The following is a 288,358-nucleotide window of genomic DNA, read 5'->3' on the forward strand; positions in this document are numbered from 1 at the left end:
AGAGGTAGCCAGTTGCCCTTCCCATATGGACCCCGTTCTCTGAGTCGGTTGAGGAAGGAGATTAGTTATTTACTTAAGAAATAATTGTTCTTACTGTCTTTCCCTGGCTTGTCTCTGTCTCAGTGCAGTTATCCTTTGTGGCTAATAGTTAGCCTATTATTGTGCCTGTGTGATGATATCAGCATCAAAACCTTACACTTCTGAAGAAATTCCAAGAGAACCCTACAAGAAACAACAAAAAAGGAAGCTATACTGTTAGCCGCACACTGACGTCGGTTTCCCTGGTGCCGTTAGACCCGTATCGGCAGTTGGGCTCAGCTCAACAGCCAGGTTAGCTCGCTGTGTAGTGAATTTAGAAGGGGTGAGTGTAACGGCGTTAATAAGAACGTGCTGTAAACTCACTCCACAGCTAGCATGAAATGTTGATGATGGAGCTATTCAGTTTCCTTTTGTATAACTCAAACGGTTGCTACGTTGTCAAGGACGGTCAAGTGTGTTTGCGAGCAGAGGATCACTGGTTTCAGGCCGTTGGGGACAGGGACAGTGGAGAAAGATATACTGTGAGCAGCACATTTCAGTTGCAGGCCCTGTGTTTCTCTGTTTGCTGAGTAAGGAAGAGCAGGGCCTGTCAGCGCTCTCTCAATCAAGCTTGATTATTAAATTCCTCAATTTATCCATCGGTGTGAAGACCCTGGTGTAAGTGAATAGGGTGATTCCTCACGAAATTAGAACAATAAACAAACATGGTTTTGGGGATATTCATGACATTTAATTCATAGAAGGGTCCTTTGGAGAAAGTATTGTTGACATATACAGTATTTGACATTTGTATCTTAAAGCATAATTGAGAAAGAATTAATTGAATTTTGAATAATTGTGACATTTTGGCCTTACCTAGGCCTCCTTTAAAACTCCATAATGTTCCATCTGTAGGTGCAACAAAGCAACAATTGGTTTCATATGAAGCTTTCCCGCTTGCTCTGTAATATGAGTAGGATTTTGATTTCAGTAATGTTTTTACATTAATTTATTATTATTGACAAATATAAGCATGAATTAAAAAATACACAACATTTGACTTGTCAATTTTTTAAAATATATTGTTGATCATAATATACTCTACGGGGTATATCAGTTCCAGAGTGAGATCTCTTCTGCTTAAAGTTATGATGCAATTTGTAAGCATTACCAACCGAGTGAATGAGAAAATGGATTAAAATGGTCGCCCTCTGCTGGTGATTTGCAGGATCTGAAATGAGACAAGTAAAAGGAGGCCTGTGATTGGTTACATTGCCTACTAGGCAAATTAATGTAAGAAAATTGTTAAATCAAAATACTACTCATATTAGAGGGAAAGCATAAAAATTTCAAAGGACACCATTTTTTTCTTCGTAGCACCTTCAGATGAAACAGCATCAAGTGTTATTTTATTATTATTATTTAACTAGGCAAGTCAGTTAAGAACAAATTCTTATTTACAATGACGGCCGACTCCGGCGACCGTCAATTGGGCCAATTGTGCGCCACCCTATGGGACTCCCAATCATGGCCGGATGTGATACAGCCTGGATTCAAACCAGGGACTGTAGGGATGCCTCTTGCACTGAGATGCAGTGCCTTAGACCGCTGCGCCACTCGGGAGAATGCATGGGTAAGGCGGCATGGGTAAGGCCAACATGTCACAAATATACCAACTTCAATATATTATTTCTCAATTATGCTTTAAGATACAAATGTCAAATATATGTCAACTCTATGGATTACATGTTGTGAAAATAATGGTATTTTTTTGTTTCTTGAGGAATCGCCCAGTTTAGAAGGTTCACTGGGGGGTTGAGGCAAATGTCTATACTGGAAAGATTGTACTGTCAGTCAGGGGCTAGTTGGGATAACCATTAATGAAAGCAGAGACCAAGAGGTTCATGGGTTTAGTTAGGGTCACTTTAACTTCAGAACACAGTTGGATAGTGTTGGACCCTCGGTCATCTCAGTGTGGTTTCCCAGTCTTGACTTGACTTATTTTCTTTAAATGCTAATGCAAATATAATTAGCTTTCGAATCAACAAGCACGCTTGAGAGAGTCTTCCCATTGGGCACACACGTTTCAAGTTTTAATGTCACGTGCACAAGTACAGCGAAATGCATTTCTTGCCAGCTCTAAACCCAACAATGCTGTAATCAATAACAATGTATTACTAAAAAGAACATAAGGTAGAGCAAAAACACAAGAAATACAAATATAAGAAGAACATGAGAAAGTAAGTAAGCAAAATATATACAGGGCCAGTCAGTTCCAGTACCATATTTACATGTGCAGGGATACTGGAGTGATAGAGGTAGATATGTATAGAGGTAAGGTGACTAGGCCTCAGGATACTGTATATGATAAAAAAAGTGTAGCAGCAGCATATATGATTGTATGTGAGTGGATGTGCGTGTCTGAAGAGTTAATATAAATCTCTGTGCATATTATGTGTGTGTGAGCAAATGATGAAGTGAGTGTTTGTGTGTGTGTTGATGTCCGTGTGCATAGTCCTTTGAGTGTGCATAGAGAGAGTGCAAAAATAAAATACAATGGTCAACTCAGATAGTCTGTGTAGCCATATTGTTAGCTATTTAGCAGCCTTATGGCTTGGGGATAAAGGCTGTTCAAGAGCCTGTTGTTGTCAGATTTGATGCACCGATAAGAGATAAGAGAGATAAGTCTATGCTTGGGTGGCTGGAGTCTTTAACGATTTTCCAGGAGGTTGGTGTCACCTTAATTGGGGGAGGATGAGGCTCCTGGTAATGGCTGGAACAGAATGAGTAGAATAGTAATAAACACATGGTTTCTGTGTGTTTTGATGCCATTCCATTAGCGCCGTTCCAGCCATTATTATGAGCCGTCCTCCCCTCAGCAGCCTCCATTGTCCAGGATTGCAGGTAGGTCGGCCCCAGTGATGTACTGGGCTGTCTGCACCACCCTCTGTAGTGCCATGCGATCGATGGCGGTGCTATTCCCATACCAAGCAGTGAGGCAGCCAGTCAAGATGCTCTCAATGGTACAGCTGTAGAACTTCTTGAGGATTTGAGTGCCCATGCCAAACCTTTTCAACCTTCCATGTGTGTGGATCATTTTAAGTCCTTAGTGATTTGGACACCGAGGAACATGAAGCTATCGACCCGCTTCCCTGCAACAACCCCCCCCCCCCCCCCCTCTGTAGTCCACAATCAGTCCACAATCTGGCACCACACTGCCAGGTCACTGACCTCCTCCCTGTAGGTGTCTCATCGTCACCGGTGATCAAGCCTACCACCATTGTGTCGTCAGCAAACCTGATGATGGTGTTGATGTCGTGCGTGGCCACACAGTCTTGGGTAAACAGGGAGTACAGGAGGGAACTAAGCACACACCCCCGTGTTAAGGCTCAGCGTGGCGGAGGTGATGTTGCCTACCCCCACCACCTGGGGTCGGCCTGTCAGGAAGTCCAGGATCCAGTTGCAGAGAGAGTTGTTCAGTCCCAGCGTCCTAAGCTTGGTGACAAGCTTGGAGGGGATCATGGTGTTGAACGCTGAGCTGTAGACAATTAACAGCATTCTCACATAGTTATTCCTCTTATCTAGTTGGGTGAGGGCCGTGTGAAGTGCAATTGAGATTGCGTCGTCTATGGACATTTTGGGGCGGAATGCAAATTTGAGTGGGTCTAGGGAAGCATTTCCCAAGCTCGGTCCTCAGGAACTCAAGGGGTGCAACGTTTTGGTTTTTGCCCTATCACTACACAGCTAATTAAAATAATCAACTAATCATCAAAGTTTTTAATATTTGAATTAGCTGTGTAGTGTTACGGCAAAAACCAAAACGTGTACCCCTTGGGGTCCCCAGGACCGAGTTTGGGAAACGCTGGTCTAGGGTGTCTGGGATGATGGAGTTGATGTGTGCCATAACCAGCCTCTCAATGTACTTCATGATTACAGATATGAGAGCTACAGGGCGGTACTCATTGTGGCACGAAGCCTTAGAGTTATTGGGAACAGGAATGATGGTGAACATCTTAAAACATGTGGGGATTACAGACTGGGAACAAGGAGATGTTGACAATTACTGTGAATATGCCAGCTGTTCTGTGCTTGCTCTGGGAACGTGCCCTGGAATACCATTGGTCTCCACGGCCTTGCGGGTGTTGACCTGATTAAAGATCTTACATACGTTAGCCTCGGAGAGGCTAGTCCTCTGGGTTGGTGATGGACCTGGTGCAATGTGGTTCTTGTCGAAGCGTGCAAAAAATGCATTGAGTTCATCTGGTACAGAGGCATCGCTGAGCAGGTCGTGGCTGGGTCTTCCTTTGAAATCCGTAGTAGACTGTAGCCCCTGCCACATGTGACGGGCAGCGGAGCCTGTGTAGTATGATTCAACCATATTCCTATATTGTCCTTTTACTCCTTTGATGACTCTGCAGAGGTCATAGCGGGACTTCTCGTACTTGTTCCTGTCCTCGGTTGTAGCCTCAGGGTCCTCTACGATAGCTCTGTGTGCGGTAGCCCTGTCCTTTAGTTTAGTGACAACCTTGGTGTTAATCCATTGGGGAAGCATCCATTGGGGAAGCAGTGAATCTTAATTGGGGAGAACGGGCTCGTGTTAATGACTGGAGCAGAATCAGTGGAATGGTATCAAATACATCAAACACATGGTTTCCAGGTGTTTGGCGCCATTCCATTTGCTCTGTTCTGGCCATTATTGTGAGTCGTTCTCCCCCTCTCCTGTGGTTGAAACGCTTGGTTTAAGTGCACTACAGCCTCTTTCAATGGCCCTTCAGGGAGGCCTTTAAGTGACCTTGTTTTAGATAGTATATCTAGTGATTAGGCATGGCTAGGGGGCACAACGCTCCAAAATAATGCTATCACATGGGCAACAGATCATGCCGAGTCTTCCTTCCTCGTGGTAAATAACAAGGGTGGTCTGTGCTTTTTCCCTACGGTTGGTGAACGTCACATTTTGTCATCTGACACTGAAGATAATGTGTTGCCTTTGTGTGTCTTCGATGCTCATGGCTATGGCTGCGTTTGAATATGATCTTCTCGTTGTAAAAAAAACAAACTCATTAGTACAGCATCAGCTCTTTTTTACGGGCCATGGCAAATGGGCCTACAGTGCGACGCACAATATAAACATAAACATTTAGCAGATTCAGATCTCACTCACATACATTGATCTTTTATTGTCGAGGTCATGTTAATGAATCAAGTTGCAAAATGGGATATTTTTGGGACGCTGTGATATTTTAAACGGATTCTTCTGAGATGTAAGACTTGTGTGGTCCAATATTGTGCGCATTGCGGCTCTTATAAGAGTTAGGATTAACATTGAGGAGTACTATTGAGCAAGCTGGCTGTGTGTCATCGATACTGGTAACAGAAATGGAGCGATAATGATGATGAAGCGTCCCTCCTTTCTGGACCTGTCCTGGTGCCAGGTGTGTCCTGCCAACACCAGCCATATGTTTAGAGGGGTGAGGTTGGCATGCGCAGCCCAGATCGTATGCATTAGCCACATTACTTTTCCTGATAGACATTATCCAGTCAAACGTATGAGTGGCAAAACAGGCTCGATCAACATCCTGTGTAGATATGTTTCTACTACATGTTTAATAGGTTGCACCAAACAAACATTGTGGCTCCTTTGAAATAATGACTTATTGTTTGCTTTTTAGTTGCGATTAACATATATTGAATTGTGTATTTGTGTCAGGGTAATGTATCGCATAATGACGTTGGATACATTACGAATTAAGCAAATTTACTTTCCCCCAATGCAGAACAACATTTGGAATAGTCCTCCAACTGTATTATTAAACTGAGGAAGTTGTTTGACGATAAGAGATGCTAAAGTATACTGTGTATTATAAAATGACTGTATAAAATAAATGATTTAAATGCTGGGCTAAATTGTAAGCTAAAACAGAATGGGGAAATTATATAATTTTATACTAATACAATTATTCAGAGAAAGAGATTTTGTCTAACAAGTACAATTTTTTCTCTCAAAAAGGTAGTGGTCAAAATGATTGACACCCCTGTGTTTTTTTGCCATTCAATGCTTCACTTTACATGTACATTTTAGTCATTTAGCAGACGCTCTTATCCACAGCCAATGTTTTATGAGTTGGAGAACACATTGAGAGGAATCTTACACCATTTCTCCATACAGAATCTTTCCAGATCCTTGATATCCATTGTCTGCACGTATGGACTGCCCTCTTCCATTCAAACCACATGTTTTCAATGGGTTTCAAGTCTGGAGACTGAGATGGCTAATGCAAAATGTTGATTTTGTGGCCAAATGCAATTTTTTGTGGATTTTAAACCCTCCCTTTTTGAGAAAAAAATTGTACTTAAAAAAATATATATTTCTCGTATTGGTATAAAATACATTTCAAATTTGTTTCCGTACAATATAGAGTGCCTTCAGAAAGTGTTCATACCCCTTGACTTATTCCACATTTTGTTGCGTTACAGCCTGAATTCAAAAGGGATAACATTTATTTTTCTCACCCACCTACACACAGTACCCCATAATAACAAAGTGAAAACATTCAATTTAGAAAGTTTTTCAAATTTCTTGAAAGTGAAATACAGAAATATCTCATTTTAAATAAGTATTCACAGCCCTGAGTCAATACTTTGTTGAAGCCCCTATGGCAGCGATTACAGCTGTGAGTCTTTCTGGGTAAGTCTCTAAGAGTTTTCCAAACCTGGATTGTGCAACATTTGCCCATTATTCTTTACAAAATTATTCAAGCTCTGTCAAATTGGTTGTTGATCATTGCTAGACAACCATTATCAGGTCTTGCCATGTTTTTTCAAGTACATTTAAGTCAAAACTGTAACTCAGGCTATACTTGAACATATGGAGAGTGGTACTCAGTAATGTGTTGTATTAGATTTTCCCTAAACATAACACTCTGTGTTCAGGACAAAAAGTGAATTGCTTGATCACATTTTTTTCAGTATTACTTTATTGCCTTGTTGCAAACATAATACATGTTTTGGAATATTTTTATTCTGTACAGTCTTCCTTCTTTTCACTCTGTCAATTAGGTTGGTATTGTGGAGTAACTATAATATTGTTGATCCATCCTCAGTTTTCTCCTATCACAGCCATTAAACTCTGTTAACTGTTTTAAATTCACCATGGCCTCGTGAAATCACTGAGCGGTTTGTAGTGTATCTTTGTAGGGACTGGGTGTATTGATGCGCCATCCAAAGTGTAATTGATAACTTCACCATGCTCAAAGGGATATTCAATGTCTGCTTTTTTATTTTTACCATTCTACAAGTATGTACCCTTCTTTGCGAGGCATTGGAAAACCTCCCTAGTCTTTGTGGATGAATCTGTGTGTGAAATTCACTGCGCGACTGAGGGACCTTACAGATAATTGTATGTGTGGGGTACAGAGATGAGGTAGTCATTCAAAAATCATGTTAAACACTATTATTGCACACAGAGTGAGTCTATGCAACTTATTATGTGACTTGTTAAGCACATTTTTACTCCTGAACATATTTAGGCTTGCCATGACAAAATGAGTTGAATACTTATTGATTCAAGACACTTCAGTTTTTCATTTTTAACTAACTGGCCTACACACAATACCCCATAAAGTGAAAGTGGAAGGATTGTTTCATTTTTTGTTGTAAAAAATAATCACAAACATTGTGATTCCACTTTAACTTTATGGGGTATTATGTGTAGGCCAGCGACAAAAAAAAGAATCTCAATTTAATCAATTTTAAATGCATTAAAAAAAAAAGTCAAGAGGTGTGAATACTTTCTGTAGGCACTGTAGCTCAGTATTTGAATAGTTTATTTTATACAGTAATTTTAGCTCATCTTTATCAAGGGTGTCAATCATTCCTGACCCCACCTAATGTGTACAATTTCATCTACAGTATACACTATTTCACTATTTCTTCTACAGCCATGCAGGCAGGACGCGGTTTTACAGCAGATACGTCCCACAGCCCAGTGTTAACCACCAGAAGAGGCTGATAAAAACCAAAGTACAGCTCTGACAGGGGACACCCACCCTAATCATCAGGGGTGTGGTGGGTGAGTAAACCATAACCGCATCTCACTGTCATATGTTTAAATAGAGGATCACACGCAGCCAATTAACAGCCAAGCCAACAGGCCTTATTGACTTCCTGTCGTTAGTGTGCATGTGTGTGTGTTTTGAATGTCAGGGGAGGACAGTTATTATTCTGACTTGCCTCCTCCCACATACTCAGAGTGGTAGAGCATTACATAATACTCTGTTTATAAGGTAGTACAACACACTGGCAAAAGGAATAGAGAGATATGAACATTTCCTCCTGGCCATATAGTTATGAAGAGTTCAAAGTACTTAATGCCACGTCAGTGGGTTAGTTTGTAGTTGGTACTTTCTGTATGCAGGTATTTATAGTAGTGGTTACTTATAATGTATAGATCAGGGAATTGGTTTTATAGAACAACAAGGTCACTTCTGGTAACTTTTTAAAAGGACATTCTACTCCAAAATGCATGAAAATGTAATTATGTTGATACCGTCTGAAACATAACTGATGCACGCTGTAGGGAGATGATGAGGAACAAGTGGTGGCTGTGCGCTTGTGGCTCTTATTCACGCCACTGCTTGCTCTGTTTGCGACAAATATGTTTTCACTTGTCACTCTGATCTTAAAGGGATAGTGCGAGATTTTGGCAATTGAGTCCTTTTTCTACTTATCAAGAGTCGCGTCTTGGCAGAAATATATATATACATATATACACTGAGTGTACAAAACATTAGGAACTCCTTCCTAATACTGAGTTGCACCCCAATTTGCCCTCAGAACAGCCTCAATTTGTCAGATCATGGACTCTACAAGGTGTTGAAAGTGTTCAACAGGGATTCTGGCCCACGTTGACTCCAATGCTTCCCACAGTTGTGTCAAGTTGGCAGGATATCCTTTGGGTAGGGGACCGTTCTTGATACACACAGGAAACTGTTCAGCATGAAAAACCCAGCAGCGTTGCAGTTCTTGACACACTCAAACCCTTTCGCCTGGCGCCTACTACCATACTGTCACGTTCCTGACCTGTTTTCTGTTGTTTTGTATGTGTTTAGTTGGTCAGGGCGTGAGTTAGGGTGGGCATTCTATGTGTTGCGTTTCTATGTTGGGGTTAATGTGTTGCCTGATATGGTTCTCAATTAGAGGCAGGTGTTTGACGTTTCCTCTGATTGAGAACCATATTAAGGTAGGCTGTTCTCACTGTTTGTTTGTGGGTGATTGTCTTCCGTGTCTGTATGTATGTTCGTACCACACGGGACTGTAGCGTTTGTTTGTAGTCTGTACCTGTTCGTGCGTTCTTCGTGTATTGGTAAGTTCTCATGTTTTAGGTCAGTCTACGTCGTTTATTTGTTTTGTAGTTTGTTAAAGAGGTTTCGTCGTTCTGTTAAATAAATATTCATTATGTTTTCAAAACCCGCTGTATTTTGGTCTGATCCCTACTCCTCCTCTTCAGACGAAGAGGAGGAGAGAAGCCGTTACACATACCCCGTTCAAAGGCACTTCAATATTTTTTCTTCCCCATTCACTCTTTGAATGGCACACATAGTCCATGTCTGAATTGTCTCGAGGATTGTCTCGATTGAACTGAGGAAACACTGACAGATCATCCTTACTACAGCCTACAGATAAAGGAAGTGTTCATGCAGTACATTACTGTCTGATTGGGCTCCTGGAATGTTTGGGTGGCTGGTCAACAACATAACTGATGTGTGAAGTCTAAATTAATCCTGGTCCAAAATAGTTCTGGTATATGCCCAAGACGTTGGTCCCAAGTGCCATGTATTGTGACGTACAGTGTCTATTTATTGTACAAAAACAATCTACTGGCAAGCTGAACTCATATAGGCTATTTGTAACTTGTAAAGTGAACCGTGTGTGTGTGTGTGTGTGTGTGTGTGGTAAGCCCAACGAAGCTGACTGTAGACGAAAGTCGGCCAGTGAAGTCGGGGGAGGTGCATCTGCGACAGCTGAAAGTCGGACACTGTAGTGGTTTTCCAACAGCAAGGCTGAGATCAACATGGCAGTGTCAACATAGCTGCCACTGTTAAAGTTTTTCTGTATGAATGTCAAAATAAACTTTTCAATACCCTTACACTCACACTCACAAACTGAAAATGTGTGGTTATTTGATTAGAGCGAGGTCTCCAATATTACTTTCGTTTGTATCCCCTGTGGCTTTAGAATCACGGCAAAGTTGGTTCCTGTTTCAGCCATGCCTTTGGCCACGTTCGCATGGGTCAAACAAAAACACCCTAATGATTGGTTGACAAATAACGCCTCCCACAATTCAGGTGATGGCTGCATAGTGCGAGCGAGCGTGTAGTGTGTGACTGTGTTTGACTGTGTGTGTGTGTATGCAAGTGTACATGTGGACAGTAGTACAGTATGTTTCTTTGTATCAGTGTAATAAAAATGGTGAATTAGGCCACCCAAACAACTTTGAGCTTAGCACACACACGGTATGGTTGTCAGCCCTTCTTGCGTTGCTAGTAGTAAATAGGCCACTGTTCAAATCAATACGTATGTTCCTGATAGGGTCCCACTGTGTTGCTGCTGAACAGAATTCTCTGTACAATGATGACTGTATTGAGCTCAATGTTGTGTGCAGGCCGGACATTATGGTTCTAACAGCTTCCTACCCTAATTCCCCTCTGAAAAATGAAACATTTGTGTGAGATGGTTATGAGCTGGCTGTCTTTTTTAAGGCTGATATGTGTGGCACCATGCGTGCATTCTCAGAGAGCTGATACATATGGCTCACGTAATAAAACATTACTGCCTACTTCATGTTCTAACCTAGGGGATCGTTTTACCTGGCAGGGGAAGGAGAGGTGTACAGCGCCAGAGCCCTGTGACGGGGTGGCGGCACTCTGTAAAAGGTCACTGGAGGACTGCCAGCTTGGCTCTTTATATAACACACTAAGCCAATGCTACACTGTCCTCAGCTCAGCAGAGAGAGTCCTATTGGCTTCTGTAGTCATTCTCCATGGTAGACACACACCCACTGTAACCCGCCTCCTCTCCAACCCCTCATGTCCCGTCATACTGCCTGACTGTTCTCTCTGAGGAACAAAAGAATGTAACACCCTGGCTGCTGCACATGTTGGGCTCTGGCTGGCCTAATGTAGTACTGTCTTTGACCTGTAGGGGTGGTAGTGGTCATGCACTTTTTTAAGGAAAGGGGGATAACTAGTTAGTTGTACAACCGAATGCATTCAACTGAAATGTGTCTTCCGCATTTAACCCAACCCCTCTGCCATAATCAACATCCACGTCTTCAGTGCCTGGGGAACAGTGGGTTAACTGCCTTGTTCAGAACAACAGATTTTTACCTTGTCAGCTCAGGGATTTGATCCAGCAACCTTTCAGTTAGACAAAAATAAACAGCCTTATATTATTTTTCAAAACATGTAATGCTAGCTCCATCCTTGTGGCGCAGTTGACTAATTCCATGGATAGAGAACAGAAGATCATAGCTTTTGAATCTCACTGATGTGGTGCAACAATAAAAACATACATATTTTTTCATGATTAATGCCTGAGCAACTGCATTGCCATGTGTCCTATCTGTGCTTGGAGGTCAAAACAGTTAACCCAAACTAGTTAACCTCAAAAACGTATTGAAACATGTTCTCAGAATTGTATTTAATTACCTTATAATAATTTCCATTCTCAGAACGTTAACAAAACATCCCAAGAAAACCCTAGTAAAACTTTCTCTGAACCTCCCTGCAATCTTCAAATGAACATTCCGAGAAGAGACTAAATGTTCACTTCCATTCTCAGAACATTTAAAAATAAATCAGCTTTACCAATCAGGAATCTTATGGCTTCATTCCCAGAACCAATGGGAAACCAAAAACGTACATTCCCACAACTTCCAAAGAACCAAATTATGTTAGCTGGGTTGTTACCTATAGCATAGCTTGGGCAGTGCCCGAAGAAATATGTGTGCATTTAAGTGCCGACAGATGAGAACCTTGACGACCCCATCCAGGTAGTGGCAGTGCTGGCAACACTAGCTGCGGTAACCCATGCGGAGGGGGTCACACTCGAACATTCAGAGATAGGGCATTATTGTGGCCCAGGTGGCACAAAATAATCAAAGGTCTGACTGCACAGAGATGCTTGGGAAAATGGCCACAATGGGGGACTAGCATGTGTGTGTTTCAGGGGAAGTGGGTGTATCTGATCTCCATCACCTAGGACTTGACAATGGTTAATCAAACCTCCCTATATTTTCCAATTTTTGCAAAATTTTGCATGCCTTTTCAAACAGCTGTAACTCTATATGCATTCGTAAATCAAGTCCTTTCTTGAGTTGGGCTCTGGGATGGAACAACTTTTGAGCATCTGAGTTCACGGTTGTTGGTGGGGGAAAGGGGTTGAGTGTGTATGAGTGTGTGTTTGTTTGTGCCTCAGCTAGCTCGTCGGGATTCCACACCTTAGTTGGCTCGAGAGGTTTTCTTGCCTCGGTTGGCTCGGCAGGCGCCCACCCCACGTCATGCTTCAGCCGGCACATCAGGCTCCCATGCCTCAGTCGGTTCATCCGGCTCCCACGCCTCAGCCGGTTCACCAGGCACCCACGCGTCTGCCCCTAGAGAGGGGGGGCGTACTGTCACGCCTGCTCCCACTCACACTCTCTGGCACTCGTGGGCGCAAGGCTGCCCTTCATTACGCAGACCTGTCACCATCAGTACGTGCACCTTCGCAATATTGGTCTCACCTGGAATACATTACTGTTGATTACCCCCTCTACAGTGGTTGCGAAAGTATTCAACCCCTTGGCATTTTTCCTATTTTGTTGCCTTACAATCTGGAATTAAAATTGATTTTTGGGGGGTTTGTATCATTTGATTAACACAACATGCCTACCACTTTGAAGATGCAAAAAAATATATGTATATATATTATATTTATATAATGTATTTTGTGAAGCAAATAAGATATAACACAAACAACTGAAAACTTGAGCATGCATAACTATTAACCCCCGCAAAGTCAATACTTTGGAGAGCCACCTTTTTGCAGCAATTACAGCTGGGGTATGTCTTTATAAGCTTGGCACATCTAGCCACTGTGATTTAAGCCCATTCTTCAAGGCAAAACTCCTCCAGCTCCTTCAAGTTTTATTAATTCATTTTTATTTCACCTTTATTTAACCAGGTAGGCCAGTTGAGAATAAGTTCTCATTTACAACTGCGACCTGGCCAAGATAAAGCAAAGCAGTGCGACAATAACAACAACACAGAGTTACACATACATAAATGTACAGTCAATAACACAATAGAAAAATCTATGTACAGTGTGTGCAAATGTAGAAGATTAGGGAGGTAAGGCAATAAATAGGCAATAGAAGTGAAATAATTACAATTTAGCATTACACTAGAGTGATACATGTGCAGATGATGATGTGCAAGTAGAGATTCTGTGGTGCAAAAGAGCAAGAAGATAAGTAACAATATGGGGATGAGGTAGTTGGGTGTGCTATTTACAGATTGGCTGTGTACAGGTACAGTGATCGGTAAGCTGCTCTGACAGCTGATGCTTAAAGTTAGAGAGGGAGATATAAGTCTCCAGCTTAAGTGATTTTTGCAATTTGTTCCAGTCATTGGCAGCAGAGAACTGGAAGGAAAGGCGTCCGAAGGAAGTGTTGGCTTTGGGGATGACCAGTGAAATATACCTGCTGGAGCGAGTGCTACGGGTGGGTGTTGATATGGTGACCAGTGAGCTGACATAAGGCGGGGCTTTACAGATCAAAGACTTATAGATGACCTGGAACCAGGGGGTTTGTCGATGAATATGAAGCGAGGGCCAGCCAACGAGAGCATACAGGTCGCAGTGGTGGGTAGTATATGGGGCTGTGATAGACTACATACAGTTTGCTGAGTAGAGTGTTGGAGGATATTTTGTAAATGACATAGCCAAAGTCAAGGATCGGTAGGATAGTCAGTTTTACGAGGGTATGTTTGGCAGCATGAGAGAAGGAGGCTTTGTTGCGAAATAGGAAGCCTATTCTAAATTAAATTTTGGATTGGAGACGCTTAATGTGAATCTGGATGGAGAGTTTACAGTCTAACCAGACACCTAGGTATTTGTAGTTGTCCACATATTCAGAACCGTCAGAACCGTCAGAACCGTCCAGAGTAGTGATGCTAGTCGGGCGAGAGGGTGTGTGCAGCGATCGGTTGAAGAGCATACATTTAGTTTTACTAGCATTTAAGAGCAGTTGGAGGCATTGGAAGGAGTGTTGTATGGCATTGAATCTCGTTTTGAAGTTTGTTAACAAAGTGTCCAAAGAAGGGCCAGATGTATACAGAATGGTGTCGTCTGCATAGAGGTGGATCAGATTATCACCAGCAGCACGAGCGACATTATTGATATATACAGAGAAAAGAGTCGGCCCGAGAATTGAACCCTCTGGCAGTCTCTACGGGGGTGCCAGAGGGTTCGGACAACAGGCCCTCCGATTTGACACACTGAACTCAATCTGAGAAATAGTTTGTGAATCAGGCGAGGCAGTCATTTGAAAAACCAGGGCTGTTGAGTCTGCTGATAAGAATGCTATGATTGACAGAGTCTAAATCCTTGGCCAGGTCGATGAAGACGGCTGCACAGTACTGTCTTTTAGCGATGGTGGTTATGATATCGTTTAGGACCTTGAGTGTGGCTGAGGTGCACCCATGACCAGCTCGGAAACCAGATTGCATAGTGGAGAAGGTACGGTGGGATTCAAAATGGTCGGTGATCTGTTTGTTAACTTCTTTGGGCTGCAGGGGCAGTATTGAGTAGCCTGTATAAAAGGTGCCCATTTCAAACGGCCTCGTACTCAATTCTTGCTCGTACAATATGCATATTATTATTACTATTGGATAGAAAACACTCTCTAGTTTCTAAAACCGTTTGAATTACATCTGTGAGTAAAACAGAACTCATTTTGCAGCAAACTTCCTGATAGGAAGTGGAAAATCTGAAATCGATGCTCTGTTCTAGGGCCTGCCTATAAATGTGCTTGATATGTATTAGTATACATGCACTTCATACGCCTTCCACTAGATGTCAACAGGCAGTGAGAGAAGAAATGGAGTGTATATCTTGATCTGAGGTCGAATAAGAGCTCTTGGCATGACGTGACCCCAATTTCCGGTTTTCTGGAACGCGCGAGAAGGGACCGGGTATTGCCTTCTGAAAAGCTGTCGTTATAGATGGCTAATATCTCCGGCTTTGATTTTATTTGATGAATGTGACAATATCATCGTAAAGTATGTTTTTTCAATATAGTTTTATTTGATTATTGAAATTTTTTCGGGACGTTAGGCATGTTGCGTTGTCTGCGGTTGTTGACGATGGAGAGCTTTGCGCCACTTCGCTAGTGTGCTTGCCAATTCAAGAGGGAAAAATGCCATTCTAAAACCAAACAACGATTGTTCCCGACAAAGGACCCCTTGTATAACATTCTGATGGAAGATCATCAAAAGTAGGACCCATTTTATGATGCTATTTCATATATCTGTCGGAACATGTTTACTAATAGTTTGCGCCCAGATTTTGGGCACTCTTTCTCTATAACGTAAGCTGTATGTCGTAATGAAGTTATTTTTATAATTCTAACACGCCGATTGCATTAAGAACTAGTGTATCTATCATTTCCTATACAACATGTATTTTTTGTAATGTTTATGAATAGTTATTTGGTCAGAATATGTGAGTGTCAGAAAAATATCCGGACGTTCTGGGGAAAAGATGCTACGTTAGCACAATGTATAACCACTGATTTCAGCTCTAAATATGCACATTTTCGAACAAAACATAAGTGTATGTATAACCTGATGTTATAGGACTGTCATCTGATAAAGCTTATCAAGGTTAGTCAAAAATTATATATCTTTTGCTGGTTTGTTACGATCGCTAACTTTTGCTGCTGGTAAATGGCTTGTGTTTCTGGCTATTATAGTAAGCTAATATAATGCTATATTGTGTTTTCGCTGTAAAACGCTTAAGAAATCGGAAATATTGGCTGGATTCACAAGATGCTTGTCTTTCATTTGCTGTACACCATGTATTTTTCAGAAATGTTTTATGATGAGTATTTAGGTATTTCACGTTGGTGTCTGTAATTACTCTGGCTGCTTCGGTGCTATTTGTGACGGTAACTGTGATGGTAGCTGCAATTTAAAACTGATTTGTACCTCAAATATGCACATTTTTCGAACAAAACATAGATTTATTGTATAACATGTTATAAGACTGTCATCTGATGAAGTAGTTTCTTGGTTAGTTTGGTTGGTTCTTGGTTAGTTAGGTTGGTTTTGTGCATGCTACCTGTGCTGTGAAAAATGTCTGTCCTTTTTTGTATTTGGTGGTGAGCTAACATAAATATACGTGGTGTTTTCGCTGTAAAACATTTTAAAAATCGGACATGTTGGCTGGATTCACAAGATGTTTATCTTTCATATGCTGTATTGGACTTGTTAATGTGTGAAAGTTTAATATTTCTAAAAAATATATTTTGAATTTCGCGCCCTGCACTTGAGCTGGCTGTTGTCATAAGTGTACCGACATCGGGCTTGCAGCCATAAGAATTAACTTGTCTTTCAAAGATTTTAGAAAGGCAGGGCAGGATGGCTATAGGTCTATAACAGTTTGGGTCTAGAGTGTCTCCCCTTTGAAGAGGGGGGTGACTGTGGCAGCTTTCCAATTTTTGAACAAGCTAGTAATAGGGGTTGCAACAATTTTCTGCGGATAATTTTAGAAAGAGAGGGTCCAGATTGTCTAGCCCAGCTGATTTGTAGGGATCCAGATTTTTGCAGCTCTGTCAGAACATCAGCTGTCTGGATTTGGGTGAAGGAGTAGCTTAGATTGTAGGACGGCCAGGGTGTCAAGCATATCCCAGTTTAGGTCACCTAACAGTACAAACTCTGAAGATAGATGGGCGGTAATTAATTCACATATGGTGTCCAGAGCATAGCCGGGGGCTGAGGGAGGTCTATAACAAGCGGCAACGGTGAGAGACTAGATGGGGAAAGGTGGATTTTTAAAAGTAGAAGCTCAAATTGTTTTGGCACAGACCTGGATAGTATGACAGAACACTGCTGGCTATCTCTGCAGTAGATTGCAACTCCGCCCCCTTTGGCAGTTCTATCTTGTCGGTAAATGTTGTAGTTGGGGATGGACATTTCTGGATTTTTGGTGGCCTTCCTAAGCCAGGATTCAGACACGGCAAGGACATCAGGGTGGGCGGAGTGTGCTAAAGCAGTGAATAAAAAAACTTAGGGAGGAGGCTTTTGATATTAACATGCATGAAACCAAGGCTTTTACAGTTACAGAAGTCAACAAATTAGAGCGCCTGGGGAATGGGAGTGGTGCTGGGGGCTGCAGGGCCTGGGTTAACCTCTACTTCACCAGAGGAACAGAGGAGGAGTAGGATAAGGGTACGGCTAAAGGCTATAAGAACTGGTTGTCTAGTGCGTTCGGAACAGAGTGTAAAAGGAGCAGATTTCTGGGCGTGGAAGAATAGATTCAAGGCATAATTTACAGACAAGGGTATGGTAGGATGTGAGTACAGTGGCGGTAAACCTGGGCATTGAGTGACGATGAGAGAGGTTTTGTCTCCAGAGGCACCAGTTAAGTCAGGTGAGGTCACCGCATGTGTGGGGGGTGGGACAAAAGGGCTATCTAAAGCATATTGGGAAGGGCTGGGGGCTCTACAGTGAAATAAGACAATACATCACTAACCAAAACAGCAATAGACAAGGCATATTGACATTAGGGGGAGGCATGTGTAGCCGAGTGATCATAGGGTCCAATTAGTAGCAACAGGTGAGTCAGGGAGCCGATTCAGTAGTCGCTACTACAATAGGCGAGCTGGAGACCCGGCGATTCAGACAGCTAGCGGGCCAGGGCTAGAAGATGGGGCTTCGGCGATGTCACAACGGAAGAGCCTGTTGAAGCCACCTCGGACAATTACGTCGGCAGACCAATCGTGAAGGATTGGCAGGGCTCCGTGTCGGCAGTAAAGGGTCAAGGCCAATTAGCAAAAGAGGTATTGTAGCCCAAGAATTAGCTCGTGGACCTCTTCGGTAAGCCGGGAGATGGGCCTAGCTCGAGGCTAGCTCAAGGCTAACTGGTGCTTGCTTCGGGATGGGTTCCGCTGTTGTACTGCAATCTTTAAGTCATACCACAGATTCTCAATTGGATTGAGGTCTGGGCTTTGACTATTCCATTCCAAGACATTTAAATGTTTTCCCTTAAAGCACTCGAGTGTTGCTACATCGGTATTCTTTGGGTCATTGTCCTGCTGGAAGGTGAACATCCTTCCCAATCTCAAGTCTCTGGAAGACTGAAACAGGTTTCCCTCATGAATTACCCTGCATTTAGCGCCATCCAACATTCCTTCAATTCTGACCAGTTTCCCAGTCCCTGCTGATTAAAAACATCCCCACAGCATGATGCTGCCACCACCATGGTGTTCTCGGGATGTGGAGAGGTGTTGGGTTTGTGCCAGACATGGCGTTTTCCTTGATTGCCAAAAAGCCCAATTTTAGGCTCATCTGACCAGAGTACCTTCTTCCATGTTTGGGGAGTCTCCCACATGCCTTTTGGCGAACACCAAGCGTGTTTGCTTATTTTTTTCTTTAAGCTATGGCTTTTTTTCTGTCCGCTTTTCTGTAAAGCCCAGCTCTGTGGAGTGTACGGCTTAAAGTGGTCCTATGGACAGATACTCCAATCTTAGCTGTGGAGCTTTGCAGCTCCTTCAGGGTTACCTTTGGTCTCTTGTTGCCTCTGATTAATGCACTCCTTGCCTTGTCCGTGAGTTTTGGTGGGCGGCCCTCTCTTGGCAGGTTTGTTGTTGTGACATATTCTTTCCATTTTTATAATGGATTGAACAGTGCTCCGTGGGATGTTCAAAGTTTCTGATATTTTTTATAACCCAACCCTGATCTGAACTTCTCCACAACTTTGTCCCTGACCTGTTTGTATATCTGTCTGGTCCTCAGTTTGTTGCCTGTGTCAGCATTTATTTGTTCATTTTGTTGGTTGTTGGTGCATGGGAGGGTCTTGGGGTGGGGAATGGAATAATTGTTTTTATTTTGCTCGGGGAGGGACTGTTGGGGAGATTTCGAATGGTTGAGGGGCAGCTCTTGGGGAACTGTGGGAGAGATCTTGGAGGGCTCGTGGCCTGGCAGTTTGTAGCTTGGGCCGGTGGCTGATGGATTGCTGGTTCGGGTCCCCATATTTGACCTTGTGGGAGATCTGTCGACATGCCCTTGAGCAGGATGTTGAATATGGTTGCTTCTGTGTGTCGCTCTGGATGGGAGTCTGTTAGATGACTGGTGTGATGTGGTTGTTGAGCGGCATCACTGCAAGTATATTATATGTTTTAAATATAAAATTAAAATGTTTGAGGAAAAACTAAAAGAAACGGAGGAACTTATTCAAGAAAGATCAAGTGTAAGATATTATAAATATAAAGCGAACTGGATGGAATGTGGGGAAAAATGCACCAAATTATATTTTTTATCTTCAACATAGAAATTCGACCAAAAATTATTTACTGAAACGGAGTCACCCAAGATTCACCAAACAATGTTTTGAAGAGGAAGTAGAGTACTTGAAGCATATGTTTTAATTTCAGTCTATTCCATCTCCACTAACCGAAGCTAATTGTATTGATTTTTGTTTGTTTGTTCTATACATTTAAAAAAAAAATAACAGCTGTATAGAAAGACTCATGTGAAGGCCAGATTACAGGGTAGAAACATGCAATTACTTGATGCAAATACAGCCTTTAAGTCCAGGAAAACTCCAGGGCTGGATGGCATACCAGTGGAGGTATACCAAACCTTTTTTGATATACTCAGAGGACCATTATTAACATGTTTTAACCACTCATATATGAATAATAGATTATCAGACACTCAACAAGACAGTCTGATTTCATTATTACTGAAACAGGATCCAAGTGGTAAATATAAAGATCCAGCCGATTAAAAATAATGTGAGGTCTCTTACACTTCAATGTTGTAATGCACAAATTCTAGCAAAATGGGCTTAATACTGAGAGCAAAGACAAAAAAACAACCATCAACGTATTTCAACATTGTTACTTTAGTGTAACATGTATTGACACATTAATATTGCAACTTTATTGTAACATTTTATCTTGTACTTCAGTGCAATATTCATTGTAGCATTGTCATTGTGACAGTTCAGTGCAATGTTCACTAACAACTGTATAGCAGTCGTGTGATTCATTCCCATTGAACATAAAGGTAACTTTTAGGATAGAGGTAGCCTGTAGAATATGCATTCAAGTAGAGGCCAACACTGAACAAAATAAAATAATATACAGTTGAAGTCGGAAGTTTACATACACCTTAGCCAAATACATTTAAACTCAGTTTTTCACAATTCCTGACATTTAATTCTAGTAAAAATTCCCTGTCTTAGGTCAGTTAGGATCACCACTTTATTTTAAGAATGTTAAATGTCAGAATAATAGTAGAGAGAATGATTTCTTTCAGCATTTATTTCTTTCATCACATTCCCAGTAGGTCAGAAGTTTACATACGCTCAATTAGTATTTGGTAGCATTGCCTTCAAATTGTTTAACTTGAGTCAAACGTTTTGGGTAGCCTTCCACAAGCTTCCCACAATACGTTGGGTGAATTTTGGCCCATTCCTCCTGACAGAGCTGGTGTAACTGAGTCAGGTTTGTAGGCCTCCTTGCTCGCACACACTTTTTCAGTTTTGCCCACACATTTTCTATAGGATTGAGGTAAAGGCTTTGTGATGGCCACTCCAATACCTTGACTTTGTTGTCCTTAAGCCATTTTGCCACAACTTTGGAAGTATGCTTGGGGTCATTGTCCATTTGGAAGACTCATTTGCGACCAAGCTTTAACTTCCTGACTGATGTCTTGAGATGTTGCTTCAATATATCCACATAATTGTCCTACATCATGATGCCATCTATTTTGTGAAGTACACCAGTCCCTCCTGCAGCAAAGCACCCCCACAACATGATGCTGCCACCCCCGTGCTTCACAGTTGGAATGTTGTTCTTCTGCTTGCAAACCTCCCCCTTTTTCCTCCAAACATAATGATGGTCATTATGGCCAAACAGTTTCATCAGACCAGAGGACATTTCTCCAAAAAGTACGATCTTTGTCCCCATGTGCAGTTGCAAACCGTAGTCAAACCGTAGACTTTTTTATGGCGGTTTTGGAGCAGTTCCTTCTTCCTTCCTGAGTGGCCTTTCAGGCTATGTCGATATCAAGTAGAGCCCTATACTGAACAAAATACAATTTTACTGTGAATACAGATACTTTTGTACCTGTTTCCTCCAGCATCTTCACAATGTCCTTTGCTGTTCTGGGATTGATTCGCACCAAAGTACATTCATCTCTAGGAGACAGAACGCGTCTCCTTCCTGAGCGGTATGACAGCTGCGTGGTCCCATGGTGTTTATACTTGCGTACTATTGTTTGTACAGATGAATGTGGTACCTTCAGGCGTTTGGAAATTGCTCCCAAGAATGAACCAAAAATGTTTTTTCTGAGGTCTTGGTTGATTTATTTTGATTTTCCCATGATGTCAAGCAAAGAGGCACTGAGTTTGAAGGTAGGCCTTGAAATACATCCACAGGTACACTTCCAATTGACTCCAATGATGTCACTTAGCCTATCAGAAGCTTCTAAAGCCATGACATCATTTTCTGGAATTTTCCAAGCTGTTTAAAGGCAGGGTCAATTTAGTGTATGTAAACTTCTGACCCACTGGAATTGTGATACAGTGAATTATAAGTGAAATAATCTGTCTGTAAACAATTGTTGGAAAAATGACTTGTCATGCACAAAGTAGATGTCCTAACCGACTTGCCAAAACTATAGTTTGTTAACAAGAAATTTGTGGAGTGGTTGAAAAACGAGTTTTAATGATTCCAACCTAAGTGTATGTAAACTTCCGACTTCAACTGTATGTAAGAATACTGTTCATGGACTATAGCTTAGCCTTCAACACTATAGTACCCTTCAAACTCATCATTAAGCTCGGGGCCCTGGGTCTGAACCCCGTCCTGTGCAACTGGGTCCTGGACTTCCTGACGTGCCGCCCCCAGTTGGTGAAGGTAGGAAACAACACCTCCACTACACTTGTCCTCAACACAGGGGCCCCACAAGAACGCATGCTCAACCCCCTCCTGTACTTCCTGTTCATCCATGATTACGTGGCCATGCACGCCTCCAACTCAATCATCACGTTTGCAGACGACACAACAGTAGTAGGCCTGATTGCCAACAATGACAAGACAGCCTAACCTCTCCCTCAACATCAACAAAATGAGGGAGCTGATCGTGGACTTCAGGAAGCAACAGAGAGAGCACGCCCCTATTCACATTGACGGGACCGCGGTGGAGAAGGTGAAAAGCTTCAAGTTCCTCTGCGTACCCATCACTGATAATCTGAAATGGTCTACCCACACAGACAGTGTGGTGAAGAAGGCAAAACAGCACCTCTTCAACCTCAGGTGGCTGAAGAAATTTGACTTGGTTTCTAAGACCCTCACAAACACTTACAGATGCATAATTGAGAACGTCCTGTCGGGCTATACCACCGCCTGGTATGGCAAATGCACCGCCCACAGGGCTCTCCAGAGAGTGCTGCAGTCTGCGCAACGCATCACTGGGGGCACACTGCCTGCCCTCCAGGATACCTACAGCACCCGTTGTCACAGGTAGGCCAAAAAGATCATCAAGGACATCAACCACCCGAGCCATGGCCTAAACACCCCACTATCATTCAGAAGGCCATAGTCAGTAGAAGTGCATATGTACATAGACATGGAATCACTACTCACTTTAATAATGTTTACATACTGTTTTACTCATTTCATATGTATATACTGTATTCTACTGTATTGTAGTCTATGGCACTCAGACATTGCTCGTAAGAATATTTATATATTTCTTAATTCCATTCTTTTACTTTTAGATTTGTGTGTATTGTTGTGAATTGTTAGATACTACTGCACTGCTGGAGCTAGGAACACAAGCATTTCACTACGCCCGCAATAACATCTGCTGAATATGTGTATGTGACCAATAACATTTGATTTGTTTTGAATAGTGAACTCTCCTGAGACTACCGTATGTGCTCCAGGATTTCTACACTGCTAGCGCTGCAAATATTTGTGACTATTCTGAATGGATACTGATTATTGTGAACCGCAAATTCTGTTGTCTGTATCGTGTCCACCGCACGCTTGACTATTGTACTTTAGGTTATACCACAGTACCCAGAAACAGTATCTACTGTAAATGTCCATTGAGAAACATAGATAGTAGTGCATGAAATTGTGTGAAGTTGTACTGACCAATAACAGACACAGCATATACTCTCTCTAGTACATCTGTTTTTCCAGGCCAGTGACTGACAAAGCATGTATTTTATACCTGTGTTTACTCCCTCCAGGGGCCTGATGCATTACTCTGGCCCAATCAGCATTGATTGAGTCCTGATGAATGTCCTCTGCCTTTAATGTTTGCCACAGGCCGCACTGACATTGATGATTGTGATTAATGGCTTTCTCTACAGGGCTTTGCAGATTGATATCATATTGCAGAGATCAGGGCCGGCTCTAGTTTTTTGTGGCCCTACGTAAGTGAGATTTGGTTGGGGGTCCCCCCTACCTTGCAACAAAACATTTTAGTGACCCATCTCTTGACGGTGGAGAGAAAATGTGTAGATTTAAAGTTCATTTCCCGCAATTCTACACGTTGCCATGGGGCGTAGAGAAAATTTTGTAGTTTTAGAGCAAGTTTTCTGCGCTGTGCTCTAGATGTCCTGAAGGGCAGCAGTGTGCCCCCGGTGATGCGTTGGGCTGACTACACCACCCTCTGGAGAGCCCTGCGGTTGCGGATGGTGCAATTTTCATACCAGGCGGTGATACAGCCTGACAGAATGCTCTTCAGCCTCCTGAGGTTGGAGAGGCACTGTTGCGCATTCTACACCACACTGTCTATGTGCATGGACCATTTCAGGTGGTCAGTGATGTGCACGCCGAGGAACTTGAAGCTTTTAGCCCTCTCCGCTGCGGCCCTGTTGATGTGGATGGGGGTGTATATAATTGTACACATACATATTATTCAATAATTTCATCCAAACTGCTCGTGAGCGTCCGCGTATCCAGGTGCTAAAATAGAACTTGGTTCTATTTTTGCCGCTTGACACGCTGCAAGTCCCGCCTCTCCCATCTCCTCATTGGTTTTTAGGAGCATGTACCCACATGGGTGATTGTAAGCTGAACTGAGGTCCACACTCCAGTTGGTGGTGTTAATGCACCTTAAAGTTGGTTGCCAACAGCCATATAAAGTCCACTGAAGAAGAAGAAGACTGAAGGATGAGAGATTACTATAAACAAACTTCTGTAGGTTCCCTTTTTATCTGTGCATTTCAGGTAAAATAACAACCCAATGTTTATATCCCAGGACATATTAGCATCATTAGTAGATTTGGATAGAAAACACTCTGAAGTTTCTAAAACTGTTTGAATCATGTCTGTGAGTATAACAGAACTTATTTAGCAGGCAAAACCCCGAGGACAAACCATTCAGATAGTTTTTTTTTGAGGTCACACTCTTTTCAATGTGTTTTCATTGGGAATTAGATTTCTAATTGACCTTCTTGCAGTTCCTACCGCTTCCACTGGATGTCAACAGTCTTTAGAAATTGGTTGAGGTTTTGTCCTTTGTGTAATGAAGAAGTACGGCCATCTTGAACGAGGGTCACTTGAAGTGTACTGTTAGATAGAGGCGCATGACCAGAAAGCTAGCTACAGTTTGTTTCATCCTGTATTGAACACAGATCATTCCGTCTTCAATTTTATTGATTATTTACGTAAAAAAATACCTAAAGTTGTATTACAAAAGTAGTTTGAAATGTTTTGGCAAAGTTTCCAGGTAACTTTTGAGATATTTTGTAGTCACATTGCACAAGTTGGAACCAATGTTTTTCTGGATCAAATGCGCCAAATAAATGGACATTTTGGATATATATCGACGGAATTAATCGAACAAAAGGACCATTTGTGATGCTTATGGGACGTATTGGAGTGCCAACAACAGAAGTTCGTCAAAGGTAAGGCATGAATTATATTTGTATTTCTGCGTTTTGTGTCGCACCAGCAGAGTTGAAATATGCTTCTCTCTCTTTGTTTACTCTGTTGCTATCCTCAGATAATAGCATCGTTTGCTTTCGCCGAAAAGCCTATTTGAATTCTGACATGTTGGCTGGATTCACAACAAGTGTAGCTTTAATTTGGTATCTTTCATGTGTGATTTAATTTAATGGCGCTCTGCATTTTCTCTGGCTTTTGGCCAAGTGAGACAGTAAGACAGCCAAGTGAGACAGCCAAGTGAGACAGACACTCTCCTAAACTCAGATTTTTGGATATAAATATGAACTTTACCGAACAAAACATACGTGTATTGTGTAACATGAAGTCCTACGAGTGTCATCTGATGAAGATCATCAAAGGTTAGTGATTCATTTTATCTCTATTTCTGCTTTTTGTTACTCCTCTCTTTGGCTGGAAAAATGGCTGTGTTTTTCTGTGACTTGGCTCTGACCTAACATAATAGTTTGGTGTGCTTTCGTCGTAAAGCCTATATCAATTCTGACATGTTGGCTGGATTTACAGCAAGTGTAGCTTTAATTTGGTATCTTTCATGTGTGATTTCATGAAAGTTAGATTTTTATAGTAATTTATTTGAATTTGGCGCTCTGCATTTTTGCTGACTTTTGGCCAAGTGGGACGTTAGCGTCCCACATATCCCAGAGAAGTTAAGTGTGCCTTGAATTCGAAACAAAATCACAGACAGTATCACCAGCAAGCACCCCACCTCCTCCTCCATGCTTCACGGTGTAAACTACACATGCGGAGATGGGGTTCAGACCTTTGCAGCAGGTAACTCTGTGTCTTCCTTTCCTGTGGTGGTCCTCATGAGAGCCAGTTTCATCATTGTGCTTGATGGTTTTTGCAACTGCACTTGAAGAAACTTTAAAAGTTCTTGAAAAGTTTCGCATTGACTGGCCTTCATGTCAGGGCGCATGAACCGTTAACGGGACACCTACGACAACATCCGGTGAAATTGCAGAGCTCGAAATCAAATGGAACCTTGTTTACAAGTCTATATAGAAAAGAAACGGACAGAAATACTCTATTACAGGGTGACAGCTTCCACCCTGAGCCATTAAAAAGAGGACTTCCAAGAAGCCAATTTTTTAGACTGCGCCGTATATGCCACTCCACAGATGATTATCTAGAAAAAGCAGCGGAGATGCGCATGAGGTTTCTAAAAAGAGGCTATTCGTCACAATGTGTGGATGAAGCTCATAACTTGGCATTGGAAAAAACACGAGATGAACTGCTACAAAAAAGACCCGCTAAAGCTACAGAACACTCCGTAATGTTCACAACTACATATACTTTGAATTCGCGAAAAGTGGGAGAGGTGGTCAAGAAACACTGGCATATTTTATCATCGGACCCAGCTTTGCCGGCTGAATTTAAATATCCACCACGTATTGTGTATAGGAGAGGTCGCAATTTACGCGATAAATTGGTTCATGCCAACTGCCAGCCACTTAAGAAAATTAGCCAAGCACTTTTACGCCCTCTACCAAATGGTAGCTATAAATGCAGAGGATGCGCACAGTGCAACAACATGATGAAGTGTCAATATTTCTGTCACCCACACACAGAAAATAGGTTCCAAATAAATGACATTATTACGTGTTCCACCACCCATGTTATTTACATTATTAAATGTCCATGTGGGCTCTGTTATGTCGGTAAAACCACCCGCTCTCTTAAACAGAGAATTAGTGAACATAAAAGTTCAATCAGGAGAAACGACAGGGAGTATCCAGTCGCTGTACATTTCAATGACATGAAGCATGACATTTCCACCTTTAGATTTTGTGGCATAGAGAAAGTTAAGATATCAGACAGGGGAGGTGATATTAATAATACTCTGAGTAAAAGAGAATGTTTTTGGATTTTCACCCTCCAGACATTGTCTCCAAAAGGACTTAATGATGAAATGCCTTTGTACGTTATGCTGTGAATTGGAACATGAAATGTGTGTCTCTTGTAGATTATTCTGACGTTTTTCATATGATGTACCCAATGACTAATGAACTTGCTATGTCCTCATTGAGATTATACAGAAGTGTTCAATACGCCTTATTTATACACTTTTGTAAGATTTATGAAATGCACATTGTTATATTTGGTAGCACTTATTTATTTTCCTTTGCTTCCAACCCCCTTCGATGTGTAGAACGGATGTGGGTGGAGCCAGGTCTACATAAGGGTGCAACTTTCAAAAAATCCCAAAAGCTCTGACGAAGGCCGTGTGGCCGATACGTAAGCTTATTAAATATCGGTGATACTATCAAGAGCAGTGTGCGGTTTCCTTTTCCTTCATCTTGTTCAATTGATGCCATGCACCTGCAAATAAGATTGCTCAGATGTGCGAGTGCCTTTTTATTTGTAGAGCTCGAAATTCAAAATATAAAAATCGTAACATTAAACATTCATGAAAATACAAGTGTCATACATCATTTAAAAGCTTAATTCTTGTTAAAGCAACCATGTCGTCAGATTTCAAAAAGGCTTTACGGCGAAAGCATACCATGCGATTATCTGAGGACAGCGCCCCACATCAAAATACTTTTTCAACCAGCACAGGAATCACAAAATCACAAATAGCGATTAAATGAATCACTTACCTTTGAATATCTTCCTCTGGTTGCAATCCCACGGGTCCCAGCTACACAATGAATGGTCGTTTTGTTCGATAAAGTCCTTCTTTATATCGAAAAAATCTCAGTAAGCCACTCGTTCAACATGCGTACAAACAAATCCAAAAAGGTACTGGTAAAGTTCGTCCAAACAAGTCAAACGATGTTTCTAGTTAATCCTCAGCTAGTCTGATATCTAAATAAACAATAATATTTAAGACGGAGAATAGTATGTTCAATAGGGGGATTAAATAACGAAGAGCACGCACGCCAACAAGACTACTTTTCTAATGAGAGACACCTTGGAAAAACTACAACTACTTGCTAATTTTTCAAAAAACAAGCCTGAAATCCTTTCTAAAGACTGTTGACATCTAGTGGAAGCCATAGGAACTGCAATATGGGTCCTATCTATTCGTAAATTCCATAGGCTAGTATTGAAATGGCCTGTGACCTCAAAAAAAAAACATCCGGATGGATTTTCTTCAGGTTTTTGCCTGCCATATCAGTTCTGTTATACTGTTATACACAGACATTACGTTAACAGTTTTATAAACTTCAGAGTGTTTTCTATCTAATGCTACCAATTATATGCATATCCTAGCTTCTGGGCCTGAGTAACATGTAGTTTACTTTGGATATGTCAGTCATTCGAATTTCTGAACAATAACCAGTTTGCCGAAGAAGTTAAAGTAATGATGGACTGTCATTTTTCTTGCTTATTTGAGCTGTTCTTGCCATAATATGCACTTGGTATTTTACCAAATAGGGCTATCTTCTGTATAACACTCCTACTTTGTCACAACACAACTGATTGGCTCAAACGCATTAAGAAGGAAAGAAATTCCACAAATTATTTTTTAACAAGGCACACCTGTTAATTGAAATGCATTCCAGGTGACTTCCTCATGAAACTTCCTCATGAAACTGGTGTGCAACGCTGTAATCAAGGCAAAGAGTGGCTACTTTGAATAACCTCAAATATTAAATATATTTAGATTTTGTCAGGATTTGGCCAGGATTGTTCAGGTTTTGGTCACTAGATGCCCCCATTGTGCTTTTTTGACCCTTTTGTTTTTCCCTTGTTCCAGTTATTATTTGCACCTGTGCCTCATTTCCCCTGTATGTATTTAAACCCTTAGTGTTCCTCAGTTCTTTGCTCTGTGTTTGAATGTTAGCACCCAGCCCCAGCTGTGAACTTTTGTTTCTCCTGTTGGTCTTTCTTGAGGTACTCTGGTTTTGTTCTTGTTTATTTTTGATTATTCTTTTGAGGTTTGTTTTTTCCCTGCTGTTCTTAACACTTTGTGGATTTTCCTTGTTTCTTGGAGGATTTACCTTTTTTCTCTTGGAATGACTTTTGACTTTGTGGATTTATATTTTTGCCTGAAGATCTTTTCCTTTTTACTTTATTAAATTCACCGTCTCAAGTACTGCTGTGTCTGCCTCATCTTCTGGGTTCTGCCGACTATTAGTGGCTCAGCTTACTAAGTGACTGTTTCTCACACCGGAGACCGGAGTTCGTAACCCGGTCCTGACAGATTTGTTTAACACTTTTTTGGTTACTACATGATTCCATATGTGTTATTTCATAGTTTTGATGTCTTCATTATTATTCGACAACTTTTGACTGGTACTGTATGTCTTGTGTCTGAGCCGTTGAATTGCAACTCCACTTTGTCCCTGTACCGTAGTTTTTCCTCTTTGATTGCTTTACGGAGGGCATAGCTGATCTTTTTCTACACGTCTGTGTTCCCAGTCATCTTGCCATTGTTAAATGCGGTGTTTCGCAGTTTCAGTTTTGAGTGAATGTTTCCATCTATGCAAGTTTTTTGGGTTTGGATAAGTTCTAACCCTCACAGTGGGAACAACATCCTTTATGCACTTCCTGATGTATTCAGTCACCGAGTCAGTGTATACGTCAATACTATTCTCAGAGGCAACCTGGAACATTTCCCAGTCCGTGTGATCAAAACAATCTTGAAAAATAGAATCCGATTGGTCAGACCAACGTTGATCAGTCCTTACCACGTGTACTTACTGTTTAAGTTTCTGTATATAGGAAGGGAGGACAAAATGGTGGCGTGTTCTGATTTGCCAAATGGAGGGTGAGGGAGGGCCTTGTAGTCATCCTGGAAGGGGAAGTAGCAATGGTAAAGAGTGCTCAATGAGCGAGTAGCACAGGAGATGTGTTTATAGAACTTCGTTAGAGTTTTCCTCAGATTTCCTTTATTAAAGTCCCCACCTGCAATAAGCGGCCTCAGGATATGTGGTTTCCACTTTGCACAAAGTCCAGTGTAGTTCCTTGAGAGCCATTGTGGTTTCGGCTTGGGGAGGCAATATACATGGCCATGACGATGACCGAAGAAAATTCTCTCGGGAGGTAATGCAATCAGCATTTGATGGTGAGGTATTCCAGATCAGGAGAACAAAAGGACTTGAGTTCCTGTACTTTACCATAATTCCACCATGAGTAGTTCACAATGAAACGTACACCTCCAAATTTCTTTTTCCCGGACAGTTCTTTCTACAGGTCCATGGGACGAATATTGATGATGATGTAGGCTAAATCAAGTGTTAATCAAATGTTATGCTGCTGTGGCAGTACTGTTGACCGCATCTCTCAAGCCATGCATGTCTGGATACCGGTCGCGTGCAATCTCCGTACAGTGTAAACTCGCTCCTTACAGGGCAGATCAACAGGCTCAACCAACGGACGGGGATGGGAGATGGAGAACTTGATGACGACCTGCGGGCAGTGGGTTCTAAACAACAATGACAAAAAATGTATAAACAATGTTTTGGCGGGTGGAAATTATGCCACCAACCAAAAGGGCACTTAGGAGACTGGAAGGGGCATGTGCTCTGTACAGGTAGCGTCCGGGGGCCCTAAGCAACCGCTTATGTCACATATGCCTGGAACTGGCCCTGACAGGTATAATAAAAATGCTAAATCACCTTGTGCTTTAGTTTGTCTGCTTTGCATCATGGATAGGCCGATACAGTACAGTACAGTAGATTGTGATCTTGATTCCTTTCATCGTTTCCCCATGTTTGTGTGTGTGTGACTGGGGGAGGATGGGGAGGATGGGAAGAGGGACTGGGTGTGGTGGCTCTCAGGCCTCTCTATGATGTCTCTCCTCCCAGCCGGCCCTGACCTGTAGGGAGCAGAGGAAGACAGATGTGCGGTGACTAAGCAGTGCTGTGGGCGTGACCTCACCTTCAACTGCTTTATATCCGGTCTTTGTTCTCCATGACGGGTGACGCCCCAAATCAGATCTAACATCTGCTAAATCACAGTTGTAAGATTTTTTTGAGTGTTTTCAGCTGTTTGGAAACAATCAATGTGTTATGTTTTGCCACAGTGGTCATATCTTTTTAGTTTGGAGAGAAACATTTATTTTGTTCCTATTTGAGAACCTTATCTGACATATAGCGAAACTATTTCATGCTTCAGCACTGAAATCCACCACCTCAGGCATTCATGATAAACATTTGCTGTGTGTGCTTATGTTTGTTGACATTTGCACCAAAATACACATTTTTCTATTACTTTCATAATGGATAGTGATGATAGGGCTTATTGACAGAAAACAAATATGTGACTGACTGGCTCAAATCGGTCTTATGTAACAAAATTTGAAATAGTTTTTATTTTTTATTTTTTACATTGGATGAAAGTAGAGACAGAGCCACAAAATTATATTTCATACACTGCATTTTGAGGAGCAATGGGAAAGTAATTCTGCTTTGAGAGTTGATAAACTTTTGAGAGAGGGGCCTTTGAATGTTTTGGTACCTACTGTAGAGCTCTCCTTTGTCTATGCCCATTCAGCATTGTTCACACCCTCTTAAGCCAGCCCCACCCATCTCTTTAAAGATTCACATGTGAGGTCATGTGCTAAACAGTGAGTAGTGTAGTAAAGATTAAGACTAAAAGTTGTAGTAGCCTACAATAAGGAAAAATTCCAGGTTAACAGTGTCCAGATAAAAAATATTTTATAAATATTAGATGACACTTCCCCAGACACACTTGTCTAAACTGATGGGTCATGTGAAAGAAATGCTATATCCCCCAGCCACATCGAGTGGTGGAAAAAGTACTAAATAAAAAATTCCATATATTAAACCAGACAGCACAATATTTTTTTTATTGACGGATAGCCAGGGGCACACTCCAACACTCAGACATAATTTACAAACAAAGCATTTGTGTTTAGTGAGTCTGTCAGATCAGATGCCGTAGGGATGATCAGGGATGTTCTCTTCATAAATGTGTGAATTGAACATTTTGTGTCAAAATGTAACGAGTACTTTTGGCTGTCAGGGCGTTTTATTACTGGTCCACCAACAAAACAGGTACAGGACCACAAAAGCAGCCACTACAAAACAGGAACGCAGTCTAGTCAAATAACGGAGGAACACACTCCTCTACTAAACTAATGTGCGGGAAAAACAGTCCCGTGAAATAAACCTGCTTAACAGGGAAAAACCCAAGCCAACGACAGAAACACAAACAATCCCGCACAAAACCTAGCGGGTAGGGCAAGATTAAATACCCCACTGATTAGCCTAAACTAGACACAGGTGAACACAAGACCTTGACCTTGACCGCTGGCTACGTCCCTTCCGTCTTCAAGAGAGCGAGAGTTGCACCCCTTCTGAAAAAACCTACACTCGATCCCTCCGATGTCAACAACTACAGACCAGTATCCCTTCTTTCTTTTCTCTCCAAAACTCTTGAACGTGCCATCCTTGGCCAGCTCTCCTGCTATCTCTCTCAGAATGACCTTCTTGATCCAAATCAGTCAGGTTTCAAGACTAGTCATTCAACTGAGACTGCTCTTCTCTGTGTCACGGAGGCGCTCCGCACTGCTAAAGCTAACTCTCTCTCCTCTGCTCTCATCCTTCTAGACCTATCGGCTGCCTTTGATACTGTGAACCATCAGATCCTCCTCTCCACCCTCTCCGAGCTGGGCATCTCCGGCGCGGCCCACGCTTGGATTGCGTCCTACCTGACAGGTCGCTCCTACCAGGTGGCGTGGCGAGAATCTGTCTCCGCACCACGTGCTCTCACCACTGGTGTCCCCCAGGGCTCTGTTCTAGGCCCTCTCCTATTTTCGCTATACACCAAGTCACTTGGCTCTGTCATATCCTCACATGGTCTCTCCTATCATTGCTATGCAGACGACACACAATTAATCTTCTCCTTTCCCCCCTCTGATAACCAGGTGGTGAATCGCATCTCTGCATGTCTGGCAGACATATCAGTGTGGATGACGGATCACCACCTCAAGCTGAACCTCGGCAAGACGGAGCTGCTCTTCCTCCCGGGGAAGGACTGCCCGTTCCATGATCTCGTCATCACGGTTGACAACTCCATTGTGTCCTCCTCCCAGAGTGCTAAGAACCTTGGCGTGATCCTGGACAACACCCTGTCGTTCTCAACTAACATCAAGGCGGTGACCCGTTTCTGTAGGTTCATGCTCTACAACATTCGCAGAGTACGACCCTGCCTCACGCAGGAAGCGGCGCAGGTCCTAATCCAGGCACTTGTCATCTCCCGTCTGGATTACTGCAACTCGCTGTTGGCTGGGCTCCCTGCCTGTGCCATTAAACCCCTACAACTCATCCAGAACGCCGCAGCCCGTCTGGTGTTCAACTTTCCCAAGTTCTCTCACGTCACCCCGCTCCTCCGCTCTCTCCACTGGCTTCCAGTTGAAGCTCGCATCCGCTACAAGACCATGGTGCTTGCCTACGGAGCTGTGAGGGGAACGGCACCTCCGTACCTTCAGGCTCTGATCAGGCCCTACACCCAAACAAGGGCACTGCGTTCATCCACCTCTGGCCTGCTCGCCTCCCTACCTCTGAGGAAGTACAGTTCCCGCTCAGCCCAGTCAAAACTGTTCGCTGCTCTGGCACCCCAATGGTGGAACAAACTCCCTCACGACGCCAGGTCAGCGGAGTCAATCACCGTCTTCCGGAGACACCTGAAACCCCACCTCTTTAAGGAATACCTAGGATAGGATAAAGTAATCCTTCTAACCCCCCCCCCCCCCCCTTAAAAGAGTTAGATGCACTATTGTAAAGTGGTTGTTCCACTGGATATCATAAGGTGAATGCACCAATTTGTAAGTCGCTCTGGGTAAGAGCGTCTGCTAAATGACTTAAATGTAAATGTAAGACAGACAAAACCAAACGAAAAAGAAAGGGGATTGGTGGCAGCTAGTAGGCCGGCGACGACGACCGCCGAGCGCTGCCCGAACAGGGAGAGGAGCCACCTTCGGTGGAAGTCATGACACCAGGCTCGTAATTTAACAACTTTATTCGTATTTACAGATGGCATAAACGTTTGTTATTAAGGTACATGAAAGTTCACATGTTCGAGAAGGCATTTTTGCCCATAAATGCATTTTGATAAAAAAAAAAAATCTTTGTTCAAGCGGCTCTCCTGTGAAGTCGTGACTTGTGACATATGCCTAGTTTCCTGAAACCGGTCACATATGAAAATGTAACCAGAAATACATATCCTTGAAGTTCATTGAAGTATATCTGATAAACATATGGAGCATAGTGAGGAACAGACACATGGATGGATGCTTGTCACTTATGAACATTTTTGAACATCTTGGCATAGTTCTGTTATAATCTCCACCCGGCATAGCCAGAAGAGGACTGGCCACCCCTCATAGCCTGGTTCCTCTCTAGGTTTCTTCCTAGGTTTTGGCCTTTCTAGGGAGTTTTTCCTAGCCACCGTGCTTCTACACCTGCATTACTAGCTGTTTGGGGTTTTAGGCTGGGTTTCTGTACAGCACTTCGAGATATTAGCTGATGTACGAAGGGCTATATAAAATAAAATTGATTGATTGATTGATTGATGGAGACAGAGAGACTGGAGACAAACAGACAGACAGACAGCTCATTCTGAATGTCCTGCCTGTGTCATCTATGTGAATGGGGGAATTCACTTTTTACATTCCCACTGATAGACAAATGAGGAAACCAATTCGCTGGACATCGCAAGGACAGAGGAAGACAGAAAGCCCATCTCTTCCTCATTACTGTCACCCAGTCAGAGATTGCCCGGAGAGAGTAAGCAGTGCGTATCGGCTTGTGGCATGATCATTTTTTTATTTATACTATTCATTTAGTCCGTTAGTCCAAGTATGCCTCTCACTTTTTGATGTATTAAGAATTAATGCATCCAGTACAGCATTCTGGGACTGATAGAGAGCAGTGACTGATTGAGGATAGAGTTCTCTCTGCCTTAGGTTTATTGGCACAGGGACTGTAAGCACTCAGGGACACCGAGAGAACTCGACTACCGGTGGTCATTTTGGCAGTTCAGAGATCACACTCACATTGTTGACATTCTCCGGAAAAGCATAAACAATACAAAGTGTAATGTACAGACGACATGGATGAAGCGGTTACTGTGACGCAGTTTGCAGTATGTGACAAGCGACGTGGCCCAAGGGACACCGTATCGTGTTACTGTCGGGTTTGTTAAATACTGTCTGTAAAGTGATTGGTCAGAAGCTCCTCTTCCAGCCCGCCAAAATCAGTCATCCTACACAACACGCCTGTCTCTTTGAATCTGCTGTGGCACTAACCGTTGGACTGAAGTGACTCCAAAGGAAACCGGGGACGGTCTAGCCGTACTTGGTGACAATTCCAGAGCTAACCCCACAAGGCTCGTGAAAATCTGATATAGACAGGTTCCTGGGAAACATTCACGGAATAGGTCACATATATACCACACTTGTTAAATGCTTTGTGTTGTGCTTTGCATCAGAGTTTCTCATGGTTACTGTAACCACCTTGAGTGATAGAGGTCTGATAGAGGTCTATATCCTCCTGTAGTAGCCTACAGTATGAAGTCATAATATAAAAAAGACCCCAGAGCTTAGAACGCTTCTTCTACTGATATGCCGTTGCTTATGGTCGATGTTCCATACAGACAAATGTATAGATAGTGAGACTTCAGGCTTAGCAGTCGATTTGTAAATGAAGTTTTCTCATTGGAGAGGGATTAGGAATGTGTTGCATCAAATTTAGTGATGGCTGTACTTATTACTTCCAACCTCATGCTAATTAGTCACATTAGCGCACATTAGCTCAACCGTCCCGCGGGGGGGAGGGGAGGGGGGCACCATTCCTGTAGAGTTTAAATTCATACACACTTTCCATGTTCATTCCTCAACTTTAGGTGCTAGTTATCCAAACTTTGTTATTCAGTATAAACTATCCTCTTCTCTCTTTTTCTCCTGTGTGCCACACACACACACACACACACACACACACACACACACACACACACACACACACACACACACACACACACACACACACACACACACACACACACACACACACACACACACACACACACACACACACACACTGAGAGTGGTGGTGCTGTTTGGGAGGAAATGACTCTGTCTGTTTATCTATGCTTTATAAATCTTTCATCTCTGGCCTCTAAAGTTGGGCATATTTATTGTATCCCATTTGTCTTTTCCTGCGTCATCGCAAAAACAGAGCCACACAGTCATAAAAAACGATTAAGCTCATTATTCTAATTCCTTATTCTATACATACAGTATAGGCCCTACATGCATTGCCTTCAGAAAGTATTCATACCCCTTGACTTCTTCCACATTTTGACTTCTTTCATATTTTTTTCTCACCCATCTACACACAATACCCCATAATCACAAAGAGAAAACATGTTTTTAGAAATGTTTGCAAAGGTTTTTGAAAATGAAATTATAAAATATCTTATTTACATAATTCACACCCTTGAGTCAATACATGTTAGAATCACCTTTGGAAGCGAATAGAGCTGTGAGTCTTTCTGGGAAAGTCTCTAAGAGCTTTGCAGACCTGGATTATCCCATAGGCCGGGATAGGCCGTCATTGTAAATAAGAATTTGTTCTTAACCGGCTTGCCGAGTTAAATAAATGTTAAATAAAAAAATGTACAACATTTTTTATTCTTCAAGCTCTGTCAAGTTGGTTTGCTAGACAGCCATTTTCAAGTCTTGCCATAGATTTTCAAGTCAATTTAACCCAAAACTGTAACTAGGCCATTCAGTAACATTAAATGTCATCTTGGTAAGCAACACCAGTGTTTATTTGGCCTTGTGCTTTAATTTATTGTCCTGCTGAAAGGTGAATTTGTCTCCCAGTGTCTGTTGGAGAGCAGACTGAAGCAGGTTTTCCTGTAGGATTTTGCCTATGCTTAGCTCTAATTCCATTTCTTTGTATCCTAAAATACTCACTAGTCTTTGCCAATGACAAACATACCCATAACATGATGCAGCCACCACCATGCTGGAAAATATGAAGAGTGGTATTACGCTGTGTATATTACGCTGTGTATTCAGAACATAAAGTTAATTTCTTTGACAATTTGTTTAGCGCTTCATTGCAAACAGGGTGCATGTTTTGGAATATTTGTATTCTGTTCAAGCTTGTTTCTTTTCACTCTGTCATTTAGGTTAGTATTGTGGAGTAACTACAATGTTGTCGATCCATCCTCAGTTTTCTCCTATCATAGCCATTAAACTCCAATCATTGGCCTCATGGTGAAATCCCTGAGCAGTTCCCTTTCTCTCCGGCAACTGAGATAGGAAGGACGCCTGTACCTTTGTAGTGACATCCCAAGTGTAATTATTAACTTCACCATGCTCAAAGGGATATTCAATGTCTGTTTTTTTTTGTCTTCCATCTACCAATAGGTGCCCTTCTTTGCGAGGCATTGGAAAACCTCCCTGGTCTTTGTGGTTGAATCTGTTTTTGTAATTCCCTGCTAGACTGAGGGTCCTTACAGTTAATTGTATGTGTGGGCTACAGAGATGAGGTTGTCATTCGAAAAATCACGTGACACACTATTATTGCAATTTATTATGTGACTTGTTATTAAGCACATTTTTACTTCTGAACTTATTTTGGCTCGCCATAACAAAAGGTTTCAGTACAGTACTTATTGACTCAAGACTTTTTGCGTTTTATTACTTTGTAAACATTTCTAAAAACATAATTCCACGTTGTTATTATGGGGTATTGTGTGTAGGTCAGTGACACAACATCTCCATTTAATCCATTTTACATTCAGGCTGTAACACAATTTTGTTTCTGGAAAAAGTTAAGGTTTGTGAATATTTTCTGAAGGCACTGGCCTACATACAGTCACCTTACAGGGATTTTTCTACCATTTGAAATCTTTGGGCATTATGTCCAAACAGTTTAGAAATTAATTGGATGGGAAACCGCTTTCGGTGATAACTTAAAAAACAGATATAAAGTATGTAGAAAAGATTATAATAGACCTATTTATTTTTTAAATAATATAATCTTTGAGGACTAACAATCCCCAAAATGAAAATTCCCAAAACAATGAATATACCTTTAACGACTTTGTTAGTATGTTTCATGGCAAAATGCATAGCATTGCAAGAAATTAGGTTTAAAACAGCAACATTTTCTCTCAGCTCCATGGCAAAATGTTTAGAATTGGAGGAAATGTACTTTATAACTACAAAAAATGTATCTCAGCTTAATGGAGAAATGTGCAAAATTGCAGGAAATTGGCTTTAAATATTAACATTGCTCGACACCGCCAAGATTGGCCTCTAAAACGTTCTCTAAAACATGACCCAACAGTCCCCCACAACCTTAATGTAAACACTTAGCACGAACATAACATCTCTACTAACAAACTGTGTTTACAGAGAGGTGCAGTGGTGAACTCCTGACGTAGTATATCCAGGACAGAGGTTTAACAAGCCAGTGTTAAGCCCTGATACCCTTTCAATGAATAGCCTGAGTCAAAATCAACAAGATCATGTGTCACCTTGTCTATAAGGCATTAAAAGCTTGTTTTCATCAAAATATGGTCCATTGATGCTTTTGTTTATCTGTACTGATGGTTCTTGTGTCATCTTCCTACAGGCTAAATTCACGCATTTACGATAACGAAAGCAAAATAGATCAACGGGAAGCTTTGGAGGCGGTCGTTTACCTGGTTAGCTCTGATGGTATAGGATAGAGATGGATTACTTAGTATGTGTCAAGAAAACAAATAAACCTATATGGATCCAAATGTACATTTTCAAAAACAAAGCCAAAGCAGATCATTTCTGGAAGTTCTGAAGAACAACATTGTGTCTCAGTGGTTTTTCTCAGAGACGTTGTCTTGACTTTGACTCTGTCTTTGAACTTATCCTCCATCCTTTTGATGTAAAAGGAAAAGATGTTCAGATCAAATCTGGAAGGAGCAAGTCCATTTCATTTGTTAAGTGCACCAGATTTGTCTTCCTGATTGCTTTGGAGCACAGAAAGCTTTCATCTATAATTGACCGGATTGCATCTGTGGCTATTCTCATCACTTCATCACTTGCTTGTCTCCCATGTACCAATAAGAAATTAATCAGGCTGGAGAGAACGTCGCCTTCCCTCTGTGGGGACAAAGCAGACCTTCGTCCATCACTGTTACTGTGGAGACAGAATAGGCAGAACAGGACTTCCTCACTCACTCTGTTTCCCTCAGCATGCCACATACTGCCTTTAAGGCTACAATCTGGGATTTGTTTTCTTGCTAAATGACAGCCCAGCCACTTGTTTTAGTGTACTACTGTGGGATGGGTCTAGGGAAATGTAACCCCTCTCATATTCATAGACATTCATACTGTCCAGTAGGTTTTCACTCCAACCGTAATCTAGTGCACCTGATTTGTAATTATTAGATGGTTGATATGCTGAATCAGGCGAATTACAACTGGATTTGGAGAGAGAACCTACAGGAGGGTAGCTCTCCAGGAACCGTGTTGAAGAGTCCTGCTCTAGAGTCTAGATGAGTCTCTAGAAGGACTGACAGTTCACAAGCTATGCATGTTTTTTTTATATATAGTATTGTTGTTTGTAAACATTGGAGGAATAAACCCGGAAGTAATACGCTATTTCGAGGGTTCAGAGAGAGAAACAGTCAATTTCTACATTCAATTATGAGGAAAATTAAGATTAGACAGCGGCAGCATACAGGAGCTCATAAAACATGACTTGATTCTCTAGAAGCAACTTTAATCTCTCGTGACAGACAGGAATTTATAGACACTCGTCAGGCATTACTAATCAATGATCATCAACTCCAATTTCCACTCTTACGGTAAGAGTTGTACTAAGCTCATGAGGCATTTGTAAGTTATATTCTTCAAGAATCAATGGGTAAATATCAATATTTGAAATGTCCATTCAACAGATTTCCAGATCCCAGACTGCACCTTTAAACATGTCACCAGTGGAAAAATACAATGTTCATTAACCCATTGTTAACCTCTTGGTCACCTCATTGGGCATGGGTAAAAAGCAACCACCTAGTTCCTAGGATCTCAACACACCAGCATTTCCTTGTAATACTTTGTGACACTCACGTCAAATATTGCGCTTAGTACAAAGACGTTTGATTCTTTGTTATGTATGCATGCATGGGATATCCCCCCCACCTACAGTATGAAATATATGCCTTAGAAAACAGCCTGTCTCTCCCCCTCGGCAGGAACCAGAGCTGAACTGCACCACTTCCCCTGGACCCACGCTGTCCCTCCGCGTCTCATCACACTGACCTGGCACTGAGGTTGTGTCCAAATTGGAACCCTATTTGCTAGTACGTTTGACGAAGGCCAATAGGGCTCTGACTAAAAGTACAGTAGTGCGCTATGTAGGAAATAGGGTGCCATTTGGGACGTTATCTTGAGACACCATCTGATTTTGACAGTTCAGCAGAGTGAATGTGGCCTGCTGTCTGCTTGGTATCTCCTTCCTGTGGAACGGACCAGACAAAGTGTGGAGTGGTTATGAGGAGGGGATGAAGCGTTTGGCTTGTTCTACTGGATGTTATATTGTAGATGTCTCCTGGGTTAGATCGCAGGGCTCACGCCACTTGACAGTTATCTCTAGGATGCAGTTGTACAGATATGCTGGAATACGGATGTGCAGATACTGGAAAAAACTGTGCCGTCACTTCATGTGAAACTGTATCTGGGGGACATTTATAGTAAAGGCATTCAAAGTTAATCAAGCTGCTGGCATTGTAGTATATAAATAAGTTATTGTACTGTGTTGATTGTGCTGTGTCAATGAAGTGGTTGATATAAGCTTTGCATTCTGCATATAACATAACCGTAACTGTAAAGCAATCACTTTTGCATTTGAAAACACAGATTCCTACTCATTACTCCACGTACTACATCCCTTTTGTTATGAGCCGACCTTGCGGTTGTCCAGTGCGGGGCACCTGACTCACGCTCAGGAAGCAGCCCGGTTCTAAAACGAATGTACCAGCTGGGCATTGACGTCAGTTTGAAATTTGGTTGAGTTGTCGACTAACCATGTCATGAGATTTAGGTTCAAAGTAAGGTGAAAAAATACAAAGTTCCCTTACGTTTAACGACTTTTTGCAAATCCAATCACTTTTCCACATTGATTCAACGTCGTGACATTGAATTGTTTTGTTTAAATGACGCGGAAACAACGTTGATTCGACCAGTTTTTGCCTAGTGGGTAATCACTTTTCACCCTCTGCAAACTCCTCCCATCGGTGCAACCCGGGCCAGATAATCAAATCCCTTCATTCAAAAGACTATTTGTACTCTCTTGGTATATTAAGACATAACCTGCTCCATGAAGTACTCCAAATTCATGCCCAGGTGAGACAGATGGGTGTCCAGATAAGTTAAACAGGCCCTTAAGAGAAAGGATGTGGAGTTGCCAATGAGCAAGGCAGAGGCTAAGGGAATGATATGGATAGTGGTGGTGCAGAGATGGTAGGAGCAGTCTAACAGAGACGCTAAGGGCAGGCATCTTCCAAGTACAGAACAAAGTCGGGGAGGACGGCAGGAAGAGACAGAAGAAGGAGGTCATCTTTACAAGGCTAAGGATGGGACACAGCCGGTTGAATAAGACATTAAATGTGATAGGAATGCGTCCAACAGGAAGGTATAATTAATTCCAGGAAACAGAGACAATGGAGCATGTACTGATACAGTGTGGGCAGTATGAGAGGGAAAGAGAGAGACTGAGATCCAGTATGAGGGAGAAGGAGATACAGGAATTGAGTTTAAAGAGAATACTGAGTATAACATCATTAGATACAGTGTAAAATATTTTAGATTTTTTAAAGAGAACCAGGGCTGCCAATTAGAATTCAGTTCCTTCCTGTCTCTGGCCCACACTCCAGTACAGTAGGTGGCAGTAATGCCATAACGTTGGATGCCGACAGCAGATAAACACCACCGAACAAGATGTTGGTACAGTATGTATAGCAACGCGCACCTGAGGATCTCTCCTTTTAAACCATCTATTTCCTGTGTTTGAGGGATGCAAAATCAAATCAAATCAAATGTATTTATAATGCCCTTTTTACAAAGTGCTTATACAGAAACCCAGCATAAAGCCCTAAACAGCAAGCAACGCAGATGTAGAAGCACAGTGGCTAGGAAAAATGTTATGGAATCATGCAGTAATACATTTTTTTTTTTTTAAATAAATCTAAATATATTTTATATTCTTCAAATAGACACATTTTGCCTTGATGACAGCTTTGCACACTCTTGGCATGCTCTCAACCAGCTTCACCTGGAATGCTTTCCAACAGTCTGGAAGGAGTTCCCACATATGCTGAGCACTTGTTGGCTGCTTTTCCTTCGCTCTGAGGTCTGACTCATCCCAAACCATCTCAATTTGGTTGAGGTCGGAGGATTGTGGAGGCCAGGTCATCTAATGTTTGGTCGCAAATGAGTCTTACAATTGGACAATGACCCCAAGCATACTTCCAAAGTTGTGGCAAACTGGCTTAAGGACAACAAAGTCAAGGTATTGGAGTGACCATCACAAAGTTCTGACCTCAATCCTATAGAAAATTTGTGGGCAGAACTGAAAAAGCATGTGCGAGCAAGGAGGCCTACATACATGACTCAGTTACACCAGCTCTGTCAGGAGGAATGGGCCAAAATTCCCCCAACTTATTGTGGGAAGCTTGTGGAAGGCTACCCGGAATGTTTGACCCAAGTTAAACAATTTAAAGGCAACGCTACCACATACTAATTGAGTGTATGTAAACTTCTGACCCACTGGGAATGTGATGAAAGAAATAAAAGCTAAAATGAATCATTCTCTCTACTATTATTCTGACATTTCACATTCTTAAAATAAAGTGGTGATCCTAATTGACCTAAGACGTGGGATTTAATGTCAGGAATTGTAAAAAACTGAGTTTAAATGTATTTGGCTAAGGCGTATGTAAACTTCCGACTTCAACTGTACATAAGCATGCAGACCCTTTACTCAGTACTTTTTTGAAGCACCTTTGGCAGCGATTACAGCCTCCAGTATTCTTGGGTATGCAGCTACAAGCTTGGCACACCTATATTTGGGGAGTTTCTCCCATTATTCTCTGCAGATCCTCTCAAGCTTCGTCAGGTTGGATTTTTTCAGGTCTCTCCAAAGATGTTCGATCAGGTTCAAGTCCAGGCTCTGGCTGGGCCACTCAAGGTGAACCTTCGGCACAGTCTGAGGTCCTGAGCACTCTGGAGCAGGTTTTCATCAAAGATCTCTCTGTACTTTGCTCTGTTTATCTTTCAATCCTGACCAGTCTCCCAGTCCCTGCCGCTGAAAAACATCCCCACCGCATGATGCTGCCACCACCATGCTTCACCGTAGGGATGGTGCCAAGTTTCCTCCAGATGTTCTGCTTGGCATACAGGCCAAATAGTTTAATCTTGGATTCACCAGACCAGATAATCTTGTTTCTCATTGTCTGACAGTCCTTTAGGTGCCTTTTGGCAAACTCCAAGCGAACTGTCATGTGCCTTTTACTGAGGAGTGGCTTCTGTCTGGCCACTCTACCATAAATGCATGATTGGTGGAGTGCTGCAGAGATGGTTGTCCTTCTGGAAGGTTCTCCCATCTCCACAGAGGAACTCTGGAGCTCTGTGAGAGTGACCATCGGGTTCTTCGTCACCTCCCTGACCAAGGCCCTTCTCACCAGATTGCTCAGTTTGGCTGGGCGTCCAGCTCTAGGAAGAGTCTTGGTGGTTTCTGATACGACCAATGAGGACAATTGTAAGGAGTCAGGCGCAGAGAGCAAAGGTAATGGGGAAAACCACTCTTTAATGTCCAACCAGATGAACAACTGGTAACGTCAAAAACATTTGGCGTAAAAATCCGACTTGAATAAAGTACACACTGGAAAATAAATCCAGACTGTGGAAAAACCCCAACATGAAAATAACAACCTCATACAAAAACAGAGAGACAAGCCCGCACAAACAGAAACGGGCTAAACGAACTTAAATAACACCACCCTAACAACTAAACAATAAACAGGTGAAATCAATTAGTCAAAACCAAACGAAAAGGAAAAAGGGATCGGTGGCAGCTAGTAGACCGGCGACGACGACCGCCGAGCGCCACTCGAACAGGAAGGGAGGCCACCTTCGGTAATACTCGTTACAGTTTCAAACTTTTTCCATTTAAGAATGATAGCCACTGTGTTCTTGTGGATTTTCAATGCTGCAGACATTTTTCGCTACCTTTCCACAACTCGGTGCCTCAACACAATTCTGTCTCTGAGCTTTATGGACAATTCCTTCTACCTCATGACTTGTTTTTTTCTCTGACATGCACTGTCAACTGTGGGACCTTAGATAGGTGTGTGCCTTTCCAAATCCTGTCCAATCAATTTGATTTACCGCAGGTGGATGCCAATCAACTTGTAGAAACATCTCAAGGATGATCAATAGAAACAGGATTCACCTAAACTCAATTTGAAGTCTCATAGGAAAGAGTCTGAATACTTATGTAAATAAGGTATTTAAGTTTTTTTATTTTTTAAATGTGCAAAATGTATTCAAACATGTTTTTGCGACGTCATTATTATGTATTGTGTGTGGATTGATGGGGAAAAAAAATATTTAATCCATTTTAGAATAAGGCTGTAACATAACAAAATGTGGGAAAAGTCAAGGGGTCTGAATACTTTCCGAATGTACTGTAAGTGAGATTGTACATAATAACCCAATCTATGCAGTCATGTTAATATTTAAGAGGGTCTAGTGTCTACTGTATGTCAATGGACTATGCCTAATGTCTCTGTTTCAGGTCAGGAAGTGTGAAAGCTTTAATTTCCATTGACATCACATTACACAGTTATACGCTGCATGACAACCCTTTAGAACAGTTTATAACTATAGGTTGTACATAATTGCTTGTTTGTTTCTTGTGCTTGTCTCCAACAGAGCTTGTTGCCATACTAATTATGTTGCTATGTGAACGACCTTTTCCCTTTCAAAGTAAAACAAAAAAAAAGTATGACATACAGCATTTGCACTCAGAAACATTATCACTATCATATTGCTTTCACTTTCAGATTTTTCTGATAACATAGAACAAATATTACAAATACAAACAAATTTGCAATTTTACTTGTTTAAGTGAAAAAACTTCTTACTGTGCTAAAAAGGCTAACATTCACTGCTCCTGTGGTCTGCTTGCCTGCTGATTGGCTGCTGCCAGAGTGTGATGTCATTCTTGCCTGCTATAAGGGCTATGACTAGATCAGGAGCTACATTCAACAGTGAGAGAGAGTGGTGTTTTAGAACACAGAGCAAGTGGGACTGTGAGTGTGTGACACAGCAAAAGAGGAAGGGAGAAGGCAGTCAGCCAAAAACATTTCTAATGAAGTACAAACAAATAATGGGAGCTACAACATAAAAAAGGAATACTTTTAGATTGTATGGGAGACCAGGAGAATATTTGGAGGTGGGTAAATGGCTTTAAGATTAAATTATTTATTTATTTGTGTTTTTTGATTGAGCAAATGCATTAAGAATGAAGTTAGAATTTTCTTTATGACATTTTAAATACCATTGCCTCCAAGAGACATTGGATGAAATAATTCAGAATTTATATCAAACTTAACTTATGCATCCTATCTTGACTTTATATACTTTACATATACAGTAGCCTATATACAGTGGCACGAAAAATACATGGATTTCTGCATAAATTGGTCATAAAATTTGATCTGATCTTCATCAGACTAACACAGTTTGTTTAAACTAATAACACACAAACAATTATACGTTTTCATGTCTTTATTGAACATACCGTGTAAACATTCACAGTGCAGGGTGAAAAAAGTATGTGAACCCTTGGATTTAATAACTGGTTGACCCTCCTTTGGCAGCAATAACCTCAACCAAACATTTTCTGTAGTTGCGGATCAGACCTGCACAATGGCCAGGAGAAATTTTGGATCATTCCTCTTTACAAAACTGTTTCAGTTCAGCAATATTTTTGGGATGTCTGGTGTGAACCGCTCTCTTGAGATCATGTCACAGCATCTCAATCAGGTTGAGGTCAGGACTCTGACTGGGCCACACCAGTTGGGTGTATTTTCTTCTGTTGAAGCCATTCTGTTGTTGATTTACTTCTGTGTTTTGGGTCGTTGTCCCGTTGCATCATCCAACTTCTGTTGAGCTTCAATTGGCGGACAGATAGCCTAACATTCTCCTGCAAAATGTGTCGATAAACTTGGGAATTCATTTTTCCGTCAATGATAGCAAGCTATCCAGGCCCTGAGGCAGCAAAGCAGCCCCAAACATCAATGCTCCCTCCACCATACTTTACAGTTGGGATTTTGATGTTGGTGTGCTGTGCCTTTTTTCTCCACACAGTGTTGTGTGTTCCTTCCAAACAACTCAACTGTAGTTTCATCTGTCCAGAGAATATTTTGCCAGTAGCGCTGTGGAACATCCAGGTGCACTTTTGCAAACTTCAGATGTGCAGCAATGTTTTTTTTGGACAGCAGTGGCTTCTTCTGTGGTGTCCTCCCATGAACACCATTCTTGTTAGTGTTTAACCTATTGTAGAATCGTCAACAGAGATGTCAGCATGTTCCAGATATTTCTGTACGTCTTTAGCTGACACTAGGATTCTTCTTAAACTCATTGAGCATTCTGCGTTGTGCTCTTGCAGTCATCTTTTCAGGACGGCCACTCCAAGGGAGAATAGCAACACTGCTGAACTTTCTCCATTTATAGACAATTTGTCTTACAGTGAACTGATGAACATCAAGGCTTTTAGAGATACTTGTGTAACCCTCTCCAGCTTTATGCAAGTCAACAATTCTTAATCTGAGATCTCTTTTGATCGAGGCATGGTTGACATCAGGCAATGCTTCTTGTGAATAGCAAACTCAAATTTTGTGAGTGTTTTATTATATGGCAAGGCAGCTCTAACCAACATCTCCAATCTCGCCTCATTGATTGGACCCCAGGTTAGCTGACCCCTGACTCCAATTAGCTATTGGAGAAGTCATTAGCCTAGGGGTTCACTTTTTCCAACCTACAATGTGAATGTTTAAATGATGTACTCAATATAGACGAGAAAATTACAATAATTTGTGTGTTATTAGTTTAAGCACACTATGTTTGTCTATTGTTGTGACTTAGATGAAGATCAGATCAAATCTTATGACCAATTTATGCAGAAATCCAGGTATTTCCAAAGGGTTCACATACTTTTTCGTGCCGCTGGTACCTATATTGATTATTCTTTGTTTTATGGGTCCTTTTGACAACACGTTTCTTATCTCCTGTGGTTTGTTGCTTCAACTGGGCCATAGATCATGGAGAGTGTGAGCACGCCTGCCGTGTTCAACCTATCGGATCTATCAGTGGAGATGAACTCGTCGTCTCGCCAGTGGTCTTACTCGGAGTACAGCGAGGCTGTGGCGGTGCTACTAGGCATCCTCATGGCCCTGCTAGTGATGGGCATCGTCTTTGGCAACGTGCTGGTCATCACCGCCATCGTGCGCTTCCAGCGGCTGCAGACGGTCACCAACATGTTCATCACCTCTCTGGCCTGTGCTGACCTGGTCATGGGCCTGCTGGTGGTGCCCTTCGGCGCCTGCTACATCCTGCTCAACACCTGGCACTTTGGCAGCTTTCTCTGCGAGTTCTGGACGGCGGCGGATGTCTTGTGTGTGACGGCCAGCATCGAGACGCTGTGTGTGATCGCACTGGACCGCTACCTGGCCATCACGTCGCCGCTGCGCTACCCGTCCCTGCTGACCAAGCGCAAGGCGAGCGTGGTGGTGGTGACGGTGTGGGGGGTGGCCGCCCTCATCTCCTTCCTGCCCATCCACATGAATTGGTGGGTGTCTGATGAACCCGAGGCACTCAGCTGCCTGGAAGATGCCCACTGCTGTGACTTCAACACCAACGCTGCCTACGCCGTAGCCTCCTCCGTCGTCTCCTTCTACATCCCCCTGGCGGTCATGGCCTTTGTCTACGGACGTGTCTTCCAGGAGGCCAGGAAGCAGCTGGAGAAGATCCGTGGCAGCGAGGGGCGCTTCCACGCCCAGATGATCGACAACAACCAGGGGCAAGATGGTGGGGACGGGAGCGGAGGAGGAGGGGGGAACGGGAAGAGACCTAAGTTCTGTCTGAAGGAACACAAAGCCCTAAAGACGCTGGGAATCATCATGGGCACCTTTACCCTCTGCTGGCTGCCCTTCTTTGTGCTCAATGTGGTGGTGACCATCTGGAAGGTGGACAACATTAAAATGCCTTTCAGGATATTGAACTGGATAGGATACGCCAACTCAGCGTTCAACCCCCTCATATACTGCAGGAGTCCTGAGTTCAGGCATGCCTTCCAGGAGATTCTGTGCCTGAGAGGGGCTGCTTTCCCCACCAATGGATACATATATAGGGGTCACAGCTTGCGCCTAGGCCCCAAGGACAGGCCAGGCAGTCTTTCACATAACGCTGGGACCGTGGAGCTGGGGATTGGCTCTCTGTCTAGTGTCACCAACATAAACGGGTATTGCAATAATCCTCCTCTTGACTCCATTGTCTGAAGCGCAGGGTGTTACAATGAGACTTGTCTTTCTCGTTTAGTCAGACCCGGTACGCAGACACGGGATAGGAAATGACATGTGAATCTCTTTCCATATTTAAATGCGTTACTATAAGAATATTATTCTAGTAATGTGTAGGTGATTAAATGTTTGTAATACGTTTCCTCTTAATATTGAACAAAGTCTGCAAAATACTTAGGGAGTCTATGGTTTGCGGATGTGATCGTGTGTGTGTGTGTGGTTTGTGGACATGAGTATGTGCACATGTTATGTACTCTAGTGCTTACTCCTGTGTGCAAATGAACACCACGGTTCAGGTACTAGGTTCAAGTATTTCAAGTGCAGTTGCACAAACATTTGTTATATTGTTCTAAGTTAAAACAAATTACCTCATCAGCATCATTTTCAATTCAGCTCCTTATCTTAAGAGCGCCGAGAACAAATAATGACAGTCTGTTTGTATGTTGTATGAAAAATGAATAATGTTGCTAGTTGAACTGACAGTTCTTTACTGGCACCGGGCTGAATGAGATAGAAATGCCAGGGTAGGAGAGGTAGGAAAGAATTAACAAGCAGAACAAGAGATCAAATCAGGGTTAACAGTAATATCTGTGACCCCCAATAGTGGCTGTAGCCAGCCCTCTATCTGTAACACATTCCATATTGATCTGGGTCTCTCCCAGAGCCAGCTCAGGGACTTCTGTCTGTGTGATTCTGTACACTCCCTCTGCCACGGCCCAGAAATCCAACTCTCTGATGAGGGACAGCAGGTGCACATAATCACAGGCAGGCGCTATTACCAGCTACAACACGCACGTTGCCCCATTCCTCCAACCACCCTTCAATACCTCAACCTTCACCTCCCCCCTCAATATCGTCATTTAATAACTGAGGTTACAGACGCCTGTCCTGCCACCTCTCAGACAGTGAATAAGGACACACAGACAGAGAAGTCTTTAATGTGGACCTTACTTTTGTGACTCAATAACCCCTGCAAGTACAGTGGTCAGAGCAGTAATACCTCAATGCTGGGTAGTGTGACCACCACTGTACGTCATTCTGATACCAATATCCAGCCAGTATACTTAGTCTGTAAAGCTATGTTTAGGGATTGCTTTCACACTCTACCGTGCTCGTTTTCTTTGTTAAATGATTAGCGTGGATACTGAAAACTGTTGCTGATGTTACTGTGCTGCTCTCTGTTATTGTTGCTCTTGTGTTGTTGCTGTGAAGTTTCAGTGTTTACAGAGATCCCTGGACCAAACGTCTGATTGGGGATACAATTAAAGTGTACCATACATTTACACAATGTACTGACTAGCTAAAAGATAAGGAAATAAACCTCTACACTATAGCTTCTGCAGAATCTGCACATATTCTTGTCTAAGGAAGATAAACTGTAAGATTTTCAGAAGCAATTATAAGTGCCTTGCTCAAGGGCACATCAACAGATTTTTCACCTGGTCAGCTCAGGGATTTGAACCAGAAACCTTGGACCAGCTACTGGACCAGCTACTGGACCAATGCTCTTAACCGCTAGGCTATCTGCCGCCACAGTAGTGATGAATGATGTAGGAGTCTGGGTGGATTTTGTCCAGGTGTTAATGAATAGAAACCTTGGTATCACATTCAGACTGTAATGAACTAGGTTAACGGTGTAGCACACAGTGTACTTGCACCACAATGTATTCGTAGCCCGTATCTCAGCATCATCTCAGCCAGCCAAGTGGAAAAAGTTAATCTAAAATGTTCACTTGATGTAAATGTTCATAATTTTAAAAGAACATTCTTAGTATATAGGCCTATGCTAAATCCTATTACTTTACAATTGGTTGGATAGCTATGTGTGTGTATGTGTCTGTCTGTATGTGCCTGTGCTAACTGTATGAGTATGACTGTGTTTAGACCATTTTTGGAGCTTTGAATTCATAGGAAAAGATGAGGTACCGTGTGTGTTAACTCACTAACCCACCTCTTTTTTTATGGACACAAGGACACTTTTGATGCATGTACTGTAAATGTGAATAATGTATTATCCTTACATCGCAAAATGTTACCATGAATGCATTGTCAGCTTCAGTCACACACAAAAGTAGGAGAGACATGGTCTTAGATATTTACATATACAGTTATTTCATTCCACGGAAAACTTTTATCATTTGCCAAATGAAATTACATTCTCAGTGAGTTATCAAAGGCAGAATATTTAACAGTGGGAATTTTTGCTAAATATAATATTTGCTGGAAATATTAACATTTGATTTTGTGATCTATGCCTTTTCATGTCTGACATGTGACATGTCTGATATTCAACCCATTTTTGTTACATTCAGACCCGGTTCTGTGTAAAGGGTGAGAACCTGTCTTCCCTCTGGTAGTGCTGTTAACTACTCAGCAGACAGAAGGATCACTCACCACTATTTTGTATGACAGTCTATTGCTTAGGCCAATGTCCTACATTATGGGACTGGACATTGTGCCTGGATTCCATGGACAACACAACATTGCACATGCCCACAGACTTCCCTCTGCAGGGGTTAAAAAAATCTGTTCTGGGAAGGAGACTACAGAGATGTCATGCAAACAGCTGCGTCCATGTTAGACAGCAAGACTGGACTGAAGAGCAGCTCCTCTTTTTCACAGATCATGACCTTCTCCACTGTAGGGTGGAATGGTGCCCCTCAGCACTGATCAAAGGAACTGAGTTTACATTTCTCAATCTCTGCTGGCCTGATATGAGTCACAGTCTAATGCCCCTGAGCGGTTCCCGCATTGCAGCTTCCACACTGTAGCTATGCCATGTTGGTAAAATAGTCCAAAAAAAAGGAACGTTTCAATTGCATGTACAGTATATTTCAGTCATGTCAAATGATTCTGCAAGTGTAACGTATTTCCAGCATTCTGTATTTGCTATTACCATTGTAAAGCCATGGCTTCTTTCTGCATTGTTGCACTTTATCCGTCCGTGGGTCTGCTGCTGCCAGCCAGTGTTGTGGTTACTGTATATCTTCTCATAAACAGAGGTGATTTATATGGTAACTGGAGAGACTTCTACTGCTGACCAAGAACAGAATCCGGAGGTGACATTTTGTGGTGACGACAGCATTTTCCATGCTGCTTGACGGTCACATGGTATTTAGGAAGTAGTACAGCACCAGTCACTATTACTCCAGGTTATTGTTCACAATTATTCTTATTTAAGGCTAGAATCCTTATTTAAAACAATAACAAATTGGGCACCCTGGCTGTGTTTTGGTAAAAAGCTGAGGGACGGGCATGGAGAAATGTAATCACTCTCAAAATTATAGACAGAGCAATGGATGTAAGGACTGATCATCCATGATATCAATATAATAGTGATAACATTGTTTTGAGGCTATACAGTGTTTGTTTATGTTATATTGTTTACAAACATTGGAGTAAAACAAGCTTGTATTTTGGGTTATAATAGGGTACGACAGTTGAACTAAGCTCATGAGGCACTTATATGTTATATTCTTCAAGAATCAATGGGTTTATTTCATTAATATATAGGTCCAAATGGATGTAGCAACTAAGGATTCTAGCTTAAAGGGTTACTTCTGGATTTTGGCAATGAGGCCCTTTATCTACTTCCCCAGAGTCAGATGAACTCGTTGACACAATTTTTATGTCTCCGCGTCCAATAAGTTAGAGGTAGTTTTGCGAGGCAATGCTAATTTGTGTTAGCGCAATAACTGGCGATACTGTACTAGCTTCTAGTTATTGCGCTAACGCTAGCTAGCAATTGCGCTCGCGCTAGTTAGCAACTTCCTTCAAACTGCACGCATAGACATAAAAATGATCCACGAGTTCATCTGACTCTGGGGAAGTAGATAGAGGTTAAACTAATGTGACATGGTATTTTTATTTCATAAATTGTTTATTGTTCTTAAATGCTAATATATCCTTTTTGAAGTTGTATGAATCTGTTAGTATTTATTTTCAACAAATATATCTAGACATTCTCTAAAATACGCACACATACACACACTGACCCACACTGAAACACACATACAAGTTAGTTGTGTGAATTTCTTATTAGATCATTTCAGTGGTGCATCAGCCGGTAACCCAAAGACAATGAGGAAAGATTTTCTGTGTGTTCTCTGGTCTGCTCTGTAGTAAACAGACCCTATCTGTCACGTTCCTGACCTGTTTTCTGTTTAGTTTTGTGTGTTAGTTGGTCAGGACGTGAGTTTGGGTGGGCATTCTATGTTGTCTGTTTCTATGTTGGTTTAGGGTTGCCTGGTATGGCTCTCAATTGGAGGCAGGTGTTTGGCGTTCCTCTAATTGAGAGTCATATTTAGGTAGGCGGTTCACAGTGTTTGTTTGTGGGTGGTTGTCTCCTGTGTCCGTGTCAATGTTTGCACCATACGGGACTGTATACGGTTTGTTCATTTCATGTAGTCTGTTCATTTCGTTCTTCACGTTGTATGTAAGTTCGTCGTTCAGGACTGTCTACTTTCGTTTTGTTATTTTTTTAGTTTATAGTGAAGTTCGTGTTTTCGTCTTGTCTTTAATAAATCATTATGTCTTCACAATCCGCTGCGCCTTGGTTCCCTCAATACTCCTCCTTTTCGGTTGAAGAGGAGGAGGATTATCGTTACAGAACCACCCACCAATCCAGAGCCAAGCAGCGGTTTAAACGGAGTAAGGGACAGCGCAAGAAGGAGGAATGGACTTGGGACGATGTATTGGACGGTAAAGGTTGCTACACATGGGAGGAGATCCTGGCTGGAAGGGATCGCCTCCCATGGGAACAGGTGGAGGCACTGAGGAGAGCAGAGGCTACTGGAGTGAAGAACCGGAATTATGAGGGGACACGTCTTGCACGGAAGCCCGAAAAGCCCGTGAGTAACTCCCAAAAATTTCTTGGGGGGGGGCTAAGGGGTTGTGGGCCAAGGGCAGGTAGGAGACCTGCGCCCACTTCCCAGGCTAACCGTGGAGAGCGGGAGTACGGGCAGACACCGTGTTACGCAGTAGAGCGCACGGTGTCTCCTGTACGTGTGCATAGCCCAGTGCGGGTTATTCCACCTCCCCGCACTGGTAGGGCTAGATTGGGCATTGAGCCAGGTGTCATGAGGCCGGCTCAACGCGTCTGGTCTCCAGTGCGTCTCCTCGGGCCGGCATACATGGCACCTGCCTTACGCATGGTTTCCCCGGTTCGCCTGCATAGCCCAGTGCGGGCTATTCCACCTCGCCGCACTGGCAGGGCGACCGGGAGCATTCAACCAGGTAAGGTTGGGCAGGCTCAATGCTCAAGAGAGCCAGTACGCCTGCACGGTCCGGTATTTCCGGCGCCACCTCCCCGCCCCAGCCTAGTACCTACAGTGCCTACATTACGCACTAGGCTACCAGTGCATTTCCAGAGCCCTGTTCCTCCTCCACGCACTCTCCCTGTAGTGCGTGCATCTAGCCCGGTGCCTCCAGTTCCGGCCCCACGCACTAAGCTACCAGTGCGTCTCCAGAGCCCTGTACACACTATATATTCTCCCCCTACTAATCCTGATGTGCTTGTCCTCAGCCCGGCGTCACCAGTGCCGGTACCACGCATCAGGGGTAGAGTAGGCTTTGAGGATACAGTGTGCCCTGTCCCTGCTCCCCGCACTAGTAGGAAGGTGCTTATCATTAGCACGGTGCCTCCAGTTCCGGCACCACGCACCAGGTCTACAGTGCGCCATATCCGGCCAGAGCCATCCGTCTCACCAGCGCCATCTGAGCCATCCGTCTCCCCAGCGCCATCTGAGCCATCCGTCTCCCCAGCGCCATCTGAGCCATCCGTCTCCCCAGCGCCATCTGAGCCATCCGTCTGCCAGGAGCCTGCAAAGCCGCCCGTCTGCCATGAGCCTGCAAAGCCGCCCGTCTGCCATGAGCCTACAGAGCCGTCAGCCAGACAGGAGCCGCTAGAGCCATCAGCCAGACAGGAGCCGCTAGAGCCGTCAGCCAGACAGGATCTGCCAGAGCCGCCAACCAGACAGGATCTGCCAGAGCCGCCAACCAGACAGGATCTGCCAGAGCCGCCAACCAGACAGGATCTGCCAGAGCCGCCAACCAGACAGGATCTGCCAGAGCCGCCAGCGAGCCATGAGCAGCCAGAGCCGTCAGAGCGCCATGAGCAGCCAGAGCCGTCAAAGAGCCATGTGCAGCCAGAGCCGTCAGTGAGCCATGAGCAGCCAGAGCCGTCAGAGAGCCATGAGCAGCCAGAGCCGTCAGAGCGCCATGAGCGTCGTGAGCCGTCAGCCTGCCATGAGCGTCGAGAGCCGTCAGCCTGCCATGAGCGTCGAGAGCCGTCAGCCTGCCATGAGCGTCGAGAGCCGTCAGCCTGCCATGAGCGTCGAGAGCCGTCAGCCTGCCATGAGCGTCGAGAGCCGTCAGCCAGCCATGAGCATCGAGAGTCGTCAGTCAGCCATGAGCTGCCCTTCAGCCTGAAAAGGCTGGATACCCAGAACTGCCCATCAGTCCAGAGCTGTCTCTCTGTCCGGAGCTGCCTTTCAGTCCGGAGTTGCCCCTCTATCTTAATCTCCCTCTCTATCTTCATCTATCTCTATAGTCTTATCTATCCCTCTATCTTGATTTATCTCTCTGTCCTGGTGTTATCTTTATTTAATATATTATTAAGAGAATTGTGTGGGGGAAGAAAGAGGGTGGACATTCTTTGTGGGAGGAAGTTAGGATGGATTATGGTGGGGTGGGAACCGCGCCCGGAGCCTGAGCCACCACCGTGGTTAGATGCCCACCCAGACCCTCCCCTAGACTTTGTGCTGGTGCGTCCGGAGTTCGCACCTTGTGGGGGGGGTACTGTCACGTTCCTGACCTGTTTTCTGTTTAGTTTTGTGTGTTAGTTGGTCAGGACGTGAGTTTGGGTGGGCATTCTATGTTGTCTGTTTCTATGTTGGTTTAGGGTTGCCTGGTATGGCTCTCAATTGGAGGCAGGTGTTTGGCGTTCCTCTAATTGAGAGTCATATTTAGGTAGGCGGTTCACAGTGTTTGTTTGTGGGTGGTTGTCTCCTGTGTCCGTGTCAATGTTTGCACCATACGGGACTGTATACGGTTTGTTCATTTCATGTAGTCTGTTCATTTCGTTCTTCACGTTGTATGTAAGTTCGTCGTTCAGGACTGTCTACTTTCGTTTTGTTATTTTTTTAGTTTATAGTGAAGTTCGTGTTTTCGTCTTGTCTTTAATAAATCATTATGTCTTCACAATCCGCTGCGCCTTGGTTCCCTCAATACTCCTCCTTTTCGGTTGAAGAGGAGGAGGATTATCGTTACACTATCCAGCAAATATCCCCCACCTGTTGACAGATTGCCTCACTTTAATTCCCGAGAACATAGCAACAAGCCCAGTGCTTAAACAGAGCACAATGGGGCTGGACACTAGCAGGCAGCAATGTTGGCCAGGGTCATAGACCGGTAGCCACAATAGAGACTAGTAACACAGACCGATCTGACAGTGTCTGAGATATTGCCAAAGTCCAATGTTTTGTATTTCTCTGCTTTGACACTCTGCTCTGAGAGCGATGAGTTAATCATTTAGAGGTTTTTCAGGCCCTCTGATTCACATTCTTTGAAGAGAATGATGTTCACCATCTGTTTACATCACTGTCGGCCAGCTGTAGTGGACGCGCTGCACAGCATGTAGCCATAGACTCAATATGCTTTTTGAAATGTGCCACGATTTTGTCCTCCTGTGCTGTGCGTCATCCTGTACAGCTGCTTATATCCAGGTTATAGGTCATGCTGAGAAAAGGTCAGATAGTTGTACTATGTACTATAGTGTAGTGTAAATAGTACCAAATGTTAGTTAACAGATTATAAAATAGTGCTTTGCCAGACAGTGTTTTGGGTTTTGAAGCAAAATGTCTGACACCAAGCCACTATAAATAAACTATTTAATACTAACGAGACATTTAAACTTTTTTTTAAATAAAAAACATTTAAACCAAAAGACTGAGAACACATTTAAAACCGGCTGAACTCACACATGCTTACAATTAATATCTGCCTTGCTGTGCTTGGCAACTGGTAGAAGGGTGAGAGAAAATGATGGGTTCATGGCATATTCATCATCAGAATTCTGGAATAGGAAGGGCTTAGTCGTAATACACTGCTAATCGAGGAGTCTATTACATCTACCCAGTTTGGCCATCAAAATGTGCCTAAATTACAATGATATGAGAGCCTCCCTTCCATTGTTAGAACATTTTTAGTTTTCAAGTTAATATCCTGCAATTCTACACATTTTGCCATTGGGTGGAGAGAAAATGTTATAGTTTTAAAGCTAATTTCCTCAAATTAGTCACATTTGGCCATTTATGGCATGTTCATATGATATCTGAGTGAGATTGACTAACAAAATCAATGTGGACCCTGGAGGTCAGGGCCCCTGGGTCAGTAATTCGGCCATGATTACTACAAGGTTTAAATAGCTGACTAGACTTACCTAGCAATCTAAAAAAAATGTTAGCTGACATGGGCTCATTGATTGACTGTCATTGAGTGACATAACAAGAGGAAAGCTGCTGATGCACTACCGCATTTCGAAATTGCACCTTCCTCGTTTTGGTCGGGGGCCCTAGGCGCAGAGCATGGGGCCCTGCTCCTTCCCTTCTTTATCCTCTTTTGAATATATTTTTTTACAGTATGTTAATTTAATCTGGGAGTCCACCTCATAGAGCTGAGCATAGAGCTGAGGTGTTCAGGGGAGAGGGGTGGGTGGTGTTGATCCCTGGTGTCTCCTGTATCACATTACCCTGGTTGGGCTCAGGGAAGGTTTAGACTGAAGTGTGTAAATACACAGTCTCCCCAGGAGAACGGGTTCACTCCAGATGGGCTAAGTGGACATTATGCAGACAGAATCAGACTGAGACTTTGTCGCTGATCGCCCATTTTTGTTCCATTTTAGAGACAGTGTAAATAATGAATGAGAGGTGTTGGATCACCTGTTGATTCCCAATGAGGCTCTTATTTAGTGATGAGGTTGTCAATAAAGCAAGAGAAGCAATCATTTTTTAAGAGCAAATAAAGTTTCCATTTATAGGCTTATAAACCAATCCAGTAGTCCAGCCTACATCAAAGGTGATTGTTGATTCCCGCATTCACATGAAAAACATGTTGCACCTGGAAAAGTTCCAAGTATACACTGAGTGTACAAAACATTAGGAACACCTACCTGCTCTTTCCATAACGTGACATAGACTGACCAGGTGAGCAGGGTAAAAAAAAAAATAGGAAGCAAAGCCCCCCCCCCCCCCTGTCCACTGAAGTCCACAAAGCATATTGAATGTACAGTAACAGACCGTTACATGACCTACAGCATGGTCAAACAAGTTCATGTTGCCGACATTTTCGGGCCCACTAAACAACTATTGATTTAGAACCACAGAGACTTACCACAAGTCACAAAGAAAACAGGAGCTGCCTCCATTATTCCAGCACCATTTCAACTTCAACATTTCAACATCATCAAATCACCTATGCTTAGTCTAATACAGGGACAGCTAAAAGATACCAAAAACGATTTAGTCCAATCTACGTAACATAAATATGACGTGCCTGTCCATGGTTCTAATTTCTGTGTGCATGTGTGTGTGTGTATGCATTTGTGCGTGTGTTCATGCATGTAGAAAAACATTTTGTCTCACCCTACTTATTGAGAAACGCCAAATTCATCCTCCTCTCTTCATGTTGTCGAAACGGTCTATGACTCTGTTATACAGTACACACTTACATTTTTTGTAGTCCTAGGCTACCTAGCTAAAATGCTTGCTCACTAGCCTAACTTCCATTCATGGGCAACGTTAGCTAGTTAACATTAGACTTCTACATCTAGCTACCAGGACCATTCACAGATGAGCTCGCTCAGTTTAGCTAAACGCTGATTGGCAAATGTGTTATACTTTTTTTGTCAAGGTAGGCCAGATGCTAGCTGGCTTCGCTTGCCTTCTATGCTACGTGTGGCAATCATGTCATACTCTTTTCGACCAGACAGTATCAGATAGATGGCCTACACGTAGAGAGACAGAGGGGCGCTGTTTCGCTTGCTCAGATGCTTCCTCTTGTGAGATACATTCAGCCTCTTTGAAGGAAGGAAAATTATGAAACACAAAGAGACAAAAGATAAATTGTTTGATGTAATCATATTTTTTATTGGTCCATTTTTTGGGGAAAACTGGCTTCCCTTATCATCCATGAATACATGCCACTGCAGGAGAATCCATGTGAAAGCAATGATCCCTTATTTATGTCACCTGTTAAATCCACTTCAATCAGTGTAAATGAAGAGGAGTTTTAAAAAATGTTTTTTTTTCTTGAGACAACTGAGACATGGATTGTGTATGTGTGCCATTCAGAGGGTGAATGGGCAAGACAAAATATTTAAGTGGCTTTGAACGGGGTATGGTAGTAGGTGCCAGACGCACCGGTTTGATTGTTTCAAGACCTGCAACGCTGCTGGGTTTTCATGCTCAACAATTTCCCCTGGGTATCAAGAATGGTCTACCACCCAAAGGACATCCAGCCAACTTGACAACTGTGGGAAGCATTGGAGCAGTCTCTGCTGCAGTCTCTGCTGGTCCTTGCCTTTGGCATTGCTTGTTCTTGGCATTCATGCTCACTTATGTTCCCTCTTCTGGATCTTCCTGGTCTAATGTATGGGAGTGATGAGGAATGTAAAGGAGTATTACTTTTTCTACATATTTTACAGTGTTCTTTGTCTTCAAATAAGGGTTCATCCGTCGTCTTAGGCAATTCAATTCTATGATTCACTTCTCAGTACGGTATCTGTCTACATACCGTAATACTGGCAGTCTACAGTTCTCCATTCTTTGAATGTCTCTTTACACTGCTCATTAGTAATGAGTTAGTTATCCTTGCTAAAAGCATTCGTGGAGACCTGAGCCATCCACACATGGGATTCTGCAGAGGCAGAGATGTCTAACATGTGAGGAGAGAGGGCCTTGAGGTGTGTGTGTGTGTGTGTGTGTGTGTGTGTGTGTGTGTGTGTGTGTGTGTGTGTGTGTGTGTGTGTGTGTGTGTGTGTGTGTGTGTGTGTGTGTGTGTGTGTGTGTGTGTGTGTGTGTGTGTGTGTGTGTGTGCGTGCTTGCGTGCGTGTGTGTGTGTGAGTGTATCATGGTGCCCACAAAGACTTTGGTCAATGACCAGATACCGATCTGGTAGATGAACAGCATGTGAGACCCTCAAGATGTTGTGGTCCTTATATAACTACATTTTACAATCTTGCAAGAAAAATGTTTGATTTTAGAATTCAGTTGTTCACTTAGCCTTGCCTTGTGATCAAGAAGAGCTTCAAGGCAAAAATAATCAAATTCTGTGATAGGTATCTTGATTTGTTGTGTTGTGATAGAAGCAGGAGCAGCCAAGTTCCCCGGTATGATTCTGGTTCTCAAACAGCAGGATTAAAGGTCATTCTCTGAGGTGGGGGCACCAGCAATGTGTCCTGTTAGCATTAATAAGTACAAAGTTAGCTTTTGGTAGCTTTGCTTGTCATGCCCCGCTTGGTCTTGGTCTTGGGTCACAAAGAAGACCAATGGCAAAACAGTACTGTAGGAGCTACATGATGCTGCTTCTCCCATCCCATCCATGTTCAGTGCCGGCCAAATATATTGGCATCTTTGCACTTTTCTTAAATAATTCTGTATCTCTTCTTAAAATGTCAAATAAATAAAAACTTTTGGTCACCACACAGTTACTGGATTTTCAACATTGCAGAAACATACATTTTTTTGTATCCATCAATGAGCTTGCTGCTTTCTACTGGAAGTTTGTCCCACTTTTCAGCAGCAAATTGCTCTATCTCTTCCATGTTTGAGGGGTGTCCTCCACCAACTGCTGTTTTCAGCCCTCGCCATAGGTTTTGGAGTTGATTCCGATCTGGACTCTTGGCTGGCCAATCTCTTCTTGAACCATTCATTGTTGAACATTGCACTGGGTTGAACATTGCACTGGGTTGAACATTGTAAAACTATGTAAAGGTTGAACATTGCACTCCAAATCACCTTGATAATCTCCTGATTTCATAATGTCTTTCACACATCCAAGGCCTCCAGTACCAGAGGCAGAAAAGCAACCCCACAGCATAATCAAACGTCCCCCATCTTTGATTGTAGGGAGGGTGTTATTTTCTTTGAATGCGTCATTAAATGACAGAATCTCACAGTATCCCTTTAAGTACTGGAACTATGTAAATCTTCACCTGAATGCGAGTTTCGCTTTTACTCCTGAATGAATCATACCCCAAACACATGCTAACCAATGTACACATTACCAATAACAGCGGAGGTTAGCGTGTCTTGGGGGTATGTGTAACGTTCGTCTTCCTCCTCGTCTGAGGAGGAACAAGGATCGGACCAAAGCGCAGTGTAGTGTGAATACATATTGATTTATTTAAGAAAGACGAACACGAAGAACACTTGACAAAATACAAAATAACAAAACGACGTGAACAGACCTGAACTTGAGAACAAATAACATGAACGCACGAACAGGAAGGAACACACAAATGAAATAACAAAACGAACGAAAACAGTCCCGTGTGGCACAAACACTGACACAGGAACAATCCCCCACAAACAAACAGTGAGAACAGCCTACCTTAATATGGTTCTCAATCAGAGGAAACGTAAAACACCTGCCCCTGATTGAGAACCATATCAGGCTAATTGAAAATGAACCCATCATAGAAACACATAACATAGAATGCCCACCCAGCTCACATCCTGACCAACTAAACAAAGACAAAACAAAGGAAATAAGGTCAGGAACGTGACAGTATGATCTTTGACCCTCTGTAACTTTCTCACTCGTCATTATTCACGATTCATTCAGGATGATCCATAATCATGGTAGCATCCACATTAAAGTAGAACTGTTTGGAAACCTATTATATCATTATTTACAATAAAAGTGACACAATACATGATTTAACATTCATTTCTATTGGGCACAAAATAATCTGAAACACAACCCGCCACCATGGCACACTTCGTTCACAACATTCACATCAGCAAACCGCGTGACCACACGACACCATACATGAAGATGTACATAGTTTTAGTGCTTAACGTACCTTGTCGTGCCGGAGTGTGGTATGGTGGTTTAATCAAATCAAATCAAATGTTATTGGTCACATACACATATTAGGAGATGTTATTGTAGGTGTACCGAAATGCTTGTGTTCCTAGCTCCAACAGTGCAGTAGTATATAACAAGTCACAACAATACACACACATCTAAAAGCAAAAAAATGGAATTAAGAAATTTATAAATATTAGGACGAGCAATGTTGGAGGGGAATAGATTAAAATACGGTAGAATAGAACATATGAGATGAGTAAAGCAGTATGTAAACATTACTAAAGTGACTAGTGTTCCATTATTAATTAAGCTCCTGACCATATATGCCCCCTGCTGATGGGGGTGTAACGGCAGATTTCCTCCTCTTCGTCTGAAGAGGAGGAAATCTTTGTAAGCTCGAATGTATGATGCCTCTTGTGTTGGACATTAAATCAATACGTGTATATTAAGCATGGACCAAGGTTTCCCCTCCTGTCATAGCACCCTGTCCCCTCCAATTGCTCTCCCCTCATCCATCTATCAGCTCTCAGGGAAGCTCACTGGGCTGCCCATGTGGTAACCATTGGTTACTGTGATGCTGTCATCCTCAGTGTCTTACTCAGTGGTATTCCCATCATAATGAAAGACTCCCACAGTTTTTGTGAAACTAAATCAATACAACCAATAAAAAAAGAGGGTCCACTATGGAGAAATAAAAGAGCAAGTCTATAAGAAAAGAAGAGAGCAGCAATGAAGTTGATTTATGTGTTGCTTACGTTTTTACTCAGTGGCTTATTTGCTACTGCTGTTCAGCAGCTGGACAATAAAAGACCTCGCTTTAGTGTATGTCAACACTGTTCCACATGGTACTTACTGTTAGAGGAACTGCTTATGTTTGACTATTGTTGCTCTGTGTTTATTATTTAGGGAGGAATAGACATTGCGTGCATACATATGTGTGTCTGTCTGTGAAGTATGTTTTGTGGACATAGACAAATGATAGGCTTTCATTATGTGATGACAAAAAAAGGGTTGAGATTGCCACCAAATAGGATCAAAATGATGGCTTTAGAGCAGTGGGGATTTCACGGTAGAACACAATGTTTTTCTCACCTAATGTGCCTCCAATTAAATGTAGCAAGTGTGCCTTTGACACCGTCTCACATCTCTGTGTCTACCAGGCATGCAGAGATGCATGTCGCCACCTGGATGTCAGAAAGGGGGAAGAAGAAAAGTAGTTGAGTGTCATCCGCATAGCAATGATAGGAGAGACCATGTGAGGATATGACGAAGCCGAGTGACTTGGTGTAAAGAGAAAAGAGAATAGGGCCAAGAACCGAGCCCTGCGGGACACCAGTAGTGAGAGCATGTGGTGCTGACAGAGATCCTCTCCATGCAACCTAGTAAGAGTGACCTGCCAGGTAGGATGCAATCCAGGAGTGTGCAGACCCTGAGATGCTCAGCCCTGAGAGGGTGGAGAGGATGATCTGATGGTTCACGGTGTAGAAGGCAGCGGATAGATCTAGGAGGAGGAGGACAGAGGAAAGAGCGTTAGTATTGGCAGATCGGAAACCTTCTGTGAAACTGGTTAGGGTCAAGAAGATTGTTCTGAGAGAGATAACGAGGGAGTTAGTCATAGACAGGACGCTCAAGCGTTTTGGAAAGAAATGAAAGAAGGGATATTGGTCTGTAGTTATTGATGTCAGAGGGGCCAAGTGTTGGTTTCTTGAAGAGGGGAGCAACTCTGGCCATCTTGACTTCAGAGGGGACACAGCCAGTGGTCAGGGATGAGTTGATGACGGAAGTGAGGAATGGGAGAAGGTCTCTGGAGATGGTCTGGAGAAGGGAGGATGGGATGGGGTCAAGTGGGCGGACGGAAATCATTAGTCGCAGGATTTCATATGGAGAAAGAGAGGGTAAAAAGATGAAGGCGTAGGTGAGTTACACTATATATACAAAAGTATGTGGACACCCCATAAAATCAGTGAATTCGGCTATTTCAGCCACACCAGTTGCTGACAGGTGTATAAAATTGAGAACACAGTCATGCAATCTCCATAGACAAACATTGGCAGTAGAATAGCCTTACTGAAGCGCTCAGTGACATTCAACGCGGCACCGTCATAGGATGCTACCTTTCCAACAAGTCAGATGTAATTGCTGTTATTGTGAAGTGGAAACGTCTAGGAGCAACAACGGCTCAGCCGTGAAGTGGTAGGCCACACAAGCTCACAGAACGGGACCGCCGAGTGCTGAAGCGTGTAGGAGGTAAAAATCGTCTGTCCTCGGTTGCAACACTCACTACCAAGTTCCAAACTGCCTCTGGAAGCAACAACAGCACAAGAACTGCTCGTCAGGAACTTCATGAAGTGGGTTTCTATGGCCGAGCAGCTGCACACAAGCCTAAGATCAACATGTGCAATGCCAAGCGTCGACTGAAGTGGTGTAAAGCTCGCCGCCATTAGACTCTTGAGCAGTGCTAACGCGTTCTCTGGAGTGATGAATCACGCTTCACCATCTGGCAGTCCGACGGACGAATCTGGGTTTGGCGGATGCCAGGAGAATGTGTCCACATACTTTTGGCCACGTAATGTATGCGTGAGTGGAGCCATTGGACTCAGTAGGCTAAGTGAATGAGGAGCGGATGTCGTCGACCATTTTTTCCCCAAAGTGGTTGACAAAGTCGTCCGCAGAGAGAGAGGAGGAAGGGGTAGGAGGTGGAGGATTAAAGAGTGAGGAGAAGGTGGAGAAGAGTTTCAATGGGTTGGAGGCAGAGGCTTGACGTTTAGAGTGATAGAAAGTGGCTTCAGCAACCGGTACATAGGAAGAGAAAGTAGAGAGGAGGGAGTGAAAGGATGATAGGTTGAGTTTTCCTTCATTTCCGCTCAGCTGCCCCGCACGCCCTGTTCTGTCAGTACGCAGTGAGTCACTCAGCCACAGAGAGGGAGGAGAGGGCTGAGCCGACCAGGAGGAAAGGGCACAGTGAAAGTCAAAGGATGCGGAAAGGGAGGAGAGCAGGGTCGAAGATGCAGTCAGAGTAGTGGGAGAGACAGATGCAAAGATTGCGATGGCACATGCTCATGTGGGTAGGAGACTAGGAATTCCATATGTGTTGTGCATGCAGGGCACACTAAATTAGACAGTTCAAACATCAATGATTGAGTAGGCTAGTAGGTAGAGTGACAGCACTTAAACTGCCCAAGCAAGACAATACCAACGGTAACTTATTGAATTAAAAAGGGATACTTAATAATAATAATACTAATTTGTTACATTTGTAAAGTGCTTTTCATTATACAGAATAATCTCAAAGTGCATAAACTTGCTACTCTTGTAGGAAGTTGATATCCTTCCAAACTATTGTTACATCAGACAATGTGTATTCCATATCGTACAGCAGACAGGGATAGGTTGCATCCTAATTATCCACCATTCTAAAGTGTGCCCTTGCACACTGCCAGTCGTAGATTTAAAAACATTGCATTGGTGTAAGCAGTGGCTGGAGAGTTTTCACCATTGGTAAATCTATGACGGGAAGTGAGCAATGGCACACTTTGGGAAGAGGTTGGAGAATTGTGATGCAGTCTTGTACACTCCAGTCCAGTATTTGAGTTTCATCTTGATCAACACTGTCCCCCCCTGGATGTTAAACCATCATGATTCAGTGTGTCCTCTACATTGAAGGTACTGCACACTCATTTTCAAATTGAAAGATGAGAGTGATTTAACATTATTAATAGGGAGATCAACTAATGAAAGTGGATTGATTTGGAATTTGCATATGACACTCACTTATTTTCTGTTACTGTTAGTGTTGATATTAGCCTTTGCAAGATAACACTGTCTAGAGTTTGTGGGCATTGATGAGCAGGTATCTAAATTACCACTAGATGTCAGTAAATGCATAACAGAGCACACTGACGTCTCATAAATCAGGGGATTCAATCATTTGCAATGACTAGGCTATGATGATTAGGCTGTGTTGGTTATAATCCTTCCAGTCATAAGGAAAGCCCAAGTCGTGCACATGATTCTTGAAATAATGAAAATAATAAAATAATTGTCAGACTAATGTACATTTACAAAATCGTGTAGTTCATTAGCCACATTTATGACTCAAATTAAAAAGAGAATACGTTTTACAACAAACGCCTTATCTTTATAGTTATGTTTTTAGTCACAAATACGGCTAGGAGTTGAAACCTGTATGTATCCTAAAGCTACATCTAGGCTACATTAGCCTATGTATTTACTGGTTCTGAGAATAGAAAACGAAAACATTTACAATTGTTTTAATACAGACTAATTCCGTTGTTTCTATGTCATGTGCTCACTCACATGTAGGCCAACTGCCAATGAAACCGAGCCAGCCCCATGTTCCTCTCAAAGTGAGTTGTTGAGTAAAAAACACGCGCGAACACTATTCGGCGCTCGCGTGCCATGTCACTGCTGTTCACACCGCCACCGCGCTCAGATCTAGTCGAGCTCTCTCATCGCAAAAGCTTCTCCTCTTTACCAAAGCCCGTTGACACCAACGATGTTCAAGTAGGCTACCCTCAAAAGCGCAGCCTCTCTACTGTATTCCCCGGAAGAAAGGATGCGGGAAAGGATGGAACAAGACAGAGCAGCTCTGTAGTAGCCTTCTTCACAACAATTTCAATCCGGATTTAGTGAAATCCTCAACCAATTAACAGTCTTTACCAGAGCTCTGTTTTAATCTGCTTCTCAACACACCCCGTCGTTCCAATCAGGTTTCACAGGTTTATTATTCACCCTGCAGCGAGGACAGACACTCTGGACAGGACAGAGCTGAGCAGAGGCTGAGGAGTTTGGAGCTGCCCTAAACTGATACAAATGACATATTTCAGTCTTGCTCTAAAGTGTTTTGTTTCCTCTACGGTTGAATTTGAAAGGACATTCTTAGTTGTATCTTCTACCTTCTACACAGCAGGAAATGGTGCATATGACAACTGTATTTATACAGTAACCTAGTAATAGTTTGGGGATATCACTTTTCGAATGCCAGCTCCACCATGAACAAAAATGGTAAGTAACCTACTACTTAGTGTTATACTGTGTAATACTGTTTGTTACACCTTTGTAAACAAGGTGAGAGAGGTTTTGAACCGTTATTCTGGTCAAGGAAACGTAACTTGTTAAACCTCCCTCTATTTAGTTGACTGCTTTTGCGGTATTTACTGTGGCAATTAATGCCTTACTACTGTATAGGGCTCAGTTTTGCTATAGCCTAGTGAGGGGTAGGTGTATGGAATTGTATTGTATTGGTAATGCTCATTACAAAAACACCTGCACACATTCTAAATGACCCTCACATGCTTGCAGTCTACTACAACATAACCCCCCCTCTCTCACACACTCTCTACCTAACACACATGCACACACATAATTGTTTATTTCAATATTTCACATAATAATACTCAGGTTGTATTGTCTCAAAGTGCTGCTGTGTGCTGGACCATGGGGTGGGTGGGGTGGGGCAAGGTGTAACCTGCCCCACTATCTGTGCGTTAGAGATGTCTCTAAGGCCCAGGAATCTCCGATTCAAACTCTGCAAGCATTATAATATGTTTGTTTAGTGTTATTACGATACCAGCATTTTGCTTTGATACTGATAACAGGTTTAGTATCATGATACCGAAACGATACTAAATACCAAAACGATACTCGATACAGAAACGATACCACAGCAAAAAAAAGAAAGCTTATTAGCTAAAATCCCAGAATAACCACTGGGCATTGTTTTATTAAACATTGAACAATGTCACGAACCGGCTCAAAGCGCGTAACAAACAAGGAGACAACGTGGAGACAGGAAATAACAAAATATATGTATTTAACTAAAGTAAACTAAATATAATTAACAATGGTGTGTGTAGTCAGTAATCAGTAGTGTAAGTGAGTGGTTGCGTGTATAAATGTGATAATGAGGGTGTTGAAAGGTGCCAACGCAAACAACCAAAAACCGCCACAAAAATGCCACAACCAAAATCTGTGTCTGCATGGAGAGAGTCTCCTCAATGATTGGGGAAGAGGTGCATTTACTCTGGGACACACCTGAGCCCAGGTGTGTCCCATTTCACTGACGACCCTCCCAGCTCCGCCCACCGACATCCTATTATGGAAAACAAGAGCAGAGAGAAAGAATTCGGCAGACAGAGTGGGAGGGTCGTCACAACAATATGTGGATAACTGGTACAAGTAAAATAGCAAATAGAACAGTTAAACACCATATTAAATAACAGAAGAGTATCTTCAATTTCCCATATGCAAAACCATATCTGAGACAGCATACAACAATATTTTACAATGACATCTAAACTGTTTTCAAATGGAATTTGATACATATCAGGGTTAATTTGCTCATCTATCTGTGTAATATTGTTTCAAATGACATTATGATTCATTATTCATTACAGCTAAGTCATTCATAGTATTCAATTAATACCTTAGATCCAAATTGATATAATAACACTTTGAAGCTAATTTCCAAACTTCATATATTGCAATAGTCTACACACTAAGTTTGCTAATCGTTTCTTCAACCTCATGAGGCTGAAGAAGGGCGCTGCTCGTTCTGTGGGTAAGCGAATGCTCCTACCGCTGTCTCTGCCAAGAATATTTGACTGGTGTTTTGGCTGTTTATCGTACTGGTGCATGTGTGATCAAGCGTATGTTGCTTGTGTGTGTTTGCCATTTCACTGGCGGAGCTTGTTTTCAGGAGGCGGGGTGTGTGTTTTGTTTGTGAACTTGTTTTAGCTCACAACAAGTGTGTAGCATGGCAAATAGACAGAAAATTGCTGCAAAGCTCAATGCAGAAGAGGAATACATATCAAGCACTACTGAACACTCCATGAACTACTCAATGAACAAAAATAGTTTTATAAAGATCTAATAGATCCTCAGGAAAATCACATTTAAGTCCTTCCTGCAAATCTTTATGGATTCTACCAACAAAAGGGTTGCTGGGCTGTTTAAGGATGTAATGGGATTTAAACACAGTTTGGAATTTATGCAGTCGGAGGTGGAGGAGTTAAAGGGTGCGAATGTCACCAGCCAGACTGCATTCAAAACCATGTCTGAGGATTTTGCCATTTTCCAAACAACACTTGACAAACACTCCTCCGAAGGAGACTACCTCGAAAACCAATCGAGGCACAATAACATTTTAATCAATGGAATTGAGGACGTAAAGACTGAAACTTGGCATGACACAGAAGTCAAGGCCAAGAAACTCCTGGCAGATCAACTCATACTGGACCCTAAACTCATTGAGATGGAGAGGAGAGGGCGCACAGAAATAGTATTTTCTTCCCCGATGGACAGCCCAAATCTATAATGGTGAAACTGCTCAGGTTCAAAGACAAGAAGGAGATTCTCAGGAGAGCCAAGTGCCTGAAGGGAATATTAATCAATGAAGACTTCTCTGAAAAGGTACGCCTCAAAAGAAAGGAACTACTACCACAATTAATTGAAGATTAAAAAAAAGTCAACATCACATACCTGAAGTATGATCAGCTGTTTTTTTTTTTTTTTTCACAGCTTTTCTGCTACAAATACATAACTTTTACATACACATTTTGCATACATGGTACTTTATATATAGCAATCACATAACAATAATACATTATCAAACATAAGCTGTTTAATCCCACCTCTTACCCTCGTTTGGTTTCCATGTGTCATATTTTTCAATTGTGCTGTGAAGTTTTACATACGGTCGTGGCCAAAAGTTTTGAGAATGACACAAATATTAATTTCCACAAAGTTTGCTGCTTTAGTGTCTTTAGATATTTTTGTCAGATGTTACTATGGAATACTGAAGTATAATTACAAGCATTTCATAAGTGTCAAAGGCTTTTATTGACAATTACATGAAGTTGATGCAAAGAGTCAATATTTGCAGTGTTGACCCTTCTTTTTCAAGACCTCTGCAATCTGCCCTGGCATGCTGTCAATTAACTTCTGGGACACATCCTGACTGATGGCAGCCCATTCTTGCATAATCAATGCTTGGAGTTTGTCAGAATTTGTGGGTTTTTGTTTGTCCACCCGCCTCTTGAGGATTGACCACAAGTTCTCAATGGGATTAAGGTCTGGGGAGTTTCCTGGCCATGGACCCAAAATATCGATGTTTTGTTCCCCGAGCCACTTAGTTATCACTTTTGCCTTATGGCAAGGTGCTCCATCATGCTGTAAAAGGCATTGTTCATCACCAAACTGTTCCTGGATGGTTGGGAGAAGTTGCTCTCGGAGGATGTGTTGGTACCATTCTTTATTCATGGCTGTGTTCTTAGGCAAAATTGTGAGTGAGCCCACTCTCTTGGCTGAGAAGCAACCCCACACACGAATGGTCTCAGGATGCTTTACTGTTGGCATGACACAGGACTGATGGTTCGCGCTCACTTGTCTTCTCTGGACAAACTTTTTCCGGATGCCCCAAACAAACGGAAAGGGGATTCATCAGAGACAATGACTTTACCCCAGTCCTCAGCAGTCCAATCCCTGTACCTTTTGCAGAATATCAGTCTGTCCCTGATGTTTTTCCTGGAGAGAAGTGGTTTCTTTGCTGCCCTTCTTGACATCAGGCTATCCTCCAAAAGTATTCGCCTCACTGTGCGTGCAGATGCACTCACACCTGCCTGCTGTCATTCCCGCTTGCTGGACTTTCTTGGGCGCCCTGAAGCCTTCTTCATAACAATTGAACCGCTCGCCTTGAAGTTCTTGATGATGCGATAAATGGTTGATTTAAGTGCAATCTTACTGGCAGCTATATCCTTGCCTGTGAAGCCCTTTTTGTGCAAAGCAATGATGACGGCACGTGTTTCCTTGCAGGTACCATGATTGACAGAGGAAGAACAATGATTCTAAGCACCACCCTCCTTTTGAAGCGTCCAGTCTGTTATTCAAACCCAATCAGCATGACAGAGTGATCTCCAGGCTTGTCCTCGTCAACACTCACACCTGTGTTAACGAGAGAATCACTGACATGATGTCAGCTGGTCCTTTTGTGTTTGGGCTGAAATGCAGTGGAAATGTTTTTTAGGGATTCAATTCATTTGCATGGCAAAGAGGGACTTTGCAATTAATTGCAATTCATCTGATCACTCTTCATAACATTCTGGAGTATATGCAAATTGCCATCATACAACTGAAGCAGCAGACTTTGTGAAAATTAATATTTGTGTCATTCTCAAAACTTTTGGCCACGACTGTACATAATTCCATATGTGTTATTTCATAGGTTTGATTTCTTCACTATTATTCTACAATGTAGAAAATAGTAAAAATAAAGAAAAACTCTTGAATGAGTAGGTGTGTCCAAACTTTTGACTGGTACAGTAAATAAATCATGTTAATCACTAATATTGCACATAGAGTTAGTCCCTGCAAATTATTGTGTGAGTTGTCAAGCAAACGTTTACGCCTGAACTTATTTTGGCTTGCCATAACAAAGGGGTTGAATGCTTACAGTGGCTTGCGAAAGCATCTACCCCCTTGGCATTTTTCCTATTTTGTTGCCTTACAACCTAGAAATAAAGTAGATTTTTGGTGGGTTTTTATAATTTGATTTACACAACATGCATACCTCTTTGAAGATGCAAAATATGTTTTATTGTGAGTTTTGGTGGGCGGCCCACTCTTGGCAGGTTTGTTGTGGTGCTATATTCTTTCCATTTTTTAATAATGGATTTAATGGTGCTCCGTGGGATGTTCAAAGTTTGTGATATTTTTTTATAACCCCACCCTGATCTGTACTTCTCCACAACTTTGTCCCTGACCTGTTTGGAGGGCTCCTTGGTCTTCAATGTGTCGCTTGCTGTAACGGCTGTCCTCCTCTTCTTCATCCGAAGAGGAGCAGGGATTGAACCAAGGCGCAGTGGTTTGAATACATAATGAATTTAATGACAAGACGAAAAAACACGAACTTGACTATACACTAACAAAACAAATAAACGGTGTAGAACAGATCTGAACGACGGACTCACATAACACACGAGAACGCACGAACAGGGAAAAAGCCTACACATAAATGACACTTAACAAACAAACCGAAACCAGTCCCGTGTGGCGCAACGACATACACAAACACAGGAGACAATCACCCACAAACAAACAGTGAGAACGCCCTACCTAAATATGACTCTTAATTAGAGGAGAACGCAAAACACCTGCCTCTAATTAAGAGCCATACCAGGCAACCAAAACCAACATAGAAACAGATAACATAGACTGCCCACCCAAAACTAACGCCCTGACCAATTACACATACAAAAACAACATAAAACTGGTCAGGACCGTTACATAACCCCCCCCTCAAGGTGCGAACTCCGGGCGCACCAGCACAAAGTCCAGGGGAGGGTCTGGGTGGGCAGGTGACCACGGTGGTGGCTCCGGCTCTGGACGCTGTCCCCACACTACATTAGTCACTCCCCGTTTTTGTCTTCCCCTCCCAATGCCCACCCTAAAACTCACATCCCCTAAATAAACATCCAGCACCAGGAGAAGGGGCAGTACCGGGACAAAGGGCAGCACCGGGACAAAGGGCAGCACCGGGATAAGGGGCAGCACCGGGATAAGGGGCAGCACCGGGATAAGGGGCAGCACCGGGACAAGGGGCAGCACCGGGACAAGGGGCAGCACCGGGACAAGGGGCAACACCGGGACAAGGGGCAACACCGGGACAAGGGGCAGGTCCCGGCTGATAAACTCTGGCAGATCCTGGCTGAGGGACTCTGGCAGGTCTATGCAGGCTGACGGCTCTCGACGCTCATGGCAGGCTGACGGCTCTCGACGCTCATGGCAGGCTGACGGCTCTCGACGCTCATGGCAGGCTGACGGCTCTCGACGCTCATGGCAGGCTGACGGCTCTCGACGCTCATGGCAGGCTGACGGCTCTCGACGCTCATGGCAGGCTGACGGCTCTCGACGCTCATGGCAGGCTGACGGCTCTCGACGCTCATGGCAGGCTGACGGCTCTCGACGCTCATGGCAGGCTGACGGCTCTCGACGCTCATGGCAGGCTGACGGCTCTCGACGCTCATGGCAGGCTGACGGCTCTCGACGCTCATGGCGCTCTGACGGCTCTGGCTGCTCATGGCTCTCTGACGGCTCTGGCTGCTCATGGCTCTCTGACGGCTCTGGCTGCTCATGGCTCTCTGACGGCTCTGGCAGATCCTGTCTGGTTGGCGGCTCTGGCAGATCCTGTCTGGTTGGCGGCTCTGGCAGATCCTGTCTGGTTGGCGGCTCTGGCAGATCCTGTCTGGTTGGCGGCTCTGGCAGATCCTGTCTGGCGGGCGGCTCTGGCAGATCCTGTCTGGCGGGCGGCTCTAGCGGCTCCTGTCTGGCGGACGGCTCTAGCGGCTCCTGTCTGGCGGACGGCTCTAGCGGCTCCTGTCTGACGGATGGCTCTGTAGGCTCATGGCAGACGGGCGGCTTTGCAGGCTCATGGCAGACGGGCGGCTTTGCAGGCTCCTGGCAGACGGATGACTCAGACGGCGCTGGGGAGACGGATGGCTCAGATGGCGCTGGGGAGACGGATGGCTCAGATGGCGCTGGGGAGACGGATGGCTCAGATGGCGCTGGGGAGACGGATGGCTCAGATGGCGCTGGGGAGACGGATGGCTCTGGCCGGATACGGCACACTGTAGACCTGGTGCGTGGTGCCGGAACTGGAGGCACCGTGCTAATGATAAGCACCTTCCTACTAGTGCGGGGAGCAAGGACAGGGCACACTGCATTCTCAAAGCCCACTCTATACCTGATGCGAGGTACCGGCACTGGTGACACCGGGCTGAGGACAAGCACATCAGGATTAGTAGGGGGAGAAGATACAGTGTGTTCAGGGCTCTGGAGACGCACAGGTGGCTTAGTGCGTGGTGCCGGAACTGGAGGCACCGGGCTAGATACACGCACTACAGGGAGAGTGCGTGGAGGAGGAACAGGGCTCAGGATACGCACTGGTAGCCTAGTGCGTAGTGTAGACACTGTAGGTACTAGGCTGGGGCGGGGAGGTGGTGCCGGAAATACCGGACCGTGGAGGCGTACTGGCACTCTTGAGCATTGAACCCGCCCAACCTTACCTGGTTGAATGCTCCCGGTCGCCCGACCAGTGCGGGGAGGTGGAATAACCCGCACCGGCCTATGTAGGCGAACCGGGGAAACCATGCGTAAGGCCGGTGCCATGTATGCCGGCCCGAGGAGACGCACTGGAGACCAGACGCCTTTGAGCCGGCCTCATGACACCTGGCTCAATACTCAATCTAGCCCTACCAGTGCGGGGAGGTGGAAAACCCGCACTGGGCTATGCACTCGTACAGGAGACACCGTGCGCTCTACTGCGTAACACGGCGCCTGCCCGTACTCCCGCTCTCCACGGTAAGCCTGGGAAGTGGGCGCAGGTCTCCTACCTGCCCTTGGCCCACTACCTCCTAGCCCCCCCCCCAAGAAATTTTTGGGAATTACTTACGGGCTTTTTTGGCTTCCGTGCCAGACGCGTTCCCTCATAGCTCCGGTTCCTCTCCCCGGTAGCCTCTGCTCTCCTCAGTGCCTCCAGCTGTTCCCATGGGAGGCGATCCCTCCCAGCCAGGATCTCCTCCCAAGTGTAGCAACCCTTTCCGTCCAATACATCGTCCCATGTCCATTGCTCCTTCTTTTCCTGTCCCTTACTCCGTTGACTCCGCTGCTTGGCTCTGGAGTGGTGGGTGATTCTGTAACGGCTGTCCTCCTCTTCTTCATCCGAAGAGGAGCAGGGATTGAACCAAGGCGCAGTGGAGTTTGAATACATAATGAATTTAATGACAAGACGAAAAAACACGAACTTGACTATACACTAACAAAACAAATAAACGGTGTAGAACAGATCTGAACGACGGACTCACATAACACACGAGAACGCACGAACAGGGAAAAAGCCTACACATAAATGACACTTAACAAACAAACCGAAACCAGTCCCGTGTGGCGCAACGACATACACAAACACAGGAGACAATCACCCACAAACAAACAGTGAGAACGCCCTACCTAAATATGACTCTTAATTAGAGGAGAACGCAAAACACCTGCCTCTAATTAAGAGCCATACCAGGCAACCAAAACCAACATAGAAACAGATAACATAGACTGCCCACCCAAAACTAAAGCCCTGACCAATTACACATACAAAAACAACATAAAACTGGTCAGGACCGTTACACTTGCTTGGTAGTGCCCCTTGCTTAGTGGTGTTGCAGACTCTGAGCCTTTCAGAACAGGTGTATATATACTGAGATCATGTGAGAGATCATGTGATAGATCATGTGACACTTAGATTGCACACAGGTGGACTTTATTTAGCTAATTATGTGACTTTGAAGGTAGTTGGTTGCACCAGATCTTATTTCGAGGCTTCATAGCAAAGGGGGTGAATACGCTTTTTTTTTTTTTCTTCATTTTTTTTTCATTTCACTTCACAAATGTGGAATATTTTGTGTATGTCCATTACATGATATCCCAAATAAAAATCCATTTAAATTACAGTTTGTAATGCAACAAAATAGGGAAAATGCCAAGGGGGATGAATACTTTTGCAAAGCACTGTATATTCTCAAGACATTTCAGCTTTTCATTTTTTATTAATTTGTAAACATTTCTAAAAACTTATTTCCGTTTTTACATTATGGGGTATTGTGTGTAGGCTAGTGACAAAACACATATCTATTTAATCCATTTTATATTCAGGCTGTAACACAACAAAATGTGGAAAAAGTCAAGGGGTGTGAATACTTTCTGAAGGCTCTGTATTGAGTTGCAGAGTCTTCCTAGCAACGTGATGACAGAGTAGCATCCAAAGAGGAGACAGAAGCTTGGTTGGTTCTGCTGCCAGTTCCGGATGGGCACCCTGGATGCTGGCTCTGCCTCTCTACACAGATGGCACGAGAGGGACAGGGAGAATGGCACGGCGGCCAAAGAAAGCTGCGAGGCGAGCCACCTGGAGTGTGTGTGTGTGCATACGTTTGTGTGTGACTGTGTGTGTGTGTCTGTGTGTGTGCGTGTGCCTCTTATCATGTAATTTTTTATTCTACCCAACAAAAGTCGACGAGCTGTGACCTGTCAAATTATACTGTTGTAAAGTCTGGTAACAGAATTTAAATCTTGTTCAGTTTTTTATGTGACCATGTTTTCACAAAACTCTGTTTTTATTTTATTTATTTAACCTTTATTTAACAAGGCTAATCAGTTAAGAACAAATTCTTATTTACAATGATGGCCTACTAAAAGGCAAAAGGCCTCCTGTGGGAATAGGGGCTGGGATTAAAAATATATATATTTTTAAATAAATATAGGACAAAACACACATCACGACAAGAGAGACAACACAACACTACATAAAGAGAGACCTAAGACAACAACATAGCAAGGCAGCAACACATGACAACACACCATGGTAGCAACACAACATGACAACAACATGGGACCAACACAACATGGTAGCAGCACAAAACATGGTACAAACATTATTGGGCAGAGACAACAGCAAAATGGGCAAGAAGGTAGAGACAACAATACATCATGCAAAGCAGCCACAACTGTCAGAAATAGTGTCCATGAGTCTTTGAATGAAGAGATTGAGATAAAACTGTCCAGTGTGAGAATTTGTTGCAGCTCATTCCAGTCGCTAGCTGTAGCAAACTGAAAAGAGGAGCGAACCAGGGATGTGTGTGCTTTGGGGACCTTTAACAGAATGTGACTGGCAGAACGGGTGTTGTATGTGGAGGATGAGGGCTGTAGTAGATATGTCAGATAGGGGGGAGTGGGGATTAAGAGGGTTTTATAAATAAGCATCTTGCGACGGGTATACAGAGATGACCAGTTTACAGAAGAGTATAAAGTGCAGTATAAGGAGTATTGGTGGCAAATCTGATGGCCGAATGGTAAAGAATATCTAGCATCCTTACCTGCCGATCTATAAACTACGTCTCCGTAATATAGCATGGGTAGGATGGTCATCTGAATCAGGGTTAGTTTGGCAGCTGGTGTGAAAAAGGAGCAATTACGATAGAGGAAACCAAGTCTAGATTTAACTTTAGCCTGCAGCTTTGATATGTGCTGAGAGAAGCATAGTGTACTGTCTAGCCATACTCCCAAGTACTTGTATGAGGTGACTACTTCAAGCTCTAAACCCTCAGAGGTAGTAATCACACATGTGGAGAGAGGGGCATTCTTCTTACAAACCACATGAACTTTGTTTTGGAGGTGTTCAGAACAAGGTTAAGAGTAGAGAAAGCTTGTTGGACACTAAGAAAGCTTTGTTGTAGAGGATTTAACACAAAATCCGGGGAGGGGCCAGCTGAGTATAAGACTGTATCATCTGCATATAAATGGATGAAAGAGCTTCCTACTGCCTGAGCTATGTTGTTGATGTAAATTGAGAAGAGTGTGGGGCCTAGGATTGAGCCTTGGTGTACTCTCTTGGTGACAGGCAGTGGCTGAGACAGCAGATTTTCTGACTTTATACACTGCACTCTTTGCGAGAGGTAGTTAGCATACCAGGCCAAAGACCCCTCAGAGACACCAATACTCCTTAGCCGGCCCACACGAATGGAATGGTCTATCGTACTAAAAGCTTTGGCCAAGTCAATAAAAATAGCAGCACACCATTGCTTAGAATCAAGGGCAATGGTGACATCATTGAGGACCTTTACGGTTGCAGTGGCACATCCATAACCTGAGCGGAAACCAGATTGCATACAAGAGAGATTACTATAGACATCAAGAAAGCCAGTCAGTTGATTATTGACAAGTTTTTCCAACACTTTTGATAAACAGGGCAAAATAGAAATACGCCTATTACAGTTAGGATCAGCTTGATCTCCCCCTTTAAATAAAGGACGAACCGTGACTGCCTTCCAAGCAATGGGAACCTCCCCAGAAAGGAGAGACAGGTTAAAAAGGTTGGAGATAGGCTTTGCGATGATAGGGGCTAGAGGTTGACCGATTATAATTTTTCAACGCCGATACCGATACGGATTATTGGAGGACCAAAAAAAGCCGATATCGATTAATCGGACGATTTTTATATATATATTTGTAATAATGACAATTACAACAATACTGAATTAACAATGAACACTTTTATTTTAACTTAGTATAATACATCAATAAAAACAATTTAGTCTCAAATAAATAATGAAACGTGTTCAATTTGGTTTAAATAATGCAAAAACAAAGTGTTGGAGAAGAAAGTAAAAGTTCAATATGTGCCATGTAAAAAAGCAAACGTTTAAGTTCCTTGCTCAGAACATGAGAACATATGAAAGCTGGTGGTTCCTTTTAACATGAGTCTTCAATATTCCCAGGTAAGAAGTTTTAGGTTGTAGTTATTATAGGACTATTTTTCTCTATACCATTTGTATTTCATATACCTTTGACTTTTGGATGTTCTAATAGGTACTTTATTGCCAGCCTAATCTCGGGAGTTGATAGGCTTGAAGTCATAAACAGCGCAATGCTTCAAGCATTGTGAAGAGCTGTTGGCAAACGCAGGAAAGTGCTGTTTGAAAGAATGCTTATGAGCCTGCTGCTGCCTAGCACCACTTAGTCAGACTGCTCTACCAAATCATAGACTTAATTATAATATAATAACACACAGAAATACGAGCCTTAGGTCATTAATATGGTCAAATCCGCAAACTATCATTTCGAAAACAAAACGTTTATTCTTTCAGTGAAATACGGAACCGTTCCGTATTTTATCTAACGGGTGGCATCCATAAGCCTAAATATTGCTGTTACATTGCACAACCTTCAATGTTATGTCATAATTATGTAAAATTCTGGCAAATTAGTTCGCAACGAGCCAGGCGGCCCAAACTGTTGCATATATCCTGACTCTGCGTGCAATGAACGCCAGAGAAGTGACACAATTTCCCTAAATAATGTTGCCTGCTAACATGAATTTCTTTTAACTAAATATGCAGGTTTAAAAAAATATACTTCTGTGTACTGATTTTAAGAAAGGCAGTGATGTTTATAGTTAGGTACATTCGTGCAACGATTGCGTTTTTTCCCGCAAATGCGCTTTTGTTAAATCATCCCCCGTTTGGCGAAGTTGGCTGTGTTTGTTAGGAAGAAATGGTCTTCACACAGTTCGCAACGAGCCAGGCGGCCCAAACTGCTGCATATACCCTGACTCTGTTGCACAGAATGCAAGAGAAGTGACACAATTTCCCTAGTTAAAATAAATTCATGTTAGCAGGCAATATTAGCTAAATATGCAGGTTTAAAAATATATACTTGTGTATTGATTTTAAGAAAGGCATTGATGTTTATGGTTAGGTACACATTGGTGCAATGACAGGGATTTTTTCGCGAATGCTCTTGTTAAATCACCCATTTGGCGAAGTAGGCTGTGATTCAATGATTAATTAACAGGCACCACATCGATTATATGCAACGCAGGACAAGCTAAACTAGTAATATCATCAACCATGTGTAGTTAACTAGTGATTATGTTAAGATTGATTGTTTTTTATAAGATAAGTTTAATGTTAGCTAGCACCTTACCTTGGCTCCCTGCTGCACTCACATAACAGGTAGTCAGCCTGCCACACAGTCTCCTCATGGAGTGCAATGTAATCGGCCATAATCGGTGTCCAAAAATGCCAATTACCGATGTTATGAAAACTTGAAATCGGCCCTAATTAATCGGCCATTCCGATTAATCGGTCAACCTCTAATAGGGGCAGCAATCTTAAAGAAGAAAGGGTTGAAACCATCTGACCCAGATGGTTTAATGGGGTCAAGTTTCAGGAGCTCCTTTAGCTCCTCTGCCTGCAGGGAGAAATTTTGTAGCGGGGCACGGGGAAAAAAGTGAGATGCATCAGGGATAGTCGCGTTAGAAGGGGTGGGAGATGAGGAAATGCTGGATGTGCAAGGAGATATGGCTGAGTCAAATATGAATCCTGACTTAATGAAGTGGTGATTAAAGAGCTCAGCCATGTGCTTCTTGTCAGTAACAACCACATCATCAACTTTAAGGGACATGGGCAGCTGTGAGGAGGAAGTTTTATTCTCAAGGTCTTTAACCATTTTCCAGAACTTCTTGGGGTTAGACCCACAGATAGAGAACTGCTCCTTAATGTAACTAACTTTGGCCGGAGTGCACTTACTTATAATTTGCCTGAACGAGAGTCAGTCAGCCTGAGTATGCGTGTGCTGAGCCTTTCCAAATGCATTTCTTGAGGTGGAGTAACTCTGCAAGATCACGGTCGAACCAGGGGCTGAACCTGTTTTTAATTCAAATTTTCTTTATGGGGGTTAACAATACCACTGAAAATATCGAAAAAGAAGGTACAAGAGTCTTCGGCAGAGGGGATCAAGCTGATTCTAAACCATTTTATAGAGGCCAGTTCATGAACAAAGGCTTGCTCATTAAAGGCTTGCTCGTTTTTTAGCAAGCGTCTATGACAAATCAGGACAGGTCGTTTCACTGAGCAGCCATTACGAACACATGCTGTTAAACAGTGATCACTAAGGTCATTAAAGAAAACACCAGACTGATACGTATCAGGATTATTTGCGAGGATAACATCAAGGAGAGTAGCCTTTTCTCTGTGTTTGGAGTCATACTTTGTGAGATTGGTAATCATGTGAGAAATGTTTAGGGGCCCGGAGAGAGCTTAGGGCAGGTAGGGTACAGACCGGTGCTGATGGAGGACGATAGCACGCAGCAACAGTCAACAAAGAGCTATTTGAAAGTTAATTTATTATTATTATTTTTTTCACCTTTATTTAACCAGGTAGGCTAGTTGAGAACAAGTTCTCATTTGCAACTGCGACCTGGCCAAGATAAAGCATAGCAGTGTGAACAGACAACAACACAGAGTTACACATGGAGTAAACAATAAACAAGTCAATAACATGGTAGAAAAAAGAGAATCTATATACAATGTGTGCAAAAGGCATGAGGTAGGCAATAAATCGAATAATTACAATTTAGCAGATTAACACTGGAGTGATAAATCATCAGATGATCATGTGCAAGAAGAGATACTGGTGTGCAAAAGAGCAGAAAAGTAAATAAATAAAAGCAGTATGGGGGTGAGGTAGGTAAATTGGGTGGGTAGTTTACAGATGGACTATGTACAGCTGCAGCGATCGGTTAGCTGCTCGGATAGCAGATTTTTAAAGTTGTTGAGGGAGATAAAAGTCTCCAACTTCAGAGATAATGCTTAAAACCAGCACATCAAATTGTTTGGGGACAGACTTTGTGGAGACAACCGAGCACTGAAGGTGATCCTTGGTAAAGATTGCCGCTCCCCCACCTTTGGAAGATTTGTCTTGCCGAAAAAGGTTATAACCAGAAAGGTTAACATCAGTAATCAAAACACTATTCCTTAACCAGGTCTCAGGAATAACCAATACATTTGGATTGGAGCTGTGAACCCACACTTTCAATTGATCCATTTTAGGTAATAAGCTTCTAGTGTTAATGTGCACAACATCCAGGCTTTTACGGGAGCACAAGTCAGAATTGGGGCTAGCAACAGTAGGTGGGCCAGGGTGTACATGCACATTTCCAGATATCATCAACAATAATACAATCTGCATCGCAGTGCTAACTGCGCCACCAGAGTCTCTGGGTTCGCGCCCAGGCTCTGTCGCAGCCGGCCGCGACCGGGAGGTCCGTGGGGCGACGCACAATTGGCATAGCGTCGTCCGGGTTAGGGAGGGTTTGGCCGGTAGGGATATCCTTGTCTCATCGTGCTCCAGCGACTCCTGTGGCGGGCCGGGCGCAGTGCGTGCTAACCAAGGGGGCCAGGTACACGGTCTTTCCTCCGACACATTGGTGCGGCTGGCTTCCGGGTTGGAGGCGCGCTGTGTTAAAGAAGCAGTGCGGCTTGGTTGGGTTGTGCTTCGGAGGACACATGGCTTTCAACCTTCATCTCTCCCGAGCCCGTACGGGAGTTGTAGCGATGAGACAAGATAGTAATTACTAGCGATTGTATACCACGAAAATTGGGGAGAAAATGGGATAAAATTTATTTTAAAAAACAATTAAAAAAAAAAAAATAATACAATCAAGGCACGGCAGAGGACAGGGAGAGATCTGCAGTGCTGATTTATGACATCTGAAAGTGCATCAGTTGGCAACAAGATCATATTGTACAGCAATTTCATCACGCAACATGAATACATAGCCGGCTAGAGGAGGTTAGAATAGGATGGGAGGCCAAAAGTCAGTGTAACCAATAGAGAGTCAAATACACTATTATACAAGTGTTAAATACACTATTATACAAAAGTGTGTGGACATCCCTTCAAATTAGTGGATACTGCTATTTCAGCCACACCCGTTGCTGACACGTGTATAAAATCAAGCACACAGCCATGCAATCTCCATAGACAAACATTGGCAGTAGAATGGCCTTACTGAACAGTTCAGTGACTTTCAACGTGGCACTGTCATAGGATGCCACCTTTCCAACAAGTCAGTTAGTCAAATTTCTGCCCTGCTCGAGCTGCCCCAGTCAACTGTAAGTGCTGTTACTGTGAAGTGGAAACATCTAGGAGTAACAACGGCTCAGCCGTGAAGTGGTAGGCCACACAAGCTCACAGAACGGGACCAGTGAGTGCTGAAGCACGTAAAAATGGTCTGTCCTGGGTTACAACACTCACTACCGAGTTCCAAACTGCCTCTGGAAGCAACGTCAGCACAATAACTGTTCGTTGGGAGCTTCATGAAATGCGTTTCCATGGCCGAGCAGCCGCACACAAACCTAAGATTACCATGCGCAATGCCAAGCGTCGTTGCGATTGGTGTAAAGCTCGCCGCCATTGGACTCTGGAGCAGTGGAAATAGGTTCTAAATCACACTTCACTATCTGGCAGTCCTGCGGATGAATCTGGGTTTGGCTGATGCAAGGAGAATGCTACATGCCCAAATGCAACTGTAAAGTTTGGTGGAGAGGGAATAACAGTCTGGGGCTGTTTTCCATGCTTCGGGCTCGGCCTCTTAGTTCTAGTGAAGGGAAATCTTAACACTACGGCATACAATGACATTCTAGACGATTCTGGGCTTCCAACTTTGTGGCAACAGTTTGGGGAAGGCCCTTTCCTGTTTCAGCATGACAATGCCCCCGTGCACAAAATGTGGTCCATACAGAGATTATTTGTCGAGATGAGTGAAGAACTTGACTGGCCTGCATAGAGCCCTGACCTCAACCCCATCGAACACCTTTGGGATGAATTGTTTGACGATGGTGTCCACATACTTTTGGTTATGTAGTGTGACTGTATTATTTTGCCTCTGTGTTCTTCTGCCTGAACTTGACCTTGACCTGACGGAGCCAATCATTGAGTTTCCAGATCCAGTCTGACCCCTGTTGTCTGACGTCTCACCCCGTCACAGAGGCAAAATAATACCCATAAATCCTGGCGGCAGGCCACTTTTGACATGACGGAGTCCCTGCTGATTACACCATCACGGTGAGGTGACAATGATGCCAGGCCATCCACTTTTCCCCTCCCCTCTAAGCTTGTCAACACAGCCAGACCTCACAGCCCGTTCACAACCAGAGATCCAATGTACTCAGCCAATCATACTGGTTGTTTACCCACGATCATATGCAAACAAATGACTTTTATGTGGCAATGTAGGCCATTTCTGATGAGTGTTTTTACAATAGATTGAAACAATCATAAGGATATTTACATTACATTTAGTAGACACTCTTATCCAGGAGTGAGTGCATACATTTTCGTACTGTTCCCCCGTGGGAATCAAACCCACAACCCTGGTTTTGCAAGTGCTTAGCTCTACCAACTGAGCCACTCGGGACCACATAAGGAAATTTGCAATGTCAAAGAATTTCTCTACTGTAAAGTGGTGAAGCTGTCGTCAGCTGACAGAGGGGAAAAAAACATGACACACAATGGAATTGCTGAGACTATTAGTCAGTGTCATCGATACCAAAGCATTTCCACCCGATGCAAATATTCACCAAAACCCAGTGTGATGTTTTCCTAATGGAGCGTGGGATGTGGGGAGTTTCTATTGGACTAAAGCTGTGTAATGCTTATGCCAGCAGCGCATTATAAGCAGGTGCACAGCTCCTCTCGCGGAATGATTTACAGCTCATATCCTTAGTCAATAGCAGTCACACCTGATAAATGCCTGGCCTGTGCTCCACTCACACACACACACACACACGCGGTCAGAGAGCTTGGGTGCCGTTGCTTGGTGGAATAAACAGCACCATCAGACAGAGAGCCAGATGAGTGGAGGATAAGAGGGAGCTGTCACTCTCTGTGAGTGGAGCTGTGGCTGAGGAAGTGAACTGGATGTTTGTCTCATGCATCTCTTCCTTCCTCTGTTCTCTTGTTCTCTCCTCTCCTCTCCTCAGTTGGGAGTTGATTTGTGTTGAATTGTAGGCCTACAGATTTGATCAGGTGTTACAGTAGAACTGCAATGCTAATGAGGATGATGATGACAACCATGCATCATCATCTCTTTTTTATTATTATTATTATTATTATGCTATTTTATTAGGATCCCCATTAGCTGTTGCAGAAGCAGCAGCTACTCCTCCTGGGATCAACAGAAATGACATACAACAAAAACAAAACAACGACAATAAATGCATTAACTCAACAACAACAACAAAACAACAACTAAAATGATCATATGACTGGCAATCAGGAGCACGTTTAACTTGAGACCTGTCTTTTGTCTACGTAGTCAGGCCCATCATTATCTCTTTTATAACGCCCCATCCTGTACTCCGTCAGCCTTGCAAACGGATTCGCTGCTGGTCTCCGGCTCTTGTCCACACTGAGTCTTAAGTGTGGGAGTTGTATACTATAGCAGTGTACTACAGACAAAGTCTGAGCCTTGGCTGTCAGCTCCAATCTAGGGCCATCCTCTCAGACACTAATCTCCCAGGCAGAACACACTCACACCGGTGACAGGACAATTAGCAGCACAATTTCGAGCTAATAGCCCTGATTTCACTGCAAGGCCAGTGGACCTCACTGGTGTGGTTATACTGTAGTAGGCCTACTAACATCAAATGCTTGACGTAAAGCATTTGGTTTAAGGACTACTGTGGGGTTACTGTGGATTATGTTGTAGTGGATTAGAACCATAACATGGATATTTATGACTAAATAACCAGAAAATATATTGGATTAAAGTTTGTGGCATATTTCTGTCGGGTTTTATTGTGACACTGCATTTAGGCCGGATGTACACAGCACATCATCCTTTTGAGAGATGAGCCATTTTATCTACATGCATTGTTCCAGTAATGTCCATTGAGGGAGGGGAAATGAGTGTAAGGTTTCCTCTCCTCTAATAGGGATTTAGACAGTTCCACACAGGGGATGAGAGAACTGTAATGCCCCCTCTAAAAGACACTCTGTGTGTGTGTGTGTGCGTGCGTGCGTGCGTGCGTGCGTGCGTGCGTGCGTGCGTGCGTGCGTGTGTCGCACGCCTCGTCACCAAGCAGCATACATAGATTACACCTGTCCTCTCCTCTCATTGTGCGGTCTGGGACACAGAGTCCCATGGGGCTGCACTGCCTCACTGTTCACACCCAAACAACCCTCACAAACACACCAGCTCATGGAAATGGTTCATCTCATGATTCATCGAAGGTGTTATGAATGCCAATGTCAAGTGCAGTATTAGGCCTACCAAATAAATAACCCATCCCACAAGAGATAAAAACATAGATTTTGTTGTGTGTGTTGTGTAGTGTTCACTTAAGTGATCAGGCTACTGCAGAATGATGGATAACCAGCTCAATGTGTGTTTGTTCCTTCCTGTGGTGGATGAATACAGCCTTTGAGTGGCTGGCGACTCTGTGAGTTATTTAGGAGGCCATTGTTTGGTGATCCTTCATGACGAAGACTTGTTGATTTCCCCACTCATCTTCAGCCCCCTTTTGTCTGCTGTCTGCTTTGCTTATGCGTATGTCACAGACAGTCATGGGGCTGCTGTAGCTGTTCTGTATCACTCCCTGCTGTGAATAAATTCAGCTGGACAGCTTCAGACTCTGGCTTAACGTCGTCCCGGGGCATCTTCTTAATGTGGCCTTCTCCTCCAAAGTGCTGACACTGAAAAGGCACCCTGTAATCAATTGGATCCCAAATCCCACTTGATCTCTTGAGAGTGGGTGGCTTTGCAAGAACCCTGGGTAATATGTGACTATCAAGCCCAGAATAAGCCAATATATTATCTCCACTAGGTCTGTCTGTCTGTCTCAACAAAACATTGAAGCAGTCAGTAGGCAGGTCAACCAAGCACCAGTCACCATAGCTCTTCTGGGCTTCACTAAACCACTACTGCCTCATTCCCACACTAGCCTGATAGCTGCACTGTATGTTTTCTACTTCTCATCCCATTTTAGTGACATTTTCAGCCCTCTGTTAATGGGAGCCATTGGAAAAAAAAGTAATCCTCCCAGACAGAGAGTCTAGTTAGAGAGAGATAAGATAAGACCAGACAGTCTTTGTTTCGAATCGCTCTTTTTCAGATTTCAAAAGTAGAGCTGGACCTGAGGACATGACCTCCTAACTGAGTGATGATGGGGCATTATGAATGATGGATTTTGGTCCAGCCAGAGGACATGCTGCACACTCTAGGGCTGTTTTAATCCCTTTGGCGTTGGACTATTTTAGTTGTTTAGAAAGACTCTAAATAATAGATTTAGCTTCCAAAAATATCCCTAATACATACAGGTCGGGGAATATTCGGAGGTCTTGTGGTCAACCATGCTGCCTAATTTACTATTTGACATTCACATATTGTACACATTGTACATATTTCCATCTCTGCCACGCCCACCATTTGGAAATATGACCATGACTCTATCCTCTTGATTCCTGCTTCCAAGCAAAAACTCAAACAGGAGGTACCAGTGACACACTCAATTCGGAAGTGATCCAATGAAGCAGATGCTGAACTACAGGACTGTTTTGCTAGCACAGACTGGAATATGTTACGGGATTCCTCCGATGGCATTGAGGAGTTAACTACCACAGTCACTGGCTTCATTAATAAGTGCATCGACGATGTCGTCCCTACAGTGACCGTACGTACGTATTTCCACGACTTCCGCCGAAGTTGGTGCCTCTCCTTGTTCGGGCGGTGTTCGGCGGTCGTCGTCACCGGCTTTCTAGCGGCCACCGATCTACGTTTCTTTTTCTAATGTTGTTTTGTCTTGATTGTACACACCTGGTTCCCATTACGTTAATATTAGTTTCCCTATTTAACCCTCTGGTTCCCAATATGTTTTGTGCGTGTTTGTTCCTTGTTGAGTGTTAGACTGATGTGTTATGGTGTGTTTTCCCTGCGTGGGTTTCTTTTCGAGTAAAGTACGTCATTTTACTCAGTTCTGTGTCCTGCGCCTGAGTCCGTTCTCACCGCTGCACACTGACACTTGACAACGTATCCCAACCAGAAACCATGAATTACAGGAAACATCCGCACTGACCTAAAGGTTAGAGCTGCCCCTTTCAAGGAGCGGGACACTAACCCGGACGCTTATAAGAAGTCCCGCGTCAATACAGGACTAAGATCGAATCCTACTACACTGGCTCTGATGCACGTCGGATGTGGCAGGGCTTGCAAGCTATCACGGATTACAAGGAGAAATCCAGCCACGAGATACCTAGTAACTGTAGGAGATGAAGAAAGCGCATGTAGACTCAATTAGCCTAGCTGGCTAGCTAATTTAGCTAGCTACAGTATCTTTGCCAACTAGCTTCTCTTGGTTTGATGTAGTCAAGACAGGTACTACGTAATCATAGTAGAAAGAGGTGGAAGGGAAGCGCTACTAAGGTACACAATAGTACATTTTGGTAGACAGAAGGTGCTCTTTGGTAAAAGGGGTGAATTGGTCATCAAAAACAAAGGAGGACCAAGGCACTCTTCATATAATGAATTAAAATGCCTTTATTTGTATGGCATGTTCAATAGAAACACGGTTTTAAAGGCCATGCAGCCGAAACGCGTCGGATTTTTAAAACCTTATTTCTCGTGAACATGCCATACAAATAAAGGCATTTTAATTCATTATATGAAGAGTACTACGTCATCATATTGGATGATAAATAACCTAGGTATGACAAGCTAGAAGTTGGTCTACTAGCGCAAGTCTGCTTGGTTGGTGGCTGCCTATCCCTCCCTCCTCCTTGCTCCCATTTCAGTCACTCAAAGTACATACACCGCAAGGCCCCTCCTCCACCTGCTCGAACTTGCGCTGTATCAGCTCTGGTTAATAAAATAACTTACAAATGGACTTTAATGCTAATTCCCTCAATCGGATCCGACCACGTCTATATGGAACTGGACGTCTTCGGGTCCGTTTGGGAACGGGTCTCTATATTGAAACATGTATTTATACATATTTGTCAGGGTGGGAAAGCCCCAGGTCCATTACGGAACAGGTCCAACTTTTTAGACCTCTACTTGAGGCCCGACATAACAATCCCTGTCACAACAGACAATGCCAGGAGGATTGTTTATGAAGTCACAGAAACTGGTTTTGGGCCACAAATAGGGTGCTTTTTAATTTAGCATATTTTGCACCAAAAAAATCAAAATAACTACAGTAACTGTTGGCTTTTCATTTTTTCGCTGTACCGTAACTGAATCCGAACCGTGACCCCAAAACTGCCAGATGTACCGAACTGTGGGTTTGGTTAACCATTACACCCCTACCCTACGGCTGCATGTTAATTGCATTGGCAGGTCTAAAAGATGGCTCTGCCTGTGATTTAGGTCCACGCTGACAACCATACCGCAACCCTTTTTCTGAGGGTACTATACATTTTCCGGCTGTTCCTTGACTCATTAGCACTGATGAAGTTTAACATTGAGATTGACCTTGAGCTACACCTTCTGGTTGTTGGCTCTGTTTCCACAATGTATCTTTTCATCCAATTCACCACCGCAGATGTTGCCCCTTATGTTTTGCACTGTTGGGTACATTGCTGTTTTGTAGTGTCTGCTCTGCTTCTGCTAACAACTGAACAGATGTACAGTACAGCAGCTGTCCAGCACTTGTGATGGCTGATCTAACCACTCCTCTCCTGTGGTCTCTAGCAGGGCCGTACCAGCCCCCCCGAGGCAGCCCGAGCAGCAACAGCGGGCGTGGTGCCGCGACCATCCACTGTCTCCGCTGCCGGGAGGTCTGCAAGGGAGAGGTGGTGCGTGTGCAGAATTTCCACTTCCACGTCAAGTGCTTCACCTGCCAAGGTAAGACCCTCAGCTTCCTTTCTGTCTGTCTGTCTGTCTGTCCGTCCGTCCGTCCGTCCGTCCGTCCGTCTGTCCGTCCGTCCGTCCGTCCGTCCGACCGTCTGCCCGTCTGTCCGTCTGTCTGTCTGTTCTCTAGACAGCCCGGCCTCCACCGTACAGCAGCACTCAGCCAGTCCCATTAGAAACCATTAGCTGTCAGAGAGAGAGACAGAGATTATGTGTCTCCATGACACCCCCTGGGCTGCTCAAAGTCTGTGATCAGGAGAAAAACACACAGCCTAAATAAAGGAATAGCAAGGGAAGCCTGCTGAGAGCTCACCATATCAGACAAGAAAATAAAGACATGCTCAACTTCCATCTTGCAATTTATTTCCTTATTATTAAACCTATAAATGAGCATTTAATATTTCCCGAATGTTCTTTTCTACGTATTTCACCTAAGACACGAAAAGCATCTTGTAGTGCCTTTAACAGTGTATTTGTAAGGAGAAGAATAGGCAAGCCATTTCACCTCCCATTGTCAGGAAGGATTTCCAAAATGCCGGCGCTCACGTGGTCTTGTTTATTATGCAAGCTGTTGCTGTGGTAACGGTGTTAGGGGGCAACCTGCCTTAAATGATGGTTCCTCTCTCCGCCAGTATCAACCAATAGGAGCCCTTCCTGCACGCTCTGGAGCACAGCAATCGGGTTTGCCATTACAACGTATAGAAATCTCCCTTTATCTCTCTTCTCTGACTCGCTCCTTTTCTTCCTGTTTGTCTGTTTATCTCTCGCCCCTCTCCCTTCTCTTTCGTTCATTATCTGTTCAGTCTCTCTCTTTCTTTCTCTCTCTCTCTCTCTATCTTCCTCTCTGTCTCTATTTCTCTATCTCTCTCTCTCTCTCTCTCTGTATCTATCAGTTCCTGCCTACTGTATTTTTCTCTTTCCTCTTGTTTCCACCATTGGAGCCAGCAGTAGCACTCCCTCCACCCACACTCTCTCAGTCACGGTGCCCTACCAAGGCTAGTGAGAGTCTGAGAGCTGCAGACTGAGGGTGCTGATCTGACAGCTCCAGCTCCACCACCACAGACACCTCGGCTCCTGGCTGATCTGCCCTCCTCAGCCTCTCCTCCTACAGCAGAGAGGAGACTGGGCCCTGGGATGCGTGCTGGGGGGTATGCTGGTGGAGATCCTGCTGAGGATCAGGCCAGTGTGTGTATGGGGTGGGGGGGGGGGGGATGATGAGGGTGTGTAGTGGTCGGGGGGCTAGTGTTTGGTTGTGGAGGATGTGGATTGTGTGTAGGGTAAGGTAGGGCAGCTGGTTGGTTGTGGAGGATGTGGATTGTGTGTAGGGTTAGGTAGGGCAGCTGGTTGGTTGTGTAGGATGTGGATTGTGTGTAGGGTAAGGTAGGGCAGCTGGTTGGTTGTGGAGGATGTGGATTGTGTGTAGGGTAAGGTAGGGCAGCTGGTTGGTTGTGGAGGATGTGGATTGTGTGTAGGGTTAGGTAGGGCAGCTGGTTGGTTGTGGAGGATGTGGATTGTGTGTAGGGTAAGGTTGGGCAGCTGGTTGGTTGTGGAGGATGTGGATTGTGTGTAGGGTAAGGTAGGGCAGCTGGTTGGTTGTGGAGGATGTGGATTGTGTGTAGGGTAAGGTAGGGCAGCTGGTTGGTTGTGGAGGATGTGGATTGTGTGTAGGGTTAGGTAGGGCAGCTGGTTGGTTGTGGAGGATGTGGATTGTGTGTAGGTAAGGTAGGGCAGCTGGTTGGTTGTGGAGGATGTGGATTGTGTGTAGGGTAAGGTAGGGCAGCTGGTTGGTTGTGGAGGATGTGGATTGTGTGTAGGGTAAGGTAGGGCAGCTGGTTGGTTGTGGAGGATGTGGATTGTGTGTAGGGTAAGGTAGGGCAGCTGGTTGGTTGTGGAGGATGTGGATTGTGTGTAGGGTAAGGTAGGGCAGCTGGTTGGTTGTGGAGGATGTGGATTGTGTGTAGGGTAAGGTAGGGCAGCTGGTTGGTTGTGGAGGATGTGGATTGTGTGTAGGGTAAGGTAGGGCAGCTGGTTGGTTGTGTAGGATGTGGATTGTGTGTAGGGTAAGGTAGGGCAGCTGGTTGGTTGTGGAGGACGTGGATTGTGTGTAAGGTTAGGTAGGGCAGCTGGTTGGTTGTGGAGGATGTGGATTGTGTGTAGGGTAAGGTAGGGCAGCTGGTTGGTTGTGGAGGATGTGGATTGTGTGTAGGGTAAGGTAGGGCAGCTGGTTGGTTGTGGAGGATGTGGATTGTGTGTAGGGTAAGGTAGGGCAGCTGGTTGGTTGTGGAGGATGTGGATTGTGTGTAGGGTAAGGTAGGGCAGCTGGTTGGTTGTGGAGGATGTGGATTGTGTGTAGGGTAAGGTAGGGCAGCTGGTTGGTTGTGGAGGATGTGGATTGTGTGTAAGGTTAGGTAGGGCAGCTGGTTGGTTGTGGAGGATGTGGATTGTGTGTAGGGTAAGGTAGGGCAGCTGGTTGGTTGTGGAGGATGTGGATTGTGTGTAGGGTTAGGTTGGGCAGGTGGTTGGTTGTGGAGAATGTGGATTGTGTGTAGGGTAAGGTAGGACAGCTGGTTGGTTGTGGAGGATGTGGATTGTGTGTAGGGTGAGGTAGGGCAGGTGGTTGGTTGGTTGTGGAGAATGTGGATTGTGTGTAGGGTTAGGTAGGGCAGGTGGTTGGTTGTGGAGGATGTGGATTGTGTGTAGGGTTAGGTAGGGCAGGTGGTTCCAGACACAGGAGTTAGATGGTTGGAGTCTTACAATGTTTATTAATCCAAAAAGGGGTGGGCAAGAGGATGGTCGTGTGCAGGCAAAACGTCACAACCAGTTCAGAGTCCAATAGGTCCTGAAGGGCAGGCAGATTCAAAGTAAGGGCAGGCAGGATGATCAGGCAGGCGGGAAGGTAGTCCAGAGTCAGGCAGTGGTCGAAACCGGGAGGACTAGAAAAAGAGAATAGAAAAGGAGTGCGTGGAAAAACACACTGGTTGACTTGACTAAACATACAAGATGAACTAGCACAGAGAGACAGGAAACACAGGGATAAATACACTGGGGAAATAAGTGACACCTGGAGGGGGTGGAGACAATCACAGGGACAGGTGAAACAGATCAGGGCGTGACAGTGGTTGGTTGTGGAGGATGTGGATTGTGTGTAGGGTTAGGTAGACCTGGTGGACAGCAGGTGTTTTTCCTAACCTGCCGCAGGTCTCAGGCGTTGAGCTCAGAAACACAGTCTATCCACCTGGTAGCCCACTGTGAGCTGATCGTGTCTGTCTGCCTTTCAGAGCAGATGTTTCCCACTGTAGTCTCACGGCTTTAGGCTGAGCACACCATGCCTGGTCTGCTACACTGTGCATTTGTTTTACACTGGCCGTCATTAATCCTCATGACGAATCTAATCTCCACCTGTGTACTCCTCCCACACACAGCAGATTTTTTGAAAGTTGTGTTACAGCAGCGGTACTGAGTTGGTGAAAGTGTGCCTGACCTTTTAACCGAGCCAAACAACAAGCCTATGCCCCTGTGTTGGAGTGGGAGTAAAATGGAATTAGGGAAGGGAAAAAAAACATTTCGTAAAAGCCTCGTTGTTGTTTTTTTTTGTCACGCACGTTTGAAGTCCTCTGCTCGGGTTGGGATGATGTCCCTTTTCAGTGTGTTGTGTGCTAGCTGGGAGGGAGACAGTGAGAGAGGGTGGGATGCAGCGATGCGCGGGGAACATCCATGCCAAGATGCCAATACAGACGGTCTGTGTTCCGACAGCCCAAGCATGAAATTGATTTTCCCTCACCACACAAAAAGCCATTGATGAGTCTTGTGGTCGCCGAACGAGCCATCATCCCACACTGGAAGCCAGTGGCCAGATGAAAACTGAAACGCAAATGTTTCATATTATACCTTATCAGTGTGAGGAAGCGTAAAGAAATACAATGACATGAGCACCTGGAAAGAACTGACCATGTGGAAACAGAATACCTAATATAGAATCCTGGAGTCAGCAGTCTATCCAGTATCCATAGTCAGCAGGTACCTAACCAAATCAGCCTCTTAGTCTGGGCCCTCTCTGGCCCTCTCTCGTTCTCTCTGGCCCGCATGGGTCTTCCCTGGCCCTCACTGGCCCTCTCTGGCCCTCACTGGCCCTCACTGGCACTCCCTTTCTGAATGATGTCAGGTCTGGTGTAGAAGCAGACCTGACACAGAGGGTTAGCACAGAGATTTAGCACAGAGGGTCTCATCTCTCCAAGACAATAGTTACTGTTGTTGCAATATTGTGGGCACTAGATTGTCTATGTTAATCCAGTATTCCTAAGAACAGGGTTTCCCAAACTCGGTCCTGCCCTGCCCCTATCACTAAACAGCAGATTCAAATAATCAAAGCTCGATGATGAGTTGGTTATTTGAATCAGCTGTGTAGTGCTAGGGCAAACACCAAAATGTGCATCCGGGGGGGCCCAGGACCGAGATTGGGAAACCCACGCCTTAGAACACCACAGAGTTGCGTACAAAGATGGAGGAGAACAAGTGAGAATTGCCTCTGAAGATGGCTGGCAGGTAGCCTAGCAGCTAAGATTGTTGGGCCAGTAACCTAAAGGTTGCTGGTTCGAATCCCCGAGCCGACTCGGTGAAGAATCTGTCTAAGTGTCCTTGAGCAATGCACTTAACTCTTAATTCTCCTGTAAGTCACTCTGGATAAGAGCATGTACTCAAATGTAAGATAAAGAGAGAGAGCAAACTTCCCCTGTAGGTGTATGTGAAGCAGTTTGGAGGTCATCTGTTTTAGGAGGCCTAGATTTTAGAAGAAGGTATGTTTTATTTTGTGTTTTATTCAGATTAGCTGGTTGTTGAAGCAGCAGCTACTCTTCTTGGGGTCCACACAAAACATAAAACATGACTTAATACAGAAGAACATCAATAGTCAGGAACAGCTCAAGGACTGAACTACACAAATGTAAAATAAGAACAGTAGATAGCCTTGGAATTCATTATTGATTTGGAGACTGCGAAGAGACCCCTGGTGGCATGTCTGGTGGGGTAAGTATATATTAGTTGATTTATACAAACGTTTTGGAATTTTCAACACAATAGTGTTTCTCACAAAAACAAAAATGTATGCAGTCAACCTCTCTTCTACTTACATTAATTTTTTTTTTTTACATTTTAGTCATTTAGCAGACGCTCTTATCCAGAGCCATATACATTTGGTGCGTTTCTCTTAAGATAGATGGTGGGGCAACTACATATCACAGTCGTAGTAAGTGAATGCACTGTAAGTCGCTCTGGATAAGAGTGTTTGCTAAATGACCAAAATGTCATGTAAATATTGTTCAGGGTCATGCCAAGGTTCTTTGCACTCTGGGAGGGGGACACCATGGAGTTGTCAACTGTGATGGTGAGAGACTGACATGCATACTGTTGACATTAGCCTTCTGTGTACATTGAAGGGCAAGACATGCTGCTCTGTTCTGGGCCAGTTGCAGCTTTTCTCGGTCCTTCTTTGCAGCACTTGACCATATCACTGGGCAATAATCCAGATTAGATTAAACTAGAGCCTGCAGGAATTGTTTGGTCGAGTGTGGTGTTAAAAATGCAGAAAATGTCTTTATCACAGACAGACCACTCCTCATATTTACAACGATTGAATCAAAATGCCTTGACCATGACCATTTACAGTGGTAAGGTGACACAACATATATTACCAGATTCAGCCGCGGTCTAGAATTTAGGTAACCAAATCCTTTTAGTTTTATATATGTTCAGGACTAGGTTATTACTCGCCACCCATTCCAAAACCGACTGCAACTCTTTGTTTAGCGTTGCGGTGATTTCACTAGCTGAAATGGGGCCATTAGTGCAGTGATTTCGCTAACTACATATGGGCGTTATTGTCCTCAGGCAAAGACACTTGGAGAAACAAAAATGCGTTAATAGACCAGAAAGAGAGTACCAAACCTCTCTGACAATAACAACTCATTTTCAGTTTCCCCTCCCACTCAGACCACTCCCAGACAGTCCTAGCAAGATTATTGCTTGAGAAATTTCTCTTTGCTAAGTTTTTTTTTTTTTTTACCATTTTAATTGAAACAATCACAGTAAGGTACTTAATTGTCACCCAGAAATGTTTTGATATTGAGATGAAAACAGCTGCATTGGCCCTTTAAGGATTGAAGTAATTAATACTTTATAATATTGATTCAGTAGTTTTCCCTCAACAAGGGCTAATGATTCTCCGTTGGCCATCGACGTTCTGTTTAGATGAAATCTTCTACCGTATCAAGCCATGAACTCTTAAGTGCACTAATGAATCAACCATCTCTTCCAACTGGGTCTGTAGAGACTTCTCTTTTTTGCCTCTGTGTTTCTAGCTTTGAACCTCACCGATCCACAGAGCCTATCTGTGTCAGAGACAATGCAATCTCTTGTTAGTTGTTGGGAGATGTGTTGGGAGATGTGAGTGAGCGTCCTTGGACAAACTCCAGGCAGTAGAATGAGAGTCCGCTGGGACCTGGCTGGGATTGAAGTGGGGAGGAGGCCAAAAAGGACAGGGAGGAGAGGCAAAAAAAGTAATTTCTATACAAACAGTGTCTGCCAAGCCATATATTCCCATTAGGCACAACTTGTGAGGACAGTATGAGTGGTGCCTCTAGAATGGAGGCTGTGGGATGGAAAAGGAGAGGAGCAGGGCTGGACCTTCCCACTGTCTCTGTCTGTCTGTCCTGGGGGTATGGGGTGGAAGTCATCTGTCGGCCCATGGCGAGGAGGACAGAAGAGAAAAAAACAGGAGGGAGCTGCCAGTCTGTAGCCAGTCATACTGCAGAAATAGACCAGTAGCCTGCAGCTCCCACATTCATCTGATAAAAAAACAAGCACACTCAGACACGCACGCGCTCACACACGCGCACACACACACACAGACACTCACCCACACTGGTCCAGTCTTCTTGGCATATACTGTAACTATTGTATCTAGATGAAAGAAGATAAAATGAACATTGTCATGAGGAGGGGAATTTTTTTGACTCATTGACGTTTATGATGCTATTTATAGGGATGCAACGTATCACATCTCTCTTTTTTTGTTACGGGGATCTAGTAGTGCACTTCTCTATAAATGGTCGCATACACAGATTTGCAGACGTTATCGCAGGTGCAATGAAATGCTGGTGTTTCTAGCTCCAAAAGTGCAGTAATACCTACCAATACAAAACAATACACACATAATCTAAAAAATTAAAAGAAAGAAATTAAGACATTTCTGAACGAGCAATGTCAGAGTCCATAATATATATATACTGTATGTCTACACACATGTGTATAGACATTATCGACAGTATATGAATAGGAAAGTTGGGTACAGCAGTAGTTATATAGGATGAGCCATGACTAGAATACAGTATATACTGTACATATAAAGTGGGTAAAACAGTATGTAAACATTATTAAAGTGAACAGTGTTCAATGACTGTATGCCTTTAGAAAGTATTCATACCCCTTGACTTATTGAACATTTTGTTCTGTTACAGGCTGAGTTCAAACTTGATGAAATATATTTTTCTCACCGATCGACATACAGTACAATATCCCATATTGACAAAGTGAAAACATGTTTTTAGTAATTTTTGCAAATCTATTGAAAATGAATTACAGAAATATCTAATTTACATAAGTATTCACACCCCTGAGTCAATACATATTAGAATCACCATTAGCAACGATTACAGCTCTGAGTCTTTCTAGGTAAGTCTCTAAGAGCTTTGCACTCCTGAATTGTCCAATATTTGCCCATTATTCTTTTCAAAATTCTTCAAGCTCTGTCAAATTTGTTGTTGATCATCGCTAGACAACCATTTTCAAGTCTTGCCATAGATTTTCAAGCAGATTTAAGTCAAAACTGTAACTCAGCTACTCAGGAACATTCACTGACTTCTTGGTAAGCAACTCCAGTGTAGATTTGGCCTTGTGTTTTAGGTTATTGTTCTGCTGAAAGTTGAATTAATCTCCCAATGTCTGATGGAAAGCAGACTGAATCAGGTTTTCCTCTAGGATTTTGCCTATGCTTAGCTCCATTCCGTTTCTTTTCTATCCTGAAAAACTCCCCAGTCCTTAACAATTACAAGCATACCCATGACATGATGCAGCCACCACTATGCTTAAAAATATGGAAAGTGGTACTTAGTCATGTGTTGTATTGGATTTTCCACAAATATAACACTTTGTATTCAGGACAAAAAGTGAATTGCTTTGCCACATTTGATGCAGTATTACTTTAGTGCCTTGCTGCAAACAGGATGCATGTTTTGAAATATTTTGTATTCTTTTCACTCTGTCAATTAGGTTAATATTGTGGAGTAACTACATATTGTTGATCCAATTTAAGTTTTCTCCTATCACAGCCATTAAAATCTGTAACTGTTTTCAATTCACCATCGGCCTCATGGTGAAATCTCTGGCAACTGAGTAAGGAAGGACGCCTGTATCTTTGTAGTGACTGGGTACATTGAAACACCACCCAAAGTGTAATTAATAACTTCACCATGCTCAAAGGGATATTCAATGTCTGCTTTTTAAAATTTTTACCCATCTACCAATAGGTGTTCTTCTTTGCGAGGCGCTTGAAAACCTCCCTGGTCTTTTTGGTTGAATCTGTGATTGAAATTCACTGCTCGACTGAGGGACCTTACAGATAATTCTATATGTGGGGTTCAGAGATGAGGTAGTCATTCAAAAATCATGTTAAACACTATTATTGCACAGAGTGAGTCCATGCAACATTATGTGACTTGTTAAGCACATGTTTACTCCTGCACTTATGCCATAACAAAGGGGTTGAGTACTTATTGACTCAAGACATTTCATCTTTTCATTTTTCATTCTTTTGTAAACTTTTTACAAAATAAACAATTTCACTTTGACATTATGAGGCATTGTGTGTAGGCCAGTGACACAAAACTTAAATTTAATCAATTTTAAATTCAGGCTATAACACAACAAAATGTGGAAACGGTCAAGGGGTGTGTGTCACGCCCTGACCTTAGAGAGCCTTTTTAATTCTCTATTTGGTTAGGTCAGGGTGTGATTTGGGTGGGCATTCTAGTTTTTCTATTTCTTCGTTGGCCGGGTATGGTTCCCAATCAGAGGCAGCTGTCTATCGTTGTCTCTGATTGGGGATCATGCTTAGTCAGCCTTTTTTCCACCTTTAGTTTGTGGGATCTTGTTTTTGGTTAGTTGCTGTGTTAGCGTTACAAAACTTTACGTGTAGTTTATTCTTTCTTGTTTTTGGTGTTCATTTAATAAATTGATGATGTACGCCAACCACGCTGCATCTTGGTCCAATCCATCTCTAAACGAACGTGACAGTGTGAATGCTTTCTGAAGGCAAAGAAGTCTCTAAAGTGCAGGGTAGAGTACCGGGTGGTAGCCGGATAGTAACAGAGACTAAGGTTCAGGGAGGATACTGTGCAGGGGCTCGGTTGGCTGAGGTCCTTGATGACCTTCTTGGCCTTCCTGTGACACTGGGTTCTGTAGATGTCCTGGAGGGCAAGCAGTGTACCCCCGGTGATGCGTTGGGCTGACCGCTCTGACCTCTGGAAAGCCCTGCGTTTGCGGGCGATAAAATTGCCGTACGGTGATACAGCCCGACAGGATGCTCTCAATCAGAGGCGTCATGCCCATAGGCGGCACAGGGGCACATGCCCCCTCAGATTTGGCTTTTTTTGTCTTGTTGTTTCTCTGTAATAGCTACCAAGAGGCCTTTTCACGCTATCAATCAAGTTAGAGTAGCTAGTTTGTCTAACTATTTTAGCTGGCATGCTCACTGTAAGGTTGGTAGAATTTAGAAAGCAAGAAATAGCTAAATAAGAATCACATTCCTTTCAATCTTTTAACCAGATTTTTAACAGCGATGCAGAGAAGCATATTTCTGGAAACACCAGTCAGGAGGATACAGACAGCTCAAGAGGTATGCTTAGATAGACATATCTTTGACATTGAATTAAGCATAATGATTATGGCGCTAGATTGCAGGGAAAATCTGTTTCAGGTGTTTGAAAAATGCAATATTCTCCAACTTCTGGACAGCCTCCTGACCACTGTCGTGACGTGACTTTCATTAATGTGATGACTGTTATTTATCGAACCAACTAACTATGTTTAATTGTTACCCGATTAAATTAATAATGTAACAATTAGAAATTTGGGGCATTAGAAATTAGAAATTTGGGGCACCACGGAAGAGGTTGTTTATAGAGTTACCATCTCCCGAATGAAACTCTAAAAGATATAAAAGTTATATATTGAAAACAGTCACTTATTAATCATTACCTCATATCAGTCTCATCAGAACATTGCATACTCCTTGGATCCGCAAGAACCCCAGCTTTACTTAAGATTCAGCACTACACCAAATTTGTTGAATTATTTATTTACTAACTAACTAAATAATAACACAGAATAACATGAACACTTAACACACGAGAAAAAGTCCTAACAACAGCAGGACTGCTGGAGAATTGGAGAAACTCCCGAAAAACAGGTGTGCCAAACTTGTAGCGTCATACCGAGGAAGACTTGAGGCTGTAATCTCTGCCAGAGGTGCTTCAACAAAGTATTTATTCAACATACAAAATATGAATTTCTCAAAACTACACCTTTGTTAATTTGAAGACATATTGTTTGGAACAATATACTCTACAAGTACAGTACATCACATTTCCAGAGTGGGCTCTCTGCTAATTCTGAAGGTATGATACATTTTATGATCACCACAATACAGTGAATGGGAAAGGGGATTCAAAAGGAACTCCCTCTGTTGGTGACTTGCTGAATGTGCAATCCTGAAGGAGGGCTGTGACTGGTTAATGGCCTATAATGTCAGTTTCTCTGTATAAAATGGGTCATATCATTAAAAGTACCAGAGAGTCCACTCTGGAAATGTGATGTGTTTGAAGAGAATATTGTTACAACCAATATGTCTAAAAATAAGCTAAATCAAAAAGGGTAGTTTTGAGATATAAAAATTTATATTTATAATATCTGATAAATGAATGTGAATATGTGTATTACAGAATTTAGGCATACTCAATATTTGAGAGAACACTGTAAGGAGTATAATGCCACCAAAATGTTGTCTGTATCATGTACAGTTCACAGATCAGGAGGCGCCTATTCTGTAGGTCTAAAATAGGCCTAAAATAGCCCATTTCAGCATGATTTAAAAAAATATTGTTTGTGATACAAATGTAGAAAACACGTTAAACATCCTTCCTCCCAATGACGTTCCTATGTGAGAATTGCCAGAACAATCTGAGATACCAAAAATATGTTCCTCTCCCGCTGTCTTGGATTCGCCCTCCTCTAAAAACTGGGCTAATATGATCTTGTATCTCTGACAACTTTCCACAGAAAGCCATGGAGAGAGATTTGGGTGTGTTTGTTTTTCGCCTGACTGACTGACTGACTGTCTGTCTGTGTCTTCAGATATACTGTAACTGCCTGGATGAGATGAGCCAAACAACATGTTTGTAGGATGCCAGCAGGAGGCCTCCTCTCCTTCCCCCCCATCTCTCTCCATCTCTCTACTCACTTTGCCAACAGTAAATATGGAAGAAGGGAGCTGTGTAAAGTCGTTATCATCCTTGTCTCTGTCTTTGCCAGGCTGGCAGCACTGCGGCCGCTGCTGCCGCTTTGTAGCCTACATCCCACTGGCTCTCCCCTCCAACAATGACTACAAGGTAGCAGATATGAACCCGTTTTTCATTGCGGTGATGCCTGCCATCGCTTCTCTCTTTCTCTTGTCCGTCTCCATTTCTTTCTCTCTCATATATCTCTCCATGTATTTTTCTCTCTCTTTTTCAGTCTCTCCGCTTTTCTCTCCCACACTAGGGAGCACTCACTGTATAGCAGAGGTCTTCACATGTACGGAATACAGCATTAGCTACAGGCAAAGGGTGGCTATTTGAAGAATCTGAAATATAAAATATATTTTGATTTGTTTAACACTTTCTTGGTTACTACGTGATCCCATATGTGATATTTCATAGTTTTGATGTCTTCATTATTATTCTACAATGTAGAAAATAGTGAAAAAAAATCTGAAAAACCCTTGAATGAGTAGGTGTTCTAAAACTTTTGACCATTAGTTTATATTGAACCAACCCGATATTGAAGCATATGGGGAATACAAGCCTGATGATTCTAATGATTTCAAATGAAGAGCCTACTGTGATGGAGTTGAAATGAAAGCATAATTGTTATTGAGGATCCAGTTGTACACTCCACCTCAGAAGAGGAGATGGAAGGCTCTGGGTTACAGTACCCACTTACCTGGGAGTAGCAATATCCCCCCTACTAATGACGGCCTGGCTTATGACCTATACTGCCCTTCACCCTGCCTCCTCTCCTCTCACCTCTCCTCTGATCTATTTCCCTCTTTCCCCGTCTGCTGTCTGTATGACTGGACTGGCTCCTGTGGTGTAGGACCCGGTTGTACATACTCTGTAGAAACCTTTTCTTTAAATCATTGCGGCATGTTTCTGTTCTCCTGTTTCTCTCCCCCTTTGCCTGTCTGGATCAGCAGATTGGGCTGGATCTGGAGCTGCCGGGAGGATGTGGACTGTTTGTTAATGTGCTTGTTCTCTGATCACGCTAAGAAAAAAGCGGGGGGGAAAAACATTTTCTTTGAATTGAAATCGAGGGAACCTACCCTGCAGTTGTTCAAAAAATGATGCAACTTTCGTACTATTGAGTATACGTGTATACTTGTTAATTTATGACCGCTCAATATCACTACTACGTTGCATTCCTAGATTAAACCATGTTTGGGTGATATAATGACATACTTAGGCCTATATGAATAGAAGTGAATGATTGGAAGAGAGATTGAATGTGTCAGTGCTTGTTTACAGTGGCAGGCTCCGTTAGGCATGAAGGTTCATGGGAGGATTATGAAGGTCACGCAGGTAATCAGGGTGCTGAGTCTCTTACTACGCTGTCATGGATCAGCTCCAAGCTCGTGTCTTGGCCAATCGAAATCACCAGAACGCTTAATGAGCCATTTGTTTGGCTCACGTGATTACGAACAGACTGAATGTAGACCTGGATTTAGTTTAGAACCAAGTTTGAACCTTTAACATGGTTCTAAAATGGTAATGTGGACGGGGCTTACTGTCTGTCTGCCCTCATACTAGACTGTTGGCTGGAATGTTAGAGGTGAGGGCTGAGGGGGGAATGTAAGACAGACAGGGAACTATTTAACATGGAGTGTAATGCACTGACAGGTCACAGGTCAGAGACCTCTTGACTCTCTGCCCCCACCCTCAGCCCTATACAGGTCCCCCAAGGTGTGACCTCTGTCCTGCTGGGTCAGTCCTGGTCAGTCCCAGCCCAGTGGGTGATGGGCGGGTGTACCTCTGACCCTCTCGCAAACAGCTGCCCATAATACGCCACAGCGTCACTGTCTCTGGCTACGTTTGTACTCCGACGGTCGCTTTTGATCGGCGTGTAATGTGTGCGGCATTCAGAGTTGGTGATTGGTGGAGACTATTCCTGGTTGCAAGGATAGTCGTCTGAGAGTGAGAGAGAGAGAATAATAGAAAGAGAGAGCGGAGAGAATAATAGAAAGAGAGAGGGGGGGGTGGTGGTAGAGGGGGTTCTGTTGCCATGGCAACCCCTGGCTGCCCCATGTTTCTTATCGCCAAGCCAGAGAGAGAGAGAGAGAGGTTTTTGCTGCCAGCATGTCTGGTGCTCTGTGTATGTGTGTGTGTGTGACAGCCAGGCCTGGGCTGTGGCTGCAGCTGGGACCTGGGACCAAGAGTCTGCATTGCACCGTAGTAGCCCTGGCTGGCCTGGCATGCTTCTCCCAGATTGGTGATAGATGGCCAGGATAATCCCTTTGCTTACTGCTCAGCAGGCCCAGAGCCAGAGCTAGGGATTAAGACATACTACTGCTGTCTGTCCATGTCCACTTTCCCTAATCTGTCTGCCAGAAGAATGTTCTGAAAAATGGACACAAGATGAAATATTTGGGAAACAAAAGCTCTGCTTTGAGAGGAAAACGTAAACATTGACCACAGGAGAGAGGACCGCAGAGACAATATGTACGTAATATGATGATAAACTGAAACTATATAGCCCAATACGATACTATATGGCAGGTTGAGAGGATTGTGGCGCCACCGTGGTGAAGTTGTGTGTGTGTGTGTGTGTGTGTGGTCTATGTAACACAAAGCCCGTCCAAGCATGCCAAATTGACACACACAGACAGGTGGGATTAGTGACTGCTCGTCCTCTCTGTTTGGGAATGCAAAGGCATCCTATGACCGGGCTGTGGGAAGTGCACTGTGGGAATCTGATGTCATGACTCTGTTCGCATGCTAGGCAATATCCTTGGATGTTCTTGGGGGTAGTAGGGTGCCTTTTGGAACCCATCCTGTGTGTCTCTGTGGGAAGCTGTTGGGAGGTGGGTCTGTGGAGATGCTAAATTCATCTGTGGTTGGGTCAACACTAGAGGTCGGCCGATTGCGATTTTTCAATGCCGATACCGATTATTGGAGGACCAAAAAAATCAGGAACCGATTAATCTGACGATTTTTATATAGATATTTGTAATAATGACAATTACAACAATACTAAATGAAGACGAACTTGGTTTCTTAACCTGTTCTAAACCCAGACTAACTCAGGTTCTAAACCTGTACATGTAGGTAGGGGTAAAGTGACTATGCATATGCAATTCCCTGATGTAGCGATGGAGAACTCTGAACTCCAAGGAGGTGTCATCTCAAGGGAATCCTTTTCTTGCCACCTCACCTCGTGGTGTCTTCTTAGAGTGGGATTTACTCACTGGGTTCCTGGAAATTAAATCCATTAGATTGACTCTGTATGCTAACTAGAATTGATGACTCTAGTCTAAACTGCTGCTCCACTAGGGAGTGAGTAATATGATTGCCTCTGGTTGAATGAAATGAAGAATCCAGGGGCTGAACAAGGCTGACATCATTCACAGCCTCATCTTACAGTCAGGCATCTTACTAACAAATGGAAGGATGCTTATCACTGTTATAAAGGCAACTCTTACACTCTCAGCTCTCTGGCAGTCCCTTCACCATCTCCCTTCCTGTGCCAAGGTGACACGGAGACTTGGGTTGTGTTCGCCTGGTGATATCTGCAATTCAGATCCTGCGGTATATGCGTCTCAAGGTGCTTGTTCATCTGCTACACTAGACACGTACAGCCCAGCCCAGCTCGTGGCTCTCCAGGAGCCGAGGTGGTAGAGCCATAGTGTTGTGCTCATGCCAAAAAGTTCATGAGGGATAAATCATCAGCACTCCCCTTTCTCTGCTGGTGTTGCTCTGTGAACAGCTGTTAGGAAGGTGGCGTACAGTAGGTAGCATCTGGTTGGCTCTGCTGCTGAAGCTCACGGTTGAAGTCTCAGGGCCTGAGTTAGTCTGGGTTTGGAACAGGTTAAGAACCTGAGTTAGTCTGGGTTTAGAACAGGTTAAGAACCTGAGTTAGTCTGGGTTTAGAACAGGTTTAGAACCTGAGTTAGTCTTGGTTTAGAACAGGTTTAGAACCTGAGTTAGTCTTGGTTTAGAACAGGTTTAGAACCTGAGTTAGTCTGGGTTTAGAACCACTCTGGGAACTCAAATCAAATCAAATGTATTTATTTAGCCCTTCTTACATCAGCTGATATCTCAAAGTGCTGTTCAGGAACCCAGCCTAAAACCCCAAACAGCAAGCAATGCAGGTGTATAAGCACGGAACTGCGCTCTTACACTACGATTATGCAGCCCATAGTTTAAGGAAGGGACAACTCAACTATATGTGGATATTAGGGCCGGCCAGACAACTCTATCTGTAGATGAATCCAGTCATCCATTCCTGTGCTGTAAATTGAGGGACAAACTAGATTTATGCTGACTCGTTGAAAATCTAGCATTGAATATTCGTAATGATGGTACTGTTCTTCATTTCCCATCCACAATCTCTTTTACTGGTATATTACATTATTTTATCGGCAATATCATTTCCCTTACAAGTACTACCCCAAAAGGTCTCCCTCCCACCTCCACTGTGACACAGCAGACAGTGCTGACTGGTTTGGTCCCCCACACATTCGTACTGCATCCTGAGTCAAACACACATCAAAGGGATCATCTGACGGGCTCAAAGGCGCCGGGGAGTGGAGGAGCGGAGGGAGCAGAGGCACGGTCGACACGTTTTGAACGCCAACGAGAGGCAGGCAAGCGGCACGGTCTCGGTGGGGACTAAATTAGTTGGGGCGGGCGGCGTAGCACTCACGCACCCATTAGCATTTGTTACGCTTGAATGGGGAAAGGTCGTTTCAGTCACGGCCGGGCGGCGACAGGAGAGGAATAATGCAGAGGAGAGATAGAGAGGAGAAGGTATAGTGATACCTTTCTGTGACTGTAGACCTGTACTGAACCCGGCCCTGCCAGAACACCACAGCTCATCTTGAAACCACTCAATTACAGTCTCTGGCTGATCTTCTAGCCTGAGTGATTTTCATTGTCAACCTCGACATATACTTAGAGCCCTGGATCTCTCTCTCTCGTTCTCTCTCTCTCCCTCTCTCTCTCTCTCTCTCTCTCTCTCTCTCTCTCTCTCCTCTTTCCATTCCTTCCCTCCATCCTCTGGGGTATTGTGTTAATCATTCTGGGTGAGTGTTTTCACAATGTCACTAATGAAACTCTATTGATTAGTAGTTTGCTCTGTACCTGCAGGCCTCTAGCATGGTAACACGTTCATGTCTGGAGCTACAGTAGTCAGGAAGCAGCGCCTATACCATAGAAATGACTGCTCCTAGATCAGCATTAGATTCCCCCTGCTCAGCTATCCTTGTTATCTGTTGGTGATGTAATGCCTTAGGAAGAGAGCCATGGCTGTAGAGTACCCGTCTTATGGGCGTTTTATTAACCAATTATGAGCCTGGCCAGCTGCTGAGATAGCCAGTCAGAGTGAGTCAGAGCCATGAGACACATTACATGTGGCACACACAGCTTAAAACAGAGGGAAATGGCACGTATGGACTCAAACAAACACACCCCTAGCACCCGTATGCTCAAACACACACACGTGTACACACACACACGTGTACACACACACACACACACACACACACACACACACACACACACACACACACACACACACACACACACACACACACACAGATTTACTCGTTGTCATTTCAGGGTTGGCCTCTTCAGATGTTTGCTACATGTGTAATCAACCCATAATGTGGCAGTGTTTGCTTTACTCTGTGTGTGTTTGCATACAGATGCCCAATCCACGCAACAGGGGGCCAAGGAGGCCATCTCTTTACTAGACGTAAATCTGCATGCTAGCTCTTAGTTAAAATGTGTACCTTGGCATCATTTCTGGTTTCCGCCGGTGCTTTAAGTATCAAACAACCACTTGCCGTCCTTTCTGCCTGGGTTCCTCCTCTGATGTGAGCAGTGCTTTGTTGACTGGCCATCTCCTGGCTGTGGAACGGAAGACCAGGCTAGGCGTGAGCTCGGATCCCAGCCCAGGCTAAATAACTCTCTCTCTCTCACTCTCTCAGAGGACGGAAACGGCTCCTTAACTGACCCGGGCTAGGCGATCTTGCCTGCCTTCTGCCTCTCCCCGCCTCTACCGCCACAAAGAGCTGGCGGAGGAGGAGGAAGCGATAAAGCCTAATTGCGTGCCTTGCGATTACCAGGGGATGGGAGGGGAGGAGAGGAGAGGATGAGGGCATTGAATTTTAATTGTGTCTGTTGGCTGTTGATAAATACACCCCCCCCCCCCCATCTGATCCTGACTGAACTGGCATCAGACTGTAGGAGTAGCAGTAAGTGTGGCACAACCGGGAGCAGCATGCTGTGGTGTAGTGTGGTGTGGTGGCCGCTGATTCCTCATGCACAACACAGCCAGCCTTTATTTATGGCCTAGCTGAATTATTCATTGGGCCAGATAGAGAGGGTAAACTGTGGGGTGCGCAGATGTCACCGCTGGCCTTTCAACATCTTTTTCTCTGGCAGTGAATGGGCTGTGGTAGGCAGTGATTTGTCTGGCTGGCTGGCTGGCTGGCTGGCTGGCTGGCATGGGCTCAGGCTCTGCTGTTGAAAGGCAACATGTGCACCAGGTGGGTCAGTGAGACAAAGAGGAGCAGTGTGTCGCAACAGAAGAATAGTGAGGCTAATTGTACTAGTGCTGATGCTCTACAGAGGATGTAGGATACTGTATGCCTGTCTTTTCTACTGTCTATATGTCTTCACTGGGTTGGAATAGGTGATGGTAACAGTGGTCCCTCTGATTGTGAATCTCAGTCCTGCAGATTTAGCTCATGCATTGCGATTCTTTAGGTTTAACTGAATCATTTACACGCGTATAACTTTTGTTTTCATGGTCGGTGTGCTACATTTGGTGCCTTGTTGCTTCATTCAAAGGTCCCCAATGTGGGGAGTAGAAGTGGTACCCATGACACACATGCTACTGATGTATGAAAGTTCAACTGAGCCCAGGGGCGGTGGTTAAATTGCTCTTCCACTAACTCGTCTGCTGCTGTGACACACTCACACAGCGTGGTGCTGTAGCAGAGAAAGGCAGGGTGTCTCCCTGGCTGGCAGCATGTGCAGCTAGGTGCCCCAAGGGGACGTGTGTGTCTTGTCTTTGCTGCAGCCTTTTGTAGCCAGCCGGTGTTATTGGAGACGCAGGGCACAGGATCATGTTTCACTCCTCCTGAGGGGCAGCTGCTAGATAGGATCAGATATTCAAATGCTTTATTCAAATTCTCATGCCGTTCATTACAACCAGGTGACCCCGTGATACAAGTCAGTATTCGACATCCATCCATGTCTGAGGACGTCGAGAGAGGATGTGGAAACTGGACCACTAGGGGGCGACAGTGAGCGCTGTTACCTTCAAGTAGGTTTTAGTTTGGCTAGAAAGTTGTGGATGGGCATAAGCATCTGCCTCTGATTTCATTGGTTGAAAATTTAAATCCAGCGATAGAAAATAGTTTTTGAGATTTTTCTTTAAAGCCTATCCCAAACCTTAACCCTTACCTTAACCATTCGGAGTTAATGTCTAACCTTAAGATTTCGGAGTTATGCCTCTGATTCCAAAGGTTGCAAGTTTGACTCCAGCAACAGAAAAATTGTTCTTGAGATTTTTGTTTTAAGCCTATACCAAACCTTAACTGTTACCTTAACCATTCGGAGTTAATATCTAACCTTAAGATTTTCGGAGATAATGCTTAAACTTTACCCTAACCTTAAACACTTTGAAATTTCACTTGAGCAACAACTTCAACATGAGATGTTGGAAAACATGGACGAACGTCTAATTCTGTTGTAAGACTGTGAGAGCTAATTGGTTCCTTCAGCAATAGTTGTGCAAGGCATCATTTACCCGTCATTCTCAATTCGAAATCATGTTGGCTGACAAGTCGGCTATCCCTATCTATGCTTAGAGAGATAGTATCTCTGTCTCTTTGTCCCCGTCTCATCATCCTTATTCTCTGTCAGTGGCTGCATCTTTTAGGAGTCAGTAGGAGCCTGATGATTTAGTGGGGCTCTTTATACACAGGTAGGCTTCTAAACACTTTGGCTCAGGTACTGTCACACTCAGCTCGATCTAAAGCCATTGAGCTAATTGACTGCCTATTTATTTAACGCGAACACTGACGTTTACGTTACAGCACGAGCCATATCAATGGTCTTTGACAGAGCATTTACTCCACGTCGACATTTGTTAACGTGATTACACAGTATTGCTGTGATAATTATTATTATATTCACTTTTTAAAATCCTCATGGATGGATTATAAAATTTAACTTATATGGGGTCAGGGGTCATGCGGGCCAGGCTAATATACTGCATTGACACACACACACACACACACATACACACACGTGTACCTACAGCCGTGCTAAAATAAAAGCCATTTAGCACACCCTCTTGTGTACAATTGCTTTTCTACAACGGGATTCCAATTAAGTAAAAAAACGTTATTTTGATAAATGTATTCATAGACTACTATTTCATCCCTTCACGAAAATATAGTCCCAACACAAATCTATGGTTGCTAGCCAAGCCGGCTGGTCCTTCATTCGATTGGCTTTGTTGCTATGGGCATGCACTGCTAATGATGCTGACAGTGATAGAGCGGTCCATGGTGCTGAGTTTAGCCAATCAATCATCATGCTCATCAAGCAGAAATACACTATACATTTGTAGCCTACTGCCAGACTATTTTACAGAAAGAGGAATTATTTGACGTTAATGTGCACATTGCCGTTCATTGAGCAGCCTGTGAAGTATCATGCATCTGATGGGGCCACGTCAGCAAACTGCCATTTAGCTGGAACTGGCGGTTGGTTCTTGGAGTCGGAACCTGTCAGGATGTTGCTCCATCTTTTCCTGCTGTCCAGGGAAGGGGTCCAGTAGCTCTCCGCCCTGGTCATGATCTCTATGACCTCCAGGTCAGCATCAGACAGCTGCCGAATGGTGATGCTTCTGATGGAGTGGTTTGTGTATTTTTGTGTGCCGACCTCCTAGAGAGAGAGGGAGAGAGAGAGAAGAGAGAGAGAGAAAGATAAGAAACTTGGAATCAACAAGATTTGAGAAGACTAATGTAGTGTCTTAGCTCTAATATCAAAATATGTAGGCTACTTATTCTACCAGCTGTCACAGCCTCAAGTCAGAATTCAAACGTAAGTCAGAATCAAACGTAACATTTCGAAGTTGTTCCAAACGTCAAATTTCCAAAGGTCAAAAGTGTTTAAGGTTAAAGGTCAGGCGTTAACTCCAAATTCTTAATATTAGGCATTAACTCTGAATGGTTAAGGTTTGGGATAGGCTTAAAACTAAAGTATCAAAAACAACTTTATATAGCTGATTTTGAACTTGCAGCCTTTGCGATCAGAGGCATATGCTTACACCTATCCTCCATCCCCGTACACAACGCCAAGCAAAACCGAAACCTACTTGAAGATAACCGCACGCGCCGTTGCTCCTAGTGGCCGGTTTCCACGTCATCTCCCTACATCTTGAGACATGGATGGACGTCGAATACTAGCTTGTATCTCGGGTGACCTGGCTGACTTATTTGCACAACAAACCTTGGATCCCAGTGTGTTAACTCCGACTGGCTCTCGGCTGTACCACACTGTCATCCGCGGAGACCACTCGCTTGGGATGCAGGTAGAAGGCCGGAGCGTTTGCAACCATGTCAGGTTCGACGTGTCTCGCTCCGATGGATCTTTAAGGTTCTTAGTGTGTTCGTTAAATTACAATTCAGATAGCACAGAGAAAACAAGATGCCTATTTTTGTGTCATATGCCTACCCGTGCTAAATAGGTTTTTCAGAATGGCTTAGAACACGTCTCAAACAATCACAAAACCCGTTGTAGAACAAGTTGTTTACCAGGCACTGTCGTGTACAATTGCTTTTTAACTGCAGGAGGAACACTGCTTGTCCAAACATGTTGTGTGTTCATGCTATTTGCATTGGAGGCTATTAGCCAAGTTTACTCTGTACTGTTGGGAATTTGTGCTTCGTGTTTACCAGGCTTTTGATTACCGATTAAATGTGCATTTTGCTCTTCCTTTTTCCTCTATTGTGTATATACAGCCTGATCGATCTTTTAACCATTTTTTTTCCTTTGCTAACATCTCATTTCTGTGTCTCTGTGTGTCTCCAGTGTGTGGCTGTGACCTGGCTCGTTCAGGCTTCTTCCAGAAGGGAGGAGAGTACATCTGTACAGAGGACTACCAGCGCCTCTACGGCACCAAGTGTGACAGCTGTGCAGACTTCATCACAGGGGAGGTGGTCTCGGCGCTGGGGCGTACCTACCACCCCAAGTGTTTTGTCTGCAGCATGTGCAGGTAGGTACTGTGGGGAAACACACACACATACACACACACATAAACTCAGCAAAAAAAGAAACGTCCTCTCACTGTCAACTGCATTTATTTTCAGAAAACTTAACATGTGTAAATATTTGTATGAACATAACAATATTCAACAACTGAGACATAAACGGAACAAGTTCCACAGACATGTGACTAACAGAAATTGAATAATGTGTCCCTGAACAAAGGGGGGGTCAAAATCAAAAGTAACAGTCAGTATCTGGTGTGGCCACCAACTGCATTAAGTACTGCAGTCCTCATGGACTGCACCAGATGTGCCAGTTCTTGCTGTGAGATGTTACCCCACTCTTCCACCAAGGCACTTGCAAGTTTCCAGACATTTCTGAGGGAAGTGGCCCTTGCCATCACCCTCCGATCCAACAGGTCCCAGACACGCTCAATGTGATTGACATCCGGGCTCTTCGCTGGCCATGGCAGAACACTGACATTCCTGTCTTGCAGGAAATCACGCACGGAACGAGCAGTATGGCTGGTAGCATTGTCATGCTGGAGGGTCATGCCAGGATGAGCCTGCAGGAAGGGTACCACATGAGGGCAGAGGATGTCTTCCCTGTAACACACAGTGTTGAGATTGCCTGAAATGACAACAAGCTCAGTCCGATCGCTCCAGAGTACAGGCCTCGGTGTAACGCTCATTCCTTCGACGATAAGCACGAATCAAACCATCACCCCTGGTGAGACAAAACCGCAACTCATCAGTGAAGAGCACTTTTTGCCGGTCCTGTCTGATCCAGCGATGGTGGGTTTGTGCCTATAGGCAACATTGTTGCCGGTGATGTCTGGTGATGTCCTGCCTTACAACAGGCCTGCAAGCCCTCAGTCCAGCCTCTCTCAGCCTATTGCGGACAGTCTGAGCACTGATGGTGGGATTGTGTGTTCCTGGTGTAACTCGGGCTGTTGTTGTTGCCATCCTGTACCTGTCCCGCAGGTGTAATGTTCGGATGTACCGATCCTGTGCAGGTGTTGTTACACGTGGTCTGCCATTGCGAGGACGATCAGCTGTCCGTCATGTCTCCCTGTATCACTGTCTTAGGCTTCTCACAGTACGGACATTGCAATTTATTGCCTTGACCACATCTGCAGTCATGACCACATCTGACCACACCTTGACCACATCTGCAGTCCTCATGCCTCATTGCAGCATGCCTAAGGCATGTTCACGCAGATGAGCAGGGACCCTGGGCATCTTTCTTTTGGTGTTTTTCAGAGTCAGGCCTCTTTAGAGTCCTAAGTTTTCATAACTGTGACCTTAATTACCTCCCGTCTGTAAGCTGTTAGTGTCTTAACATCCGTTCCACAGGTGCGTGTTCATTCATTGTTTATGGTTCATTGAACAAGCATGGGAAACAGTGTTTAAACCCTTTACAATGAAGATCTGTGAAGTTATTTGGATTTTTACGATTTATCTTTAAAAGACAGGGTCCTGAAAAAGGGACGTTTCTTTAAAAAAAATATATATATTTATTTTTTTTAAATAAATTTTATCCCATTTTCTCCCCAATTTTCGTGGTATCCAATCGCTAGTAATTACTATCTTGTCTCATCGCTACAACTCCCGTACGGGCTCTGGATAGACGAAGGTTGAAAGCCATGCGTCCTCCGAAGCACAACCCAACCAAGCCGCACTGCTTCTTAACACAGCGCGCCTCCAACCCGGAAGCCAGCCGCACCAATGTGTCGGAGGAAACACGTGTACCTGGCCCCCTTGGTTAGCGTGCACTGCGCCCGGCCCGCCACAGGAGTCGCTGGAGCGCGATGAGACAAGGATATCCCTACCGGCCAAACCCTCCCTAACCCGGACGACGCTATGCCAATTGTGCGTCGCCCCACGGACCTCCCGGTCGCGGCCGGCTGCGACAGAGCCTGGGCGCGAACCCAGAGACTCTGGTAGGCACGTTTCTTTTTTTTTGCTGAGTTTATGTACAGTATATCCACCACATTGATCATTGCTGGCCCTTCGATGCACATCGGAGGCCAACTTTGTGCTGGATCATGTTTGATTAAATTATTAAGTAGTGAATCATTTGTTTTAGGGGATGCTGGCATGTAATCAGTGCTGAATAAAATTGATAAGAAGAGAAATCAGCATAATCAGAAAAAACAAAGAAATTATCAGATGTTTCATCAGATCTTCCAAGACAGGGAACAGTTCAGTGAGGAGGGACGTTGTCTTTAGAGGAGAGAAAGGGACATACTGTCACGTTCTGACCTTTATTTCCTTTGTTTTGTCTTTATTTAGTATGGTCAGGGCGTGAGTTGGGGTGGGCAGTCTATGTGTGTTTTTCCATGTTGGGGTTTTGAGTTCGGCCTGGTATGGTTCTCAATCAGAGGCAGCTGTTAATCGTAGTCCCTGATTGAGAATCATACTTAGGTAGCCTGGGTTTCACTTTTGGTTTGTGGGTGTTTGTTTCCGTGTCAGTGTTTGTCGCCACACGGTACTGTTTCGTTTGATCATCATTTATTGTTTTTGTTCCTGTGTTCAGTTTTTGGATTTATATTAAAGACATGAACACTTACCACGCTGCGCTTTGGTCCGATCCTTCTACCACCACAGACGATCGTTACACATACAGCCTCGTTCAGTGAGGAGGAACGTTGTCTTGAGAGGGAAGGGACATGCAGCCTCTTGTTTCTGCTTGTCATGCTGGGACTCTAAGACCTCAGCGCTATTACATAGCGCTGTCAAAAGTAATGTCAAAAGCCCTCTCTCTCATTGTGTGGTTCACTGTCACTGTTTCAGAAACTTTAGTGAGACCAGACACACACTGCAGCAGAATGGGCCAGAGAGAGAGAGAGGCCTTACAGGCATACGGTAGTAGAAATATGTGCACAGTATGTACAGTCGTGGCCAAAAGTTTTGAGAATGACACAAATATTAATTTCCACAAAGTTTGCTGCTTTAGTGTCTTTAGATATTTTTGTCAGATGTTACTATGGAATACTGAAGTATAATTACAAGCATTTCATACGTGTCAAAGGCTTTTATTGACAATTACATGAAGTTGATGAAAATAGTCAATATTTGCAGTGTTGACCCTTCTTTTTCAAGACCTCTGCAATCCGCCCTGGCATGCTATCAATTAACTTCTGGGCCACATCCTGACTGATGGCAGCCCATTCTTACATAATCAATGCTTGGAGTTTGTCAGAATTTGTGGGTTTTTGATTGACCACAAGTTCTCAATGGGATTAAGGTCTGGGGAGTTTCCTGGCCATGGATCCAAAATATCGATGTTTTGTTCCCCGAGCCACTTAGTTATCACTTTTGCCTTATGGCAAGGTGCTCCATCATGCTGGAAAAGGCATTGTTCATCACCAAACTGTTCCTGGATGGATGGGAGAAGTTGCTCTCGGAGGATGTGTTGGTACCATTCTTTATTCATGGCTTTGTTCTTAGGCACAATTGTGAGTGAGCCAACTCCCTTGGCTGAGAAGCAACCCCACACATGAATGGTCTCATGATGCTTTACTGTTGGCATGACACAGGACTGATGGTAGCACTCACCTTGTCTTCTCCGGACAAGCTTTTTTCCGGATGCCCCAAACAATCAGAAAGGGGATTCATCAGAGAAAAGGACTTTACCCCAGTCCTCAGCAGTCCAATCCCTGTATCGTTTGCAGAATATCAGTCTGTCCCTGATGTTTTCCTGGAGAGAAGGGGCTTCTTTGCTGCCCTTCTTGACACCAGGCCATCCTCCAAAAGTCTTCGCCTCACTGTGCGTGCAGATGCACTCACACCTGCCTGCTGCCATTCCTGAGCAAGTTCTGTGTCAGGAACCGGTGAGAGAAACAGTCACTAATAGTCGGCAGAACCCAGAAGATGAGGCAGATACAGCAGTACTAGAGACGGTGGTTTAATCAAGGTAAAAGATCTTCAGGCAAAAAATATAAATCCACAACGTCAAAAGTAATGCCAAGAGAAAAAATGAATATCCTCCAAGATACAATGAAAATCCACAAAGTGGTAAGAACAACAGGGAAAAAACAAACCTCAAAAGATTAATCAAAAATAAACAATAACAAAGCCAGAGTACCTCAGGAAAATCCAACTAGAGAAATATATGTTCACAGCATGGCTGGGGCTGGGTGCTAACATACAAACACAGAGCAAAGAACTAAGGAACACTAAGGGTTTAAATACCTACAAGGAAATGAGGCACAGGTGCAAATAATTACAAGAACAAGGGAAAAAACAAAAGGTTCAAAAAGGCGCAATGGGGGCATCTAGTGACCAAAACCTGAACAATCCTGGCCAAATCCTGACACTCTGTACAGGTAGTGCCTCAATCCCACAGCTGAATCAACTTTAGGAGACGGTCCTGGCGCTTCCGAGAGAATCACTGACATGATGTCAGCTGGTCCTTTTGTGGCAGGGCTGAAATGCAGTGGAAATGTTTTTTGGGGATTCAGTTCATTTGCATGGCAAAGAGGGACTTTGCAATTAATTTCAATTCATCTGATCCCTCTCCATAACATTCTGGAGTATATGCAAATTGCCATCATACAAACTGAGGCAGCAGACTTTGTGAAAATGTATATTTGTGTCATTCTCAAAACTTTTGGCCACGACTGTACAACACAAATGAACACATACAAGCGAAGCCACATGCCTCACCCCCACACATACAAACCCTACAGCAACAAGGTGACCTACTACCCCTGCTCCGCTAGCATTTTCTATCATTTCTTGAAGGGAATTTTGACCTGAATTATGCCCTCTAAGCCATTTTATTCATTTTTTATTTGATTTATTATGTTATTTGTTTTGTTATTGTTCAAACACCCACACTCTCAACTGTCGTGTCTCTCTGTGTTCTAGACTTTCTGTGTGGTGTGCCAAGGCAGACCTGCGTCTGGTTGGTTGGTGTAGGTGGCATGCTGTTTTGTACTATGGAATGCCCAGGTGGTCTGGGCAGGCAGGGGGTCACGCACGGTGGCAGGTGGCCGTAGCAGGTGGCAACAGGGCTGGGGTGGATTTAGAGTCTAACCCACAGTAACCTCCCCACCTAGGGCCCTGATAGGCTGAGAGCACCACTGCTTACATGGCTGTGCGTGTATGTCCCATGGTGCACAGATGTGTATGTTAATGAATGTGTTTTGCACTGTTTGCAATCTGTAGTTCAATGCTATTACATGCTGACCTGACACACTGTAAGGTGTTATGAGATGTAATTTGGGCAGGTGCTTGACAGTGATATGCAAGGTGATAGGGAATATACCACCGTCAGTTGGCTAGTGAAACATTACATGATATTGAATGATGTTTCTGAGTAGTCCATGTTTAAGGGACATGAATCTTTTCCGAAAATTGCCCTAATAGCGCTGCCTGCCCTGCTAGAGATGCTGACTCGTAGCTTTCGGTAACGGCAGCAGAGCTGGCATCCCCTCATGCAGTCAGCAGTCACCACACATAAAACACTCATCATCAGCCACAGATCATCCGCACTTCTCCCAAACCTCACTATGCAGGCGGTAGGATGAGTTGTTTGCGCGAGTACATTCGACAGTATTGTCTGTCGTTCATAGCACACGGCACCGTCCTCAGCATGTTTGAAACAGCGCCTGCATCCCAAATGGGCCCTGGTAGTACACTATCTAGGGAATAGGGCGCTATTTGGGACGCAGCCAGTATGTTTGTTTCAATGTGCAGCATGAAGATCACCTCTGCTGGCCCAGTTTAGCTGTTGTGGCCAAGCGGGTGTGCCGCATATTCCCCTGCATGCCTGGCTGCCGTGTGGCTGGATACAGGATCTGTCCAATGGCCCATCATGACTCCAGGGAGGGTGGATATCTCTGTGAGCCTCCCTGTCACCGGATATTACTACTGAAGCCCACAGGGCCACCCTGTCAGCACACAACACACCAAAGAGATGTGGTGTGTGTGTCTGTGTGTGTGTGTGTGTGTGTGTGTGTGTGTGTGTGTGTGTGTGTGTGTGTGTGTGTGTGTGTGTGTGTGTGTGTGTGTGTGTGTGTGTGTGTGTGTGTGTGTGTGTGTGTGTGTGTGTGTGTGTGTGTGTGTGTGTGTGTGTGTGTGTGTGTGTGTGTGTGTAATGAATGCAGAGCAGAGGTTGGGATTTGCCTTTTGAGTTGTAGCATTAAATACCCATCCTGTCTGCTTTAGTATCTCCATGTGTCTTTACACAGTTTTGTTAAGAATCATTTGTCTTGGCGCTTTTCTTTGCAGGTCGTCTACATAACGATATTGTTAAATAGGCTAGTTGTGTCACTGTGTCACAACCAATTACATTTACATAAGTCTTCAATTACGGTTGCTACGGTTCGGACAGGCCTACATTTGAAAGAGTTTGTCATACCTTTTCACGGTGATAGAGAAATGTGCAAATGGAGTTTTTTTTATTTAATTTAAATAAAACATTTTTTATTTTATTTTTTCCCTCCATTTTCGTGATATCAAAATGGTAGTTACAGTCTTGTCCCATCGCTGAAACTCCCGTACGGACTGGTGAGAGGCAAAGATCGAGAGCCATGCATCCTCCTGAAACACGACCCTGCCAAGCTGCACTGCTTCATGACACACTGCTCGCTTAACCCGGAAGCCAGCCGCACCAATGTGTCGGAGGAAGGACAGTACACCTGGTGACCAAAGTCAGCGTGCATGCACCTGGCCCGCCACAAGGAGTCGCTGGAGCGGAATGGGACAAGGACATCCCGGTCAGCAAAACAATCCCCTATCCCGGACGAGGCTGCAACACAGTTTGGGATCGAAACCGGGTCTGTAGTGACGCCTCAAGCACTGCGATGCAGTGCCTTAGACCACTGCACCTCTCGGGGGGCCCTTTATTTGTCATTTAAAGATTATACACAGAGGGTAAAAAAATATAAGATCCCCTACCGCATCAACCCCACCCCAACCCCCCACTCTCCAACAAAGCCCCACCCCAACCCCCCCATGCTCCAACACAGCCCCACCCCAACCCCCATGCTTCAACTAAGCGCCAACCCCCCATGCTTCAACAAAGCCCCACCTCAACCCTGCATGCTTCAACTAAGCCCCACCCCAACCCCCCCATGCTTCAACTAAGCCCCACCCCAACCCCCACTCTCCAACAAAGCCCCACCCCAACCCCCCATGCTCCAACACAGCCCCACCCCAACCCCCATGCTTCAATTAAGCCCCAACCCCCCATGCTTCAACAAATCCCCACCCCAACCCCCCCACTCTCCAACAAAGCTCCACCCCAGCCCCCCATGCTCCAACAAAGCCCCACCCCAACCCCCCATGCTTCTACTGAGTCCCAACTCCCAATGCTTCAACAAAGCCCCACCCTAACCTCGCATGCTCCAACAGAGCCCCACCCCCCCATGCTTCAACTGAGCCCCAACCCCCCATGATTCAACAAAGACCCACCCAACCCCCCATGCTCCAACAGAGCCCCACACCAAACCCCCATGCTCCAACAGAGCCTCACCCCATCCCCCCATACATCAACATAGCCCCACCCCAACACCCCATACTTCAACAGAGCCCCACCCCCAACCCCCATACTTCAACAGAGCCCCACCCCCAACCCCCCATGCTTCAACTGAGCCCCACCCCCAACCCCCCATACTTCAACAGAGCCCTACCCCAACCCCCCATACTTCAACAGAGCCCACCCCAACCCCCCATACTTCAACAGAGCCCACCCCCAACCCCCCATACTTCAACAGAGCCCACCCCCAACCCCCATACTTCAACAGAGCCCACCCCCAACCCCCCATACTTCAACAGAGCCCCACCCCCAACCCCCATACTTCAACAGAGCCCACCCCCAACCCCCCATACTTCAACAGAGCCCACCCCCAACCCCCCATACTTCAACAGAGCCCCACCCCCAACCCCCCATGCTTCAACTGAGCCCCAACCCCAACCCCCCATACTTCAACAGAGCCCTACCCCAACCCCCCATACTTCAACAGAGCCCACCCCCAACCCCCCATACTTCAACAGAGCCCACCCCCAACCCCCCATACTTCAACAGAGCCCCAACCCAACCCCCCATACTTCAACAGAGCCCCAACCCAACCACCCACACTTAAACAGAGCCCCTCCCCAATACCAGAAAAATAATCAAACAAACATAAAGTAAAGAAAATACAAGTACAAATAATGATATCAATTCATATTTGGGTTCGTTTAAGGAGTTATGAAATTATCTGGGTCCATGCCTTCTACAAAAGATAAGAAAGTTTGGCAGATGATCATATTTAATTGCAGATCCTCTAACGGAATAATGTATTTTCTCTGCTTTTAAATGTTGCATGACTTCCTTTATCCACTGGCTAAAGATGTTTGTTTTGATGAATATTTTGGAAAGGGGCTCCGTCCTCGCTCTTTCATGTGCGAGCGTGCCTGTGTGTGTGTCTGCATGGAGAGTGACTTTCTAATCAGTATGAATGCGATTAGAACGGAGGTCTGGCCTTTGATGCCGTTTCCCTCTCATGTGCTACTAAAGAGAATCACATTGCCCTCCTTGACTAAATGAAGCGCCTTCTGCTCAAAGTTTTTTTTTTTTAAGAAAGCTTTTCTAAACATAATATAATCCCAAATGCATGCAGGAATAATCACGTCTAATCTTCTTCAGTCACATCAAAGCATCATTAGTCTCGGTGCTCAGCTGTTCAGTGTTGGGTAGTTAGTTAGTGATACATTAGCAAACACTTCCAGAATGGCTGTATAGAACGGTACCACTGCTGTGCTGTAGTCATCTCTGCTCTGTCCTCTGGCAGGACCCTTGATTTCACTGTCATTGTTGGACAAAAGTAAATATGGCGCCCCCTGTAAAGGACATAAGCCTACTGCAGGATTTTCTCATGGATTTATTTTGAGCATTTTTTTAAAGGGAGAATTTACAAAATGTATTATAATTGGACCACCAAACAGTACATTATGAACAATTACTAAACACAAAATGTGCAGTTGTGTAAAATAATATTGCCTAGCTGTCATTACACAGTATACGTACTGTATGATGTTGCAGGTTCGGCAGAATACATGTCTGATGTCTTCCTTTGTCTCGTTTCCCAGAAAGCCTTTCCCTATTGGAGATAGGGTGACCTTCTGTGGGAAGAAGTGTGTGTGTCAGCAGTGCTCTCATTCGCTGGTCAGCAGCGAGCCGGTCAAGATCCACGGACCCAGCCGTAAGTCTCCATATCAGAATAACCTTCTCATAACACAGCACAGGGCCTCAGCTGGACTTAACACGATCAGTGTCATACAGCACAGCAATGGTCCCATAGGACCAGGCTTCAACACACCGCACCTCTCAGTGGAATCACTATATCCTGATGATGACCTCATGAATTTCTGATGCAATAGCAGCATCTGTCGATTAATCTGCGACAAAAGCACATACAGGAGATGCATAGACCAGATCTCAACATACAGTAGGACCCCCCCAAATAGATCTCAACATACAGTAGTTGTTAATCATGTTAATCACCCCACTACTACAGTCCCATTAAATCTTCATTGAGTTGCGTGTAGAGATTTCATGATGTACATTGGACACCTGGTTAAGTACATGGAGTGCAGAGGGGGGGGGGGGGTACAGTAGCAGTAACACACTAGAGGGCTGAGCGAGTGACGGGCTTGATATCACATCAATCAATAATATCTCTCATCTGCAAATGACTGCTATCAATCTACCTGGCGACAGACACATGCTTTGATATTGCAGTCCTCCAGTCACAGTGCGATCAGGCAGACATGGGCTCATGGTAGGCCGTCGTTGTAAATAAGAATTTGTTCTTAACGGACTTGCCTAGTTAAATAAAGGTTCAATAAAAAATACATGACCTAAATGAATGGGAACTTTGATTACAAAACAACTTCCCTGCTCGGCATCTGGTCTCTTTTGTTTTTAATGGCTATCTATAAGACATGAATAAATGAAATTGTCACACAATGTCCCACGGTTATGACCTAAAATAGATGATAATGTCTGCCTTAATTTGACTGGCAATATCAGGTATTTGAACGGAGTCTCCCAGGATCCAGGCGGACTGGTACAGTGCCTACCTGCCCTGAGGGAGTGGTGTTGTGTTGGCCACCTTGCCCTGTCCAGATGGCTGCCCTGTCCATGTGTCACCAGGTGGAAATACTGCCTGCCTGTCCAGCAAACCCATTTCCCTATGGTTATTAGCTGGAAGATACTGTTTTATCTGAGAACAGCCAGAGTGTTAAACGCTCAGTATGGGTGTGGGTGTGCCAGGCAGAGTAGCCCTGACAAACAGCACTGAGCCAGAGTGGTGAGAAACGCCTGTTTACCAAACAGCCCGTTGTAAGGGGTGTTTAACTGGCGGCAGAGAAGTCAGGAGGAGAGAAATAACTGTGTTTCCAATGGCGCAGTTTATTACAAAAAAAACCCACCGGAAAACATAATAATAAATGGGTAAACATAACCCGACGCACACCAGTACAGACGTACACAAACACTTACAATAAACAATCTCCGACAAGGATATGAGGGGAAACAGAGAGTTAAATAGACAACATGTAATTGATGGGATTGGAACCAGGTGTGAAGGAAGACAAGACAAAATCAACGGAAAATTAAAAATGGATCTGTGATGGCTAGAAGGTCGGTGACGTCGACCGCCGAACACCGCCTGAACAAGGAGAGGGACCGACTTCGGCAGAAGTCGTGACACCCGTACAGCAGGCTGCAGAGTCACATCACAAATGAGGACTGAGGAGCCCTGGGTGTGTCCGTTGTGACCTGAGACTGGAGTGTGAAAAAATGTACAGGCATGACTGAACTGAAGATGTTTGTGGAGTGTGAAGGATGATACATTCATTTTCGGTGAGTTTGGAGTAGGACTTTCCATCTCTCTCTCTGGGAGGAGAGCAGGAGTGGGGGACAGGCGGGACGTCGAACTTAAATGATCACAAATGGGAGCCCGACCCTTTTCCAACGTTTATTGTCATGAATCTTGCCCTGGAGGCAGAACTGAGCGATTTCCGCTAGATGGGCCAACTGCAGTCAAAATTGGCTATATCGTAAAAATGGATTTAAACAACAATTTATTTAAGGTTAGGCATTAGGGTTAGCGGTGTGGTTAAGGTTAGGGTTAGGTTTAAAATGCAGTTTTGCCTCCAGGGCAAGATTAATGACAATAAATGCAACCTTCCCCTGTCACGGCCATGAATCATCGTCTGCCATAACTCCCTCTGCTCTGCTTCTCTCTGCCCACTCCTCTCCTCCACTCAGTACACCCACAGCCTCCAGTAGAGCTACTTGATGCTCTGGACTGTATCTGTACTGGATAGTACATCACATCTGATCTGATGCACATTTGTGATTCCTTACCGGAGAGAATACATGTTTGGTTCAATGTTGTTTTAGCCCCATCTTGCCGCTCTTCCATTTTCATTCTCTGTTTATTCTCTGTTCATCTCAATCTTTCTCTCTCTCTCTCTCTCTCTCTCTCCCCCTCCCTCCCTCCCTCCCTCGCTCTCTCTCTCTCCCCCTCCCTCCATCTCCCGTCCACACATCAGCACACTAGCATATTGGAGGCGTATTTTAATGTGAATTCAGCGGTGTATGAAATATTTAAAAAGGCGTCTCTCTCTCTCTCTTCTCTCTTTCTTTCTTTCTCTCTCTCAGACTGCGCGGGTTGTAAGGAGGAGATCAAACATGGACAGTCCCTCCTGGCCCTGGAGAAGCAGTGGCATGTCAGCTGCTTCAAGTGTCAAACCTGTGACACTGTGCTGACCGGGGAGTACATCAGCAAGTAGGTACACTCTGTGGTAACATCACGATACCAGTAAAGTACCAGTAGTATATATTATAGTAAACAGTATCTTCCTCAGAAGAATCCTCCTACATATACTGCACTGCACATTTACTGCACACCTAGCTGCGACATGCCATCCATGGACTGTATCCATCTGTTTTTATGGACTGTTTTCATGGTGTCTTTTGAATAATTGAAAAAAGACTAGCTACTGACTCTACTACGTGTGTTTTTATCTCTCTCTGTCTGTGTGTGTGTGTGTGTGTGTGTGTGTGTGTGTGTGTGTGTGTGTGTGTGTGTGTGTGTGTGTGTGTGTGTGTGTGTGTGTGTGTGTGTGTGTGTGTGTGTGTGTGTGTGTGTGTGTGTGTGTGTGTGTTTTCTCAGGGATGGTATTCCGTACTGTGAGACTGACTACCACGCTCAGTTTGGCATCCAGTGTGCAACCTGTATCAGATACATCAGTGGCAGAGTGCTTGAGGTGAGTCTGTCTGTCTGTCTGTCTGTCTGTCTGTCTGTCTGAGACCTCATCTCACACTGCTTCCTACCGCTCACTAATTATAAACCAATGACAAACTTCACCACAAACGATTGATTTATGAATCATCAGCATCAATCTTTTCATTAAGTGTGTATAGTGCCTATTCATTACCTCACAGACAAGACACCAGTTTTGTAATCTTGGAGTAGATCGAATTTTAAAGAAACAAACCTTGACAGACATGGAGGGGAAGTGAAAATCAACCTCTTGTTTTGTCCTCTTGATGTGAACCACATGAAATAAGTAAAGTACTCTGGTATTTCTTAGAGCTCATACTAAAGAATACAAATGAACAAAACACTATGACACCATCAGAGGTAGCGCTACATTGCAAGTCATAATGTCCATGCATATGATTAGTGCTGTTGAGTTGAAATCAATCCAGGCTTTTTGAATGCGCTGAGTGCAGACAAGGGAGCAAATGTATGCAGACTGCATGCCGTCACGGCTCTAAAAATAGAGAGGCTTTTAATGCTTTGTCATCATGGCTAAACGTGAGGGCTTCTGACAACCCCTGCACCTTAAGGTGGGACAATGTAACACACACACACACACACACACACACACACACACACACACACACACACACACACACACACACACACGGACAGACATGCAGTTTAGGAGGAGTGGAAGACATTCAGAGGCTTTACAGGAACACATTTAGCATTTAACCCAAATGATCCAAGATGACTCATCTGGCTCGCTTTCCGTCTCTTTGTGGTGTTAGAACTAACTGTTTTTAATTTGTAGCGCTATAGTGTATTCGTATGTGATGATTGAGATTCTTTGTCTCATTGCTAGAATCCATCCAGAATCATTTCGCTCCCTAAAGAGAAACGTATGGGTGTATTGGTGTTGCTCGTTTTGTGTTTTTCTGTAGGTGACTGTAGAATATGCAATGTACTCTTAACAGATATCTGCTCTGCTAAAATTGCATTTCATTTTAGAGGGAAATTTTGTAAGCTACTGGAATCTTCTCCTATCTGCACCAGATCAGATGTGCCTGTCCCTTTCTATGAGAAGTCTGTGAACTGTGAATCTACTGGAGAGTGTGTATAAAACGTTGTAAAAAGGCACACCTTGGACACACAGTGGCTAATTGAAACGGACTTAATCGCTGAGTGATTATGAAATTGCTTTGGAAGAGAGTGGAATTGGAGTGTCCAATTACTGGAGCTGTGTCTGAGTAGCATCCATCACTTCCATGCCTTTTCTCTTCTTTCTCTTCTTCCATCTTCTCACCCCCGTGCCTAAAATCACCTGGGCTGGAACCGTCTTTATATCTTCTGAAACCACTCCCAATGATGTTATTATCTTTTTCGCTCACTCTCTTTTCCTCTATCTTTCCTTCACTCTTTCTTTCTCTTTATCTCTCTCTTCGTCCATCCCTACCTCTCCCTCTCCCTCCCTCTCTCTATCTCTCTCAATTCAATTCAAAGGGCTTTATTGGCATGGGAAACATATAATAAACAAAAGTGAAATAATCAATCAAAAATGTACAGTAAACATTACACTCACACGTTTCAGAGGAATAAACGCATTTTAAATGTCATAGTATGGCTATGTACAGTGTTATAATGATGTGCAAATAAGAAAATTAATAAACATAAATATGGGTTGAATTTACAATGGTGTTTGTTCTTCACTGGTTGCTCTTTTCTTCTCTCTCTCTTTCTCTCTGCCCCTCTCTCTCTCTCTCTCTCTCTCTCTCTGCACCTCACTCTCTCTCTCTGCCCCTCTCTCTCTCTCTGCCCCTCTCTCTCTCTCTGCCCCTCTCTCTCTCTCTGCCCCTGCTCTCTCTCTCTCTCTTTCTCTGCCCCTGTCTCTCTCTGCCCCTCTCGCTCTCTCCTCCTCTCTCTCTCTCTCTCTCTCTCTCTCTCTCTCGCTCTCTCTCTGCCCCTCTCTCTCTCTCTCTCTCGCTCTCTGCCCCTCTCTCTCTCTCTCTCTCTCTCTCTCTCTCTCTCTCTCTCTCTCTCTCGCTCTCTGCCCCTCTCTCTCTCTCTCTCTCTCTCGCTCTCTCTCTCGCGCTCTCTCTCTCTCTGCCTCTCTGCCTCTCTCTTTGTCTCTGCCTCTCTGCCTTTCTCTCTCTCTCTGCCTCTCTCTCTCTGCCTCTCTGTGTCTCTGTCTCTCTGCCTTTCTGCCTCTCTGTCTCTCAGGCAGGAGGAAAGCACTACCACCCCACCTGTGCCCGTTGTGCCCGCTGTCAGATGATGTTTACAGAAGGAGAGGAGATGTACCTTACAGGTAAGTAAAGGCTCTTTTCCTGTCGACGATAATAACATCATGATTTACTTTGATGTGCTGTATCATGAACTTTAATGCACAATGCACTTTGATGGTGAGCCCTATTCACTTGTGCAATCATTCAGTGGTAATTTGCTCTTGGTGATAATAACCATTCCCTAAAATAATACAAAGTAACATCCATTCTCTAAAATGGATTTTCAGACATCATGCACTTCTAAAACTCAGTATAGGATGAATAGGACAAACTCCTCAGTTCAGACTGTTATTCAGCAGGGTCTTGGTCTGCCATTACTTTGAATTATGACAGTTTCGATAAACAGTCTCCCACCATTATTGATCACAGCGATACTGTACATAATTGAATAGACTGGCCTTAACTGACTCTTCTACAGAGCCTCTGATGGCCACTCAACACGGTACACTCAGTTCAGCTACTATAGCTCACTGTGAAGAATGTTAGAGTGGTCTGCCGGCTTCTCATCGCCCGTTAGCTCCATCATATTATGCAGTCTTCGTCCCAGAGGCCACCCTATTCTCTATATAGGGCACTACTGGTCAAAAGTAGTGCACTATATAGGGCATAGGGACACTGCCACAGTCTTCCAGGGGTTGGACAATGCTAACCCATGCTACGCCACATCATTAACATGCTACTCTGAATCACGGCGAGACCACTAACACACAACATTAGCATATTGTAACACAAGAGCACGCAGCCCCCAAGGTTATGTTTCCCCTGGAAGGTTCATTTAAGAGGGGGACATCAAGGAGGGCTGAGTGATCGGGGCTCAGGGAGCTACTCAATTACCAGCCACATAACAAAGGCCAGTGAATCAATCCAACACTCTGACTGCATGGCTGGAATGAGAAGTGGCGAATTGTTGAAGGTAGCGATTGATCCCACAGAGCATGCCACGTGGCCCTCATTGCTTGGGCCCCTGATATTCACTACATATGTCAACACAGCAAGCGACCCAGCTGTACAACACTAGAAGTTCCTCAACAACATTAAAGGAAAATTCCACCCAAAAACTATATTTTGGTATTTGTTTCATTAGTCCATTGTATATAGTCCCAAACTGATTTGAATGTCAGCAATCAAGTTTTTCAAGATACAGTATGTAACTTTCAAAATACAGAAATACAGCCGGTATGATACATTTTGCATCACATGATTCAAAACGCATAATATGTTTTCCTTTAACCTACTGAAGGTGGAAAGAAGCCTTTCGGGTGTTAGAAAAAAATTATCCAACAAAATTCTCAGATTTACAGATGGGGGGGCATAGCCATCATACTGGGCATAGAATACAACGGCTACAGCTGCCCCAATCTGCCCTCCCTGCAAACATATCGGGGGAACGTAGAGTTTGCAAAGACCCTCCTCAATCCGACCCCTACCACCAAGTGCTGTCCCCGAACACACCTCCATCTCTCGTCGTGTTACCCGGTCCTCAACAATGTCGAAACCCATCAGGGGTGCAGAACGAAGCGTGACCAAAGCAGCACGATACCGTATATGACTATGCTGCTCAACCACTAAGCTGCGGACTACCACTTCTGTCTCACCCTCAGCACTGACGGTTTCCCTAAGTATATCTAAATAAGTTGTAGTTTTTATTGTGTTGATGATTTTCTTGTGCACAGTGTATTTATGTAAATTGTGTGAAATTATTCAACATCGGCTGCCATTGCTACTTTGTCATTTCGAATTTGTGAAGGAAAAAAAACATCCTATAGAGCCTTTGTTCTGATGTATCTCTGTCTGAAGGTTGCTACCGCTCAGGTTTTGCTATTTAGATAGTGTAGCTACAGTATTTCTACCTATTTTCAGAGTGGGGTAAAAAAAAGCATTCTTGATTTATTTATTTTTTCAAGTTTAATGCATTTTTGTAAAAGGTTCATGCATTTAAGTTGATGCGAATTCGATGTATTTCCTGTAACCCTTCATTCACAAATAGGGTTGCCGAGGTTGTGTTAGGAAACCTAGGGAGGAGACTTCCTCTCACAACATTCATGCAGGAAGTTTTGAAGGGGTATAACTACCGATTGAGGGAGATAGGCGTAGGTGCTGTTGAGCGTCAAATGCATGGTGGGTGGACTATTGGTTCCCACAGATCGTGCTGCAGGCCTATCTATGGCTGTGCCAGATTTATAGGACTGATATTAACTGTAGATTGTAAGCATGAAATCCTAATTGAATTGACTGGAGGCCAAATGCTGCATTCTGTACCGGCTTCCCGCAATGCTTCTGATGTGGAAGGTGATATCCAGGCAGGCAGCCACTCAGTCCCGCGCACAGTAACAGTGGTGTATCGCCCTAGAGGCTGGGGAAACCGGATGTATGAGAGGAAGTACCTGGTTACTCTCTAATTATCATTATTTGTTAATATGCACTGAGGAGCACTGAGGAGGAGCATGACATTAGTGGTTTAGTGTTTCCACCCCTCCCAGGAAGAACTAGAATGAAGTAACCTTTTAGTCTATCTCCCTGTGTGTGTGTGTGTGTGTGTGTGTGTGTGTGTGTGTGTGTGTGTGTGTGTGTGTGTGTGTGTGTGTGTGTGTGTGTGTGTGTGTGTGTGTGTGTGTGTGTGTGTGTGTGTGTGTGTGTGTGTGTGTGTGTGTGTGTGTGTGTGAAAAAGCGCTAGAGAGTGAGAGAGGAAGGGGAGAGAGAGGGAAAAGAGAGAGGGAGAGTTACGACTTCAGCCTCCAAGCCTCTCTCAGATATGTACTCTAGGTCACCTTTGATGTATGGCTGTTGTTGAGAAGTGCTGATCTACTGAACACACGCGCTTGATCGGTGTGCGTTAAAAAGTTTACGAACACGACACACTGTAAAAACTTTGCTGAGCTGTGAACCCGCAGAAGAAATGTGGCCTTCCACTCCAGTATTGTAATTGCAATAGCCGTTGTGTGGTGGAATGAATGTGAAGTAAAACAAATTTCAACAGTATGTTTGATTGCGGATGTGTCCCCGCTACAGGTTCCGAGGTGTGGCATCCCATGTGTAAACAAGCAGCGCGGCTGGAGAAGAAACTCAGGGTGAGTAGAACCCTGTGTCTCTCTCTCCCTTCCTGTTAGTAACACTTTGACCTCGACTATAGAACACCACTATTACACTACTATATCCTCCTAGAAACTCCTGCAGTTTAGTCTGAACTGAATCCCTCTCGCTCCTATTCTTGGACTAAAATGACGTGTCAGGCTGGGGTATAATCACGCAGACTCGCAGTAAGGAGAGGATCTGAGGTAAATGCAGGGGTGTTGTTGTTGGAGGTTTGCCTCTGTCAGTTTCTGTCTCCTTCAGCGGTAGTCTGGCCTCTGCAGGCTTACTCTGACACGCATGTGCGTGTGTGTGTTTGTTCCCACAGTTAAGACGTACCTCTGAGGCCTCCATTTCCCCCCCTGGCTCCAGCATCGGTTCCCCGAGCCGCGTCATCTGTGTGAGTAGTCTGTCGCCAAGGCATCGCCATGGTTATTTGATTACATGTACACCTTCTGTTGGCTGCCAGCCTGTCTTGGAGGCGTAGCCCTCTTTGCAGGACCTGTCACTCAGAGCCATCAGTCATTCACATGGGTCGACAGTCCACCATGTGCAGTTGTGTGTTTATGTCATGTTTATGTGGTTTGCTTCAGGTGTTTGTATGTCTGTTTGAGACAACAGTGTTTGTTCTATCCAATGTATTATTGATGTGTGTTAAAGTAGGTTCACATACTTTCTCCATTGTTGACTGTTGCACTGTGAAGCTGACATTCGGTATACTCTTTATTCCACTGTAGAGGAAAGCAACCATGGTAAAGATCTTGTTTAGAGACGTCTGCTGTCGTTGAGTTGAGTGTGGGCTGAGCCAATAGAGGTCCTTTAAATTGTTATCAATAAAACGTCACGATACGGAGCCAAGCGTTCGATTTGGCTGCTGGGGAGCAAGGAGAACCCCAGCTCCGCTAAACCATTGACAACCATGTGCCGTTTGTCAAGGGATTGTTAAATAAATGTTATAACTATTTGGTTTTAATATCATCACCTCTTGAAGAGAATAGTCAGAACTACATATTTCCACATGATTCCACATTTAGCTCTCACCATAGTTATTGTAATGACCTGGGTGTCGGGGGGGTGCGAAGTCAAACGCAGGAGACAGCAGAGCTTCAATAAGTTGAGTCCTTTTAATCCCCAACAGTCCAACACAAATGTCCAACACGGACGAACTGGGTGAACATACAATACGGTCCAACGACACGAGCAACAATCCCAGTCCACAAATATAATCTCCACTCCCGAAATCCAAAAGGTATACAAAGTAACAATCCCGCACAAAGACGCCTACGGGCTGGCTGACAAATAAAGCCATACTAATTACCCACTTAACTGAACACAGGTGTAACAAATAAACACATAAGGAGGGGGGAGGAAAAAGAGTCAGTGGCAGCTAGTAGGCTGGTGACGACGACCGCCGAACGCCACCCGAACGGGAAGGAGAGCCTGCCTCGGTTGAAGTCGTGACAGTTATACAGTAAGTAACTGTATGCTTTTCAATTGATCATGTAATTTCAGATACGTGAGGGTAGCCTATCCAGTTGGCATGTAGCTAGCTAGCTAAGCAAACAACGTGTCATTTAGCTTGCTTCATCAGAGATTAAGCTTTTGGAGCTTGAATTCGGCAAGTCCTTGTCCTGGTAAAGTTGTCAGTCGGACGACTGTCATCACCACTATAGATGGCAAGCAAATTAAACTATATTTGGATATAGCCATCTAGTTTATCCACTAAAAGTTAGCTTGTTAACTAGTCAAATTGACGTAATCCTTCTTTAGCTAGCTAGCCAATTTGACGTGGTCCATCAATCAATGCAATTTATCATGTCTGTAAGCAAAAATCGGGATTAAACAGTTTTTATAACAATGTAAAAAATGGGGATGTTTGCTAACTTTGCTAGGTAGGCCTAATTGGATAAAAATTTTTTTTATTATATTAGTATTGGCGGGTCATGTTTCGGAGGACGCATGAGTTGCAGCGATGAGATAATATCGTAATTGGAACGCAATTGGATATCACGAAAAAAGGGGTATAATTACAAAAATAAACTCAGCAAAAAAAGAAACGTCCCTTTTTCAGGACCCTGTCTTCCAAAGATAATTCGTAAAAGTCCAAATAACTTCACAGATCTTCATTGTAAAGGGTTTAAACACTGTTTCCCATGCTTGTTCAATGAACCATAAACAATTAATGAACATGCACCTGTGGAACGGTTGTTAAGACACTAACAACTTACAGACGGAAGGCAATTAAGGTCACAGTTATGAAAACTTAGGACACTAAAGAGGCCTTTCTACTGACTCTGAAAAACACCAAAAGAAAGATGCCCAGGGTCCCTGCTCATCTGCGTAAACGTGCCTTAGGCATGCTGCAAGGATCCATGAGGACTGCAGATGTGGTCAGGGCAATAAATTGCAATATCCGTACTGTGAGACGCCTAAGACAGCGATGCAGGGAGACAGGACGGACAGCTGATCGTCCTCGCAGTGGCAGACCACATGTAACAACAACTGCACAGGATCGGTACATCCGAACATCACACCTGCGGGACAGGTACAGGATGGCAACAACAACTGCCCGAGTTACACCAGGAACGGAACGCACAATCCCTCCATCAGTGCACAGACTGTCCGCAATAGGCTGAGAGAGGCTGGACTGAGGGCTTGCAGGCCTGTTGTTAGGCAGGTCCTCACCAGACATCACCGGCAACAACGTTGCCTATGGGCACAAACCCACTATCGCTGGACCAGACAGGACTGGCAAAAAGTGCTCTTCACTGACGACTCGCGGGTTTGTCTCACCAGGGGTGATGGTCGGATTCGCGTTTATCGTCAAAGGAATGAGCATTACACCGAGGCCTGTACTCTTGAGCGGGATCGATTTAGAGGTGGAGGGTCCGTCATGGTCTGGGGCGGTGTGTCACAGCATCATCGGACTGAGCTTGTTGTCATTGCAGGCAATCTCAACGCTGTGCGTTACAAGGAAGACATCCTCATCCCTCATATGGTACCCTTCCTGTAGGCTCATCCTGACATAACCCTCCAACCTGACAATGCCACCAGCCATACTGCTCGTTCTGTGTGTGATTTCCTGCAAGACAGGAATGTCAGTGTTATGCCATGGCCAGCGAAGAGCCCGGATCTCAATCCCATTGAGCACATCTGGGGCCTTTTGGATAGGAGGGTGAGGGCTAGGGCCATTCCCCCCAGAAATGTCTTGGAACTTGCAGGTGCCTTGGTGGAATAGTGGGGTAACATCTCACAGCAAGAACTGGCAAATCTGCAGTACTTAATGCAGCTGGTGGCCACACCAGATACTGACTTTTACTTTTGATTTTGACCCCCCTTTTGTTCAGGGACACATTATTCCGCACATGTCTGTGGGACTCGTTCAGTTTATGTCTCAGGTGTTGAATCTTGTTATGTTCATACAAATATTTACACATGTTTAGTTTGCTGAAAATAAAAGCAGTTGACATAGAGGACATTTCTTTTTTTGCTGAGTTTATATACAGTACAAGTCAAAAGTATGGACACACCTACTCATACAAGGGATTTTCTTTATTTGTACTATTTTCTACATTGTAGAATGATAGTGAAGACATCAAAACTATGAAATAACACATATGGAATCATGTAGTAACCAAAAAGTGTTAAACAAATCAAAATATATTTTAGATTTTAGATTCTTCAAAGTAGCAACTCTTTGCCTTGATGACAGCTTTGCACACTCTTGGCTGTCAACCAGCTTCACCTGGAATGCCTTTCCAACAGTCTTGAAGGAGTTCCCATTTGTGCTGTTTATCTGTTGGCTGCTTTTCCTTCACTCTGCGGTCCGTCTCATCCCAAACTATCTGAATTTGGTTGAGGTCGGAGGATTGTGGAGGCCAGGTCATCTGATGCAGCACTCCATCACTCTCCTTCTTGGTAGAATAGCACGTACACAGTCTGGAGGTGTGTTGGGTCATTGTCCTGTTGAAAAACTAATGATAGTCCCACTAAGCCCAAACCAGATGGGATGGCGTATAGCTGCAGAATGCTGTGGTAGCCATGTGTGTTAAGTGTGCCTTGAATTCCACACCATCACACCTCCTCCTCCATACTTCACGGTGGGAAATACACATGCAGAGATCATCCGTTCAGCTTCTCCGCGTCTCACAAAGACACAGTGGTTGGAACCAAAAATCAAAAATTTGGACTCATCAGACCAAAGGACAGATTTCCACCGGTCTAATGTCCGTTGCTCGTGTTTTTTGGCCCAAGCAAGACTCTTTTTCTTATTGGTGTCCTTTAGTAGTAGTTTCTTTGTAGCAATTTGACCATGAAGGCCTGATTCATGCAGTCTCCTCTGAACAGTTGATGTTGAGATGTGTCTGTTATTTGGGCTGCAATTTCTGAGGCTGGTAACTCTAATGAACTTATCTTCTGCAGCGGCGGTAACTCCTGGTCTTCCTTTCCTGTGGCGGTCCTGATGAGAGCCAGTTTCATCATAGCGCTTGATGGTTTTTGCGACTGCATTTGAAGAAACTTTTAAAGTTCTTGCAATTTCACGTATTGTCTGACCTTCATGTCTTAAAGTAATGATGGACTGTCATTTCTCTTAGTTTATTTGAGCTCTTTGCCATAATATGGACTTGGTCTTTTGCCAATATCTACTGTATACAGTACCACCCCTACCTTGTCACAGCACAACTGATTGGCTCAAACGCATTAAAAATAAAATGCATTCCACAAATCAACTTTTAACAAGGTACACCTGTTAATTGAAATGCATTCCAGGTTAACTTATGAAGCTGATTGAGAGAATGCCAAGAGTGTGCGCAAAGCTGTCATCAAGGCAAAGGGTCACTACTTTGAAGAAACTCATATATAAAATATATTTAGATTTTTTTTAACACATTTTTGGTTACTACATGATTCCATATGTGTTATTTCATAGTTTTGATGTCTTCACTATTATTCTACAGTATGAATCTGCAGGTAGCTAAAAGCTAACCAACTAGTTTCAATGTTAGCTAGCTTGCTAGCATTAGGCTGTAACTAGCAATGCAAATGGATTTCAAATAATATTACTACACAGATCCTACACGTAACGTTAGCTAGCAAGCCAGCTTGTAATTTAACCATTTTATTTGTATTTACAGATTGCATGCAAGTTTGTTATTAAGGCACATGAAAGTGCACATGTTCCAGAAGGCATTTCTGCCAAAGAACGCATTTTAATAAATAAATAAAAAATTACGTTCAAATGCCTCTCCTGTAAAGTAGTGATGGATGCAACAAAACGCCTAGCTTCCTGAAACCGATAACAATTGTTTTGCATTGAATAATCAGAAATGTGTAGTTCTGACTATGCTCTTCAGGAGGTGATGATGTTACAACCAAATAGTTAACATTTATTTAACAATCCCTTGACAATGCCACACAGTTGTCAATGGTTTTAGCGGAGCTGGGGGCCTCCTTGCCCCTCAGCAAGCAAATTGAATCCTCTGCACCTTATTGTGACATTTTATTGATAACAACCTATTCAATTGATAGAGGGACTATGTCATGAACCCTCAAAGTTCCAGAATGGTATGGAAATGGCAGCCATTGTTGTCAGGGTGAAATCCCAACCAGTCTAATAGCGGAGGTGAATAAATATGGCGGCCCTCATGCACTTACCACGAATTCAAAAGTTTTGCTAAGTTTGCCGTATTGTATATTGCTCTGTTACTCTTTTTTGTATGGTCATTAGCAGAGTATACATTGTCCCAATTTTAGCTTCAAGATGCCAGCAATTAAAAATAAAAAAGTAGATTGTGCTAATTTATTGGCGTCGTTTAAAAATCCAGTGAATCGTGCTAAAACAATGGCATCATATCTGAATTCTGCCATCTTTATGCACATTCGCCATTTAAATAAATGGCAGTAGAGGCATAGGTGGTGCATTTCCTGCTTTTACTTATGCAGGAACATAAAAGTAAGGCATGTGATGTATCAGAAATCTGTGCAATATAATATTTTCTCACCAAAATGTGTCAAATTCAAAATACAGTTCATGCAGGTTTTATACACATGTTCTGTATATATAGCCTATGAAATATATGTACACAGACCATAAATGTCTCAGGGGCCATTCTTGCGAACATTAGAAAAAATTTAAAGGGCCCCACCAGAGGGAAATGCGATGTAATTCCTGTCCTATAGGTTCTACCTACGAAGAATGACTCAGGCTGCTAATACAAATTCCAGAATTGAGGATGGGAACGTTGTGGTGATTTCCATGTGAAGTGGAGAAATAATAACATGTAGGGCACTGACATCTGTTAATGTAGCTAGCTAGCATGCTAACCTTATCTAGCTAACTAATTTCTTTTTTTATTTAACATTTATTTAACTAATGTTATCTGGTTTTCTTACACCGTATTCAAAAGATTAGCTGGATTCGTAGGGCATGTAGGGAAAACTTTTCCACAGATGGATAGGGGAATCCAGTATCTTTGACTTTGTCATCTTTCTCTCTGGCCCTATGCTATCCTCACCAGGCGGCTGTGATTAGATCCAAATCAAATTCCGTATCAACCTATTAAAATCGTTAATGTAGTTGGACGTCATAGAACACTTTCCATGAGAGCGTCCTTAACAGCAGTCAAACAGCACATTCTGATAATCAAAGTTACTAAAACACACATTTTCAATTGGATGAATAGCTCAGTGTTGTCATCCTGGTTCCTGGTGATTTTTGATGTTTGCGGCAAGTTTGAATCCTAGCTGAGATACCCTATATATACAAAAGCATGTGGACACCCCTTCAAATTGGTACTGACAGGTGTATAAAATCGAGCACACAGCAATGCAATTTCCATAGACAAACATTGTCAGTAAAATGGCCCTACTGGAGAGCTTAGTGACTTTCAACATGGCACCCATAGGATGCCATCTTTTCAACAAGTAAGTTAGTCAAACTTCTGCCCTGCTCGAGCTGCCCTGGTCAACTTAAGTGCTGTTATTGTGAGGTGGAAACGCCTAGGAGAAACAACGGCTCAGCCGCGAAGTGGTAGGCCACACAAGCTCCCAGAGCGGGACCGCCAAGTGCTGAAGCACGCAGCACACAAAATGGAAACTTTTGGTTATGTAGTGTATATATTTTCTTATTTTAAAAGTACAATTACATTTATTGTGTTAATGTGTTGTGAAGATAAGTGCAGCTTAAACCTTGTAAATTAAGATTACGAATACATTTAATGAGCAGGTTCTTCTTGGAGTCCCTCTTGCAGACTGACACATAGGCTACTGGCACGGCTACATAAATAATCGTCACTACTATAGGCTATATTACATAGACGTGTAGGCCTACACTAACATGTACCACATTTTATATGCATTATTATAATCATTCACTTCGTCACGTATGTGTGGACCAGTGGTGAACAGTGTTTTTCTGAATAATAATGCTTGATAGAAGGGGGCTCAAACTCACGGTTAATGGGCACTTCATTTCAAGTCAACCAATTTAGCAGTGTGAACCACCAGGAAAGCAATGACGGTTACTGTACATGGCAGCTTTTTGACAAGTCCATAAGGTTCTTAAAATGTGTATCTATTTATCTCTTTAAAATCTTTGTGGGGACAATGTACAATGAACTTCAATGTTGTATAGATCTCCTTTATCTTTTCTTAACTTTAACATTTCAACACCATCAAATCACCTATGCTTAGTCTAATACAGTGACAGCTAAAAGATACCAAAAACAATTTAGTCCAATCAAAATAAGCTAAATATGATGTGACTGTCCATGGTACAGATTTGTGTGTGTGTGTGTGTTTGCATTCAAGTAGAAAAAAACTTTGGACTCACCCTGCTTGTAGAGAAACGCCAATGCCATCCTCCTCTCTTTCATGTTGCCGAAACAGTCTATGACTCTGTCATATACAGTACATGCTTTTAGTTTTTGTTGTCCTAGGAAATCTGGCTAAAATGATTGCTCCCTAGCCTAACTTCCATTCATGGGCAATGATGAGTCAGCTAGTAACATCAGCCTACTACATCATGCAAAGGGCACAATTATAATCATTGGCCAGTAGGGTTGGGCGGTATCCAAATTTCCATACCTTCATACCATGCCTGTGCCATCCCGGGATATACAGTATTTCTGGTAGTGCACACAAGGGGTGCTATATATATTTTTTACTTAAAGCCTCAAAAACGTCAATTACCAGAATGCTAACAAAATGCTAACACATACTAAGGAGTTCTCATATCGGATGCTAGGTAAACGCTAATGTAGCAAACATTTACTACTAAGACAGACAACCTAGCTCATGAAGTTATGCAAGTATCTCAAAACAAAGTCTGCAGCACTCACAAAACAAATGTTAGGCAGCAGCGATCTTAATCCAAGAGGGGATTGTCTCTGTTGCTGTTACCAAGAAGATTGATCTTGCAAGTTAACGCTAGCCTCTTAGTTAACATTAGCAATTAGCAAAACCCAGCTGGAGAGAATTTATTTGTCACATCTTAGATAGTTAACTTAATAGTTACAAGATATGTACAGTTAAAGTCGGACATTTACATACACCTTAGCCAAATACATTTAAACTTAGTTTTTCCCAATTCCTGACCGAATAATAGTAGAGAGAATTATTTATTTGAGCTTTTATTTCTTTCATCACATTCCCAGTAGGTCAGAAGTTTACAAACACTCAATTAGTATTTGGTAGTATTGCCTTTTAAATTGTTCAACTTGGGTCAAATGTTTTGGGTAGTCTTCCACAAGCTTCCCACAATAAGTTGGGTGAATTTGGCCCATTCCTCCTGACAGAGCTGGTGTAACTGAGTCAGGTTTGTAGGCCTCCTTGCTCGCACACGCTTTTTCAGTTCTGCCCACACATTTTCTATAGGATTGAGGTAAGGGCTTTGTGATGGCCAATCCAATACCTTGACTTTGTTGTCCTTAAGCCATTTTGCCACAACTTTGGAAATCTGCATTGTCCATTTGGAAGACCCATTTGCGATCAAGCTTTAACTTCCTGACTGATGTCTTGAGATGTTGCTTCAATATATCCACATAATTTTCCTGCCTCATGATGTCATCTATTTTTGAAGTGCACCAGTCCCTCCTGCAGCAAAGCACCAAACACCCCCGTGCTTCACGTTTGGAATGGTGTTCTTCGGCTAACAAGCCTCCCCACTTTTCTTCCAAACATAACGATGGTCAATATGGCCAAACAGTTCTATTTTTGTTTCATCAGACCAGAGGACATTTCTCCAAAAAGTACAATATTTGTCCCCATGTGTAGTTGCAAACCGTAGTCTGGCTTTTTTTTATGGCAGTTTTGGAGCAGTGGCTTCTTCCTTGCTGAGCGGCCATATAGCTTATGTTGATATAGGACTCGTTTTACTGTGGATATAGATACTTTTGTACCTGTTTCCTCCAGCATCTTCACAAGGTCCTTTGCTGTTGTTCTGGGATTGATTTGCACTTTTCACACCAAAGTACGTTCATCTCTAGGAGACAGAACGTGTCTCCTTCCTGAGCGGTCTGACGGCTGCGTGGTCCCATGGTGTTTATACTTGCGTACTATTGTTTGTACAGATGAACGTGGTACCTTCAGGCGTTTGGAAATTGCTCCCAAGGAAGAACCAGACTTGTGGAGGTCTCCAGTTTTTTCCTGAGGTCTTGGCTGATTTCTTTTGATTTTCCCATGATGTCAAGCAAAGAGGCAGTGAGTTTGAAGGTAGGCCTTGAAATAAATCCACAGGTACACCTCCAATTGACTCAAATAATGTCAATTAGCCTATCAAAAGCTTCTAAAGCCATGACATAATTTTCTGGAATTTTCCAAGCTGTTTAAAGGCACAGTCAACTTAGTGTATGTAAACTTCTGACCCACTGGAATTGTGATACAGTGAATTATAAGTGAAATAATCTGTTTGTAAACAATTGTTGGGAAAATGACTTGTGTCATGCACAAAGTAGATGTCCTAAACGACTTGCCAAAACTATAGTTTGTTAACAAGACATTTTTGGAGTGGTTGAAAAATGAGTTTTAATGACTCCACCCTAAGTGTATATAAACTTCCGACTTCAACTGTAGCTGGCAAACATTAGTAGTGAATTTCAGGAGTGACTCACCTCACAAAGCTCACATTTTGATCGTCTTCTTTGTTAACAAAGACACGTGACTGTCTCAAACCGCTGTTTTGGGAAACTACTAGTGATAAGCTTCAAAAATGAAAAAGCTTCATAATGAAAATGTTGTAATGGGCGAAATGATGAACACGATCTGCTTTATCTATTACCTAGTGCACAAGTTGACAGCAGGTATTTAAAAAGTACAATTATTCAATGCCCCAAAAACATTACTTGCCAGAATTCTAACAAAATGCTAACAAGTACAGTGGTTCCTCCTTTAAAAGTTGTGTCATACTGCGGCACACCCTGCGTGCTGATACAGCATTCTGTGGCACGTCATTTAATTCTCAGCCATTTCTTCTGTTTCTGCAAGTTATTGCTAGTTTGACCACCAGAGGGTATCTTTGAGAAGCATTTTATAGTATTCCGTATTGGCATTACCAGAGAATTTAAAACCTTTTTTTGTAATAACATGGTATATGGCATTGATTTTAAGAAATTTGGCTAATTGGATTAATATTATGGTGTTTATGGTGTTAAAATGTAAACAACAAAATGTAAACAACAAAAATAATATTGGAACTCTGCGGACTTCCCATTGTTTCCTATGGGGGAAATATAGGCATGTCTGTCTATTTCGCCAAATATCTCGCAGTGTGTATATATATATTTTTTTTTCAAGTCAGGTGTAACCGGTATGAAATGACTAGCTAGTTAGCGGGGTGCGCGCTAATAGCGTTTCAATCGGTGACATCACTCGCTCTGAGACCTGGATGTAGTTGTTCCCCTTGCTCTGCAATGCCACAGCTTATGTGGAGCGATGAGTAAAAATGCTGTTGTCTATGCGTGCAGAGGGTCCCTGGTTCGAACCTAGGTAGGAGCGAGTTGAGGGACAGAAGCAAAACTGTTACACGGGCACCATTTTATTCAGCAGAATCTCCTCTTTGTAATTATGTAAGTCTGGGCAGCAAGCTCGTTGGTCATCGCTCGCTAGACCAGAAATAGTCAGAAGTTTTATATCTTTTCCCTACTTTTTCATTACGCAGACATAAGCACAGTTGACACCATCGAGGTGCGGATGTTTACTTTCTACACAAGTTAATTTTTTTCCAGTTTCGTCAGACGAACAGATTGTAGTGGTAAAATAAAAATGGATACATTTGAAATGGAATTCTAAGCATCACTCCAGTCAAAACAGGCTCTGCGAACGTTAGATTCCATTAACTTGCTATGGGCTTGCGCTAGTGTTCCAGTTTAGCCAATGCTCTTAAGCCTTTTTTCAGCCTTGGGTGAATTTTGACTCGTTCTATTGTCCAGCCTATACAAAATGAATATTAGCCAGCAAGGCTCTTGATCCAGGAGGGGATTCTCTGCTGTTACCAAGTGAATGCTTGATTTTGGAAGAAGCTAACCACTTAGCTAGATAGCTAACTAGCGACTAAATTTGCAAACCAAATGCACAACATTTAGTTGTGAATTCAATATTGTTATTAGATCACCTGGCGCATGCTGCACAACAGTGAGTGACTCACGAGGCACCGGTCTCGTCCGTAAGCTACATAATAATGTGATTGGTGAAATGAAGAACGCAATGTTCATTATCTCCTAACATATTGCACAAGTTGACCGCAGGTATTTACTTAAAAATAATTTATACTAAATGTCTAATAAAAAAACTTCAAATAAATAGTTTCAACAGTATTGCGGTATTGAAAAACCATCCCATTGCTTTTTCCAAATACCCCGGTATACGGTATACAGCCCAATCCTATTAGCCAGAAAGGAGAATTAAGTTAAACCGAAGTCCAAAACCGCAAGTCCAAATCCCTATCGCCATCCAAGGCTAATTTAGGAAAGGGGCAATTTTAGCTAGCTAGCTAGCCACCAGAGGACAACGACACAACAAGATGCAATAATTCTAGTTTTTTTCTGTCAATTATGTTTGCTTGATGTGAAATGATTGGTGTGAAGACAAATCCAAACTGGCTTCCATTGACATTTTTTGGGGGGTTCGCCAGGACCATTCACAGTTGAGCTTGCTCAGGTTAGCTCAACGCTGATTGGCTATTATTTTATAGGGACCAAATGCTCGCTGGCTTCCCTTGCATTCAATGATACAGCCGGCAACAATATCATACTCTTTTTAACCAGACAGCATCAGATAGATGGGCTACACATACTGAGACAGAGGGGCGCTGTTTCACTTGTTCTGATGCTTTCTCCTGTGTGATACATTCAGCCTCTTGTAAATTGAAGGGGAATGATGAAACACAGAGAGATGAAAGAAACATAACAAAAATTGTTTCCATGAATACATGCCACTGAGCCTAGTCAAGGATGCGATGATCATGAAATATTAGCACTCTACACTTAAAACAGATGAAGTGAAGGGGAACAAAAGTAAACCTTGACTTAGGAGTTTAAAATATACCTCTGGTGGCCAAGTTGACCTATTTTAAGAAATGCCATTGGTCTGTAGAGAAAACGTTTAAGATATTTGATAGGCTAATGCGAAATTTGTTACAGGAAATAATTACGGCCACCTGGTTAGCATACGGCTGAATGTGCCAGGTTATGTAATGGGAACAGCTAACATGTAGCTATTGATCACATGCAACTATGTCAACGGTTTTAATTGGCTGATGTTTAAACTTTTTCTACTTGTTCGCAAGTATGGCCCTTCAATGTTTGTTTTCTTGGAAAGCTGTGAGTGTTACTGTATAATATGATACAATACCAGTACTTGTTCCATTTACAATTTGTCCTATCAACTTCTTTCAGCCAGTGTATGGCTGTGTAGTGACTGCATTGTTTGTGTGCAATGTTGGCATATTGGCAGTTAATTGGAAACATTTCTGGAATCCTTTAAAACTGTCTGGCTAACTAGCTGATTGAAGATAATCGTCAAATTCATTGTTTTACACAATATCTTATCACAGCACTGGCTGACCCATGGTTGACCAACTCCTTGACCAAAATGGCTGACCCTTTATACTGTCATAATACCTTTCATGTTAATTCTATAATTAAAATTCTAGTATTCTAATTCTAGTATTCTAATTCCTAATTCTATGGCTGGACCAATGTCCCACTCTCCAGCTCTCTCTCTCTGCTACAGAGTGTGTGTCTATGTTTGTTTCTGGGATCTCTCTGCTTTCAGTGTGTGTGTGTGTGTGTGTGTGCGTGTGTGTGTGTGTGCGCGTGCTCGAGCTCTGTCTTACCCAGGATGCCATCAGCAGCTTGCGGCTGACCGTGATTCGGCCTCCCCTCCGGATTTCTCTGTCTGTCAATGCAAGCTTCGTCCTATCTCTCTCTGTCTCACGCCTGCTTCTCTGTCTTCTCCTTGTTCTGTCTTGTTCTGTGTCCTCTCTCCAGGCCAAAGTGGAAAACGAGGTCCTAAATTACAAAGATCTGGCCGCTCTGCCTAAGATTAAAGCTATTTATGACGTGCAGCGGCCCGATCTCATTCCCTATGAGTCTTATCACAGATACTCCTCTGATGACAGGCTAGAACGCTACAGCTACGGGGAGGTACTGAGACGCTAGTGCTAATCTAATTGCCTTTTATGTGTGTGGGTGTGTGAGTGTGGGTGTGTGATGCCTCTGCACTGTGCCTGCCGTCTCTGTGTCTCCCTGTTGCTACATCCCCCCCAGCTTCCCACTTTAGCCCCTGTATGGTTGTACCGTGGTCACGTCTCGCACCATCTTAAAACATGACTACATCCTTGTGAGGCTCCTGCTTTGGTCACAGATTTGAATTGATCTTTGAGAGACACTCAACGATAAATAATGTCAATTAGGCTTTATGTTTTCACGCCAAGGCCTCTCTTAACTATTAATTTCGATTATTTTACACCAGTAAACCAAAGCCGCAGACACATTGGATTCCTCATGTTTACTGTCAGATTTCCTATGTGCTTGTCTTAACGTAATAACTTTATGAACAACTACACAGAAAAAGGACTTATTATTCAGTCATATTATTCAAGTCATATTATTCATGGTTTAGTAAGCTCACAGGTCTCATTTGAATAGCACTCTGCTAAGTAATTCTGGAGAGCATGGTGCTATTGACTGACTGATTCCAACTCCTCTATTCATTCCTCTTCTCTACAGTCTCTGGGAACTCTCTCTCCATACTCTCAGGTAATTACATTCCATACACTACTGCACTGAATCAGTTGACAGATGGCTGAATAGGAATAAGTCTGGGATGGGCATATTTGGATTGTGTACAGTGTATGTGTGATATATTTGGGTCCATGTGGTCTTAGAAGGGACTCACTTGACTCAATTAAAACTCTCATTGGACTTGATTAAATAAAGTCAGTTATTAGATGAAAGAAAAAAAAGTGAATAGTGTGTCTAGAGTGTAATGTTTTGATATACAGTGCCTTCGGAAAGTATTCAGACCGCTTGACTTTTTCCAACCTACATACTTTTTCCAACCTACAATGTGAATGTTTAAATGATGTATTCAATATAGACAAGAAAAATACAATAATTTGTTTGTTATTAGTTTAAGAACACTATGTTTGTCTATTGTTGTGACTTGGATGAAGATCAGATCAAATTTGATGACCAATTTGTGCAGAAATCCAGGTAATTCCAAAGGGTTCACATACTTTTTCTTGCCGCTGTATATAAGATCCCACAGTTGAAGGTGCATGTCAGAGCAAAACCCAAGTAATGAGGTCGAAGGAATTGTCTGTAGAGCAGGATTGTGTCGAGGTACAGATCTTGGGAAGGGTACCAAAAAAGTTCTGGAGCATTGAAGGTCCCCAAGAACACAGTGGCCTTCATCATTCTTAAATGGAAGAAGTTTGGAACCACCAAGACTCTTTCTAGAGCTGACCGCCCGGCCAAACTGTGCAATCAAGGGAGAAGGGCCTTGGTCAGGGAGGTGACCAAGAACCTCATGGTCACTCTGACAGAGCTCTAGATTTCCTCTGTGGAGATGGGAGAACCTTCCAGAATGGCACCCATCTCTGCAGCACTCCACCAATCAGGCCTTTATTGTATAGTGGTCAGACGGAAACCACTTCTCAGTAAAAGGCACATGACAGCCTCGTTGGAGTTTGCCAAAAGGAACCTAAAGACTCTCAGACCATGAGAAACAAGATTCTCTGGTCTGATGAAACTAAGATTAAACTCTGAAGGAAACCTGGCACCATCCCTACAGGGAAGCAAGGTAGTGGGGATGTTTTTCAGCAGCAGGGACTGGGAGACTATTCAGGATTGAGGAAACGGAGCAAAGTACAGAGGGATCCTTGATGAAAACCTGATCCAGAGCGCTCAGGACCTCAGACTGGAGCGAATGTTCACCTCCAACAGGACTATGCAGGAGTGGCTTCGAAACAAGTTTCTGAATGTCCTTGAGTGGAAAAGCCAGAAACCGGACTTGAGCCCAATCGAACATCTCTGGAGAAACTTGAAAATAGCTGTGCAGGAATGCTCTCCATTCAACCTGAAAGAGCTTGAGAGGATCTTCAGGGAAGAATGGGAGAACTCCCGAAATACAGGTATGCCAAGCTTGTAGCGTCATACCCAAGAAGACTCAAGGCTGTAATCACTGCAAAAGGTGCTTCAACAAAGTGCTGAGTAAAAGGTCGGAATACTTATGTAAATGTAATATTCCGTTTTTTATTTTGGATTAATTAGCAAAAAACTCTAAAAACTTGTTTTTGATTTGTTATTATGGGTTATTGTATGTAGATTGATGAAGGGGAAAAAATGATTCAATCCATTTTAGAATAAGGCTGTAACGTAACAACATTTGGAAAAAGTCAAGGGGTCTGAATACTTTCCAAAGGCACTGTAGACGGTGCCAGACAGACAGACAAGAGCCCTGCAGACAATGACCGGTGACCTGCCACTGTGTTTCCCAGGACATCTATGACAGCATGGAGCTGAGACAGAGGCGCTTGTCCAGCCCAGGCTTCATAGACTCTCCCACCTACAGTCACCGTGGCGTGTCCCCCACCATGTCCACCTCCCGCTCCCCACAGCACTGCTACCGCCCCGGTGAGTCACTTAACGCCGCTCGACCACGTCACACGGGCGCTACAACATAGGCAGGAGAAACTCCTCCGCGAACATGTTCAGAAAGACGAAATGGCGTAAATCATTTTGCTGTGAAATGTCAGCAAGAAAGCAATAGTGGACCGAGTTTGATCATTTTGGAAGGCGTCGGAGTGTGTGGGACATGTGTTTTGTCCCTATGCCTTATGTTTGCTTCCTGTATAGGTGACTGGAACAACATTAGTTTCAGGTTAATCCACTCAGGGTTAGGCGCCGCTCATGCACCCACATCACAATCCCCTCCAGTACTACCACTCACATCACACCACGGCCATATCTTCTCTAGACTCCTCTTTGAGTCTGATAACACTGTAGTATATACAGTGCTGTACGTATTATGTTCAGGTGGTGGTGGTGGTATACTACAGGGGATTGCTCTTCCCACCATTCTCTCACGCTACAACATCCATCCCTGTCTAATAGCCGGTCATGAACCCTCGTTAGACCCTGCTAAACTACATTCACTGAAGCGGGCATTAGATAGTTTGTATCACGCTTTGCCACCGTTCAAAAGACATATCAGGCTTCCCTAGTGGAGATTCATAGAGCTATGCTAGTTTTAAAGTCATCAAATATGTAGAATACCATCATGGCAGACTTGGCAGTTGCTTTATATTTTTGTTTCCTCTGCACACAGTCAGGCATAGTAGACATTTAGTCCTGTAAACTAAACCGTCTACTGTCTCTGACTGGCTGTGTGTCTCTGTGAGTGTGGGCTGAGCTTTGGCTGTGATGTGGAATGGGTCTGGTTAAGGGGTGGTGCCAATCCTTGGCTCATGCTCTCGTTTCTGTCACTGTCATTGGTCTTGGGCTGACTGTCTGCAGGCACTGAGAGTGGCAGGAGCTCACCCTATTACAGTCATCTTGATGCCAGACCTGCCACGCACGCCGCCTACCAAGCCCCCAAGCATTTCCATGTGCCAGGTAGGCCTCTGGTTTTCCTGTCCTTCACACCCATCCTCCTCCTCTTCCTCCAGACTGTCCTCTACTGAAGTCAGACCTACACGTTTTTTCAAAGGTCACAATATGGGGACATGTTATAGCCTACTTACTTCATTACCCCAACCTCAACTGACTGTGTGTATTACCATGTCTCCCTGCATCGCTCATTTGCAATGTCACCCTCACCCCATCAACCATGGCCGTTATTCAGACTTAATCGCTTCATCACAGGTTGTATGGCTTTATTACCCTGTGTTATCTGTCAGTAGCGGAGCAGTAGCTCTTCCTCTTCTATTCTCTGTACCGAGCATCTATTGTAATCAGACGCTGTGGCCGTCCCCTTCCATCTGTTGATGCTGTGTATAATTTGCCTATGTACATGCACAGCAGCAGCCATTATACACTCATCTGTCGTCTGTTTTACTGATGGCGCCACTTTTATCTCAGCCGCCTTACTCACGCTGTGCCATGTGTTGACGCGTCAATTTCCAGCTGAGCTAAGGGTTTCTGTGTGGAGGGAAAGACAGTGAATACATAAAACAACCTTGGTTTATGAGTCAGCAGACAGACAGACAGAGAGACAGAGTGAGATGTTTGTTAAGGATCCAACATGTGAAAGAGATATAACAGGCTCTGTAGGTGAAGAGTGCCCTACTCTGGGGGTTGTCTGTTCTCTACTCTGTCCAGACAAGGATGGCAAATGTTTGGCAAAAAGTGCTATTTATTTCATATATAGGATGCATTTTTCAAAATAAAAGTCTACAGTACAACTTCTAACAACTTTAACACCTACAACACTTTCCTCTTCTACCATGAACCATGGCAGGTAGCCTAGAGGTTAGGCCAGTAACCGAAAGGTTGCTGGTTTGAATACCCGAGCTGACAAGGTGAAAAATCTGTTGATTTACCCTTGAGCAAGGCACTTAACCCTCATTTGCTCCATACTACTATGGCTGACCGTGTTAAAAAACACATTTTACTGCACCTCCCCCCCTCTTCTCTTTTTCCCTTTTCTCTTTTCACTGTTTCATTTCCTCTCTCTCTCATTTTGTGTCCTCAGCCACAGGCGAGCCCAACATCTACAGGAAACCTCCCATCTATAAGAGACATGGTATATGTGTGGGGCTGCCTGTCATGAGGCACGGCTCCTCTCTGTTTAGAGACGTTGTCTGTGGTGTGTTTCAGCTGTGATTGATGTGTGTGTTGTGTGTGTGTCCCAACAAAACCCCACATCTGAATGTATCAGCCTCTTACAACAATAATCAAGCTTAAACATTAACCACCATCAATGGTAGCTACCTGATTGGAAGCAAAAAAGAGTCTGAGAGGATGGAATGCTATTGGCCATATTTATCTTCCATAATATCAGATTGATTTGATAACCACGGATCTAATCTGATATGATACCTATTAACCCTCCTGTTGTGTTCATTTCATGTTAATTCATTCTGTGTTCCCGGTTCAAAATGACCACCCCATTATAGCTGATTATAAATCCATAAGAATACATATATTATCACCGAATGTTGTGTTAGATGTTTTTATCAACTTAAGTTCTTGTGAACATTACAAGTTTTGAACTTCTATTTGCTATTGATGGCCTGTTGGCCTCATTGACCTGAGCTCATACAACTCGATTTTGAGTAGAAAAAAGCGTAATGGATGGATTATTTTGACTATAACAAATACTCAGATGAAACATATTGTGCTATTTATCACAGACTACTTTGTGTCAAAGTTTAACAAGGACTCTCTCCTCCTCAACAGTGTCATGATCAAAGATATGATCAAGAGCCTCACATACAGTATATTGTTTAGTCATTGTGCTACCACAGAATGAATTGTGAGCAAGGCCTCAAAAAAGCTTTATATACCAGAGCTGCGAGAAAAGCTCTATATATTATTGAAACAATGTTGCGATTGTTTATGAGAATGCCAAGATGTGTGGTTCCCATGGGGGAAAGATTATATTGGGGAAAGGTTCCTGTGGGGGTTGCCATGGAAGCCAAGAAGGGAGTGAGGTGTGTGTGTGTGTGTGTGTGTGTGTGTGTGTGTGTGTGTGTGTGTGTGTGTGTGTGTGTGTGTGTGTGTGTGTGTGTGTGTGTGTGTGTGTGTGTGTGTGTGTGTGTGTGTGTGTGTGTGTGTGTGTGTGTGTGTGTGTGTGTGTGTGTGTGTGTGTGCTCAAACACATGCATGTGTGGGTCTGGGAGAGGAAGTGTGTCCGTCTGATGAATGGGCATGTGCCTGAACTCAATTTTATACACTAATTGTAGTCTCACCCATTCATTTCTAATGACCGGGAACGCCACATGTGTAAAAAAGTTAAATAAAACACCCAAAATGTAATGAAAATCATCCAAATGTATTTTGTGTGTTCAGATGCCCTGTGTGGACAAAGTCATGGAACCTTATGACAATCAGATTGATTAAATGAGCTACATTTTTTTCAGAGAGAACACAGCAGGAGGGTTAAAACACAGTGCTGAGGCTCTACGTCCTAGTTTTAAGCTGGCTAACTGTTTCTGTAATACTGTATATACTTTGCACGCTATTAACCAACTTGAACAGAGTGCACCTCAACCTAACTCCCACCACGGTTAACTGAGACGGAACCGGCTGATCCTGTGTCATGGATTCACTGGGTTTATTAGTGAGACTTGTCTTGCATGACCTCAATGCGTTATGCTAGCGCTCGTGCATTATGTCAAACTGCTGTTGGCAAGAAAGAAGTATCAATACTCCTTCCTTTTTTTGCTAATATTTTGAACGAAATTGTATTTTAATGGCCCAGTAATGGCAGCAATTTTTTTTTTTTTACGTACTTTTTTTTCATTTGTGGTGTGACTGTGAATATCATTTCTGTCTCTTGTGCTACAGTATGTGATGCACGGTCATTTTAGCTCTAGACTTCAGAGATACTCAGTTTCCCTATTTCATGGCTAAGTAGTTGTGCATGTCATTAGGCTGTGTTGCTCACCATAAGAGTATATACTGTATATGTGTCACGGTCTCTTTGTACTGTTCACTGTCCTGTACGGTTGTGTACGTTACAGACTCATGGTGTTTCTCTGTTAAGATACAGTAGCATCAAACATACCACAGAGACATAGATAATATGCTTCAGCATTAATATAGCCTACAGTAATTATTTGCACATAAACCCATTGCTCCCAAGTTGTTGCGCTAGTAAAGATCCCCTCTCAACAGATACTATCACATTAGACATTGAGGCAACAAAAAAAATATGTCCTTCCTACTACTCTGAAAAAGCACATCATATTGAGCAGCACAATCTCATTGTTCACTGAGAGGAAAGACGGTTTGAACGCGTTCCCATTTCCCCTTTCAAACACCAGAGAGAGGAGGAGAAACAGAGCAGAAATGATCTCTTTCATTCATAATACATTCAAGGGGATGTCACATCTCTGGATACAAGCAATAGGGATACACTCAGGCTGTCGTATACGCACAGGCTCATAATAGCACTATGGATCACAACAGTGTGTAGACCACACTACCAACACACCTAACACAAGTATAATATGTTGAGAATGAGAAACCTGCCTTAGGCCAAGGGCTACCACTTCCACAGCCCCTTGTGATCCAGCCTGGGCTCATTGTCCAACCTGTTTTCCAACCTGATTCTGAATTCCATCAGCACACGCAGCTTCCTGACTGACTCGGTGCTCCTGTCCTCCAATAGTCATTGCCGCCTTATGATTTGCAATGCAATCGTCTCATGCTGGAATCCCACCAGAACCCGTGCAGAGGTAGCTAGAAAATGATAGAAATCATTGCGAGCAGAGTGGTCATCTATCAACAGAGAGGTGGACAGAGGTACGATGAGTTGACATCAGGCGCTGAGTTGCAGGACTTGACAGGCTTCCTTCCGCGGTCCACCTAGTAATTTATGACAGGGGGGGGGGGGGGGGGGGGGGGTCTGTGTGTGTCTGTGTGTGTGGTTTTACCTGTGGCCTGTAATGCACATAACTGTTTGCTTAATCCACATGGAGGGTAACAGTGTTAACTTTGCTAGAGAGAGTTTTACAAGTTTCCTTGTCTGTTTAAACCCTAGTGCGTAGAACTTCACATGGTTAACCTCCATGTGCGTAGAAGATCTGTTTGGTCCTTTATTTTTTCTCTATGTGGATAATATAATCTTCCTTCTTTTCACTCTCCCTCTCCCTTTATCCTGCTTTACTGTCCTTGGTCAACTCTCCTCTTTGTAAGTACCTGGGCCAGTCTATCCATCTGCAGTCTATCTTTATCTGAACACTTACCAGTGCCTCAGACACAGTATTATTTGTGGTTAATATTGGCATCTCTGTCCTTATTTACCTCCCCTCTCCCCCTCGCTCTATCTTTCCCTCTGTCGTCCATGGCCTTGAGTTTCATCTTGCTGTGTATTAATTAGCTCATTAACCTGAGTGATCTTTTGTCACTCCTCTTAGAGACTAACTAGACTGCCTGCCTTCCCACCACATCTCTGACTGCCTCACTCAGTCTGCATTACTGTAAGACCTAAACAAACAGGCTAGACACAGTCATTACCGAGAGAGGAATACTGTTTTCTCTCAGGCAGGCTGTCATTGAGGGTGTGTGTGTGTGTGTGTTTTCACCTCATCACGTTCTCTCCCTACAGATGATTCTGACTACTCAGCCACGAAGAGTAAAACCAGCGAGGACATCCTCCAGACCTCCCAGTTTCCCGACTCGTATTCTCCTGACCACTACCACCAGCAGTCTAACTACTACCCCTACACTCCCTCTCCCAAAGGTACTGCTTCCGGAGGACCAAGAGCACTCACTGTTGGCTAAATGGGTTACTGAGAAATTGACTGATGTATATCGATCAAGTTGTTAGATATTTAAAGAGAGCACGTCTTGGTCATAGATTTCCTGTGTCATTTCAACTCTCAACTCGTATATCTTACGGTAACCAGGTTTCCATCCAACTTTTTTATGTGAGTAAAGTACGTCGGATTAAAAAAAAAATCACGACCGGCCTGATGGAAACAGCTAATTTGTCGATAAACTTTCCGAATGTCGACTAAACAAAATACGCTAAACAAGGTGGGATCTTTTTTTTGTCTGTAAAATTAATACTGCGAGAAATGGCAGTGGGAACACCTTTATGCTCAAATATTGAGAGAATAACCTTCATATTGAAGTAGAATTGGAATCACCTGTTGTGTGGTCGTCCCACTAACGACTTAGGAAAGCTGGCAGTTTATTACACCACAGCTGAAATAAATTATGATGAACTTCACAGGGTGGTGAATGTGCACGGTGATATGGTTGATGCTCCTTTCCCATAAATATTGAGGGTGACATGATGATTGATGCTTGGCTGGTGTTTGACAAGTAAAAGGAATCTCTTTTGTCCATAATAATCTCATCATGTAGGCTATATCTGTGAGCTGTTGGCTAGAGCACACGTGTCAAGACCAGAGTGGGCACAATCACTATATAACAAAGCAAATTTTATTTGTCACATGCTTCATAAACAACAGGTGTAGACTAACAGAGAAATGCTTACTTACGGCCCTTGTCAACAATACAGAGAGATAAAAAAGAGACAGTAGAAACATTTGAGTAATAACACGAGGAATAAATAGAAAAATAATAACACAAGGGATAAATGCACAATGAGTAACGATATCTTGGCTATACAGTACATTCGGAAAGTATTCAGACCCCTTGACTTTTTCCACATTTACGTTACAGCCTTATTCTAAAATCCAAAATTTTCCCTCATCAATCTACACACAATACCCCATAATGACAAAGAAAAAACGGGTTTATCTGAAATGTCACATTTACATAAGTATTCAGACCCTTTACCCAGTACTTTGTTGAAGAACCTATTGGCAGCGATTACAGCCTCAAGTTTTCTTGGATATGACGTTACATGCTTGGCACACCTGTATTTGGGGAGTTTTTCCCATTCCTCTCAAACTCTGTCAGGTTGGATGGGGAGCGTTGCTGCACAGCTAATTTCAGGTCTCTCCAGAGATGTTCAATCGGGTTCAAGTCCGGGCTCTGGCTGGACCACTCAAGGACATTCAGAAACTTGTCCCGAAGCCTCTCCTGTGTTGTCTTGGCTGTGTGCTTAGGGTCGTTGTCCTGTTGGAAGGCAAACCTTTGCCCCAGTCTGAGGTCCTGAGCACTCTGGAGAATGTTTTCATCAAGGATCTCTTTATACTTTGCTCCTTTCATATTTGCCTTGATCCTAACTAGTCTCCCAGTCCCTGCCACTGAAAAACCCACAGCATGATGCTGCCACCATCATTCTTCACCATAGGGATGGTGCCAGGTTTCCTCCAGATGTGACGCCTGGCATTCAGTCCAAAGAGTTCAATCTTGGTTTCATCAGACCAGAGAATCTTGTTTCTCATGGTCTGAGAGTCCTTTAGGTGCCTTTTGGCAAACTCCAAGCGCGATGTCATGTGCCTTTTACTGAGGAGTGGCTTCCGTCTGGCTTCTCTATCATAAAGGACTGATTGGTGGAGTTCTGCAGAGATGGTTGTCCTTCTGGAAGGTTCTCCCATCTCCACAGAGGAACTCTGGAGCTCTGTCAGAGTGACCATCGGGTTATTGGTTGTCACGCCCTGACCGTAGAGATCTTTTTTTGTCTCTATTTTTGTTTGGTCAGGGTGTGATTTGGGTGGGCATTCTATGTTATTTTTTCTATGTTTTGTATTTCTTTGTTTTGGCCGGGTATGGTTCTCAATCAGGGACAGCTGTCTATCGTTGTCTCTGATTGGGAACCATACTTAGGTAGCTTTTTCCCACATGGTTTTTGGTGGGTAGTTCATTTCTGTTTAGTGTTTTCACCTTACAGGACTGTTTCAGTTATTCTCTTGTTTATTTTTTTTATAGTGTTCAGTTAATAAAACAAGCATGAACACTTACCACGCTGCGCTTTGGTCCGATGATTCCTCTTCTTCAGATGACGAATACCGTTACATTGGTCACCTCCCTGACTAAGGCCCTTCTCCCCGATTGCTCAGTTTGGCCAGGCGGCCAGCTCTAGGAAGAGTCTTGGTGGTTCCAAACTTGTCCATTTCAGAATGATGGAGGCCACTGTGTTCTTGGGGGATCTTCAATGCTGCAGACATTTGTCAGTACCCTTCCCCAGATCTGTGCCTTGACACAATCCTGTCTCGAGCTCTACGGACAATTCCTTCGACCTCATGGCTTGGTTTCTGCTCTGACATGCACTGTCAACTGCGGGACCTTATATAGACAGGTGTGTTCCTTTCCAAATCATGTCCAATCACCGCAGGTGGACTCCAATTAAGTTGTAAAAACATCTCAAGGATGATCAATGGAACTGGATGCACCTGAGCTCAATTTCTAGTCACATAGCAAAGGGTCTGAATACTTATGTAAGGCATTTCAGTTTTTTATTTAAAAAAATAATAATAACTGCTTTTGCTTTGTCATTATGGGGTAATGTGTGTATTTTTTAAAGCAATTTTAGATTAAGGCTGTAACAAGAAATTGTGGAAAAAGTCAAGAGGTCTGAATACTTCCCGAAGGTATTGTATACACGGGGTACCAGTATTGAGTCGAGGTAGATATGTGCACTACCGTTCAAGTACATTAGAGTGTCTAGTTTGAGAAACAGACGCCTCACAAGTCCTCAGTTAGCAGCTTCATTAAATAGTAACCGCAAAACACCAGTCTCAACATCAACAGTGAAGAGGATGCTGACCTTCTCGGCAGAGTTGCAAAGAAAAATACATATCTCAGACTGGCCAATGAAAAGATTAAGATGTGCAAAAGAACACAGACACTGGACAGAGGAACTCTGCCTAGAGGGCCAGCATCCCGGAATCGCCTCTTCACTGTTGACGTTGAGACTAGTGTTTTGCGGGTACTATTTAATGAAGCTGCCAGTTGAGGACTTGTGAGGCGTCTGTTTCTCAAACTAGACACTAATGTACTTGTCCTCTTGCTCAGTTGTGCATCTGGGCCTCACACTCCTCTTTCTATTCTGGTTGGAGCCAGTTTGCGCTGTTCTGTGAAGGGAGTAGTACACAGTGTTGTACGAGATCTTCAGTTTCTTGGCAATTTCTCGCACTGAATAGCCTTCCTTTCTCAGAACAAGAATAAACTGAGTTTCAGAAGAAAGGTCTCTGTTTCTGGCCATTTTGAGCCCGTAATCAAACCCACAAATGCTGATGCTCCAGATACTCAACTAGTTTAAAGAAGGTCAGTTTTATTTATTTTCTGCTGTGCTAACATAATTGCAAAAGTGTTTTCTAATGATCACTTAGCCTTTAAAAACGATAAACTTGGATTAGCTAACACAACGTGCCATTGGAACACAGGAGTGATGGTTGCTGATAATGGGCCTCTGTACGCCTATGTAGATATTCCATTAAAAATCAGCCATTTCCAGCTACAATAGTCATTTACAACATTAACAATGTCTACACTGTATTTCTGATCAATTTATGTTATTTTAATGTACAAAAAAAGTTTTTTTTCTTTCAAAAACAAGGATATTTCTAAGTGACCCCAAACTTTTGAACGGTAGTGTACACGGTGTACACGGTGAAACACGCTGCTGCTTCTTTATGGGATCAAACTCTTTCAAAACATTTTTAATTTAAACGTTTTTAAAGTTTGAAACATAGATCAGCCGTTAAATGGACCACATACCTCTTGAAGTTGGACGTCTGGAGTCCCGTGTAGAATTCTTAGAATCTGGGAGAATAGGCGCAGCCAAAACAAAGTTCGACCCAGACATGTCTATCATAGTGGCATGTCTGCCAGCTGATGAAAACGAGGACCTAATCTCCAAAGTGAACCAGTTGATATCGGTAGGCCTAGGCTTCGAAACAGAGGTGACTGCAGTTGAGAGGATGCGGGAGAGAGGTAAAGGTCCCGGGGTTGTGAAGGTGGAGTGTCGGTCCGTGAAGGAGAAAGTGGCTCTGTTACGGAAAAAAACTGCGAGACCATCGTGATTATAACAGTCTTCCTTTGATCAGCCAAGTCCCACACCGATCGCCTTATAGAACTGAACTTCAAGACGCTTCTGAGAGAAATACAAGGAGGAAAGGACTCTTTTGTCACGGGAAGCGGAAGGGTCATGAAACGAGATCAACCAGAGGGACAACCCGGACAAGGACATGGGGGTGGACAGACCTACTACATACTGAGGGGCTTTCCATCCCCTATGAGATTCGATTTCAATAGCACATTGGAATGTTAACGGATGGACTACCTTGAACAATAAATTACGAATAACAATACTAAAATCCTTAAACCCAGACATTATCTCAATAAATGAAATGCATTTGCGTCGGAAAGAAACTGTTGATATTGAAGGGTATGTATCGTACGGTCACAACAGCAACACTCACAGGAAAGCCCCCAGGGATTCCGGGGGAGTGGGAATATGTGTAAAGTCTGATATGATGAAAGCATATCAAATTGAAATGATCGATAAAGCCATAGAAGGAATTATTGGTTTGCGTTTTGAACACAGGGAGTCAGATTATTGCTTTGTTGTGTTTTCATGCTATTTGCCACCTGAACAGTCCGCATCGGATAGAGATGCATCCTCCTTCTGTAGTCATTTGTTAAGTCAAGTATAACTATATACAGAAGCAGATGCTATTTGCATATGTGGGGATCTTAATTAACAGTCGAATTGGGAGGTTAGATGACTATATAAATGATATTGATGATATTCCATTGCGTGTTGCTTTGGATGACTTTGTTAATCATCATGGAGAAACCCTATTAGAATTCCTTCCGGACTCTAAAATGTCATTAATGGAAGGATATGCCCCTTAAGCGATAACTTTACATCCATATCTGGCAACGCTGTGGTGGACTATATACAGTAGTTACCCTCCACGACTGTCTAGAAACTTGTTTGGAATTTAAGGTGTTGGTTGAAGAATGCGGATGTTTCAACCTAATTGGAGAAAAAAAGTAGACTTCCTGATCATTCAATTTTATTTATGATATTTTCTGTTGGTCACTAACTTCACTGAACCAGGTACTAATGTGCATCACATGGGGCAAAAGATATATACCCCGCATAGGCCTAAATGTAAGAAAATAAATGTGCCACATTACTTTCTATGTTCTGAAATTGTCACGCCCTGGCCTTAGTTATCTTTGTTTTCTTTATTATTTTAATTAGGTCAGGGTGTGACATGGGGGAAGTATATGTTTTGTATTGTCTAGGGGTTTTGTATGTTTATGGGGCAATGTTTAGTCTAGGTGTATGTATGTCTATGGTTGCCTAGATTGGTTCTCAATTAGAGACAGCTGTCTATCGTTGTCTCTGATTGGGAGCCATATTTAGGCAACCATATTCATTAAGTAGTTTGTGGGTGATTGTCTATGTCTATGTGTAAGTTGCCTGTGTCTGCACTTGTCATTATTATAGCTTCACGTTCTTCGGTTTGTTGTTTTGTTTAGTTTGTAAGTGTTCTTCGTCTTCGTTGATTAAATATGTGTTCATTTCACGCTGCGCCTTGGTCCTCCTCTCTTTCACGTAATGACGATCGTGACAGAAATGGCATGTAGAGCTCTGGTGGAACTCATTGAAACTCTGCAAAGATGCCAAGAAATATTTGATTTAGATGTGTGGTATGAAAAATTTGGCGAATAAAGAATACACCCCCATTTCCAGGAAAGTTTACAAGCCGAACAAGCCTTATTGGAATGACGAGTTAAGGGATCTATGGTCAGTAATGTGCAAGGCTAAGTACTTATTTTTACAGTGTAAAGATAGAACTATAAGAGAACATTTTAGGAAGGAATTGAAGAAAAAACATCAAGTGTTTGATAAAAGACTGTGCGTATTCAAACAGAGATATCAGAGTGGGCAGTTATTGCACCTTGAGGAGATACGGATAAGAAATCCTCAACCATTTTGGAGCCAAATAAACAAGTTAGGACCAAAACCCATAAGAAAATTCCATTGGAAGTCAGGGAATAGCAGGGGGGACTGAACTCTGATATTACACAGGTACTTAAGTAGTGGGAGAAGTGGTTTGCTAGTTGGTTCTCAGGTAACAAAAAAGTAGGAAATTATGAGGAAGAATTTTATAAAGACATATGTTCCCTGAGAACTAAAATGGAAAATACAATGTTAGAACCCTCTTATATATGTAACAAATACTTAAATGAGGAGCTGTTTGTGGCAGAATATCAGAAAAAAAAAATGGGAAAGCGTTTGGCATTGATGAACTGCCTAATGAGGTTTTAAAATCCCCTAAATTAATTGACGTCCTATACGATTTGCTCCAAATATGTTTTGAGTACAGTATACTGCCATCCATTTGGTATAAGTCTATAGTGATTACCATTCCCAAATCTTCAAGAAATTACCTGAGAGTGCCACTGAACTACAGAGACATACATTTATTAAGTACGGTTTATAAATTATATTCATCCTCCTCAACAATAGGCTAATGACCTTTTTGGAGGATCGAAACATGCTGGTGGAAGAACAAAATGGTTTTCGTAAATCCAGAGCCTGTATAGATAATATGTTCTTGGTCTGTACAATACTCAGAAATAGATTACGTGAAGAGAATCCTACTTTTGCGTGTTTCATTGATTTCCAGAAAGCGTTTGATTTTGGAAATAGGGATTTCTTTAGCCTATAGTTTGTTAAAGACAGAGATTGATGGGACATTTTATCATGCAAACCAGTCTCTTTACAAAGTACCAATTGCTTGTGTGCGTGTTAATGAATAACGTACAGATTGGTTTCAAAACACTCTCCGGTGTAAAACACCTTATCACCAACTTTATTTGCTATGTTTATAAATGACTTGGCAAAATAAAGTAAACAGTTAAATATTGGAGTAAGATAAGATGATGAAATGCTAAGTATGAAATGCTTTTATATGCTGATGATATTATTTTGATGGCAGAAACCGAACAAGACCTGCAGAACATGTTATTATGTGCTGTCAATTGGTGTATAAGATGATCATGATCAACCAGACAAAAACACGGATAATGACTTTTAGAAAACCAGGTACTAAGAGAAATGTTTTTCAGTTTTGTTTTTGGTGAAGATTGTGATTTACCCGATTTATTTGATATTAATAGTTAACGATTATTTACTTAACAAATAGTAGGACATTTCTGTTCTGTTTAATTCTGTATTTCTGTAAAGGGATGGTTTCCACTCTAGCTTCCTGCAGTTAGTCTGGGCGTAATGGTCAAGGAAATGGGTTTTGCTAGAGATAGCTTGAGCTGACAATGACTTGGTGATAAAAACCTAAAGCTGGCATTCCATACACAAGATGTGGTGTCTGTGACCCGGGATAGAGATAGCCTGGAAGAGTTTAGAACAATCCCTCATTGTCTCATTTTCCTGGCATCTGGGAAACTAAGCCGGGTTGGGGGTAAAACATCCCATGGAGATAACCAGGAGATGGACCAACGTGGCTTATGAGAGGGGTGGAACCAGCCCCGACTAAGCATTTTAGGTCCTATATAAGATCTCTGTTTTTTCATTATCAGTTAGTCAAGACTGTTGGGTTGACTAGTCTCATTATTGCAATAATGAATCGATATTGAATAAAGATGATTGTTTGAAGAAATGATAAAGTCTCCCTCACTTGATTAGAATATTCCACGACAAGACATTCTTGAGTTTACTAGCTATTATAAATATTTGGGTATTTTTATTGATGAAAAACAAAAACACTCAAAGATATTGGTTATGCTACGTATTCCAAACTGTATCAGACATGCGTGTGTCCTGTTCTTGACTATTCAGCAGGAGTGTGGGGTGCTAAGAGGTATTTTAAAAACGAACATGTTCATAGCAGAGCAGTACGTTACTTTCTGTTGTCCACAAGTTTGCACCTATACTTGCAATAACTGTGGATATGGGCTGGGAACCCTGTGAGGTGAGATGGAAGGTGTGTAGGGTGAGACTTTGGAACAGACTGTTGGATATGTCAACTTCCAGAAATACTAATAATGTATCCATAAGGGATCTATCCATAGGGGGAGCCTGGGCAACTGAAATGGCTGACCTTTTTCAACAGTCTGACTGTGAACATCTGTATGAAAACCAAATTAAGGGAGACATAGATATGATTTTAAAAACAACTGTTGATGCAATATGAAAAAAATGGGTGGAGGAGATTAATCATGAACCCAAATTGACAACCTTTTGTTTGATTAAGGGTGCATTTGTGTGTGAGAGATATATGTTTAACCTACCTAAAAACAAGAGATTGCTATGTGCACAGGTAAGATCAGGGCTATTGCCTCTGTGTATTGTGGTGAAATGGAAGTGGAAAGACTATGCAACTATTGTGACCTCGACGAAATAGAGAATGAAACTAATTTGAACCTCTATTGCCCTTTCTTCCACGATATACGCTTGCTCTTATTCTAGAAAGCACACCAGATATACCCTAGCATTATGTGGCTGAGTAATAAAGAGAAACGGAAATGTTTTTTGTCCATTGTGTATTTCCGTTTGCAGAATATTTAGTTAAAGCCTGGAATAAAAGAAAAAGGGCTACCTATAATTAGATTGTAAAAATATTTAGCTCTTATGTGGTAATTGGCACATGTGTACAGTTAAAGTCAGAAATTTACATACACCTTAGCCAAATACAATTAAACTCCGTTTTCAAAACTCCTGACATTTAATCTTAGTAAAAATGTCCTGTCTTAGGTCAGTTAGGATCACCATTTTATTTAAAAAAAATTGAAATGTCAGAATAATAGTTGAGAGAATGATTTATTTCAGCTTGTATTTCTTTCATCACATTCCCAGTGGGTCAGAAGTTTACATACACTCAATTAGTATTTGGCAGCATTGCCTTTAACTTGTTTAACTTGGGTCAAACGTTTCGGGTAGCCTTCCACAAGCTTCCCACAATAAGTTGGGTGAATTTTGGCCCATTCCTCTTGAGCTGATGGAACTGAGTCAGGTTTGTAGGCCTCCTTGCTCGCACATGCTTTTTCAGTTCTGCCCACATATTTACTATAGGATTGAGGTCAGGACTTTGTGATGGCCACTCCAATACCTTGACTTTGTTGTCCTTAAGCCATTTTGCCACAACTTTGGAAGTCTGTTTGGGGTCATTGTCTATTTGGAAGACCCATTTGCGACCAAGCTTTAACTTCCTGACTGACGTCTTGAGATGTTGCTTCAATATATCCTCATCATTTTCCTTCCTCATGACGCCATCTATTTTGTGAAGTGCATTTCTCCAAAAAGTACGATCTTTGTCCACATGTGCAAACCGTAGTCTGGCTTTTTTATGTCGGTTTTGGGGCAGTGGCTTCTTCCTTGCTGAGAGGCCTTTCAAGTTATGTCGTCATAGGACTCGTTTTACTGTGGATACTTTTATACCTGTTTCCTCCAGCATCTTCACAAGGTCCTTTGCTGTTGTTCTGGGATTGATTTGCACTTTTCGCACCAAAGTACGTTCATCTCTAGGAGATAGAACGCGTCTCCTTCCTGAGCGGTATGATGGCTGTGTGTTTATACTTGCATACTATTGTTTGTACAGATGAACGTGGTACCTTCAGACATTTGGAAATTGCTCCCAAGGATGAACCAGACATGTGGAGGTCTACAATTGTGGAGGTCTTGGCTGATTTCTTTTGATTTTCCCATGATGTCAAGCAAAGAGGCAGTGAGTTTGAAGGTAGGCCTTGAAATACATCCACAGGTACACCTCCAATTGACTCAAATGATGTCAATTATCAGACGCTTCTAAAGCCATGACATAATTTTCTGGAATTTTCCAAGCTGTTTAAAGGCACATAAAGGCACAGTCAACTTAGGGTATGTAAACTTCTGACCCACTAGAATTGTGATACAGTGAATTATAAGTGAAATAATCTGTCTGTAAACAAAAATGACTTGTATCATGCAGAAAGTAGATGTCCTAACCGACTTGCCAAAACTATAGTTTGTTAACAAAACATTTGGGGAGTGGTGGAAAATTGAGGTTTAATGACTCCAACCTAAGTGTATGTAAACTTCCGACTTCAACTGTATATAGATTCTGTATAGGCTTGTCTTCCATATGAATCTTCTCTTTGTGCCAGACTGGGTTGAAATGCCTTCTCTGTCTTTTTTTCTGTATTTATTTATCTGTATATGTTATGTATGTATGTATGTATGTATGTATGTATGTATGTATGTATGTACGTATGTATGTATCTGTATGTATATTTTTTTATATTATGCTCTAGGGATATAATTATTATTTCGATAACCTTATTTACTATTATGTATTGATTTGTACCTTACATTTTTTCACTCTTAATCCGATGTGCAATGCAGAGAACACCAGAAGAAGAATTATAATTGAATTACCACTGTGAATTATTGTAATTTTGTTTATGTGTCAATTAATCCCATAAGGGATGGGTTGCCAATTTGGGATTAACAGCAGTGTATTTGATGAGTCAAAAGAGATCCAAAAGGGTCAATGCAGAGAATCCGGGTAGCTATTGGTTAACTATTTTGGGGGAGGAAGCTGTTCAGGGTCCTGTTGGTTCTCTACCCTCTGTAGCGCCTTGCGGTCGGATGCCAAACAGTTGCAATACCAAGCAGTGATGATGAAGCATGTCAAGATGCTCTCAATGGTGCAGCTGTAGAACTTTGTAAGGATCTGAGGGCCCATGACAAATCTTTTCAGCCTCCTTATGTGCAAGAGGCGTTGCCGTGCCCTCTTCACGACTGTGTTGATGTGTGTGGACCGTGATAGTTCCTTAGTGATGTGGACATAGAGGAACTTGAAGGGTGCGTGCTCGGCCCTACGTTTCCTGTAGTCCACGATCAGCTCATTTGTCTTGCTGATGTTAAGGGAGAGGTTGCTGTCCTGGCCTTCCACCGTTGTGTGGTCTGCAAACTTAATGGTGGTGTTGGAGTCATCCGCGGCCATGCAGTGGTTGGTGAACAGGGAGTACAGGATGGGACTAAGCAAGCACCCCTGAGGGGCCCTCGTGTTGAGGGTCAGCGTGGCGGATGTGTTGTGGCCTACCCTAAACACCTGGGAGGGGTCCTTAAGGACGCCCAGGGTCCAATTGCAGAGGAAGGTGTTTAAACCTAGGGTCCTTAGCTTAGTGATGAGCTTGGAGGGCACAATGGTGTTGAATGCCGAACTCTAGTCAATGAACCGCATTCTCACGTAGGTTTTCCTTTTGTCCAAATGGGAAAGGGCAGTGTGGAGTGCAATATTGCGTCATCTGTCGGGGCGGTATATGAATTGGAGTGGGTCCAGGGTGCCTGGGATGATGGTGTTGATGTGAGCCATGACCAGCCATTCAAAGCATTTCATGGCTATAGATTTGAGTGCTACAGGGCGATAGTCATTTAGACAGGTTACCTTGGTGTTTTTTGGCACAGTGTGGTGGTCTGCTTGAAACATGTTAGTAGGTTTTACACACTTGGTCAGGGACAGGTTGAAAATGTCAGTGAAGACACTTGCCTGCATGCTCTGAGTACCTGTCCTGGTAATTCGTCTGGCCCAACGGCCTAGTGAACGTTAACCTGTTTGAAGGTCTTGCTCACATTGGCTATGGAGAGCGAAATCACACAGTCATCCGGAACAGCCTCGAAGCACGCATAGAGGGTATTTAGCTCATCTGATAGGCTTGTGTCACTCGACAGCTTGCGGCTGGGTTTCCCTTTGTAATCCATGATAGTTTGCAAGCCCTGCCACACCCTCCAAGCATCAGAGCCGGAGTAGTAGGATTCTATATTTTTTCGTTTCTAGTTGCACAGGTGACATGCTGGTAGAAATGAGGTAAAACTGATTTCAGTTTTCCTGCATTAAGGTCAACGGCCACCAGGAGCGCCGCATCTGGGTGAGCATTTTCTTGTTTGCTTATGGCCTTTTACAGCTCGTTGAGTGCCATCTTAGTGCCAGCATCAGTTTGTGGTGGTAAATAGACAGCTACGAAATATATAGATGAGAGAACTTTTTTGTAAACATTTTTTGTGACGAAACCATCAGAAGAGTTAAAAATGTGATGGAAACCCATTGAACTTGTATTTTTTATTTGGTACATGGGAATTTAATCGCAAAAGTTATTTTTATGTGCATTATGTCATCACGTACAGCCTTTTATCCGCAGTTTGATTGAAACACATCTCTGGTGGGAAAATGTATATATTGTTTTTATGCAGATTTTTTTATATTCACATGAAAGTCTGTCGCCCATTGGATGGAACCCTAGCTAGAAATGTTGATTTCTCTATCTGTCCTTGATCTCACTCTCTCTCTCTCTCTCTCTCTCTCTCTCTCTCTCTCTCTCTCTCGCTCTCTCTCTCTCTCTCTCTTTCTCTCTCATCTCAGCTACTCGTGCTCGAAGGTTTTCCTCAGGTGGAGAGGAGGATGGATGGAATCAAAGTCTTAACAGGGTCAGTATGACACAATAAATGCTATTCAAAATATTGTTCATTAGTATTTGTGACTGAGAAAGCGTGGACCAATAAAAAGGAAATCATAGCAATATACATTTGATTTCATATTATTTATTTCTCAGAATGTTTTATTTCTTTAAAAAATGTAAAATGCAGAAAGATTCAGTAAATATCTCTGAGACTAGCATTACTCAACATTGCTTGTTTGTTGTGGGGTAAAAAACAAGGCTGTAAATATTTCATGAATATTGTCTAAAAGGCTAAACATGGCTTCACCCCAGACATTATTCATATTGTACTGGTCAGGCCATATTCCTCTCTTTCTCTGTCTGTTTTACCTCTCTCCTTTTCCTTTCACTTCTTTCTTTATCTCTCTCTCTCTCTCTCTCTCTCTCTCTCTCTCTCTCTCTCTCTCTCTCTCTCTCTCTCTCTCCCCCTCTCTTCCCTAGCTCCAAGGTGGTATAGGCCGTATGATTCTGAAGGAGGAGATGAAAGCTAGGTCGGGTTCCTATGACAATGACCCGTGGGGCAGCGCCCGAAACTCCCGTAGCGGCAGCAAAGAGGCCCTGCACAACGTGGGCTACAACAACACTGTCAACGGATGTAAGAACACCATTATCCACTTACATTACAGCTCTGATAAAGATTTAGTACTGGTGCTAAACACCAGTCCATAAACATCACTGTCATCCGTTTATCCACACTGACATAGCATTGAGGCTAGATTGTGAATCTCAGTGTCGGCAGTATTTGACAAGCCAGTTGTTTTCTCTGTTCTCTCATGCGCATTGCTCACCCGGATCCTGGTGCTATATGAATAGCTATGGGGAAGGTGTGCCTGTCCGACCTTAGCTAGCTTCTCAGCAGCAGTGTGGAGGTGAGAGGAGGGCAGAGTGCCAGGGGTCTGAGCCAGAGAGAGATGGGAGATGAGTCAGTTAAATCCCAGCCTCTGATGGACTGACTGACTGAAAAATGCTGTTATGAGAGGAGCCGCTCCATAGTGACTCAGCAGTCCAAAAATATAATATATGCCTCCCAAATGGCCCCCTATTCCCTCTATAGTGCACTGCTTTTGACCATAGTAGTGCACAACACAGGGAATAGGTTATTTAGGATGGACACCATGTAATGTACCACCTGGAAGTCATGCCTGTACATCAAGATTGTGTATAAATTCAAGTGCGCATATCAGGTTGCCATACCTGATATGTGGTCAGATCTTCCATCCCTGTGGCTTTGGGAATTAATGTATCTGTCTCTGTACAGACAGACAGAGAGAGAGAGAGAGAGAGAGAGAGAGAGAGAGAGAGAGAGAGAGAGAGAGAGAGAGAGAGAGAGAGACAGATAGAGAGAGAGACAGATAGAGAGAGAGAGGTGTTGCTGTGTCCTCTCCTGCTGTTAATGAATTAGTCAGGGAGAGACAAAGTCCCAAACTTCAAGTTGCAGCACATAAACATACCCACCTTGACACACACAGAGGTAATTGAACATTCTGTATAGTGCCTTGCAAAAGTATTCAGACCCCTTGGATTTCTTCATATTTTATTGTGTTACAAAATGGGATTAAAAATTTATTTAATTGTCCTTTTTTTATCTACACAAAATACTCTGTAATGTCAAAGTTCAACAACAACAAAAAATAAGTTGAATAGAAAATCAATAACTAATATAGTAGTTGCATAAGTACTCTGCTCCCTAAGTCAATATATGTTAGAAATACCTTTGGCACTGATTACAGCTGTGAGTCTTCTTGGATAAGTCTTAAAGAGCTTTGCACACCTGGATTGTGCAATATTTTCACAATATTATTTTCTAAATTCTTCAAGCTCTATGAAGATGTTGGGGATCATGTCGAGACAGCAATTTTCAAGTCTTACCATAGATTTTCAAGCATATTCAAGCCAAAACTGTAACATTCACTGTCTTCTTGTTTAGCAACTCCAGTGTAGATGTGGCCTTGTGTTTTAGGTTGTTGTCCTGCTGAAAGGTGAATTTGTCTCCCAGTGTCTGGTGGAAAGCTGACTGAACCAGGTTTTCCTCTAGGATTTTGCCTGTGCTTAGCTCCATCCCGTTTCCTTTTTATCCTGAAAAACTCCACAGTAGTTGCCGATGACAAACATTCCCATACCATGACGCAGCAATCACCATACTTGAAAATAAGGAGGCACTTACTCAGTGATTTGCCCCAAACATAAGGCTGTGCATTTAGGCAAAAAAGTTTATTCCTTTGTTGTTTTTTGCAGTATAAATGTAGTGCCTTGTTGCATACAAGATGCATGCTTTGTAATATTTGTATTCTGTGTATTTGTATTCTTCTTTTCACTCAGTCGTTTAAGTTATTATTTTGGAATCACTACAATGTTGTTGATCCATCTTAAGTTTTCTACCATCAAAACAACTCTGTAGCTGTTTTAAAATCACCGATGGCCTCATGGTAACATCCCTGAGCAGTTTCATTCCCGTCCTGCAGCTTAGTTCAGAAGGACAACTGCGTCTTTGTGTCTGGGTGGTTTAATATATAATCCACAGCGTATGTATTAACTTGACCATGCTTAAAGAGATAGTTAATGTTGGATTTCTTATTGTTACCCATCTGCCAATCACTGCCCTTCTTTATGGGGCTTTTGAAAAGCTCTCTGGTCTTTGTAGTTGAATCTGTGCTTGAAATTCAATAGTTGACTGAGGGACGTTGCAGATGTTGTATGTATGGGGGACAGAGGAATGGTTAGTCATTCAAAAAGGGTCCATGTAACATTTTATGTGATTTGTTAAGCACTGTAGCAAGACATCCACAATGCTGCGCATCCCAACACACACACACACACACACACACACACACACAACCTTGGCCTTCAGCATTTCTCCATGATTAAACTGCATACGAAGCCAGCACGGGAGAGAAATCTGATAAACTGCGACCAACTGACCCTATTTATCTATCATGTCAGTTTATCATCTCTCATCTCAAGTGATAACGCACAGGCAGGTAGAGAGCAGAGCAGGGAGGAAACGGTGCTCTGCTGGAGATGTCAATCAGTCCCACATCCTCGCTGAGACTGTGTCGTAGGTAACCATGTGTTTCTGGCTGCTCTGATGAAGGATGTGCACACTTACATCGAGCCTCCTCTCTCCTATCTCCTCCTTACTCATCACATTAAGTGTATGTTTACATGTTAGGGTGTGGAAACGAGAGTGAGAGAGCGAGAAGGAGAATGTGCGTTTTGTTGTGCACTGCAGGGCGTACATACATATGACTTCCCCCACCGCCCCACTCCAGTTGAAGGCTTATGTCCCTCTTCCTGTTTTATTGATGAGTCATTAAAGCTGCCGCCATGTTTAAAGGACGTTGTCATTCTCTTTGGGGAAAGTGAGAACACAACCAGCAAAAGCACCAGCCAGCCACACTGACTAATGTGATGCAAATGAAAGCTTTCTTAAGGAGCCATTGATTTGGGTGTTTAACCTGACTGTTGGGTTGCGTCCCAAATTACACCCTTTTCCCTGTATTGTGCAGTACTTTTGACCAGGGCCCATGATCAAAAGTAATGCACTACACCACCGGTCAAACATTTTAGAACACCTACTCATTCAAGGGTTTTTCTTTATTTTTTTACTATTTTCTACATTGTAGAATAATAGTGAAGACATCAAAACTATGAAATAACACATATGGAATCATGTAGTAACCAAAAAAGTGATAAACAAATCAAAATATATTTTATATTTGAGATTCTTCAAAGTAGCCACCCTTTGTCTTGATGACAGCTTTGCACACTCTTGGCATTCTCTCAACCAGCTTCATGAGGTAGTCACCTGGAATGCATTTCAATTAACAGGTGTGCCTTCTTAAAAGTGGAATTTGTGGAATTTCTTTCCTTCTTAATGCATTTGAGCCAATACAGAAGATAGTATACAGAAGATAGCCCTATTTGGTAAAAGACCAAGTCCATATTATGGTAAGAACAGCTCAAATAAGCAAAGAGAAACAACAGTCCATCATTTCTTTAAGACATGATGGTCAGTCAATATGGAACATTTCAAGAACTTTGAAAGTTTCTTCAAGTGCAGTCTCAAAAACCATCAAGCGCTATGATGAAACTGCCTCACATGAGGACCGCCACAGTAATGGAAGACCCAGAGTTACCTCTGCTGCAGAGGATAAGTGTTATTTAATAGTTTTGATGTCTTCACTACTATTCTGCAATGTAGTAAAAAATAAAGAAAAACCCTAGAATGAGTAGGTGTTCTAAAATGTTTACTGCTACTGTAAATAAGGAATAGGGTGCCATTTGGGACTCACACGTTAATACACATATTGTTGGGAGATGAAATGGTTGTTCATCTCCCTGAACCCACTTTTATTTAAGTCCTCCTTGTTGTATATCTCTTGTGTTCTTGTTATAGTCTTTGTTATATGTGTTAAGTCCTACTAGGACAAACAGTGGCATTTTTGTGTGGCATTGTTCATACAGACCTCTTCCATCTCTCCATCCTCACTGTAATCCATGAGAAGCTGTGTCATACTATAGCTCCTAGAGCATTGTTTCTCTCGAACTTGAGGACCGCAGCTGCTATGTGTTTGATATCTTTCATCATTGTCATGACCCTGGATTCAAGACTGATTTGTATCAGGAGGGTCTTTTAAGAATCTGTTGAGAAACCGTTATAGGATCTTTATGAGATCAGATGAGAACACTTAACCATGCACCTCTACAAGCAGAGGCTGTATCTAACCATGTCAAACCCCCCCCCCCCCCCGCTCTCTCACTCTCTCTGTCTTTCTCTCTTTGTCTCCGTCTGTCTCCACCTATATATCGCTCTCTCTGCAGCTCCCACCAGATCCCACTACAATGCAGGCAGTGGTGAGTGATATGACTCAGTGTCCTACTTGTGCCTTGTCTGTCTGTACAGCGCTGAGGGTCATCACAAGGGCACAGTACAGTTATATCAGTGTATGCAAGATGAGCTCTTTAGCCATGTCACTCATCTGATATTGATTGATTAATGTTTATTACAATGTATATTACAAGGATCATTACAATGACAACAAATGCCATTTTAAATGAAATCAATTATGCTCATACATTATTTACAACAAGGATTACAAATCATGCATGTTGCATAGTAGAGGTTAAAAATAACAATGAAATAAAAATGTAAGATACAGTACATATTCTGCTGCATAATGGCTTTTGATACAGGCTTTGACATCTCTTTGTAATGTCATTGCCCGTAAATGAAAAAGACAGAGAGAAAGACAGGGATTCTCCGTTGTGTTTGCTCTTAGCGCCCCCTGCTGTCTCATACAGATCTGCATGTGTTCTCTGTTAGAAATGCTAATTGCCCCATCCGTCACTGAGTGTTTCCACTGATGTGTGCTGTGTTCTGCTGGGACCCAGTGTGTGGGTGTGTTGTAGCTCACAAGCTGAACGGCAGGGATGCTTGTGTTTGCTCACTTCCAGACTCCTTCATCGCCAAGTCATCCTCGTTGCCCGGGTACGGCAGGAACGGACTGCACAGGGTCAGTTCTCTGAGAGTGGGGGGTGTGATGAATGAGGGGGGTGGGGGGGGTGTCACAGGGTGTGGGGGTTGAACATGGGCCCTGTGGATCCAAATCAGCTTAAGACCAATAACTTGTGGCTATGGCTTGATGTGGGCTTTGGGTAATAAGTGTACTTGTTGTCTGTCTCTTTCAGCCCCAGAGTGCGGATTATTTCCAGTACGACAGCAGCAATGTAGTGAACTGGGGAATCAGAGGTTAGCAAAATGGGTTTGCCTTTCAATGTCATGACTTGAATACAAAATACAGAACCAATGAGAATATGTATACATGTGCTGATCAGTTCTTTTTCTCTCTTTTTCTACAGAATACAAGGTAAGATGTCATGCAAATTCCGTAACAAACTGACCATCACTAAACCAAAGACAAGCTGACAGTAGAGAACTCTAGAACAGAAAAGAGGAAATTGAGCCCAATAAGAAAGGAACAGTGCGAGTGTCGTCCTACTGATCTGCTGCTATGGCTCTGAGAGGAAGTCATTCATCTGTACTTCAGAGGAAGTACAGATGAATGAATGACACGGGCAAACGTCTTTGAGTCGTTGGCAATAGGATGGGCGCCATTGCTTAGTCTGCGTCTGGTGTGAAAATCTAAACACGTTGAACGTTTTGCTCATAACCACAGTGTGCCACTCCTCCCTCAGATCTACCCATATGACGTGTTGGTAGTCACCGTAAGGGGGCGCAACCAGCCCCCCAACGACGTGGACAGAGCCAGACTAGAGGTGAGTTTCTCTCAGGTTTGTAAACATGCAAGTAATGAAAACCTCTCACTTTACGTACTATGGAGCAAGTCGATTGTCATAACCATCTCAGAAATAGAAATACAATGTCACTCCAACAATACTAACCTATATGTTTAATCTCTCTCTGCCAGCGCCACCTGTCTCCTGAGGAGTTCTACCGGGTGTTTAGGATGACTATGGCTGACTTTGACCGGCTGGCACTGTGGAAGAGAAACGAGCTAAAGAAACAAGTCAGGTTGTTCTGAATGGACTGGCGTGTAGAAGCTCAGTGTAGCAGCCTGCTGGGCTTAACGTTAGAGACGCCTAAGTCCTCACTGAGAGCCATAATAACTAGTCTGGATAGTCCGCCACACTGGCCAGAGACACAGCAGAACCAGAACTAGAACCAGCATGGTTCTAGCCATAGACATATAATGCATTTTAATTCTCTGGTTCTATGGTTCCATCACATGCTCTGGGTCAGAGAAACCCATCCAGTCTGAGTCTATACATCAATAATATCTCTCTGGCGAAAGAGGATTAACATACTACTACTCCTCCCAAGCTATGTCTGTCCGTGGAAACCTACATCTGCAGAGAGGTCTAGACCATGCTAGTTCTGCCTAATGCTTTCAGTATTATGTGTTTGTTTTATTATTGCGAGTTTAACTATAGTTCATGGCTGTCGTGTCATGAGGTTATAGCATCTTTGAAGCCTCTTCTAGGTTGCGGGTTTGGAAAGCTCTGAGACATTGGATTATGGTCAAGCAGGAAAGAGAACACCAGCAAACAGAACGTGCTACCAGATTTGCATTGTCTTTGCTTTCTTTACTCGAAATATATTGTTTCATTCACCGCCGTTTTTTTTTTTAAACAGTGAGACTAAAACTTGATTTCTTTATAGAGCGAGGGTTCACCTCGGAGCGAAAGGCTAGATTGATATAGTGTGGTAGCCTACCGTTGAATTAAATGAGTGGATTATATTGTATGTTTACTGAAAAGCCAAAGTAATATTAATAATGTTAAGAAATTATGATTTTAATAATTTTTGTAAAATGCATAAACAGACTGAATGCATGTTTCCAGAAATGGTTTCCGTGTGAGTATAAGACCAGGCTCTTGCCTTCGTACTGAAAGTTCATTGATTTACTATACTAAATTGATTAAAAGGATCTGAACAATGTAATGTAAGTATTGGAGTTCTGGATTATTTAGTACTCTCAATTTCAATTGAACCAAAGGACATGTCATTTACAGTAATGGAATATCATGTTATAAATGGATATTGGATTGTATTTAGAGCTGGGATTGTATTTAGGATAACAGGTGAGTGAGTGTGAGTGACTTGTCATGGGGAGACTTGATTCTCTTCTGACCTGATTCTATCTCAACACATAGAGATGGAGAAAATGAATAGAGATAGAAATGAATAACATGGAATCTGAACTGCTTCTAAATACATATTTAGAAAGTGGATTGAAGGGATTGGTGTCCAGAGGTCTGAATAACAGATGAATTAGTGGTATGGATCTGAATTAGATTACAACTCAAAGGGGTTGAATGGAATCTTCCCTTAACAATACAATGTGAGGAAGGAAGGAATCAGGGTGAGGGAATTTTGTAGATGTTGAAGTGGAATTGATTTGATGGAATTGTCCTGATTGGTCTGTGTTGACGCCGGTCCCAAATGATAACCAGGGTTGCTGTGCTAAAGCTTACACTATAGTGTACATACAGTAGAACTAAGAATTCTCCTGTTGGTTTTTGAAGAGGTGACTCGTAGTTATCAAATAGATTATCCAATATTGTTGGTACATTATATACATGCAAAACTGTCCCTTTTTGTTATTTCCTGTTTCTTTTCCCATTGTTTCCCTTTTTATTTTTGTCCCTTTTGTTATCCTGTTGTTTCCCCTTTTATTTCTGTCCCTTGTTTTCCTGTTGTTTCCCCCTTCATTTCTGTCCCTTTTTGTTTTTCTGTCGTTTCCACTTTTATTTCTGTCCCTATTATTTTCTTTCTTAGTATATACATGCAAAACTGTCTCTTTTCAATTTTATTTGAATGGTCTGTTATGAGGTTGTGTCAGAGGAAATAATGGTTCTGATTGTTAGTGTAGGGAGCACTGCCTTTATCAGACTGTAATATTAGTCATACTGACTAGCAGTCATTTAGTATAACTACTCTTACTGCCATCTTTGTAAAGGTTGTTTGTTTTATTGATTAGTTTGTGTGTGTGTGTGTGTGTGTGTGTGTGTGTGTGTGTGTGTGTGTGTGTGTGTGTGTGTGTGTGTGTGTGTGTGTGTGTGTGTGTGTGTGTGTGTGTGTGTGTGTGTGTGTGTGTGTGTGTGTGTGTGTGTTTGTCACAAGATATCATAGACATTTACAATACTAACAATAATGTACAAACAGTACTTCCAGAATTCACAATCTCATCTTTTAATCGACATTAATTATAAAAGCTTTGGGCGACTTTTACATTGATGTTTTCATTTTGTAACTGTACAAAGCAATCTGCTTATTATTTATTTCCCTGTCAGACCTACTGCCTAATAAATGATGTATATATTGTATTTAAATAAATTCAGTTTACATGTGGATAAATGTCTGTGTTGATTGTGCAAAGGTGATGTCATCGTGTGTAGTAGCACAGTAGCCAATAGGATTCGCTCTATATTCGCTTAGGTCCCTGTGAGCGCGAGCAGATGAGGTGAATTCGCAGCTGTGCCTCATTTCTGTGTCACTTTACGCCACGCATGGGGGATAAATCGTGTAATGCATCGCAAACTCGGCCAAAATCAATGAATGCGAAAGAAAAACCGGCTTGGAAAACACACATGGATACCAGTAGCGATAACTGTAAGTAACGGTCCTATTTCTACCATAATGGCTTGCAATGAATAGCGAAAACTAGTATTGGTAACTATTGAAGGAAAGTTTGGACATATCTCTATCCCTATCTCCCTGTTACTGACATGATATATTAGTGTGATTTAGGCTATGTCATATCGCAGTAATGTAAAGTCGGTGCATTGATACTGTGTGAGTTGAACACGGATTAATTCATCTAGTTTCAGCGGGGTGATGCAATATGATGCTAACAGAGTCCCCGTGGGAAGCTGAGCTGGAGTATGTGATGTGGAAGCGCGCCTTGTTGGCTTGCCTCTGCATCATCTCTGCGCATAGCAATACACTGTATTTTGTGGTGGAGGGAGAAATGAATTATTTATTTCCTAAATGTTCATTTATTTTTTAGCAGAGCACTATAAGAATGTTTTTAATGACTAGAAAATAAAATCAATTGAAGTTTCAAAAGCCTACACATAATAATACAACATTATTATCTCCATGTAGATACAAAGGTATTACTTCTTGATCTAGTTTGAATATCATTTGAATAGAAAAAGGTAAGACCTAGTTAGTAGAAAACAGTTGTATTTTTTTTCTGTGTTATTATGAATGCTGTGCACCTCTCCCCCTACTCTGCATCTTTGTCATGGACCTTGACCTTTATCAGTGTTTCCTAGTTTTTCCCTTCCTCTCACTACCTCCTGTCCTCTGTGCTCTGCTAGTCGAAAGCCTAGTTGAAGGCCAGGCCGCTGGGATTACTATTTATGACTGGAGTGAAAACTAACTACCTTACTCTGCATCCAGGAAGGCAGTCCGTCTTGTGCCCCAACAAACACCAGGAAAGAACACTCATTACCATGCATGCTGTTTGTTTCTAGCCACTGTGTGTGTGTGTGTGTGTGTGTGTGTGTGTGTGTGTGTGTGTGTGTGTGTGTGTGTGTGTGTGTGTGTGTGTGTGTGTGTGTGTGTGTGTGTGTGTGTGTGTGTGTGTGTGTGTGTGTGTGTGTGTGCGTGTGTGTGTTTGAGAGAGCGCATGCATGCGAGCATGCCTGTATGTGTGTGTGTTTACATGCACAGCTGAATGGAAATTATTTTAATTTCTCTCCCTCTTAATAACTCATTCACAAAATAGGCAGCCATAGCACAAAGACACACATTGCTCAGTGACCTACAGTACATGTTGCATATCTAATGTGCTTTGCAATGGTATGTTCTAGCTACAGTACATTCCCTGTACTGTCTTTGCACATTTGTGTTTGGCCCACATTCTGTTCCCACAGGGTTTTTCCACCTCAAAAAGCACAAGAAAGAGGATTTCGACATCCACGTCTCAGATTGTGCTGAAATTGTTTAAAATATTATTTTGTTGAAATATAACTTGAACTCTGAGAAATTAAGCTAATTGATTGCACCCAAATTGGCTATTTTAATTTATAGGATTCATATAATATTCAATAAATATAGTACCAAACATCCGATTTGGACCAAACTTCTTCCTACCATTGAATAAGACATGAGGAATCCAATTAAATGGAAAACAAGCCACCCACAGGCTCCCCACACCAAAAACCAGTATATAGTATCAGTTCTCTATGTCTGACAAGTAGTATGGAGCTGTGGCTTGGAGTATTGCTTTTTCATACTATATAATGTATTCCCTGTGAATCTCGTGATGTCCTCCATGAAAGCAATTCAGTTTTTTCTTCTCTTAGAAAAAACTCTGTCCAGGAAACGGCCCGTGTGTTGTGTGTGGTTTATTCCTTTAAAAAAGATCTGGATTAGTTAGACCATTCCTGGTGAAGAAGCAAACCATTAGGCTACAGCAGTTCTAATGGTTTCAATGTTATGTTCTCTAATGGTCTTCTATGGTAAAAGACTCAAACACACACTGTAGTATTTTGCAATGGTAATAAAGTTGGGTTTAATGGTAAATGTCCCTAATCACACTACATATAGAGATGTTTTCTCATATTTTTATTGAAAAATGCATGACTGCCATGGAATGGCTTATAATTGTATTATTTTATTAGGGTTTTCACAATATTTTGGTCACTAGCCCATTTCGCCATCCACGTTTTGGGATTGTAGGAAAAGTCTTCATATGACCATTGCACCATAGAGATAGCCCTCGCAGAGAGATGCAATTATTCAAGGAGAGTTGGGTGCAAGCATTAGGTTGCTTCCACCCAAGAGAAGTACAAATTGAATTGCTTTCATGGAGGACTGGCTTGATTTGTGAAGATGACCACACAATTCATTTTCATTATCGGTTGTCTACCCAAATTACAAAAAAATATATATTGTGATTCATTTATAAATAATAATAAACACAAGAGACCAGCAAACTTTAAAAAGGGCAAAACCTGGTACTTTAACATGGTTTAACAGGAAATAAGGCAAGCAACTTTGAATGACAAATTTCTCTGAAAAGGGAAAGAAAACATCACCAGATTCACAGGGAATACAGATGCCATATCTTCATTTGATCATTCTGTTGTTGCAGGAATTTTCCTGCACAGCGGGAAATGCAAACTTGTACTGTATTTGAGGTTCAAAAAGGCTTCTAAAGTTTGTAATTTCTACTGTAAAATGTCAGACTTGATTTGCAAAAAATGGCCATTCATTATAATCTACATAATAAATCACATTTCCTGTTGCTGCATCTGTACATTCAGGCTCGGCTCCAGGATGACATGCCTGGTGGGACATTTAAAATATAACTAGAGCCCTAATAAAACAAGGTTCAAACGTACAAACGTATCTGAAATATAGCTGTACACATCAACAACCGTTGTTTTATATAATAACACAAGAAAGACATGCGCCCTGTCACGTTCCTGACCTGTTTTCTGTTGTTTTGTATGTGTTTAGTTGGTCAGGGCGTGAGTTGGGGTGGGCATTCTATGTGTTGTGTTTCTACACTGCTCAAAAAAATAAAGGGAACACTTAAACAACACAATGTAACTCCAAGTCAATCACACTTCTGTGAAATCAAACTGTCCACTTAGGAAGCAACACTGATTGACAATAAATTTCACATGCTGTTGTGCGAATGGAATAGACAAAAGGTGGAAATTATAGGCGATTAGCAAGACACCCCCCAAAACAGGAGTGATTCTGCAGGTGGTGACCACAGACCACTTCTCAGTTCCTATGCTTCCTGGCTGATGTTTTGGTCACTTTTGAATGCTGGCGGTGCTCTCACTCTAGTGGTAGCATGAGACAGAGTCTACAACCCACACAAGTGGCTCAGGTAGTGCAGTTCATCCAGGATGGCACATCAATGCGAACTGTGGCAAAAAGGTTTGCTGTGTCTGTCAGCGTAGTGTCCAGAGCATGCAGGCGCTACCAGGAGACAGGCCAGTACATCAGGAGACGTGGATGAGGCCGTAGGAGGGCAACAACCCAGCAGCAGGACCGGTACCTCCGCCTTAGTGCAAGGAGGTGCACTGCCAGAGCCCTGCAAAATGACCTCCAGCAGGCCACAAATGTGCATGTGTCAGCATATGGTCTCACAAGGGGTCTGAGGATCTCATCTCGGTACCTAATGGCAGTCAGGCTACCTCTGGCGAGCACATGGAGGGCTGTGCGGCCCCCCATGAGGCGGCGCACAATTGGCCCAACGTTCGTCCAGGTTAGGGGAGGGTTTGGCCGGTCGGGATGTCCTCGTCCCATCGCTCTCTAGTTACTCCTGTGGCGGGCCGGGCGCATCTACGCTGACATACCATACTGCCAGTTTTACGATGTTCCTAATGTTTGGTATACTCAGTGTATATATACTGTATTCTAGAAATTATTCATACCTCTTAAATTATTCCACATTTTGTTGTCTTACAGACTGAATTCAAAATGGATTAAATATATATTTAATACCCCATAATACCCCAGAATGACAAAGTGAAAACATGTTTTTAGATTTTTTTTTAAATGTATTGAAAATTACATCCAGAAATATCTCATTTACATAAGTATTCACACCCCTGAGTCAATACATGTTAGAATCACCTTAGGCAGTGATTACAGCTGTGAGTCTTTCTGGGTAAGTTTCTAAGAGCTTTGCAAACCTGGATTGTACAATATTTTTAAATGATTTAAGCTCTGTCAAATTGGTTGCTGGTCATTGCCAGACAACCATTTTCAAGTCTTGCCATATGTCGTCTTGGTAAACAACTCCAGTGTATACTTGGCCTTGTGTTTGATGTTATTGAAGCAGATTGAACCAGGTTTTTGCCTGTGCTTAGCTCTGTTCTGTTTATTTGTATCCTAAAAAACTCCCTAGTCCTTTCCGATGACAAGCATAACCATAACATGATGCAGCCACCACCATGCCTGAAAATATGAAGAGTGGTACTCAGTGATGTGTTGTGTTGTATTTTACCCAAACATAATGCTTTGTATTCAGGACATAAAGTAAATTTTATTCTCCACATTTTTTGCTGTTTTACTTTAGTGCCTTATTGCAAACAGGATGCACGTTTTCAAATATTTTTATTCTGTACAAGCTTCCTTCTTTTCACTGTCATTTAGGTTAGTATTGTGATGTAACTACAATGTTGTTGATACATCCTCAGTTTTTCTCCTATAACAGCCATTAAACTCTGTAACTGTTTTAAAGTCACCATTGGCCTCATGGTGAAATTCCTGAGCGGTTTCCTTCCTTTCTGCAAACTGAGTTAGGAAGGACATCTGTATCTTTGTAGTGACTGGTTGTATTGATACACCATCCAAAGTGTGATTATTAACTTCACCATCCTTAAAGGGATATTCAATATCTGCAATAGGTGCCCTTTGTGAGGCATTGGAAAACATCCCTGGTCTTTGTGGTTGAATCTGTGTTTGAAATTCACGGCGCGAGTGAGGGATCTTACAGATAATTGTATGTATGAGGTACAGAGATGAGGTAGTCATTCACAAATCATGTTAAACACTATTATTGCACACAGAGTGAGTCCATGCAACAGTTACTTGTTAAGCACATGTTTACTCCTGAACTAATATAGGCTTTTTTATTCATTTGTAAACATTTCTCAAAACATAATTCCACTTTGACATTTCTCAATTGAACCCATGTAAAATTCAGGCTGTAACACAACAAAATGTGGAAAAAGTCAAGGGGTGTGGATACCTTCTGAAGGTACTGTACCTACTGCTGTACTCATCTTTTCTATTCATATACTGTCTATACACACCATGCTATATAACTACTGCTGTACTCACCTTTTTTATTGATATACTGTCCATACACACCATGCTATATAACTACTGCTGTACTCACCTTTTCTATTCATATACTGTCATACTGTCTATACACACCATGCTATATAACTACTGCTGTACTCACATTTTCTATTCATATACTGTCTATACACACCACCTAAATACATAGATATTTATATTCCTGACTCTGACATTGATCGTTCTGATATTTCTTAATTCCTTTCTTTGAATGATTTGAGATACGTGTGTATTGTTAGTTGTTACCACACTGTTGGAGCTAGAAACATAAGCATTTCGTTACACCTGTGATAACATCTGTAAAATATGTGTACGTGATCCATGATATTGTTTTTGATTTGAACTTGCTCTGCGCTCAAAGGCTTATTGTTCCTCTTTGGAAGACCTTTTGAGAGGTCCAGTCATTAACATATGGAAAACATTAATAACAAAACAATCACTCCCACACTCTAAAAAAAAAAAGTTCCTGGAGTATCCGTTAGGGGTCCTTAAAATTGAAACTGTGGGGGAACCCTATAAGTTCTTCGAAGAACCCGTCACGATTTTGGAAATGAGCGGACCAAGGCGCAGCGTGAATTGAGTTCCACATCTTTAATACAAAGTGAAACTAGAAACAAAATAACAAAACTTACAAAGACCGTGACGACGTAGTGCTCAAACACACTAACACAGAAAATACCCCACAAACACAGGTGGGAAAATGCTACCTAAATATGATCCCCAATTAGAGGCAACGATTACCAGCTGCCTCGAATTGGGAACCAAACCAAAACACCAACATAGACATTTTTAAATAGAACACCCCCTCGTCACGACAGTACCCCCCCTCCCCCAAAGGTGCGGACTCCGGGCGCAAAACCTGAAACCAAATGGGAGGGTTAGGGGGGGTGACTAGTGTCGGTGGCGGCTCCGGTGCGGGTCGTAGCCCCCCCAGACCCCGGATCCGACCATGGCACCGGGCTGAATGACGTGCCAGGACTGGGCATCGGCGCAGAGAAGGGCTCCAGCCATGGAGCTGGGTTGTACACCGTGCCCGGACTGTGCACCAGCGCAGAAGAAAGCTCCGGCCATGGAGCAGGACTGGACGCTGTGCCTGGACTGGACACCGGCGCAGAGGAAGACTCCCGCCCTGGAACAGGACTGGACGCCTTGCCTGGAAGATCCGGACCGTTGACGTCGCTGTAGGTTCCGGACTGTGGACCGTCGCGGGAGGTTCCGGACAGTAGACCGTTGCGGGAGGTTCCGGAGTGTGAAACGTCACCGGGAGGTTCCGGACTGTGAAACGTCGCCGGGAGGTTCCGGACTGTGAAACGTCGCCGGGAGGTTCCGGACTGTGAAACGTCGCCTGGAGGTTCCGGACTGTGAAACCGGCACAGGTAGCACCGGACTGGTGACACGCACTTTAGGGAGAGTGCGGGGAGGAGGCACAGGACGTACCGGACTGGGGAGGCGCACTGGAGGCCTGATGCGTGGAGCCGGCACAGGTGGCACCGAACTGGTGACACGGACTTCAGGGCGAGTGCGAGGAGGAGGCACAGGACGTACCGGACTGGGGAGACGCACTGGATACCTGGTGCGTGGATCCTGCACAGGACTGGTGACACACACTTCAGGGCTAGTGCGGGAAGCTGGCACAGGACGTACCGGACTGGGAAGGCGCACTGGAGGCCAGATGCGTGAAACCGGTGCAGATGGCACCGGACCGGTGTCACGCTCTTCAGCACGCCTGTACGGCATCATTCTCATTGCTACCACCTCTATCCGGGAATCTTTCATCAAATTCCTCCTCCGACTCCCAAACAGGCTCTGGCACTCTCCGCTGCTTGACCGCCAGCTCCATGTGCCCCCTCCCCCCAAAAATCTTGGGGTTTCTGTGGCCGTGGTCCCCGGCGTTGTCGCTGTCCTTCCATACTCCTTGGCGACTCCCGCCAAGGAAGGGTCTCGTGTCCTCTCATGTCCTCCCAAGTCCAAAACTTCCTTACCTCATTTTCATGCTGCTTGGTCCTTTGTTGTTGGGATATTCTGTCATGAAATGAGCGGACCAAGGCGCAGCGTGAATTGAGTTCCACATCTTTAATACAAAGTGAAACTAGAAACAAAATAACAAAACTTACAAAGACCGTGACGACATAGTGCTCAAACACACTAACACAGAAAATACCCCACAAACACAGGTGGGAAAATGCTACCTAAATATGATCCCCATTTAGAGGCAACGATTACCAGCTGCCTGTAATTGTGAACCAAACCAAAACACCAACATAGAAATTTTAAAATAGAACACCCCCTCGTCACGCCCTGACCTACTACACCATAGAGAAACAAGGGCTCTCTATGGGCAGGGTGTGACAGAACCCTTTCAATGTATCCTCAAATAACTTTTTGGAGAACCTTTTGGGGTTCATCTTTTTAGCTACACCCCTATTATTATTATTATCATTATTAATAATAATAATAATACGCATGACAATAACAAACTAACACAATATTTTAGTTCTCAGTGTTTATTATGATTTTAGTGGCAAAGCTGAATAAAAAAAATCTAAATATGAGGTAAACTCCCAGCAGAGACCCACACCCAATGGGTATATCCTCTGGTGTGTTGATGTTAATGTGTTGATGTTCTCCTTGTCCACAGCCAGAATGATTTTGCAGTGCATGGTTATCGTACAGGTTTCCTGTTATATTCATCAGAGGTGTAGGGAGGGTGAAGTCAGTGAATCCCCCAAAAAATAGTAATTATACAGATGATTAACAAAACATGCACACGACAGTATTCATACCTTGGTTTTTGTGGTGAATGCGAATGAAAAAAAGGTATACCTTGTCCATAATGTAGAGGCCTATGGGATATTCATTGAAGAGGTAAGGGAGGATGGTAAATGTGATCAGCATAACATAACGTACCAATAGCAATTGACATGCCTCCTCGTCTGTATACCTGCAGACACAAAAGTGAACAGTTCAGTCATCTCCACCTAATACAGCTAGCCTTCAACATATTCTTATAGCCTACAGTACATATTCTTACCTCTTTGTTGATCGATATCCATTGAATTGTGTCCATTTTCTGTTTTTAGAAAGATTTGCACACGTATGAAAAGATAGATGATGTCATCATAAAACAATATCAATTTAGATCACACAAGGGACAAACCGCACCTTAAATGTAGATCTTTACATTTTTCAGTTAAGTGCCTGCACCTGCTGTCCTTTCAAATCCAAATGTTTCAGTTAGGTTTTTTAGAGTGCACCATAAGTCCCATTAGAATAAATATGTGATTCATGTTCTCCTTGTCCAAATAAAAGAAGCCTAACTCAAAAGGTCTCCACCTATGCACTGAGCGCTGAGAGAAGTTCACACTCACTTGGGACACATCAATACATATGTATGTAAAAACACATCAAAGTTGGAGTGGAGTCGAATTGAACTCAGAGGTAAAAGTGGACAAGGGATGTCTCACAGGATGAGGGCTTTGGATAAACAGTATAGTGCTTGTTGATTTAGGAATGTATACAGAGTGTGATCTACTGCAGAATGTTACCGTATAGAATTCTGTGGGGCATGAAAAAGGTATTTCCGTCTGAATCTTACCATTACAGTCTGTGTACCTGGGGCCCAGCTTTTTTCTTTCTTCTTCTCCTGAACACGTTACCCGACTTGGAAAAACTGGGTCCTACTTATATAATATACACCAAAAGCCACTGCACATGGTAGGTCAATTCTGATAGAGTTGTACATATTTTCAGGTACAGTAATTTGGTGGTTATCGTCGAGGATTCATCGAGTGTGTCTGGATTAAGACCCCTCTCACAGCTGTGCACATGGCACACTCCTATAAATACCCTGGGCCACAAAGACAAAGCCCCCAGTCTTCTGCTGCTCATAAGGCCTGACAACCTAACACTGTCTGTCTCACACACTGGAATGCCTGCTGAGACCAGCCTGACCAACAGCTCTCTCTCTCACATAGAGACAGGGTGAAATCATATGCTATTATGGAGATATGAATAGAGATGTAAGAGCCGAAGTGGTCTTTGTCCGAGAGTGGCCCCCAATGCATGAAGGAGGACTCTGTATCTGCTGACCCCAGGGTCAAGGCCCCTAGCAGGGGAGGCTCAGATACTTTGACTGGGCTGGGGGTTTTATCATGGTCATAGATGGGAGTTTGCTGAACTGAGACCTCATTTTCATGACTTGTCCCTCCTCTAACCTCTGAGCGTGTCACGGATAGCCAAGCAGGTCGTAGAATAACGATAAGAGACGTAGAGAGAGCTGCTCAAGCACGCACATCCCTAAGAGGTTTGGAGACATTTTATGAAGGATTTGAATTCCCTCCTCAAATCTCACAAAGCGCCCCAGGAAGCCCATTACACAACCATCCTCACTGTTCACTTCTCAAGTATGTCGGTTATACTGTGTAATGTGTGTGTGTGTGCAGCATATTCTAGACTTCACAATATTCCTCCATCTCAGTGGAGCTGTTGGGGGTGTCGTTCTGCAAATGTACAAATATAACTCCCGTGACTGCATGATTGAGGTCTCATGACTGGGTCTTTAGCTGAGGAGTCTATCCACTCACAAACACACACACACACACACATTCTTGTATCTCTTCCATTCTTCGGCAGTATGGTCTAAAAAGGGTTTTGTGAGGAATAGGGGGGGGGGGGGGGGGGGGGGTGAATACTAGGGGAATCATTCTCTCTTGGGGTCAGTGTAGCAGGAGCAGGACAGGCTGTGCCTCCGGACAGATGAGGTCCAGTAGTTTATATCATGGCTGTGCTGCTGATAAATAGGTCTGTCCTCTGCAGAGCATTGTCACAAACTTCCTGTTGATGTGCAGTAAACCGCTTTGTGTTGAAATAATGGGAGAGCAGCATCCTGAGTCTAAATAGAGACATTCACAAAAACAACTGAGATGGTAAAAATAGTTGATGCTATGGTGTGTTATTCTTGCAATGTGGTGGTGGCGTCTTGACAATGAGGATGCGGCCAAAGTAAACATTTTTTGTCGACTTCCCGAAGACTCAAAGTCAGTCACGCTGACCAGTTGTTGTAATGGAGCATAGACCACCTCTGGGAGATGGATGTTCTCAGGAAATATCTCTTATCTCCTGAACGTGTCTTATAATGCTTCACTTCTGTTCTCATTGCCTTTTAATCTTCTGAGGACTGCCCTGGTGTCATTACTATGTAATGGTGTCATTACTATGTAATGGTGCCCTGGTGTCACACATTACTATGTAATGACACATGTTGCCAATGTCATCCTACAACGCTGTCCTGTTCTTCCCCTCCCTCTGAGTGCTGTGGCCTCTTTGTCTGTCTGAGATCTGTGATTGACCCAGTCCAACTTGTTGTTGTTGTCAACTTTGAATTACATCCTCTCTCCCATGAGGGCCATGTGGCCTCCATGTGACCGGGCTCTGGTTGCACAAAGGCCCTCTCTGTGGATCCCTCCGCGGTCCTCACTGAGTGTGATGAACAGCAAGCCTCTTTCCCGCAACAGCTGATGTGCATCTTCAGAGGGAGTCTGTCCTGTCCTTGGTTGTGTACTGTAGGGAGGACAGGGCAGGTCAAACCAGACCACATAGCTCTCTTTCCTCTCAGCTCTCTCACATAGCTCGCTCTTCTCCTAGACTGGAGACCATCGTTGTGTGCAGATATATCTCACTAAGCTTTGGTCTGGAGGGCACATTACTGGACAGCGATATAGGAGACATACAGCAATGTGATATCATTAAGACTCACAGACAGAGATAGAATCAGCTGATCTTTTGTGCGATGCAAAGGTAAAAGAAGGTGATGGGATGAAGGCGATGATGAAGTGCATTTTGGATGTTGTAAGGGACTAGCGTATAGGAATAGGAAGCAAAAGCGTTGATAGAAGCTGCTTCATCAGCCTAGACGGGAAATCTCAGCTGCAGGACATAAGGTGTCCACATCACCAACAAACTATCATGGTCCAAACACACCAAGACAGTTGTGAAGAGGGCATGATAACACATTTTCCCCCCTGAAAAGATTTGGCATAGGTCCCCAGATCCTCAAAAAGTTCTACAGCTGCACCATCGAGAGCATCCTGACTGATTGCATCACCGCTTGGTATGGCAACTGCTCGGCATCTGACAGTAAGGCGCTACATAGGGTAGTGCCTACGACCCAGTACATCACTGGGGTCAAGCTTCCTGACATCCAGGACCTATATACTAGGCAGTGTCAGAGGAAGGCCCAAAAAATTGTCAGAGACTCCAGCCACCCTAGTCATAGACTGTTCTCTCTGCTACCGAACAGCAAGCGGTACCGGAGCACCAAGTCTAAGACCAAAAGGCTCCTTAACAGCTCTCCTCTTCCAAAAGTATATATAAAAAAAGTATGTGGACACCCCTTCAAATTAGTGCATTTGGCTATTTCAGACACTCTCATTGCTGACAGGTGTATATAATCGAGCACACAAACATGCTATCTCCATAGACACACATTGGCAGTAGAATTGTCTTACTGAAGGCTCAGTGACTTTCAACGTGGCACCGTCATAGGTTGCCACCTTTTCAACAAGTCTATTCGTCAAATTTATGCCCTGCTAGAGCTGCCCCGGGCAACTGTAAGTGCTGTTATTGTCACACCCTGATCTGTTTCACCTGTCTTTGTGATTGTCTCCACCCCCCTCCAGGTGTTGCCCATCTTCCCCATTATTCCCTGTGTATTTATACCGGTGTTCTCTGTTTGTCTGTTGCCAGTTTGTCTTGTTTGTCAAGTCAACCAGCCTTTTTTTGTATCAGTGCCTGCTTTTCCCCAGTCTCTCTTTTCTTGTCTTCCTGGTTTTGACCTTTGCCTGTCCTGACCCTGAGCCCACCCACCTGACCACTCTGCATGCCCCTGACCCTAAGCCTACCTGCCATCCTGTACCTCTGCCCCTGTTGTAAACATTGTTACTTCTACACAGTCTGCATCTGGGTTTTACCTTTATCCTGATAGTTATTGTGAAGTGGAAATGTCTAGGAGCAACAACGGCTCAGCCACGAAGTGGTAGGCAACACAAGCTCACAGAACGGGACCGCCGAGTGCTGAAGCGTTTAGCGTGTAAAAACCGTCTGTCCTCGGTTGCAACATTCACTACCAAACTGTCTCTGTTCATCGGGTGCTTAAAGAAATGGGTTTCAATGGCATGCGCAATTCCAAGCGTCGGCTGGAGTGGTGTAAATCTCACCACCATTGGACTCTAGAGAAGTGTAAACGTGTTCTCTGGAATGATGAATCATGCTTCATCATCTGGCAGTCCGATGGACGAATATGGGTTTGGCAGATGCCAGGTGAACGCTACCTGCCCGATTGCATAGTGCCAACTGTAAAGTTTGGTGGCGGAGGAATAATTGTCTGGGGCTAATTTTCATGGTTTGGGCCAGGCCCCTTAGTTCCAGTGAATGGTAATCTTAACGCAACAGCAGACAGTGACATTCTAGACGATGCTGTGCTTCCAACTTTTTGGCCACAGGTTGGGGAAGGCCCTTTCCTGTTTCAGCATGACAATGCCCCCGTGCACAAAGCGAGGTCCATACAGAAATGGTTTGTCGAGATCGGTGTGGAAGAACTTGACTGGCCTGCACAGAGCCCTGACCTCAACTCCAACGAATACCTTTGGGATCAATTGGAACACCGACTGCGAGCCAGGCATAATCGCCCAATATCAGTGCCTGACCTCACTACTGCTCTTGTGGCTGAATGGGAGCAAGTCCCCTCCCAGAAGAGTGGAGGCTGTTATAGCAGCAAAGGGGGGACCAACTCCATATTAATGCCCATGATTTTGGAATGAGATGTTCAGGGAGCATGTGTCCACATACTTTTGGTCATGAAGTGTATATATATACTACTGTTCAAAAGTTTGGGGTCACTTAGAAATGTCCTTGTTTTTGAAAGAAAAGCACATTTTTGTCCATTAAAATAACATCAAAATGATCAGAAATACAGTGTAGACATTGTTAATATTGTAAATTACTATTGTAGCTGGAAATGGCTGATTTTTAATGGAATATCTACATAGGCGTACAGGGCCCATTATCAGCAACCATCACTCCTGTGTTCCAATGGCACGCTGTGTTTGCTAATCCAAGTCTATCATTTTAAAAGGCTAAGTGATCATTAGAAAACACTTTTGCAATTATGTTAGCACAGCAGAAAATAAATAAAACTGTCCTTCTTTAAACTAGTTGAGTATCTGGAGCATCAGCATTTGTGGGTTCGATTACAGGCCCAAAATGTCCAGAAACAAATAACTTTCTTTTGAAACTCATCAGTCTATTCTTGTTCTGAGAAAGGAAGGCTATTCCATGCGAGAAATTGCCACGAAACTGAAGATCTCGTACGACGCTGTGTACTACTCCCTTCACAGAACAGCACAAACTGTCTCGAACCAGAACAGAAAGAGGAGTGGGAGGCCCCGGTGCACAACGGAGCAAGAGGACAAGTACATTAGAGTGTCTAGTTTGAGAAACAGATGCCGCAACAGAAGTCCTCAACTGGCAGCTTCATTAAATAGTACCTGCAAAACACCAGTCTCAACGTCAACAGTGAAGAGGCGACTCCGGGATGCTGGCCATCTAGGCAGAGTTCCTCTGTCCAGTGTCTGTGTTCTTCAGGAGGAGTAGCGTCCAAACCAAGTGATTTGCCTTGGATGTTATCCAATGCCACTTTCAGTTCATGTAGAGAGATGTGGTCTCCCAGCGAGCCGTCTTCCTCAGTTGAGAGAAAAGGAGTTCTTATATCTTTAAAATTGACTCAATCTGGCTTGGTGTGGATTTACAATGAGAGATGTACAATTCTTTCAACTGGAGAATCTTTGGTTGATTAATTTGGGTTCTGATAGTAATTCACAAGATTCAGATTCAATAGTTGCAATATCCACTAATTGATCATTACTACGAAGCTTGTTATCCAGTAGACGACTGGGTCAATTACCATGGAAGTAATGGTTGGGTCTAACTCGATGGATGTCAAATTCTGCTCTCTGTCTATCAATAGATTTTGTTCTGTCTTGACTTTGAAGAGAGTAGTCGCTTCCTGGTCTGAAAAAAGTTTTTGTTGAGAATGCTCTAATGTCGCTAATAACTTTTGCAATTCTTATATCTTATTTAATTGTGGTTTATTCAGCCCAGATGCAAACAAATGTCACGCCCTGACCTTAGTTATCTATGTTTTCTTTATTATTTTGGTTAGGTCAGGGTGTGACTAGGGTGGGTATGCTAGTTTTGTTTTATCTAGGGTTTTTGTATATCTAGGGGTTTTGTAGGTCTAGGTGTATATATATGTCTATGGTGGCCTGATATGATTCCCAATCAGAGGCAGCTGTTTATCGTTGTCTCTGATTGGGGACCATATTTAAGTAGCCATTTTCCCTTGGGTATTTGTTTGTTCTTGTCTATGTGTAGTAGAGGTCGACCGATTATGATTTTTCAACGCCGATACCGATTATTGGAGGACCAAAAAATGCCGATGCCGATTAATCGGCCGATTTTAAAAATGTATTTGTAATAATGACAATTACAACAATACTGAATGAACACTTATTTTAACTTAATATAATACATCAATAAAAATCCATTTAGCCTCAAATAAATAATGAAACATGTTCAATTTGATTTAAATAATGCAAAAACAAAGTGTTGGAGAAGAAAGTAAAAGTACAATATGTGCCATGTAAGAAAGCTAACGTTTAAGTTCCTTGCTCAGAACATGAGAACATATGGAAGCTGGTGGTTCCTTTTAACATGAGTCTTCAATATTCCCAGGTAAGAAGTTTTAGGTTACAGGAATTATAGGACTATTTCTCTCTATACGATTTGTATTTCATATACCTTTGACTATTGGATGTTCTTATAGGCACTTTAGTATTGCCAGTGTAACAGTATAGCTTCCGTCCCTCTCCTCGCCCCTAATTGGGGTCGAACCAGGAAGACATCGACAACAGCCACCCTCGAAGCAGCGCTACCCATGCAGAGCAAGGGGAACAACTACTCCAAGTCTCAGAGCGAGTGACGTTTGAAACGCTATTAGCGCGCACCCCGCTAACTAGCTAGCCATTTCACATCGGTTACACCAGTGTCACGGCCGTCAAAGGGAGGAAACCAAGGCGCAACGTGGGATGCGTACATTCTTTCTTATTTCAAAGAACGAACACTAAACAAAACAACAAACGAACCGTGAAGCTATACAAAAATGAGTGCTGACAGGCAGCTACACATAGACAACTACCCACAAATACAGGTGGGAAAAGGTAACCTACGTATGGTTCTCAATCAGAGACAACGATAGACAGCTGCCTCTGATTGAGAACCACACCCGGCCAAACACACAGAAATACAAAATCATAGAAAAAAGGAACATAGAATGCCCACCCAAATCACACCCTGACCAAACTAAAATAGAGACATAAAAAGCTCTCTACGGTCAGGGCGTGACAACCAGCCTAATCTCGTGAGTTGATAGGCTTGAATTCATAAACAGCAGAGCTGCTGGCAAAACGCACGAAAGTGTTGTTTGAATGAAGCCTGCTGGTGCCTACCATCGCTCAGTCAGACTGCTCTATCAAATCATAGACTTAATTATAACATAATAACACACAGAAATACGAGCCTTAGGTCATTAATATGGTCGAATGCGGAAACTATCATCTCGAAAACAAAACATTTATTATTTCAGTGAAATACGAAACCGTTACGTATTTTATCTAACGGGTGGCATCCATAAGTCTAAATATTGCTGTTACATTGCACAACCTTCAATGTTATGTCATAATTACGTAAAATTCTGGCAAATTAGTTCGCAATGAGCCAGGCGGCCCAAACTGTTGCATATACCCTGACTCTGCGTGCAATGAACGCAAGAGAAGTGACACAATTTCACCTGGTTAATATTGCAAACCGGGATTTCTTTTAGCTAAATATGCAGGTTTAAAAATATATACTTCTGTGTATTGATTTTAAGAAAGGCATTGATGTTTATGGTTAGGTACACGTTGGAGCAACGACAGTCCTTTTTCGCGAATGCACACTGCATCGATTATATGCAACGCAGGACACGCTAGATAAACTAGTAATATCATCAACCATGTGTAGTTATAACTAGTGATTATGATTGATTGATTGATTGATTGTTTTTTATAAGTTAAGTTTAATGCTAGCTAGCAACTTACCTTGGCTTCTTACTGCATTCGCGTAACAGGCGGGCTCCTGGTGGTTAGAGCGTTGGACTAGTTAACGTTGGACTAGTTAACCGTAAGGTTGCAAGATTGAATCCCTGAGCTGACAAGGTAAAAATGTGTCATTCTGCCCCTGAACAAGACAGTTCACCCACCGTTCCTAGGCCGTCATTGAAAATAAGAATGTGTTCTTAACTGACTTGCCTAGTTAAATAAAGATTAAATAAAGGTGTAAAAAAAAAAAAAACGCTAAATCGGCTTCCAAAATTACCGATTCCCGATTGTTATGAAATCTTGAAATCGTCCCTAATTAATCGGCCATTCCGATTAATCGGTCGACCTCTAATGTGTAGTTGCCTGTTCAGCACTCATTTGTATAGCTTCACGGTTCGTTTTGTTATTTTGTTCGTTTTTCTTCAGTGTTCATTCTTATTAATAAAGAAGAATGTACGCATACCACGCTGCGCCTTGGTCTCCACCTTTTGACGGCCATGACAACAAAGTTTCATTGTTTTTAATAAACTCTTAAATGGCGTAATCTGACCCGTGCGATGCGGTGTTAATCAGCGGCATGGGACCCAGCTTCTCCTGCCCGAACACTTCATAGAAAAGATTGCTCATGAAGGAAGTGACTAGCACATTGAATCTACGGGAATGATTTTCGAGTGATTCCGTTTTCTCTTTTAGGAGTTTGTGTTATTCCTTCCAACTTAGCTTGTGCTGTTTCCAGGTCATGGAGTCGTACCTCTGTCACACTGGCTGTCTTCTCCAGACTTTCCACTTTGGTTGAATAGGTATCCACTTTAGGATGATTCATTCACCGGTTTTATTTGTAAATCGAGGGCAGAGGTAATCTCCTCACAAACAATCTCAAGAATAGTAGCGGCCAGCTCTTTCTGTTGTCTGGTGTTGAGAACCGCCATGTTCCCACAGTTGAATTGTGGATGGATAAATTCCAGCTGCTGGAGCCTAATAGACCTGCTAGTTATTTATTGTCACACAATGAATGTCCCACACCTTAATAGGATGTTAAGTATTGACAAGTTTTAAGAAATACGTTTGTTAATTCATAGTAATTTGCAAAAGAAAGCCACGAGAAAGCCACGCGTTTCAATGCATGCCACCAGAACCACAACTCACCGGACTGCATTGTCCCCGTTTCTTCAAGAGCATTGTCATTGTCATTAATTAATTTTGGCCCTTGTCTGGACAATGGTGTATTGTTAGGGTGCGGAAAGGCTGAGTGTAAGGGGCTTGAATGAAGGCTCAGGATAACCTCCCCTCTCTGTGTTTGTGACCTATCCAGTGTAGGATGTAACTTTGTTGAATTACTGGAGACATTACGGTTGTCACTACCTCTTGGCGCTGTCTACTTTGGCTCTGTTGGATTAGCACAAAGATCTTTGGTAAGTACTTGTAGATATAAGAGGCTGTCTGTTTCTTTGTTAGTGGTAGCATCAGTGCTGGTCAGTTGGCTGATTTGACATTACTTGTACCGTAAGCCAACTTTGATGATACTGGATAAAGTTATCAGGGGAGAGAGTACACGTCAGGTTTCGTGGTCTTAGCTGACAGCTCTGTGATCTGGGAGTGTTGACAGTTGACAGGCAAGGCTTTGTTGACCTGAACTCACAGAACCACGGCAGGGGTCAAAAGTCATAGTGTTCAATCACTCTGTGTAGGTGTGGCTGCAGGGGAACGTGACTAGATGAGGCCTCTCTGAGCACTGTGGCTGTACTAAACTAACTGTAACACCACCATGATCCACCGGCCAGGCAGGCTGACACACTTCCCAGAGGTGTGTAGGATTGAGGGTGTTGCATGGGAACGCGAGCAGCGCGGAAACTGGGCGGAAGGGTGGACGGGCCCCTCTCTGGCCCAGGCAGTAGGGTTCACACACAGACAATGGAGCCCTGGGGACCCAGGGCGGTGGAGTTGTGATTGCACCCCGCACCGCTAAAATAACACACACATCCTACCGCACCGCTTAGCCTGCTTCCGCTCCGCTCCCCTTTTCCTCTTTTTCCTCATCCTTGTATCCTCATACACACATACTGTAGTATATTCATGCACTCTCTCTCTCTCTTACACACTCTTTCACACACACACACACACACACACACACACACACACACACACACACACACACACACACACACACACACACACACACACACACACACACACACACATCTCTTTTGTATAGCAGCAGAACTACGTTTTTTCTTATTTTGTTTGGCTTCATTTCCTTGTTTCAAGGGGAAGGAAACCGACCATTCTCTGTGGAAACCATCTGCTGTCCTTCAAACGTCTCTCAATAAATTAGAGTGAAATTCCATCTGCTTACTGTGAGAGAACAAAAAGTCAGCAGCCATTCATTAGCTTACAAACAGTCTCTCTAAAGACACACTCGAACGACAAGTCTTTTTTTTTAAAGATGGAACCAAAGGAGCAGTGAAGCTGATTCATATGCATATGAAGCTCCCTGGTATGTCTGAGTGTTGAGTCTAGTGAGTTGGAGGAAGTGCTGTCCTGCTGTGAGTGCATTGGCAGGTATTTGGCTCAGCTCAGTCAGTGGCTTTTGGGGTCACCGTGGTTTCCTTGTGTGTCAGCTGTAGCCGTGAGGACGTGTCAGAGTGTTTCAGTGTGGTGAGCAGTTAGAGAGAGAGGCAGCAGTGTCAAGGTCACTGGATCATCCTCACCCCCCCACCGGATATTCTCTCTGGAGCGAGAAACTCAACCCAACACTATTCCTGTTGGATGGAAACCTTCTACTGACTGACTATGCATGCAATGATACATCCATTGTGGTTTCTTAGACATTGCCCAGTGATCTGTAATGTAATTGCCAGTCGATAACCCCATCACATCATCTGCAGCAGAAGTCAATTACTTCATAAATCATTGAGCTTTGACTATCATCTCCCATCCTTTTTTTGTGTGATCCAGTTTCAACCACCAGAGACCAGACCCTGGGAAGTGGAACTCCTCAAAGAGAAGTAGAGATGAAAGTCTCTTTGAGTAGTTCCACCCCCTAGAGGGAAAGAGAGAGGGAGGAAGAGAGAGTAAAGGAGGTGGGGTGTAACAGCGGGAGAGTCAATAATTTGAGCCCAGCCTACTGTAGACCACAATACCAGGGAAGGAGAGAGGGAGTGAGGGTGAATGAGAGTGACACCTCAGCCGAACTGTGTGTTTAGAGCTCTGCAATCCCAGAGACAAGCACAGCTGATGTGTGGATTACCACAGCAATTCTCACTGGAGCTGTTTTTGGAAAATGGTGGGCTTCTCTTCCTCTTCAGCTGTTGAAACCGGTAAGTAACCAAATTGACTGCATGCCTGCATTATACTTGGTCTTGGCAGCCCGCTATTGTCTCTCAGTGGTCTGTGTGTGTTGTTTGTCCCAGTCTCTCAGGACTGTAACATTTGAGTTGGAAATACACTAAAAGTATGTGGACACGCCTTCAAGTTAGAGTATTAGTCCATTTCAGCCACACCCGTTGCTGACAGGTGTATAAAACCGAGCACACAGCCATGAAATCTACATAGACAAACATTGGCAGTAGAATGGTCCATACTGAAAAGCTCAATGACTTTCAATGTGGCACCATCATAGGATGCAAACAACCTTTCCAACACGTCAGTTCATCAAATTTCTGCCCTGCTAGAGCCGCCCCGGTAAACTGTGAGTGCTAATATTGTGAAGTGCAAACTTCCAGCAGCAACAATGGCTCAGCCGCGACGTGGTAGGCCACACAGGCTCACAGAAAGGGACCGCCGAGTGCTGAAGCATGAAGCTCGTAAAAAGCATCTGTTCTCGGTTGCGACACTCACTACCGAGTTCCACACTGCCTCTGGAAGCAACGTCAGCACAAGAACCATTTGTCGGGAGTTTCGTGAAATGGGTTTCCATGGCAGAGGAGCCGCAAACAAGCCTAAGATCACCATGCGCAATGCCAAGCGTTGGCTGGAGGTGTGTAAAGCTTGCCGCCATTGGACTCTGAATCACATTTCCCCATCTGGCAGTCCGACGGACAAATCTGGGTTTGGTGGATGCCAGGAGAATGCTACCTGCCCGAATGCAAAGTGCCAAGTGTAAAGTTTGGTGGAGGAGGAAGAATGGTCTGGGGCTGTTTTTGATGGTTCGGGCTAGGCCCCTTAGTTCCAGTGAAGGGAAATCTTAACGCTAAAGCATACAATGACATTCTAGACAATTCTGTGCTTCTAACTTTGTGGCAACAGTTTGGGGAGGGTCCTTTCCTGTTTCAGCATGACAATGCCACCGTGCACAAAGCGAGGTCGATACAGAAATGGTTTGTTGAGATTGGTGTTGAAGAACTTGACTGGCCTGCACAGAGCCCTGACCTCAACCCCATTGAACACCTTTGGGCTGAATTGGAACACCGACTGCAAGCCAGGCCTTATCACCCATCAGTGTTTGACCTCACTAATGCTCTTGTGGCTAAATGGAAGCATATCCCTGCAGCAATGTTCCAACATCTAGTGGAAAGCCTTCCCAGACGAGTAGAGGCTGTTATAGCAGCGAGGGGGGAACTAACTCCATATCAATGGCCATTATTTTGGAATTAGATATTCGACGAGTAGGTGTCCACATACTTTCGGCCATGTGGTATAGTTGTGTGTATAGATCGTGTGTACAGTCTTATCAGAGGTCCTACTGAACACTGTATCTCCACTTCCTGAGGCTACGTGGACGTTTTCTCAAATAATTATCTCTGACCCTGTCTACTTTTCAGAGTTCTGTTTTGATAGGACCAATTCATTTCCCTTGCTTGTTCATTCATTGAGACGTCGGTGTGTTATTACCGAGATATCTGTTGTACGTCTTGATACCTGCCATGTTTCTCTGGATAGCTGTGTTCTAATACAAACCGTCAAGTTAATCTCATGAACAATTCTTGTCAGTCAAGGCCCTTTAGACGTACAAAGAAAATGTTATGACTGCATCCGGTGTTGTTACATGCTGGAGTTATGTTATGTTAATTAGGTTCCTTCTGTGTGGTATAACCTGAATGTTGCCTCAACTGTTCAAATAAGCTGACCAGGCAACGTCTGACTTTCTGACCACCCCAGACATTACGGCACCCCACTTCTAAACAACACTCTTACTGGGCTATATTCAGAGGATTGCGAAATCATAGTGTTTGTGTTTTGTGCTGAACTTGTTTGCCCTTGTTTCAGAGGTAGGCCTAATGGTTTTGTTGTGTTATGATGGAGTAACTGCTGGCAATGCAGACGTTCCAGAGAGCAGAGAGTTTTTAATAAGATTGTGGAAGATCCTGACTGTGCTAACATAACCTTACAATTAGACTTGTTTCCACATGAATGCATCTGCTCACAAAGCACTTCAGGTCTGCACTTTGAAGCTGCTCAGTTTGTTGGTGTAAGACATGGTGAAGGTCCAGTGGGCAGAGAAATGAAACACTTTAACCGACAGGTTATTTGATCTGCTATGAGCAGAGATAAAGACAACAACCTTTTGGGGTAAAGCAAAAGAAACAGTCCCATATTGTAGTGATTACTCTAGACCAGGAAAAACATCTCTCAGATCCAGAGACCTCAAAGAAAAACAGGTGGTCTTGAGATTCCTGAGATTACTGTCTACACACGCTGACTTTTTCAGTCTCTTCCCTACCACTGTGGTGTGTGTGTGTGTGTGTGTGTGTGTGTGTGTGTGTGTGTGTGTGTGTGTGTGTGTGTGTGTGTGTGTGTGTGTGTGTGTGTGTGTGTGTGTGTGTGTGTGTGTGTGTGTGTGTGTGTGTGTGTGTGTGCGTAATGCTCCTCTCCAGGAGAGACCCACATCCAGTGACTGGTACTGCAGTTCTGGTGTCTCCACTCAGCTCCAGGAATGCCCAACTACAGATAAAAGATGTGCAGCCTCTCATCTACTGAGAGAAACAACTGATCACCAGGGTAGCTGATGAACAGATGTTTCTGTATAATGAAATGGTCCTGTCATGGGTTTGAGGGTGCCAGGAAAAGAGGTGTGGAAAGTCATCCAAAATGTGTCTTCCAAAATGTGGAGTTCATTCAATCCAAGATGGCGTAGCAGTCCCACTTGTGTCTTTGTCTTGTCCCGTCCTGTCCCATGTATATATCGTTTTCTTCGTATATATTTCGTATAGATTTTAATCTCACTTTCCAACCCGCCTCACCCAATGTGGTACAGATCTGCTATTTTTATACTTTAGAACCGGAACCCCTTTCAGAAGCTAGCCAGCTAACTAGCTAGTAGTCAGTTAGCCAATGCTAGCGGTCCTCACCGTTAACTCGAACATCAGCCGGCCTCAACCCGGTCAATTCCTGCCAGTCTGCACAGTATGATATCAACCCAGAGCATATTGGACTGCTTTTTCTCTAACACATCTCCGGATTCCTACCTCAGGCTCTGAACCTTTACACCGGATCATTGCAGCTAGCTAGCTGCTATCCGAGTGGTTACTCCTGGTTAACGTCTTGTCCCGAAGCAAGCACCAGTTAGCCTGGAGCTAGCCTCGAGCTAGGCCCATCTCCCGGCTAGCCAAAGAGGTCCACCAGCCAATTCTTGGGCTCTTTTACCAATTGGCCTGGACTGCCAACATGGAGCCCTGCCGATCCATCACGACTGGTCTGCCGACGTAACCGTCCGAGGTGGTCTCAACAGGCTCTTTCGTTGCGACGTCGCCAGATACCCATCTGCTAGACCCCGGTCCGCTAACTGTCTGAATTGCCATGTCTCCAGCTTCCCTAGTGTAGCAGCGACTACGAAATTGGCTCCATAAATGTGTTTTATTCACTGCTTTAGCACACTCCGCCAACCCTGACGTTCTAGCCATGTCTGAAATCTGGCTTAGGAAGGCCACCAAAATCCTGAAATGTTCATCCCTAACTATAACATCTTCCGACAAGATAGAACTGCCAAAGGGGGCGGAGTTGCAAACTACTGCAGATATAGCCTGCAGGGTTCTGTCATACTACCCAGGTCTGTGCCCAAACAATTTGAGCTACTACTTATAAAAATCCACCTTTCAAGAAACAAGTCTCTTGTTATAAACCCCCTTCAGCCTCCAGCTGTGCCCTGGACACCATATGTGAATTGATTGCCCCCCATCTATCTTCAGAGTTCGTACTGTTAGGTGACCTAAACTGGGATATGCTTAACTTCTACTTGGTACTCATCCCGGATCCGGGAGCACCCTCATCAGTAAAAAGGCTGACTAGCATAGCCTTGCATAGCGCCACAAATAAATACTAGCATCTAAATATCATGAAATCACAAGTCCAAGATACCAGGTGAAAGATACACATCTTGTGAATCCAGCCATCATTTCTGATTTTTAAAATGTTTTACAGGGAAAACACAATATGTATTTCTATTAGCTAACCACGATAGCAAAAGACCCAACTTTTTTTTTTACTGCATAGGTAGCTATCACAAATTCGACCAAATAAATATATAAATAGTCACTAACCAAGAAACAACTTCATCAGATGACAGTCATATAACAGATTTATTGTATAGCATATGTTTTGTTAGAAAAATTTGCATATTTCAGGTATAAATCATAGTTTTACATTGCAGCCACCATCACAACTCTCACCAAAGCAGCTAGAATAACTACAGAAACCAACATGAAATACCTAAATACTCATCATAAAACATTTATGAAAAATACACGGTGTACAGCAAATTAAAGACAAACATCTTGTGAATCCAGCCAATATTACATATATGCTAATATAGCATTATATTAGCTAACTACAATAGCCTACCACACAGCCCCATTCATTCAACATAACGTTAGCGATAGCGAATAAACCAGCAAAAGATATTAATTTTTTCGCTAACCTTCTCAAACTTCTTCAGATGACAGTCCTATAACATCATATTACACAATATATATATGGTTTGTTCGAAAATGTGCATATTTAGCTGCACAAATCGTGGTTATACATTGTGAATAGTAGCCATTCTGCAAACAAAATGTTGGGAGAAATCTCGGGAGGCACCTAATCTAATCAATAACTAATCATAAACTTGACAAAAAAAAATCGCAATATACTGATATAACTTGGTTTAAAATAACTACATTATGATGTTTTTAACACGTATATCGAATAAAATCAGAGCCGGATATATCTAACGCCTATAGCTTTTCACAGCTTTTCAGAACGCAATCCTGAGGTCTGTCTCGCGTCATGACGAACGTTGAAAAGATTGCACCCCCGGTTCCAAGAGCTCTTGTTCGGCCTCAGATCTACCTAGACACCCCATTCCAATTCTCACTGCTTACTGACATCTAGGGGAAGGTGTATGCAGTGCATGTAGACCCATAGATTACATGCAAATTAATAAACTGACCCTGGAACAGAGCCCCTGATTTCAGATTTCTCACTTCCTGACAGGAAGTTTGCTGCAAAATGAGTTCTGATTTACTCACAGATATAATTCAAACGGTTTTAGAAACTAGAGAGTGTTTTCTATCCAATAGTAATAATAATATGCATATTGTACAAGCAAGAATTGAGTACGAGGCAGTTTAATTTGGGAATGATTTTTTACAAAGTCGAAATGGCGCCCCCCTATTGAGAAAAGGTTTTAACACCCCGGCCGTCCTGAAACACTTCAGCGAGCAGGCCTTTCTAATCGATCTGGCCCGGGTATCCTGGAAGGATATTGACTTCATCCCGTCAGTAGAGGATGCATGGTTGCGCTTTACAAGTGCTTTTCTCGCCGTCTTAAATAAGCCTGCCCCATTCAAAAAATGGAGAACTAAGAACAGATATAGGCCTTGGTTCACCCCAGACTTGACTGCCCTTGACCAGCACAAAAACATCCTGTGGCATTCTGCATTAGCATCGAATAGCCCCCGCGATATGCAACTTTTCAGGGAAGTCAGGAACCAATATACTCAGTCAGTTAGGAAATCTAAGTCTAACTTTTTCAAACAGAAATTTGCATCCTGTAGCACTAATTCCAAAACGTTTTTTGGACACTGTAAAGTCCATGGAGATTAAGAGAACCTCCTCCCAGCTGCCCACTGCACTGAGGGTAGGAAATACTGTCACCACAGATAAATCTACAATAATCGGTCATTTCAATAAGCATTTTTCTATGGCTGGCCATGATTTCCACCTGGCCACCCCTACCCCGGCCAACAGCTCAGCACCCCCTGCAGCAACTTGCCCAAGCCCCCCCTGCTTCTCCTTCACCCAAATCCAGACAGCTGATGTTCTGAAAGAGCTGCAAAATCTGGATCCCTACAAATGAGCTGGGCTAGACAATCTGGACCCTCTCTTTCTAAAATTATTAGCTGAAATTGTTGCAACCCCTATTACTAGCATGTTCAACCTCTCTTTCGTATCGTCTGAGATCCCAAAGATTGGAAAGCTGCATAAAATTTGGACACTGCTGAGAAGTTCTCAGGGATAGACATTAAAGGTTGCTCTATTTCCTGGGCTAAGTGATCTGAGCAGGATGCAAAGAACTCCAGTAGTCTGGTCTTCCAGGTGTATTTCCCTGTGTGTAGTTTAAAATAGCTACTTAACATTTACGGCTAAGTGATCATAATCTTCGGGCAACCAAAAAACACTCCTGACTTGCCTAATGGGTGAATGCCTCTCAGACCTTAAAGGGTTACTTCACTTCCCCAGAGTCAGATGAACACATGGATGCCATTTGTATGTCTCTGTGTCCAGTATGAAGGAAGTTATAGGTGGTTTCACGAGCCAATGTTAACTAGCGTTTGCGCAATGACTGTCAATCACTGGTTCTGCTTTTGTGACTATCATACCCGTTTATTGCATTAATCTGCCAGACCCCATGTTATTATTATATTGTCTGGGGTCTTCCAGCCACCGTGTCTATATAACCAGATATCTGAGGTTAGCTCTTTCCAAAGCCACTTATGTTGTCAGCACAGAGCTGACCTATGAATACAGATTTGCTCAGTAATTATATTGTACAATCTCTTGAAATTGTCACTCGTTGTTTCATACATGACCTCTGACCTGTGTTCTACTTTCCCCTCAGCGATGGAGTACCTGGTGAGTGAACTGAACGTGTTGCTGAAGCTGCTGGACCATGAGAGTGTGAGCACAGCCACAGCAGAGAAGATGAGTGTGATACGGAGCCTACTGGGGCAGCTGCAGCCATCAGGTGAGTGTGTGTTCCAGATTTAACCCAACCCCTCTGAATCAGAGAGGGGAGGGTTCCTTAATCGTCGTCCATGTCATCGGCGCCTGGGAAGCAGTTGTTGTTGGGGTTTAACTGCCTTGCTCAAGGTCAGAACGGCAGATTTTTGTATTTTTTTTCCATGTACTCAGTTCTCTTCTCTGTTAAAGTGAATGGATCAGACTTCGTATACATGAACACTTCCCTTTATGGAAATGGCACCAGCTTTGTGGAATCTTTGTTTGAGGAATTGGGTGAGTTAAATATCATATCTGTATTATTTCATATGACAGAAGGAGAACTTGCTATCCTACTATACAGTAGCACATGATTTAAATCTTAAAGGAAATCTTTAAAATTATGTTATATTTTATTGTCCCACTCCCAACAGATTGTGACCTGCATGAGCTCAGAGCCTCCCCAGAAGAACTGAAGGATCAGGTAGAGGAGAAAACCTCCAAAATACCACTGTCGAAAGTAAGACAGCCTTTTTGACTATACTGTATAATTGTGTCTATAACACATTTGTTATTGAATTTTGCCTCACCCTAACCCTTTTCCCCCAGAGTCCCACTGACACCCCCCCTCCTCTGCCAACCACCCCTCCTCCAGAGGACTACTATGAGGAGGCAGTGCCCCTGGACCCTGGCACGGTGCCCCAGTACATCACCAACATCGCCACATGCAGTGAGTACTCACATTTCCTCCCGACAGTCACCTATAACCATCTGAAGTCACTGTCCATACACATTGTTATTATTAGGTTACATCTAATCTGTTACCTCCTGCTTTCTTCTAGTCAGCTCAAGTCCCCCAAATTCCATTGAAGATGCATACTATGAAGACGCTGACAACAACTACCCCACCACCCAAATCAATGGCCCGCGCAAGAACTCCTGTGAGTATGAAATCATAACACCCTGTTGAGATGAATGTGTACATGTGCTATATTTGCATATCGGGAGGGAGGAGGAACCTTCTTATCCACTAACCTTTGTTTTTCTCCAGACGCTGATTCAGATGCGCTGAGCAGCTCCTATGAGTCGTATGACGAGGAGGATGAGGAGGCGAAGGGCCAGGACAGGACTCGGCGGTGGCAGTCAGAGGAGAACTCTGTGGGCCCCATGAAGGACTGTCGCATCTGTGCCTTCCTGTTGCGCAAGAAACGCTTCGGACAGTGGGCAAAACAGCTGACCGTTGTCCGTGACAACAGATTACAGGTAGGACAACAGGAACTTTTCTGCTGTCTGTTGCATGTGTTTATTATTAAATGTTTATTACACAACAGGGCTGAGGTAACTAAGGCACATTTTGACATAAGTGATATGCAGTGAAAAGTATAAAAAAGTATAGAGTATAAAAAAACGATTGTTTGCGTCTTTCTCTGCAGTGCTACAAGAGCATCAAAGACAGCAGCCCACACATTGAGCTGCCGCTGAACCTGTGTAACGTCATCTACGTTCCCAAAGACGCACGCCGCAAGAAGCACAAGCTGCGTTTCTCCCTGCCTGGGGGAGAGGCCTTGGTGCTGGCTGTCCAGAGCAAGGAACAGGCGGAGCGATGGCTCAAGGTGATCCGGGAGGTGGTCAGTCAGGCCAGCAGCAATGACGGATTAGAGGGCTCCTCCTCTCCTATGATCCAGAGGAAGAAAGATCTGGACAAGGTGGGCCTCCCCTCTGTAACCCCGCTGGCTACCACACTCAACCTATAGGTCTGTCATCCAACACACTGTTTGCACTGAATAGACCCCTATGGGATCCCCTGTTTTCCTCAAACAGACTCAGACACTCTGGGACTGGTGCTTTCACAAGCTATGTTTAACATCCACATATATCACCATGCTGCAGTAACCAGACAAACAAAGAGGTGTGATGGGTCCGCACTCAAAAAGATGTCACATAAAGCTTCCTGCATTCTTTTTTTCCCACTGCATCAGGGATAGTGTACACAGACGTTTCGGCTTTACAGCCTTCTACAGAGTGTAGGTACAATTGTCTTTTAATTCAAAGAAGAATTTGTAAAGAACAACATATAAGTAGCAGGTGCTTCTAATCAGGGTTGCCACTCATCTGCCAATCAGGTACGGGTCTTTTCTGGTCTACCTGTATACAAATTAGCCACGAAGAAGTAGAGAATTATAGGGTATGGCAGCGGGCACGAAGGGCGACTCACAAATCAATCGCCCCAGGTGTCCGCTCACCTGAATACATCACATCAATTCACGAGTTAGCCCACCAAAAAGGACATCTGGCAAAGCCGTTCATGAATATGCGTGTCCAACTAATAAACAACATACAAAATCTGATATGGATAGTGTTCTTGTATAACACTATAATTGAGGCTTATAGGAAGGAGGTGAAATCTAATTCTTTGAGATACAGAATTTAATTGATATATCCACATGGCTTCTCTTTGTAGTCATTTGTTGTCATAGTAAATAACCAGGCAGAATGAAAACAGTCCAGTGAAGAGACAGACAGACATACTCCCTGTTTGACACCCCTGGTGTAACACTGCCTGATCTTTATCAGTTAAAATGATGGTGTGTTTACTCAGTGTCAACACTCGATCAGAGGTGGGTTGACGCTCATGCTGCCTGCTGACTGTGGGAAGGAAACAGCTGTCAAAGTAAAGGGCTAGCGATCAGTAACTGAAACTCCACATAGAGGAAAACAGAGTGATTTCATTACAGCCTAAATATATGGCTTTGGACAGACAGACTGTTGAACCCATTTCAGGATTATTCTGAGACGATAAGGACTTTTAGGCAGTGTGCCACCATGTGGGTATGTCCTAGCTGGAAATCGTTCTCTCATTGCAGGGTCTACAGTTGAAGTCGGAATTTTACATACAACTTAGCCAAATACATTTAACCACAGTTTTACATCATTCCCGACATTTAATCCGACTAAAAATTCCCTGTTTTAGGTCAGTTAGGATCGCCACTTTACTTTAAGAATGTGAAATGTCAGAATAATAGTAGAGAGAATGATTTATTTCAGCTTTTATTTCTTTCATCACATTCCCAGTGGGCCAGAAGTTTACATACACTTAATTAGTATTTGGTAGCATTGCCTTTAAATTGCTTAACTTGGGTCAAATGTTTTGTGTAACCTTCCTCAAGCTTCTCACAATAAGTTGGGTGAATTTTGTCCCATTCCTCCTGACAGAGCTGGTGCATCTGAGTCAGGTGTGTAAGCCTCCTTGCTCGCACACGCTTTTTCAGTTCTGCCCACAAATTTTCTATAGGATTGAGGTCAGGACTTTGTGATGGCCAATCCAATACCTTGACTTTGTTGTCCTTAAGACATTTTGCCACAACTTTGGAAATATGCTTGGGGTCATTGTCCATTTGGAAGACCCATTTGCGACCAAGCTTTAACTTCCTGACTGATGTATTGAGATGTTGCTTCAATACATTCACATAATTTTCCTCCGTCATGATGCCATCTATTTTGTGAAGTGCACCAGTTCCTCCTGCAGCAAAGCACCCCCACAACATGATGCTAACACCCCCGTTCTTCACGGTTGGGATGGTGTTCTTTGGCTTGCAAGCCTCCCCCTTTTTCCTCCAAACATAACGATGGTCATTATGGCCAAACAGTTCTATTTTTGTTTCATCAGAGCAGAGGACATTTCTCCAAAAAGTACGATCCTTGTCCCCATGTGCAGTTGCAAACCGTAATCTGTCTGTAAACAATTGTTGGAAAAGTTACTTGTGTCATGCACAAAGTAGATGTCCTAACCGGCTTGCCAAAACTATAGTGGTTGAAAAATTAGGTTTAATGACTCCAACCTAAGTGTATGTAAACTTCCAACTTCAACTGTATGTATGTGAGAGTGAGTGGATGCGTGTGTGTGTTTCAAGTTTCAAAAGCCACGTGCACAAGTACAGTGACATGCCTTTCTTGCGAGCATGGCATGTGCCGCCACAGTTTACAATTGGCTCATTCATCCCCCTCCTCTCCCCTGTAACTATTCCCCAGGTCGTTGCTGCAAATGAGAACGTGTTCTCAGTCAACTTACCTGGTAAAATAATGGTAAAATAAAAATTAAATAAAATAACCTAATCCCTCCCCTCCTCCCGTCTTCTGTCTTAGTTAGTAGGAGCTGACAAGCACGCCTCCGACTCTGACAGCGTGGCCACTGGTGACAACCTACCCTCTGGTCAGCTCCGGGACAACTGTGACCAAGGTTAGGCTCCAATCAACCTCAAAATACCTGAACATCCCCGTATGGCTGTATTCTTATATACATACTGCAGCTTTGTATTTACCTGTCTGTATTCTGATAGTTCTGCATTGTGAGAGACCACGTCAGTTACAAGATGTAAGGAGGATCTGTATTTTAATTTTAGAAAAACATTCTGTTCTGTATTTTAAACTGTCACAGGCCCAAGCAGAGTGAAATGTAGCACTATGTTGGGTAGTAGATTGTCAACATAGAGAAGGGAGAAAAATGAATTAACAAGGAGAGTGATCCATGTTCTTGGGTCAGAAGAGGGGTAAACATTTTGATGTTTTACCTAAAGCACATAAAAGACAGGAAGTGTGGCTCAGAGCAGAAACATCCTTCCTGCCCTCTTCCTGCCTTTGTCTCACAGTGACATCAAAGGACATATACTGTACGTACACAAGGCAGAGAGAGTAGCACCTGATAGACAGAGCGGGGAGACTTCCAAACAAACAAAACTATTGTGCCACATTATAACTTTAGCTTCTGGTAAATAAGACTCCTAACAAAAAGAGGTGTTTTCAGACACATTTGTAAACAACTTTGTGTTTCTATTCAGGGAAGGGGAAGAGGGGGGCGTTTACAGAGCTGACGGGATCTATGAGCAGAGCGGCTGGACGGAAGATCAACAGGATCATCAGTTTCTCTAAGAAGAAGCCTCCTCTCCCAGGAGACACTCTGACCTCTTCCTACCGTGACGACAATCCCCGCTGTGGTGAGCACACTGCATCCATGTCATATTTGACATTTTTCTCTCTCTCAGTCATAATCTCTGGGCTGAACCCTGTGCATAGCTAGTTGTAGCTACTTATTACTGCAGCTTTATGTGTTGCAAATTGAGATTCTGCAGCCTCCCAGGCTCTGCATTATGTTACCATTATCATCTTTCTTTTGTCCTCCCACCTTTAAAACCTGTTATTTTCCACTTCCCCATAGAATAACCTTTATGGAAAGTCCAACAGTGAGAATATGTATGTATTCCTTTCCCTTGTCCCCAGGTTATCTAAATGTGCTTGTGAACCAGTGCTGGAGGGAGAGATGGTGCTGTGTAAAGGGTGGAACACTGTACCTGCACAAAGAAAGGGGTGACCTGCGTACTCACGTCAGCGCTGTGGTCCTCCATGGGGCCGAGGTCGTACCTGGACTGGGGCCCAAGCACCCCTTCGCTTTCCGCATCCTGCAAGGAGGCAACGAGGTGGCTGCATTGGAGGTATGTCTGCGTGTGTGTATTTGTATCCCAATGTATGATATTTTCTCCCCTATTACAGACTTAAATCTCTTGCCCAGTATCTCCGGTCTGTCTCATGGGTTCTAGTCCCGTTTGGGATCAGTGACATGTGATGATGTAAGTGTCCCTGTGTGTCCATCAGGCCAGCTGTTCAGAGGAGATGGGCCGCTGGCTGGGGGTCCTGCTGGCAGAGTCTGGCTGCGCCACCACCCCAGAGGCCCTGCACTACGACTATGTGGACGTGGACACCATCACTAACATCACAGACGCAGCAAGACACTCCTTCCTGTGAGTCTGATAGAGTGGGGCCCTTTGGCCTGGGATCATTTCTAAATGCTCAAAGTGCTTTACATTGTAATGGGAGTACATTTGCTAATGCTAAATGGTCATTATTGGTAAATGCTTATGTCTCTTTCCTCCTCATCTTGTCCCATAGTTGGGCTACCTCCTCCAGTGGCGCCTCCACAGACACCAGAACCTATGATGAGGTTCCTTATGAGGGTGTATTGGTAAGGAGATTTACAATAAATCGAATGAATCCACACGTCTGTGTCCACCCTTAACTGCAGCTGAAGTTTAAAGGATCCAGTTGATGAATGATCTGTTCCACTATCCTCTCATATCTCAGGGAGTAGGAGTCAGAGGGCTTTTTATTCTAGCGCAGTTTGAAGGCCTGCTGAAAGTCGATCGGCTCCTCTGTGTGTATGTGGGAGGGTAGATAGTGTTCCAGGGATGATTTCTGATGAGCTTCTTTCAGAGCACTTCTGAGTTGTGAAAGCAGTACAGAGATCTCGCACACAGCCCTGACTCTTTTGGGAAAACTCTTTGCTGGAAAGTATGACAGTCATATCCAACTGTGTATCCAGCTGTGTCAAGTCTTTTCATTCAATCCAGCTTTCACAATTTGACTGTAATACTTTGTGATACATCTCTCACATTCCAGTTTACTCAACTTGAAGTGGTTAGTTTATTTAACTCGTGGTCTAGTTTCTCAAAAACAGAATGTTTCCAGTAAGTTTTCCAATACCAAACTTTACATATCACACATTAGTGACAGAGTTCATCTGTTCGTTCCTCTCTCCTCCCTCTCTCTCATCGTTGGCCATCACCTCTTTTCAACTCTTTATTCTCTCATATCTTTCTCCACTTACACACCTTTCCCTCCCTGTTACCCTGTCTTTCTCATCATATCTCCTTTCCCGATTCCCGCTTCCCTACGCTTCCCTCCACAGCAGCCAGAGAAGCCAGTACCCAGACCAGGAGCGCAGGTGAAACGCCACTCTTCCTTCTCCAGCAGCAGAGAGATAGAGAAGGCGGATTCCTTAGTCACCATAAAGAGACACGGCTCCAGTAAGTCCCCCGAAGGTCAGCCAAGACTGTGTGTGATGCTGGGAACATAGGGGGGAATTGGACATTATCTCACCTTTTTAGAGTACGCCTAGAAAATACCTATATGATGTATAAATGTGACCACTCAGAAATGTATTTCCGGGGTTTCTCTGTCTTTAGATGCGAATCAGTATGCATCAGGGAAGTATGGCAAAACACGAGCCGAGGAGGATGCCAGGAGGTACCTGAAAGAGAAAGAAGAGATGGAGAAGGAGCGAGAGGTCATAAAAAATGCCCTGCTCGTATTACGCAATGATAGGAAAGAGGTGAAGGAACAACTGAAGGATGCTACAGGTAAGAAAGTAAAGCACATTTAAACTTGTATAGAATTTCCTTAAATAGAGAGGGCAAACCTAGACCATTTCTTTTGCATAGATTAATGGTCCACCTACTGCTTGGCCACAGTAGAGGAATTCATCACTCAGACATATTGAGGAGCCATGGAGCCTAACAAATGGATGACTGTGTGTGACTGTGTTCAGGTAAGCAGCAGAAGCAGCTAGAGAAGCGTTTGGCCCAGCTGGAGGAAAGCTGCAGGGGGAAGGAGGGGGAGCGGGTGGACCTGGAGCTGCGTCTCAATGAGGTGAAGGAGAACCTAAAGAAGTCCTTGGCTGGAGGGGGGCTGGGGCCGCTCACAGAGAGCAAACCCCCCACTAGCAAACCCCCCAGAAAGGTACCTGGCCTACAGCTTCGCCTACAGCACATCACGAAGAGTTATATCAAGTCTACTCTAGACCATGGTTTATTGTAGATAAGCTAAACCGTATACTTTTGGGGTCAATTCGAATCGAAGGCAACCAATTCAGGAAGTCATTTACATTTATAATAAAATAAATGGGCCAAGGTTTGAAAAAAATTGCTTCTACATTTCAGTTGATTGAGAATTCATTGAATTGACCCCAACACTGCTTTGCATTTGTCACGACTTCTGCCGAAGTCGTTGCCTCTCCTTGTCCGGGCGGTGTTCGGCGGTCGACTTCACCGGTCTTCTAGTCATCATCGATCCATTTTTCATTGGTTTTGTCTTGTCTTCCCACACACCTGTTGTCAATCCCATTCATTACCTGTTGTGTATTTAACCCTCTGTTTCCCTTCATGTGTTTGTCAGAGATTGTTCGTTGTCATGTGTTGTGTTAATTGTGTATAGGTGTGCGACGGGTCTTCGTACCCAGATTTGTATTTATATTTTTTCCGTGAGTGTTATGGAGCAGATTACTAGGACTTTAATTAAAGTACTCCATTCTACACTCTATTTGACTCTCCTGCGCCTGACTTCCTCTGCCACTTATACACGCCATTGTGACAGCATTATTCGGGTTTTTATGTTGAAGATTTCTTACTGTCTTAGCATGTATTTCCATCTGAGGTGTTTTGTTGAGTATTGTACGTAGAAATAGTATTATTTACCCATAAACAGACATTCTCAAGCTCTCTTTCCTCGTACTGTATGTCCAGGTCCGGATCAGTAAAGTTGACAACACATACACTGAGGCATCCATGCCAGTCAACTGTGCTGCGGAGATGCGGAAGTGCCCCCCATCCATCTGTTCATCTAGCAAGGGGAACGTCATGCAGAAAGCCAAGGTAGGCTGTCATAAAACAAGATCCAGGGCACCCATTGACATGAACCTGTTTAATTAAGTAGCACTGTGTCTCAATGTTCTATATCACAATCAGAACGCAGACTGTAACAAACGTACAGCAAGATCAGCCCTCGTAGGTGTACTTTATGTACAAACACTAAATGTGTGCCCTGTTTCTTTTTAGGAATGGGAGTCCAAAAAGGGGACTTAGAAAGACACTGCTCATTCAGATGGTCAGTCAAATGCTTGTTGTCTTGGAACATGTTGGAGTTGATTTGAAAAAGGAGGAGGGGTGAAGCAGGGACTCCATTATCTTCAACTTTTCCACTTCCCTCTTGGAGAGCCAAATATTTACTGCACATCGCTGAGCTGAAAAAAATTGTGACAGGGGAAGACAACTCCTGGAATTGTTGAAAAACATCATTCAAAGCCCTACCAGTCACTAGGAAACACTGAATGCTCATTTTGTAGCATGACACTTGTTTTGTGATTCAGTAATTGCTTGTGTTGCATGTGGTATTGTTGTTCCTTCAGAGTGTGGAAGAGGATATGTTCTGAGGACTCCATGTGGGCACATCAGGCTGGACTTGAGATGTTGAGAGGAGAGATTTTTAGAGGGTGAATATGCATACACATTATGCACATATCTGCAAGAATAGATAATAAAGGGAAAGAGAATATTGTATTGACTGTGAGAGTTTGTTGTTGGAATAGTTGCCTAAAAGAGATACTGTATCCCATAGAAATACCGTTTTATGCTCCGCTACGTAAGTCATTTCGAAACATGCACAGATGTTCAGAGTGGGAGGGGGAAAAAAACCTTCCATGAAGTGCATCAAACATTATTCCAGATCTTGTTTTAACAACTTGCCGGACCACAGACAGAAAAACACAAGACACATTATGACACATGTATAAATGAATTGTTATGGTAATGTGAGACTAATTATGTGACTAAACAATGATGTTTCCGTATTACGTAATTCACTCACCGTTTCTCACTGTAATGAGACTTTTACTTCTAATGACTTTTGCACTTTACTTTATTTCTATGTGTATTGTACATAAAAGCTCTTCATTGAAATTGTCTGACTTTTTCAAACCTATTTGATGGTCATGTCACAGAAAGGATAGCAGAGGGTGTTTGTGTGTGTGTGTGTGTGTGTGTGTGTGTGTGTGGCAGGAAGAACATGTTAATACGCCTGTAATAGACTATTGTAGAATTCATTGAAAGAATGATGATGGGATGACACACCTCCACCAGTTGGGTCCTTGCTATCCGGTATCTTTGGGATGCCTCTACCCCATTGAAGTTGAAATTGAAAATGGTTACGGTATTTGGTATATTATTAGGATCCCCATTAGCTGTTGCGAAAGCAGCAGATACTCTTCCTGGTAAGGGTTAAGGTTAGGTAAGGGTAGGGGTTAGGGTTTAGGGTAGGGATGTCCCAAGGAACCCTGTATACCACTAACCCCAACAGTTGGAAGGAGGAGCAGGACAAGGGTGGGGCGGTCGTCGCTAGCTTCTATAGCCACAAAGTAATGAACCCTGTCCATTTCTACAATTTCTCTTAAAATGGTATTTTAAACCTAACCTTAACCATACCGCTAACCTTATGCCTAACCCTAACCTTAAATTAAGACCTAAAAGCTAAGTATGAAAAAGTTTACACTCACCACTGTAAGTCACTTTGGATAAGAGCGTCTGCTAAATTACTAAAATGTTGACTTTGTGGCTGTGGAATCTGACTTTGTGCCTGTCATGTACATACATGTATTTACCTGGAGTGCCTGAGGGTGGCACTGTTAGTATTTACTACCGTACATGTGATCATCTGTACTTGCACTTGACCGATGACATAAGATAAACGTTAATTTACCTGCATCCCTGCCTCAGTGTGCTAATATATTACATGGTGTCAGAAGTTAAAAAGTAATACAAAGGGAAGCTCAACATTATGGAACAAATGAGACCACCGACTACTTTGAACCTAGAGGGAAATCTAGCCCAAAATTGGAGAGTGTGCTTAGGGTCGTTGTCCTGTTGGAAGGTGAACCTTTGCCCCAGTCTGAGGTCCTGAGCACTCTGGAGCAGGTTTTCATCAAGCAAAGAAGGCCTGAAACCAGAATCCGAAAAGGTCAGAGCAATACAAGAAATGCCAAAGCTAGAGGACAAAGCAGCGCTTCAGAGGTTCATGGGAATTTTGCATTATCTCACAAAATTAAAAGTTCATCCCACCACCAGCACCCCACTGAGACATCTGCTGGAAGAGCTTCAAAAGCTTGAAAACACCAATCAGCAATGTGCCAGTGTTAAAGTACTACGATGTGACAAAAACACTGACACTATCTGTGGATGCAAGGTCAGAAGGCTTGGGAGCTGTCATCCTGCAAGATGGTCAGCCAATCGCATACGGGTCAAGATCCCTCACAGACTGTCAAAAGAGAGACGCTAAAATTGGAAAAAGAGCTACTGGTGATAGTGTATGGCTGCGAGAAGCTTCATCAATACCTGTATTTCATCAATACCAGGTTCAGGTGGAATCAGACCACAAGCCCTTGGAAACAAGGAATCTTCAAGAAGTTGCTCCAGAAAGCACCAGCCAGACTGCAGAGAATGCTGATAAGACTACAGAGACAGAGTCTACATGTGACATACAAACCAGGAAAGGAGATGCACATTGCTGATGCACTGAGCCGAGCATACCTGAAGGAACAGCGAGAAATTGCTAGATGTAAACTACATCGCTCATCAACTTCCTGTTTCAGAAGAGAAAGGGCAGCAATTCAAAACAGCAACGGCAGAAGATGAAGAGTTAAGACTGGTCACAGAAACAGTTAAAAAAGGATAGCCAGACATGAGAGAGAAAGTTGCAAAGAAAATAAAGCACTACTGGACCTTCAGTGAGGACTTGACATACTCAGATGGACTGCTGTTCAAAAGTTCAAAACGTGTCTTTCCTCAGAAAATGAGAGAAAAAATGATGGGAAAAAAATACATGAAGCACACATGGGAATCGTAAAATGTAAGGAACGAGCAAGGGGTGTTCTGTTCTGGCCAGGCATGGCTAAACAGATTAATGTCCAGTCTGCAACACATACAAAAACAACAACCAAAGGGAGCTTGTCTCATCCAGTCCCAGAGAGAGCTTGGGCCAAAGTTGGAGTGGACCTCCTCCATTACAACGACACAGAATATCTACTATGTGTGGATTACTACTCAAAATACACAGAAATCTCCAAGCTCAGTGGAACAACAAGTAAACACATAATTACAGCACTAAAGTCAATCTTTGCAAGACATGGGGTGCCTGACGTTTTGTTCTCCGACAATGGAATATAGTTGGTGAGTCAATAAATGTCAGCTGGGAGTTCAAACATGTCACGCCGAGCCCTAGATTTCCACAGTCAAACGGCCAAGCTGAGAGAGCAGTTCAGACTGTGAAAACCTGTAGACAAAAGCACAAGACAGCAACGGAAATCCTTACATAGCTCTCCTTCGACTACAGAAACACACCCCTGGACGGAGTAGGTCTCACCTGCACAACTAATAACGGGAAGAAGGCTGAAGGCAAAGATTCCGGATTCAAAGACATTGTTAAAGCATGTCAGGAGCCGTCTCACAAGCAGACAACAGAGACATAAACACTACTTTGACCAAGGCACACGTAAGCTTTCGGTGATGAAGGAAGGAGAACAAGTAAGGATCAGACAAGTCAACAAATGGCAACCTGCAATTGCACTTGGAAAACGGGACCAGCCAAGGTCATACATAGTACAAAAACCAAAACGAATCTACAGAAGGAACCAGAGATACATGTTACAAACCCATGAAACAACACACTCAGAAACCATAATGGACTTACCTTATCTGGTGGAAAGAGAACCTGAAACAAGTGTCAGCCTGGAAGAAAACTACTCACCTGTGTGTTCTCCAGCACCAACAACACCAAAACAAACAGTGGAAAGCAACAAAGTAAACACTGACACACCGGTGAAATCAACTATCAGAATGACAAAACGCTACCAGTACTGAAAAGACTAAAATAAAAAAAATTGAAGAAAATAATAAATAAAACATTGAAAATACTTTAATAATAACAATGTGATGACAATTGTGGTCTATGTTATGTTGTAAAAAAAAGTTTATTTGCATATTGTTTGCAATGTGAAACACTGAGTTGAAATAACATATCTATAAACTCAGCAAAAAAAGAAAGGTTCCTTTTTCAGGACCCTGTCTTTCAAAGGTAATTTGTAAAAATCCAAATAACTTCACAGATCTTCATTGTAAAGGGTTTAAACACTGTTTCCCATGCTCGTTCTGTGCGTGATTTCCTGCAAGACAGGAATGTCAGTGTTCTGCCATGGCCAGCGAAGAGCCCGGATCTCAATCCCATTGAGCACGTCTGGAACCTATTGGATCGGAGGGTGAGGGCTAGGGCCATTCCCCCCAGAAATGTCCGGGAACTTGCAGGTGCCTTGGTGGAAGAGTGGGGTAACATCTCACAACAAGAACTGGCAAATCTGGTGCAGTCCATGAGGAGGAGATGCACTGCAGCACATAATGCAGCTGGTGGCCACACCAGATACTGACTGTTACTTTTGATTGTGACCCCCCCTTTGTTCAGGGACACATTATTTCATTTCTGTTAGTCGTGTATTTGGAACTTGTTCAGTTTATGTCTCAGTTGTTGAATCTTGTTATGTTCATACAAATATTTACACGTTAAGTTCGCTGAAAATAAACGCAGTTGACAGTGAGAGGACGTTTCTTTTTTTGCTGAGTTTATATATATAATTATGTACAGTATTTACCTCGAGTGCCTGATGGTGGCACTGTCACTAATTACTACATATGATCATCTGTACTTGCACTTGAACCATGACATCAGATAAACGTTATTTTACAAAGCATCCCTGCCTCAGTGTGCTAATATATTACAGTGCCTATAGAGCACGGGTGTCAAACTCATTCCACGGAGGGCTGAGTATCAGCGGGTTTTTTTTTTTTTCAATTCAATTAAGACCTAGACAACCAGATAAGGGGAGTTCCTTACTAATTAGTGACCTTAATTAATCAATCAATTACAAGGGTGGAGCGAAAACCTGCAGACACTCGGCCCTCCATGGAATGAGTTTGGCGCGTGTATAGAAGCTAGTGGGAACCGGCTGGGGCGGGTCCAAATACCCCATGCCGCGGCACATGGAACTGGGTGGGGTTGGCCTAGGCCGGTCTCGCCCACCATACATTTTCATTGGTTGAGGCTCATTAAACCACGCTTGACACAACGTAGCCTGCGTGGTGATATACGTCAGCACGTACATGTAACAGATCAGCTAGCTAGCCACTCTAGCTAGCTAGTTAACGTAAACTCGTACATCGCCTTGGTCCGTACAATTGACCTTATTTTAGCGCCCCAAAAACGTAATACTTCCAGATCAACTGTAATGTCAATACCATTGTAAAGCACAATTTCTCCCCTTTCCAACAGAATTCATGCCGAGACCTACACGCTACCCGTTTCTGCATAATTCAAGCAGGCAATGAGCTCCTTCGGGTCTTTTTAAAAATGGCGGGTGGGGAAGCGAAACTAATGCGTTATAGTGAGAAGGACAGATGTCGTATGGGAAAATTGCTTTTTTCACTCGATCTGTCCAACTTATCACCTTATCGCCTCTAAAATGTAAATAAAACACTATAAAGAGTTTATATAATGTGTCATTACATACCTATTTGAAGGTTTGTGTCGAATTTGAATCGGGTTTTTAGGGCGGTGCTAAAGTGATCTTAGAAGTAAACAGCGGCTTTGAGAATGATGATCGCATGCAATGATGAGGCAGAAAATGACTAGGTATCCCCCCCTTACCCCCGTCACTGTCCATTTCTTGTTTTTAAACGATGAGAGAAGTGCTACACCTGATGGAGAGAGATTGTAAGACAGAAATAGTTGCTTTATGCTTGCTGTACGTTACGACATGACACGTCAAGATGTAACGGAGGGTCAGTTTTTTCAATTTTTCTCCAATGCTATAGATCCATTACCATGTCGATCAATGTTTGAATAGAAACCTAGTTCACACCCCCGATTTTGAAGTCAACACAGTCGCTACAGTCCCATTAGTTTTCTTTGTAACCTCCTTTGAATGTCGCGGTTACGCACATTTGTACGGAATGGGGTGAGTTTTCTTTAGCTGGTTAACATTTAGGTTTGCAGAGTCACATCTAACAATACAAATCATTGTTTTCTAATCGATTTTTGGGTTCATAATTTTTGTAGTCTGTAAATACTTTTCATGCAGGCTTACGGTGTTATAGCGATTCGCTTTTCCACACATCGAAAGTGTTAGTTTACTCCGTTGCTATGGTCACAGATGACTGTCGTCTTCCGTGTGTGATGGTTCTTATGCCACGTTCACGTACTACTTGGAACTAGGAAACTCGGAAATGTCTGACTTGTTAACTGGTTGTAGTTACGTATATAAGTGCTGTGTTCAACGAATCAGCAAGTCGGACATTTCAGAGTTTCCTAGTTATGACTAGGAAAGCAATTATGCAACGGGGCACTGTTAAAACAAACTGCAGAGAACACATGCAAAGTTACCCCCAGTTGAAACTTGCGTGAACAAAACATTTATAAAATACTCGAGACTAAAATGAAAGCCACAACAGACCGCGCAATACACAGACACACAGCAGCCATGACATGGAGCAGAGCTGATGGATGATGGATCCTAGTCCAGCCAACAGAAGGAAAAAAATGGAAGAAAAAAAGGAACGTCTTTACATCTCAGTGGTGTGGTGGTGCAGAGGAGTCTAATCTGTCCGGGTGCGACTTCACCATTTATTTTCACTCAAACATTAAGCTTTGTTTTACTATTGACAGTTATAGCTGATTTCGGGATTGTATAAGGATTCGCTCTCCTTAAATTCCGACCTTTCCTAGAGCGGAAATTCTCGTTTAGGTTTCACCTCGAAGACTGACGCAGGCTGCTAATGTAACAGTATAACTTTACGTCGTCCCCTCGCCCCGACACGGGCTCGAACCAGGGACCCTCTGCACACATCAACAACGGTCGCCCACGAAGCACGGTCGTTACCCATCGCTCCACAAAAGCCGCGGCCCTTGCAGAGCAAGGGGCAACACTACTTAAGTCTCAGAGCAAGTGACGTAACTGATTGAAATGCTACTAGCACGTACCCGCTAACTAGCTAGCCATTTCACATCCGTTACACTAACACAGATAGAACAATGAGCCAGATATTTCACTGGACGTATAAATGTGAAGCATCCGGTTTGCGTTTCCACTCACTACCAAATATGGTGATGAGAGGAAGCCCAGAAGCCGGCAGTGGGAGAAGATTGAGAGAGATGGATTTTGGCAGACATTGTGCTCATTTTCTCATCGATGAAACATTTGAACTCCGTACAGTTTTCTGTTTCCAAAACTAGAATATGTAGCAAACAGAGTGAACCGTGTTTCGTAGACTTTACCCTTTACCAAAGTAAAAAAAAAAGGTTGTTTAGAAGGAGAGCAAGGGCGAATGGAGTTATTGCACACACATACTTCAGAGTAGATGTTCTCTAACGGAAATATGCAAATAAATGCTAGAACACCGCCAATAGGATCTTTGCTCTGCCCTCCTCCTTGCGTGTTCTGCCCACTACAATACATTTGCTCCCATTGGAAACAACAGGCTCTGGTCTATCTTGGGTTAGTTATAAAAAAAAATTGCTGCTAATGCATATTCAGAAATTGGGGGTGGGAACATTGTGGTCGTTTCCACATGTAGCAGAGAAATAACAAATAAAGGCACAGACTGACAGCTTGTCATTGTAACTAGCTAGCATGCTACCCTTAGCTAGCTAATGAAAGTCATGTGAGCACCATTTCAATTAAGACAGGTGAAAATAATTATTTCAGAAAAAGACTACTAGCCTACCTACCTGTCAAGATAGGAGTCCTGGCTAAACGGTGCCAATACGAGCTGTTGACATTTGTCTGACTAGCTGTTTGACAATTCCAGTGAAACTGTGTCGGATTCCAGACATAATTTATATTTGGACATGCACACGTACATTTTCAGATAGCTATATTTTTTCTCTCTTAGCATTTCAGCAAGCTAGATATAAATGTATTAACTAAATGGCGGCTGCGAATCGGCCATAGAAATAGAAAGAATATAATCTCTGGCAATATGGATAGCATAACTATTGATGAATGGTTTTGCATGCAAATTCGTTTTGCATGGCCCAGTGCCCCGGGTGGAGATTTATTTTTAGGATCAACGGAATTGAGCAGACCCTGCACACCCAGGGCACCGGGCCATGCAAAGCGAATTTGCCTAAAACATTAGTGGTCAAAACCATTCATCTTAGTGCGACTGGGGGAGCGGGGTTCTACAATGCAATCATAACACGCAATTTCAATATTTATATATATATATATTGTTAAACAGACTAGCTAAAAAATAAGTGAAATTTGACAAATTATCCAATGGCTTATCTTTTTACTACAGTGGGCTGACTCAGGGTCACACAGATTGATTCTTGTAGTATTAAAAAAATCTACTTAGAAACAAAAGTATACACTGCACACACATGGTTATGGGCTTAAAAAACATAGACACCCAGTACCATGTCAGATGTAGAGTTGAAATATATTCAATGTTGAGTTTGCATCCCAATATTACACTTTATATACATCACAGAAGACTGAAATACAGTGGTGGAAAAAGTACCCAATTGTCATACTTGAGAAAAGTAAAGATATCTTAATACAAAATGACAAGTAAAACTGAACGTCAACCAGTAAAATCATACTTGAGTAAAAGTATTTGTTTTTAAATATACTTAATATCAAAATTAAATGTAATTGCTGAAATATACTTACAGTGCATTCGGAAGTATTCAGACCCCTTGACTTGTTCCACATTTTGTTACGTTACAGACTAATTCTAAAATGGATTGATTAGATTACCCATAATGACACAGCAAAAACAGTTTTTTCGTCATTATGGGGTATTGTGTGTAGATTGATGAGGGAAAAATGTGTTTTAATCAATTTTAGAATAAGGCTGTAACATAACAAATTGTGGAAAAGGTCAAGGGGTCTGAATACTTTCCGAGTGCACTGTAAAGTATCAAAAGTAAAAGTATAAATAATTTCAAAATCCTTATAAGCAAACCAGATGTCACCATTTTCCTATTTACTTTAATTTGCGGATAGCCAGGGGCACGCTCCAACACGCAGACATCATTAACAAACAAAGCATGTGTTTAGTGAATCCGCCAGATCAGAGGCAGTAGGGATGACCAGGGATGTTCTCTTGATAAGTGTGTGAATTAGACCATTTTCCTGTCCTGCTAAGAATTCAAAATGTAATAAGTACTTTTGGGTGTCAGGGAAAATGGATGGAGTAAAAAGTACAGTATCACAGCGAGGTCAAACAGGTGTGGCCTGAGGCTCTTGAATATTTGCAATTTAAAAAAAATAGAAATACCTTATTTAGATAAATATTCAGATGCTTTGCTATGAGACTCGAAATTGAGCTCAGGTGCATCCTGTTTCTGTTGATCATCCTTCAGATATTTCTACAACTTGATTGGAGTCCACCTGTGGTGAATTCAATTGATTGGACATGATTTGGAAAGGCACACATCTGTCTGTATAAGGTCCCACAGTTTTCAGTGGCAGGGACTGGTGGACTAGTCAGCATCGAGGGAAAGATGAACGGAGCAAAATACAGAGAGATTCTTGATGAAAACCTGCTCCAGAGCAATGAGGACCTCAGACTGGGGTGAAGGTTCACCTTCCAACGGGACAACGACCCTAAACACACAGCCAAGACAACGTAGGAGTGGTTTCATGACAAGTCTCTGAATGTCTCTGAGTGGCTCAGCCAGTGCCCGAAATTGAACCCGATCGAACATCTCTGGAGAGACCTGAAAATAACTGTCAGAGACTGCTCCCCATTCAACCTGACAGAGTTTGAGAGGATCTGCAGAGAAGAATGGGAGAAACTCCCCAAATAGAAGTGCGCCATTCTTGTAGCTTCATACCCAAGAAGACTCGAAGCTGTAATCGCTCCCAAAGGTGCTTCAATAAAGTACTGAGTAAAGGGTCTGAATACTTTAGTTTTTTAAAGAAATTATACATTTGCAACAACTTTTAAAAACCAGCTTTTGTTTTGTCATTATGGGGTATTGTGTGTAGATCGATGAGGGGGAAAAACTATTTAATACATTTTAGAATAAGGCTGTAACATAACAAAATGTGGAAAAACTCAAGGGGTCTGTATACTTTCCGAATGCACTGTATAGGTAACCAGATCATGGCCACAACAATGTTACTCAACAGTGTTAAGTGTTTGACCACACTGTGTTATATTGGTGTGTAAAAACTCCTGCTTCCTACCCTTCAACCCAGGGGTTCCCAAACATTATTGGCCCACGACCCCATTTTGATATCAACCATTTTTTGTGACCCCACCATGTACATTTTTTTTTATAATCAATGGCCAATGTTTAGTTTTTACATTTGGGCTATGACAGCCTATTACAAATCAGTATTTTTTACAGTAATTAAGTCTGAAGACAGTATGGTGTGAAGTGACTGAAATGCATCAGAAAGGTACTGCGAAGTTCAGAAGATCATCAGCCATTATTGATGACGATCTTTTTCCTCCAGTGTCACGAATCCTGCCGAAGATGGTGCCTCTTCCTGTTCGGGCGGCGCTCGGCGGTCGTCGTCACCAGCCTACTAGCTGCCATCGATTCTCTTCTTTTTGTTTCTGTTAGTTTGGGCTGATTGGGTGCACCTGTTTTGAGTTTAGTTTTGTGGGTAGACTATTTAAGGGTAGTAGGCCCGCTGGCTTTTGTGCGGGCTTGTTCTCTGTTATTCGGTGTTGGATTTTTATTGTGGATTCTATATTTTCCGGACAGTTTAGTCCTGTGTGTTTGGACTGGTATTTTCATGCGCCCGTGTGTTTGGGCATGATCGTTTTCCCTGTCTACAGGAAATAAATCCACGTTCTTGAATACCTGCTCTCTGCACTTGACTCCTCCACCCAGTACTCCTAGCAGCTCTGACATCCAGTCTGATTTACATACGTGTTCCTGAGAGTCTGATCTTCCAGTGATGGGGCTCACAATATTTTGTTGCTTAAACCATTCAAAAGATATAGCATTTATTGGAAGAAAACATAAACCTCTCTGTTGATTACAAACACACCTAGTTGCTACCGGAGGTTACTGATGTATCCGCGGTTCAATGAACCAGGCACAAATTTTCTCTCGCAACCCCATTTTCAAATCCCCCTAGATTGGGAAACCCTGCTTAAACCTTTTTTTTAAACTGACTATGACGGTTTAAAAAAACTAAAACTGACTATTTTCATAATTCAAATGAGCGGCGTTGTGGCACTAACTGATGGTTGTATGGGGGAGTTCTTTATGGCTATCACTTTCTACATGCCGAAGAAAATGAAACAAAATAAATGAAAGCATAAACAAAACAAAATATAGTTATTGGCAAAATAACTTGGCAAAATGACCCTATCATGGCATTGTCTAATGTCATATCTAGGGCTGTTCTAATTTGCGGGTGTTGGTTAAGGTACTATCCTAAGTTGATAACTATATGATACGTCTACCGCTGTAAGGCACTAGTTTTGGGCAGTCTACAGGGATGACCTATGGACTTCTGAGAAGAAAACTGGTGAGTTCTGTAGCTGTAGAGTTAAAGGCCTCAAAATAAATGTTCAACTTTACTAAGGCTGGTATTTTGCTCGGACCCTTAAGTGATCCTAGCATAAATCCTAATTGGATGTTCCGTTATACATGTGCATTTATGCTTAAACAAGCCCACATGCCAAGGGAAGGAAAACAAGTATCCTGGCAGATTACAACTTGTTCAGAATGAGTCTGACGTAGTCAGGTAATTTTCAGGTCAATGCCTGGAGGTCAGTCAGAATTGGTGTCGAGGGAGTCTGTAGTGGTTTTACTACCAGTCACTGTCTTCCACTATTGTAGTGGCAGTAGGTATGAAGAAATATACTTCATAGCTATGTTATCCACGGAGGAGCTAACCTCATGACGGAAGTACCGTAGGTGTTAGACCAGTCGTACGTGGTGTGATCGTGGTTCCTGACTTCTAATAACTTTTCTCCTGAACGGAGGGTTCTATTTATTAGTGGCGTGTGTAACCATTGGAAGAGTGCAATGGAGATTCCCTTCCCCGCGCTGCACTCTGAGTGACTCCTATGTTGCTATTATCAATAGCCATTTAACTTGTGAGGTTACTAATCCTCCTACTGAGTGTTGCTGGACTGACTGTGGTATTGGTACTGGTACTCAAGGGGTCCAGTTGTCCTATCGATTTATTCTGAAATGTTATCCTACAGGAATACATGATTAGAGCATTTGACTAGTTGTCTTGTAGTGACTACTACACAAGGCAAGGAATGATTATTGTTGCCATTTGTTTTGGAGGTGGACAAGTCCACTGGACTTGTCTTTACGACCAGTGTGGTACACCTCAGTACTATCTTAGATGTGTTCTAAGAGGCCCCTAGACAGGGATTATGTCTGCTCCTCACTGTTCTCAAATGGGAGTTTACAACTAGATTTGATTTATGCTCTGGCGGCCTCGTACGTTGTTGTCCGTAGTCTCGACCCCCCCACCGGCCTCGATAAGGCTCATCATGGGTCCGGGCTACTATTCCCCCCCTTTGCGTCTCGGGACCCCCCCACCAGCATGTGGTGTTGGTATCCGAGGCGCAAACGAAAGGTTCGGACCCTATGTACGAGTTGTCAGTGGCCGCGTTATGAGAATGGCTGCAACCTTTCAACCAAATCTCCTGGTGTTTGTGCTTCAACACCCTCAGTGGCTGTCGAGGTCTGTCAGTCATCACCGCGTCCGCGCGTGGCAACCTCCTCAGTACCTGCGAACTGAGACGAGGATATCGGTCTGTGATATCGCAAAGTGTTTCACCAGTGGGAATCATCGGGTCAGTTGCTGGACTGACGCCATTAGTGTCATTGTAAGGGTTGACAGTCCCCCACAAAGCGGAAGGTGTATCATCGGAAGCAGAGTATACTCTGCGCATCAATGTTTTTCTTGCTGAGACAGCCGCAGTGCTTGCGGAAGTGTCCGAAGGGCAAGAGAAGTTCATCTCAACTACCGTATTGCACGACTGCACGGAGGAGGGAAGTAGCTCATTCACAGAGACAGCTGGCTCGAAATCATGAAAAGAATTGTCAATCAGATTGGCTGATGGAATGTTTTGAGATATCGTAATATCTCCTTGGATCGGATTCTGCCCCAAGAGGGTTTTAAACGTCTTTTTCCCAAGGGGTGCTTTTGACAGATATCCCTCGTGACTGACTGTGTTGCAGCTAGCGTTAGGGGAAGACAGTGTGGTCAGTGGAGAAGGCACTGTGGCCTGTGACCATACCTGGTTGGTTTTCCAATCCATCAATGGGAGTAACCGATTCATCAAGTCTGCTCCAAGTAGCAGGGGTACAGTTTCGAGGCTAGTAACATACACAGGGTGGACGAGCGATAAGTCCTTGAAGTGTAGTTTCAGCATGACTCTCAATGTGAGAGGCGAGGTAGTCTGAGTGACCCCTCGAAGTGTAATGTCGCATCGTTCCACATTTTTATTTTTATTTTTTTTATCCCATTTCCCCCCAATTTTCGTGGTATCCAATCGCTAGTAATTACTACCTTGTCTCATCGCTACAACTCCCGTACGGGCTCAGGAGAGACGAAGGTCGAAAGCCATGCGTCCTCTGAAGCACAACCCAACCAGCCGTACTGCTTCTTAACACAGCGCGCCTCCAACCCGGAAGCCAGCCGCACCAATGTGTCGGAGGAAACACTGTGTACCTGGCCCCCTTGGTTGGCGCGCACTGCGCCCGGCCCGCCACAGGAGTCGCTGGAGCGCGATGAGACAAGGATATCCCTACCGGACAAACCCTCCCTACCCCGGAAGACGCTATGCCAATTGTGCGTCGCCCCACGGACCTCCCGGTCGCGGCCGGCTGCGACAGAGCCTGGGCGCGAACCCAGAGACTCTGGTGGCGCAGTTAGCACTGCGATGCAGTGCCCTAGACCACTGCGCCACCCGGGAGGCCTCATCGTTCCACTTTTAACCAACATTTAGTTGGCTTCAAAGCCCTTTTTAGAACATGAAACAATGTTTGAGAGATGAGTGATATTGTCGCACCCGAATCAATTAGCGCATGACAAGGTAAGCAGTCCTCCAGGACTGTTTCCAGGTATGGTCGTTTCGATTCGTGGTTAGTGGACATGTTCCCCACAAAGTGGAGTGGTCTTTCGCAACAACGTGATGTGTCAATTCTGTTCAAGGTGGAAGCAGATTGACTTTTACGATTTTGAGTGGGCTTGGCTTTAACGAAGCGTTTGACCTTTTTCTTCGCAACCTTTGTATCAGAGTTTATAGACGAAGCCCGTGGGCCTGTTTCTTGGTCAATCGGGCCCTGGATAGGGTCTCGAGTGAAAGCAGGAGAGATTTGAATTTTAACGTCCTTGCTATGGGTGTTAATTCCTGCGGACCTGGAGTCCGGTAATTCCCTGTCTAGTCCTTGTGACTTATCTTTTACCCTTTTCTCAAATGTTTCTCGCTTTAGTTCTTCACCTAGTGGAACTTCTGGAGAACATTGGTCTACGTTTTGATCATCCTTCAACCCTTTGTTACCCTTGTGCTCTGACACATTGTGTGGGTTGGGTGCAGGAACGTAGTGAACAGGTCGATTGTAGCGGTAGTCGTTTTGATGGCGACGTGCTTTACGGTTATTTCGACCGCGGAGGTTATTGGAATCATGGTTTCGTGGTAGAAACTGTTGTTGTGCGTCATCTCTTAACGCTCCAATACCTGATAATGCACCCTCTGACTGGAGTGAGTGCTCCTGGTCAAACTTCAAAACCGAGTGGTCAGGGCTCTTGGCGTTGCGAGCTTTTGATGCCTCAAAAGCTGTGCTTGCAAGCTCTCTGAGTTGTAAGATAGGCAAGCCAATGTGGGCTGCAGTGCCCAAGTAGGTAATGAAGGTGGGATACATGTTCGACAGGAACATTTGTTTAAATGGTAACAAGTCTTCCATGCCTGTTTCAGTGAGTAGGCCAAAGTAAGCTGAACGAAGCCTATGATAGTAAGCTTGTGGGTGTTCATTCCGAGCTTGTTTGACCGTGTTAGCCAGTGAGCTATCGTGTTTGCGAGTTGCAGAACCACTGAATTCTAATTTCAAAGCTGTGGCAAGTTTAGCGTAGTCATTTAGCACGTGTTGCTGTTGTACGCGAATGAACCTTGTCACGTGTCTATTCGACGTTCGCTTCAACAGGTAAACCCTGTCAGAACCCGTAGCGTTCGGGTAGCCATCCAACGCGTCCTCTATGTCAGCTAGGAACGTCTCAGTATCGTTTGGCTGACCTGGAACGGGGTCAAAGGTGGGGAAATACTTGACGAGTTTGTCAAGGTATTCCGAATCAAGCGGGCGGAGAGGGTGGGCTTTATCCTGTGGGGAAAGTGGGGCCAAAAGGCCAAGAGGAGAAGCCAAGCTTTGGCTTTGTTGGCCAAGAGGCGCCATATTACTCAGTGCCGAATGGCCAAGCGGAGAAGACTGGGGGACACCTGATGGAGGCAATGTCTGAAACCTATCGTCTTCACTCCTTTGATTACCGGGCTCCGGTTGCTTGGATGGATAGTCACGCTGTAGAGCGTGACCCTTCTGGACTTCCTCCAGATGGTACCTAAGGGTGGTATTCTGCTGCATTGCAGAGTCCACTTGAGCGCTTAGAGTACTGATTTTGGACACGAGTGTCGCACTTGCTCCTTTCGGTCTCAAACTTATCTGTCATGGTTTGCAAATAGAGGTCTTGAGTACGGAGCGAGAGATTCAGTGATGAGATTTCTTCCGCTTGCTTAGAAATCAAGATTTCCATCTTCATCACCCGAGTTCTCTCATCATTCATTTGGTCAGCGACTTCAATGAGTTCTGCTGATTTGTCATCCAACTTCGTCATTGTGTTCATCAACTGATCGTCTTTGGTCTGCAGAATTTTGAGTAGAACCGTGTTACTCTGAGTAACGTTCAACAAAACTGCCTGCATGTTATCAAATTGCGCGCTCCTATTTGTAGATAACTCAACAGATTTATCTAGTTTGGAGTGGACTACCTCGTATTTAGTTTTGGCTAAATTGAGTTGTTCCTGGAGACAACGATTTTGTTGAAGAGTTTGTGCTCGTTCATCGTCATAAGTATTTGCAATTACTTTCAATTGTTCAGATTTCAAACGCAGTTCCTCGGCTAGCAGAATGTTTTCATTTCCTGCTTTTGTCAATAGTGGCTCAGTTCTCTCCGCCTGTACCCCAATGCTAGCCATGACTGGCACGTGCTTCAGCTGTGCACGGTGGTATTGAACCGATGCCACATTCTTATGGCGATACATCAGTGCAAAAGTGGGGAGAAGCGTCACAAAGCCTGTGTTTGATGGTTGATTTTGGAGAGCGTTCGCCATTTCGGCTGTTTTTTCACTAATGGCATAATTAGGGTTGGTATCGCTGCTGAGGTCAGAGATCGATCCTTTTATGGGTGGAGGTTCACTACTTAGCAGAGGAGTGGTGACCCCCTCCTTTGGTAGCTTGCACATTATTAGAAAAGTTTAGAGGAAAAATTTTCCCTAAATTTATTCAAAGTTTGGGTTTGGAATGAATTGGAAGCTGAAAAGACAAGTTTAATCTATTTATAGATGTTGACGAACTACCAGTAATGTACCAGTAATGTGGAAGTTGGACGTGAATGAATTTGCAAAAGCAAATTGAATTAATTAATCAATGCCAATGATTAATCCTACCTGTGTAGGCTATCTGGGTATTAAACTTTAATTAACATGAGATGTGGCTTCATCTAGGTTAATATGATAAGTTTAAAAGTGTCTCATTTGATTGGAAGAACATTAAATTATGTTCAACAATTTAACTTATTGAATGAGACGATAATCCATAAAATCTCTGTTGATTGGATATCATAAGTGTGAAACAGTAGACCAAATGTTGGGCACATTCAACACTGTGGCACTTCTCCCTAAGGCCGAAACCACATGGGATTCCCGCTGGGGCGGGGCTTCTGTCAATACTGGATTACTGAATGGGTTTTAAAAAACCCCAATTTTACTGATTGATCAATTTAATGATAAATCAAACCTGTATAGGCAATTTGTGAATTAAACTTTAATTAACCTGAGAAGTGCTTAATCTAGGTTAGTTTGGAAAAAGTTTGCAATGTCTTATTTAGAGAACTAAACAATTTGGATATTATTTAAATAACTATTTCAGAATGTAAATGGCCAGATTTACACTTATTAGTTCATTTGGATAAGACATTGATATTCGTCTGGATATCATAAGTGATGACTTGAGTGTGACCTGAATAATTCTTAATGAACTAATATACTGGCACACGTCAGCGGTCACTGACTTCACACGCTGAAATAAAACGGAATTACCCGGTGCGGGACTTCTGTTCCGCTAGGCGGAGGAATTTCAGCGTGGCACCAAGAAGAAATAAAAATGCTTTTTTTTTCTTGTTAGCTTTAGCACCTCGTGCCAGCTAACCCTCCTTTGTGCCTGAAAATATAGCACGTAGGATTCCCTTGGCAGGGAAAAGGTTTTACTAATAACGTATTATGTTCAAACCCTTTTCGGTGTTTTTTGACGATGTTTTAACCGGAACACGCGGCAAACATGAAACGCACTGTGTTCTCTTCGCGTTGAATCGCGCGAGAGAGAGATAATTATCGCTGGTCACGCTATATCTCCTGAATTTCAATCGGCTGGCTCTTTGTCCTCGCTTGAGAAATTAATAATGACCTGCCCTACCAGCGTATGAAACGCGCCAGGCAGAAATAGCCCTGCGTTTGGCTAAACGCACTATTTCTCAGATTTCTATAATTAGCTTTCTCAGCCTCATACAAGAAATGTATTCGCTTACGTTATCCACTGACTACGTCAGAGAACAGCGCGGGGAACCTCCGCGCACACACAACAATGCCTGTCTATCACTCCAAAAATGTGTATAATAAACTTGGTATATTATGTAATCTGCTTTTCAATTTTATACAGGCCGAATCAAAATGAAAACCTCATTCTATCTTAGATTCCTCACACGTGGCACCATTATGTCGTGTCTTTGACTATGCCAGATTGATTGCTATGACATGCTATTCTATAAAATAATTTCTCTGTAATTAATATTACCTGATTGAACTAATCATGTAAATATTAATTAACTAGAGAGGGACACCACGAAAGAATATTTATAGAGCTGTTATCTTTCGAATAAACTCTTAAAGATTTAGTAATATTTTACTAAATAGCAGTCACATTAATCGTCATTATATTCAGTCTCATCTGAAAGTTGTAAGTCCTTGATTATCTGCAAGAATCCTGGCTAACAAGTTGAATCAGCAATACAAAATTGGGTTTAATTATTTATTTACTAAATACCTAACTAATCACACAGAATCACACATATACAATTAAATCATAACTTGATCACAAATTACGTCATACAGAAAACGTCCCTAGCGGGCGGAGTAGATATGGCAGCTTGTTACACAAAGAAAAGGGGCTGAGTCTTAGTGAAAGAGCGGGAGACTCGGAACAGGGCAAAAGCTGTGCTCTCGTAAATATAGTATCTTATGCATTCTAAATTACCGCCCATTTGAAGAAGAAAATGCAATACATATTTACTCTGAGCTGCGCTTCAGTAGGTTGGTGGTAGATGGAAGGCCGTATCGCCAACCCGAGTCCTCTGTCCTTTGGAGATGGTCTCTGGTAGTCACGGGAACACGTAGTGTGTATTAGACAGGATACTTGGACTGTCCTTCCGAACCTGCGTTTAGCTGTTGCTAACTCCAAGGCTAGGAGATATCACTTCTGTAGTGAATACAAGTTCAAAGTTCATACTATTCACAATCAAAGTCCATGCTGATGTTGGCTTCATCTATAGTGATTATCTGAACCATTCTGACCCTGGATCGTCATCCTAGAGTACCCGGAACAGGAAGTTATATTCTTGTCTATGGCTTTATATAGTGGAAGGAGAGGGGTGTGTCTGAAAAGTCTATTACCCAGGTCTCTTCACAGGGGCGGGCCCCTGGTTGAGCAGAAGCCAAATTTATGAAAACACAGATCTCTCATTTGGAAGGTAAAATTACATTTCACCTCTTCACAAACAATGTCATATTCAAACATTTGAATTAAACAACAATTCCATGTGAATCCGATACCTCTGACGTTTAGACTTTTCACAGTAGCGTTTATGTCATTCTATCATTGATGAGAATGTGTCAGAGGGCAACCGAACTGACATAATATACCTTAAGTACCACCGCATATGTACAGTTGGTTGGATTACCAGAATATAGTTCATTTCCCCCAACTTCTGATGTTACCCAGAATCTCTATGTTAACCCATGCGTTTCCTTATGTCACATCAGTTATAGTGGGGAGAGAGAAAAAGGGGGAAAGAGGTATTTATGACTGTCGTAAACCTACCCCCAACCCAACGTCATGACACGTGTTTGTTTGGTCTTCGTCCTCGTGCCTTTACATGGCACGCTGTAATTTGGGTAAATAAAAAACCCTATTAGGCATTCATGCGCCTGTCTCCCGATCCCTTTATACCACCGTGGCAGGTTCTTGCATTGGAATTATATTTGATTCTGCTTATATTACGCTATCTACAACAAAGTTCAAATTCCGAGCTCATTCAGTGCTTTTGAAGTGACAGGTTGGTGCGAAATCTGTATCCTATCTCCGCTGCACTGTATCAGCAAAATGGACAGCGCCAACCACAATAAAGCAATGCCGTTTTGGTAATGAATATAGGCTACAAGATAGATCGGTGAATTACCCTATTACAAACAGCTGCGCTCCATCAGCACCATGGACAGCGCTAGATTGTTTACCTTTTCAGAACAGTTGCAGCATACTTGATGCTCTATCGAACATCCTGAGTAAGCAATCATTCCATTCTCCCCGAAATATTCTTGTAAGATCCCCCTCAAATGCCATTTGAATTAGTTGAACTTTCCTCTGGTGTCAAATCAATTTGTATTTGTCACATGCGTCGAATGCTTATAGCATTTCACTGTAAGGTCTACAACAATGCAGTTAACCAAAATACCACAAATACTTAAAAACTAGCAGTAAAATAACAATAGCGAGGCTAACATTGGACCCAACACAGAACATTCGACATGGGAAACAAAAGGTAGCATCTACAGTCACCGAGTATTCCAGCCACTCTCTTCCTATGATCCAGTTGCTATTAAATGAACATTTTTGGACATAAAACCTGCAGCTACGGTAGGATTCTAAGCTAACCTGGGATGGCTCCTCTCTTCCAAAATCGTCAGGAACAGTCGAGAGGAGGAGGGAGCTGTGGAGCCATTATCCTGGCAGCGCTTGTGGAAGAGGGGGAAGGCTCTGCAGGCTGAGCTATCTGGTGCTCGGCAGCATCATTGCTGCTGGGCTTGGTGAAGGCCTCACTGGTTTGATGTTGCTGCTGCTCATCGCTCTCCTTTGGCTTTGTTTGGGTACTTTGGCTAAGCCAATTTCTGATATCCAGCATGGCAGTGGCAGATTAGCTGGTTCGAGCTAGCTAAATAGGCTAATGCTAAAAACACTAACACTTTTTACAGCTAGCTAACTAAACTAAGTCAACTCTGTAGTGGTGTGGGGTGTGAGGCAGAGTTGAGCGAAGCAGCTTTAACAGTAAACTTGACCCCGCCCTTATATATCAAAATCAAATATTACAGCCGGAGGCATATCATGTTATTCACTTAGCCTACCTCAAATAAGAAGCGTTTTTTCCCGCTTTTTATGGAAAACCAAAGGAGTCATAGCTAACTGCTCCAGTGGCTTTCCATAGCCCCCCTACACATACCACGTGACACTCTGTCCATTATGTTGATACAGGGCAGCAGAGACAGATTTTGCGCCAACCTGTCACTCAATCGTTTTTTACTTTTTTTGCTATTTTTATATAGGGACATCAGAAAGTATTCATGCCCCTTGACTTATTCCACATTTTGTTGTGTTACAGTCTGAATTCAAAATTGATTACTTTTTTTATCTCACCAATCTACACACAATACCCCATAACGTCAAAGTGGAAACATGTTTTTGGAAATGTTTGAATATTTTTTGAAAACTAAATTCAGAAATATTGCATTTGCATAAGTATTCACACACCTGAGTCAATACATGTTAGAATAATGTCTGTAAGTTTCTAAGAGCTTTGCGCACCTGGATTGTACAATATTGGTTGGTTGTTGATCATTGTTAGACAGCCATTTTCAAGTCTTGCCATAGATTTTCAAGCTGATTCAAATCAAAACTGTAACTTGGCCAGTCAGGAACATTCAATGACGTCTTGGTAAGCAACTCCAGTGTATATTTGGCCTTGTGTTTTAGGTTATTGTCCTGCTGAAAGGGGAATTTGTGTCCCAGTGTCTGTTGGAAAGCAGACTGAACCAGGTTTTCCTCTAAGATTTTGCCTGTGCTTAAGCTCTATTCCATTTCCTTTTATCCTAAGAGTCTCCCTAGTTCTTGTCATTAACAAGCAAACCCATAACATGATGCAGCCACCACCATGCTTGAAAATAAGAAGAGTGGTGCTCAGTGATGTGTTTTGTTGGATTTGCCCCAAACAGGAAAAAGTTAATTTCTTAATTTCAATTTCAATTTTGTTTGCAGTTTCATTTTATAGCCTTATTGCAAATAGGATGCATGTTTTACAATATTTGTATTATGTACAAGCTTCCTTCTTTCCACTCATTTAGGTTAGTATTGTGGAGTAACTACAATGTTGTTAATACATCCTCAATTTTCTCCCATCACAGCCATTAAACTCTGTAACTGTTTTAAAGTAACCATTGGCCTCATGGTGAAATCCCTGAGCGGTTTCCTTCCTCTCCAGCAACAGAGTTACGAAGGACAAACTGTATCTTTGTAGTGACTGGGTGTATTGATACACCATCGAAAGTGTAATTAATACCTCAATGTCTGCTTTTTCTATTTTTACCCATCTACCAACAGGTGCCCTTCTTTGCGAGGCATTGGAAAACCTCCCTGTTCTTTCTGGTTGAATCTGTGTTTGAAATTCACTGATCGACTGAGGGACCTTATAGATAATTCTATTAACCCCTCTTCTGTCACGCTCTTTCAAAATCGAACCCAGAAGCAGACCAGGACAAGGAGCGTAGGAAGAAGGTGAGTATTTATTTACAAGTAAATGTGAAAGGGTAGATATATCCAGATGGCGTAGCGGGCAGCGGTGGTGAATTGATGGGAGGAAATAGGTGAATCCAATGGAGTAGCAGAATCCTCCGTCAACCAGGCGGGAATGGGGTGAATGATCCGGGTGAGTAACTGAAGGCAAAACAAACGGAGGTAAGTTCAATGCAAGCAATCCGTAAACAAAAACAACAAAACAAATACTATCCAACTTGAGTCTGATACTATGGCACAACATACTGCTCATGGCTAACGATCCAGCAGGGAATGGATGTCAGGTCAGAGCTTTTGAAGGGGAGAGGTGATGATCAGGACAGGTGTGCAGATTACTGATGGGATACAGGTGCGGGTGAACATCAATCTCCCAACAAGCTAATTCGCCCGGTAACCAGACAGGGTGCGTTCCAGGACATCGGAAACACACTCCAGGACAGAAACACAGACTCAGAAAAGCAGCTAACAAGTGCTCAGCATATGTGGGAACTCCTTCAAGACCGTTGGAAAAGCATTCGAGTTGAAGCTGGTTGAGAGAATGCCAAGAGTGCACAATTATTATTAGTACAAAAGAGTGCGCAAAGCTGTCATCAAGGCAAAGGGTGGCTATTTGAAGAATCTCAAATATATTTTGATTTGTTTAACACTTATTATTTTATTCGTTTTTTCATAGTTTTGATGTCTTCATTATTAATCTACAATGTAGAAAATAGTAAAAATGAAGAAAAACCCTTGAAAGAGTAGGCGTTCTAAACTTTTGACCGGTAGTGTACATGCATTTTTCATATACATTTGACATACATGGTACTTTTATATAAAGCAGTCACTCCTCATTAAAAAGGCACATGACAGCCTGCTTGGAGTTTGCCAAAGGGCACCTAAAGAACTCAGACCATGAGAAACAAGATTCTCTGTTCTGATGAAACCAAGATTGAACCCTTTGGCCTGAATGCCAAACGTCACGTCTGGAAGAAACCTGGCACCATCCCTACGGTGAAGCATGGTAGTGGCAGCATCATGCTGTGGGAATGTTTTTCAGCAGCAGGGACTGGGAGACTAGTCAGCATCGAGGCAACTCCACACGCAGGGGTTCAAGACATTTAAGATTTCTATTTTTAATTAATTGTTAAAAATGTAATAATTCCACTTTTACATTATGGGTGGGGTATTGTCTGTAGGCCAGCGAAACAAAATCTCAATATAATCAATTTGAAATTCAGGCTGTAACACAACAAAAAGTGGAAAAAGTCAAGGGGTGTTAATACTTTCTGAAGGCACTATTAAACTAAAACTGAAGGGACACAAGTTTCAACTGAGAGGGCTAAGCCTTGTGGAATCGGGTATGGGCATACTTACAGTATATGCACTGTACAGCTTTACCTATGTGTTGTGCACCCATCCTGTCAACAAACAAAGAGTGGGTAATTTACCTGAAAGAGATGCCAAAATTTTAACAAGTAAACAGAAAGTAGAGTCTAGGGTCACGGTCACACTGGATTGAAAAGAATTACCCAGTTCCAAAACATAAACCTATTCCCATCTCCTAGTACAGTGTTTGTAGAACCGAGGCTAAGCATACACATTGCATATACTACCCAAACAAGGGCACTGCGTTCATCCACCTCTGGCCTGCTCGCCTCCCTACCTCTGAGGAAGTACAGTTCCCGCTCAGCCCAGTCAAAACTGTTCGCTGCTCTGGCACCCCAATGGTGGAACAAACTCCCTCACGACGCCAGGTCAGCGGAGTCAATCACCACCTTCCGGAGACACCTGAAACCCCACCTCTTTAAGGAATACCTAGGATAGGATAAAGTAATCCTTCTAACCCCCCCCCCCCCCCCTAAAAGATTTAGATGCACTATTGTAAAGTGGTTGTTCCACTGGATATCATAAGGTGAATGCACCAATTTGTAAGTCGCTCTGGATAAGAGCGTCTGCTAAATGACTTAAATGTAAATGTAATGTAATGCATATAACATACATTTCAAAATGAATCCTAAGCAAACTGAACATTGATACCAAACTATCATCTTATTCAAGTGGATTGTCAGCAGTAGCACCAGCAATCCTCACTGTGAAGGAACTCTATGATGGCGTTTGTATCAACTTCTGTGTTTTATTAATCTAGATCATTTTTTATAAGTGGAAATAGTATTTATTTTATTTTATTTTGTGTAATCCACGATTATTTAAAATGCATTGTGTCCACATGTGTGGTTGTATTGTGTTTTTAAATTGTCATATACATTTAAAAAAAAATACTAATCTTAATTTGTGTTAATGTTTTTTCATCAGTCTACTCAGTGACACCCACAGATCAGAACTATGTAGAGTTTACACAAATATTTGCATCTTAATTCTTACTGGATGACTTTGAAACCACTGTGAAATGAGTTACAGTGGGTGTCACTGAGTAGGCTGATACCCCATTCCACGGGTGCACAGTCCATAGGTTAGGCTGTACAGTGCAATTTGAATATTCAATAGGCTGACTGTGAAGGTGATTTCCCACAGTCAAAGTCCTGCAATAAGAGCTAAAATGCTAATATTTGTGTAAAGTCCTGAGAATTGTTTTCTGTGGGTGTCACTGTCTAAGCTGATTCCTTGTTTCAGGGTGCACAATTCATAGCTAAGGCTGTATAGTGCAGTACAGTGTAATTTAAGCAGTGTTTTCTGTTTATTGTCAAACTCATTCATTATTGTATTTAATCTTAAATTATGTAACATTCTCTAGCATTATCTAGTCTAGCCCAATATTGGACGAAAGGAGCCTAACGTTACTCCTTAGTCCAAGGACCTTACTTGTTCTGTATAAAGGGAAAATTGGCTCTGGAAGCCAAAACAGTGAGTCGATTCTCAATTGCAATACGGTTCTAGAAACCTAAATCCCTGTAGTTTAATATCACATCAAAATAATTTCACAAATGCAAAATACACACTTACTGTACAAAATACACACTTACATAACCGGTTTTAAAACCTGTTTGGGCTGCAAGCCCGAATTCGGTACGACAATGACAACAGCTGCAGGGCGCGAAATTCAAAATCTATTTTTTTTAAATATTTAACTTTTACACATTAACAAGTCCAATACAGCATTTGAAAGATAAACATCTTGTCAATCCAGCCAACATGTCCGATTTTTTAAATGTTTTACAGAGAAAACACCACATATATTTATGTTAGCTCACCACCAAATACAAAAGTGGACAGACACGTATGGATATGATTATGAAGTATGAATTATCATTGAAGTAGCATGCACAAGCCAACCGAAATAAACTAAAACCAACCTAAAGAGCCCAGAAAAAACTACTTCAGATGACAGTCATATAACATGTTACACAATAAATCTATGTTTTGTTCATAAAAAGTGCATATTTTAGCTATAAATCAGTTTTACATTGATGCTACCCAAAAATGCTAACACATAGCTAGAGTCTGAATCCAGACGGGAGTAGCCAGAGAAAATACATACACCAACGTCGGCTACTAATTACACCTCATAAAACATTTCAGAAAAACATATGGTGGATAACTAATGAAAGACAGATATCGTGTGAATAAAGCCAACATTTCCGATTTTTGAAGTGTTTTACAGCGAAAACACAATATATCGTTATATTAGCTAACAACATAAGCTAGCATAAGGCAGCATTGATTCTAGTCAAGCGCTAGCCTAGCACAGTTAGCACAGTTAGCATACAACAGTTCGACAGATATATGAAAAAGCATCCCAAATTGAGTCTTATCTTTCTTGGTATTCCATCAGAATGTTGTAACGGGGTCCAATGTCCAGTACAGTCTTTAGTTGGGTTCCAGAACGAAATATTTCCCTCTTTGGTTAGCAAGCACCACGGCTATGCGGCGCTAAACTTTCTGTCTTCAAAACATTCTTCCAAAACATCACGTCTAAAGTCCAGAATAAATTGCAATAATATAATTAAAGTATATTGAAAAAACATACTTTAGGATGATTTTGTGACATGTATCAAATAATATCGTAGCCAGACATCATATTCACCTTTATCTACCTTGTTCCAGAAGCCGAGACCAAATTATCCTTCACGCCCGGAATTTTTTTTTAACTGCGCAGGTCTCACAAGAAGGTGTGTTATTCAGTCCATGGACGAGATATTCGACTCCTTTCAATTCTCACTTCCGCATTACAGCCTGAGGAAGGCGTGTGAAGTGTCCCTATGGTCCTAAGTCAAAGGGCCTTTTATAGAGAAGGTCTTAAAGAGACACATCGCATTTTGTAAATCTCAATTCGGCTGGGAAAATGGCTGTAAAAATATTTCTGTTCGACTTAGAGAAACAATTCAAACCTTTTTAGAAACTACAGACTGTTATCTATCCAACAGTAGTAAATATATGCATATTGGAAAATAAAAAGTTTCTTAGGAGGCCGTTTGAAAATGTGCACACATTTTCCAGTTTTTTCAATATTCAGCTTGCAGCCCAAACTTAACAGTTGCAGCCGACCATATTTTTCAGTGACAACACGTTTGTGGCGCCCGTCTTCCGTTTACACACAGGTGTTCGAAGATGCAGATAGCTAATTAGCACAGGTAATCCACTCTGTCTTCCGTTAACAAGTGCTGTAACAAGGAAATATGGCCATGCAAGAACCGTAAGGGTGGGTATAATTAAACTTTTAAAAATTGGTATTATTTCTGCTTTCAAAACCGTACTGCAAGCGATGCGTGTTAATGTTCAGACCGAGCGTTGTGGCTGTAAACAAAACTCCCACCTACAGAAGACGCCTTCGTCCAATGACTCGTATGTGTAATGTAATGGAACTTAGAGTCATGATCAAGGGCTATATCTAGTACAAATATGGAATGATTCCACTATTCGCTACACTCGCATTAACATCTGCTAACCATGTGTATGTGACTAATAAAATTTGATTTGATTTGATTAGATTTATTTGTATCTTTCAAATTTTTATCTGTTTGCATCACTTTCAAACGAAGGACATTTATTTTGAAGGGGAACCTCAAATAATTGTGGCTAGCTTCACATAGGTAGGGAGAAGGTCAGGGCCGCGTTCAGCAGGAGGACGGACACAACGTTGTCCAACGTTCAAATAGACATGTATTATGTTGAACAAACATGCAGTGATGTAAAGTACTTAAGTAAAAATACTTTTAAGTACTACTTAAGTAGTTTTTTTGGGGTATCTGTACTTTACTTTACTAATAATATTTTTAACTACTTTTACTTCACTAAATTTCTTAAGAAAATAATGTACTTTTTACTCCAAACATTTTCCTTGACACCCCAAAGTACTCGTTACATTTTGAATGCTTAGCAGGACAGGAAAATGGTCAAATTCATGCACTATCAACCGAACATCATCCCTTCTGCCTCTGATCTGGCGGACTCACTAAACACACATGCTTCGTTTGTAAATTATGTCTGAGTGTTGGTGTGTGACCCTGGCTATCCATAAATAAAATAGAAACAAGAAAATTGTGCCGTCTGGTTTGCATAATATAAGGAATTTTAAATGATTTATACTTTTACTTTTGATACTTAAGTATATTTTAGCAATTACATTTACTTTCGATACTTAAGTATATTTAAAACTAACTACTTTTAGACTATTACTCAATTAACATATTACTAGGTGACTTTTACTTGAGTCATTTTCTATGAAGGTACCTTTACTTTTACTCAGGTATGACAATTTGGTACGTTTTTCACCACTGCAAACATGCCTCTCTGATTCTAAGGAATCATGTCAGTTCTATGCATGGCATTTCTAACTGCAACGTTGAAAAATGTTTTTGTACTGACATGCACAGACGAACCCACTGAAAGAGGGGTTCGTGCTGATTATACGAAGATTGTGACAGCCGGTTAAATGGCGTCCCTTGACAAGGCAAGAACAAAATCAAATCAAATAAAACTTTATTTATCACATGCGCCGAGTACAGTTAGAGTAGAAGTGCTTACTTACAAGCCCTTAACCAACAGTGCAGTTCAAGAAGACTTGGTAGGTGTGGCGAAGTTCTCGGAAACCGAGGCTTGCTCAGAGGGTCAGGATAAAGATGAGTCTGTGGATGGTAGGAGTGAAGTTTTTGGAAAAAGTGGACCCTTGCCTTTTGGCTGATTCATTTGAGATTTCAGCAGGGATGAAAACAGAGTTGGGTGCTGTGGAATCATTGAGGGTAACCAGAGGTTGTATTGTGATAATTGAATGTGTTTCTGCTGTTCAGAGGGAGCAGGCGCCTCTGACCAGGACAAGAGATGTGAATTGTTTTGCTCTCAAGAAAAGGGCGCCATTGAAAGGAGCGATTACTTTGGTAGCGGTAAATGTGAAAGCTGACCAACTGAAGGGGAAGATTCCCCGTGTTTGTGATGCTCGTCGTTTGGTGCGACGCATACAGAAACAGAAACACAGAAACAAAAGAGTCATTGTTTGTTCTTTTGAATTTTGATGTTGAGTCTTTTCCCGGCAAAGTGATGTTAGGATATATAAGTTATCCTATACAAGCTTTTATGTTGACTATGTTACGTTGCTACAGGTGTTAAGCTTATGGGACAGCAGCATACCACCCTGCATCCCACTGCTGGCTTGCTTCTGAAGTCAAGCAGGGTTGGTCCTGGTTGGTCCCTAGATGGGAGACCAGATGCTGCTGGAAGTGGTGTTGGAGGGTCAGTAGGAGGCATTCTTTCCTCAGGTGTCAAATTTTTTATCCCATTGCTCCAGGGCAGTGAATCAGTGAAACTGCCCTGTGTAGGGTGGTGTCTTTCGGATGGGACGTTAAATGGGTGTCCTGACTCTCTGTGGTCATTATTAAAGATCCCATGGCACTTATCGTAAGAGTAGGGGTGATAACCCTGGTGTCCTGGCTAAATTCCCAAGCTGTCCCTCATACTGTCACCTAATCATCCCCAGCTTAAAATTGGCTCATTCATCCCCCTCCTGTCCCCTGTAACTATTCCTCAGGTTGTTGCTGTAAATGAGAATGTGTTCTCAGTCAACTTACCTGGTAAAATAAAAATGGGCATGTGGCAGCAGTGTAAAGGAGGGAGGTTCCTAGGTGAGCAGAAGGGCAGTTAAGTGGTGGTGTCCCATCCTTTCATGCTGTTGGCCTGAAGTATGACTAAATAGATTTAACCCTCCTGTTGTGTTCATTTCATGTAAATTAATTCTGTGTTCCCAGTCCAAAATGGCCACCTCATTATAGCTGATTATAAATCCATAATAATACATCTATTATCACCTAATGTTGTGTTAGATCTTTTTATCAACTTAAGTTCTTGTGAACATTACAAGTTTTGAACTTCTATTTTCTATTTATGGCCTGTTGGCCTCATTGACCTGAGCTCATACAACTAGTTTTTGAGTTTTAAAAAAGCATAATGTATAGATTATTTTGACTATAACAAATACTCAGATGAAACATCTTGTGCTATTTATCACAGACTACTTTGTGTCAAAGTTTAACAAGGACTGATCTGGGGTGGGCATTCTATGTTTTTGTTTTCTATGATTTTGTATTTCTATGTTTTGGCCGGGTATGGTTCTCAATCAGGGACAGTTGTCTATCGTTGTCTCTGATTGGGAACCATATTTAGGTAGCCCTTTTCCCTCCTTTCAGTGTGGGAAGTTGTCTTTGTTTGGGGTACTATAGCCCTCTTAAGCTTCACGGTCGTTTTATATTGTTTATTGTTTTTTGTCGGCTTCATTCTTAATTAAGGAATATGTACGCTCACCATGCTGCGCTTTGGTCTACTTCATTCAACGGCCGTGACAGAACTTCCCACCACAAAAGGACCGAGCAGCGTGGCCAGGAGTATGAGACAACCTGGGAGGAAGTAGAGAGGTGGTCGGTCAACCCAGGGAGAGTGCCAGAGCCCGCCTGGGATTCAATTGAGCAGTGCGAGGAGGGATACCGGAGAATGGAGTCGGCGAGACGTACACGGTTAGCGAGGAAGCCCGAGAGGCAGCCCCCCCCTCCCCCCAAAAGAAATTGGGGGGCACACGGGGAGTTTGGCTGAGTCAGGTTGGAGACCTGAGCCAACTCCCCGTGCTTACCGTGGGGAGCGTCGTACTGGTCAGGCACCGTGTTATGCGGTGGAGCGCACAATGTCTCCAGTGCGCGTTCACAGCCCGGTGCGCTACATCCCAGCTCCCCGCATCTGCCGGGCTAGGGTCAGCATCCAGCCAAAACGGGTTGTGCCAGCTCTAAACTCGAGACCTCCAGTGCGCCTCCACGGCCCAGTGTATCCGGTGCCTCTGCCAAGGACAAAGCCTCCTGTATGTCTCTCCAGCCTGGTGAGTCCTGTGCCTGCGCCCAGAACTAAGCATCCTGTATGTCTCCCCAGCCTGGTGAGTCGTGTGCCTGCTGCCAGAACCAGGCCTCCTGTATGTCTCCCAAGCCTGGTGAATCCTGCGGCAGCTACACGTACCAGACTGCCCATACGTCTCCTCACTCCAGTGATGATCCATGGCACGAAGCCTCCAGTGATGATCCATGGCAAGAAGCCTCCAGTGATGATCCATGGCACGAAGCCTCCAGTGATGATCCATGGCAAGAAGTCTCCTGTGATGATCCATGGCACGAAGCCTCCAGTGGGGAGTCACGGCACGAAGCCTCCCATGACGGCCTACAGTCCTTAGTCTCCAGCGACGGTCCCCAGTCCGGTGCCCCCAGCGACGGTCCCCAGTCCGGGGCCCGCAACGAGGGTCCCCAGTCCGGAGCCTCCAGCGACGGCCTCCAGTCCAGGGCCCGCAGCGAGGATGCCCAGTCCGGGGCCCGCAGCGAGGGTGCCCAGTCCGGGGCCCGCAACGAGGGTCCCTAGTCCAGGGTCGGCGACGAGGGTCCACGCACCAGAGGTGCCTCCAAAGTGGGGTGAGACAGTGGTGGAGCGGGGTCTGCATCCCGCACCTGAGCCGCCACCGCGTGTGGGGGTCTGGGAGATGAAGTGTGTTCATCTGATGAATGAGCATGTGCCTGAACTCAATTTTATACACTAATCGTAATCTCACCCATTAATTTCTATTGACTGGTCATTTTTGACCGGGAACACCACAGGTGTACAAAAGTTAAATAAAACACCCAAAATCATCAACATTTATTTTGTGTGTTCAGATGCCCTTTGTGGACAAAGTCATGGAACCTTATGACAATCAGATTAAATGAAAAATAGTAAATTGGTCCAATTCGACCGGATCACAGCAGGAGGGTTAAATAGGGGAGTATGGTTATTATTATTATTTGTGAGTGTAGTGTTAGATGGTAGCGTATTTGTTGTATTTTCTTTTTTTGTTGATTTAAAAATACAATAGTAAAGGGAGTTATACTCCAGTATTGTAGGTAGCGGTAATGCAACATTTATTGGATGCCAACCACCGTTAAACCTCATCGAATAAGAACCCACTGAGCGAACGAACCCAGCTTTGCCCATCGCTTGTCTGTCTGGAAAGCCTCCGCAAATGAAAACTTGTGGTGGTGGGGAACGACCCCGCCCACAGCCGACCCGTTCCGTGTGCCCCCGCAAGGGTTTTCTCTCCACAGGTCTGGCTTTGTTCTGCTGTCATTTAATGTAACTAGCAAACAGTCTGAATAATATGGCCATCCACGGTCTTTTCTTGGCTGGGAAATGTCTCAACTGCGTCGGCAGATTACAACTATTTTTGTCGAATGATCACAGGTGAGGTTTGTCAACATATCCCTCTAGCTATTCAAAAAAATGCAGTGTAAAATAAAGACACAACTTTCAACGCTGCGGGAACAAGCTTGCGGTACAAAAGCTAGCTAGCTAACGTTGCTTTTAGCTAAATTAGTTTGTTTAATAGCGTTAACGGTTAGCTCACTTTTGACAGTTTTAGATTAAGTCAGTGGTCGCTAGCTAGCTAATTTATGCTTCATAACGAGTTAACTAGCTATTTGTAGGGAAGTCGAAGGAATGGGCTGCTGCCATAAAATAGCGTTCCAACCCAATTGGCGACAGATTTTCATGCGAATATTCTAAAATCCGCATAAAAATAATGTGCATTTTCCCACCATAAATGTTTCCATCAAATTGACTCGTCTTTGCGTGATGATTTAAACGTAAACATAGTAATTTAAAATGGAGTTAAATTACTATGTACCGAATAACAAATACAAGTTAAATGGGTTTCTATCGCATTTAACTCTACTGGCAATTTTGTCACAAAGAAAATGTGCGTTATATAGCGAATGTGCTCACTGATGTTGGCAAATGCACTCTAGCCAACATCTTGCATATACAGTGCGGGTGTAGGGTATAGCCTATATGATGAGATTAGTATGGACAAAAGAGTGAAATTATTTTTTATTTGTCAAACAGCAGCCAAGCATCGATCGTCTGAATAAAGCCCCTCGATATTTATGAAAAGGGGCATCAAGCCCATCACCTTGCACGTTCACCACCCTGTGAAGTTAATAACTTATTTTATCTGTAGTATAATAAACTGCATACTTTACCGAGTTGTAGTGGAAGGACCACACATGTCATCACGTGACTCTAAATTTACTTCGATATGATGGTTATTATATCAATATGTGCGCATAAAAGCGTTTCCACCGCCATTTCTCACATAATTAATTTTACCGACACATAAAGATCCCACATTGTCTAGCAAATTTTGTTTTGTTGACATTTGGAAAGTTTACGACATCTGTAGTTCCACCAAGTCTGTGATTACATTGTTTATTTATTTTTTTTTTTTTTTTTTTTATTTAACCTTTATTTAACCAGGTAGGCAAATTGAGAACACGTTCTCATTTACAATTGCGACCTGGCCAAGATAAAGCAAAGCAGTTCGACACATACAACAACACATAGTTACACATGGAGTAAAAACAAACATATAGTCAATAATACAGTGAAAAAAAATAAGTCTACAGTATATACAATGTGAGCAAGTGAGGTGAGATAAGGGGGGTGAAGGCAAACAGATATATGTATAAATAAATAAAAATATAAAAAGGCCATGGAGGCGAAGTGAGTACAACACAGCAAGTAAAATAAAAACTAAAAAAAACACTGGAATGGTTGGTTTGCATTGGAAGAAAGTGCAAAGTAGAGACAGAAATAATGGGGTGCAAAGGAGCAAAATAAATTAATAAATAAATACAGTAGGTAAAGAGGTAGTTGTTTGGGCTAAATTGTAGATGGGTTATGTACAGGTGCAGTAATCTATGAGCTGCTCTGACAGCTGGTGCTTAAAGCTAGTGAGGGAGATAGGTGTTTCCAGTTTCAGAGATTTTTGTAGTTCGTTCCAGTCATTGGCAGCAGAGAACTGGAAGGAGAGGCGTCCAAAGGAAGAATTGGTTTTGGGGGTGACTAGAGAGATATACCTGCTGGAGCGCGTGCTACGGGTAGGTGCTGCTATGGTGACCAGCGAGCTGAGATAAGGGGGGACTTTACCTAGCAGGGTCTTGTAGATGACCTGGAACCAATGGGTTTGGCGACGAGTATGAAGCGAGGGCCAGCCAACGAGAGTGTACAGGTCGCAGTGGTGGGTAGTATATGGGGCTTTGGTGACAAAACGGATGGCACTGTGATAGACTGCATCCAATTTATTGAGTAGGGTTTTGGAGGCTATTTTGTAAATGACATCACCGAAGTCGAGGATTGGTAGGATGGTCAGTTTTACAAGGGTATGTTTGGCAGCATGAGTAAAGGATGCTTTGTTGCGGAATAGGAAGCCAATTCTAGATTTGACTTTGGATTGGAGATGTTTGATGTGGGTCTGGAAGGAGAGTTTACAGTCTAACCAGACACCTAGGTATTTGTAGTTGTCCACATATTCTAAGTCAGAGCCGTCCAAAGTAGTGATGTTGGACAGGCGGGCCGGAGCAGGCAGCGATCGGTTGAAGAGCATGCATTTGGTTTTACTTGTATTTAAGAGCAGTTGGAGGCCACGGAAGGAGAGTTGTATGGCATTGAAGCTCGCCTGGAGGGTTGTTAACACAGTGTCAAAAGAAGGGCCAGAAGTATACAGAATAGTGTCGTCTGCGTAGAGGTGGATCAGAGAATCACCAGCAGCAAGAGCGACATCATTGATGTAAACAGAGAAGAGAGTCGGTCCAAGAATTGAACCCTGTGGCACCCCCATAGAGACTGCCAGAGGCCCGGACAACAGACCCTCCGATTTGACACACTGAACTCTATCAGAGAAGTAGTTGGTGAACCAGGCGAGGCAATCATTAGAGAAACCAAGGCTGTCGAGTCTGCCAATGAGGATGTGGTGATTGACAGAGTCAAAAGCCTTGGCCAGGTCAATGAATACGGCTGCACAGTATTGTTTCCTATCGATGGCGGTTACGATATCGTTTATGACCTTGAGCGTGGCTGAGGTGCACCCATGACCAGCTCTGAAACCAGATTGCATAGCGGAGAAGGTGTGGTGTGATTCGAAATGGTCGGTAATCTGTTTGTTGACTTGGCTTTCGAAGACCTTAGAAAGGCAGGGTAGGATAGATATAGGTCTGTAGCAGTTAGGGTCAAGGGTGTCCCCCCCTTTGAAGAGGGGGATAACCGCAGCTGCTTTCCAATCTTTGGGTATCTCAGACGACACGAAAGAGAGGTTGAAGAGGCTAGTAATAGGGGTGGCAACAATTTCAGCAGATAGTTTTAGAAAGAAAGGGTCCAGATTATCTAGCCCGGCTGATTTGTAAGGGTCCAGATTTTGCAGCTCATTAAGAACATCAGCTGACTGTATTTGGGAGAAAGAGAAATGGGGAAGGCTTGGGCGAGTAGCAGAGGGGAGGGCAGTGCTGTTGTCCCGGGTAGGGGTAGCCAGGTGGAAAGCATGGCCAGCCGTAGAAAAATGCTTATTGAAATTCTCAATTATAGTGGATTTGTCGGTGGTGACAGTGTTTCCTATCTTCAGGGCGGTTGGAAGCTGGGAGGAGGTGTTCTTATTCTCCATGGACTTTACGGTGTCCCAGAACTTTTTTGAATTTGTGTTGCAGGAAGCAAATTTCTGCTTGAAAAAGCTAGCCTTGGCTGTTCTAACTGCCTGTGTATATTGGTTTCTGGCTTCCCTGAAAAGTTGCATATCACGGGGGCTGTTCGATGCTAATGCAGAACGCCATAGGATGTTTTTCTGTTGGTTAAGGGCAGTCAGGTCAGGAGAGAACCAAGGGCTATATCTGTTCCTGGTTCTAAATTTCTTGAATGGGGCATGCTTATTCAAGATGGTGAGGAAGGCATTTTTAAAAAATGACCAGGCATCCTCTACTGACGGGATGAGATCAATATCCTTCCAGGATACCCCGGCCAGGTCAATTAGGAAGGCCTGCTCGCTGAAGTGTTTCAGGGAGCGTTTGACAGTGATGAGTGGAGGTCGTTTGACCGCTGACCCATTACGGATGCAGGCAATGAGGCAGTGATCGCTGAGATCTTGGTTAAAAACAGCAGAGGTGTATTTGGAGGGCAAGTTTGTTAGGATGATATCTATGAGGGTACCCGTGTTTACGGAATTAGGGTGGTACCTGGTAGGTTCATTAATAATTTGTGTGAGATTGAGGGCATCAAGCTTAGATTGTAGGGTGGCTGGGGTGTTGAGCATGTTCAAATTTAGGTCACCTAGCAGCACGAGCTCTGAAGATAGATGGGGGGCAATCAGTTCACATATAGTGTCCAGAGCACAGCTGGGGGCAGAGGGTGGTCTATAGCAGGCGGCAACGGTGAGAGACTTGTTTTTAGAGAGGTGGATTTTTAAAAGTAGAAGTTCAAATTGTTTGGGAACAGACCTGGATAGTATAACAGAACTCTGCAGGCAGTCTTTGCAGTAGATTGCAACACCGCCCCCTTTGGCCGTTCTATCTTGTCTGAAAATATTGTAATTGGGGATAAAAATGTCTGAATTTTTGGTGGTCTTTCTAAGCCAGGATTCAGACACGGCTAAAACATCCGGGTTGGTAGAGTGTGCTAAAGCAGTGAACAGAACAAACTTAGGGAGGAGGCTCCTAATGTTAACATGCATGAAGCCAAGGCTATTACGGTTACAGAAGTCATCAAAAGAGAGCGCCTGGGGAATAGGAGTGGAGCCAGGTACTGCAGGGCCTGGATTCACCTCTACATCACCAGAGGAACAGAGGAGAAGTAGGATAATGGTACGGCTAAAAGCTATGAGAATTGGTCGCCTAGAGCTACCAGAGCAGAGAGTAAAAGGAAGTTTCTGGGGGCGATAAAATAGTTTAAAGGAATAATGTACAGACAAAGGTATGGTAGGATGTGAATACAGTGGAGGTAAACCTAGGTATTGAGTGATGATGAGAGAGATCTTGTCTCTAGAAACATCATTGAAACCAGGTGATGTCATCGCATATGTGGGTGGTGGAACTGCAGGGTTGGATATGGTATAGAGAGCAGGGCTAGAATCTCTACAGTGAAATAAGCCAATAAACACTAACCAGAACAGCAATGGACAATGCATATTTACATTAAGGAGAGGCAAGCTTAATCAAGTGATAAATAAGGGTCCAGTGAGTAGAGGTTGGTTGGGGTCGTGGCGATCCAGACAGCTGGCCGGGTATATGGCTATCGGTAGCAGCATAGGATGGAGGTCTGTTTGTAGATACCTCGTGCGTTTCCGTCGGTAGGTTCCGTGTAGTGGGGTTTTGTTCAGATAGCAGCCGATAAGACAGCTAACGATTAGCGGGCCTCAGATGAGCGTTCAGGTAACGCCGGGACGGAGGTGCCGGTTGGATAAATCCCTCGGGCAGATAACGTCGGCAGTCAGTCGTGAAGGCCCGGTGGGGTTCCGTATCTGCAGCAGCAACAAAGAAGCGGGTCCGGATGGTGATGGAACTCCTCAGCTGGCTAGCTCCAGCATGATTTGAGTTAGCTCCGGGGTCGACGTAAGCCAATAGTCACACGGTATGCAGCTAGCTAGCTGCGAAATCAAGGTGCACGTGTCCAGAGGCTGCGGTTGGAATCCGGGGAAACTGAGAGAAAAAAAGTCCCGGAATGCTCCGGTCCGAGTCGCGTTGCACAAAAGTGCCGGTAGATTATCGAGCTAGAGGAATAGCTGATGACCGCAAAAACGTGGGCAGCTGAAACACCAACGCTAGCCAGCAAACCGGCTAATTTCGGGGCAGCTACAGATTAGCTTCTGGCTAGCTATCGGAGTAGCTTCTGGATTAGCTTTCAGGCTAGCTTCTGAATTAGCCCCTGGCTATCTTCCACGATGGATTTTCAGATTGAGGTAAATAGTACTTATTGTAATTGGTGAAGCGGGTTGCAGGAAAGCTTTTGCAGGAAAGCTTTTGTAGTTGAGTTCTTGGATAATAAAATAAATAAAAGATATGTGAAGAAAAGGTGTAAATATATATATATACAGGACACGACACGACAACACGGAAAAATACGTCTGAACTGCTAAGCCACCTTGGTGCCTACATGTACTTTACTCTAAAAAGGTTGTATGGAAACCTGGTTACTGACATTAGAACCAGGAGCTGCTGCACATTCAATATGGGAGCTATTTCTAGACTAGAGCGCCCAGTTAAATTGTGCATTTTTAAAATCATTAGCTAAATGGTTAAACTAGTGAGAAATGTGATTATAGAAGAAAAATCTTCAGTTTGCATCATTTACTACCATCTTAAATTAAGATATAGCAAAATAATTGAATAGGTAATTCATTTATATTACGCTCTTTTCCATGATGTGGACAGTATGTTGTTACATTACATAAACAGACGTTTTGACCACATCAAATTGGGGGGAATTACCTTTCTTTATACCTCAGTGGGAATTACACATCCCTTTTGACCAAAAATGGGGGATGTTAGTATAAAGGTTTTTGTTCAACAAGATCATTTGCTTAAAACAGATCAATATCTTTTGTTTTGTACTGTTGATTTTGTCATATGTGCTGGGGGTCGCAGGACTTACAACGCAGCTGTCATTTTCGTTGTCAAATGGCACAAATAATTCAGGGGTGTTTCTCTATGAAAGTTGCCGGCCACACACCAATACACAGATTTGACAGACAAACTATCAGTTAAATAGCAGCCAACTGTTGTCACAGATTATGTTTACATACACACTAATAATTCTATATTAAACTGATTATGGCAGTTATGGAAGTAGTCTTGTAAACACCATACTCTGCTTATCTTGTTTGGCTTAAGGTCAAAATCGAAGTAAGCATACACCAATTAAAACACCTGCTTTTCTGAGCAATCTTTCAAACTATTAGAACATGTAATTGGGCGTTGCAGTGGCAAATTTGATCTGCACATGTGCAGCACCGGTAGCACAAGTCACCGGTAGCACAAGGAAGTGAGTTTGGAAAAACTGAAAGTATGCATCTTAGAAATAGTTTTCACATACAAATAAAAAATATTCACAAAAATAACATGGTCAATGTGGTAGAAAGTTTGTTTTGATTGGTGATTTTCTGCATTTATCAAAGTCTAGACTGATTTCAGAGGTGTCCATGTAAACAGGATTATTAGGGAAATCGTTATTCTTGCAAAGGATGTAAACGTTTTAAACAAATTATTATATTAATCTGACTATTCACAATAATCACATTATTGTATGCATGTAACTGTGTTCACTGTTGATATCCTATGGCAAGTCTAGCCAGCAGATCTGACCAGCTTGCTTACAGCCTGCACTAGGGTCGGACAGCATTTCTATGTATATTAAGACATTGTGGAGCCGGTGCGAGATATGGCTTGGAAAACATACCTCAATCCAGGGATGAGAAATTACGTTGTACTCCGAATTGCCCTTTATCTCAACTGTTACACAGAGAAGATTAAACGACTGATCATTTTTAAAGTCCTTCAATCTTCTGTGTAACAGTTGGGATAGTGGAACATTTTGGAGTGCCATGCATTTCTCATCCCTGGATTGAGGTACGTTTTCCGAGCCAAATGTTACCCGTATTGATGCTGACGTCTAGCAGCTTTGGGTTGACTCTCTCAGGCAGGATGAAAACGACTACATCGACCATGATCCTTTGCTAGTTATGGCCGCTTTTATTTGTGCCATTCAGCAAAATGGCACGCTTCAAATTCATACTTCCGGCTTCATGTGCCATTGGGAGTTTTCCATAGGAATAAGTGGATGACGTCAGCACTATCTACTGGTTTTAATGTGTATGCTTTGAACTTCAGAGAGTTGGCTTAACGTGTGACCAGATCTAATGTTAGCTAGCTAGCTAACAAGCTTCTGGGTGCAGAGCAGCACTAGAATTAAAAACACTTCTTACCTTTTTTTAAGTTAATAAATGCAATGTGAAATGTGATAACTATAGTATCCTCAATTCACCTTTTCAATGCTAGTTATTTCTTCTCTAATTAAAAATCTCCCTAATTACAGAATCATGCTTCGGAGGGGCAGGTAATCTACACACACACAGGCAAAGATTTCCCCAAAAACTTGCATAAACACAGTGAATATAATGTAGGCCTACCTGCTAGGGTAACTTGGGGTAAATCGCCACCTGGGGTAACAAGCCCCCTGCCTGTACTTCACATAGAAATCACTTCATGTCACAATCTTTTCACCCAACACTTTCCCTGGTTGCCACTACTCTTGCACTCTAAATATGTAATCTGTCTCATCACAGTTTAAGTCACGCCCAAAAAATGTTGAGGTAAGGTTGCGTGTTATCCAAAGTTACTCTACAATTGACCAGTGTTACATTTTGCCCCACTCCTCTATACACTCACTGTGAATTGCCAAGGGGTAATGTGCTTAACCATGCTGCTAAAAAAGTATTTGTTTAAAATGGTGCAGTAAGCGCATATTTAGAATTTCAGAAAAAAAGTAGGGATAGAAAGCTGGGATCCCCCTCTTCAAATCAAATTGTATTTGTCGCATGCGTCAAATACGACAGGTGTAGACTGTACCGTGAAATGCTTTCTTATAAGCCCGTAACTAACAATGCAGTTTTTAATAAAAATATTTACTAAATTAACAAAAGTAAAAAATTAAAGAGCAACAATAACGAGGCTGATACTGATTCAATGTGTGGGGTGTACAGGTTAGTTGAGGCAATTAAGGTAATATGTAGGTAGGGGTAAAGTGACTGCATAGATAATAAACAGTGAGTAGCAGCAGTGTAAAAAAAAAACACAACAAATAGTCCGGGTAGCCATTTGATTAGGGGTAGAAGCTGATAAGAAGCCTTTTGGACCTAGACTTGGTGCTCTGGTACCGCTTGCCATGTGGTAGCAGAGAGAACAGTCTATTACAAAGGTGGCTAGTCTTTGGCCATTTTTAGGGCCTTCCGCTGACACCGCCTGGTATAGAGGTTCTGGATGGCAGGAAGCTTGGCCCCAATGATGTGCTGGGCTGTACGCACTACCCTCTGTAGCGCCGGAGGCTGAGCTGCTCGGTCGGAGGCCGAGCAGTTGCTATGCCAGGTGGGGATGCAACCAGTCAGGCTGCTCTCGATGGTGCAGCTGTAGGACTTTTTGAGGATCTGAGTACCCATGATCCAAATCTTTTCAGTCTCTTGGGGGGAAATAGGTGTTGTTGTGCCCTCTTCACGACTGTCTTGGTGTGTTTGGACCATGATAGTTTGTTGGTGATGTGGACACCAAGGATCATGAAGCTCTCAACCTGCTACACTACAGCCCTGTGGATTTAAAATGGGGGCGTGCTCGGCCCTCCTTTTCCCGTAGTCCACGATCATCTCCTTTGTCTTGATCACGTTGAGGGAGAGGTTGTTGTCCTGGCACCACATCCCTATAGGCTGTCTCATCGTTGTCGGTAATCAGGCCTACCACCGTTGTGTCATCAGCAAACTTTATTATGGTGTTGGAGGCGTGCTTGGCCACGCAGTCATGGGTGAACCGGGAGAACAGGAGGGGACTGAGCACACACCCCTGAGGGGCCTCCGTGTTGAGGATCAGCGTGGCAGATGTTGTTGCCTACCCTTATCACCTGGGGGGGGGGGAGGGGGCCGTCAGGAAGTCCAGGATCCAGTTGCAGAGGGAGGCATTTAGTCCCAAGGTCCTTAGCTTAGTGATGCGGTTTGAATGCGCTAGGGTGTTTAACGCTGAGCTGTAGTCAATGAACAGCATTCTCACGTAGGTGTTCCTTTTGTCCAGGTGGGAAAGGGCAGGGTTGAGTACAATAGAGATTGTATCATCTGTGGATCTACTCCAGGCTTTGCTACATATCATCTACGAAAATCCCAATAGTTCAAAAAGCGTTTTTGACAACATACTGAAAAAAGGTAACGGAACAATACTCAGAGAAGTTCATCTAAAAATGTATCTAAATATTGCAACGTTTTGGCAAAGACAGTGATATTTTTTTATCTTTATTTAACTAGGCAAGTCAGTTAAGAACAAATTCTTATTTTCAATGACAGCCTAGGAACAGTGGGTTAACTGCCTGTTCAGGGGCAGAACGACAGATTTGTACCATGTCAGCTCAGGGATTTGAACTTGCAACCTTTCGGTTACTAGTCCAACGCTCTAACCACTAGGCTACCCTGCCGATATACACACTGTTCCCCATCATCTCCACGTCTTGGGTATTTATCCCTCGCTCCAGTGGTGTAGTGGAGGGTATATGCTGCCGTATACCCACATTTTTGCATATACCGTAATTGCTGGACTATTAAGCGCACCTGAATATAAGCCGTACCCACTGAATTTTTTACAAATATGTATTTTGTACATAAATAAACCGCACATGTCTATAAGCCGCAAGTGCCTACCGGTACATTGAAACAAATGAACTTTACACAGCCTTTAAACGAAACACGGCTTGTAACAAAAATAAATAGGCTTTAAACGAAACACGGCTTGTAACAAAAATAAAAAATAAATAGCAGTAAACAGTAGCCTACCAAGAAAGTCAAACTTCATTGCGGTGGCGATTGTTTTGGCTTTCAGTCGGATCTGCACAGTTCCAACGTCTTATCATCGACTCATTAAGGCCAAGCTCCCGTGCAGCAGCTCTATTTCCTTTTCCAACAGCCAGATCGATCGCCTTCAACTTGAAAGCTGCATCACATGCATTTCTCCGTTTCTTTGCCATGATGGGGGTGACAAAATGACTACGGTAATCAGAATGATGGCAAGTTTGAGCGCGCTCGATTTACGTCACATTATGTGACGGTGCTCAGTTTTTGGGCGGCATGAATCTTGTGAAGAAAAAAAAAAAAAACATAAATTAGCCGCGTCATTCTATAAACCGCGAGGTTCATAGCGTGGGAAAAAAGTAGCGGCTTATAGTCCGGAAATTACGGTACTCACTTCTTAATCCCCACTCGTGTATCAAAACAGTGTAGTGCAGGTGTATGCCGTATCAATTATGTAGTGAAATAGAGAAATGATGCACAAAGTAGCCTACACAATCGCAAAGCACGTGAAATATATTAACATGCGTGCCACACACATAGCTAGTTTCAGCAGAATATCAGGCTGCATTGGCAACGAGCGCACAGCTTTCAACTGGTTGTTGCATAGAGCAGCTCACAGAATTGAACGACAACCGGCCGTGACTGGGAGTCCCATAGGGCAGCACACAATTGGCCCAGCGTCGTCCGGGTTAGAGAGGGTTTGGCCAGAGGGGCTTTACTTGGTTCATCGCGCTCTAGAGACTCCTGGTGGCGGGCCGGGCGGCTGCAGGCTGACCTCGGTAGTCGATTGAACGGTGTTTCTTCCAACACATTGAGGCTGGCTTCCGGGTTAAGCGGGTTGGTGTTAAGAAGCGCAGTTTGGCGGTTCGTGTTTCGGAGGACGCATGACTCGACCTTCGCCTCCCGAGCCCGTTGGGGAGTAGCAATGATGAGACAAGATTGTCATTGGAATTAGGATAAAGGGGGGATAAAATACAAAAATTGGTACGAAGTATTGGTTAAATCTTTGAGACGCGCAATTCAGTCATGTGCTGTTTGAATTAATTTCTAAAGCCTTTACCAAAAAACCTTCAACTAAATGTTGACTGCAAAGTAGGCCTTCCTGGCAGAAGGATTTCATGATGATTTGTATTAATCAGGAGGGCATTTATTTTCCAAACTCTGCCATTACATGTAGGCCTACATTGTAGCCTACACTACAGAAACACCGCTAGCCAAATGGTCTCTCGCTAGGTCCACAATTAAATAGTGTTTTGCTTTCCAGGGCTTTGATTGGCCTGTACAGCACAGCGGCAAAGCATTGGGGAACAGGTGATAATTGCAATGGTGATGACACCACAGATGACTCCAGCCATGCGATGACCAATGTGAGACTGCTGGAGATGAGGGCCAGCAAGCTGGAGGAGCAGGTCAGGGAGCTCACGGTAAGAGCCTCGATGGCGGTGAGAGTAAGGAGGAAGATTCTTTGTCTTGACTGGTGCTACCTACAGCCGGCATAGATTTGTTTCGATTTTTCCTTGGAAATACAAATAATTAAATCACGTATGATGTAGTATACTGTATTGTATTTCAGGAAAGATACAAAAGGGCCATGGCTGACTCTGACAACGTTCGAAAAAGAACTCAGAAGTTTGTCCAAGACGCCAAGCTTTTTGGTGAGTTGTTTTTTCTCCTACCCTGACATCATACCTAGTATGGTCCCTCTACTTCAGTGGTATTCATTTTCGCCTGAATTTCTGGGGACCCCAATTTTTTCCCACCAGAATTTCTGGCGATTCCTCCCCAAATCTAATGACACAACCTTAAAGTCTGTAAAATCCTATTTTTACATCAATAAATATCCTTCAAGTCATAAAATGAAAATAAACTACATTTACTACAAAATACATTTACTCAATAAAATTGTATTTTTCCAATGATCGTTCTCAACTTTTGTATATTGTCCCCCCCCCCAAAAAAAAATACCCCACTGCTCTACTTTGTGAAGTTCTAATTCCTCTCCCCCCACCACCACTCAAACAGGGATCCAGAGTTTCTGCCGTGAACTGGTTGAGGTGGCTGACCTGCTAGAGAAGACTACAGACAACCTGCAGGAAGAGGAGGGCCAGAGGCTGGCTCAGGTCCAGGACAGGCTGCAGGGGATCTTCACAAAGCACGGCCTGAATAAGATGAGCCCTGTTGGGGATAAATACGACCCTTACCAGCATGAGATAGTGTGCCACACTCCTGCTGAGGGAGGGGAGCCCAGCACCGTTACTATAGTGAAACAGGATGGGTACAAGCTCCACGGACGCACCATTCGTCATGCCCAAGTGGGCATCGCTGTGATGAAGCAGGAGCAGGACTAGGGCTTGTGCTAGTCTCTGCCCTCGCTGTAGTACTTTACTATTGGCACCTTACAGTTCTAGTTTTGCAGCAATACTTTCAGTTTTTGAATGATTTTAATGTTTTAGTGTGTTGTTCCAATTTGGTTACTATCTCATTATGTACAGTCATGGATATATAACAATTTATTTGACCCTTTTTCTGTATTTTACAATCTGAAAATAATGGGCTTGTTCACATTCTTCTAGAATATGATCATTTTTAGATTGTGCCTAATCATGTGAATGTGTTGGGTGTTTTCCATAAGTGCCGGTCGTCGGCTAAATAGCCGATAAGACTCAATGTAAGCCGGCTACTTCATAAACTAACTAGGCTTTTCATTTAAAAGTTTCAATTCGCTAGTCAGAAAGTCAGTAAAGCCTTCTCCCACTTAAATGAACAACATGCATCTTCTAGTGACTTATTGATAGGACAGGTCAGTCAAAAAGTGAGCAATGACAGGGAAACTGATGGTTTGTCAGTCTGCTGTCTTTCCCCGCTCTCAGTACCTATTATTTTTGTACATTGGTTGGCTGCAGTCTAATTTCTTTTCACGGATGAGGGAGAGCATGATGCTTATTTTTCGTCTCCTGTGAGTGAATTAACACGTCACATATAAAGTGGTAACAATGAGTTGAACTCCACTTATTGTTTTATGGCACATTCATTTTTCTTGTGCGTGTTTCATAGGCCAATACAGGCGCATAGGCTATTTACTGTGCTTTGATTGACGACCGAACTGCAAGTGCTTACTAGTTTATAAAAGGTGTCGAACTGACAATATAGTCAATCTCCTATATCCCGTTGCTATTCATAAATAATACAACGTAAGTTATATGTCCATTGTTTCGCATCGGGACAAGGAAACAAAATATCTTGTTTTCTATTTTCCTAGGATTCGTAGCCCATGTCAAGACTTGCCAGTGTAGCCTAGTGATGGGTTGTTCGCGTACGAATGGCTCTTTTCGAACGGATCTGTTTGGTGAACGGAAACAAATCGCCGCCTTTCTTTTGAGCCTATCAGTATCGACACATGCTCGAACGATGCACTTGGCGAATGTTCTTTCTGCGTGGTGTTTTGGGAAACGTTACATCTTTGGTTGTTGTAGGAAAGATGCATAGTTAAAAACACATGTAAGCCTAAGTTCCATTGGGAAACCGGGCCCTGGGAGGTAAAGTCGTTAAAGTATTCAATAATTTTGCTGTGTATTTCGGATTGAATCAGGGTATTAGAATGTACCAGAGGCCACCAAAATAGAGCTTGTTTAAAAAAATATTTAAAAAATCTCAGGGGGCATGCCCACCTTGACCCCTCCAGCCCGGATCTGGCAGTTTTTTCTATTTGGCTGGCTACTCCATGTACTTACGGAAAACACTGGTGTTAGCTATTTTACTAACATTTAAAGATATGTAAAGGTACTTGAGGATATTGTTATACTGCATATTTGCATAAGACCTGGTTGAGGATAACCTTTTGTTTACTAATGTGAATGGAAGATAGGTTTCTTCTAAGGACCCCTTGTGTTACTGTGAACGTCTCTGGTTTCAGGTCCACATACATTTCTCCCACATTATTATGTGGACTGTGTACATTTCGGGAGGTCGCATTATTCACACTGCACTTCGGAATTGTTTTTCTTTTTCTGTATGTGAGCAAGTAAGAATTAAGTTCTTGACGTTTGATAGAATCTGTGATATTACAGGATGGGATGGTTACGTAGAATGTGCTGTTACCTGTAATTGTCCCTTATGATGAAGGTGGCACCTTTTACATTGAAAATGTTGGGATTTATGTATTTATATAGACAAATGTTTGTTTAGCATTACCCAAAGAGTATTGTGTGTGATGCAGCTACGAAATAGGTTCAGGTAAAGGCACTTTTAAGAAGGATCTTAGAGCCTTTTAAACATAGATAGTATGGATAACATTTTCTGTCAAGTCATTTTGCCTATAAATGAAGCACCACACGTGTGGTTGAGAAGTTATGGTGTTCTCTAACAAACTATTTTGCTTTCAGACTACCACTGTATTATTATTATTATTATTATTACCACATTATTGCCTTAATAAATGTATCGGAAAATTGTTTGTCACTTGAGTTTAATAATTTGAAATGTGGAGGTGGGTTCTGCAAGGTGATCCGTTTTTAGATTTGGAAAAAGAAAGTTTGAAGCTAGTCCTAAAGTTGGAAGAAGAGAACACCAGGAACATGAAGTTACTTGCTCGTCGAAAAGGGTAGAAAGATTTAGTTTTTCTGAAGGGCCGGTGGTAGTGAAGATCGGTAGTCCTACTCCGCAGCCTGAGTATCTAACATTATTTGTGAAGTGGACTTTGTCATTAACCATCCACAGTTTTTATGCAAGTAAAGTCATACCGTATATATATATTTTTTAAATGACAGCTGTGATGGAAACAAAGTTTTGCTACAATTTTATAAAGGATGACAGATAATGTTTGTTTGACATGGTGGGATCTTTTTGTCTGTCTAATGTGAGAAATGTCGGTGGAAACACCTTTGTGTGCAAATATTTATATAATAACCATCATATCGAAGTAAACTTGGAGTGACATGATAATATGGTATGTGGTACTATTAGGCTGATGTTTACATAAGTTATGATGAACTTCACAGGGTAGCTAAACTGCACAGTGATGAGTTCAATGTACCTTTCCAATAAATATTGAGGGTCTTATTCTGGTGACATGATAATCAATGCTTGACTGCCATTTGACAAATAGAAATTATTTCGCTGTGTGCAGGAGGGCATGGGATGAAAGAGTGTAGTTTCGGTGGAAAAGGTGGAGTGTTTCAACTGTAATTACCAATTGGATACCACGGAATTGGGAGACATCTGGGGATCAGAAATGTCCTGTGCGAGTGAGACGGATTGACATTTCCAGGGTGAGAGCAGTTTAGAAAGTGTCATGCTGAGGCAGTGAGGAAAGTAGACGATGGTGGGCAAAGGGTGAGGGAGATGATTCCCTGTGAGTATTAGGCCAGTACAGAGTGACCCGAACAGTTTGTGCTTTAGTAAAGGAGGCTTCTTGGCGATATTGGTATGGTTATTAATTGTACCACACAGATGGAAAGGAAATCCCAGAAGACTGAATTGATGGTAGCAGCAGCAGAGACATTTCTGTATATCAGAGATTTTAGTGCATGAGAACTACAGGGGTTTTGAGAGAAGGGGTACCAGCCTCCCAGGCCGATGAGCTGGAGTAAGTTCTGTTGGGACCAAGGTAGTCGGAAGGGGTGGTGAGGTGTGTTGGGGATTCTGGTATATACACACTGAACAAAAAAATATAAACACAACATGCAACAATTTCAAAGATTTGACTGAGTTACAGTTCATAAAAGGAAATCAGTCAATTGAAATATATTCATTAGGCCCTAATCTATGGATTTCACATGACTGGGAATACATATATGCATCTGTTGGTCACAGATACCTTAGAAAAAGGTAGGGGCATAGATCAGAAAACCAGTCAGTGTCTGGTGTGACCACCATTTGCCTCATGCAGCATGACACATCTTCGCATACAGTTGATCAGGCTGTTGATTGTGGCCTGTGAAATGTTGTCCCACTCCTCTTCAATGGATATGTGAAGATGCTGGATATTGTGGGGAGCTGGAACACACTGTCGTACAGGTCGATCCAGAGCATCCCAAACATGTTTAATAGGTGACATGTCTGGTGAGTATGCAGGCTATGGAAGAACTGGGACATTTTCAGCTTCCAGGCATTGTGTACCGATCCTTGTGACATTATGCTGAAACATGAGGTGATGGCGGTGGATGATTGGCGTGACAATGGGCCTCAGGATCTGATCACGGTATCTCTGTGCATTCAAATTTCCATGAATAAAATGCAATTGTGTTCATTGTCCGTAGCTTATGCCTGCCCACCGCCTTCATGGGGCACTCTGTTCACAAAGTTGATCAACAAAGCGCTCGCCCACACAACTCCATACACGTTGTCTAACATCTTCCCTATCTGCCCTGTACTGTTGAAACCGGGATTCATCTGTGAGGAGCACTCTTCTCCAGTGTGCCAATGGCCATCAAAGGTGAGCATTTACACCAGACTGTAGTCAGGTCAAGAGCCCTGTGAGGACGACAAGCATGCAGATGAGCTTCCCTGAGACAGTTTCTGACAGTTTGTGCAGAAATTCTTCGGTTGTGCAAACCCACAGTTTCATCAGCTGTCCAGGTGGCTGGTCTCAGAAGATCCCGCAGGTGAAGAAGCAGGATGTGGAGGTCCTGGGCTGGTGTGGTTACACGTGCTCTGCGGTTGTAAGGCCGGTAGGACGTACTGCCAAATTCTCTAAAACTACGGAGGCAGCTTATGGTTGACATTCCTGCAGTCAGCATGCCAATTGCACACTCCCTCAAAACTTGAGACATCTGTGTTGTTGTATTGTGTGACAAAACTGCACATTTTAAAGTGGCCTTTTATTGTCCCCAGCACAAGGTGCACCTGTGCAATTATCATTCTGTTTAATCAGCTTATTGATATGCCACACCTGTCAGGTAGATGGATTCTCTTGGCAAAGGAGAAATGCTCTCTAACAGGGATGTAAACAAATTTGTGCACAACATTTGAGAGAAATAAGCCTTGTGCGTATGGAAAATTGCTTGGATATTATATTTCAGCTCATGAAACATGGGACCAACACTTTACATGGAGGTACAATTTCCTTTTTTCCCCATTTTCTTGGGGAACAAATGTGAACAAATGTGCTATGCACTTTCCAAACTGTGAAAGGCAGCAATACGCAACATGGCATCTAGTCTGCCGGAAAGCCACACGAAGAAGTACTTGCTTGACAGGGGGAATCATGAAGAAGTGGATGTCAAGTATGAATCAGGAAGCGTGTCTAATAAAGTTGATTATGAATGGAAAACAGTAGTATCAAAGAATGGCGCAAGAATAAATCTGTATAAAATTGGACTGGATGATGATAGTAGGCCTATGTCGAATAAGGATGACTTTGTTTTTTGAATAAGCAATGATATTCAAGATCTGTTTTGAGGTCTCAAAAAGGTGTAGCATGCACTGTGAAAAGTGGAGTGAGAGTGACCAGAAGTGGGCTTTGTTCTGATTAATTGTATTTCTGATTAAAATAAGGGAATTGCAAGAATCGCGAATTCCGAAGTAACATCAGTTGAACTTCGCAATGGTGCCCCTGTTAAAGGAGCCATCTCCTGGGTGTCTATGGAAGTAGAAGTTGAATACCTCAAGAATCCAAAGTGTGGTTGGTGCCCGTCGCCTGACCCGAATGGTGATCGGCAGGGAAAAAAATAAGAAAATCTTTTGGTTCAATTGTTTTTTGATAAAGAGCACCTCCCTACACAAATTAAATCACATTTTGTTGGTCATATACACATGGTTAGCAGATGTTATTGCGAGTGTAGTGAAGTGATTATGCTTCTAGATCCGACAGTGCAGCAGTAGACAGGTAATGTCTAACAATTCCACAACAAAACCTAATACGCACAATCTAGTCAAGGAATGGGATGAGAATATATAAATATAAAATATATGGATGAGCAGTGACAGAGCAGCTAAGATGCAATAGATAGTGTAGGATACCGTATACAGTATATACATATGAGATAAGTAATGCGAGATATGTAAACATTCTTAAAGTGGCATTATTAAAGTGACTAGTGTTACATTTATTAGTGGCCAATGATATCAAGTCCGTAGGTAGGCAGCCGTCTCTCTGTGCTTGTGATGGCTGTTTAACAATCTGATGGCCTTGAGATAGAAGCTGTTTTTCAAATCGCTCTCTCCCAGCTTTGATGCACCTGTACTGACCTCACCTTCTGGATGGAAGTGGGGTGAACAGGCAGTGGCTCGGGTGGTTATTGTCCTTGTTGATCTAGGCTATGTAAGGTAAGATCTTTTGTCTCCAAACCACTACAGGGCAACAACTCAAAAGGTTTTGGCCATGTTGCAAATGTTTGTAGAAGGATGGAGTACACTGAACATCGGCATATAGGGTGTTGTAACTGTGGTGGGGATCATGATCCTGAATTCATGGAGTGCCCTGTAAGGGTGAAGGTAATGGAAGTGGCAAAAGTCAGGGCGGTACATCTGGAATAGCTTATGCAAAGGCGATTCATTGAGTTGAAAGATGTGATGATGTACAGTGCATTTGGAAAGCATTCAGACCCTTTGACTAGTTCCACATTTTATTCTAAAAATGTATTAGATTTTATTTTTTTGTTATCAATCTCCACACAATACCCCATAATGACAAAGCAAAAACAGGTTTTCAGAAATATTAGCAAATGTTTAAAAAATAAAGAACTGAAATATCACATTTACATAAGTATTCAGACTCTTTACTCAGTATTTTGTTGAAGCACCTTTGGCAGCGATTACAGCCTCAAGTCTTCTAAAGTATGACGCTACAAGCTTGGCACACCTGCATTTGGGGAGTTTCTCCCATTCTTCTCTGCAGAACCTCTCAAGCTCTGTCAGGTTGGATGGGGAGCGTCACTGCACAGCTATTTTAAGGTCTCTCCAGAGATGTTCGATCGGGTTCAAGTCAGGGCTCTGGCTGGGCCACTCAAGGACATTCAGAGACTTGTCCTGAAGCCACTCCTGCGTTGTCTTGGCTGTGTGCTTAGGGTCGTTGTCCTGTTGAAAGGTGAATCTTCACCCCAGTCTGAGATCATGAGTGCTCTGGAGCAGGTTTTCATCAAGGATCTCTCTGTACTTTGCTCTGTTCATCTTTCCCTCGATCCTGTCTAGTCCACCAGTCCCTGCCCCCGAAAAACATCCCCACAGCATGATGCTGCCACCACCATGCTTCACCGTAGGGATGGTGCCAGGTTTCCTCCAGATGTGCCTCTCGGCATTCAGGCCAAAGAGTTCAATCTTGGTTTCATCAGACCAAAGAATCTTGTTTCTCATGGTGTGGGAGTCCTTTAGGTTCCTTTGGAAAACTCCAAACGGGCTGTCATGTGCCTTTTACTGAGGAAGGGCTTCCTTCTGGCCAATCTACCATAAAGGCCTGATTGGTGGAGTGCTGCAGAGATGGTGGTCCTTCTAGAAAATCCTATCTCCACAGAGGAACTCTTGAGCTCTGTCAGAGTGACCATCGGTGTCACGGCTCTCGTCGTAATGATGATCGGACCAAAGCGCAGCGTGGTAAGTGTTCATGATTATTTATTAACCAAAACACTTGAACAAAATAACAACGTGAAGAAACCGAAACAGTTCTGTAAGGTGCATAAACTATACAGAAAACAACTACCCACAAAACACAGGTGGGAAAAAGGCTGCCTAAGTATGATTCCCAATCAGAGACAACGATAGACAGCTGTCCCTAATTGAGAACCATACCCGGCCAAAACATAGAAACAGAAAACATAGAAATAACTAAACTAGAATGCCCACCCTAGTCACACCCTGGCCTACCCAAAATAGAGAATAAAAGCCTCTCTATGGCCAGGGCGTGACAATCGGGTTCTTGGTCACCTCCCTGACCAAGGCCCTTCTCCCCCGATTACTCAGTTTGGCCAGGCAGCCAGCTCTAGGAAGAGTCTTGGTGGTTCCAATCTTCTTCATTTTAAGAATGATGGAGGCCACTATTGTCTTGGGGACCTTCAATGCTGCAGACATCTTCCCCAGATCTGTGCCTCGACACAATCCTGTCTCGGAGCTCTGTGGACAATTCCTTCGACCTCATGGCTTGGTTTTTGCTCTGACATGTACTGTCAACTGTGGGATCTAATATAGACAGGTGTGTGCCTTTCCAAATCATGTCCAATCAATTGAATTTACCACAGGTGGACTCCAATCAAGTTGTAGAAACATCTCAAGGATGATCAATGGAAACAGGATGCACCTGAGCTCAATTACAAGTCTCATAGCAAAGGGTATGAATACTTATGTAAATAAGGTATTTCTGTTTTTATTTGTAATAAATTTGCTAAAATATTTTTTTAAACTGTTAACGCTTTGTCATTATGGGGTATTGTGTGTAGATTGATGAGGGGGGGAAAATCGTTCGTACATTTTAGAATAAGGCTGTAGTGTAACAAAATGTGGAAAAAGTCAAGAGTTCGGAATACTTTCCTGAATGCACTATAGTAGAAGAAATGGTAGTGGAGGCTCCACAATCCATTGAGAATGTTTGTTGCCAGTTGGATTTTGTGGCGTTCATTGCCACAGTTAATAACTGTACAGTACAAGTGACGAAGAAATCAAAGAAACTGGACAAAACATTTCTGGGCCTGCAGCGGAAGACTTTAGGTTGCAATCGTAACCCCGGTTCTCTGATAGTATGAGTGAGGTATTTCACTTATGGGATACGCCCCTAGCGTATTCGTCAGAAGCCTTTATTACACTACGCCAGCCATTATCTGCTGGACATCGAGACGTGTGCATTGGGGAAGGGTGTCCCTCCTACCCTATAAAAGGTCAGACGCAGTGTGTCTGAGTCATTCAAAAATAAGAAACACCTCTTCTTCGCTCAAGGAGGGTGGTCTGGTGAAATACCTCAGTCATACTATCAGAGAACCGGGGTTACGGTCGTAACCTAAAGTTATTTTTCAAGTATTCGTTTCGGTATTTCCCTCATGGGATATATTGACTCCCGTATTGCCAGACAAGCTCATCCTGACCACCGACTGCCCTGTGCGATATATCACACAAATGGGCCTTTCCCCTCAGAAGATCCTACACGTAAAACAGTATGTGCCAGAGTTGGTGCAGTGACATCGAGTCTATAAAACTTTGCAAATGTATGAGGTGAAGCACAACTCGCTGCTGAACAAATATCTTGGATAGATATGTCCTTAAATAAAGCCCAGGATGTGGCCATTCCTCTAGTAGAATGAGCCTGTAGCCAGCAGGAGACGGAAGACCTTTACTCTCCCACTAGTGAGGTTTTGCAAAGGAAACAAACAGCTGATCACATTTTGTAAACCCTCTAGTCCTGTCCATGTAGATGTGCAGAGCGCTTACTGGGCACAACATATGCAACCGTTGATGTTCCAGTTCTAGTAATAGCGCTGTCTTAAATGAAAGCATTTTCAGAACCACCTGATCCAGGGGCTCAAAAGGCTGTTGGCATAGTGCATCCAAAACAACTGATAAGACCTGCGATGGGGCAAGCTGTTTGGACACTGAACGCAAACAATGTGCAACCTTCATAAAACGGGCGACAAGCGGGTGTTGCCCCACTGTCGTGCTCCCAAATCCCGCATGACAAGCCAAAATAGCTGCCAGATATACCTTAATAGTAGAAAAAGGCTTTCCTTTGTATAATAATGCCTGTAGAAATGACAGAGCACTATAATGGCACTATCTTTGATTTAGTGCACCATTTCTCAAACACGCCATTTACAATCTTAAAGGGACCTGATGGATGAGGCTCTAGCACTCTGAATAGTCAAAATTACATTTTAGGGAAGCCCGGCAGTGTTCAAATTGAACCGTTCACAGGCCCAGAGTGCCAACCGTTCTGGTGAGGATGGAAAATCTCCCTGCACAGTATGTCCCGACGCAGAGGGAGGGGCCACAGTTGACTGCAAAGTAGTTGCGTGATCTCCGCTAGCCAGTGTTTCTCTGGCCAATGTGGTGCTTTTAGTATGAGAGATAGACCCTTCTCCAGCACCCTGGATAGGGTGGGAGAAATCAGGGACAGTGTGGGGAAAGCATGCAGAAGGACGCGTGTCCACTCGTGCGCCAACGTGTCCACTCCCATCGGTGCATCCCAATCCCTCAGGGAAAAGAACGCGGGAGACTGGGTATTCTTCCTTGATGCATAAAGATCACTGCTGGAATGCCGAAGTGCATCCAAACCTGATTGGCTCCCTCTGGGTGGAGCTTCCACTCCCCATATAGGGGGTTCCCCCTGGAGAGTAAATCTGCCCCCAGATTTAGTACTCCCAGTACATGACCCTCCAGAAATGGGAAAAACTATTTTAATGCCAGGGTAACAGCAAGGAGTTCCAGGTAGTTTATGTGAGTAGAACTGAGATGGGGTCCCCACACTTTGTTGAGAGATGTGTCCGTCGTGACTACTTTTCTGGATAAAACAGTGCCTATTTGGGCACCCTGTGACAGAAACGTCTGGTTTCTCCAGGAGTGCAGTGCTACTGTGTAGTCTATGGAGACCTGTACACGGTGATGTTTGTGACGTAATGGGCTCAGACCTAGAGAAGAGGGGATGACTACTAACCTGGGATGACTACTAAAGCCGCTGCCATCAAACCTAGCAGCCTCAGGCATGTTTTGAAAGAGACCAGGTTCCCTCTGCGAAATAGTGCTAGGCAATTCTTTCACTGAAAGGCGAGCTTTGAATGATACCGAATCTAGGGTTTAAGCCTAGGAAAGAGATTGTCTGCGTGGGAATCAGAACGCTCTTTACCGTGTTTATTCTGAAACCTCAAAATGTCAGGTGTTCCAAGAGCAGCTGATTGTGTTCTAAGACATCTTGTCTCGATTTAGCGCACAGCAGCCAACCTTCTATGTATGTCATCAGCTGAATGCCCCTTTCTCTGAGTGGGGCTATGGCGGCCTCGGTACACTTCGTAAAAACCAGAGGTGACAATGAGAGGCCGAAAGGGAGGACCAGAAATTCTGAGATAATGCCTAGAAAAGCAAATCTGAGAAATTTCCTCTGAGGAGGATATATTGAGATGTGAAAGTAAGTGTCCTTCAGGTTGACGGACAAGAACCCAATCTTCTGGGCGCACAGAATGTAGCAGAGCAGTGTGTGTCAACATTCTGAACGTGTACTTTCTCGTGTGCCTGTTCAAAGCACGTAGATCTAGGATCGGGCCTATGCCGTCCGCCTTTTTTGGGAACTAGGAAATATCTTGAGTAAAAACCGCTGTGGCATTGCTGGGGAGGAACAATTCTTATTGCCCTTTTCCCAATTAGCGATGTGATTTCCTCCTTGAGGACACGCGCTGATTCCCCCTGAGCCTGAGTGTGTATGATTTCCTGAGCCTGAGTGTGTGTGATTCCCTTGAATCAAGGCGAGGTGACAGCGAATTGTAGTCTGTATCCCTTGTCTATCGTGCCCTGTACCCAGTTTGAAACTGCGCATGCCCGACAGTTCTCTCTCCGAGAGAGGGCTGATGGGAATTCCCCCCACAGACGAAGCAGCAGCACCCTCCGTTGGGGGGAGGGTGTACAACAGTCCATGACGCACTGCACATGCTCGCCTGGCCCGCACCGGGAGAGCTCTTATGTGGCCTATCATCACAGAAGGAGCGATAGCTCCCTCAGGTGGCGTTATAGGGAGGCACCCTGTTTGTTTTGATTTTATGAGAAACATACTGTCTGACGGTGTCCTTGGCCTGAAGCCTGGTTGCGATAGTGTAAACATTTTTAATGTGAACTGACATTGTGGAGTGTTTATGAGACAAGAGGGTGGCCTTGTAGGTGCATCCACCTGAACATTGTCTCTTCTCCTCTTTGGGCTGTGTTCTGTTGCCACCGTCTTGGGCCTAGCATGCCGGAAATAACACTGAGGTCCCTGGGAACTTGCACCCTGGAACAAGCTCAGGATTGGCGGAGGAGATAGAACCGCACTTAGGGGAGGCCGTTCTCGACTCTCTGGTGATGGGGACACCGCTAGGCCATCCACTTCTTCCTTCTTACCCCCTGGGTGGGGTTAGGGGCCGGTCGGCTCCTTGGTGCTGTGGTGGAAATTCAACACCAGGGACACCTTAAGCCAATCTTAAAACGAATCACTCTTTACTTTCAGCAAGCTGGAGAGGTTCCAACAAGCTTAATGCATCATTGTACACATGTCAATCCGGAGCTCTCCTGGAGCCGTCCCAGCATTTGTCTTATACAATATATGTGTGATGTAGAAGTCCGTCACTGGACTCGGGCAGCATTTGGTACTTTAACGCACGCACACATTCATCACTCCTCCCTGCTCCGTTATAAGATAAGTTAACAATGTGGGTTGACACACAAGTTAACTTCTCTGTCTTAGTACATACATGTCACACTTATGTCAGTGTTCATATTTAATATAAGCAATATTTATTATACTTATCGATATTGTGGATGAGCGCTTTGTTTGTTTGTTCTGTTCCTCTCTCTCTCCATCTCTGTAGCTTCCGGGTATGCTGGATAAGGACTCGAGCTAAGGGAATGGGCTGACTTTGTAGTGCCTGTCACGAATGGCTCATTAATGTAAATGGGCTTATTGAAAGACACTGTCAGTAGTGATGTAATTTGGTAAATGTTATATTGGGATATTGTTTCATAAAAAACGTGTTGCAATGTATATACTTTAGTATGTTTAGTTAAATGTAAAATGTAGATTTGTATAGGTAATTGCCTAATTAATTTGTGTTAATTGTTCTGAGGGGAGGGGCTAGCCCTACAAAAGGAGCCTCTCTTTCAGTTCATAGAGAGGCATTTTGGATTGAACTGTGGATGGGGCAGCATTGTTTTTAGCTGGCCCATAAGGTATATGTTTGATGGCAGTACTGTTGTTTTTGTTCCGGAATCACTTTGTAATTGAACACCTTTGCACAGAAGAACTTTTGCGGCTCCGCCATATGTTTTATTTTGATAGAGGTGAGGTTTTCCAGTTTAGCCTTCTGGCCTACTCTACGTGACAATACGTCTATACACAGACAAGTTATATTTGCATGATTTAGCATAGTTAATTCATCACTACCGGTGGCTCGCATGTGTGACTGACCAATACCTCACGAGGCTCTCTCTCTCTCTCCAAGTTGAGACCTTGAAACTGAGATACCTCGGTTGTTCCCATATCAATATTCTGGGTGTACTGCCAAGTTGTGGATCAGTGATAGTGAGGATTCCTCCATACACGATCAGTCAATCACCTGCATGAACCCATCTAATTAGTAATTGGAAAGTAGCATTGATTTGATGCATAAACATAACATTTCTCTCACAGTGACATGGGTGGGAAGGGAGGCTTCTTTTCGGCGGTGGGACCGAAAAGGCCTTTAGGGTCTACTGGAGCATCCAGGACCTTCAGCTTCTCACTAGCAGACACCGTGGATTGATTGAGCCACCGCGCCCTCTCCTGGGATATCATGAACCCTATCGCTCTTCCTGACGCCTGGACGGCGGTTTTAAGCAGACGCAGGTTGAGGTCTGTGGCAATGCAGATCTCGTCCCATAAACCCGGCTCCAGTGTGACCGCTATCTCCTCCTGTAGCTCAGCTTGGTATGCCGAGACCATGGAGGTGGTGCTGAGAGCCCTCCCAGCTGTGGCGACCGACCTGTAGACCTTCTCTGTCGCGGAGGACTGTAAAGCCCTCGTACTTGGTTGGTAAGGTGGGTCCAGTCGAGGTCATGTAGGACTTCTGGCTGGGGTGTAGATGGGGAAAGCACCAGTGATTTGATTTGGAGGGGGGCATGTGGGCAACCCCAATCCCTTCCATGTCAACGCAGTCCAACACTAACCCACCTTGGACAGGGTTCTTGGAGGAGAAAAGTGTACTCCAGGTATGGGTAACCACCTCCAGGCATTCTGGAATGACTGGTAGTAATTGCTTGGCCACCCGTTTGGCTTTGGGTAGCCTCTTACCCTCATAGCGGGACTTGGTGGTCTATGCTACTGCATTGGGCCAGGGAATCACCTGTTTATCCACAGCGCATTTGTACACGTTCTGCAGGTTCACACAGAGAGCTGGTGGGGGTGGCGCACCACCTGCGTGTCCGGTTTCAGAATCCTCGGCAGGAGGATTGGTGGCCTGGCCTGAGGGGATGAAGGAGTCTTCATCTCCATCAGATGATTCTGAAAGGTGGCGTTCAGAAAATCCTATGGGGTCGTTGTCTCCAGTCAGGAAGCCAGGCAGGGAGGTTGCGAGGTTGTTACTGGAGTCCTACAACAGCGGAGCAATGGCACCGAGCTGGTTGCTCCAGGATTCCCCGTGGGGATATCCATGGACTCTGAGTCATCATCAGAGGCCCCTTTTTAGGTTCCTGTTGACTCAGGCTAGCCTGTGACGGAGGCTCTTTACAGTGAAAAGGTCACAGTGTGGACAGGAGGCGGGGGAAGCTAATGCTTCCTGGACATGTTGCAGCCCAAGGCAAGCGGAGCACACCAAGTGGGTGTCCTTGGCCGATATCTTGCTTCCACAGGAGCATATTCGTTCTCCTCGTTTGGGGTGGGAATGCTTTTGTCGCCATAGCTGGGATGATTTGTTTTTAGCTGTCAGAAGAAAACTATCTTAGTAGGCTAGTCACATAGCTAGTGATTAGTGGGTTATCTCCAACGGTGGAACTTGTGTGATGGCCGAATACCGTTTCCCGAAAATACAGATTAGAAAAGATAGCTTGGTGTAGCTAGTAAAAACGTCTCTTGTCGAAGTAAAACTCACAAAAGCTAGCTAGTGTGGTGGCTAGCTTGCTAACGACTAGTCACTGTTTGGATACAGCTAACTTGGTTGTGAATGTGTTACAGCTGTACACCTTGCCTCCCTCAAATAATTTTCCTCTAACAAAGGTGAAGGAAAATGAAAATATCCACCTCCACACAGTCCTGAGAATAGCCCACAGCGAGCGAGTTGTAAGCTCACGCCTTTGGACAGTTTAGCTACTTCTGGAAAATGCAGTTGTGTTGAGGGAAGCTTTCTGATGAAAAGCGAGAAGACGTGTTTGAATGACTCAGAGATGCTGCGTCAAACCTTTTATAGGGTAGGAGGGACACCCTTCCCCGACGCACACGTCTCGACATCCAGACAATTATGGCTTGCGTAGTGTAATAAAGGCTTCTGACTAATACGTTAGGGGCATATCCCATAAGTGAAATACCAAAACGAATACTTGAAAGAGAACCTACATGGGGTACTGGCATTAGAAGATATCCCATCCCCCACTTGGCTTTTTTGTTTTTAACTAAATAAATAGGATGTTTTTATTGTTGTTGGTAGTCTGAATATACAGTATTTTTTTCCCCCACCTACACAATGTTCCCGTTTTGTGGGATCTTTTTGTTTTCCTCCCGCACAGTAGGTGGCGGCAATACATCTTTGTGGGTGTAGTCTGCCAAAAAAAATACATGCGTGTCGGAAACACGTCGCAACTACCGGAAACCCTTTTAGGCAGCACGTGTGTAGCTTTTTTCCCCTTGCAAAGCACGCTGCAAACAGCAAGCACACGTTTTGTTAAATATTATTTGTTTAATCAAAAACATGACAAAGGTAAAGAAGGAAAAGGGCATCAAGGAGGAGGCTGGAGCGACGGAGACCGGAGGGACGGAGACTGGAGTGACAGAGAAATCGTATCAAGAGTTGATCGCAAACATCAACCCAATCGCGAATCCACTGGCCACCAAGAAGCTAAGCAAGAAGCTTTACAAATGTGTAAAAAAGGGTAATTTAACCAGTCTTATTAGCTTCATGTACCTACTACCAGAAACATGCTAAGATATTACATGGATTTGCTAGCAATATACAGTCAGGTAGGTTAACTAGCCAAGTGGTGTAACTTGGTAAATAGGTAAACAGTGAAAGTTATCTAGCATGCTACGTTAGCACTGTCCTAGCTAGCGATTTGGCAACTGAAATGTTTGTTGCCACACACTGTCAACCAACAAGACTAGCAGGTTTCTTATTTCCAACGCTCTTCTGTCCATTTTCAGCATCCAAGCTCAAACAAATTCGCAGAGGAGTGAAAGAAGTCCAGAAGTTTATCAACAAAGGAGAAACTGGGTAAGCTTTGTTCTCAGTGTGCTAATGTTAGCTGCGTGGTGCATTATCCCCTGTTCGGGTGTATCAGCCAGATAACTAATATATTCAAACTTATTTTGCAGCATTGTGGTGTTGGCTGGGGATACTCTTCCAATCGATGTTTACTGCCATCTACCAGTCATGTGTGAGGACAGGAGTTTGCCATATGCCTACATTCCCTCAAAAGTGGTGAGTAACCATTTTACCTATACATCTTGGAGGAAAATGTAAACCATATAATGTAAACTCGTACATCGCCTTGGTCTGTACAATTGCCCTTATTTTAGCGTCCCAAAAACGTAATACTTCCAGATCAACTGTAATGTCAATACCATTGTAAAGCACAATTTCTCCCCTTTCCAACATTATCAATTACATGACCTAAATGCTGCCCGTTTCTGCATAATTCAAGCAGGCAATGAGCCCCGTCAGGTCTTTTTAAAAATGGCGGGTGGGGGAGCGAAACTAATGCGTGATAGTGAGAAGGAGATGTTGTGGGAAAATAGCCTTTTTTCACTTGATCTGTCCAACTTATCACCTTATCGCCTCTAAAATGTAAATAAAACACTATAAAGAGTTTATATAATGTGTCATTACATACCTATTTGAAGGTTTGTGTCGAATTTGAATTGGGTTTTTAGGGCAGTGCTAAAGTGATCTTAGAAGTAAACAGCGGCTTTGAGAATGATGATCGCATGCAATGATGACGCAAAAAATGACTAGGTATCCCCCCTTACCCCCGTCACTGTGAATTTCTTGTTTTTAAACGATGAAAGAAGTGCTACACCTGGTGGAGAGAGATTGTAAGACAGAAATAGTTGCTGTATGTTACGACATGACACGTCACGGTGTAACGGAGGGTCTGTTTTTTCAACTGTTCTCCAATACTATAGAGCCATTACCATGTCAATCAATGCTTGAATAGAAACCTGGTTCATACCCCCGATTTTGAAGTCAACACAGTCGCTAGAGTCCCATTAGTTTTCTTTGTAGCCTCGTTTGAATGTTGCGGTTGCGCACATTTGTACGGAATGGGGTGATTTTACGTTACAGGTAATTGCCGAAATAAAGGAAATACCAGCATAGTGTCTTAATAGGGTGTTGGGCCACAAGCTGTCAGAACTGCATCTTGGCATAGATTCTACAAGTGTCTAGAACTATTGGAGATGCAACGCCATTATTTGGTGTTTTCTTGCTGGGGGTGGAAAACACCCTGTCAGGTGCTGATCCAGAATCTGCATGGCTGGTTAATTAGGGCAGATTTGAAGTTTTCATAACAATCGATAATCATCATTTTTGGATGCTGATTATGGCCAATTACGTTGCATTCCACGAGAACTGCGTCGCAGGCTGACCACCTGTTACGCGAGTGCAGCAAGGAGCCAAGGTAAGTTGCTAGCTAGCATTAAACTTATCTTATAAAAATCAATCTTAAGATAATCACTTGTTAACTACACATGGTTGATGATATTACTAGGTTAACTAGCTTGTCCTGTGTTGCAAATAATCACTGCGGTGCCTGTTAATTTATCATCAAAATCACAGCCTACTTCGTTTTAACAAAAGCGCATTTGCGAAAAAAGCACCATCGTTGCACGAATGTACCTAACCATAAACATCAATGCCTTTCTTAAAATCAATACACAGAAGTATATTTTTTTTTATACCTGCATATTTAGTTAAAATAAAATCATGTTAGCAGGCAATATTAAATAGGGAAAATGTGTCACGTCTTTTGCGTTCATTGCACGCAGAGTCAGGGTATATGCAACAGTTTGGGCCGTCTGGCTCGTTGCGAACTAATTTGCAAGATTTTTACATAATTATAACATTGATGGTTGTGTAATGTAATGGCAATATTTAGACTTAGGGTTGCCACCCGTTCGATAAAATACGGAATGGTTCCGTATTTCACTGAAAGAATAAAAGTTTTGTTTTTTCGAAATGATTGTTTCTGGATTTGACCATATTAATAACCAAAGGCTCGTATTTCTGTTTATTATAATTAAGTCTATGATTTGATTGGGTGGTGGTAGGCAGCAGCAGGCTCATTAGCATTCATTCAAACTTTACTGTGTTTGCCAGCAGCTCTTAGCAATGCTTGACTCACGGCGCTGTTTATGACTTCAAGCCTATCAACTCCTGAGATTAGGCTGGCAATACTAAAGTGCCTATAAGAACATCCAATAGTCAAAGGTATTTGAAATACAAATGGTATAGAGAGAAATAGTCGACGCGTCATGACTCCTACAATAACTACAACCTAAAACTTCTTAACTGGGAATCTTGAAGCACTGGGTATATTGAACCATCAGCATTCATATGTTCTGAGCAAGGAAGTTAAACATTAGCTTTTTTACATGGCACATATTGCACTTTTACTTCTCCAACACTGTTTTTGCATTATTTAAACCAATTGAACATGTTTCATTATTTATTTGACACTAAATATATTTTATTTATGTACACTGCTCAAAACAATAAAGGGAACACTTAAACAACACAATGTAACTCCAAGTCAATCACACTTCTGTGAAATCAAACTGTCCACTTAGGAAGCAACACTGATTGACAATAAATTTCACATGCTGTTGTGCAAATGGAATAGACAAAAGGTGGAAATTATAGGCAATTAGCAAGACACCCCCAAAAAAGGAGTGATTCTGCAGTTGGTGACCACAGACCACTTCTCAGTTCCTATGCTTCCTGGCTGATGTTTTGGTCACTTTTGAATGCTGGCGGTGCTCTCACTCTAGTGGTAGCATGAGACGGAGTCTACAACCCACACAAGTGGCTCAGGTAGTGCAGTTCATCCAGGATGGCACATCAATGCGAGCTGTGGCAAAAAGGTTTGCTGTGTCTGTTAAGTTATTAAGTTAAAATGTGTGTTCATTTTTCATTCAGTATTGTTGTAATTGTCATTATTACAAATATATCTTCTATCTTTATTCTGGTCCTCCAATAATCTGTATCGGCGTTAAAAATCTTAATCGGTCGACCTCTACTTTAAACCCCCTATGCTCTTTTGAGACCCCTCTTTCAAAGTCAGATCTCTTCTAGCCATGGTAGCCAAAGCAATGGACACCTGGGCATTTTTATACATGACCTTTAAGTATTATTTGGATGTTAGTTGCTTCATTAACTCAGGAACCACACCTGTATGGACGCACCTGCTTTCTAAATACTTTGTATCCCTCATTTACTCAAGTGTTTCCCTTATATTATATTTTATATTACATACTTTATATTGACAGATACCTATAGCTTATTATGAATTGCTGCCCTATGTTAGTTTTCCAGCAGTAAATCACATACCGTCCCATTTGTTCAGGGGTTTCATGTCTAGTCCAACTAAACATGTGGTGATGTGAATGATTGCCTTATAACCCTGCTATTTGTCTCCTCAGGACCTTGGTTCGTCTGCTGGCTCAAAGCGGCCCACCTGCGTCATCATGATCAAATCTCACGAGGACTATAAGGAGGCCTATGATGAGTGTTTCGATGAGGTTTCTTCCCTGCCTAAACCCCTCTGAATCATGTCACTGGCTGGTGGACTCAGATGGACAGGCAAACCCCTATGGTATCTGAGAATGTCTGGCTGTAGGCAGAATTAACGAGGGAGTGAAATGGACTTTCACAATTGTGCCAAGCTACAGGGTGTTGTAGTATATCTCGCTGTGTACATTGAACCGGGAATATCATACACTAGCAGTGATCCCCATAAAATGTCAACAAGGCATAAAGTAGATGACACCCCCATATTTGGGTGTTAAGTATGTGCTGTCTTAACTCTAGCTGGACATAACTATTTTCCTCATTCTGTGGGATCCATGCATTGTCTAGTGTGTAACTGGTGTGTGATTTAAATGTCGCCGCTACTATGACTTGCATTGCTTTAAAACATACATTTGTCATTTTAAATATGAAAAGAAGTCTGCACCGGCTTGATTCTACAATACTATATTGTGACCAGCCTCTTTGTGTTTGAATCGTCAAGATTAGGTTACAGATAATATGCTGAGATTATCTTGTGTGTACTTTTTTGTTCGCTTGAACAGCCAGTTCTAATTGAGTGGCCATATGGGACTACAGGATGCCTGCTCAGTTAAACATGAAATCATTTCTTGTGATCCCATTCTCATTGCAGTTGTAAACTACTGTGTCATAACTCCCTACTTTGAAATTTGGTAGGTAAAGTTTGATTCATTGTTTGTTTTAGATGTGTTTTTTTACAGGCATATGGACATTTTCCTTTGCATAAAGGTTATTTTGATTCTGTTTTGAGGAAGGTAAATTGGTATGTAATGCAATGCTGTATTGATGCAATAAATACTTGTTTCTTTTGTAAATCTCGATGCAAAGTCTGCTTTACTTTTGATGGGGGAATACGTTTACATCGTGAATCCAATGATTGTGACTAAGAAAATGAATGATGTAAATGTTTGACAAAAGCCTAAGTGGGCGTTTGAGATTTCCAACCATATTGGTCTTTCAATAATGGCACATTAAGCTAGTAGGGCATGTTTGTTTGTCTGCTGTTCCCTGCTACCAATCACATTTTCAGATGTTTTTTTGTCTTAAACTTAGACTAGCATTTCTAAACAAATGCTCTCTTATCTGTAAACATTGAGCTGAATATAGCTCAATAATTAAATATTTTTTTGCATGTATCACCCTTACTATTGGAGCAGGTTGTGGGAGAAATTATCCGATGATACTGAGTGATACCATACCATCACTGTCAAGGATGCAATTACAACAACCACAAGGTGGCAGTAGTCATATTTCAATGTAGACATTCCTTTAGGTGTCAGCTTAGTCGGGTTTCACCTGCGGTTATTTGGTCTTTCAGTTTAAAATCCATGAATTTGTTAACTTTACATTTAAAGTATGGCTTTCATAATGTGATGGCGCTTGGGTTCTGAGCTTCAAAATATTTCACAATGTTATGTCCACTTTCCCTCACTCAGTAAACCATTGTATGAGGTGAATCAGGGTAGTGCTGCTCTGTATTTGGTGAGGAAACATTGCATGTGTGGGCTGTTGAAAGTGATCACTGTGTACCCCTCTGCTCAGTCCCCACCGGGCCAAGCTTTATGTTGCTTGTTTTGTCTGTTTCGACAGTTGAATTCTTTTCCACAAATCGTGTATAAAAGCAGAGAGAGATTTCAGTCCATCAGGGCACCACATCCAAGAAGGAACTTGAGCTGAAGATAACATCTACTACTTTCCAGATGTATTTCTTGGAAAATATGGAATGACAAAGATGGAGATAATCATTTCCATTTTGTCTGCTCTCTTCCCCAATCTGGTGGATATCTATGGATATTATTTAGCTTTGAATTTATATATTTTATTTGAGACCGCCTAAATTGGTGGTGTCTGAACAAACAACTTCAAGGACAGAGAGTTCATTAGATATTTTTACCAATATACAAAAACAATTCTTAGGTAAGATTTAACGTGCTCTCATAGTACTAGTCAGGGTTTATTTCTATCATACTAACAGATTTGGTTGTAAGGGCCTTATCTCGGCTGTTTCATTAAAGAGAAGTGTACTTTCACTTTAGTGCCTGAAACATATGCTGTTTTTGAGGGGTCATTTGGTTTTCGGATACACATTTATTTTTTCCCACCGTTTATTTAGGAACTTAAGGAAAAATTGTTGTCAAGACTTCAGAGACTAGAAAAGTACTTTAGATAGTTTAATTTGCCATTGGATGACGCACAGTAGTTAGAGAACAGAACAACTTTGTGCAGTTGGAGAGATTGTTATTAGGTTATTAGGTTATGACCAAACAAGGACGTGTGGATGTCCTTCCTGTGTGAAACATCTCTGGCTGTTAGTGGCCCTGTTTGCACAACAGAACACCTCGGCGTCAGAGGAGTAGGAGACGGGTGGCCTGTGTCCGGGAGCAGGGTGACAGGAACAGAACTGCGTGGTGCTCTCTCTCCGTTTACCAAACAAACCTCATAGGTCAGCTCTGTTTTAGTAAACAGCATGGTGGGTGGATCGAGCTGGGCCTTCAGGTTTGGGATGAGGTCTGCTCTCTCCAAACATTCCTCATAGACCTCAATTCCCTGTTAAGTGCAGCCTAGCTGAACCTCTGTGGCAGATGTTACAGCCGTAGTTGAGTTTACAACTTTACAACTGCCAAGAGTGAGTGAAAACATGCTTTGGTGATGAAATGTTACTTCCTTATGTTATAAAATACATATTACCAAGACAAATAGGATTCTTCATGTTCTGCATCTTTCAGGGGGGTCATTCTCTAACATATTAACATTATATCCAAAAAGTTTTGGGATTTTGTAATCTAATATATGCGATAATAGAAAACTAGCAGGGAAATGGTTCCAATAGTTTTCCACCATTCATTTTTCCCATAAGGAATTTTAGAAACACTTAAAGTAAGGGCTGTGTTTTGTGTAGACTTCCCCTTGCCCTGGTGTGACATTTTGATAACTGTAAATCTCTATCGGACAAGGTGACTTTTATCAATATATTCGGCTCTATTTACTCTCAGAAATTGAAAATGCTAATTAGCATCAAAGTAGACATCATGCAAGACTACAAATCCCTGCAAGCTCCTGCACATCATTTTTCGCTGTCACCTTTGCTAACAGGTATTGTGTAAATGTAAAACTTGCCCAAGACAGTTCACAGAATTGTCAATCTAAGGAAATTTAGCCACTGTATTAATTACTACATTATCTAACATTAGATAGTTAATCCAGAGATTGTTACCTTTGCCTTGATTCGGCAGTCTCATCCAGATCATCCTGGCATTTGTAGTTCTGTATGATAGCCACATTAGCAGCTAATTAGCAATTCATTTTTAAGGGGTAAATACAGGAAAATATATTGATAAAAGTCACCTTGTCCGAGAGAGAATTACATGGTTATTAAAACATCACGACAGGGTAAGCCTACACAAAACACAGCCCTTATTTTAAATTATTCTAAAATCCCCTTTGGGAAAGATGAATGGTGGAAAAACAATTGGAGCCATTACTTTGTTTGACCACTAGGTTTTATGGGTATTATGATTCATACTGTGGTACTCTATAAGCAACAAGCTCTGTTGACAGTGGGGCCGTTTTCTCTGTGACTTTTGAGGATTTTACATGTTGTTGTAGTCATCTGTTAAGCTGTTTCCACAGGTCGCAATAAGCTAAATTAGCATGACACGAGCTGAATTACATGTATAAGGCTTTGAAAATAGAACGTTTGAAGAATGCTCAGTGCTCTGTTGACATTTCACATAGATATGCTTTTTTTTGTGAGAAATCTTTAAAAAAGAACAGGAATTTCTCATTAATATCAAAGCGTATTATACTAAAATATGAAAATACTACATCTCATGTCTCAAAATTGATGTCTATCTTACCTCTATATTGTTTTATGTCCTCTGGATTCGAGAAGAAAGATGAAGAGTTCAACGTTGAGCCTGGATTATGGATTGTGAATGGAATGGATTATGATATAGACATGAGGTTTGGACCACTGGTTTTCCTAGAGGAGTATATACACAAGTAATATATTTTTGCCCATTGTTCAAAATATGCGTTTTTGATTGGACCTGCGTGTCTTCTGGACAAAGACTAATAGAGCATTTGACAGTGACCATGTCATTTGGATGCTGTCTTGATGTGTCATTTCTTATCTCGCTTCATCTGATTCTATTTTCTCGCCGTGTTCCTCTCTGTCATCTTCTATCTGACAGTGCTATATTGACATGTTCAACATCTAAGCGGGCTGTCAAAGGGAGATCCATAGATGAGCAGCAGAGATGGAAAAACAGAGAGAGAAGGCAGTCAGGCAGACAGCGGCACCAAAGGCCTCCTCCTCCTGTGGCATGACTTACGAAACCCATACAGCTGTGTCATCCCGCTGGCCCTCTCCCTCTCCTCTGTGCTGCGAGCTGGATGAGTTATTTGGAGTTTGGCTCTGTCCGTGTGGATGTTTATTGTTTCAACAGTGCACCTGCTGCCTGCCTACCCCCTCTCTAACTCACCGTAGCCTAACACGTGCCATTTACCCTAATCTCCTCACTCACCTAGTGTACAACTCTGCCCCAGGTCACACTGCTGGGCACACCAACAACAACCAACATGTTCACCACCCCACTCAAGCTGACACCTGTTTTCCTCCCCCTCTCTTCTCTGTCTCTCTGTCTCTCTCCCCCTCTCTCTTCTCTGTCTCTCTCTCTCTTTTTTTCTCTATCCCCCTCTCTCTCTCCCCCTCTCTTCTCTGTCTCTCTCCCCCTCTCTCTTCTCTGTCTCGCTCTCTCTCTTTCTCTCTCCCCCTCTCTCTCTCCCCCTCTCTTCTCTGTCTCTCTGTCTCTCTCCCCTCTCTCTCTCCCCCTCTCTTCTCTCTCTCTCACTTTCTCTCTCTCTCTCTCTCTTTCCCTCTCCCTCCCTCTCTGCAGTACAGTCAGTTTATCAGACAGGTGTGTGGATGTCTGCACTGAGTGATGGAGCAGGTATAGTGGGAGATGTATTGATTTTAATCACATTCTGTTGAGCAATAATTCCCAGCCCCGGGCGTGAGGCAGGTGTTATGATACTGATGATTTGTCTCCACAGCTGGGTTGTTTACGTTTATATTGTCGTGGCTAGATCTCGTAGGCCTACAGCTCCATCTAGTGATTGCGTCAGGGACAGCAGTTGTTGACAAATGTAGCATTGTAGCTAAGCCTAAGCCTAACTCTTTTCCTAACATTAACCTCATTCTCTTAACCTGTTACATTAATTCACCTAACCTGCTGCATTAGTTCTCCTAACCTGCCATGTTAATTCACCTAACCTGCCTCGTTAATTATTCTAACCTGCTATGTAAACAAATCATCAGTATCACCACACAGGCATGCTCTCCGACCGCTGGCACCCATATGACTGAAGGGTGATGGGCAGGCATCCGAGCTAGCACATAACGTTCAGAGAAACATATGTTTATTACAGCGTGGTTAGAGCGTAGTTGTCCTATGGTTATTTTGCATTCAACCTTCCCACAACTTTCTGGTAATGATGCAGGATAGATTTGGCTTTGGAACATTTTCAGCACATTTTCATGACTTTCATGAAATCACACATGCAATACACCAAATTAAAGCTACACTTGTTGTGAATCCAGCCAACATGTCATATTTCCAAAAGGCTTTACGGCGAAAGCAAACAATGCTATTATCTCAGGACAGCACCCCAGTAAACAAACACAGACAATCCTATTTCAACCCTCCAGGCGGGACACAAAACGCAGAAATAAAGATATAATTCATGCCTTACCTTTGACGAGCTTCTTCTGTTGGCACTCCAATATGTCCCATAAACATCACAAATGGTCCTTTTGTTCGATTACTTCCGTTAATTTTTATAGTAATTTATTTGAATTTGGCGCTCTGCATTTTCACTGGATGTTGGCCAGGTGGGACGCTACCGTCCCACATATCCCAGAGAGGGTCAACTCTAGTAACCCATTATACATTGCTATATTGTTACTTTATAAAACATAGTAATCCATTATACTATTAATTTCTCTTTATACTTTTTACACCACTTACGTACGTCTACATGTGGGTGTGCAAGTTGTATATAATACATTTTTATATTGTTACTTCATCAAATCTCTAGTAACCCATTATACTCTTCATATGTTACTTTATCTGTCATAACCCATTATACTTCTCATATGTTACTTTATCTCTAGTAACAGCATATTCGGAAATAATACTTTCTCCTTTCATATCTCCACATACATAATAACGTTCTACATCAAACTCCACTGATGAGTCATGTTATCTCTAATGAGTCATGTTACCCTCTGAGACATGTTATCCTCGTTACTAAGGAGACGTGTTATCATGTTATTCTCATTACTAATGAGACATGTTATCCTCTGAGACATGTTACCCTCGATTGAGATCCTGAGATATGTTATCCTATACCTGTAGATCCGATGGGCAGTGGTGGACTTAGGTATTTACACCCACACCACCCCATGTGCATCTTCAACAATTCCTAAATGCCTACAATAACAATAACACCTAATGCTTTTATCAGTGGTTCAGACCATGTATACTTTTCTATCGTTACATCCTATGCACCATATGTATCTTCATTGGTTCTCTTGCCGCTACTTCCTATACATATAAAACCCCCCTTGCTCAATAACACTTGTGCTAGTAGTTACCACGATGGACGGTGGTGGATGGAACCCCTAGATAACAGAACCATACATAACGTTATAGATCGAAAAACTCAGCTCATACAGAACTGGAAAACTCAGCTCACACAGAAATGGTTGAGGTATTCATTCAGACCTCTTTCACACCGTAGCTAGTCCCCTGACAGCTCTCATTCACTCAGTACTTAATAGCTAAATTTCAATACTCTTATTATCCAAATTTCAATCTGCTTATTATCCAAATCTTTTCCACACTCACACAACATTCATATCTTACTTCACTTAGTACTATTCCCAAACACACTCTGTAATTTTTGAATTTTGTATTTGTATTTATTATGGATCCAGATTAGCTGCTGCCAAAGCAGATGGGGTCCAGCAGAATTAAGGCAGTTTATACAATTTTAAAACATTACTAAACATTCACAGATTTCACAACACACTGTGTGCCCTCAGGCCCCTACTCCACCACTACCACATACAGTTGAAGTCGGAAGTTTACATACACTTAGGTTGGAGTCATTAAAACAAATTTTTCAACCACTCCACAAAGTTCTTGTTAACAAACTATAGTTTTGGCAAGTAGGTTAGGACATCTACTTTGTCCATGACACAAGTAATTTTTCAACAATTGTTTAAAAATCACTGTATCGCAATTCCAGTGGGTCAGAAGTTTACATACACTAAGTTGACTGTGCCTTTTAAACAGCTTGGAAAACTCCTGAAAATTTTGTCATGGCTTTAGAAGCTTCTGATTGACTCAAATGATGTCAATTAGCCTATTGGAGGTGTACCTGTGGATGTATTTCAAAGCCTACATTCAAACTCACTGCCTCTTTGCTTGACATCATGGGAAAATCAAAAGAAATTAGCCAAGACTTCAGAAAAATAATTGTAGACCTCCACAAGTCTGGTTCATCCTTAGAGCAATTTTCAAACGCCTGAAGGTACCACGTTCATCTATACAAACAATAGTATGCAAGTATAAACACCATGGGACCATAGAGCCGTCAGACCGCTCATGAAGGAGATGTGTTCTGTCTCCTAGAGATGAACGTACCCTTGTGCGAAAAGTGCAAATCAATCCCAGAACAACAGCAAAGGACCTTGTGAAGATGCTGGAGGAAACAGGTGCAAAAGTATCTATATCTGTCACGCGGGACTAGGTGGGTGAAGGAATCAGACGCAGAGAGTTCCACTGGAGAAAAGTGCTTTTTACTTCGGCACACAAAATGATAAGCCCAACAATACCGGGCGCGGACAAAAACGTGACAACCTAAAAATACATAGGGTGCCAAGTTTAAGAAAATAAATCCACCTTTACCTAAAACGCACACACATAACATAAAGACAATCCTGCACAAAACAAGGGCAGGTCCACCTACTAAAAATAGGGAAGCTCATTAAACCAAACAACAGAAACACAGGTGAAACGAATAAGACAAAACAAACAGACAAACGAAAAAGGGATCGGTGGCGGCTAGTAGGACGGTGACGACGACCGCCGAGCACCGCCCGAACAGGCAGGGGAGCCAACTTTGGCGGAAGTCGTGACAATATCCACAGTAAAACGAGTCCTATATTGACATAACCTGAAAGGCAGCAAGGAAGAAGCCACTGCTCCAAAACCACCATAAAAAAGCCAGACTACGGTTTGTAACTGCACATGGGGACAAAGATCGTACTTTTTGGAGAAATGTTCTCTGGTCTGATGAAACAAAAACAGAACTGTTTGCCCATAATGACCATCATTATATTTGGAGGAAAAAGGGAGGCTTGCAACCCGAAGAACACCATCCCAACCGTGAAGCACAGGGGTGGCAGCATCATGTTGTGGGGGTGCTTTGCTGCAAGAGGGACTGGTGCACTTCACAAAATAGATGGCATCATAAGGGAGGAACATTATGTGGTTATATTGAAGCAACATCTCAAGACATCAGTCAGGAAGATAAAGCTTGTGTCACGCCTTGACCTTAGAGAGCCTTTTTATGTCTCTATTTGGTTTGGTCAGGGTGTGATTTGGGGTGGGCCTTCTATGTTTTGTTTTTCTATGATTTTGTATTTCTATGTTTTGGCCGGGTATGGTTCTCAATCAAGGACAGCTGTCTATCGTTGTCTCTGATTGGGAACCATACTTAGGTAGCCCTTTTCCCTCCTTTCAGTGTGGGAAGTTAAGGGGGTGATACGTTTTTGGGAAGAAAATCAAATTTTCTACATTTGACCCTTGGGTCTTGACTTGATGTGCATTTGCAATATGAAAATTTACTGTGGAGTGCGCTCGCCATCTATTGGAATTTTGCCGTGTGACACTTGGCATTTGCCATATGACATTTGCAATAAGCTTTGAATTAAATGCCGTCCATTTGAGTGGTATTGGACACTGTGTATATGTTTCGTACTGTGCCAATATGTTCCCATTCATTTTTGTACATTTCAGGGGGTGTATTCCCTTACTTGGTTGTAAAATGTTTGTATGCTTTTGTAAATTAACAAGAAAATAATCTTTAAGCCAATGTATAACACTGTATTTTTTGTGAATGTTTATTATGACTATTTCTGTATTTTGAATTTGGCGCTCTGCAATTTCACAGGATGTTGTCGAGATGGGTCGCTAGTGGAACGCCTGCGCCAGAAAGGTTAAGTGTGCCTTGAATTCTAAATAAATCACTGACAGTGTCACCAGCAAAGCACCCCCACACCATCACACTTCCTCCTCCATGCTTCACAGTGGGAACTACACATGAGGAGATCATCCGTTCACCTACTCTGCATCTCACAAAGACACGACGTTTGGAACCAAAAATCTCAAATTTGGACTCCACTGGTCTAATGTCCATTACTCGTGTTTCTTGGCCCAAGCAAGTCTCTTCCTCTTATTGGTGTCCTTTAGTAGTGGTTTCTTTGCAGCAATTCGACCATAAAGGCCTGATTCACGCAGTCTTCTCTGAACAGTTGATGTTGAGATGTGTCTGTTACTTGAACTCTGTGAACCATTTATTTGGACTGCAATTTCTGAAGCTGGTAAATCTAATGAGCTCTGGGTCCTTCCTTTCCTGTGGCAGACCTCATGAGAGCCAGTTTCATCATAGCACTTGATGGTTTTTGCGACTGCACTTGAAGAAACATTAATAGTTCTTGAAATTTTCTGTATTGACTGACCTTCATGTCTTAAAGTAATGATAGACAATTGTTTTTGTTTTCTTATTTGAGCTGTTTTTGCTATAATATGGACTTGCTCTTTTACAAAATAGGGCTATCTTCTGTATACCAACCCTACCTTGTCACAACACAACCGATTAGCTCAAATGCATTAACATTTAGGGTAGGGGGCAGTATTTTGACGTCCAGATGAAAAGCGTGACCAAAGTAAACTGCCTGTTACTCAGGCCCAGCAGCTAGGATATGCTTTGGTACTATTGGATAGAAAACACTCTAAAGTTTTCAAAACTGTTAAAATAATGTCTGTGAGTATAACATAACTGATATGGCAGGCAAAAACCGGAGGAAAATCCATCCAGGAAGTGGCCTTCTTTGAAATGGATTGTTTTTCCATTGAAAGCCTATCCACCATATAAATGGATGGGACCTAGATTGTTGTTCCTATGGCTTCCACTAGATGTCAACACTTTAGACATTGTTTCAGGCTTTTATTTTGAAAAATGAGTAAGAATGACAACATTTTCTGAGTGGTTGGTTGAATGAACAAGAGCTTTTTGCGCGAGCGACCAGGAGCGCGCCCTCCGTTCTTTTTCCTTTGTATTGAATACGCTATTGTCCGGTTTAAATATTATAGATTATAAAGACAATAGACTTCCTGAGGATTAATAAAAACATTGTTTGACATGTTTCGACAAACTTTACCGGTACTATTTGGATCTATACGTCTGCCTGTTGTGACCGCCTTTGAGCCAGTGGATTACTGAACAAAACGCGCCAACAAAACAGAGTTTTTGGGATATAAAGAGGGACTTTATCTAACAAAATGAACATTTATTGTGTAACATTGAGTCTTGTGAGTGCAACAATATGAAGATCAAAGGTAAGTGATTAATTTTATTGCTATTTCTGACTTTCGTGACTAATCTACGTGGCTGGAAAATGTTTGTATGGTTTTGCGCTGTCCACAGATAGTCACATGGTATGCTTTCGCCGTAAAGCTTTTTTGAAATCTGACACAGCGGCTGGATTAACAAGAAGTTAATCTTTAAACCGATGTATAACACTTGTACATTTTATGAATGTATATTATGACTATTTCTGTATTTTGAATTTGGCGCTCTGCAATTTCACCGGATGTTGGTCAGGTGGGACGGTAGCGTCCCACCTACCCTAGAGGTATAAGAAGGAAATAAATTCCACAAATTAACAAGGCACACCTGTTAATTTAAATGCATTCCAGGTGACTACATCATGAATCTGGTTGAGAGAATGCCAATAGTGTGTGCAAAGTTGTCATCCAGGGAAAGGGTGGCTACTTTGAAGAATCTCAAATATATTTGGATTTGTTTAACACTTTTTTGGTTACTACATGTTTCCATATGTGTTATTCCATAGTTTTGATTTCTTCACTATTATTCTACAATGTAGAAAATAGTAAAAAATAAAGAAAAACCCTGGAATGAGTAGGTGTGTCCAAACTTTTGACTGGTACTGTATGATAAAACCAATACAATTAAGGAGAGTAATGCATAAAAATGTACCCTAGGTCTTATAGGAGAAGGCTTTTCACTATTCTTGTGAGAAGACTAGAGCAAGGGCATAACTGTACCATGGAAAACCGCTCTGACAGCTGTCTGTAGGCATTTATAAGAGAAGTGTCTATGTGGTCTGCAGCCACTACTAATAGCACGTGGTGTTATTATAAATGTATGTGAAATATACATATGGTGCATAGGAAGTAATGATAGAGAATCGTTGAAGATGCACATGGGGTACTAAGGGAGATTACCATTAAGAAAATTACTGTAAAAACTGTTAAAACCCCTTGGATTGATGAGGAATTGAAAAATTGTATGGTTGAGAGGGATGAGAGGGATGAGGCAAAAGGTATGGCAATTAAGTCTGCAGCCCAACTGATTGGCAAACGTACTGCAAATTAAGAAATCATGTGACTGATCTAAAGAAAAAGAAAGTACACTATGAAACAAAGATAAATTATATAAATAATGAGAGTAAAAAGATTTGGGGCACCTTAATTGAAATTTTTGGGAAAAAGCGAACTCGGCTCTTTCATTTATTGAATCAGATGGCTCATTCATCACAAAGCCCACTGATATCGCAAACTACTTTAATGACTTTTTCATTAGCAAGATAAACAAACTTAGGGATGACATGCCAGCAACAGACACTGACACTACATATCCAAGTATATCGGACCAAATTATGAAAGACAAGAATTGTACTTTTGAATTCTGTAAAGTCAGTGTCGAAGAGGTGAAATAATTGTTGTTGTTTATCAACAATGACAAGCCACCAGGGTCTGACAATCTAGATGGAAAATTACTGAGGATAATAGCAGACGATATTGCCACTCCTATTTGCCACATCTTCAACTTAAGCCTACTAGAGAGCGTGTGCCCTCAGGCTTGGAGGGAAGCTAAAGTAATTCCTCTACCCAAGAATAGTAAAGCCCCCTGTACTGGTTCAAATAGCTGACCAATCAGCCTGTTACCAACCCTTAGTAAACTTCTGGAAAAAATTGTGTTTGACCAGATACAGTGCTATTTTACAGTAAACAAACTGAAAACGGAATATCAGCATGCTTATAGGAAAGGACACTCAACAAGCAAAACACTTACACTAATGACTGATGATTGGCTTAGAGAAATTGATGATAAAATTATTGTGGGGGCTGTCTTGTTAGACTTCAGTGCAGCTTTGACATTATTGATCATAGTCTGCTGCAGGAAAAACTTATGTGTTATGGCTTTACACCCCCTGCTGTTATGTGGATAAATATTTACTTGTCTAACAGAACACAGAGGGTGTTCTTTAATGGAAGCCACTGCCACTGACTGAGTAAAGAGCTTCTATGTATGCGGATGACTCAACACTATACACGTCAGCTACTACAGCGACTGAAATGACTGCAACACTCAACAAAGAGCTGCAGTTAGTTTCAGAGTGAGTGGCAAGGAATAAGTTATCCCTAAATATTTCTAAAACTAAAAGCATTGTATTTGGAACAAAACACTCACTAAACCCTAAACCTCAACTAAATCTTGTAGTAAATAATGTGGAAATTGAGCAAGTTGAGATAACTAAACTGCTTGGAGTAACACTAGATTGTAAACTGTCATGGTCAAAACATTAATTCAGTAGTAGCTAAAATGGGGAGAAATCTGTCTATAATAAAGCGATGCTCTGCCTTCTTAACAACAATATCAACAAGGCAGGTTCTACAGGCCCTAGTTTTGTCACGCCTTGACTACTGTTCAGTCATGTGGACTGGTGCCACAAAAAAGGACTTCGGAAAATTACAATTGGCTCAGAACAGGGCAGCACGGCTGGCGCTTGGATGTAAACAGAGAGCTAATAATAATAATATGCATGTCAATCTCTCCTGGCTGAAAGTGGAGGAGAGATTGACTTCATCACTACTTTTATTTATGAGAGGTATTGACATGTTGACTGCATCGAGCTGTCTGTCTAAACTACTGGCACACAGTTCGGACACCCATGTATACCCCACAAGACATGCCACAAGAGGTCTCTTCACAGTCCCCAATTCCAGAACACACTTTGGGAGGCACACAGTACTACATAGAGCCATGACTATATGGGACTCTATTCCATATCAAGTAACTGATGCATTCAGTAAAATTAGATATAAAAAAACACCTTATGAAACAGCGGACTGTGAAGCAACACAAACATTGGCACAGACACACGCATACACACACACACACACACACACACACACACACACACACACACACACACACACACACACACACACACACACACACACACACACACACACACACACACACACACACACACACACACACACACACACACACAATAACATACACATGGATTTAGTACTGTAGATACAGTTGAAGTAGGAAGTTTACATACATCTTAGCCAAATACATTTAAACTCAGTTTTTCATAATTCCTGACATTTAATCCCGGTAAAAATTCCGTGTTTTAGGTCACTTAGGATCACCACGTTATTTTAAGAATGTGAAATGTCAGAATAATAGTAGAGAGAATGATTTATTTCAGCTTTTATTTCTTTCATCACATTCCCAGTGGGTCAGAAGTTACACTCAATTAGTATTTGGCAGCATTGCCTTTAAATTGTTTAACTCGGGTCAAACGTTTCGGGAAGCCTTCCACAATCTTCCCACAATAAGTTGGGTGAATTTTGGCCCATTCCTCCTGACAGAGTTGGTGTAACTGAGTCAGGTTTGTAGGCCTCCTTGCTCACACACACTTTTTCGGTTCTGCCCACAAATTTTCTATAGAATTGAGGTCAGGGCTTTGTGATGGCCACTCGAATACCTTGACTTTGTTGTCCATAAGCCATTTTGCCACAACTTTGGAAGTATGCTTGGGGTTGTTGTCCATTTGGAAGGCCCATTTGCAACCAAGCTGTCACGGTCGTCGTAAGAACTGGACCAAAGCGCAGCGTGGTGAGCGTACATATTCCTTTTTTTTAGAATGACGCCGACAAAAACAATAAACAATACAAAACAACCGTGAAGCTTAAGTGCTATGTGCCACAAACAAAGTTAACCTCTCCGGGATATGTGGGACGCAATCGTCCCACCTGGCCAATAGCCAGGGAAAATGCAGAGCGCCAAATTCAAATAAAATACTATAAAAATCAAACTTTCATTAAATCACACATGTAAGATACCAAATTAAAGCTACACTCGTTGTGAATCCAGCCAACATGTCAGATTTCAAAAAGGCTTTTCGGCGAAAGCATAAGATACTATTATCTGATGATAGCACAACAGTAAACAAAGAGAGTAGCATATTTCAACACTGCAGGCACGAATTACAAAAAAAATAATTCATGCCTTACCTATGACGAACTTCTTTTTTTGGCACTCCAATATGTCCCATAAACATCACAAATGGTCCTTTTGTTAGATTAATTCCGTCAATATATATCCAAAATGTCCATTTATTTGCCACGTTTCATCCAGGAAAACACAGCTTCCAACTTGCGCAACGTCACTACAAAATATCTCAAAAGTTACATGTAAACTTTACCAAAACATTTCAAACTACTTCTGTAATAGAACGTTAGGTATTTTTGAACATTAATAATCGATCAAATTGAAGATGGGATGATTTGTGTTCAATACAAAAAGAAAACAAACTGATGCAACTTTTCTGGTAATGTGCCTCTCTCAAACAATCCACTTCAAGTGACTCTCATTTAAGATGGCCGTACTTCTTCATTACACAAAGGAAAAACCTCAACCAATTTCCAAAGACGGGTGACATCCAGTGGAAGCGGTAGGAACTGCAAACAAGTCCCTTAGAAATCTGGTTTCCCAAAAGACAGTGACCTAAAAAAAAAATAATCTGAATGGTTTGTCCTCAGGGTTTTGCCTGCTACATAAGTTCTGTTATACTCACAGACATGATTCAAACAGTTTTAGAAACTTCAGTGTTTTCTATCCAAATCTACTAATAATATGCATATCTTATATTCTGGGGATGAGTAGCAGGCAGTTGAATTTGGGCCTGCTATTTATCCAAAAGTGAAAATTCTGCCCCCTACCCTGAAGAAGTTAAACCATAGTAAAAACGAAAAGCACATAGTTACGTTCTAGCTGCGGGTCCAGTTCTGACATTATGTGTAGGCCTATGTGAGGCGACCACGAATCCTGAGTTTCGGCTCGATAGGTCATTCAGTGCCCGAGCAACGACCTTAATTGGTGCTGAAAATCCACTTTTCCCGGGCGTTGCTACCTGGTCCTTGAATGAGATATCGGACAGAAACTTTGGCGTCCGTCTCTATGGGCCGAGGCGGTTTCAATGCACCTAGTCTTGCGACTCTGGGACTTTTCTAAATGTTGTCATTTTTGTAATGGTCCAAATTAATTAAAGTCATTGCAAATGTACGAGGCTGTTTCTCAGACTGATAACCTTCTAGAGCCACATAACTCACCGTGCACTATAGACTTGAGCTCTAGAACAGGTTTCTAACGTTTCAGAGCTCTAGTTCTGACGGTTCTTTGATAGTTTGAACAAAGGTAACTATTGCAGGCTCTTTGTGTCTCTAAGCCCCACACGATGTCACTCCGTCCTTGCTGCGTGTGTGTGTGTGTGTGAGCTTTTCTTGAAAATCTTATGGGAGAAATAACTGATTTACAGTTCATGGGGGTTACCTAGTCACACATATGAAGTTTTGGAAAGATGTGACTTTTTTAACCCTTCGAAACAGCCCCTATGACCACAATTAAAGGCACTTCCGGTTGGCACAGGAAGCTTAAAGTAAACACATATCCTCATTGGGGGAGGCTTTTACAGAATCCTGAGTTTTATGTCTTTACGTTAAGAACTGACTGATTTACACAGGGTTGAATGCACTATTTCTCACAAACTGCAGGTTGGGAATGGCAAAACACTTTTAGGGCGATTTTATCCACTTCCGGTTGCTCCAGGAAGCTTAGAAACGACACAGGTAGACCACATAGTGGCCTGATGGATTGTCATCGAAGACATGTTCATAAGGAATTCATAACCCACATAGGCTTCAGGTTGAATTTAGAGGAGCAGGCAATGTATTCCTATGGGGAGAGAAGTCATTGCAAACTGTTTGATGTTAACACCTTCTTTTAACTGTTAAGGGTTAATACCACACGGTCAAGGTTAGGCTTGCACAGATTGGGAGGACCTCCGGAACGTTCCTGAGGTTGAATTGTGCTTCTAACCCTAACGGTTCCCCCGCTGTCACCCAAAAGCACCTGAAATTTAGGCCCAGACTTCATTTTGGGCCTACTTTTTTTCACGGTCGCTGAGTTTAGACAGATCGAGTTACGGTCAAGCGGGGCATCTCGTTGAACTCGGCACGGCCTTGAGATTATGGTAATGTCATTGCAGGCTCTGTGTGTCTTTAAAACCTGTTTGGCCGAGGCGTTCCGCTAGGCCGAGGCGTTCCGCTACTCCTCCCACATTCCACTGAAAAGGCAGAGCGTGAAATTCAAAAAATATTTTTTTGAAATATTTAACTTCTTGCAACTATAGGGGGTGCTGTTTCAAATTAGCATAATTGTCTCTACAGATTAAACTGCCTAGTACTCAATTCTTGCTCGTACAATATGCATATTATTGTTATTATTGGATAGAAAACACTCTCTAGTTTCTATAGCCGTTTGAATTATGTCTCTGAGTGAAACAGAACTCATTCTACAGCACTTTTCCTCCCAGTGTGTGAGATTTAGACATCTTGGCCTCTGGTTCCAGATCAGTTTTAAAAGTCTCTGTTAATCCTATGAGATACAAACACTGCCCACGCCTTCCTCTAGATGTCAGTAAGTGGTGACAATTTGAATGGAGTCGATTGCGCAATCATTGGCTCTATAAATGACAAAATACCGGAAGTAGCCTTCCTTTG

The 288,358-nt window shown here is 43.1% G+C and overlaps 5 protein-coding genes across 24 annotated transcripts; all 5 read left to right on the plus strand.

Moving 5' to 3' along the window:
• Nucleotides 1–45,519: 45,519 nt before the first annotated feature.
• LOC129821576 (beta-2 adrenergic receptor) lies at nt 45,520–52,741 on the plus strand. The gene is made up of 2 exons (XM_055879234.1): nt 45,520–45,693; nt 47,561–52,741. Exon 2 carries the CDS (start codon nt 47,564–47,566, stop codon nt 48,797–48,799), a length of 1,236 nt encoding a protein of 411 aa, XP_055735209.1. The 5' UTR covers nt 45,520–45,693; nt 47,561–47,563; the 3' UTR covers nt 48,800–52,741.
• A 13,569-nt stretch (nt 52,742–66,310) lies between these two features.
• Nucleotides 66,311–172,075, plus strand: LOC129821658 (actin-binding LIM protein 3-like). 13 transcript variants are annotated; one of them, XM_055879320.1, is made up of 23 exons: nt 66,316–66,937; nt 89,004–89,156; nt 110,855–111,038; nt 120,115–120,227; nt 122,696–122,822; nt 123,210–123,303; nt 125,523–125,610; nt 128,597–128,655; nt 128,985–129,056; nt 142,141–142,296; nt 142,882–142,911; nt 144,654–144,789; nt 145,672–145,770; nt 146,849–146,899; nt 150,431–150,565; nt 163,122–163,186; nt 163,639–163,792; nt 168,019–168,051; nt 168,652–168,710; nt 168,886–168,946; nt 169,057–169,064; nt 169,393–169,473; nt 169,626–172,075. In XM_055879320.1, exons 1-23 carry the CDS (start codon nt 66,925–66,927, stop codon nt 169,737–169,739), a joined length of 2,085 nt encoding a protein of 694 aa, XP_055735295.1. In that variant the 5' UTR covers nt 66,316–66,924; the 3' UTR covers nt 169,740–172,075. The 13 variants fall into 13 exon arrangements, 12 of the variants coding, with proteins under 12 accessions (XP_055735234.1, XP_055735240.1, XP_055735253.1 ...); XR_008754395.1 differs by lacking the exon at nt 169,626–172,075 and having other exon boundaries at nt 66,311–66,937; nt 168,589–168,710; nt 168,886–169,064; XM_055879259.1 differs by lacking the exon at nt 169,626–172,075 and having other exon boundaries at nt 66,311–66,937; nt 168,589–168,710; nt 168,886–169,436.
• A 59-nt stretch (nt 172,076–172,134) lies between these two features.
• On the plus strand, nt 172,135–208,442 carry LOC129821585 (actin filament-associated protein 1-like 1). 8 transcript variants are annotated; one of them, XM_055879240.1, is made up of 18 exons: nt 172,135–172,330; nt 198,785–198,910; nt 199,096–199,179; nt 199,317–199,402; nt 199,492–199,612; nt 199,725–199,823; nt 199,934–200,145; nt 200,316–200,588; nt 203,026–203,119; nt 203,718–203,873; nt 204,157–204,368; nt 204,529–204,674; nt 204,823–204,895; nt 205,619–205,751; nt 205,896–206,069; nt 206,258–206,448; nt 207,231–207,359; nt 207,543–208,442. In XM_055879240.1, the coding sequence occupies exons 1-18, from the start codon at nt 172,228–172,230 to the stop codon at nt 207,567–207,569; spliced, it is 2,439 nt and encodes an 812-aa protein (XP_055735215.1). In that variant the 5' UTR covers nt 172,135–172,227; the 3' UTR covers nt 207,570–208,442. The 8 variants fall into 8 exon arrangements, with proteins under 8 accessions (XP_055735215.1, XP_055735226.1, XP_055735221.1 ...); XM_055879251.1 differs by having other exon boundaries at nt 206,258–206,358; XM_055879246.1 differs by having other exon boundaries at nt 205,619–205,736.
• Nucleotides 208,443–239,139: 30,697 nt separating this feature from the next.
• Nucleotides 239,140–253,970, plus strand: LOC129821733 (grpE protein homolog 2, mitochondrial-like). Its single transcript, XM_055879347.1, has 4 exons — nt 239,140–239,351; nt 250,784–250,943; nt 251,093–251,174; nt 251,542–253,970. The coding sequence occupies exons 1-4, from the start codon at nt 239,269–239,271 to the stop codon at nt 251,865–251,867; spliced, it is 651 nt and encodes a 216-aa protein (XP_055735322.1). The 5' UTR covers nt 239,140–239,268; the 3' UTR covers nt 251,868–253,970.
• A 12,962-nt stretch (nt 253,971–266,932) lies between these two features.
• On the plus strand, nt 266,933–271,936 carry LOC129821739 (H/ACA ribonucleoprotein complex subunit 2-like protein). Its single transcript, XM_055879360.1, has 4 exons — nt 266,933–267,231; nt 267,500–267,569; nt 267,671–267,776; nt 270,995–271,936. The coding sequence occupies exons 1-4, from the start codon at nt 267,051–267,053 to the stop codon at nt 271,118–271,120; spliced, it is 483 nt and encodes a 160-aa protein (XP_055735335.1). The 5' UTR covers nt 266,933–267,050; the 3' UTR covers nt 271,121–271,936.
• Nucleotides 271,937–288,358: the final 16,422 nt, after the last annotated feature.

The sequence above is a fragment of the Salvelinus fontinalis genome, chromosome 2 (genome assembly GCF_029448725.1).
Source record: "Salvelinus fontinalis isolate EN_2023a chromosome 2, ASM2944872v1, whole genome shotgun sequence".
NCBI classification, from domain to species: Eukaryota; Metazoa; Chordata; class Actinopteri; order Salmoniformes; family Salmonidae; genus Salvelinus; species Salvelinus fontinalis.

Coding starts and splice junctions, on each gene's coding strand:
- LOC129821733 (XM_055879347.1), top strand. CDS start 239,269: ATGGCCATCCACGGTCTTTTCTTGGCTGGGAAATGTCTCAACTGCGTC. Junction 250,944..251,092: donor AGCAGGTCAGGGAGCTCACG/GTAAGAGCCTCG, acceptor ATTGTATTTCAG/GAAAGATACAAAAGGGCCAT. Junction 251,175..251,541: donor CCAAGACGCCAAGCTTTTTG/GTGAGTTGTTTT, acceptor CCACTCAAACAG/GGATCCAGAGTTTCTGCCGT.
- LOC129821739 (XM_055879360.1), top strand. CDS start 267,051: ATGACAAAGGTAAAGAAGGAAAAGGGCATCAAGGAGGAGGCTGGAGCG. Junction 267,570..267,670: donor ATCAACAAAGGAGAAACTGG/GTAAGCTTTGTT, acceptor CTTATTTTGCAG/CATTGTGGTGTTGGCTGGGG. Junction 267,777..270,994: donor CCTACATTCCCTCAAAAGTG/GTGAGTAACCAT, acceptor TTGTCTCCTCAG/GACCTTGGTTCGTCTGCTGG.
- LOC129821658 (XM_055879320.1), top strand. Junction 142,297..142,881: donor AACGCTACAGCTACGGGGAG/GTACTGAGACGC, acceptor TCTTCTCTACAG/TCTCTGGGAACTCTCTCTCC. Junction 163,793..168,018: donor CAACAACACTGTCAACGGAT/GTAAGAACACCA, acceptor CTCTCTCTGCAG/CTCCCACCAGATCCCACTAC.
- LOC129821576 (XM_055879234.1), top strand. CDS start 47,564: ATGGAGAGTGTGAGCACGCCTGCCGTGTTCAACCTATCGGATCTATCA.
- LOC129821585 (XM_055879240.1), top strand. CDS start 172,228: ATGGGGGATAAATCGTGTAATGCATCGCAAACTCGGCCAAAATCAATG. Junction 172,331..198,784: donor GGATACCAGTAGCGATAACT/GTAAGTAACGGT, acceptor CTTTCCCCTCAG/CGATGGAGTACCTGGTGAGT. Junction 206,449..207,230: donor CTAGCAAACCCCCCAGAAAG/GTACCTGGCCTA, acceptor CTGTATGTCCAG/GTCCGGATCAGTAAAGTTGA.